Source organism: Dipodomys spectabilis, unplaced genomic scaffold (assembly GCF_019054845.1).
Source record: "Dipodomys spectabilis isolate Male_0828 unplaced genomic scaffold, ASM1905484v1 ptg000095l, whole genome shotgun sequence".
Classification (NCBI taxonomy): Eukaryota; Metazoa; Chordata; class Mammalia; order Rodentia; family Heteromyidae; genus Dipodomys; species Dipodomys spectabilis.
This window is the reverse complement of record NW_024870772.1, coordinates 49500690-49789047: the sequence shown is the minus strand read 5'-3', so window position 1 is coordinate 49789047 and position 288358 is coordinate 49500690. Positions and strand designations below refer to the sequence as shown.

At 46.9% G+C, this 288358-nt stretch overlaps 4 protein-coding genes and 1 pseudogene across 6 annotated transcripts; 1 reads left to right on the top strand and 4 right to left on the bottom strand.

Moving 5' to 3' along the window:
- Positions 1 to 47967: 47967 nt before the first annotated feature.
- On the bottom strand, positions 47968 to 54186 carry Il12a (interleukin 12A). The gene is made up of 7 exons (XM_042685648.1): positions 53969 to 54186; positions 53441 to 53589; positions 51610 to 51723; positions 50835 to 50876; positions 50712 to 50759; positions 50477 to 50620; positions 47968 to 48338 (listed from the first exon to the last, which is right to left on the bottom strand). Exons 1-7 carry the CDS (start codon positions 53982 to 53984, stop codon positions 48183 to 48185), a joined length of 669 nt encoding a protein of 222 aa, XP_042541582.1. The 5' UTR covers positions 53985 to 54186; the 3' UTR covers positions 47968 to 48182.
- Positions 54187 to 66211: 12025 nt separating this feature from the next.
- On the bottom strand, positions 66212 to 66453 carry LOC122112902 (60S ribosomal protein L39-like). Its single transcript, XM_042685851.1, has one exon. The coding sequence runs from the start codon at positions 66395 to 66397 to the stop codon at positions 66212 to 66214; it is 186 nt and encodes a 61-aa protein (XP_042541785.1). The 5' UTR covers positions 66398 to 66453.
- A 17932-nt stretch (positions 66454 to 84385) lies between these two features.
- LOC122112690 lies at positions 84386 to 97131 on the top strand (annotated as a pseudogene).
- A 9046-nt stretch (positions 97132 to 106177) lies between these two features.
- Positions 106178 to 208044, bottom strand: Schip1 (schwannomin interacting protein 1). 3 transcript variants are annotated; one of them, XM_042685675.1, is made up of 8 exons: positions 207887 to 208044; positions 207177 to 207776; positions 134215 to 134333; positions 115532 to 115649; positions 114504 to 114701; positions 113502 to 113625; positions 110950 to 111043; positions 106178 to 106855 (listed from the first exon to the last, which is right to left on the bottom strand). In XM_042685675.1, the coding sequence occupies exons 1-8, from the start codon at positions 207932 to 207934 to the stop codon at positions 106804 to 106806; spliced, it is 1353 nt and encodes a 450-aa protein (XP_042541609.1). In that variant the 5' UTR covers positions 207935 to 208044; the 3' UTR covers positions 106178 to 106803. The 3 variants fall into 3 exon arrangements, with proteins under 3 accessions (XP_042541609.1, XP_042541611.1, XP_042541610.1); XM_042685677.1 differs by lacking the exons at positions 207177 to 207776; positions 207887 to 208044 and adding an exon at positions 158992 to 159054; XM_042685676.1 differs by lacking the exons at positions 207177 to 207776; positions 207887 to 208044 and adding an exon at positions 147262 to 147339.
- Positions 208045 to 254893: 46849 nt separating this feature from the next.
- Positions 254894 to 255350, bottom strand: LOC122112759 (60S ribosomal protein L27-like). The gene has a single exon (XM_042685678.1). The coding sequence runs from the start codon at positions 255333 to 255335 to the stop codon at positions 254925 to 254927; it is 411 nt and encodes a 136-aa protein (XP_042541612.1). The 5' UTR covers positions 255336 to 255350; the 3' UTR covers positions 254894 to 254924.
- Between the last annotated feature and the right edge of the window lie 33008 nt (positions 255351 to 288358).

Here is a 288358-nt window from a genome sequence, read left to right as displayed (position 1 = left end):
CATACCTGTAATCCCAGAAACTCATGAGGCAGCAATAAATCAAGAAGATCTTGGTTTGAGGCCAGTTCAGAAAAAAAAAAAAAAAAAGCATCAAAATTCCATCTAAACAAATAAAAAGCTAGGCGTGGTCAAATAAGCTTTAATCCCAGCAGTGTGGAGGCAGAGATAAGAGGACTGTAGTCCAGGCTAATCCCAGGCAAAATGTGAAGCCCTATCCCCCCAAATAACAAGGAGGACAGGGGATATAGCTCAAGTGGTAAAGTTCTTGTCTAGTAGGCACAAAGCCCTGACTTCAAATGCCCATCCTGCCCCCACCCCCCAAAAAAAAGTTCTTTATTTCATTTTCTTTTGTTTTGTTCCCTTGTATTGCTGGCAACTGAGCCCCAAACGCTTCATAAGTTAAGCCAGTGCTCTGGCCCTGAGCTTGTAGCCCTAAACTTTCTCTTGATAACAGTTTACCAGTTCATTCCTCATGGCTGCCTTGCAGAGGAGATTCCTAACACTCACTGTATCGCTGCCATGAGAAAAATGCAACCATAGATATCATGAGAAATACTCAACCATTGACATCAAGAGAAATAGCCAGTGAGGCCCTGGAGACCTGAAATTCAGTTTCCAGCGATGTCTATGGTATGGATGTCTTTCCCACATAGGCTCTTTCTAAGCCAGCAGAGTGTTAACGTTTGAATGTATTTGCCAGTGGGATGACATGCTAGCCAAATGCTCACACTGGCAGAAAAGAAATCATATAGTATGAGATTGTTATCAGAAGAGATCATTTCACCAGGTAGAAATATTTTGTGTGCTCGACTATTTTAACTTGAAACAGAGCATGTATGCTTTGCCTTCTTTTCATCAGGAAGAAGAATGGCTGTTGAGATATGGCTTCTTCTGCACATCATCTGAAAAGCTGGAGAAGCAAGGAGCAGCCGTCCTGCTCAGTTCTATGCCCAGGCTCTGCAGCTTCAGGGCAGTAGGAAGGTGGCGATGGCTCCATTGCCGGACAATCTCCAAACAGCATGGCTGTTAGACTTTCCTTGCTGTGATAAAATACCTGACCTTCACAACTGACGGGAGGAATAATTAATTTTGGCACACGGAGACTTCAGTCTGTAGTCCTTGGCTCTGTTGATTCTAGGCCCATGGTGACATGCAGCACTTTACTGGGGAGCTGCTCATCTCATGGTGGACAGGAAACAGAGGGAAGCAGGGCTTAGTGCCAGTGCGGACAGGGAAGAGCGTGTGTGTGTGTGTGCAGAGGGGTCTGAAGTACATGAGTTGTAGAATCAGACAGTTACAAGTGTGGTCACTTACAAGAGCATTCAGTGAGACAGTGTTGGCAAAGTGACTGGTGGATGGCAGTGAATGTAGATAAGTCATATGGGGTGACCAGGATTTGGTTTGGTCCACCCCAAACAGCATGGAGACTCAGACTCACTGCATTTTATTTCTTCTCCTCAGATAATCAAAAGGAGATAGAAAGGCTTTCTCATCCCATTACTTTTTAACAACCTTGTTTATAAACTTTATCTGCATAATCCAAAATAAAATATTTAAGCTCCTTCTAGGCTCTTAGAAGGAACGTGCTGGCACACTCTTCTGAGCTTATTTGCTGCATCTTGGGCTTGTAGTTACAGTAAGTCAATATGAGCTTTTAGATATAGTTTGAAGTTTACACTTGCTTAAATATTAGATGCATAAAAGAACATCAGAAAGAGGCAGCCAAATAATACCACCAGTGTTTCACATTCACTGCCACTGATTGGGAGTAATATGAGCATGTAGGTGTAATAAAAATTGATAAGAATTGATTTCTGGCAGCTCACCTCTCCACCCCTGCCCCCCCCTCTCCACACATCCACCTCTTCTCTTCCCTCTACCTTCTTTCTTCCTCCCTCCAATTTCTATTTTTTTGGTGGTACTTCAGATTGAACTCAGGCTCTTTTGCATGCCAAAAAAGTTCTCTACCATTTTTGGCCATGCCCCAGCCTTTGTGTGTTTATATTATTTTTGAGACAGGATCTTGCTGACTTTGCATGCGTTGTCACTGAATTTTAATCTTGCACAACTGTACACAAAAAAACAAAGCAAGAAGCTATCTCAAAAATAACCAGAAGTGGCACTGTAGCTCAAGTGGTAGAGCGCTCGCCTTGAGTTGAAGAGCTGAGGGACAACGCCCAGGCCCAGAGTTCAAGCCCCACGACCGACAAAAAAAAAAAAAGATAACCAGAACAAAAAGAGCTGGAGGTGTGGTTCAAGCAGTAGAAGGCCTGCCTAGTAAGCCCAAAGCCCTGAATTCAATCAATTAAAAATGTTTGTGAAGCTTGATATGATGTGATAACATAATCCCAACAGTTGGGAGGCTGAAGTCAAAGGATCTCAACTTCCAGGTGTTAGATTTTACAAATATCAGCACCCAACTAAGTATTGAAGGAGAATCTCTGGGGCATTTTAGCTAGTGCTCCAGAGAACCCTAATATCTGAAGTTGGAGCGTTAGACCATATCAATGATGCTTTAGACTCTATCATTGGTTGCCTTTTTCTGTTTTTAAAGGCTCAGGACACAAGGACTCCTAGACAGCAAAGGTTTCCCCTGTTCTTCCCATGTTTATTACAATGTTGTCAAATGGTTTTATCATCCAATATAACATGGACTGAGTCCAGCCGTGTACAAATCATGGTTACTTAATGAACCAGATTAATTAGATTGAACTAGGTTTTCCTATGTTTTATGTGCCCGAAACAGCATTGAACAATGGCAATATTTCTGGAGACTTCTCCAGATTGAAGTGTCAGCCTTTTCCTGGCACTATATTTCATAGACGCATCAAGGCCAGGACTGGAATGGCTCACGGGGACCTTGAATTCAGGGCTGTGGGCTGGGAATACATGCCCACACATACATATTTCAACATGGAGGAGCTCTAGCTTTCAGAAAAATCCAAGAGGGCCACAGCTCCAAAGAAGTTAAAGAACAAACTCCATAGATCGGTCCCAGATCCCTTAGGTCCTGGCAAGAGAGACCAGCAGGGTCTCACAGAGTTGGTGGGGCAGAGCTGAGATTTCCCACCAGGCTGCCTGCATTGCCAGCACCTCCCTCATCTCCCATCACCATTAACACCGCGTTGGAAACCCCTCATGGCGGCACTGCCCTCAGACGTGCTGGGAAAGGTTCACAAGACTCCATCTCCATGGTGGCTTTCACAGTACATCATGCTGTCTCTCAAGTGGATGTTTCCCCAGTACTAGAGCTTGATCTCAGGACCTTGGACTCTTTTTTGTTTTATTATTTTTTTTATTTTTGCACTCACAGCTAGTGCTCTACCACTTGAGCTGGACCTCCACTTCTGGCTTTTTGCTGGTTAATTAAAGAGAAGAAGCTGTCACTGCCATGACTGGCTGTGGTCAGGGACCCTTGGATCTCAGCCTCCTGAGGATCCGGGATGACAGGCGTGAGCCACCGATGCTCACCAGCGTGAAAAGGTCAATAATTTTATCTCTAAAATATCAGGCTCATCACAAGTGACCAGGAGCAATGCATATATACATTTAAGCAATCATTAGGTTCAGGGTACTTTTGGGTAGAGAGTAGACAATGCGGTGCTAGTGTGGTGATAGGGAAAATGACCGACTTCACGCTTAATGAAAAAAATAGGCAGGAAAAGTTGTACATTTTCTTTATGTTTTCGGTTTCAACAATGTGGGAGAGAAAGCAGCCTATCATAATGAGCTATTTGATAGTAATTATTCTTCATCTGCTAATTTCTAGGAAGGAAAATATGATTAAAATGAGTTTCCGCACAGCTGTTGATTGAACATAACTGCAAAGCAATCATCATGAAGCTAATAATCAGAGCAGTGCAACATTTGGAAAGTGATTGTTTGAGAAACCAGGCCTAAAAGCCAAGGAAAATGTCCAGCTAATTACAAAATTACTCCCCCCTACTTTTGTCTGAACTTCAATTAAGCAGAGAAAAGCAAAACCAGTTAATTACGTATATCTTGAGGTCAACTTTTGCAACTCCAACAAACCACGATATTGAAAGCTTCTTTTTAAAAAAATGAAATTAATAAATAATCATACTAGAAAAGCTGTAACATATTTAACAACACATCAATAAATCCTGAGCAAGCTATGCACACTGATCATTTCAAGCCTCCCCTCCCCTCTCTCCTCTCCCTTCCCCTTCCCACAAAGATGTCTCTTGCTCATTGTAATGCTCCAATTAGAAAACCAAGATTAATGATCTCACAAATGGGCGGGCACAGATTTTGGTGCTGATAATAACAGGCTCTTAGGGGAAACTTGAGGACACAAATGCTTTCTTTTGTAATTTGTTATCCACAAATCTGAAGTCAGTGGCATTAATGGAAAGTTGGGCAAATGTAGAGTGCTTCAAACAGAGCAAGAGCAAATGGGGTCCTTGGCTTGTCTTTCATTGTGATCCTGATTGAAGACCAATGGATGACTCTAACCACAATCCATTGGAAATCACTGAAGGGTCAAAGGTGGACAAAGATGAATACTCAGGAGGGGTGGCTGCTCTCCAGTGGTGGAAGCAATCCTACTCAAAGGCAGTGTCACCAGACTAAGTTGTTTTCTCTCTATTTCAGCCTTCTCTTGTGATCTTTTTCCTTTTATTCATTTAGATTCTTCAGAATTGGTGATGTATGGTGGCTTATGCTTGCAATCCTAGCTATTCAGGAAGCTGAGATCTGAGGATTGAGGTTTAAAGTCAGCCTGGGCAGGAAAAGTCTCTGAGACTCTTATCTCTAATTAGTCACCAAAAAAGTCAGAAGTGGGGCTGTGGTTTAAGTAGTAGAACAACAGCAACAACAACAAATAAAGAGCTAAGAGACAGTTCAAAGCACTGAGTTCAAGCTCCAATACCAACACAAAAGTAAACGAAAAACAAAAGAATGAAGAATTCTACTTACATCTCACTGATTATAACTGGTCACAAGGCTCCTTAGATGCAAGGGAGTCCAATGAGGTAGGTATTTTGGGATTCTGGTCCTTAAGTAAGAAAAAGACAGGGAAAATTGAGCTGGGAGAGCCTTTCTTCCTTCCTTCCTTCTTTCCTTCCTTCCTTCCTTCCTTCCTTCCTTCCTTCCTTCCTTCCTCCCTCCCTCCCTTTCTTCCTTCCTTCCCTCCTTCCTTCCTTCTTGCCTGCCTGCCTGCCTTCATCTTTTCTTTCTTTCTTTCTTTCTTTCTTTCTTTCTTTCTTTCTTTCTTTCTTTCTTTCTTTCTTTCTTTCTTTCTTTCTCTCTCTCTCTCTCTTTCTTTCTCTCTGTCGTCTCCTCTCCCTCTCTTCCTTCCTTCCTTCCCTCCACTCTCTCTTTTCCTTTCTGTGCCCACAGGGGGGCATGAACTCAGGGGCTAGGTTCTGTCCTTTAGCTTTTACACTCAAGACTTATGTTCTACCCTTTGAACCACACCTCTATTTCCAGCTTTATGGTGGTTAATTGGAGGTAAGAGTTTCACAGACTCCCCTACTTGGGCTGGCTTTGATCCTCAGATGTAGGCATCCCCTGAATTGTTGTTAGCATTACACAGTTATTGCTGCCTTAGGCAGCACCCAGCCTGGCCCATGTGGGTCCGTACAATGCTGGCTGGTGTGAACTGATCCCTACAAGCCTTCTGCTTTGATGCCTGTTATTTAGAACACCTGTCCAGGACCACATTACTAGCAGCTATTACATTCCAAGCAAAGCAACAAGAAAATCAACTTTCTTTACGATTGATGTGAAAAAGCCTATGGTAGCTGGAAGTCACATAGGCAAGCGAGTGCTTTACGGAAATGTGTTCCCGAAGCTCAATTTCTTAAGGTTTCTAGGTGATGTGAAATGATTGATTCTGCAAATGAACGCTGAAGAAATAAATTGATTCCTTTGAAGTGAGCGGGCCATTAAATCTTGACCTTAAAATTTCTAAAATGTTTTCAAAGGAGTGGACTTAGCAGAGCCTGCATTTTATGGAATTAACTCTTTCCCCCAACCCTTTTCTTTTGTTAGACTAGTTTGCTGGGGGCTAGCCTCAACCTTTATAATTCTTAGAAACATAAAATAGGACATACTCAGCTATTTACCATAATATTCCAAGGTTTTATGGTTGGCTGCCAGATGCCTGTCCCTAACATTTGTCAGGCTCAGAGCCACGCTCACTGGAATACTCTATGTCCATATTTTAGGTTATAATTCAAATCCAGCACAAACTGTCCACTTTCAGAATAGGCTTGGGGGTGGGGGCAGGCTCAAACTTATGATTCTAGGGCTCCTTGGAATTCTGCATTAAAGTTTGGTGGCAGTTGAACCCTGGTGGTTCATGCCTGCAATCATAACTACTCGGGCAGTTGAGATGAGGATCGTGGTCCAAGGTTAGCTCTCTTCAAGAAGACCAGGTCGTGTCATACAGCTGGATTTTAATCTGGATTTGCTTAACTCCAAAGTGATACTCCTAGACAAAATTCCACAAATGCATCAGTATCCCCAAACTACTTTTTAAAAAATATTTCTTTGTGGGAGAGGACACTGGACGTCTACTGAGTTAAGAAAGACATGTTTACAGCACACTATTATGCTGTGGATCTCCAGGGCTGATCTCCAGCAGCTCAGCCTCCACCCTTTGCAATTGGACCCAGGTGGTTTTCTCTATGGCTCCCTTCTTTTCCTGATCATTTTCCTTCATGCATTTCAAGAAGCAATCTTTGCTCTTACCACAGTTAATAGCTTGCTGCACACATGAATTCTCTTGGCAACGATCTCCACCTTCACTTGTTTGTTTCTTGCGATGCCAGGGGCAGGCTGGGTAACACTGCCCACCCTTCTCATTTTGCCATGGTAACATCTGAGAGGCTTTTGTTTTTGGACAATACCCTCTCCTCCGATGTCTGCAGTGCCATCTTTCTTGCAGATTCACATGGACAGGTCAAGCAGGGAGTGACCCGACACTTTCTGAGAGGCATAGAGACAGACACAGGCCCCTTTCTCTTTGAGTTTGCAATTCTCCTCAGCCACTAGAAGACACGCTTGTAGCAGAATGGCCAGTGCCATAGAGTTTTCACAGTTGTGTATATGAGTTCAATGATTTAACAATTGTCTCCATTTTACAGATTGAAGTACAGAGATTATAGCATCACCTAAGCCTTGTTGCCCATAACAACCTCGCTGATTTTGTTTTTCTCAAATAAATATCCTTCACCTAGTGATGTCAGCTGAAGGTTGGTGAGATGAAGCATATTGCTCACAATCCACTGACCCATCCGTGGGAAAGTGCAGGCTGAACAAAAGTTTGTTCAACTCGACCCAAACTCCTCTGCACTGAGCTGAGGATCATCCCATAGGCAGGGCACGAGTCTTTTTTTTTTTTTTTTTTGCAGTCATGGGCTTGAACTCTGGGCCTGGGCACTGTCCCTCAGCTTTTCAGCTCAAGGCTAGTGCTCTACCACTTGAGCCATAGTGCCACTTTTGGCTTTTTCTGCTTATGTGGTGCTGAGGAATGGAACCCAGGGCCTCATGCATGCAAGGCAAGCACTCTACCACTGAGCCACCTTCCCAGAGTCTTTTCTAAAGGGCTCCTTCCCGCCGGCCAATGGAAGCTTCTATGATGGTCCTTTTGGTGGATGTTCTAATAGGTTCTGGGGCAGGACTGACTAGACAAAAGAAGAGAACAGGATGTCAGGGTCCACAACTTGGATTATTAGACTGGGATGGTAGCAAAGTTGATTTTTTTTTAACCATATGACAAGGATCTCCTGCTGACTTCAGTGTCAGAACTCAAGAGTTCAGTGTTTGATTTCAGCTTAGCTCTAGCACTTGGGGGAAAAAAAAGCTATTGTTTAAAAAAATTGGCAACTTTTATTGTTATTATAAAAGTGATGTACAGAGAGGCTACAGTTTCATAAGTCAGGTCAAGAGTATACTTCCCTTTGGATGATGTCACCCCTACCTTTGCTTAAAAATTTCTTTAGAAAAATGTTTTCCAAAGGTATTTTTCCCCTAGAAAATTTGAACAGTTCAGATGGGACAACTGCAGAATTCAGTCCATTAATACTAACAATAGTAATAACTGTAGTGGTGTTCGCTTTAAAAGTACCGGTGTGTGGAAGTGTCCACCTGTTCACTCACATAATACCATAGGCTTAGAGTAAGTGTAAGTGAAACTGGAAATATGGATCACTAAGGGAGAAGGGCTAACCTGAACAGGCCTCTTCTGTATAAATAACTACAAGATACACTGGAAACCTGGAGCAACAGAGGAAGTAGATGACAGGGATTGGAGGGCAGGGAGGGACGAGTAGGCAGAGCAGCGAGAATGCGCTGGGGCTTGAACTTAGGGCCTTGTGCTCTGGCTTAGCTTTTGTGCTCAAGGATGCCATTCTACCACTCGCACCACACCCCCACCTCTGGCATTTTTGCTGATTAGTTGGAGATAAGACTCTCTTGGATTTATCTGCCTGGCTGACTTCGAACTTTGATTCTCAGATCTCAACCTCCTGAGTAGCTAGGATGACAGATGGGAGCCACCAGCATCCAGCATCAGGGTGATACTTTGGGACAGTGAAACTACTCTGTAGGATACTAAGATGATGGACGCACATGGTTATATATGTTTATCTAAGGAAGGAATAAAAATAACTAGCAAGAGAAGGTCGCTGTTGGGCTCGAAGCAGGATGAGGCCATGTTTGCAAGAGCTCTGGGGTGAGGAATTCCCAGAGAGAAGGCTGATGTGGCCAGAATACAGCAAGAAAGGGGTACAGCCTGGAGGTGAGTAGGGGTTTTGAACCTGGGGCTAACAGTAAAGCCTGAACGCAAAGTTGTATTCTTATCAGAAGCAAACACATGGGAAGGCAAAGCAGGTGAGATCTGGGGTGACAGGGATGTTTCTGTGATGCTCTTAACTTCTACCACACTCCCATGAGATTGCAGAAGTGACTCCCCAGGCTCTCCCCAATAAGGAAACATGGCAGCTGTGAGCAGCTTATGCCCTGTGGGGTGGGCCCCACAGCGTGGAGGAAGATGGGCTCTGAGGATGGCTCTGGACAGGAAGTGGAACGAGATCCCAAGTCTAGTTTATTTCCTAAGGTGGCTCTAGACAGGCAGCTCCTGAATTACATTGCGGATACATTATCCATAGGGCTCCATGGAGAATGTTCTGGCAGATGTTTCATGACTGACAATGACCAGCCAGGAAGCTGATGGAGACCCATGGGAAGCAGACACCAGTGATCTCGTGGGCACGGGTCGGGGGCTGGGTCTGCCCAGGCCCCTGCTCAGCTGTATGGGGTTTTCTGTTTCTCCCTGGATCTGACCTGCCTCTTCCCAGAGATCTCTTGCTAGAACTTTCCTTTCTTCCTGTCCCTCAGAGCCATGTGCTCTGAATTGAACATTGGCAAACCTATCTGAACATTGGCAAACCTATCCATTCATAAGGGCTATTTATTTATTTAGTTATTTAGGTGGGTTGTGGGTTTAGGGTGCTGTCCTTGAGCTCTTTAGCTCAAGGCTAGCACTCTACCACTTGAGCCACAGCGCCACTTCCGGTTTTCATTGGAGATAAGAGTTTCACAGACTTTGCTGCCCAGGATGGCTTGAACCACAATCCTCATATCTCAGTCTCCTGAGTAGCTGGGATTACAAGCGTGAGCCACTGGTGCCTAGCACTTTTTATTTTTTTTTAACCTCAACTCTGCACATATCTGTGTTAGTACACCTAGGTGTATTTCTTTTTTGTTACTGCAACAGTATACCTGACTGAACAACTTAAAGCAGGAAAGATTTATTTTGGCTCTGGAGCTCAGAGGGCTCTGTCTATGGCCAATGGGCTCTGGGTTTGTTGGCAGAATATTAGTGGAGGCAAGAGCATGTTCACTTAATGGTGGACAGGAAGCGCAAAGGAGAGAGAGAGAGAGAGAGAGAGAGAGAGAGAGAGAGAGAGAGAGAGAGGGGAGTCTTTAAGTAGTCTACCTTGAATAAGCAATCCAAAAATGAACTCGAGGTATAGCTCATACACCAGGCAAACTTGGACCCTGAGTCCAATATCCAGTTATACAAAAACAAAACAAAGCCAAAAATCCCAGCAATGGAGAGGCCAGAGTGGTACAAGCCACGAGATCCAAACCCAGTCCTGAATCCAGTGTGTTTGGTTAACACATGTGACCTTGCAGTTACCTCTCAGGACCTCAACTGTAGTCCAAGAACCGTGGGTTGGACTGGAAAATTCCCAAGTTTTCCTTGAGTGCTACCTCTTATAAACCCTGATTTATTTTAGTTTCCCTCCCTCCTCCTTCCTTCTTTCCTTTCTACGCTCCTTCCTTCCTTCCTTCCTACCTTCCTTCCTTCCTTCCTTCCTTCCTTCCTTCCTTCCTTCCTTCCTTCCTTCCTTCCTTCCTTCCTTCCTTCCTTCCTTCCTCCCTCCCTTCTTTCCTGCCTCCCTCTCTCCCTCCTCTCTCTCTCTTCCTCTTCTTTCAATAGAACCTCACTATTTAGTATAGATTGGCCTTGAACTCACGATCTTCCTGTCTCAAGTGCTGGGATTCTCAGACATGCACTACTACACCCAGCTCTAGACTCTAATTGAAATGGATGCAAAGGTATTTGTTTTTCCTTTTGTTTCAAGCTTGCCATTGGGTAACTGGTAGGTTCTGACATCAGATAAACTCCCTTAGCTCTGTGCTGTCAGAATTGGCCTTGGTGGGTGGAATATCTAGCTCTTTTCTTTCTGTCAAGGTGGTAGTTCCTTGACAAGGGATGTCTAAGGAGAGTAGTCTTGGAATGGAGTAATCCTTGGATTAGACACAGGGATCCTTCTAGAATTGCTATCTTGACACATGTGTCTGCTTGTCTGCCTGGCATTGGATGTTTAAACTTCAAATGGATTCAGCCTGGACTGAAACATTTCCTCCGTATTCGATTTCTGTCTGTTGCACCTGCCCTACTTCCTCCAGCTGCAGCTCCCTCCTATTTCTGTCTCTGCTGATAACCCTGACCTTGGCTGGGGCCACAGCCTCTCTCAACCTGAAGTCTGCAAGCTGAGTCTTGCTCTATTTGGGTCCAGCGTTCTAGCCCTGCTCTAAGCAATGACAAATAAAAGCCATGGCATCACCCACGGAGACCCCACAGTCTCCATGGGTCAAACTTCCATGGCGTCTCCAAATATCCAATTGTGGGAGCTCCAGAGCCTCCTAGCCAATGAGCACTGGAGTGCCAGTCGCATGGTCTCCCTCCCTGCCCGGGCCCTCAGGGATAGCCAGCTACGTGCAATTGTGTGGCTCCAGTGGGTGCTGGGGGAAACGCACTGCATCCTGGGAAAGTCCTTTCTAATCATTCTTCCTGTGGGCTTTGACATTCAACTTCTTTTGGAACTCCAGCCCTCCTGGCCGGCATTTCTGTGGTAATCTCCTTAGGGTAGTGCACCACAGGCATGGGCAGCATGTGTATGTCCTGACTTTTCAACACCTGTCACCTGTCCCCAGCCATATTTTCCAAGAGCTAAGGGGTGGGAGGAGACAGAGCTTAAAGGAACAGCCACAAGGTGTAACTCAACTTATCCATGTCACTGTCAAACTAGGTGATCGAAATTCAACATGGCAGTTTAAGGACCACGGACTGTGGATATTTCCCATCTTGGTGGGAGGGGGTAAATACGAAATTTCCTTCAGAATCCTTTTTGCACTGTCGGCTCTAATCACATGCACCTTGGCTTCCATCTACCTGCAGTCTGCCTTCCAGATCTTCATAGGCTTGCATTTTCATCTCTGAAGCTGCGGATCAGTTGCCTGGTTGGCCATAAGAGCATACGTTTTTATACCCAGAGCCAAATATCTTTGACTCTTGCACATTGTGGCTCCAATCATTTACCTTCTTGTTAAGTGCTATTTTTTTAGTGTGATCATTTTCCTGGAGTCTCTATGCTCTTTATAACCCATTACTCTGATAAAAGCCATTCACACACACAATTTATGCATATATAAATATACATAATGTATTATGCCCAATAGGCATAAAAATATGTGTAAATGTTCAGTATGAGGCTGGTAAATGTGCATCTTCAAGGTGGGCTCACATTTGCAAGTACAACACTCTGTTAGCTCAGACACAAGGAAACTAGCCTTTCTTTAGATGAGGTTAGCCAAATCAACCTTGAAAGATTAGAAAAAGATCTACAAGTCCATTTGTTCTTTAATGGGTCCACTCTGTTCTTAAACCTCTTTGCTGCCACTACACGTATCTCCCAGGGACCTGTGACCTGTGAGCTTCTCAGAGAATCTGCGTGGAGACAGGGAGGCTATATTAACCCTGTATACCATTAAGTGACTAACTAACTCTGCTAGCAGTCTTCAGATGGATGCTATGAGAAACTCAAAAAATTAAAAACTCACTTATATAGTTGGTTCTTGAGGCTCCCATTCTGCAAAGACATATGTTGAAAGACAAATTCCAGCTGCCTTAGAATCTTCCCATCTCTCACTCTTAAATCATCACAGAAGCAAGATGGCTTTGCGAGTTAAAACCAAGCAAAAAAACAGGCAAAGCATTGCTGAGAGCAAGTTCAGACCCCGGATTGTTGGGCTTTTCCTTCCCAGATTAGCTTGTTCCTCCTGACAATGCCAGATCATGCTCAACAGCAAACTTAATTACAGAACACCATTAGCTTTTGGAAAATACTGCAACAACAACAAAAAAATCACATCCATGTCAAGGCTATTTTCAAAGATCCCAGATTCTGGTCTTGGGGTTCCATTAAATGTAATTGGGTGGCGCATAATCATGAATCGACATGGTGTGAACCTAAAAATATTGCCCTGGTCATAGAGGAGCTGGTCAGTGTGCAAAATAATCCATGTGTTTTCACATTTGCTATTAAAAAAAAGCCACACCAACTGATAGTTTGAGCTGTTCTCCTTGATACTGAGAAACATCTAGAATTGCTGACATGCATAAAATCAATGATTACATTTGTAAGCCTGGGAAAATTCAGGAACATGCCCTGATGTGAAGTAGCAACAATATAAAAGCATTTATTTTATGCTCAGTGGATCTTCCAAACCAGGACTTTATGTAGTGACATTTCTCAGGCAGCAGAGATGTTCTCGCTAGGATTTTCCAGAGAACATTGCATTTCACTGGTATTTATAACTTAGCTCAGCCTCTTTCTATTATTTATATTTAAAGATAGAAAGACATCTTTTCCTGTTTCTCTTTCTTTGGCAGTTTCTTCTCCAACACCCCCACACCCCCATGAATCATTAACGCGATGGTGACTGAGAATGGTCTTTATCACACCTAAACACTTTTTGGCTCCCTGGGTGAATTGAGATGTTATAATCCTCTAGATGTTTATGATTCTCTAGGTAGGCTCGAACAGCAAATGAAGCAAAGTCGAAGTGAATTTCATTCAGGCATGATGAAGTGAGTACATTGTCCTTAGGTTCTAATTTCACAAAATGGATTTATAGACAAACTCACCCTTTCCTGAGCTCTCAAACATGATAAAAAAAATGTGCTACTCACATATTTTCATCATGCCCACCTCACCTCTCCACACAAGTTTAAAGAGAGCCAAATGCAATAAAGTATGTAGAAGAGTTTTGTGAATTCAGAAGCGCCATTAGCATTTAAAGATATGTTCGTGGATCTTCAGTGGAAACCATTGTAGATGTGAGCAGAGGACTGAACTGGCAGATTATGAATGTGTCTGCAGCTGTAAGCACACTCAATGCTATGTGTCATCCCCAAGGATCTGATAATGAATTAAGTCCTGTAATACGAAAAGGTATAATTGATCACCATAAGTCAAGTCCAATTCTCCCCGGATGATTGAACGATGAGTAACATATGTCCGCTACAGAGAGATTTAATGCCTTTTGCATTTCAAGTCAGGCTACTTGTGTCCAAGAGAGAGTTGCCTCTCCAAGATGCCAGCCATTCATTCTGCACATGATTTATTTATAAAACCCTGCAAATGTTATTTCCCAGGTTGCATAATAGTCTCTCTGTGTTAGGGATGGCAAAAGTAAAGTCTTAAAAAAAAGTTTGCTTATTGAAGTCCATTAAAATTTGGTCAGAGTTGTTATTATATGAAATTACTATATAGGGACAAAAGTTGTTAGAACACTTGAATTGCATTTTTAAGCACTCTTATTAACAGAGCTCTGCTTCCCAATGAATTGAACTTATCCTCATCGTGCCAACAGATTCCAGGAGGATGTCCTAAGCACGCAGTGAGGGCCTGCGCCTGCCCTGCCCTTCCCCCAGCCCTCATCACAAAGTCCTGCTTCTCAGACTCTCAATGCCAATGACTCTGAAATGTGTGCATCCCTATAAAGATGTCGGCTCTCTGACGGATTATTTATCCCATTGCTGTGGCTTTTATGGCCTGATGGGAAGGGAGCGCACTAAAGATGAATTGCACTTAATGTTTTCCCATTTTCTCTGTAGCCAAAGCAGATTTCCCAAACCTTTCTAATTCCTTCCATTGCTTTAATGGCTACATTTCCTCTAAGGATAGAAGTGTGGGGGCTGGGCCTGGGCGTGGTCCCTGAACTTCTTTTGCTCAAGACTAGCGCTCTACCACTTGAGCCACAGCGCCACTTCTGGCTTTTTCTGTGTCTGTGGTACTGAGGAATCAAACCCAGGGCTTCATGCATGCTAGGTGAGCACTCTATCACTGAGCCACCTTCCCAACCCCCTTCCCCTCCCTCTTGTCTTCTGCACATATTTCCAACTGGCAAAGCCGCTTAGGGTTTTGTTAGAATTCTCTCAAGGAAGCTGTAATGTCCTCACTCACTGGTGTCCCCTGGGTAGGAAGGTGCATGTGGGCCACCTCTGATGAAGTCTGCACTGGAAGGGGCCTGGGGAGCAGTCTTGGGGGGCACTCACAGGCTTCAGGCACATCATTTCTGTTCCATCAGCTTAGACAATATATTCGCTTCTTCTGGTATCCAAAGTGCTTGTAAATAGTTCACACAATCCCACAATGTATAATTTAGGGAGTTAAAGTCATCTATGAGGCCTTCCTTCTACTGATTAGAGTTCTTTGATTGTTTTTTTCCAGATTCCTTTTGCTGGCTTTTATGAAGCCAATAGACCTTTCATTGTTAAAGGCACAGTTCTGCACCATCATTTTTCACTCAGTATTACCTTCTTCCCCCATCTTTCAACCTATTTCCCAATTAATAAAAGCTTTACATTAGCCAACTGCCAGTGGCTTACAGCTGCAATTCCAGTTACTTGCTAAGGAGGATCGAAGTTCTAGGCCAGCAGAGTCACACAGGTAAGATCTCTTCTTAATTCCAGTCTGTGCACTTGTCTTCCTAGCTGCAAAGGGAAGCCTAAAATAAGGGATGTGGTTCAGGAGCTTGCCTGTATGTTAAGAAATAACCAGCAAACAAGGACTGGATGAGCGGCTTAGTGGTAGAGTGCCTGCCCAGCACCAGTGGTCTGTGAGCCACTGTCTGTACCACCAAAATAAAGAAATAAGCAAACCAAAAGAGCTGCACAGTACCGTACGGCTGGATTACAATCGAGTCAGAAACTTACTAAAGGGTATTTGAGTTGTTTTCCATTTTTAATATTACAAAATAAATGTACTACTTCTGTTTATATTTTTGAAGGCAAGTGTTTTGATTGGGTAAGCTTCTGGGAATTCTTGCTTACTCATGAATCATATAAAAATTTTAGCAGCAAAAGAAAAGGTCAAAAGCTATGTACCTATGACCATATAAGATGATGCAAAGCGAAATGAACTCCAAGATAGGGACACAAGAGATTTTATTTGTCTTGCTGTTCTTTTTAATGTATTTATAATATACTATGTGATTTCTGTTTGTTTCTTTTATATGTTCTTCCCCCACGGTATAACCCCTGTTGTCACTATATTTGATTCTCGTGCCCTGCATCTTGTATATACATTTTTCTCATTTGGGGAAGAAATAACAAAATTCTGAAATAAGGATACAGGATGATCTATTGTAACAGCGAGATGTACAAAACACTATGTTGAAAACGAACTTTACAACTTTGCGGGTGGCGGGGGAGGAGTTGGGGAGGTGGGGAGGGAAAGGATGGTAGGGGAAAAACAAAGGGAGAGGTAACAATGCTCGATAGGAAGTGGACTCATTACCTTACTCATGTAACTGTAACCCCTCTGTACAGTATCTTTACAATAAAAAAACATAATAAAAGTTATCTGCAAAAGAAGACAAAGTAGGTTGCGTGTGATGATTAAAGCAATAACTGGTGCGTGAATGAATGTCAGATAGAGATGTGCGCTGGCTTACTTCCTCAGTTCTTGATCAGCAAGGAATGGATCTGAGCTCATGCATCCATGTGGTCCTAGACCTGGAGTGGGTCCACTCATGATCAGGGTACTGGCAGCCCACAATCCGTGAGAGGCCAGACCCTGCAGGCAGCCTGCCACATTTCACATCTGAGCTCAGCTGCCTGCCTGACTTAGCTTTCAACTTGTGAGTTAGAGACACGTGGTTGGGTGCAGTCAGCAGTCAGTGAATTCACGCCAGACAAGTACAGGGAGCTGACTGACTGATCCAGCATGTCATGAGCACTGTTCCTGTAACCAAGGCTCCAAATAGTGTGCCTTTTGTGGACCAGCCAGAAGGACAGCACTGCTCACACATCAGCGTTCATGTTCCCCAAACTTCACAAGGTAGATGATGTCCAGCCCCACTTCGCAGATGAAGAAACTAGGAATTTAAAGAGGTGAAAAAGGACCCGTAGGTTCTTCACACAAGCTCATAGAGGGGAGGTTCCTCATTGGTTGGTGAGGGCACTGCTTGTATGCAGGTAGGTAAAGAAACTCGGGGTTTTGTATGAGAGCTCTTTTCATAGATAAACACAGGGCTAACCCAAAACTATTAAAAATTGTTCCATTCAGGACACAGGACCAAATGGAGTGAAGGGAGAAGGAATGGAATGGAGATTGCTTGGAAGATACCTTTTTTCTATTGTTTTCACATCTAGATTTCCTGTTTTACGGATTCAGGAACAAAATAAAATTACAACAGGAATGAATGAACTTAACTTGGTACCAAATCAGTAACTTGAGAAGGAAAAAAAAAAACAAATGCAAATAAACTTTGAGTTCTGAATGTATATTCTTAGTGAAGAATCATAATGATATATTTGGACTTAAGAGTAGGCTGAGAGTTAATGGCATTGATAATGTGATTCTGAAACAGTTTTGTGTGCCTTGTGAGACAGATCAAACTAATGAAATATAGACTTTTTTGTGAGCTGGGGTTTTCAGGAGGGGAGAAGACAGAGATCATGAATGGAGGAGGCTGGGGAAAGCCTTGTGTTTGATTTCAATAAGAGATATCAGAATAAGCCTGTCTGTGGGAGAGGTATATGGGAGGAGTCTTTCCGGATCTGTAAGCTAATAGTGCCTAGAAACAAGGACAAATCTGTAGGAATGGGCATGCCTCAGGCCCAGGTCCAAGTTTCTGAATATATTCCCTATTGAAAAACACAAGGGCCCAGCGCTTGTGGCTCATGCCTGTAATCCTAGCTAGCTGAGATCTGAGGATCATGGTTCAAAGCCAGCCCTGGCAGGAAAGTCTGTGAGACTCTTATCTCCAATAAACCACTAGAAAACTGGAAGTGGTTCTGTGGCTGAAGTGGTAGAGTGCTAGCCTTGAGCTGAAGAGCACAGGGACAATGCCCAGGCCCAGAGTTCAAACCCCACAACCAACCAAAAAAAAAAAAAGCACAAGGGTTTCTGTGGCAGTGCTTCATATAGAGGCTGACACAATGTTCAAAAACTATTAGAGCAAGACAACAGACTGTCCAATTGCAAGTGCTTCTGGACATTGCTTCTCAAACGATCGGATTACAGATGGCCGCAGGGAATAGAGTGACTGTTTAACAACAGCAGCATGTTCTGCTGGATGAGCTCAGAAGACACAGGGAACTGCAAGTTATGCCTTGAATAGAGTACAGAGAAACTTCCGATTGGATCATTTTTATGCCCTTTAGTGAACAGGCACATAGATGAATGTTGTTTTTTTCCTAGTTCTTGGTTCATCCTAAAAGGTTACAAATTAGGTAAACAATAGTTCTTAATATTTTGTGATAGTTGTTATCATCAACCAATAAAGAGTTATCTCCATCTGGCGGTCACCCTCAAGAATGAAAAATAGAAGGCTGCTTGAATATGGTTGTTGAGGAAATACTTCCTTTTGTAGCTTCTGTGTCTTGTCTTACATGCAATGATGACTTGTCTCTGCTCTCTTTCTCTCTCTGTCTCTCTGTCTCTATGCACATACACACAACACACATGTGTCAAAGTTACCATGTGGACTCACAGTGAGGGTAGATGCTGACCCACTCACTTGCTTCATTTTACTTAGATGGAAGCTGTACTAATTTTGTTTCTTGTCTCTCTCCAGACAGCCCTGTGAGGGGATAAAGCAGTGTCCCCTCTAACATCTCTACAGGGAGTGCTACACCCCCAACCCCGATCTGCTTTTTCTTGCTACTTACAAACTTTCCACCTTCGTCCAGACCTTCTGCTGTTCTGTGTTGTTTTGTTCTTGCTGTCCTGTCCACTCACCAACCAGCTGTACATCTTCCTGCTCCGCACCATCCTCCAGACCTCCCTGCTGGTCTCCATCCATGCATTTATTCCCTCCACAAACATTGAGGAGTGTTTTTTTTACCCCTCAGCTGTTCCTAATTCCAAAAACAGCCCCTGGCACACAGGAGATGCTGTTTGTGGAGTGAAGATAGTCCAAATCTTTCTGTTTGCTCTGATGTTTCTTTTCTTCTGAGTTCACCCATGTTTGGCCATTTGTTTTTCATTTTTAGTTTGAAGTACTCTCAGACTTACAAAAGTGCTCCAAAAAGCTACTACAAAACCCAACTCTTATAAATGCACATCAAAACCATATTGAGATGCCATCATAGTCCAGCAAGATGGCCATCATGAGAATACAGACAACAAATTCTGGTGAAGATGCAGGAAGGTAGAGCCCTAATGTAAATTAGTGCAACTATGTTGGAAGGCTATATGGGGATCCTTCAGTATCTGAACAGAGAGCTACCTGTGATCAGTAACATCACTCCTGGGCATTTATCCACAAGATTACAAGTCAGGATGCAGTAAAGACACATGCACGCCCATGTTTTGATAACCAAGTTATGAAAACAGCCCAAATGTCCAGTGATGGATGAATGGATAAAAATATGCAAACCCACACAATGGAGTTTTATGTAGAAATCAGGAAAGTGCCAGGTGCTGGTGGCTCATGCCTGTAATCCTAGCTACTCAGGAGGCTGAGATCTGAGGATCACAGTTCAAAGCCAGCCTGGGCAGAAAAGTCCTTGAGACTCTGGTCTCCAATAAACCACTAGAAAACCGCAAGTGGTGCTGTGGCTCAAGTGGTAAAGTGCTCACCTTGAGCTGAAGAGTGCAGGGACAGCGCCCAGGCCCAGAGTTCAAGCCCTATGACTGACAAAAAAAAAAAAAAGGAAGAATGAAATTATGCTATTTCAAAGAAAAGGATGGGTGTGGAAAAATTATACTGAGGAAAGTAATCCAGTTCCAGAAAGACAGAGGTGCATATTTTCTCTCCAATGAACATCTTAGACCTAAGACACAGGGGTGTGCCTCTATACACAATCAAGGTGACCGGAGGTGTAAAACACCAGGGAACAAACCCTCCGAACAATTAACAGACATCTGAGCAAAATGAACACCAGGATGTTGAAATGAGTTGGAATGGAGGAGGTTACATTACAGGTATGGAAGTAGATAAATAAAAAATGGAAGCCGGGAGCCAGTGGCTCACGCCCGTAATCCTAGCTTCTCAGGAAGCTGAGATCTGAAGATCATGGTTTGAAGTCAGCACAGACAGGAAAGTGCATGAGACTTTTATCTCCAATTAATCACCAGAAAACTGGGGGGAGCTGAGTGGTAGAGTGCTAGTCTTGAGCTGAAGAGCTGAGGGACAGTGTTCAGGTTCTGAGTTCGAGCCCTACAACCAACCAAAAAAAAAAAAAAAAGGAAATGTTGGAATACTCAATGTGCATATGTGATAAAGGAAGTGAGGAATGGATAAGACTGTTGGGGAGCAGGAAGAATGATGGAACAGGTGACACTGGCAAAGAAGCATTGACACTTCAGTGGACACGTTGAACTATAAGCCCCTGGTACAATCATCAAGCATAGGCAATAAACACTGTGGTAATCAGAGCAAGGAAATGGACGTGGATGCTTTCTACAGATGTTGCAAATTGTTCCATTGACGTCCTGTTCCTGAACCAGGACCCAGTGACGGGACCACGTGTTAAGCTGGATGTCCCCTTGGTTTTCTTTCATATGGGATGGTTCTTTCCTCTTTCTTTGTCTTGTCTGACCTTGACATTGTGAGTGGTCCCGGCTAGTTATTTTGCAGGGCGTCCTATAAAGTAGGTTTGTGCAATGTTTCCCGGTGAGGGTTCCCAAGAAACCCTGATGTAGATTCGTACATTTCCTGATGGTGGGCATGTCGGCCACCTGGCTGAGGAGCATCTGACAGGCTTCTCCACCCTGACGTTATTTCCCTTTATGTAATGAGTAAGTATCTTGTAGGATTAAATAGCTGTGCCCATGCTTCTGTCTCTTTCCACTGACTTCAGTCTGCTTTGGTAATTCTGGACAGGGATGATTGTTATCATGGTGTTGTCCTAAATATTGTTATCATGGTGATGTCTAAAATATTAAATGAGGCTGGAGAAATGATTTTCCCCTAGTGTATCACCTAAGGCTGACCCAGAATGACTCTAAAGAATTTGTTAAACAAGTAGCATGCTGGGTCACAGATCGCTCTAATACAGACTGTACTCTTTCCCTTTTCCTCCCCCGCCTCCTCCCTCCCCACCCCAAATTTCCTATTTGTGGAGACAAAGAGGCTCTCCTGGTGGGATGATGGTGTTCCAGATGAGCCTCCTAGAAGGGATATCACAAGAAAATTGATCACAGCTTAATAAATAATTCATGCTCCTAAAGTACATAGTGAGGAGATGGATACTCAGAGCCAGAGGATCATTGGCTCACATTTTTAGACCTCCTGGCTTAAAGGACAATCGCATAGACTAGGATCAAAGCAGCATGCAATAAATCAGGACATGAGGTCTTTGGGAAAAGCATTTCCTAGCCCATCTGGAGCTGTGTCCTGACCCTGGGGGGAGGGGGGTCTTTTTCTGTGAAGCATTTCAGACAGGTTTGCTGAGTTTGTGGGAGATGTTGGAGGATGTAGGAGATCAAAAAGTGCTAAAAACTGGATAGAAGTGCTTCGTTCCATCCATCCCTGAAGTATAGGATGTATCTTAGCCAGGAAAATAAAAGGTTTGGCCTGGTAAGATAGTACGAGAGAGAAACAGTTGACCTGTGGGTGGTATGTGATGGTGGGTTCCTGTCCGGTTAGGAGGCCCAGGGTGATACAAGCTCGCCTTCCTGTTACCTACTCGGCACTCAGAAAGCGTTCTTTGAACAACTGCGTGGCTCACTGCATAGGTCGATAACCTTCAGTGTTAGGTATTACGTGGGAACGTGGGCCGTGGGATTTGCAGCCAGCACTGAGATGAAGAAGACCAATGGTCTGACTCCCATCCTGCGTGAGGGGCAGCGGGCTGCTGGGAGAGCAGAGACTCCACTGACGCAAGAAGGACCCAAGACCGCCTCAGTTCTGGGACCTCCGCTGAACATAGAGGAGTCCTCAATATCACCCATGCAGTGCGTGGGGATTCCAGAGGTGAAGCCACACAACCAAAGGTCCAGTTTGGCTGAAAGACACAGAGGGTCCTATGCAGTCTTGGCTGGGCCCTGCAGTGGAGTGCTCTATGTGTGTGTGTGTGTGTGTGTGTGTGTGAGTGTGTGTGTGTGTCCTGGGAACTGAGCAAGGGCCAGCCCCAGGGTAACAGTACAGAAACAATTCCTGCTGTCTCCAGACCCGAGGCCTGTGGAACCATCTGTCATCCATGCGGCTCACCTTCATGAAGCAAGCAACAGCTCGTCCTTTAAAAAAATTCCTTATGGGCTGGGAAGGTGGCTCAGTGGTAGAGCACTTGCCTTGCATGCATGAGGCCCTGGGTTTGATTCCTCAGCACCACATAAGCAAAAAGAAAAAAGCCAGAAGTGGCGCTGTGGCTCAAGTGGTAGAGTGCTAGCCTTGAGCTGAAGAGCTGAGGGACAGCGCCCAGACCCAGAGTTCAGGCCCCACGACCGGACCAAAATAAATAAATAAAATAAAATAAAAAAATAAAAAAATTCCTTAATTCCCACCCTACCTTTTGCTATCTGTAAGGAAATAGAGATTTAACACAAATTTAACAATTTTTTTTTGCCTTGGGTCTTTTGTTACACAGCACTAACTGACTGGAGACAAGGTTTGAATAAAGAGAGATAAGCAAAAAACTTAAAGAGCTGGTGTCTAGAGGGCGGAGGAGTGAGGAGGGCTGGGACAGGGTTTGGGGCTCCCTGTGGAGGGGGTGGGCCCTGGGGTAAGTTCCTGGTCCTGCTCTGTCCTAAGCCTCTCTGTTGCTTTGGAGTCATTCAGGACAATGTGGGTGAACTTCTTGGTGCACAAGAAGAGGTCAATAAATGTCCAGGGGTCCAGGGGTCATCCAGGCTCTTCTGGGGGAGGGGTTGCTCCTGACAAGGCAGAGTGGAGCTTGACTGAGGGGGAAACGACCTGCCACTGCTGGGGTCCATGGGACAATGCCACAGGACTGCACAGTGTGTGAAGAGTAGTGAGTCACACACTCAGTTACCTTTTGTTTGGTTCCTGTACTAGGCTTGAGCTCAGGGCCGGGGCACTGTCCCTGAGCTTTTGTGCTTAAAGCTAGCTCTTTAGCACTTGTGCACAGCTCTACTTTCAGATTTTTGGCATTCAATTGCAGATAATAGTCTTTGCCCAAATTGGCTTCAACCATGATCCTCAAATCTCAGCCTCCTGAGTAGCTAGGATTACAGGTGTGAGCCACCAGTGCCTGGCTCCACAATTACCTTTCCTGTCAGTTTATTGTATTAATGTGGGGTCTCATACTATTGAACTAATATCAAGAACATTTCCCCTTCTTAGACTAAAGTACTAATTATCATCTAACACTTGCTGATCCTTCCCTCCATTTGTGTGTGTGTGTGTGTGTGTGTGTGTGTGTTTGCTTTTAGATTTTTTCCCTGCCTAGCAGATGCAGCATTTGGCAGACAGCTGTATATAAATACATCACGCGCTCTGATAGCCTTCTTTGGTTTTCATTGTATTTATCAGACCAAAGTCTGATAGCATTCTTTGGTTTTCACCGTGTCGATCCGTTTGTCTGTGACTAGTTTCCTTTTGGACTTGCTATAAAGATTTCTCGAAAAGAAAGGAAGTGAGTGGCTTCCAGATAGTTGGAGGAGAAGCGGTCAGGGTGTCATGGGTGAGCCAGAGGCAAAGTTCCCTCTGTCAATGGTCCCCACGCTCTGTCTGCAGACTTCTGCTGCCTTGGAGGGCCGGGCGCACCGTGGGGCTGGCCCTAACTGAAGAGCAGGGAGCCCAGGGTGGCAGGTGGGGAAGGCAGCCAGCCTGGCCCATGAGTCCTGAGCTGTGAGCTGTGCCCGAGCCCAGGATTCTTGCCCAGAAAGCTGTGGTGGATGCTCAGAGTGTCTGTGGTGCCGGGATGTTCTCAGAGGGGAAACGTGCATGGAAAATCTGCACCTCTGCAGAAAAGCCCCACAGGACAGTTAGGAGGAGGCAAGAAGATCAGAGTGGCTTTGGAACAAAAGAGGGAAGAGGGAGCAAAGAAATCTGAATGAATATAGTGGGGAGAAAAGGGGAAGGTAGCTTTAGTGTAATACACTAAAGCTACCAGCACAACTATGTTTATTGCAGCATTATTTACTATAGCTAAGATATGGAACCAACCCAGATGCCCCTCAGTAGATGAATGGATCAAGAAAATGTGGTATATATACACAATGGACTTCTATGCCTCCATCAGAAAGAATGACATTGCCCCATTTGTTAGGAAATGGAAAGGCTTGGAAAAAAATTATATTAAGTGAAGTAAGCCAGGCCCAAAGAAACATAGGTCCCATGGTTTCCCTTATTTGCAATATCTAGTATATGTCTGAGTCAAGCAGAAAAGGTCAGATAAGGTGATGTTAGGGAAACGAACCATAAGATATGTATTCAAATGTCCCTTCCCCACAGTATAACCCCTGCTTTCACTGAATTTGATGTGGGTATAATTTGTGAAGGGGAAGGGGAAAAACAAATCGTTTAAATAGGGATACAGGTGGACCCATTGCAATAATGAGATGTACAAGTCGTTATGTTGAAAACGAACTTTACAACTTTGGTGTGGGGGGTGTGTGTGTTGGGGGTGGGGGGGCAGGGAGGATTGGGTGGGGGCGGGAGGGGGGAGGATGGGAAGGGATGGGAAGGGGAAACAAAGGAGGAGGCTACAATGCTTGATAAGAAATGTACTCATTATCTTGCCCATGTAACTGTAACCCCTCTGTATAGTATTTTCACAATTAAAAAAAAAAAGAAAGAAAAAGGGAAGGTAGTTGGCTTTGTTTGGCAGTTAGACATGCTAAAGCAAAGACAGGAACCCGGGGCTCCACAGGGAGCATACTGCTGGAATTCTGATCCACAATGCTGAGCAAAACGATGACATTTCTCACGATAACGCAGTGTTTCAATGCCCCTTATTCTTCCCCTGTATCTAATGGCTCTTATAACCTCTGTGAAGTCTTCCTGGATTGCAGCACCTACTAAAACCATCTCCTGTTCCTCTCGTCTTGTTGTCCATGGTTTGTTTGTTTGTTTTTTTAAGCCATTTACCGAGGATGGAGTTTCATTTGCTCCTTTATTTACTTTATTTGGTCATTGCCTTTCCACTAGACAGCAACCCCATAAATGCAAAGACTTACGTAGCCTGTTGCTTTGTGCCCTCTACCAGAAGAGGAGTCTAGGAAGTAAGTGTCAGGAGAATGAATTTAACCACTTCAGCCCTAACTGGAGTTCAGAAAGAATCAGGAAGTCTGTCTCTCAAGACTTGCAATCACCCCGGCCGGTTTTGGAGTACGTACTTCTCTACGTTATGCTGTCTATAATATGTAGTGGCTCAATGTATGTACATCAACGTTCGGGACTGTAGACATCACCAGTGCCAGCTCTGGTACTCACAGAGCTTTGCCTCAGTCTGAGATCCAGGTAAGCAGAGCCGAAATCAGAGTGAAGGTAGGGCCAATGCATGTCCTGCTGCGGGGGGACCGAGTTCCCCGTTATAAGTAAATGTGGAGCACCTGCTGTTGGCACAGAAATACAACCATCTCTCTGATTCCAGTACTGTCATTTCCTCTGGGTGTCTGAGGATCTGGGTCCAGGCAGGGCCAGGAAAGCCCAGCCTCGGCTCCAAGGCGAGGCCCAAAGTCCAGGCAAAGAGCAATCAGAGGGGTGGGAAGAGCTGGGCAAACTGGTGTCTGGAAGTTTCCAGAACACCAGGGGAGCAGGCAGGGGTAGCCTGGCTTATTGGAGAAGTTGGTGGGTGGATGGGTGTGGTGCAGTGGTCTCTCTGAGTGGCCTGTTCTGGGGGTACAGGGACAGGTGGAGATGGAGCCCAGGTTCTTCTGGGGTTCCATGCAAACAAACCATCAAAGATGAATGGCCCGGCCCTGGCCTTCTGCAGCCAACTGCTTGCCTGCCAGCATGCCATTTTCCAGACAGGATCCCCCTCTTCAGCCTGGCTGGGAGATAACACTTTCAGGTTCATAGTTACCAGGGAGAGCCGGATTCCTGGCTCTAGTCATGGTGATGGAGTGAAATCCCGATCTATTCCAGTCTGCCTGAGAGACTCTGTGGCTTCTAGATAGTGTCTGACAAGCCATTTCCTACTTGCACATCTAGGGAAGCGTTTTCTTCAGGGACACAGGAGATGGAGGCCCAGGGATGATAGCTAAGCATCTGGGTCCTGTGAAGATGGAGCCATGGAGCAGCGAGGCAGCTCAGATTCTGCAGCACAGCACTGGTGGACTGCGAGGCTGGCAAGTTTCCTCGAGAGGCCAGGGGTGATGGAGGTGGGCCGGGGTAGATCATTGAAAGAAAATATTAAGAAGGTCCACCGTGGTGTTGGTGCTCCCACCTGTAATCCTAGCTGAGGTCTGAGGACTGCAGTTTGAAGCCAGCCCAAGCAGGAAAGTCTGTGAGACTCTTATCTCCAATGAACCACCAAAAAGCCAGAAAAGTGTGTGTGTGGGGGGGGGGGGGGGCTCAAGTCATAGATCAAGCAAGAGTACAAGGCCCCAAGTCAGGCCCCTCTATGGGAACAAAGAACAGCAGCAATAAGAAAAGGCTGTTGTGATCTGTGACAGTGATTTTCAGATCACAAACAGGGGTGCAGCCTGAGGTTTAGAAACAAAACAAGGGCAAAGATATACTAGGCAGAAAAGGTAACAATGAAAACATGTGGCGTCCCAAGCAGCTGGATTTCATTTGTCTCCGACAGTGGAAAAATCCCCCGCATTTTCATTAAATGGGTAAAAGTTTGGCTGTACAGTGTAAGTGCCAAGGATTCACGGCAGCACTAAATTTCAGTGGCCACGCTCACGAACTGTGCCCCCACAATAGCAAGAAGTCACAAGCTCCCTCCTCCAGAGCAGGGTTCAGGTGAACTCCTGATGGGAGTAATCTCATTAAGTGAGATATTATATAGTACCTTCACCCACACTTCCCTTCACTCACAGAGACCATCAGATGCTTCCTTCAAGGTGTATGATAAGTTATCTGCAGAATAATTCCATCATTCTGCCTGACCAGTGCTTTGCTGGAGGAGGAGGAAGCCAGCAGGACACCCATAGCCCATAGCTGCTATGGTCGTGGCTTGAATTTCTTAAAGACATATACCTTCCTGGGCATTAACTCCAGCTCAGTGACACACAATCCTTCTAACCCAGTGTCCAGCAATCCACCAAGGCCTTTCCAAGCCACCTCTCTCTCTCCATACATGGCTGTAGCATTAGAAAGAACACACAGATGGTTGAGCAAAGCTTCTAGTACTTCCTGCTCTTCCACCATGCCAGCACAACAAAGTCCTAACTCCTGATTTGTCTATCTCAGGACTCTTCCTGATCATGTCGATGCCAACCAGTTTTTGGCCACCTGTCCCTACTCCTCGGCCATCAATCCGGGGATGGTAGAAAGTGTGTCTTCTGTTGCCAGAGCTGGCTGGCTGGCTGATGTGCTTTCAAGATAAAATAACAATCGTGTCCTAGGCAAATAATCTCCTGGCTAGGATCCTTTTTGGTTTTTAATTTTTTTTTCTTTCCTGCTTGTAATCAGAGATTAAGTCAATTGTACTGGAATTCCATCATTTTGTATTTTGGTACAATGGTGATTCTGAGGTCTCTGAGAAGTTTTGAAGAAGAAATAGAATTCAAGTTCTTCTCTAGGCACCCCAAGGTGCTCTGTGTGGGTATCAGTATTTTCTCTTTATTTCCTAAACCCCGGCCATGCACAGTTACGGGAGGGGAGATTTCCACAGCACTTCCCCTCAGCGGATTATGGACATATTATTTGAAGGGCTTTGTGCCTGATTACAGGTGTTTGTGTGTGAAGGGCTCCTTGAATGGAAGTTATAGCTAGGCAAATGTGACTTAATTGGGTAATTATTTTTCCATAATTAAGGCAAAAGCGCTTCAGTTATACAATTAGTGGGAAGTGGTTATCATAGTAGAATTAATGGGTTCACTTGGATGTCTTCTGCATCCCTGGTGTGACAATCCCTGGTGACACGGCTCTCTGTAGAACATTCTAGATTTACTGATATAGGCTTACGGCATACAAGTACTGCCCAACCTTTTTCCTAAAAGCACCTGAATTGCCAAGATCAATACTTTTCGCAATTTATCAGTAAGCTTGGATAAGTACTTAAAATGGAATGCTCTATGGAATGACAAAGGCAGTCAACAGACAATGTTCAATGCACACGATGCAAAAAATGAACTGTGCAACTTGTGGGCAGGGATGGGGACTGGAAAGCAGAAAAGAATGAAGCAGGGGGTGGCATTGTCAAGTAGCATTGTACTCATGACTTGGCTTATGGAATTGTAAATCCTCTACCCAACTATGTAATAGTACCAATAAACAATAGCATATCCTGCTGGGTGCTGATGACTCATGCCTGTCATCCCAACTACTCAGGAGGCTGAGATCTGAGGATCACGGTTCAAAGCCAGCCTGGGCAAGAAAGTCCATGAGACTCTTATCTCCAATTAATCACCAGAAAACTGGAAGTGGAGCTGTGGCTCAAGTGGTAGAGGGCTAGCCTGGAACACAAAAGCACAAGGATAGTGCCCAGGCCCTGGGTTCCAGCCCCAGGACTGATACATACAAAAGAAAAAGATCCAAATTCTAGCATGCTTTAAAGAGAAAGAGCAGCTTCCAGGTAGATCAAAGGGGCAGAGTCATGGCTGCCATATTGCTAGTGCTATTCAAACACCATCCAAAAAGGGAGTGCCCAGCTGGTCTGGGGGACAAGGTGATACTCGCAGAGATGGCCATGGCCCACCAAATCTGCTGAGACCAAGTCCTCTCTCAGAATCCCTGTCCCTTGTGCTGACACCTTGATGATCAGCTAACTCCCAGCAAAACTGGCTCTACAGCATTGAGGAAGATCAGACAGCCAGCTGACTTACCTGAGTTCTCACTGGGAGTCAGTACGGGGACTTGGCTGTGTACTACAGCCTCTTTGTGACCACGAGTACTAGAGTTGGAAGTTCATGTTCTTTTCCCCCCAAATTCTTGGTTGGGACATCCTCAATGGGCTTGTCTTTGGAGGTGGGCGTTTAGGAGGTGATTAGGTGGAGTGGTAGAGCCCTTGAGAACGGGGCTGGCACCCTTACAGACGGCATCCCAGAGAGCTGGCTCGCCCTTCCTGTCACATGAGGACACAGCGAGAAGTCATCCCGATCAAGTCAGAACTGTGTGACCACACGGGCCAACAGCAGGCCCCTGACTACTGCCAGTCACCCAGGTGCACTATGGGCCAGGGAGACCACACTTCACTCCTCCAACGCCCTGAACCTAACTACAGATGCTGGTGGGTGAGGTGTTCTCCTAGAGAAGAAAAATCAGCCTCATGATTGCTCCCCAAAGGAGGAACCTGAGCTCCTCAGTAGTCTATCTGATCGATTGATCCATTGATTGGTACTAGAGTTGGAATTCAGGGCCTCACTCTTCCTAGGAAGGAGCTGCACCAGCCAAGTTACACCCTGAGCCCAATACCTCTGTCCTTGTAGTGGTCACTGATCTTCAATAAGATCAAATGATCACAGCTAGCACAAGGATCAGGCCTCACCTAGGAAGAGTGAATGTTGGCACAGCGATGCCTTTTCCAACCTATTAGTCACAATCACATTTGATGGACAGTATCTTTTATCAGTATCTAATGTCATTTTCAAAAGCTGGAAATTCTTGGCATATGGCCAACTTTGCAAGGGTGATATAGAATTCACTGTTTATTTTTTTTTCTGGTGATTCACCTCTATTTTATTAGTTAGTCCCACGTGTTTTATATAGAAGTTTATTTATACCATGAAGCCTCATTTATTGGGCCATTTCATGGGTCACCTTGACCAATAAAACGGCCTTTGATGATAGCTCTGTGGGCTCTGGAGCAGGGGATGAAAGCAAGTTGCTTGCATTCAGATCTAATACAAATGTAAGAGAGAAAATCACATGTGGAACCACAAGGATCCGGGGGTCTACGCATGTTGGAAACAACTGTGAAGCGTAAAGGGAATGCTCGAATGCTCTGCATGCTGTGTTCTGCGAGGAAGCACGGGACGGGGTTGAAGAGGACCAGCTGAGTTCTGTCCTCTGGCTGGAGTCGCTCGCAACTCGCCCACATGTGGACAAATTGAACATGGAGCCCATGAAGGAGCACTGGCTTCCTTTTCCGTTTGAGTACTAGGAGCTCCTCTGCCCAGAGGAATGGGAGTAAGGACGGCGTGGATGAACCCCAGCGTGTGTGAGGCTAGTGAAGGCTGCTGCTCCAGTGTCTTCCAATGAACAGGAAGCAAAGATGTGTCTCTGTAGTCTGGGAAGGCCGGAACTACCCAGCTGGTAATGGGAATGGAGGGGGAGAGTGGGAACAAGGCTGAGTTATACTAGGTGACTTGTTCTATAGGACGGGGGGGGGGGGGGTGTGGAGGGCGCTAAGCCTGAGAGGAGAGGTTCGTGAGAGAGAGGAGCAAGGTGGTGGGACAATCTAGGATTGTGTTGGGGTAGGGAAGGGAGTAAAATGAAAAGGACTGAGTAGGCACACACACACACACACACACACACACACACACACAAATGGGATTGTATCAAATGAGAAAAGTTCTTGTATAGCAAAGGAAAGATCATCAAAGTGAAGAGATGACATACTGGTGGAAAACTCTCTGCCAGCTATTTATCTGACATTGGATTAATGACCAGGGTATGCAAAGTTCTAAAGAAAATTACATTCCAGCCTGAACATGAGCGCTCACACCTGTAATTCTGGCTACTCTAGAGGCAGGAACCAGGAGGCTTGTGACTGGAGGCTAGCTGGGCAAGAAGTTGGTGAGATTTTTTTTTTTGTCCCCCATCTTAACCAAAACCTTGAGCGTGGTAGTACACTTGAGTCCCATCTGCACAGGAGGTGGTCGGAGGCTAGCTCAAAAGCAAAGAGCACAAGACTTAAAAAATGACTTAAAGCCAAAGGGCTGGCTGTGTATATATCTCATATCCACATGCATGAAAATGTTACAATGGAGCCCATCATTATGCACTATCAGTATACACCAGTAAAAAAAAAAAACAATTTAAAAACAATATAAGCTGCACAAATATTGTCAAACTGTCAACAATCCCCCTCTCCCCCCCACAAACACACACACACACACACACACACACACACACACACACACACACACACACACACACACACAAAACCACTACTGGAAAGTCCATCTCCAAGTCTCCTTGGACAGGTCGTCTTTGGCCTCATAATGATGCATACACTGGCTTGCTTATTAATGAACTAATGTCCTGTTTTATTAAGTTCATGTGTAGGTCGCATACTTACCCTCTTTAAGAGGAAAATTTGAACAAAATGAAAGCTTCGCATACCTGCCTGTCACCAGATCCCTTGTTTAAAACAATGATTCTAGCAGCCCTGAAAGGATCTGGGAATCACACACGCACCATCATTTCCCAATGCAGACACAGTCGCAGATGCAGTTTGCAATGGCAGTGCTCTGGCCGGGAGGCAGGGCCACGAAGTCTTGGCACTGCTCTTGCTGGATCTGGTTGTAATTACCACCAGGCCCCAGAAGCAAGAGACGGAGCCAAGGAACAAGGCCCAGCCAAGACGTGGGACCCAGCACCCAGCCAGGCCGCTGCCCTTCGCTGCCAAGGAGGCTGACTCAGGCTCCCAGGAACCCGAGCCGAGGGCAGGAAGCGAGGTGTCATCAGGAAAGCAGAGTAAGCAGCTGGAAGACACTGGAGGACTCCAGGGAGGCTCAGGACAGGAGAGCCAGCACCGAACGCCGGGTCGCACGGCAGAGGTTCACCAAGCGTGGCCCAATCACTGCTAAATTCTTCTGATCATCGTGATGTGTCACCAGCTGTGCCCCAGACAGATGTGGACTCACCCTGCTGAGGGGAAGGAAGTGGGTCCTGGAAGGGGTGTGTGATGACTAGACACAGGGCTGGGAAAAGGAAGCATAAGGAATTAAAGCGAGGCTAACTGATGGGGGTGGAAGAGGTTGCAAGCCTGTTTGGCTCTGGGCTAGCCTTTGCCAAGGAGCTGAAGTGATTGACCCTGGAGTTCACCAATCCCAGCCTTGACTCAGGTCACTGAGGACCAGAGGGCTCAGGGCTTGGGGCACCCCTGGTTTGGGTCTGCCAAGCATCCTTCTACGATGCTCAGTCCATTGGATGTCAGTTGTGTCTGCTGGCCTTGGTGTGCAGGGGTACCCTCAACTCTTCGGTGCTTGCATTCCTGTTCACAATTCCAGTGCACTTTATAGGGCCAAGATCTATATTCTGAGGGTAATAACAATCAGATTGTTATTATTAATTATTATGAAGAATGACGCTTGATGCTGTGGGAGGAAGGGATGGGGAATAACACACCAAGATCGGAGGCCGAGGTTGGGAGGATCGTGTTTCCAGCCCAGCCTGAGGCAGTTACATTTGTGAGCTGCTCAAGGTCACGTGGCTGGCCAGAGATGAAATCGGATGAACTTGGCCTTGCCAGTTCCTGCTGGCTGCAGGTCCTTTCAGTTCTTCCAGCCTCTACAGCAGAAGTAGGCAAAAAGGAAAGTGAGTCACCCAGATGGCTGCCACATCTGTCTGTCCGGTCAGTTTTCTCTTCCTCAAGAGTTAACTGTTTCCTCCTCTTCACCCTGCACAAAGTGTCTGTCACTCACGCTCCAACGTCACATGCATTGGCAGGGAACTCCAGTTTTTATGAGAAGATGGAAAATCAGCCTTTAAGAAGAATCTCAAGTACAATGACGGCTAAAATGAATTATGCATCCAGGAAAAGTTACAGGAAGCCACTAGTGGACACTAAGCTCCTGGGTTCGACGAATGAAACCGAGTTCTACTCCACTGAGGCGTGGTGTTATCTGGTTCTACGACTGCAGATAAAAACCAATTAGAGAGGCTAACCTTGTTGTGATTTTGGCACTGACACAAATCAGGAAAAGGGAAGACCACTAATTTGCCACTAATTTCCACCTAGATGTTTTCCCAGCAATGAACTCAGTTGCTCTTCTTTTACAGGCAGAAGCAATATGGGGGTTACATTTTACAGGAGAAGCAGCTGTGGAGAGGCTGTGGGAATCACTGCGTTGCAGCTGGGGCTGGCAGCCGGCATGGATGGCTAGAGTACCAGCGCGGCTCCAGGCTTCAAGTCTAGTCCCAAGTCTCTTCTAGCCATAGAAAAATCGGGCAGTCACCATTTTCCTCACCAATCAATCTGCAACTCCAAGGAAGAAGTTAGCCGGCTGCAAGCTATACCTTTGCTTATTATTTCATTACAAAAAAACAAACCAGGCTTTTATATTTGCTTTCAGGAGAGCTGGCTGATTAAAAAAAAAAAATAAGCTACCATCTTCTGGTACAGAATCTGAAATGTCAACCAGGACCCTAAGAGAGATTAAAATAAAGGAATAATTGTTCTACTGGGTTGTTAGCCAAGGAGCAGAACAAAATCAATTAGAAATAACAGCTTTTAACTCAATGATTAGCTTTTCTGTTGGGATCAAGGTGAAAGTCAAATTGTACATGGCTAGAGAGAGAATAAAATCTAATTACAGGAGATAATCACAGATAATAGATCGCTCTGGCAGAGTTCAGAACATGATATCCCAAAGTAATTATCTTGGCATGATGAGTACACTTAAGCTAAAGGACATTGGAAGGCATTACAAGCAAGGGCTTGCTGGGGGTTCTGTCTTTCTGTCTCCTCTGCCACCACCACCACCTCCTCCTCCTCCTCTTCCTCCTCCTCCTCCTCCTCCACCCCCTCCTCCCCGTCTTCCTCCTCCCCCTCTTCCTCTTGCTCCTCCTTCTCCTCTTCCTACTCCTCCTCCATTTTATTGCGCTAGTACAGGGGGCTTGAACTCAGGGACTTGAGCTCTTGATTAGCCTTTTCTGCTCAAAGTGGATGCTCTACCACTTGAGCCACATTTTTACTTCCAGCTGTTTGCTGGTGAATTGGAGATAAGAGTCACAGCTTTGTCTGCCTGGGCTAGTTTGGAACCATGGTTTTCAGATCTCAGCCTCTCGAGTAGCTAGGATTCTAGGTGTGAACCACTGGTTCCCAGCTCTCTCTTTCTTCTCCCTCCCCCCACCCCAAGTGAGTCACAGAAACCAGAGTTCCTTTTCCCCAAGGTTGGGGGCATAGGAAGCAGAGCCCTCTCTCAAACACAAGCCCCGGACAAATTTCTTCTCCTTTCCCTTCCTCTCTGAACATATCCCAGGGGGTCTGCCCCATGCTTTAGGGGACAATGCCACAGAGGTCAACAAGAAATCTGCATAGCCACTCACTAGTGGCTCATGTCTGGCATCCCTGCTACTCAGGAAGCTGAGGTCCAAGGATCCTGGTTCAATGCCAGCCCAGGCAGGAAAGTCTATGAGGCTCTGATCTCCAAAGAACGACCAGAAAACCAGAAGTGGAGCTCTGGCTCAAAAGAGCAAAAGAACTCAGGGACAGCATCCAGACCCTGTGTTCAAGTCCCACTATAAGGAGGAGGAGGAGGAGGAAGAGGAGGAAGAGGAGGAGGAGGAAGAGAAGGAGGAGGAGGAAGAGGGGTGGAAGAGGGGAGGAGGAAGAGGAGGAAAAAGAGGAGAAGGAGGAGGAGAGGAGGAGGAATAGGAGGAGGAGGAGGAAAAAGAAGAAATGATGATGATGGTCATGATGATGATGATGATGATAAGGAGGAGGAGGAGAATAAGAAGGAGAAGAAGAAGAAATAATCTGTACAGACAAGCCCGCTGTCCCAGCCTCCTGCCTCCAGTCGACTCCTAGAACGCTCCCTTCTGTCTAAATGCATTCTTCACTGAGCCCAAGCACAAACATAGATAGTGCCTCTTAGTCTTCAGGTTTGCATTTCAGAGAGCTCTTGCGTCCTGTAAGAGTTTGATCAAGTGAATTTGTTTTGCTGTCCCCTTGTGAACTCATGTTCTGTTCTAGGTAGCTCATTTCCCAGATACTTTTCAGTTTTATCCAGTTTGTCTGGGGGCTCTTAATGATATCATTTGTTAAACCTGTTTTTTTTTTTTATTTTTAATGCAGTCTTTCTATTCCAGGCTGACCTGGAACTTGCTAGATAGCCCAGGCTGGCCTCAAACTTGCAGTCCTCCTGCTTCAGCCTCCCAAGTTTTGGGAAAACAATCTCTTGAGTGTGAAGAGTCACTGAGTCAAAGGGCCTCATGGCTTCCAGGAGGAAATAACCAGGTCCCCAGATGCATTCCCCTTGAGACCAGGACAAGGGCAGGTGGCAGGTGAAAATGTCAGTTGGACCAGAGATGAGATTAGTTTTTTCCCCTCACAAGTGTTGCTCTATCACTTGTGCTATGCCTCCAGTCCAGCTTTTTGATGGTTAATTTGAGATAGAATCTCTCAGACTTGTCTACCTGGGGTGACTTTGAGCTATGAACCTCATATCTCAGCCTTCTGAGAAACTAGAATTATATGTGTGAGCCACTAGCACCCAGCTAAGTGGAATCTTCTAAGAAAGTATAGCTACCTAATTTCATCTCTTAATTACAGACTTCAACCCACTGATTTCTATGCATCTGGAAACCCAAAAGGTATAGTTTTTAAAAAGCATGAACATCAAAAGAATGCAAAGTAGAATTATTAATATTTCTAAGACAGTGCATTTTAGATAATGTTGGCTGAGAACCAGCTGAACCAATCATTCAGAGGATGTTTTTCTTACGTTTTGGTGAGGGGAAGTTTGACTAATTCTTTCCACACACACCCACACTTCTTTTGAAGTATCTGTCTAAGGTCAACAAGTACTATTTAGCTTCTGAGCTCCGTCCTCTTTGTTCTTCGATTACCAGCTCCTCTCAGCCTATGCTCTTGTCTGAGTGCCAGGCTGATGACTTGTCTTGGGAGAGAGGCATTCTGCTCTTTGACCAAGAGTGGCAGGAAGGCTTCATGTCATATCCTTTTGTTGTGTGCAAACTCCACCCTTAGGGATGATGGCTACAATTACACTTCAGCCTAGTTTGTCCTGGTATCCTGTCAGCAAGCTCTTCTTTGTCCATTTAGTAGCATCTAGATTTTTTTTTTTGCTGAGAGAGAGGTCATAAAACATCATATGAGCCATTCTCCTCCCATTTATCAGCTGTTTAATGGAAGGCGCTTTTTGCTGAGCATGTTCGGCAGACATTGGTCAACACTTCTTGAGAGAAGCAACTTAAACAGGATGGATTGTTTTGCTCAGTGGCTGCAGAGGTTCTGGTCTAGCTTTGCTCTCTAGCTATGGGTTTGTGAGGAGGCAGAGCTTTGTGGTATCTGGAGCACAGGGTGGAGAGCTGCTTCTCATGGCAGCCAGGAAGCAGAGTGAGCAGTGTCGGAGCCCGAGAGCTCTCTCCTTCTTACCTTTCTTGTTCACATACCTAGTGCTACAGCCTAACAACAGATGAGACGCAGGCTTTCCTAACTTGAGAGTGCTTCTCAGCCCAATCCTGCTGACCAGCAAGATTAATCCCTACACTGGGCCTCAGTCAAATATATATATACATAGATATGCATATATTCACATATATTATGTTGCATATATTTGCATATATTTACATATATATGTAGTCTACAACAGAAAGAAGTTGACTACCTGATGTAGCATGGTTAGATGACCATGATTGCAGCAACTATAAAATAAATGTAAGAAGTCTACATAGCAAGACTCACAATGTAAGGTTTATACAGATTTGTTCCAGACTCTTGGCTGGAAGTAGCCAACTCTGAGTCACCAACTCATCTTTCTGGCCAATGAAACAGGTGATGAGGTGTTAGATCATTCACATGGATTCTTCTTCCTTTGTGTGCATGCATGTGTGTGTGTGTGTGTGTGTGTGTGTGTGTGTGTGTGTGTATGTGTGTGTGTGCCTATCCTGGAGCTAGAACTCAGGGCCCGAGTGCTGACACCGAGCTTTTGTGGTCAAGGTTAGTGCTCTATCACTTGAGCCATAGCTGCACTTCCAAATTTTTGTGGTTAATTGGCGATAAGAGTCTCATGGACTTTCTTGCCCAGGCTGGCTTTGAGCCTCGATCCTCAGATCTCAGCCTCCTGAGTGGCATGGATTACAGGCGTGAGTCATGGGCACCCAGCTTATTCTTCTTTTTTAAGGTGGGAAATGAGCATCCAGGAATCCATTTTGTCTCCTAAGTTTGTTTGCCCAGGGATTCACAAGAAGTAGCTAGGAAGGGTCTTTCTAGAAAGGCCTTTCCATGAAATTGCCAGACTTACTTGAGATGGACATTTTCCTTGTCAATGTAAGAAAGAGTATTCTACTAAAGAGCGATTTTTACTAACATCCTTAGTAAACTCTTGAGGACAAGTAATGACCTCTCATTGCTCGGGCTGGGAGGTAAGGGTGAATGGATTTCCACTGGGGGCTGTGCTTCCCCAGTGGGTGGTGAAGAGCATTCCCCCACAGTCAGGGCTGGGGAGGGGGGCCAGGGAGCTGTGGGAGATGCGGCCTCAGGGTGACAGTTTGGCGTGATTTCAAAAGAAGGGGCGAGGGACTGATTTCTTCATGACGGGTATGCTACCTCCACGTGGGAATGTAGAGCCCAGAGTTCAGGAAATTCACCCCTTAGGAGAAAAACGTGTTTTGAAGGACTGATCACAAAGCAGCAAGTCTCAGTCAGTGATGCGGAGAAAAGACTGTCAGTTTGGAAAGAAAGCCTAGTCCAAGGGAAATTTAGTCCCCATGACTTCAAATTGTAATTATACAAAATGGTCACAAGGTGTCGCTCTGCACCCAAAGTGTGGTAGACAAAAACACACAAACAAAAAACATCTCCCCCCCCCCCCCAACCCTCTGAAAACATTCAATATTACAGAATCCAAAGGATAGAAGATCACCCCAGAGGCCACCAGTTTGCCTGGTTGGCACTGATGCCTCAAACCCCCAAGGCAGGTGGAGAATGAGGCCTGGGAGAGGGAGCTCAAGAGGCAGAGTGCCAGCTTTGAGGATAAAAAGCTAAGGGATGTCACTAGCCCTGAGTCCAAGTCTCAGCCCTGGCACGCGCGCGCGCACACACACACACACACACTCACACACACACACACACTCACACACACACACACACTCACACATGGAGGGCTGCTGCTGCTCTTGGACGGGCTGGTTGGTATGCAGATGGCTTAGCCTAGAAAATGTGATCGGACTTGAGGCAAAGCTTCACCAGACGCTGCAGAAGGAGAGGATCGGATGATCTTTTCCATCCCTCTCCCTCTCCGTGCTTGACCCCTGTCATTAAGCTTAGGACATCTCTAACTTTCCGTTATCCCAGCACTGATTAGACATCCTAAGGAAGCTTCACAGAAAGCGGGGCCCCGAGGAAGTGGAATTCCCCACTGGGGAGCTTCTTGGGTTCCCTTGGGTCCCGTGAAGACCCTCAGGTAACTGGTGAGACAAGATAATGTCACTAACGCCTGGCTCTGTGAGGCCAGGCCATTTTTTCTGTCATTTCTGCGTAAAATCTTAGAAGGCTGACCGTCTGGGAATGCAGCCAGGAAATACCACTCTTTGGAAAACAGAAGGCAAAAGGTGGCGCACGCTGGTGAGGTAATTGGCAAGTGGGCAGCGCTTGAGAGCAGAGCAGCCTTTCTCCAAAGAACTTGGAAACAGAAACCTTCCAGAAAGAGAGCTTCATGGTCAAAACCATTTCTTCAAGTACTCGATTAAAAAATGGCAAAGCACGCCTCCTAGTCCCAGGATTTCTCAGCATCCTCGGTATAACAGAGTTCATTGTGAGACTCTCAGAAGGGTCTCTGTGTGGGGTGTTTTCCAAATATGCCTCACAGTTGAAACACTTTTTGTCATGGAGGAGCATACTCTGGCAAATGGTTTCTGAATTTCAAAGTGAGGTTCCGATTACCTGCCTGCTTACAATTCTATAAATACATTGCTATATGAAGACAACGTTTTGCTGGGTGCTGGGTGCTGACCCGTGTAATCTTAGCCAGTCAGAGAGTGGAGATCAGGAGGATCACAGTTCCAAGCTAGCTCTGGCATGAAATAGACACCTGCATATCAATCAATCGCTGGGCTAGTGATAGGCATGTGTCATCATAGCCATGTGAGAAGTGTAAATAGGTGGACTGTGGTCCGGGCTGGCCTAGAGAGCCCATTCAACATAGAATGAAGGCAAAAAGGGGTGAAGGCGTGTCTCAAGTGGTCAAATGCCTGCCTGGCACGTGCAAGGCAGTGGGTTCAACACGAGCACCTCCTAAATATATCCATTCAGCATATCATACCTAGCCTGAGTCTTCCTGTCTCTGCCATTTTCCTATGCCTTTCTTGCTCTTTTACATCTAATTGTAGAGTTGATTATTGATCCTCTGATGTCATTCGGGAAATCCAGGAGGAATCCTCCGAGGCTCAGAACCTGCTCTGGCCGCGTTCTGACTCTATTTATATAAGGATAAAGTGCAAAGTTGCAATTTGAGCTTTGTGAACTTGAGGAGTCCGCTCCCCCTCTTTTTGGCCTATCTGTGATCAACTATCACAAAGTAAAACTTTGCATTGTAAGAAACAAACCCTCAAAACCATCCCTGAGAAATGTCTGCACCTGGTGGTAACGTTAGCTTCTAACCTTTCTTTAATTAAATCCCCTGTGACCTCACGCCCCACACTACAAGCTTGCTGCAGGCTTGCAATATTTCCTTTTGTGACCAAGTCCCCTCTACCCTCTCTGTAACAATCAGACGTTAATGATGCCAACTGTTGTCTCCAGGTAGAAAGCCGGAACAACTGAAAATTAGGCTTGTTCTTCTTTCAGTATTTCCCCCAATTGTCTGGATCCCTGTGTCTACAACAAGCATTTTGTGATTTTTTTGTGTGTTGTAAGTGCTTCTGGGTTTCTGTGTGTCAGCCTTAGTTGGGCTCAGGTTTCAAACATGGTCAGAGGGGTAAATAATTGACTTGAAGCTGGTAGAGGAAGGTACTTAAAAGATTACACCAAGGGAATGGACTTGAGGAAAAGAGGTGTTCCTGAGAACAAAGATCCCTGGCTCAGAGAAGCCACTTCAAAAGCGAATGAGGTTAATTTTCAGATCCCTTCCATTTACATGCCTACAGGCCTGCACAGACGAAAGTGACAATAATAACTTAAAACTAAAGATTTAATTTTTTAAAATAAAGTCTCACTAGCTCTCATGATTGCAGTTTATGACGCTTACTATTTTTATTAGTTAAATGTGTGGTTGTGTGACTCCAGAAACCCGCAGGGCTTTGAGTCATGTGACCCTGTGATTGCCTCCGGTTTGGGCGTACCATTCGTGGCTCATTGCTTGGCACAGGCCATGTGTTTTGAACTCTTCCCAAAACATGGTGGGTGGAGCCTCAGCACAACTCATGGGGGTCGGGGGTGACCTGGCTGGAGTCTTGGACACAGGGGCAGAAAACGGCCCAAAGCTTAGTGGCTCAGTGGTAGAGTGGTAGAGCGCTTGCCTTGCATGCCTGAGGCTCTGGGTTCGATTCCTCAGCACCACATAAGCAGTAAAAGCTGGAAGTGGCACTGTGGCTCAAGGGGTAGAGTGCTAGGCTTGAGCTGAAGAGCTGAGGGACAGCGTCCAGGCCCAGAGTTCAGGCCCCACGACCGAACCCCCCCCCCCAAAAAAAAAGCTTAGTGGTAGACAAGCCTTTGCGATTCAGAAGGAATAGGGGGTGGGTGGCTGAAATTCAGGAGCTCATACATGTTATGAGCATCTTCCCTGACTGACATAGAACATCAACTTTCCTCACAGAAAACTATGGCCTTCAGAAAAACTCAAACTCTATAAATGTGACCAGGAGTTGATAGGATGCTTCTGGACAAATGTGTGGTTATTGGGTACTGATTTAGGAATGTATAGAGTTGCATTACCTTAGCTACTTTCCCAATAACAAGCAAGATTTTTATTTTGAAGTTGCTTTGGGGCTGTGCTACGGTTTATGACCAGTGCTTTGGTTCTGGTGTGCACCACCGCTTCCATGTGAGCAATGAGAAAACTTGGCAAATTGCAAAGAGGTGCGCAGAATTCTCCCAGCAACGTGTATGAGCCAGTGTGGAGGCGCTGGCAGCCGGGCGAGCATGCCAGACCTTGTCTCCAGTCTCTACTAGGAGTTACTAGGGGTGACATTCCCCTCGTCCCGGCTCCGCTGCAGGTCGGCGGGGACCAGGGCCTGTGCTGCCACCGCGTGGTCGCAGCCGGGAACTGCAGCCAGGAGGCGTCAGCGCAGCGGCTAACCCAGCGCGTCTTAGCATCCTGGAGCATGCGCGGACAGGCGGCCCGCGGGCCGGGCGCACGCGCATCCCATTTCGGCGGCCGTCGGGGCCGTGGCAGGAATCGAGGCCGTGTCCTGAGCTGTGGGTCCGGGCGGCCCCGGGCCTCCCGCTCTCGGTGCTCACGGCCGGTGCTCTCCCGCTCAAGCCACGCCCCCACCCCAGCTGTCATCTTCGCTGGGCTTTTCCACCCACGCTGGCTTTGACCTTTGGCTTTTGACCTTCAGATAGCAGCCTCCCGAGCAGCCAGGAGGCCGTGGTTGGCGCGTGTCGTCCCCAACAGGTCACGGGGTTCGAGACCAGGGTGGGAAGCCTGGGAAAACCCGCACAACTGAGGACGTGGACCCCGGCGTGGCCTCCTCCAACTCCGTCAGTCCTCCCGCCTCCCTCCTCCCCCTCCCACACACCCCTCCCTCCTCCCACACACCCCCATCCTCCCCCTCCCACACCCCCCTCCCTCCATCCTCCCACACACCCCCCATCCTCCCCCTCCCACACACCCCTCCCTCCATCCTCCCCCTCCCACACACCCCTCCCTCCTCCCACACACCCCCATCCTCCCCCTCCCACACACCCCTCCCTCCCTCCTCCCACACCCCCCCATCTTCCCCCTCCCACACACCCCTCCCTCCATCCTCCTCCCACACCCCCCATCCTCCCCCTCCCACACACCCCTCCCTCCTCCCACACACCCCCATCCTCCCACACACCCCCCATCCTCCCCCTCCCACACACCCCCCTCCATCTTCCACCTCCCACACACCCCCCTCCATCCTCCCACACACCCCTCCCTCCATCCTCCCACACACCCCTCCCTCCACCCCCTCCCACACCCCCCCTCCATCCTCTCACACACCCCCATCCTCCCCCTCCCACACCCCCCCTCCATCCTCTCACACACCCCCATCCTCCCACACACCCCCCATCCTCCCCCTCCCACACACCCCCCATCCTCCCCCTCCCACACCCCCCCTCCATCCTCTCACACACCCCCCCCCTCCATCCTCCCACACACCCGTCCCTCCTCCCCCTCCCACACACCCCCTCCATCCTCCCACACACCCCTCCCTCCTCCCCCTCCCACACCCCCCCTCCATCCTCCCACACACACCCCATCCTCCCTCCTCCCACACACACCCCTCCCTCCTCCCACACACCCCCCATCCTCCCCCTCCCACACCCCCCCTCCATCCTCTCACACACCCCTCCCTCCTCCCCCTCCCACACACCCCTCCCTCCTCCCACACGCCCCCCTCCATCCTCTCACACACCCCCCTCCATCCTCTCACACACCCCTCCCTCCTCCCACACACCCCCCATCCTCCCCCTCCCACACACCCCCCCTCCATCCTCTCACACACCCCTCCCTCCTCCCTCCTCCCACACACACCCCTATTCTCCCTCCTCCCAAACACCCCTCCCTCCTCCCACACCCCCCTCCCTCCTCCCTCCTCCCACGCCCACCCCTCCTCCCTCCTCCCACACACACCCCCATTCTCCCTCCTCCCAAACACCCCCTCCCTCCTCCCACACACCCCTCCCTCTTCCCCTCCCCCCCACAACCCCTCCATCCTCCCTCCTCCCACACCCCCTCCCTTCTCCACTTCCCACACCCCACCTCCCTCCTCCCACACACCCCTCCCTCCTCCCTCCTCCCACACACCCCTCCTCCCTCCCACACACCCCCTCCCTCCTCCCTCCTCCCACACACCCCCTCCCTCCTCCCTACTCCCACACACCCCCTCCCTCTACCTCCCCCCCACACACCCCTCCTCCCTTCTCCCACACACCCCTCCCTCCTCCCTCCTCCCACACGCCCCTCCCTCCTCCCTCCTCCCAAACCCCCTCCCTCCTCCCTCCTCCCACACCCCCTCCCTCCTCCCTCCTCCCACACACCCCCTCCCTCCTCCCTCCTCCCACACATCCCCTCCCATCCTCCCTCCTCCCACACGCTCCCTCCCTCCACCTCTCACACACCCCCTCCCTCCTCCCACACAGCCCCTCCCTCCTCCCTCCTCCCACACCCCCTCCCTCCTCCCTCCTCCCACACACCTCCTCCATCCTCCCTCCTCCCACACACCCCCTCCATCCTCTACCTCCCACACACCCCCTCCATCCTCCCCCTCCCACACACCCCTCCATCCTCCCAACTCCCACACACCCCCTCCCTCCTCCCACACCCCCCCTCCCTCCTCCCTCCTCCCACACACCCCCTCCCTCCTCCCTCCTCCCACACACCCCTCCATCCTCCCTCCTCTCACACACCCCCTCCATCCTCCCTCCCACACCCCACCTCCCTCCTCCCACCTCCCACACACCCCTCCATCCTCCCTTCCACACACCCCTTCCCTCCTCCCTCCTCCCACACACCCCCTCCCTTCTCCCTCCTCCCACACACACCCTCCCTCCTCCCCCCTCCCACACACCCTCTCCCTCCTCCCCCTCCCACACGCCCCTCCATCCTCCCCCCTCCCACACACCCCCTCCCTCCTCCCTCCTCCCACATCCCCTCTCTCCTCCCTCCTCCCACACACCCCTCCATCCTCCCTCCTCTCACACACCCCTCCATCCTCCCTCCTCCCACACACCCCTCCATCCTCCCTCCTCCCACACACCCCTCCATCGTCCCCCCTCCCACACACCCCTCCATCCTCCCTCCTCCCCCACACCCCTCCCTCCTCCCTCCTCCCACACACCCCTCCCTCCTCCCCCCTCCCACACACCCCTCCCTCCTCCCACACACCCCCTCCCTCCACCTCCCACACACCCCTCCCTCCTCCCTCCTCCTACACACACCCTCCCTCCTCCCCCTCCCACACGCCCCCTCCATCCTCCACCTCCCACACACCCCTCCCTCCTCCCCCTCCCACACACCCCTCCCTCCTCCCCCTCCCACACACCCCTCCCTCCTCCCCCTCCCACACGCCCCATCCATCCTCCCTCCTCCCACACGCCCCTCCATCGTCCATCATTCTATGTTCTCTCTCTCTCCCATCACCCTCTAGTGTCCTCCATCCTCCATCATCTATCGCCCTCCCTGCCCTCCATCACCCTGTGCCCCTCGTCCATCCTCCATCATCATCCTATGCGCCCTCCCCACCTCCACCACCCTCTATGTGCCCTCTGCCCTGGCCACCCCACACCCGTCCACCCTCCACCACCCTGTACTCCTTCTCCATCAGCTGTCTTCCTCTGCATGTTCTGCTTTTTGTGACTTCTAAAGCCATGTGCCGTTCAGGGTATCATGGATTTTGGAGTTGCCAGTGTTGTATCTAAATCAGTGAGTTGATATTTGCTTTTTATTACTTTATTTTCATGTTTTTACTGATAGACCAAAATTATACATGTTTATGATGTATAGTGAAATAATTTATTTATTTATTTTTTTTGGGTTCGGTCGTGGAGCCTGAACTCTGGGCCTGGGCGCTGTCCCTCAGCTCTTCAGCTCAAGGCTAGCGCTCTACCACTTGAGCCACAGCGCCACTTCCGGCTTTTTGCTTATGTGGTGCTGAGGAATGGAACCCAGGGCCTCAGGCATGCAAGGCAAGCGCTCTACCACTGAGCCACCTTCCCAGCCCCAATGATATATAGTGAAATAATTTAATATGAACAGTGTGTATGGACCAAATCAAGGTAACCCGAATCCTCCCTCCCTCCCTCCATGCCCCCTCTCTCTCTTCCTTCTCTGAAGTTGTCCCCCACCCCTACCCCGTCAAACCCAAGGTCTTGTGCATGGGAAGCGAGTGTCTTACATGGAGTTACCTCCCCAATCCCCATTGTTTCCTTATATCTGAGATCATTAAGCTTGTCCTGTTCTTTGCAGAAAACTTGTTGTGAAGCACAACACAGCACTACGTCGCTGTAGAGCACGGCAGCACATCCCTCCTTCCAAACTCTTAGAACCTGTTGTCTGGCCTCTCCCGACTCCCCCATCCTCCTAGCTTCTGCTAGCCACTGTTTACAGTATTTGTTGGATTTTTGAGATTTTTTTTTTGTCGGTCGTGGGGCCTGAACTCTGGGCCTGGGCACTGTCCCTCAGCTCTTCAGCTGTAGACTAGCGCTCTACCACTTGAGCCTCAGCCCCACTTCCTGCTTTTACTGCTTATGTGGTGCTGAGGAATCGAACCCAGGGCCTCATGCATGCGAGGCAAGCACTCTACCACTGAGCTATCTTCCCAGCCCCTACTTGTTGATTTTTAAAAAATTTTGTGTCACTGCTGTGCAGTGCAGGGGTGGTTACTCCATAGTAACAGAACAGGTGCGTGTGGGGATGTCCTGGAGCTGGTGTTCCATAGGCTTCTGGAACAGTTCATGGAGGCAGACAGAAAAGGTTGTCAGGAGGAATCAGCCATGCCTCCAGGGGCCTCCAGGGGGCGTGGCCACCCTTGCCACCCACCCTTCAATCTAGAAAGTTTGCAAAGGGGGCACTTATGTGTCAAGGGGGCACAAGTCCAGGAACAAATATTAGGTGGGCCAAGGCAGTGTTGGTTGTGGGTGAATGAAGGGCTGGGACTGGAGAGGAACTGAGCACCAGCTTGGCCATGTCTTGAGGTTGATGCAACCAGGGATCTTTTCCTGTGCTGCAAGGCAACCAGCTGGGAAAGGCAAATGTGACCAAGAGGCATTGTCACCTGTGATGCAATGGTGTGCCTGGGCAGACATGTTCCGTGACACCATGTCTAGGAAAACATTGCTATAATTAGATACAAAACGGGTATCACCCTGTCTCAAGCATCTGTGAAATGCTGTCCTTTCCCAGACAACAGGGGCGAAGGCATAATAGAGACTAGAACTCAGATCCTTGAACTGGAGATGTCTCCTGCACCTGGAGAGGGTGTGTGTGTTTTGTGTGTGTGTGTGTGTGTGTGTTTGTGTGTGTGTGTGTGTGTGTGTGTTGCTAGGAATAACAGGACCTTGGTACTTCTTGGTACATCCTCTGTCGCTGAACTACACACCCAGCCAAAGCAAGGTGCTTGATTTTACTCCTGGGCAACTGACTTTGGAGAAGGTAGTGGAATGTATATCAGAAATAGCTGTAAAAGAACCAAAGGAAAAGTCTATGCTCGTGTTGAAGTCTCACCTCAGAAAATTCTGGGCCCCATTGGCACCTTGTAAGATAGTTTTTGAGGAGAATATGTGTATATGGTCAGATGTCGGGTGTCCTCTTGTGGGGGAATTAACATTTCATATTGCTTTGTTTCGTTAATTAAAGAACCTATGAGTTATAGCTGCAGGGCAGAACACGAGACTGCTTCTGCGTGCTTGCTCACCTGTCTTCTTCGGACAGTTACTTATTACTTGATTCTTCTTCTTGGATTTTGCTGTAGTAGTGATCAAACTCAGGGTCTCTTGTGTGCTCAGCACAGGGCAGACCAACCCAGCCATGCAGCTGAAGCTCACCAGAGGCCCTGGGGGAGTGAGCTCTGGGTGCTGACATCAGAGGCTCCTGCAGATTCTCAGCCGGAGCTCCAGCGGCCCATAGAGCGGTCAGGTGGGCTCAGGGCCAGTCCGTTTCCATCCTCAGGGGCAGGCCAGTGCTCTTCCCAAAGTCAGCTGGCCATCTTCATCACAGGTGTCTGTCTGTGCCTCTGGCTCATGTGTGATTTCCACATAAGAGGAAGTGCCTGGCATTGCTTGGAAGTCTTAAAGAAGGTCCTGTTACTTGTTATATAAACAACTACAGAGGTGGCTTAGTTCAGTGAGTTTTTCACTTTTTTCTAGCTGGAGAAGCTGTGCGTGAAGTCAGCCCTCTGTGGACCCCACATTAGGAACACAGCTGTACAAAGGAGCTTCAGTTAGTACAGTGTATCTGGACCCGTGTCCTCCTTCCTCCTCTCCACCTCTCCCAACCCCACCCATCCCCTCAATCCTCCCAGCTCCAATTCCACATATGTATATTGAATGTTACCACTGCATTCTCCTACACTTCCTCTCTTCATTCTTCTACCCTCTCCACTTGCCCTCCCCCACCTCCTCCACCCAGAGTCAGCTTCCTGGTAGTAATTTTGTTAGATTCAATGCTGGTTGTCCAGAGATTGTCTCCCCTGCATATTCCTACTTGAGTCACATATGCATGTGACTCTGTGTCTACAAATATATTTACAAATCAGATAGATATAACTTCCATGTAGGAGAGAAAACCTGAGTCCTTTGATCTGACTCATCTCAATATAATTGATTCCAGGTCCATCTGCTTCTCTGCAAATTACATCTGTATCTATATAACTAACTGTCTTTATATATATCTAGATAGATATAACATTTTTTGATCCATTTATTCATTGAAAGACATCAGGCAAAGAGCATGATTGTGCAAGTAGTTTTACCATATCTTGATGTGTAGTCTTTTGGATAAATGCCCAAGGGTGGATTTGGTGGATGGTAGGGTGGTTCTGCTTAGCTTTTGGAGGAATTCCATACTGCCTTCCATCATGGTTGAATTAGTTTATATTCCCACCAACAATGTATCAGGGTTCATTTCCCCACATATATACCCCAGCGTGTTTTCTTTTTGATGATGGCCATTCTAACTGGGGTGAGATGGAATCTCAGGGTTGTTTTGACTGAGATGTTGGAAGGTAAGAGTCTTATGACTTTTCTTCCTGGGTGGCTTTGAACGGTGATCCTCCGATCTTAGCCTCCTGAGTAGCTGGGATTACAGATTTGAACCACTAGTGCTCAGCTACAATCAAGAGGCAATTCTTCAAAACCATGACTCTTTTGAGCAACCTGAGCACAAAGCCTGGTTTTCCTAGACTCCTGGTCAAAGGAGAAGAGATGAGGGCATGGGCAAGGGTGCTGTGGCTATCTCTGCCAGATCATTATGCTCGGGTTTCATCAGTGGTTTATGTTTCTCTGGAATGTCTACTGTATCACTGCCATGCTTCAATGACATCAGCAACATATTAGAATTGCTTCCAAAGCTTTTATTACTAGAACAACATTTACAAGGTATGTTTTCCAGCATTTTATAAATACATTATAATAAATAGAATATAAATAAATATAAATTAGTTAACATTTTCCTGAATAAAATAAATAAATACTGATAAATAAGAGGGAGTGTCTGTTTCCATGAATACTTTGGTACAGAATAGCTCATCAATTATAGCTCTACCAGACACTGCAGGGAGGGCCCGTCCTCTCAGGAAGAGCTCAGGTAGCTCATCACTCTGTCGATAGTAACTGCACGGACTCTAAAGGCATGGAGAAGGATGCAGAGCTGCATTCTTATCCTGTACAAATCTGGCTCTTCAGAGGAAGGTTGGTGTGGCACCGTCTCGCTCTTGGAATTCAGAGCCTGAAAGAAGAAATCATGATTGTCTGTATAGTATGTAGAGTTCTTCCTCATTAATAATGGGCGAAGCCAGTGCCCGCCTCAGAACCTACAGCATACCCTACCTGCAGGCTCCCAAACTCACTCCACATCTACCCCCAGCAGAGGTGAAATCCTCATTTCTCCATGTATCCTTGGTGAGCTCCAGAAGGCCATTTAGAATATTGCCAGGTGCCGGTGGCTCATACCTGTAATCCCAGCTACTCAAGAGGCTGAGATCTGAGGATCACAGAAGCCAGAACAGGCAGGAAAGTCCACGGGACTCTGATTTCCAATTAACTTACCAAAAAAGCTGAAAATGGAGCTGTGGCTCAAAGTGGTGCTAGCCTTGACCATAAGAGCTCAGAGGCAATGCCTAGCTCTGAGTTCAAGTCCCAGTATTGTCACACCACCCTCCACGGCCCTACCCACAAATGAAGACTATCACCAGCAGGAGTTATATTGTGGAGAGGCACAATTCTATAATTCTGTTGATACCAACTGCGGTATCTAGTTAATTTTTTATACATTGCATCCAGAAGCCCTGTAGGTTTCAAAGTAGGACGGTAGGGGACCGCTCTGGTCTGTGGAGGAGTAAACAGACCTGTTCACTATGGAAACACCAATTGTGGAAGATGACTCTCTGGCAATGGATCTCCCAATTTTAGCCCCTTGATTTGCTAATGCAGCATGAGATTTTTGTTACATGATAGATGGAGAGTCTCTACTCTCATTCACGCTTCAGAAAAAAACCTAAGAGACTTGGAGGGTGTGTGCAGCCACTTTTGCTTTACAGACAGCAAATGGAGGAAGGAGGTATTAACTGACTCCCCACAGCACTGACCCCACCGTTCAAATCACGGACAGCGGACATCACATAGTTCCCAGTATGATATGCATTCTTTGATGTTTGCATGAAGTTCACGGCCTTTCAGACAATGACTTTGGCACACACAAAATGATGTGAAAGGGAAGAAAAAGAATAAAATCCCAAAAAGGAAGCTGTTACATTTCAATGATTTCTGATAGTGTCTTTCTACCCTGTGCCTAGTGGGCAGAGCGCTCGGCTGTCTTTCTCTGTGCACACTTCCATGTCTCTACCTGCCATGGTGACCTGGAAAACAATACAGCTGTTCCCCCAGTGAGCAACGCCAGAGATGGCCTGGCTGGCAGGGCCTTTGGTTCATTCACACTGCATTCAACTGCATTCAACATGAGCAGCACCGGCCCCATGTGAGTATGCACACACCACCCCCTTGCATTCCCATCCGACTCCTGAAGCCTCACTGAGCACACAGTGCTGTGGAATCCTGCTGGGAGGGATCCTGGCTCTGCCTCTGGTTGGCCGTGTGATCATGGATGAGTGGTCTCATGCTCTTATGATTCCTCAATACATATCTCCTTGGCTTGTAGGCTGACATTTAACAAATGCACGGAAATCTGGGCTCCAGGGGCTCAGGTGTGCCAGCCTAGCTACAGTGAGGCTGAGATTGAGAGAATCGTGGTTTGAGGCTCTGACAGAGTTCCACCACAGCTGAGCACAGTGGCCCGCACCTAGAAGGAGGCTAGCATGGGGAGGATTGGGGTTCTCTGCTAGCCCTGGAAGAAAAATCCACACATGAGACTCGGTCTCAGTGGAAGCAGCTGGTGTGCTGGTGCATGGTTGTCATTCCAGCCGCAGTGGCAAGTCTAAAACAGGAGGATCAAGGTCCCAGGTATGCACCCAGGATGAAAGAGACACCCCATCTCAAAAATAACCAATGCAAATAAGGACTGGAGGTGTGACTCGGCAGTATACCACCTGGCTAGCAAGCACAGGACCCTGAGCGCAAACCCTAGTACTGCATGAAAAAGAAAAAGAAGGCATAAAAACATCTGCAGAAGCCTGGCGATGCCCATGGCCACCACCTGTGGCTGGTTCTCCTAAGGAGAAGCCTTCGTTTGCCACCTACAAACAGTGCTCCAGGACTGTCCCCGTGCAGATCTCTCTCCTCAAGGCCTTCCCAGGGATTTCAGGCCACTCTCAATCCAGTGAGAGCTGAATTTATCCCGCCTCTTCCCGGTCCCTGGCTAGCCATCCCCAACGTGAAGAAGATGCCCTCACAGGCCGCCTGAGGCCTTACCTGCATCAGGGCATCAATAGCTGTTAGCATGTCTTTATCTAGAGTGATCTCACTTGTGGGATCCATCAATAGTATTGCATTCATGGCCTTGAACTCCCCCTGGTACATTTTCAAGTCCTCGTAGATACTGCTGAGGCACAGGGTCTGGGTTACAAGACAGAAAGAGAAGGAAACCATTATGAGGGGCTCCAGGTTCTGGGCATTTCCTCCACTGCAACTAAAAGCAGCATCTTACCATCATCGGCTCTGGAGAAGGCTCTGTAGAGGCTAGGCAACTCCCCGTCTGGAAGAGAGAAAAACACAGCCATCAGTAGAATGCAGGTTCTTACGAGGGGGAGCTGTTAAGTTTTTCACTTACAGTCAGGACAGACGTTTCTCTAGAAACCAGGCAGCTCTTGTTCTGGAGGGGAAAAAATTACATGAATTATCTTGTGTGTTGTGTGCTGTTCCCAGGACTTGAACTCAGGGCCTGGGCACTGTCCCTTAGTTTTCCATTTGAGACTGGTACTCTACCACTTGAGCTATAGCTCTACTCTGGCTTTCTCTGGTGGTTAATTGTAGCTACTGTAGTCCCTTCCTGCCTGGGCGGGCGTTGACCCTCAATCTTCACATCTCAGCCTCTTGAGGAGCTGGGATTACAGGTATAAGCCACCAGTGTCCAGCTTCAAAGACATGAATTCTTAATACAAACTTTCCCAAAGTTACACCATGAACATTTTATTATGGCAAAAATTCATAACACATAATCTTCATATTTTGAAGTTTATACTCCCACATCTTCATATTTTGAAGTATATATTCAGGGGAGTCAACTCTACTTACATTGTTGTTATAGTGTTTACTTCCAAACCTTGGCTTTTTCTTCTTCTTTTTTTTAATATATACTCACTTGACAAAGGGTTTACATCATGGTCTTTCACTCATATGTGTGTGTATGTATATATATATAAATATATTTATACATTTATTACATATTTATAATTATACATGTATGTATATATATGGGCCCCTCTCTACCTTTTCCCTGTGGTTCTCCCCTTCCCTATTTTTTTTTGACAGCTTTTAGTAGCTCAGATCTGTGTTCTGAAGGGAACAGGGCAGGGCAGAGTCTGGTGTGCAGCGTGTGATTCTACCTTGGCCAGCTCCAGGGGCACGCAGGCCTCCACCGTGCTTGTTCTGTCTTTTGTGATATCTACATGGCCAATCTTTTCCGCAGTGCAAGAGTAATGTTCCAGGGTCTGTCTGGCCTGTGAAGACACAAAGAGAAGCTCAGCTGATGCTGACAAGGCATGGGTCCCCCGTGGGGCTGGTCCCCCGGCTGCCAGCACACGGGAGCCCACTGGCTTTCACCTCCATCTCTGACCTGCAGGGAATTCAGGCTTTTCTACAGAGCATCCATTTAAATGGGAGGGTCTACATATGGAAACACACAACTTATTTCTGCTGGGTTCCTATGGTGAGCTCCTTCTTAATTAAGATTGACTGAAGCTGGGTGCTGGTGCTCACGCCTGTAATCCTAGCTACTCAGGAGGCTGGGTTCTGAGTTTTAAAGGCTTAAAACCAGCCCAGGGAAGGAAAGTCCACAAGATCCTTCACTCCAATGAACTGCCAAAAAATCTGGACATGAAGCTGTGGCTTCAGTGGTTGAGCGCTAGCCTTGAACACAAAAACTCAGGGACAGTGCCTAGGCCCCAAGCTCAAGCCCCAGGACTCTTCCCCCTTCCCTCAAAAAGACTGATATGTGAGGAGCAGTTGGCAGTGATTCCTGAAAGATTGTAAAGGAAGAAAAGAATTCTCCTGAAGTCTTCCTAAACATTGAGCTTATTTTAAGCTATTTAAAAGGTGATGAAAATTAGGAAGGAAGACGTTCCTACAGCTGGCTGTAGGTGGCTCACGCCTGTAAACCTAACTCCTTAGGAGGCTGAGATCCGAGGATCATGGTTCAAAGCCAGCCCACACAGAAAAGACTTCAGGATTCTTTTCTTTTTGGTGGTGGTGGTGGGGGGATCTGGTCTTGAGGCCTGAACTCTGGCCTGGCGCTGTCCCTCAGCTCTTCAGCTCAAGGCTAGCGCTCTACCACTTGAGCCATAGCACCATTTTTGGCTTTTTTTCTTTTTGCTTATGTGGTGCTGGGGAATCGAACCCAGGGCCTCATGCATGCAAGGCAAGCGCTCTACCACTGAGCCACCTTCCCAGCCCCACTTCAGAATTCTTATCTCCAATGAATCAGCAAAATCACACCACAGCTGGTGTGGCTCAAGTGATTGTCAGCCGGGAATGGGAAAAGCCTAGCAAGGACACTGGGACCTTAATTCAAGCCCCAGTACTAGCATTATAAAGAAAAAAAAGAGGGAAGGAAGGCCAAAGAGTTTATCTGCCTCCCCTCCTCCCCTGCCCCCCCCCTCCCGTTCTTGGGATCAGGCACAGACCCTCACACACCTAGGATATCTTTCAGGACATTGATTTTTGCTATAGCTTTTCAGTAAAAGCAAGAGCTAATTGGAAAACTGGCCCCTCTACTTAAAACTATAGCTACCCTGGAGGCAGAGATGGGAGGGCAGCCTGGCTAAAAGTTAGCAGAAAACCCCATCTCCCCAAAGCCAGGGAGGGTGGGAGGTGGAGGTGGGAGGAACATGGAGGTCCAAGAGGGCACCAAGCCCAGGCTGGGGGAGCTGGGGACCTTACCCGAAAAGCAAACTAAACCAAAAATAAAAGGGGGGGGGGTGCTGGAGGCTGTCCCAGGTGGCAGAGCGCCAGCCTTGCCTCGCAGGTGCAGTTGCGGGGCTCCGACTTCCAAGCCAGGGTAGCAAACAAATCACTAACACCCCACCCAATCCCGCGAGGAAGCCGCAGGAGCTGCCAATAAACCAGACGGCTCCCTCCTCCTCCCCCTTTCCCCGTCGGCGGGGGAGCCTCAGTTTCCCCTGACACCGGTGCCGGCTCCCCGCGGCCCCGCTGGCTCACCTTCTGCAGCGCGCGACCGACGGCCCGCAGCAGGTTCTGGGAGCTGCCGAGGCACGCGTGGGCCCCCCCCGCGTGGGTTGCGGGCGCGGACAGGCTCCTGGCCTGGCTGGTGTGGTCCAGGAGCGCGAGGGCGGCCACGAGGAGCAGAGCTGCGGGGGGGGGGGGCGAGCCTCAGTTTCCCCGCCGTCCCCGACCGCCCCCCCTCCACGTGCGGTCGGCGCCGCCCCAGGCCGGAGCCCGGGAGGCCCAGGGCGAGCCGGGCAGCCGCCCTCCCTCCCTCCACGGACGGCGGGGGAAACTGAGGCTGGGAGGCGGAGGCCCGGTTCCCTCCGGACCCCTTCTGGAGGCAGTGGGGTGCGAGGCCTCCGTCCGCGATCCACGCAAGGGCCTCCTCCCTCCGCTGACCGGGCTGCCTCAGTTTCCCTCCGCGTCCGGTGGGAAGTCGTCGCGCCTGCGTCCGCCCCGAGCCCCGCCCGGGGTCGCCCGCTGGCCGGCCCGCCGGCGCAGCAGGTCGGCCCGCGTGCTCACCGGACGCGGGGCGCATGCTGGGCGGCGGGCGGCGGGCGAGGCTGGGAGGACGCCCGGGGGCCGCATCTTTATAATCGCCTCCCTCCGCGAGGACTTTCCCGCCCGGCTTCCCGCTTTCCCTCTCCGTCTCTCGGCGCCGCCGGGCCCGGGCACGCGCGGCGTCATTCTCGGGGGAAGGGGGGCGGGGGGGGGCACCCGAGGGGCAGCACCACCGCCGCCGCCGCCGCCGCCGCCCCCAGCCCGCGGAAAGCGAAACGGAAATCGGCTGCCAGGTCCGCAAGCCCCGCCCACAAGGCCCCGCCCACTCAAAAGCCCCGCCCCTGTCCCGAAACCCGGTCCCGAAGCCGGGCTTCTACCTGGCCCGGAAGCTCCGCCCCCTGCCTGGTGCAGAAGCCCCGGCCCGCCGCGCGGGGCGTCCCAGCCAGGAGCGGGCGGGCTCTGGAGGGCGTGGACGAGTCCGTGGCCCATCCCTGCCGTGTGCCACGCCCGCGCGTGCCGGGTGAGCTGCACCCCCGGGAACGCCCCCACCCCACGCCGACGCCATGTGTTCTAGGGGGACTGCGGTACCATGCTGACCCCGAGCTCAGGGCCCGATCCCACGGGACTGATGGGATGCGGGGCTGGGGGATTCAGGATGGGGTGCGGGTGCGTGCATTCCCTGCACCCTCCGGGGTCTCGGGGGGGAGTGCCGGGCCACGGGTCCCGCGGGGCGCGAGCGTGACTGTGTGGGGTGCGCGAGGGTAGCCCGGATGTGCGCTGCTGAGGCTGGGGCGTCGGGCCTGCTCCGGGAACCCACCACCACCTGCGTGTGCAATGCTGTGGTGAGTGCCTTTCGTGATAAGACACTGCAAAGCAATTGTAATCAAAGCAGACATTGCTAGGAGAACCCACGACCACTGGAACAAAACGGGAGAGCAGGGGACAGACGCCCGCACGCCGTGTTTAGCACGAGGCACAGCTGCTGCCCACAGCGGTCAGGAGAGGGTCAAGCGTGTGGCACAGCGCGCCCACTAGCTGTTACCTCTGTGGCCAACCCCAGCCGCGCTCACGCCAGCATGCAGGCCGGTCTCTTTAGGACTTGGCAAAGGTCATTCCAACACTTGCCCACCTTTGCAGGAAGTGTCTTTCATTGTCACCCAAGGTATGGCCAGACAAGAAGATTGGGAAGGGGTGGGTCTGAGGGTGTTCGTCTACTCAGTGTAGGGGTGGGCATCAGAGACAGTCCGCTTCCACCCCTGGGAAGGCAAAATCCACTCACGGAGGAGCGGTCCGTTCTATAGCAGTTAGAAATAATAGACTAAGCTGGGTACTGATGGCCCAGGAGGCTGAGTTGAGGGTCCACGACTTGGAACGTCTGTAAGACTCCTCTCTCCAAGTAACTACAAGCTGCAAGTGAAGAGTGCTCAAGTGGTAGAGTGCTATCTTGAGAGGCTGGTGGGAAGGTCAGGGATAGTGTCCAGGCCCTGAGTTCAAGTCCAGAACCAGCACTTAAAGTATTAGACTAGACAGTCATGTCTCAACAGGGATCTAAAAATTAAAACACTGGGTAAAAGTATAAAGATGGAAAAACAGAATACGATCTCTATACAGTTTATAGGATAGACAAAACTCTTGGCATTGCACTTATTTTGGAATTTTAAGATATTTGAATTTTAAACAGGAGAGAGGCAGTACCTCATGATCAAGCATGATATCTTCACAGTAAAATGTGGAACCAGTCATAGTAAGTGGATAAAGAACCTCATGTGATTTTCATCACATTTTGCTGTTAAATGAATTTAAGTAAAAACTCTTGGTTCCATACCTACACACAATGACGAATTATGGATAAGTGATGATAGAAAAGTACTCAAATGAAAAGAACAGTTTAAAGTAGCACACATCAAATACGAGGGTTTATGTTAAAATGGGGGTAAAATAATTTAAGTCCATGTACAGGAAAGAGAAGAGCGCATTGGTGTCATGGACTGGCGAATATGATTAACTCAATTTCTTCATCTTAAATCCTTTATCTTCCCTGAGGAAACAGCTTCATAAAGACACCCTTGCTACGAAGATAACTCAGGGTAGTTTGCAAACTTCAGTGAACATGTTCAAAATTCAGTTTGTTTAATGGGCCAATCTCGTATCATATGGAGTTGAGGGTTGAGTTTTGAAACAATGCTGGCAGAATATATTTAGGATCGACGTCAGTGGTTCTTGACTGGAGATGATCTACCCCACAGAGGACAGGAGACATTTTTGCATATTATTCCTGCAGGAAGGATGGATGAGCATGGTTAAACTCTCAAGAGGACCCAGGACAGTCTTCTGCCTCCCAATATAAACTCTCTGATCCATATTTCAACTGTGTATGGACACCTCAACATGCCTGCCTTTCTCATTCTTCTTCTTAAGCAGACAGGTTCATAATTAGAGGCCCTGAGCACAAGAGTTTGGAGGCCATAATTTAGGGTGAAGCATGTCATCAGTGAAGATGGAAATCTGCTCCACAGGCCAGCTCTAGAAGCGAGGGCCTGTCATGAAACAAGTAGGGACTCCATTCTCATTCTCCCTAAACATATCATTGAACTTGAGCATGAGTTAGCTATGCCTGAATAGCATTAGACAATGTAGGGTCTGACCCAGCTCCAGTCCTAAAAGGTGGTTTATGAGGACAAAAGAGGAGCTTTGTGTTCCTTGTTCAATGCCAACAGGGAGCACAATTGAGCTAAGGCGTCCAGCCCTGTGGAGCACATTTCTTCAAGAATCTCAGTAACAGAGGGTGACCTGGAATAAGTGGAGCCACCAAAGCTATTTGAATATATAAAATCGAACATTTCTGTATGGAAAAAATACAATGAACGATACTTAAGAGCAAATGATAATGCAGAAAAAAAACGTTCAAAATAATGACAGATGAAGGGCTAGTATCTTTGACTACTATAAATAAATATATCAATAAGTAAAACTCAATGATCCAATGAAAACTGACCTGACAATTCAAAGTGAGGGAAATACAAATTATGTTTAAACCTGATAGAAATGCAGCTGCACTTACAGAGAAATACAAACCGAAATTAATAGAATGCTCGCTAGCCTATAATTTACAAAACTGGAACGTCCAATGGCGCATTGAGTACCTGGGGCAAGGCGAACAGCTTGGCACATTCTCCTGCAAGACATGTAATCTAGTAAATCAATATGGTGGGCAGTCAGTAAGCTCATCAAGATGACAGGATGGCATTGTACTCTTGTTCAACAATTCCACTTCTAAGAACGGATTTGGTAAAACTGGTTGCACATACGTACAAATTGTACCAAAGAACCATTTTTTTTTTTTTTGTCAGTCATGGGCCTTGAACTCTGGGCCTGGGTGTTGTTCCTGCACTCTTCAGCTCAAGGTGAGCACTCTACCTCTTGAGCCACAGCGCCACTTCCAGTTTTCTAGTAGTTTATTGGAGATAAGAGTCTCATGGACTTTTCTGCCCGGGCTGGCTTGGAACCATGATTCTCAGATTTCAGCCTCCTGAGTAGCTAGGATTACAGGCGTGAGCCACTGACGCCTAGTTAAGAACCATTTTTTAAAATAACAAAAGTCTTGAAACTAGCTGGGTGCCAGTGGATCATGCCTGTAATCCTAGCTACACAGGAGGCTGAGAACTGAGGCTCGTTGTTTGAAGCCAGCCTAGGCAGAAAAGTCCCTATGAGATACTCATCTCCAATAAACTACTCAAAAAAGCCAGAAGTGGGACTGTGGCTCAAATGGTAGAACACTAGGTTTGAGCACAGAGAAGCTCAGGGACAGAGTCCAGGCCCTGAGTTCAAGCCCTAGGACTGGCAAAAACAACCCTCTCCCCCCAAAAAACAAACCAAAACAAAACAAAAAAAAAACTTGAAACTAAAAGCCCATTAATAGGAGATTGTTGAAATAAGACATCTTTTCAAGGAACCTTCTATGCAAGCATTTAAAAGACTGAAATGGATTTATATCTGTGGTAGGACAAATCATTATTATGTGAAAAGTTAGTGATCACCAACTTCTGTGCTCCAGGCTAGTGCTCTACCTTAAGCCACAGTCCACTTGTGACCTTTTGGTGGTTAATTGGAGATAAGAGTCTCATAGGCTTTCCTGCATTGGCTGGTTTCAGAGCTCAATGCTCAGATCTCAGCCTCTTGAGTAGCTATGATGACAGATGTGAGCCACAGGCGCCTGGCTTCTGGCAGAAGTTGTATAATGTGGAAAGAGCCGAGACATTGCAATGCTGAATTAACATGCACTCTCCTCATGTTGTGTCACCTTGGGCCATTTACTTAATTCATCTGAACATCTACAAAACAGGGAGAAGAAGATCAACAGTTGGAGGGGGTAGGGAGTAGGTATTGGGGTAACAGACACAGCAAGACACACCAAACACATTGTCTCTAACAGGTTGCCAGTTTACTTCTGTATCTGTGAGTTCTAAATGGTTTCTTTCTAGATCCATCGCTGTTAGCATATACATGTTTATTTGGTGATTCTCTCTGAATGAGAAAATTCCAGTCTGACGACACCAGTCTTAGAGAAAGGAGAAGAGAGATGGACAGGAACACACAGGGCATGTTTGTACTTCAGAAAGGGAAGAGTTGAGTTTGTTTTCTGTTTCTAATTGCTTCTTGTAGTATCAAAACAAAGCTTTTTATTGAGTAGATTCCCAGAGAAGGAAGTCCAGGTGATAGAAGCAGCTGAGACCTATCTTGTTACCTAATAATCTCATTTCCTTTGTTTGTATAGCCTAGAAGGCCCCAGTGTTTCTGTCTTAAGAACACAAAACACAAATATACCCAATGTCAAGGAGCTCCAAAAAATTCTAGGCAAATTCCACATATTTCTCCTCTGGCAGTAATATCCTTTTAGACCATAGCACAAAGGAGTTCTGAGTGGGTTTCTCTCTAGAAACTTAATTCCAATGCTTCCATGTCCAGTAAATATGCAGCTCTATAAAATGATTAAGCAATTGTATGCTTGAATGCAATAGAAAATGATCTAATTTTGTGTTTAAATAGAGCTAAGCTGATTGCGTGCGATTGTCAGTTGGCTTTCTACGAATGATTTGGTGTAGCTTCATATCATTTCTACCAAACAATTTTGGGGACAGCCACATAAAAATGTCACTGAATTCTGAACAAAATTTGAGGAAGACTCGTATATTCATTAGAATGGCTTTTCTTGGTTAGTTTTCTTCAGGGACATTTATTGGGTTTGGGTTGGTTTTTTTTTTTTTTTTTTTGAAGGCTAATTATGCAGATTGAGGAGGGCTAAGGATGAAAATGTAGCAGCAGCCTAATGGCTTTGTGGTCTGTGGATGAAGATGAACTGGGAAGCTGCTTCTGCTGATTTTGTGTTTCTGGGAACACATAGTTGTCAAATTGGAGCCATTTCTTTTATGAAAACTCTGTTGTTCTTGGAATAACAAAGGAAACTATGCTATTATTAAAATAGTAGATAGGAGCCGGCAAACACCATTCAAAGAACCTTCTTACTTCCAGTAGTATTGAACAGGCTGTAATTTTCAAATAACGAGGCCTTGTATGTACATACAATAGTTGAGAGCCACCAGCCATTAATCTGAGCAGGGAAGCCTGGGGCTTTTTGCTATTGTGTTCAGGGGATTTTGCACCCAAAACTTACTCTTGCTAAGAATGATTAAGGGAAGAGTGATATTACTCGGTACCAAAAGGTGGTTTAACATTTACTAAGTACACCTTATGTGCCAGGGACTATTGTAGACAATTATTTGCTCAATCCACACAAGCCTCACAGGATGTCTGTATTTTATTTCAGATATTTTTTTTTTGGGTCCGGTCCTGGGGCCTGAACTCTGGGCCTGGGCGCTGTCCCTCAGCTCTTCAGCTCAAGGCTAGCACTCTAGCACTTGAGCCACAATGCCACTTCCGGCTTTCTTTCTTTTTCTTTTTTTTTTTCTGCTTATGTGGTGCTGAGGAATCGAACCCAGGGCCTCAAGCATGCCAGGCAAGTGCTCTACCACTGAGCCACCTTCCCAGCCCCGTCTGTTTTTTAATTATTTTATAGTTAGTATTTTAAATATAACCAGAGAAGAAAGGGCTCAAAGTATGGCTCCAGAGAGTAAAGCAGCTGCCTAGCAAGCCTAAGCATCAGGTTCAAGCCTTAATTCTTCCTTCCTCAAAAATAATAAAAAATAGAATGTGAGTGAATAAATTAAATATCAAACTTATATAGACCCTCCAACCTAAAAATAGTTGTCTAGACTGAGGCTTACTTCTGTGGACCCAATTTTAGTATAAAAGCTTATATGCACAGAATGGCTATAAATATTTCTCACTGTCAATTTTTTTTTTTTTTTTTGCCAGTCCTGGGGCTTGAACTTAGGTCCTGGCCACTGTCTCTGAGTGTCTTTGTGTTCAAGGCTGGTGTTCTACCACTTGAGCCATAACACTACTTCAGGCTTTTTCTGAGTAGTTTATTGGCAGTAAGAGTCTCATGGGCTGGCTTGGACCAAGAGCTTCAGATCTCAGTCTCCCGAGTAGCTAGAATTACAGTGTCCACCTTCAACTTCTTTAAAAAAAATACATAATTAAAAAATTATCTTGAACCCTCCCCCACGGTATAACCTCTGCTTTCACTGTATTTGATGTTGGTATAATTTGTGGAGAGGAAGGGCAAAAACCAATTGTTCAACTAGGGATACAGGTGGACCCATTGCAACAATGAGATGTACAAGTCGTTATGTCGAAAAATGAACTTTACAATTGGTGGTAGGGGGGAGGATCAGGTAGGGGGAGTGGGGGGAGTATGGGAAGGGATGGGAAGGGGAAACAAAGAGGAGGCAACAATGCTTGATAAGAAATGTGCTTGTTATCTTGACCAGGTAATTGTAACCCCTCTGTACAGTAGTCTCCCAATAAAAAACAATTATCTTGAAGTAGTTCTACAAAGGGGTTCAATTCATGTCAGTTTATGAGCACAGAACACTTTAATCAATGTCACTCCTTCTCTTGATCAAAATCAACTCCTCCATCATTCTGTGTGTGTCGGGGGATGGGGGGCTTAAATTAAGGCCTGGGCACTGCCCCTGATTTTTTTTTTTCTCAAGGCTAGCATTCTACCACTTGAGCCAGAGCTCCACTTCTGGCTTTGGGTGATTAATTGGAGATAAGAGTCTCATAGAGTTCCCTGACAGGACTGGTTTCAAACTGTAGTCCTCAGATCTCAGCCTCCCAAGTAGCTAGGATGATAGGTGTGAGCCATCAGTGCCTGATTCCCTCCATCATTCTTTAATGATCATTTCTTGTTATTCAACATGAATGAGAAACTTCATATTAGTTGCTGATTTAAAATACCTCTTTAATCTCTAACAATTACAGGAATGGCCAAGGGACTCTACTTACCTTTGTCCTTTTATAGACTGAAACTTGTTGATAAGGTACATAAAATTTTTTTAAAAAACCAAAGCTTTTTCATACCATGTTCTTCAAGGCCATGATATTGGAGCAGTCACCATATAAGTCATCTGGAAGCCACTGGGAGACTCATCAGCCACAAAATATAAGGCAGTATGTGGTTTGTGTCAGGTCAAGGCAGTAGGTCGTTTGTGTCAGTACAGGGGTTTCAAGTGGACAGCTGGGTGTCTCGGGCTGTGGTGGGGTACCATGAGTTCCTCCACACTCTGTGGCCAAGTGCTGAGATGCATGGAACCAGCCTTTGTGCCCAATGTGAAGTCATGACACAGGAGTGGGCTGTGTGGCTAGCTGCTTCTTGCTAATGACAACCACCCTGCATAGGCCTCTCCAGGGCCTTGTGATGGAAGCGGATGGAGAGATCACATCTATCCTTTGCCGTGGTGGCGGTGGTGAGTATCACACTGAAGGCCTTTCACCCTGGTAGGCCAACATTAAATATATAAAGATATACACCATATATAGAGGCAAATGCTAAATTTCCTAAATATCAGTTATAACCAGTGAAAAAATAAACGAAACAAACAATTTTATCCTGAATAGCAGCGATAATGAAGCAACTAGGAACAACTTAGGCAGAAATATCAAATAGGACTAGGACTCAATGATAGAGCCCTTGCCTGGTATGCACAGGGTCTTGGGTTTGCTCCCCAGTCCATCTACCCCATGCACACACACACATCTGCACAGAAACATGAGAGATTTATGTTTACACATGACAAGAGTGGACTACAAAATATAAATGAAGATTTAATATAAGCTTTACCATGTTCTTGGATGGGAGAACTGAGCAGTATAAAGATTCCCAATCTCAGCCAGTTTTTATTAACCAGATCACTCAACTTCTTGGAGGTCAGTTTCTTTGTATATGCAATGTGTATCCATGAGAGCTCTGAAAGAGACCCACTAGCTGACATATTCCATGACATCTTCATGAGTTCCCTATCTGACCTATTCCACACCATTTTCTTCAGTCATATCAGCCTTTACGTGGCCAACTTAGCCAATGACCTGGATGTAAGTCTTTGGCCCTTCCTCTCCCACCAACGTCATCTCTCTTTGCTATGATCCAACAACCCATTCCCACCATCATATCTTGCCCGTGAAATCCTTGGTAAAATGTTTAGTTTACTTTAGAGCACAAAAACAAAACCAGATTCTTTACAGGGAAAAAATGAAAACACTAATACCCTTTAAAAAAGAAAGGGACAAAAAAGAATCAAAATCACTCATTATGATAGGAATAACAGAACCTACCTCTATGTGTGTGTGTGTGTGTATGTGTGTGTGTGTGTGTGTGTGAGAGAGAGAGAGAGAGAGAGAGAGAGAGAGAGAGAGAGAGAGGAAGCCCAGAAGTTGAAACCTGAGAGAAGGCTTAGCTCTGATTTTTCCAGAATTGGCCTCTCTACAGGACATTTACAATTCCAGCTGATGAGATCACAGCCCGGAGGGTATTTTTCTGGGAAAGGCCTATCCAACTGAAAAAGGAACTCTGGTGGAAGCTCAGAAAATATGAGTTCTATCCCAGGCCATGATGAAAACCATTATGTCCACCTCTGTTGAACAAAAGATCCAACGTCTTCAAGGTCTCTCGCTCTGGAATGACCATTTCCCTATAATTGTTATAAAAGTAGAATTTGGGGAACAAGCAGCCTCAAAAGAGTCCGCCTTGGGGGCTGAGAATGTGGCTTAGTGGTAGAGTGCTTGCCTAGCATGCATGAAGCCCTGGGTTCAATTCCTCAGTACCACATACACAGAAAAAGCTCAAAGTGGTGCTGTGGTTCAAGTGGTAGAGTGCTATCTTAGAGCAAAAGAAGCTCAGGGACAGTGCCCAGGCCTGAGTTCAAGCCCCAAGACTGGCAAAAAAACAAAAAAAAAAGAAGAAAGAAGAAAGAAAGAAAGAAAAAAGAGTCAACCTCTGCAGCTGGGTTGTTTCTGCCATCACAGCAAAAGTCTGGACCCCATCTATCCTCTGTCATCCAGAAGACTGGCTGTATGAAGATTCATGACCCTGGTGGCATTAGGGGTGCATTTTAAATCAGCTGCTATGAAGATAAACAGCATTTCTCCATTTCTATTTTCTGTGCTCCTATGTATGACACCTCGATTTCCATTTCTGAGTGATATGGAAATAGCTCGCGTCACTTCCAATGTCGGTGTTTGTTAGCACCCGGGCAGAGAGAGAATGCCCATCTGAACTGGCAGAGATTAAATAATTGAGATGGACATAAAAGCTTTTTATGCTAGTCTTCTCACATTTCATTTGCGTACGATCCAACCTTGTTTGATGCCTTCCATTTCCTCTTTGGAGCTGGTCAGGAGCATGCTGCGATATCATTCACAGCCGTTTGGTACTGGTTCTTTGGCAAGGGAATGAACTGTCTTTGGAAAGTGGCAGGTTCACATGGCCTTATCAGCAGAATTCAGATTCTGTGACTCTTTGTTTGGCTCCCTGAATACTGGGCTCCAACACCTGCCAGGCTCTATGCCTGAGCGAGTGTGGCCACAGCCTCTGTCTCAGTAAATCCCCCCTCACCCTCCATCCCCGCCTTGACTCATTCAGTTTGTTCCCTCATGGGCTGTTTGAGGGACTAGCTAGTCTCTGAGCTGTGATTGGCGTGTGTGGCAGGCGTGGGACACAGGTGCACTTGTGGTCTCTGGGCACGTGCACAGAAACTAGACATCCTGACACAGTGTAGGGAGAAACCTTCGAACAAAAAATGAAAATCCCAGCCAATGATGAGAGCAGTATTTACACAGGACCTTCATTCAAACCTCAACTACGTCTGTGCACACAGATGCAGACGAGCAAGCTGTGAGGAGTCCTAAGGGTCTGGGTGTCTCATGTGTGTGCCCCGCCCCCACGAACACACCAACACCCAAATGTTTAACAAGAGAAATCTGCTGGAGAAGTTGAGTCTCCATTCTCATCTCTGATGCCAAGTTTCTTCACTATGAATGAAGGAGCCTACAACACATCAGATGACAATCCAGTCTCTGGAACCTCGCCTATCTGGGTTTGATTCTTGCCTCTTCCTTTTTCTCATTCCCCTCCTAAGAGAAACTTAAGAAGAGGTAAGAGGACTGTGTTGGGCACATCCAAGGAACTTCATTATGAGCAGAGCCTGGGCTACTAGCCATTGGTTTCTGGGTAACAGCAGCTAATGGCTTCCGAGGCCTCTGGTACACCCAGCAGCTGGGAGGTAGCTGACGAATTCCAGACAGTGGTCCAGAAGAGAGACTATGGAGGCTGTGGAGGATTGCAGAAGAACTAAGAAGGCAAGAGGATGGAAGAGTCAAGACAGCACGCCTGAGCTACTGGACTGTTCCAGAGAGAATCTTGACTAAGTGTGAAGATCTCAGGGTACTGACACCCAACACTAAGGAGCTGGAATTTGAGCTTGCTTGATAGCAAACCCGACTCTTTGTTCCCTTTGTTACCGTGCTATTCTGCACTAAAACGAATCAAAACTAGCTTTGTTTTATTCATCCAAGTGTTCATAGGGTTAAGCCACGATCTAAGGTAGGTGTGTGACCACCATTACCTTTCAAAATTCTTTTCCACAAACGTGTTCATAAGTGAAGAGTAACATCAAGAGAAGTGTGTGTCCTTCCTTTCCATCTCATCTGGTTAATTAATCAGCCCACACCCTTGCTGTTGGCTCAGAGATAGGAAGATTTGCATAATGTCCTGGTTGCCATGACTGATAATGTCCTCCACTGGTTAGCTCTGAATGGAGAAGCCATGTAAAAGCTGTAAATGACCACATGAATTATGCATCAAGGACTCAACTCAAGCCATGCATATAAAATGGGCATTAAGAACACAACCTTGACTCCCTTATTCCTTTGTAAATAGCCCCATGCAGGGCTTGTTAGCCTAGTCTTGCAGCTTTCTCCTGCCACAAAATTAGAGTTTGAATGACTGCTTTGAACTAATTGACAAAATGGAAACTACTAAGACAATAAAGTTTTATAAATGCAGTTGGCTAATACTCATAATAACAACATGCCTTTTGAAATTTCTGTGTCTCTTGTAGAATATTCTGTGCGTACAGTGACTGGTGAAATCTGGTCCCTTCCTTTTCCCATTAGTTAAGAAGAACCAGTTTCAGAGTGGCGAGTAACTTGTGAGAAGCTCAGGAAGATCCATACTTGTATTTGTTAGTAGGTTCCTGAGAAATGGAACAAATTGGAGACAAAGGGAGGATGCTAAAAGTCCCTGTTTGAGAGTCAGGAGTGCTGGTATAGCTGTCCCTGGCCCTCACAGGATTGGGTAATACCAATACTACATTAATACCAATACTACGTTAATATCAATACTACATTAGGGGAGGTTGCATCTTCTTTGCTCAGTTTATTGGTTCACACTAACTTCTTCCAGAGACACCCTCACAGATACACCCAGAAACAATGTTTTACCAGCAATCTGGGCAACCCATAGCCCAGGTAAGTTGATGTATGAAATTAAGTCTTCTCTGACTAGGTCCTGGTTTATCTGGCTTGTTCCGTGTCCTCTCTTCCTTTCATCCTTCACTTTTTAGAACTTAGCTTCTTTTTGTTTCTTGGAAACATTATGCTTGCATCCACCTCAGACCTCTTTTGCCTGTCATAACCCTACTACCCCACCTTCACCTTTTAATTGCCTGGTCATTTCTAGTTCTTATTTTTTATGTTTTAAAATATATTTATTACTGTGCCCATTCTTAAAGTTACCAAGAAAAAATCAGTTAAAAAAATGTCCAGCTGTCAGTCAGGCAGTAGAGATATTTCAGCTTGACTGGTTCATGGTAGAGCATGGGCATCTGGTAAAATTCCATACAGACCCCGCTTGGTTCTCCTCCAGTGTCTTCTCTTGGAATTGTGTCTGATTTTGTTACCAGTTTTCATCCAAATCCACTGGGGAATGGGAGATTTTGCTTGTTTCTTGGCCAGAAACCGCTTGATTCTGAAAGTCTTGTGAGAAGACATGGTGAGAAGCCCAGACAGGCACAGTAACCACAATGGTGAACAAAAGCCAAAGAGTCCAGTTCTTGTTAAACATGATCTCCCTCAGACAATCCTTCTCTGGCCACTCAGGCTGAGTTAGCAGTTCTAGTTACATCACTTAGTTTTCGTATCACCTTTACACTTCCAGATATTTTCTTGTTTGTTTGATGTTTTATCATCTGTCTTTCCCTAACACTATAAGCTACACAAACAGCAACCTTCTCTGGTTCATTCTCCATTGCCCGATGCTAGCAGATACTTAGGGTCTGGTACGGGAGCAAATGCCTTTATAAACTTTCAATCAGTCAGATTAGAAGCACATGCTGGTTTATTTCTACTTGAATTGATTCAGGCATTTTATAAAAACAATTTTTTTTCTAGTTAACGTCAGTTCATAGTTTACAAAATAATTACTAGACGAGTTAGCTAAAACTTCAGCTTCAGTAAACCTTTTATGGGCACAAATCAAATTTCAGACTCAGATGTTCCCCAAAATATCATCTGAGGTGCAGTGGTTGAGCTTAGGACTGCCTTTCCTTTTTTCTCTGTAAGCTTTTTAATTTTTTTGTTCAGTTGTGGGGCTTGAACTCTGGGCTTGGGTGCTATCCCTGAGCTCTTCAGCTCAAGGTAGCACTCTACTATTTGAGCCACAGCGCCACTTCCGGTTTTCTAGTGGTATATTGGAGATAAGAGTCTCACGGACTTTCTTGCCTGGGCTGGCTTTGAACTGTGATCCTCAGATCTCAGCCTTCTGAGAGGCTAGGATTACAGGCGTGAGCCACCGGTGCCTGGCATTCTGTAAGCTTTTTTTTTTTGAGCATTCCATCACACAGCATGTCCTCCCCTCCCAGGTTCACCCCCATCCCATTCACAGCACTCAGTATCTTAGTGGCTCTCAAGGCCTTGGACAGGGTAGACAGCATCTGTGCTAAGGCTGAGCCCAAGGAAAGCCTGGGCCTAATTTTGTTCCCAGCAGCAGCAGTGGGCTGGCTGGTGGAATTCAAATCTCTTTCCAGGATGCCTAAAACACAGGAGGTGCTTCCCCTTTTCTCTGTGGTTGAGATCGCCCAGTGAAGTCACTCCTAGCTAGAAACTGGTCGCAAAAAGATAACAACCAGATCCCCTTATATCTCCTAAGAATTTTCCACAAAACAGAGAGATTCTGCCAGCTGAGATGATGACTAATTCTTTTTCCTTTTATGCCAGTCCTGGGGCTTAAACTCAGGGCCTAGGCACTGTCCCTATGCTTGTGTGCTCAAAGCTAGTGCTCTACCATTTTGAGTCACAGCTCCATTTCCAGCTTTTTAATAGTTAATTAGAGCTAAGGGTCTCATGGACTTTTCTTCCCTGGGCTGGTGCACGTTGAGACAGACCAGGAGGCCCCTCATGGCCTCCTAAACACAGGTGAGGCAGGGTGTGAGCTGGCTGGGTGTGGGGCCGGGGCATCAGGAGAAGCCCTCATGCAGCCTGCCTGATGATGCACTACCAAGCTGCCTAGTGTACCCTGGGCACTGTGTGGGGCTGCGGCTCTGGCTGCTGGCCTTCGGGGGCGAGGTTGGCTCAGGTCAGGTTCAGAGGCAACAAGAGCAGCAGGAGCGCATCTCTACTTTGAACTATGATCCTCAGCTTTCAGCCTCCTGAATAGCTAGGATTCCAGGCATGAGCCATCGATACCCAGCCCAGCTCATTGATGATGCCTACTTGTAACCATTATTGCTAGATTGACCTATAACAACCTCCTTTATCTAGCAACCCATCTTAGCATCTGTTCACCAGTTAAAATGATCATATACTGATTAAGAGAGTCTACATGTCTTCTTCCTCTGAACAAGGCTATAAACCTTAGAAGAATTATATCTTTAACATAAAAATATGGTTAAAAAAATCTCACTTTCCTCAACAGCAGCTATGCCTTTGCTTCTCCCTTGGAAAACCTGTTGGTGTTGAGAGATTGTCTGGAAAAACGTAGCCTGAGTTGGGGCACTGGAATTACAGTGAAGAATCATGGGGTTGCTTTCTAAGGGTGACTTGGAAGAGGGGTGTGGACACCCTTGTCCCCAAATCTATCCCGTCTGTAAAGAGCTTTGTCCTTAGAGGTTAACTCCCTTCCGTCTCAAAATCCTGTCTACCTTTTGGTAATTTTGGTAAAGGACAGTTCTCCCAAAGATTGGAGAATTCTAAGACATTCTTCAGGTGGTGGGTTATGGGCCATAGATCATAGACCCTTATATCCAATCCTCAGAACCCCAGAGGAGAACTCTTGGGGTCGTGAGACTTGTCTAGACTGGCCTGAAACTTGCTGTCCTCAAATTTGCAAATCCTCCTTTCTCAGCCCTTGGAGTGCTGGGATTACGTGAGTATACCACTGTGCTTGGCTTCACACTGCTCCTTTTCATTGTCAGTGACCTACTAGTAGTGCCAGTATCTCGCACATGCTAAGTCTTCAATACTTTTTTTTTTTTTTCTGAATGAATGATCCACACGGCTAGATGCTTCCAAGCCCAGAAGTGAGGTAAGTGTAAATACTGATGAAGATTCACTTGGAGAGACAGTGTCCCTAAGGAAGGAGGGCTCCAGGCCTTCTAAGTGCTTACTGCTGCCTGTGGATCAACATGGTAAAAAGGAGAGGAAGTGAGTGCTGAGTGGTTCAGGATCCATCGACTTTTTCAACTTTCTTTTCTCTGTTCTGCCAGTGAGTCCATGTTCCTGCTTGGGTGCCCGGATGAGTTGACTTTAAACAGCTTCTTCTCACTGCCAATCAGTCCAATTCTCCCTTTTGCCAGGGGACCATTTGAGATATGAGTTCTGAAGATGAATCTGGAAACGGCGTCTTTAATCAACCAAGGGAGTTGAGGCTGGCATCTGGGCTGTCTGTGTCCTAGATAATGACAACTTGATTTTCTCAGCTCCTTTCTCCCCTGGCATTTGATTGCTGCCCAGCGTGAGGAGGCTGGGCGATGCCTCTCAGGTGCACGCTGAGACAGACCCGGAGGTGCCTCATGGCTTCCTAAACACGGGTGAGGCAGGGTGTGAGCTGGCTGGATGTGGGGCCAGGGTGGGGGGGAGCGGGCATCAGGAGAAGCCCTCATGCAGCCTGCCTGGTGATGTGCTACCAAGTGGTCTAGTGCACTGTGTGGGGCTGCGTGCTCTGGCCGCTGGCCTTCAGGGGTGAGGTTGGCTCAGGTCAGGTTCAGAGGCGACAAGAGCAGCAGGAGCGCATCCTTATCCAGCACCGACTGTGTTCAAGGAAGAGTCCAAGGTGCCCAGGCACGTCTGGAGTGGTCGATTCTCAGAGCGGCCCCCTGAAGGCAGGCACAGGTGGGTGTTTGGTGGTTTGCTTAGGCAGTTCTGGGGTTTTGAACTCAGAGCCTTGTGCTACCATTTAGAGCACATCTCCAACCCTTTATGCCTTGGTTATTTTTCAGCGATGGTCTTGTATTTTTTGCCTGGGTCAATCTTGGCCCACAGTTCTCCTACCTATCCATTTTGCCTAGTTGGGATTACATATACTAACACACTTGGCTTGTCTTTAAGGGAGGGCCTCACTAACTTTGTTTAATCAGACTGGCTTTGAACCGTGATCCCCCTTTTTCCACCTCCCAAGTAGCTGGGTTTATAGGTGTGAGCTACTGTATCTGGGTTATAGGAAACACTGTTCCAGGGCTAGGCTTTACTAGTTCTCTCCGCATTAGAGAGTAATGCTTTAACAAGAGCTCTCTGCTTTTGCGTCCCTCATTTCAGAGGATCTCTATCTATCTGACTGCCCCAGGTTTGACCTCCATCCTTCCTTCATTTCCTGATAGGAAATGACTCCTGATCAGTGCTATAGGATCTGAACTCACAGCCTTCCCCCAGAACCTTAGTGTTGGCTTGGGGGGTCACATGGGTGTCCACAGGCTTACAGGATCTGGAGTTAGAGAATGTGGTTGGCTGGCAACACCAGGCCTTTGGTAAAGCAGGGGTTTAGCACCAGGAAGTGGCCAAATGTGAATGTGCGAGGCCCATTCGCGTTCTGCTGCTGTCGTGCAAATGCTCTCTCAAGTCCTCATGCAATATGGCTACTTTTTTGAAAATCTATGTGCAGTAGCCCCGGTGAAATACCCCTGCAAGCACAGCCTCTCACAGAGGAGGTACCGGTTTCTCTGCCCAGAGAGCCACTCTTCCCACAAGTTCTTCACTTCTGTATCACATATTAGTTCTATACTGCATCTACTTGGCTTCTCAACCCCCCTGCTTTACCAGAAAACCCGTGTCTACCCCTCCCCACCCCACCTCCTGTGTCAGCACTTCATACCATCCCGCCTACTACTGCTAGTTCTCACTCATTCTCATTTCCTTGTGTTTCCCTGCTGCTTCCTTATTCAGACCCCAGGGGGGCATGGCAACTCCTCAACCCCCAGTGCTTATTAGCCCAAAGAGGGCAGAAAACAAGCAGCTCAGGAACAGATTCATGGTGGATTCTATTCCAGAGTGCACAGACACCAGTCGAGGCCTTCTTTAAATGGCTTTTCATGATACAGTTTATGAGTCTTATGGCTAAGAGTAAGTTTTGTGTTAAGTGTGGTTTAGGGTTCATCTGGATGCTTCTCACAGTCCCTGGACTCCTCAGCTACCTTCCTGGGCACACACGGTCTCCTCCACCATCAGCATCCCACACACCAGTGCGGTTCATTCCTGACCGTTGTTCTCATGTTGACCCTTTACTTTCCTCCCAGGGTCATAGTTTCCATGAGGTATTGTGAGTTCTATGAGTATAATGTACAGTGACCTGGACCCACCGTTACAGCATCATTCGAGATAGATTTGTCACAAATGGCTGGTGGGGGTTCGCTTGCACTATTTAGGCAGAAATTACAAATAAGTGCAGCTTCCCTGTGCTGGCGGCCCTGAGCTCCCATGTGTCAGAGGCTTTATGTGCTAGATTCTCAAATGTCAAATGCTAACTCGGCCCTGAGAAACAGAGAACTCTAACTCCAAGCTTTCAAACCTAGAGACATTGCTGCAGGCTCTCAGGTCAGATCAAACTCTGTCAGTACCACGGGATCGTCACTGATTGTTAAGATGTTCTCTGGAACATTCCAGGAACTAGGGCCTGCTGTCTTGGCTCTTTCATCTTCGTGACTTCTTAGTTCTTCTGCAGTCCTCCACCATCTCCGTAGTCTCTCTTCCTAACCACTATCTGGAATCCTTCAGCCACACCTCAGCTGCTGAGTGAGTGGATGGTGCACAGCTGCCAGAGGCCAGGGCCTGAGGAATCATTCTCCAGCTGCTGTCAGCTGCTGGCGCCCATACGCTTGTGTGTGGAAGCCCAAGGTTTCATCCTGTCTTAGTGTTACCATGTCAGGCCTTTGTATCCTACCTGTGATAGAGATCGCAAGGGACAATGTATGTAGGAGAAGACTTCATTGAGCCTAATGTTGCAATCCTTGGGGAGGGGAGGGGAGGGAAGAAGAGGTAGGAAAAGCCTCTGGAACAAAATGGATAACACAGATATAGACTGCTTCCATAGCTAGAAGAGGGCGGTGATAGGCTGATTCTTGCATTGTAATTCCACCAATCACAGACTTGTACACACGAGGCTTCTGGTGCCATTCACAAGCTTTGTATGGTACCAGTCACAGGTGGCTCTGAGGAGGAGCTCCCCCCTCTTCTCCCGTGTGAGCACAGATGCAGAATGAGCAGAGCCATCTGGAGTTCTCTGTTTTAATGGGAGTCTTCCCAAGCAGGTTAAGTTTTCTGGAGCAGTCATGACCGGAACAAGGTCTCCTGGAGCAGGATGTCTTGGTTTCAGCAGCAGCCGTGGCCTGCAGCCGTCCTTAAAGTTGGAGTAGCATTTCCTGAGAGTGATGCATGGGGTGTTCAAAGCACTTTAGCTGATTGCCAAAGGTGGAGATGCGTGGTGGGCAGCATCTTGCTCAAGGAAACAGGGTACAAGGTATCGCCAGTTGCCAATCAAATGGCCAGGTGGCCTGCTCTAGTAGCTTAGTTGAGTTAAAGACACAAGACACTGAAGAGTGCTTTTAATAAATGCCTGTCATGAAATGAACGTTCTCAGCAGGACTTGGTGGTGTTGAACCTCTGGCCGAATACCCTCAGGGGTGGGGTGTCCCTCTGTCCTGTTTCACTGCTCTAAGGATTCATCTCTCACCTAATCTTCCACAACTATTGATCATTTTTTACCAGCTCTATCTTTTTTTCTTTTCCAGAATGCCATAAAGTTGGAACCAGAAAGTATGAAGCCATTTTAAATCTGACCTTCTACTTTTCATGGTTCAATTATCTCCTTTGCCAGAACTTTCCAAATTCAGTGCTTGGGTTCCTGGGTATCTTAGATACCTACATGGTGAGCATAGCCTGTAGGATGTCCATAGAGGATATTGCATAGAAATCCCTGGTCACATGGTAAATATAGAACAAATCATGTTTATTCTTGCTATGGCACGGTTTGGTCATTTTCCACTCTGATATAAAGTACATAAATCTTAATCTTAAATACGAGCCCTTAACTTTTTTTGTGTGTGTGTTGGTCTTGGGGCTTGAACTCAGCACCTGGGCACTGTCCTGAGCCTTCTTTCTTTCTTTTCTTCAAAACTAGTATGTTACCACTTGAGCCACAGCTGTTTCTTTTGGCTTTTCAGTGGCCAATTGGAGACAAGAGTCTCATACACTCTTCTGCCCAGGCTGACTTCAAACTGTGATCCTCAGCTCTCAGCCTCCTGAGTAGAAAGGATTACAAAGGTGAGCTAATGGCAGTCAACGTTGGCCTTCATCTTTTAACCTGGAGAGGACAGACTGTCTCCACCTCCCAGGGGGCATATTATACACCACAGGACATCCAAGGCCTCCACATAACAGATGGGTGACATTTCTGTGGATGGCTTATTCTTAGGAAGTAAAGAGTGGAAGAAGCACCGAGCTTCTCACTGGAAACGCTGGGTCACGGATGGTATTGCTTTGTGTAATTGCTAAATATAGCTTAAAAAATTCCTAGACATTTTGGTTGAAGTTGTCTGTGAGTTAATGTGATAACAGAATAGAAACAAAGCAGTATTTCCTGGCTGTAATTTCAAAAGGGGTTTCTGTGGCTCCATGCACTTGCACCTTGACACTGAGATCCTAAAACTAGAAGAAGCCAAGAGGCCGAGGACAGTTCCTCCTCAGATAGGAACATCATTTAATAATGAAATTGTGCTTGTGGGGTCTGACTCACTAGCACATCTCCTGGACATGCATGAACTCCCCATGGTAAGCTGGCAGATAATCTGAATTCTCCAGAAAAAGGCTGATTGATGCTGCAGGATTTCCCACAATACTGGACAGCTCTGTTTTCTACCACAGTCAGCTGGGAAACTTCACACAGGGTTGGCTATTACTCTCATGGTGACAGAAACTAAATCTAATTTTAGTCGAGGGCTTCCCAACAAGTATTCTCCTGTCTTCAAAGACCTGTCTGCCTCTCAGTTCTTGTGTGGCGCGGGTGGGACTTGTCTTAGACCCCACTGGTGCACAGCAACCGTGACTGCCCCGCCCCCCTCCTGGGCTGTATCTGTGTCACAGACACAAGTGTCTGTGACAACACAAAGGCAGAGGATACTCTCACTATGGGGACAGAGAACAGGAGCCCCTTTCCTCCAGGGACAGCTCCTCAGTTCATAGGGAGGGGTCTGAAGGGTCTCAGTTTGAAATAGCTCTCAGCGACCCTCACATATGGGCACTAAATTCCCCTGCCACAGAATGGAAGAAGGTTGACACTCAGAACCCCCCAGAACTTTTACCAACCTTTACCTGGCTTTCATAAGCACCCTGGCACCTTCTCAACTCTTGGGGTGTTTTCTGAACCCCTTCCTGTGGGATTGTTCTAGGCTGGCCTTGGCTTTTCCTTACTAACTTCACTGTTCTAGAGTTTCTTTCTGGGGAGACGTGGTACTAGACTTTGACCTTAGCGCCAGTTGCTTGTTAGGCAAGTGCTGCCATGCCCCTTGTTCTACATTTTCTACCCCAAACACAATTCCTGCCCTTCCTATCTTCCTTCTCCTCTCCTTCCTCTTTCTTTTGTTCTCTCTTTTTTGACATGTTCATTGCTACTCACTAAACCGATGTAATAGATCTCATTTTTTGAGCTCTCGCTGGGCATTGGTGGCTCAGGCCTGGAAACCTAGCTACTCAAGAGGTTGAGATCTGGTGATCGTGGTTCCAAGGCAGCCTAAGAAGGAAAGTCTATGAAGCTCTTCTTATCTGCAGTTAACCAACAAAAAGCTGAGAAGGGAGTGGTGGCCCAAGTGGTAGAGTGCTAGTCTTGAGCACAAAAGCTAGCTCAGGGACAGTGCCCAGAACCTGAGTTCAAATGGACAGAAAAGACTTCTTGTTTTCATTTCCTGTAGTTCATGTCAACAAGTATTATTTAATATGATCAGGGACACATAGGCATCGAGTCTTTATGCTCCTCCCCTAAGAGTCTCCCCTTTGGTCTCACTGTGTAAATGCCTGGAGTCCTGTGTAATTTACCATGTCCTGGTGTATTTTAGATCTAGGTTTTGCATATGAAAGAAAACATGCACCATTTGTCTCTGAGCTTGGCTTACCTCACTTCACATGATTTCTTCTATGTCTCTCCATTTCCCTGCAAATGGCATATTATTATGCTTTCTAATGGCTGTGTAAAATTCCATTGTGTATAGGAACCACATTTTTTTTTTATAATTTATTTTATTTGGAACCACCTTTTTTTTTTTGAGCCATTCATCTATTGTGGGGCGTCTGGGTTGTTTCCAGATTGTTGGTTATTGTGGACAATGTAGTAATGAGCATGGATGTGCATGTGTCTTTGCAATATCCTGACTTGTGATATTCTGGGTAGATGCCCAAGAGTAAAATTTTTCTTTTTGAAACATTTTTTAAAGTAGTAGTAGGATTTGAACTCAGCGCCTCATGCTTCCCAGGCAAATACTCTGCTATTTGAGCCATACTATCAGCCTACAACCTTCTTGAATTACCCATCATTCCTTCCAACAGCTGAAAATCTGGTGATTGAGTAATAGATTTGTGCTTCTAGGCCTACCCAGCCTGTGTAAGGTAAACGCCTTCAGAGCCCAGAAGTGAAGGCTGGCTCTTGGCTGGCTCCGCCTAGCTAACCTGAATTCCAATTTGCTTGGCCCAACTGGATGGCTTCATTAATTTTTCTGTCTGTGGTTGATGAGGTTCACAGGATGGGCTAAATCAAGCACCTGCTCTTGCTGAATCATATAATGACTTCACTCTATAATTTTCGGAACTTCCTTGAACATATTCACCAAACACTTGAGTTTCCTTTCAAATGTAGTTGGAGGCATTTTAGGAAAACCAACATCAGAATTCATTCATGGTCATCAGGGAGGCTCAGGTCAGGCTCAAGACATTTTTTGCTTCTTTAAAAAAAATCATTATTGGCTGGGAATGTGGCTCACTGGTAGAGTGCTTGCCTAGCATGCATGAAGCCCTGAGTTCGATTTCTCAGTACCACATACATAGAAAAGGCTGGAAGTAGTGCTGTGGCTCAAGTGGTAGAGTGCTAGCCTTGAGCACAGAGAGGCTCTGGGACAGTGCCCAGGCCCTGAGTTCAAACCTCAGGACTGGCAAAAAAAAAAAAAAAATATATATATATAGTGTCTTCAAATAGTTGTACAAAGGAGTTGCCATTCAACAAAGCATGTTCTGAATTCAGTGCCTCCCCTTTCAACATTCCCACCACCCCTCCCAGCCACTCTTCCCCTTGATTTTCTAAGTTTTTAGGCTATGTATTGAATTTTTGTTGCCATTTAACAAAGCAGTTTATGTATGCTGCGCCTCTCCATCTGTGCCATGCTCCATCATCTTCACCCCCATTGACCCCTCCTTCCCTTATTTTTCTCAATTCTTCAATTTATGTCATGGATTTTTGCCTGCATTCTAATCCATTCCCCTCTTTGTTCTTCTACCCCTCTCCTCTGTCCTCCTTCTTGCAAGTACTCATTTCCTGGTGCTTAGTTTGCTGGGCTTTTACTTAGTCTTTCTAGAGAATTATATTATTTGAGCTCTCCATTGAGTCTTTTATATATACTTCAGTCAATTAACTTATAACCACTTGCATACCACCAGTGCATTTACTTATAGATTGGTAGGCACATTCTAGCTCCCATAGATGAGGATACTGTGCAACCTGTGTTTCTCTGGGTCCAGCTTAGTTCACTTCATGTAATTTTTCATCTTGGCTTCTTGGTTGAGGTCTAGTACTGGCCAGGAAAGTGCCGGTTGGTGTGGTGTCATGGCAGGGTACCGAGCTCTGAAGTCAGGCTTTGATGCCCTCAGACAGCCTGAGCCTCGGTTTTCCCACCTGTTAAGCGGGGAGAAAACATTCCCGCTGGCACAGCAGTGCTGTGGTGATGTAGGAGCGCCCAGCAGGTGGCCCAGGGTGACAGTCATTGCTGTGGTTGCCTCATGCATCCCAAATGTGTTCCCTCGCCTGCCTGTCCCGCTGGCTGGGCTCAGCAGCCCTTGGAGATCCAGTTCTGCTGACTGTGGCTCTTTCCATATGGAGACTTCTTCGTGCCTCCTCCAGGCTCCCTCCCATCAGTGGCTGAGTGACAGCACAGAGCCGTGACTTAAGGAAGAGAAACTCTCCTGACTTGGGGAGGACTTGCACACAAAGGGGCCGGGTTCAAACTCCCAGTGAGTATCTTCATTTGAGTTGTTGGTGTGTGTGTGTGGGGGGGAGGGGGTCCTTCATCCAGTAGACTTGTCCCGGAATAAGAGATTCAGAGATAAAACCCTCAAATCTGCCTGGCTTTGGAGTGAGGAGAGCAAGCTCTGCTCTGTGATTTGGGAAGGGGTAAGAATGAGGGAAGATGGGTGGTCTGAGAAATATGCCGGCACATAATTATGCAGAGTGATATTTAGGAGCATTCCTCCAGAGCCCACATGCCACAGGGTCATGCCATTTCATGTCCCTTACTTCATGCAGTGCGTTTTGAATTCTTGACAATTTCAAAACAAGCCCTGTGCACAAAGGCAGGGGAAGGGGTATCCTTGGGAGAGAGTGAGTGTCATCCAGGATGGAGCCCCAGATCCTTGTAAGAAAAGAGACTGACCAGGGGCTGGGAAGGTGGCTCAGTGGGAGAGTGCTTGAAGCCCTGGGTTCAATTCCTCAGCACCATATAAGTAGAAAAGGTTGGAAATGGCTCTGTGGCTCAAGTGGTAGAGTTGCTAGCTTTGAGCAAAAGAAACTCAGGGACAATGCCCAGGCCCTGAGTTAAGTCCCAGGACTGGCAAAAACAAACAAACAAACAAAACAAAACTGACCAATGAGAGCAGATCTCACAGGATCTATTACTCATCTTTTACTCAGTTTGGTGATCTATGTTCTGCAAAGACCTTTCAGCTGAAAGGAAGAGGGCTGGCTGGAGAATCAGCACGGGCTGGAGGAATCCGCGCAGCTGCGCTGGCCCTGGGCCCCCAGCGGCTGCGGCTCCAGGGTTTGTGCACAGCTGAGCGGTGAGCTCAGTTACAGTCAGAGCCAGGAGTGTGTGTGTGTGTGTGTGTGTGTGTGTGTGTGTGTGTGCACCCTGGGTGGAAGTGAAACCCTCACACCACTGAAAGGGAAATGAGCGAGGTGTCTGCTGACACCTTTGCACCATACTTCAGACTGTCACTCATTACCAAAGTCTTTAACTATGCAGATTAAACCCTAACAAGGTAGATTAGAGATAATGAAGCACTCTTTTCTTACAAGCAATAGGAGAAGCAGGGAAAAGAGCTCAGGGTGGCCCTTTCTCTTGGTGGCCAAAGCAGAGTTAGCAGAAAGAGGAAGAAAGTTCGAGAGGCTTCGGTCATGAGCCCCAGGTAATGGGCAGTGGCTGATGATGATCTCCTGGAAGCAAGGCTGTTTCCTGTTTTGTTCTTTTTTTATCCTCTGAGTCAGAACCAGCCCCGTCCTGTAGAAATAAGTGTCAATGATGTGCTCCTAATCAGCGCTCAGAATCAGAGGCTCTACCTCTGAGACAAGCCTGGTCTGGGAGGAGATGCAGGCAGAAGCTAACATGCTAAGTGTAAAGAGTATTTATGTATTGAGACTGGTTCTGGAGGGCATAAAACCCAGAGGATTTTGTACAAACAAGTACACAAACAATCAGGTGCTATAGGTGCGGCTAAAGTGGTAGACTGCTTGTCTAGCTAGCCTGAGGCCCTGAGTTTGAAACCCAGTGATACCAAAACTTACACAAAAAGTTTAGGCGAATCTGATTCACAAAGACCACCTATCAGTATTTGTTCAACAAGAAGGTGTAATTAAACAAAAATAAAAGAACTAGGGCTTTGAAGAGTGTATGAGGTTGAGGAGAAAGTGCTAGAGCTAAACAGCTGGCTGTGTGGATGGTGTGGGTGTGTGTTGTGGGTGTGAGATTTGCTGTCATTTGCTGAGGGATTATACCAATAGACACTCCAGTGACTAGCACTGGCTACGTCCATTGTCTTCATAGAGAGCTTGTTAGAGACATCAGAGGAACTGTAGAAGTGCAAGGTGTTTGCCATTCCAGACAAAGAATTGACTTTAATAGAAACACAAACTCCTATGTTATGTGTGAATTTGTGTATGTTGAGAACTACATGCATTTATTTATAGGCACAATACAGAAGCTCTTTACTTATGGGTCCATTCTTCCCAAGGTGAAGTGAAGTGTTTGCAGAGTTGAGAGACCAAGTAGATGTAATGGTCAGTGACTGTCTAGGGCAAGGATTGGTGTTGAGGTAGCTGGGCTTGGTCACATGCATACAGTGCTGTTTTCTGTTATCATCTGCTCTGACTTTCCTTTCTTTTTCTTTTTCTTTCTCTTTTTGTCGTTCGTGTGGCTTGAACTCTGGGCCTGGGCGTTATCCCTCAGCTCTTCAGCTCAAGGTATAGCACTCTATAACTTGAGCTAGAGTGCCACTTCCGGTTTTCTAGTGGTATATTGGAGATAAGCGTCTCATGGACTTTCCTGCCTGGGCTGGCTTTGAACCACGATCCTCGGATCTCAGCCTCCGGAGTAGGATTACAGGTGTGAGCCACTGACGCTCAGCCTGACTTTCCTTTTCTACTCAGGGGAATGGTCAGCAAGCAGAGTTCTAGAACCTGAAACAGAGAAGGACAGGTGAAGTTCATCTTGCATTCTGGTGGTTGCCTTTTTGTTTGTTTTGTCAATCATGGGGCTTGAACTCAGGGCCTGGGCACTGTCCCTGAGCTGTTTTGTGCTCAAGGCTAGTGTTCTACCGTTTTGAACCACAGCTCCACTTCTGTTTTTTTGGTGGTTAATTGGCAATAAGAGTCTTACAGACTTTCCTGCCCAGGCTGGTTTTGAACAGTGATCCTCAGCTCTCAACTTCCTAATTAGCTAGGATTACAGGTGTGAGCCATTGGCGCCTGGCTAGGTTGTCTTTTTATTACTTGAAAGACCAGGTGCCCTAGGATTCAGGGGTCTTTACCTCTGTTGACCTCTTCCTTTCTTTCTTCCTTCCTTCCTTCCTTCCTTCCTTCCTTCCTTCCTTTCTTCCTTCCTTCCTTCCTTTCTTTCTTTTTCCTTCCTTCCTTCTTTCCTTCCTTCCTTCCTTCCTTCCTTTCTTTCTCTTTTTTTTTTTGTGTTATTGGAGGGGTTGGTTGAATTCAGAGCCTTGCACCTGCCAGGCAGTTGCTCTACCACTTAATCCACCCCTCCAGCCCTTTTTGCCCTAGTTATTTTTCTGAACAGGGTCTTGCATGAATGTCCATGGTGTCCGGGATTCCAACTAATTGTCCCAGCTACTAGGAGGCTGAGACATGAAAAACACCTGAGCTCCACAAGTTTGAGACTAACTTGGGTCACGTAGCAAGACTCAGTCTCAAGAACAACAAAATGAGGACTCCCTTGTCAGAGAGACAGTTGAGATTCTGGACTTGTGTCTGTCATTCAGTACTAGAACAGCGTAGACACAAAGTAAGTGCATAGTACGTACTGTTGCCCTAACGCATAAATTCCGTACAGACCCACAGCACTTCAGGGGAACTTTAGCGTGCATTATGTACCTGAAGAAGGGCGATCATTTGCTCAGAACCCCCCCCCCCCCCAGGACCCCTGCTCTTATTTTCACTGAACACCAGTGAACATCTCATGAAGCACTCTTATGCCTAGGAAGTGAGCTTGCAAAATTCTTACATAGATTTTTTTTTAACCTCCCACTATCAATTTTCAAAAGTAGAAATTAGACCACAAAATTTAATGACAAGTAGTGTTTTATGGAGGCAAAATCTCTGTAAAGAAAAAAATATATAATACAATATATAACATGAGTAGATACGTAACATATATATAAATAATATACATATATAACATATACACATATAGGATGTGATAGATATAATCAGCTATGGAATTTGTAAGATTGTAGGTTTGAATTTTTCTTTAAAGCATTGTATTCTTTGACCATTTCCATGTTCAATTACATATATTTATCTGTGATATATCTGCTTAATGAATTAGCCTTGCTTTTCTAGGCAAGGAGGATATTTTAGCCTATCTACACTTGCTCAAGCATTTCTGTTTCTATGACACTAGAAAAAAGTGAAGCTGATTCTTCATGAAGAACAAAAAAACCCCACCCAACCCAACAGACCCAGCAGCCATTTGTATGAACACAGCGCATGCGTGCTCTCCTGCGCAGGGGCACCATGACCCCGGGGCCTTCAGGCAGGCACCATCAGCTCAGGCCTTTCGTAGTCTAGAAATCTAAGCTGCACTGGTCTCATCTGAGAAAATAAAACACTACACCAGGGCTGCTGCCCAGTCAAATGCAACAATTTACAGGCAAATGCTTTGACTGGATGATAAGACAAAAAGCTTTTTATTACCAGCAAGGTGGGTAGTCCAGCTAGACCCCATAGTATATGTGGGCACTGGTGGCTCCTGCTGTAATCCTGGCTACTCAGGAGAGGAAAATTGGGAGGATCGAGGTTCGAGGTTAGCCCCAGCAGAACTCAAGATCCCGTCTCTGTCAAAGGGTGGATCCAACGGCATGCATCTAACATTCAAGCGATGTAGGAAGTAGAAACAGGTGGTTTGTCATCCAGGCTATCCCAGGGCCTGTGCATTAGTGATCCTCCTGTCCCATGTTCCTGAGTAGCTGGGACTACAGGTGTATACTCTCACAACTGGCTTGAATCCTGAAACATAGATATATGTACTAACACGACTTGTGGGAGAGGCTGACCAGGTTGTCCTGATCTGATGTTAGTTTTCCAGCTGCCGGTGCTTGTGGGTTTCTCCAGAGAAGACATTTCTTCAAGGCGCTGAGCTGTGGTATTGGAGCAGAGCAGTAATGTGGGGTGGGGTTTACCCATGGGCTGTAAGTGATGAACTTGAAGATGAAAGAGCAAAAGACTGAAACAAAAAACAAAACCAGCCTCTCAGGACAGCTGAGTGATCTCGCAGAAGCTGTGTGGAGACTCCTAGTTTGTAGGAACTGAATGGTATCATACCAGGGTGAGAGGTTTGTGTCCAAGGATGATGTGTAAGAAGCCTAGAATGTTCTCTAACTATTCAAAACCTATTTATGAGCATTTATTTTTGGGGTACTGTGACCTTAGCCAGGGTTCTGGGGGAACTTTTGAGGATAGAGTGACAGCTAGGACAATGAATTGACACAGCGTATCTGCTCAGTGTATATGAGATCCTACATCTTACTAATGATCACATCCTCTGTTAAATACAGTTCAACAGTTGCATGGCAGCCATTTTGAAAAATGACAGTTGCAGAGATAAAGCCACAGAATAACTTAGATAAAGTCACAGAATAACTTCAGGATTTTCTGGATAGCTTTTGGAGCAGCAGACAGTAGTGGGGAAAAGGAAGGTACAAAAAATGGGCTAGAGGTCTGAGGGGCTAATTTAATGTATTTCTCGATTTTCTCCCTGTGGATGTGAAATGGCCTTTTATACCATCTTTCACATAACATTTTTCATATTTCGATGGCTCTTATCAATCAAGTGTTGCCCTGTCAGCTCCCACAATGCATTTCTCCAGACTGGAAAATGAACTCGATATATGTGTGTGTGTGTATGTGTGTGTGTGTGTGTATCGTGTGTGTGTGTGTGTGTGTGTGTGTGTGTGTGTGTGTGTGTGTGTGTATATATATCCAAGTGAAAGTCAGTTTTCCTGCCCATTTATCATTTTCTTTGATCAAGCATTCCCTGGTTTATGAAGTTATTTTCAGAAGCCAGATTTCGTCAAGGCTGGTTGATGTTGGTGGGGCCTGTGTTGATAAAAACTGTATTCTCAATGGGTGCCAGTGGCTCACGCCTGTAATCCTAGCTACTCTGGAGGCTGAGATCTGAGGATCGAGGTTCAAAACCAGCCCAGGCAAGAAAGTCTGTGAGACTCTTATCTCCAATGAACAACCAGAAAACAGGAAGTGGAGCTGTGGCTCAAAGTGGTAGAGCACTAGCCATGAGCAAAAATGCTCAGGGGCAGCTCCCAGGCCCTGAATTCAAGGCCCATCCATGTCTGACAAAAAAATGAAAAACTGCATTCTCAGAGATTGGTGTCAGGGAGAGCCTGAGACTGGGCACCTCACTTGTGGTGTTCAGAGACAAAAGTACATGCTTTCACGGGTTAAGTTTTATACATGTGAAAGAGTTGTTTTGTGTGTGTGCTTATACTGAGATTTGAACTTAGGGACTCAAGCTTTCTCTGATGGTATTCTCCTAACTTGAGCCACACCTCCAGCCTAGTTTTTTGCTGTTTACTTTGGACTTTTCTGTCTGAATTGACTTTCAACTGTGAGCCTCCAGCTCTCAGCCTCCAGAGTAGCTAGGATTACAGGTGTGAGCCATCAAGGCCTACCTCAATGAGCGGCGTTTTGCAGTATGCTAACTTTAACCACAAGGCATCTGAAAGGGAGGAGAGATGAGCGAAGTTAATCAATAGCAAGCTGCAGACCTCCAAGGAGGAGACCATCTCACAGCCTTCAGTGTGTGTTAAAACCTTACAGCTCAGTATTCAGTGCAGGCTGAAGTCCCCCTCAGAATGGATCCGAGAGCAGATGTGGGAGAAGAGCTCTGTTGTGGAGAGGAATCATTTCTGTGTTTCTGTCTTGTCCAGAGTCCTGCCTCACGAAACCCCTTCCTGAACAGTGACAGGAGATTCTATTCCCCTGCTGGCTCCTCTCCTGGGCTCACAATTTGTGTGTGTGTGTGTGTTTGTGTGTGTGTGTGAGTGTGTGTGTTGTGTAGTCTTCTTCTTGGTGAGGTCACCAGCTTAGCTTTCTTCCAACCAACTTGTGCTGGTGCCTCTTCCTTACTGGGCTTGCAGGATGAGTCCCATCTTTACTCGAGTATCTGTGCACCGCAGGCCCAACTTCCACTCTCTACCCTTCACTCTGAGACTTGGGTTTTTTTTTTAATGGTTCCCTTTGAGGAATGAGACTGCATCAGGTTTGTTCACAGAAATCATGAAGTCATGTTGTTTCTGCTGAATGGGTCAGTGTTTTTGGAGTTTGCGATCCCTTATCTGACCCCAAAAGAAAGCAAAAGTTCCCAGTGACCCCTTTCTGTGAAACACACTCTGTTTTCTTCAGACTTCTTCCTTCAACACCCAGCTTTGGTTCCCCCTGCTGTTGGTTCTAGAGAGTTCCCCAAGGAATTGGCTGGGGCCAAGGGCACCAACCATGGCTGGAAGATGGCCAGTAGCGATGGACTGAGTGTCACCTGGTTGCTTTAAACAGCGCAGTTGGCTGGCCTAACTCATCAATCACAACACTGGCCAAACAGCTAAGTGACATTTACACTGAAGCTCCGCCCCTCCTCAAAAAAGCACTAAAAAAAGGCTCAGAGGGTTTGAATTCCTGAATCAGGGCACAGTCCCCTGAGGAGACCATCAGATACACTCTCTTTACCCAAGCCCTGAGACTAACTTCTGTTGTCCAACCTCTAGCTTCGTTTGCAAACTCTTCCTGGCCTTGTCCATCCTGGTCTCTCCAGCCTCCTTTCTTCAAATACTGTGGCTGCCTTGACCTTCAGGTCAGGTACAAATGTCCTGCTCTGAAAGCTAAATGGTTTCCTTGAACATACACCTGTGTATACGCTTCTCTCTCTTTTTTTTTTGGGTCCGGTCGTGGGGCCTGAACTCTGGGCCTGGGCGCTGTCCCTCAGCTCTTCAGCTCAAGGCTAGCGCTCTACCACTTGAGCCACAGCACCACTTCCGGCTTTTTTCTTTTTGCTTATGTGGTGCTAAGGAATTGAACCCAGGGCCTCAGGCATGCAAGACAAGCGCTCTACCACTGAGCCAACTTCCCAGCCCACACTTCTCTCTTACCAAACCCTCTCCCACCCAGTTCTCTTTCCTCCAACCTATGCCTGGTTAAACCCCTTCATCCTTCACATCTCAGATCTTGAATAGAAGCCTCTTTCTTCCTGGACCCTTCAGATCAGGCGAGCTTCCCCGGCCCTGCGCTTGTTCAGCCTTCTTGTGATTTCTGTGTGTGTGTGGTGTCCTCACTGGGGCCCAAATTCCTCAAGTCTGGGAACTATTTGCTTTATTTGCCCCTTGATCCCTGAGTTGAGCACAATGCTCAGTGCATAGTAGGTACTCAATAAATTAGATGAACATCAACTTGGAAGCAGTGAAGCATCCCTGAAGATTTTCAGACCAGGTTTCTTATATTGCAGAGGTGCAAAAGGGGCTGGTTTTCACAGAGCTCCAACATCAGCACTGAGGGAGTCTGTGCTGGAGTCTGCCTTTGTTGTTCCCACCATGAGCTGATGGGGAGAAGGGAGCGTGTCTGCAGCAAGGACTCGGGGCTGGCGGGCTTGAGGCCTCTGCCGAGATTCAAGGGCCTGGTCCTGTGAGGCCCCCTTCAGGGCTGGGCCTGGGAGGCCCTGGCCAGGGGGCTTCTGACACTGTATTTCCCGACCCCCCCAGAGCCAACCAGCAGATCCGTCTCAACTCATCTGTTGAAGTTTCTTTACTCAAATGCCAGCCCCTTTTGGGTGGAGGATTGTCCCCCGAAAGTCAGGGAAAGGACAAAGGAGACCAGGAGACTTGATGGAGAGAGTGGAGAAGGCTCAGCCCCAAGGACCAGCCCAGGCACGAAAGTCCATGGGAGTCTTATCTCTAATTAACTAGCAAAAAGCTGGAAGTAAAGCTGTGGCTCAAGTGGGATAGCGCCCGGACCCTGAGTTCAAGACACAGGACTGGTACATGCAAGAAGAGTTGATCTTGTCTGGCCAGCAGGTCATAGAGTAGGCATGCCAACAGGTGTGTGTGAAAGCCTGGCAGCCTGCTGAGGGCCTGAACCCTGTTCTGCTCCTCATCTTCAAGGGAAATGGAGCAGGGGTCCCCTGTGTCCTCTGGATCTGGGCATCTCTGTGTCTGACTGTGGCTCAGTCACCTTGGGCTGTGTGATCTTCGGCAAGTTCCCCCAAAGCTCTTTATCCTGATTTCCCCCTTTGAATCCACCTCAGACTGAGAAGTCCCTAGCAGACTCCAGCTATGGAGGACGCAAGCCCAAGCTTCTCCTGGGAGAACAGAAGACCAGACTCAGTGAGCTCCAGAAAACTTCATATTGGAGCTCCTATGCTGTTCCCAAGTAGATCCTTTACAGTGTGAGTTGGTTGTTCTCAAGGTCAAGAATGGTACCTGGGCCAACTCTGGCTCTTCCAAAGTGCCTTGGGCAGTGCCAGCAGAAATATGGAGAACACGGGGATGTGCGGGTGCCATTTCCTGCACTGTGAGCGAGGGCTGGAGATGAAATGGATTCAGAGATGAAAACATGTTTCTGTCGGTAGGTAGCACCATTCGAGACAACGCTGTCTCATCCCGACCCACATCCTGACCGTGATCACGTCAGCGTGCTCTCCGAGGTGGCTTCTGGCTCCATTCTCCTCTCTGCCCATCCATTCTCTGCTCAGGGAGATTTTATTTCCCTTGCTTTTTTCAATCCCATGTCTACTATCAAGCCAGAGGCATCATTGAAGAACTCAGATCGTGCCAATCCTGAGGCACGAAAATCCAAACTCCTCGGGTGGGAAAGACATGCGGGCTTCCTTCCCAGCTGTCCCAAGCTCAGTCCATCGCGCCCTTTTCAGTTCTCACAGCTTCTAGAACTTGCCAAGCTCTTTTTGACTTGATCCTTTGGACCCGCCATTTCCCATGGTGAACACCTGCTTCTCTGGGCAGTGCCTGCCTTTTGCCTCTTCGGCACGTTCCGTTTCCAGCGCCATTCCTGGGGAGGCTGTGTGTATTGTATTCTTCCTCAGGTAACCAGAGGAAGTCCAGCCTCGAACCCTGCACATTCTGGACCAGCACCCACTCCATCACCAAGCAATACCCCCAGCCGGCAAGTTATTATTATGTTTCTGTCCCAGCCATCTGCAATTTCCCTTTACAATGCAATGAAAAAAAAGTGTCTGTAACCTTAATTTGGTTTGTTTTGCTTACTTCTGTGATGCGTGTCTTGTCCAGGGAGAATGTGAGCAGACATGTCTGCTTCTGGCTGTGGTCCTGAGCCTCCCTGTGGTCTATCGCACACTGGAGAATGAGGCGTCAGGAAGTGTTTGTGGAGTGAATGATCGAAAGAGTGTCATGGAACCCTCCAGATCAAGGGTGTTTTCTTTCATCATTTCATTTTAATCAGAGAAGGGATGCAGATTTGGAGGAAAAGTCAGCTTATTTCTTTTTTGTCTTTTTTTCTTTTATTTATTTTTTATTGTGAACATACTGTACAGAGGGGTTACAATTACATGGGCAAGATAATGAGTACATTTCTTATCAGGCATTGCAGCCTCCTCCTTTGTTTACCCTTCACATCCCTTCCCAGGCCCCCCCTCCCCCACCCAACCCTCTCCCCCGCAAGGTTGTAAAGTTCATTTTCCACATGACAACTTGTACTTCTCATTGTTGCAACAGGTCCACCTGTATCCTTAAACGACTTGTTTTTCCCCTTCTCCTCCACAAATTATACCGACTTCAAATATAGTGAAAGCAGGGTTATACTGTGGGGGAGGGACATACAAAGCAACAAAGATAATCTTTTAAATGTGTTAGAAACAAATGCATGAAAAAAAACATTTAAATACATATATAAGGGTTCATTTTCATAACATCACCTTATCTGACCTTTTCTGCTTGACTCATACATATACTAGATATTGCAAATAAGGGAAACCATGGGACCTATGTTTCTTTGGGCTTGGCTTACTCACTTAATATAATTTTTTCCAAGCCTTTCCATGTCCTAACAAATGGGGCAATGTCATTCTTTTTGATGGAGGCATAGAATTCCATTGTGTATATATACCACATTTTCTTAATCCATTCATCTACTGAGAGGCATCTGGGTTGGTTCCATATCTTTGCTATGGTAAATAATACTGCAATAAACATAGTTGTGCTGGTAGCTTTAGTGTGGTCTTGTTTGTAAACATTTGGGTAAATGCCCAAAAGTGGGATTGCTGGATGCTAGGGGAGTTCTATATGAAGTCTTTTGAGGAACCTCCATACTGCTTTCCAAAGTGGTTGAACAAGTTTACACTCCCACCAACAATGAAGGAAGGTTCCCTTCTGTCCACATCCCTCCCAGCATCTGTTGTTATTAGAGTTCTTGATTTTTGCCATTCTAACTGGGGTGAGGTGGTATCTCAATGTTGTTTTGATTTGCATTTCTTTTATGGCTAGGGAGGCTGAGCATTTCTTCATGTGTCTATTGGCCATCCTTCTTTTTTCTTCAGAGAAATTTCTCTTTAAGTCTTTAGCCCACTTATTTATTGGGCAGTTGTTTCTTTGAGGATTTGTTGTTGGGGGATTTAATTTTTTGAGTTCCAAGTATATTTTAGATATGAGACCCTTGTCTGTTGTATAGCTAGTGAAGATCTTCTCCCAATCTGTGGGCTTTCTATTGATCTTGCTAGCTATGTCCTTTGCCATGCAGAAGCTCTGCAACTTCATGCAATCCCATTTGTCCAACCTTTCTTTGATTTGTTGTGTTTCCGGGTCTCTATTGAGAAAATTTCGGCCTGCGCCAAGGAGACCTAGGGTTTCTCCTATTCCATCCTGTAATGTTTTCAGAGTGTCTGCTTTGACTCTGATGGTCTTTGATCCATTTGGAGTTGATTCTGGTGCAGGGTGATATATAAGGATCTAGCTTTAGTTTTCTACAAGTAGTTAACCAATTTTGCCAGCACCATTTACTGAAGAGGCTGGCTGTATTCTATTCTATTTTTTTAGCTCCCTTATCGAAGATTAGATGGCTATAGGTCTGTAGGTTCATTTCTGGGTTTTCAATTCTATTCCATTGGTCCTGAGGTCTGTTCTTGTGCCAGTAACAAGCTGTTTTGATTACTATGGCTTTATAGTAGAGTTTGAAATTTGGTATTGATATTCCTCCAGCAGTGGTCTTTCCATTGAGGAGCGTTTTTGCTATTCGGGGTCTTTTATTGTTCCATATGAATTTTTGGATTGCCTCTTCTATTTCCTTGAAGAATGAGGTTGGAATTTTGATAGGTATCTCATCTTATTTCTTTGGTCGAATCTTCTCCCTTTGCCAAACTTCCCTTATCCCTTACAAGGATGGATTTCTGACATTGTGTGGCTTGTTCAGAGCGCTGACTGGTGGAGTCCCGTGGCAGGTCTGGGAGGAGCTGCTTGCTCTTGCAGATCAGACAAAGGCAGTGTCATCCAGGAGAGCAGACACAAAGCCCGCCAGCGGTCAGCACACACTGACCCTGAGGAGGACGGAGGGGGCAGAGCCTCTTCTGCTTTTCCTGCCCACCCACTCTTGCTCATACCCACTCCCCCGTCTCCCCGCGAGAGCCTGGAATGAGTGGTCCTTTCCGCCCTGCAATCTTCCAGTTCCCATTTCTAGAACAAAAACACCCAAGTACATTTTTTTAAAGGAGAGATTTATTAGAGGTTAGGCAACCCCACTGATGGGGTCTCTGGCGAGAACCCATGGGGGTCACCATTACAGCAGGAGCCTGGGCTGAACAATCCCATCGTGAGCCAGAAATGAGGGACTCAGGAATCAAGCTCCTTCTTTTATGACAGTTGATGCCTGCAAGAGCCAACTCACCCCAGGAGGCCAGCACACCCTCGAGGGCCATGACCATCTCCCTGGGCCCGGTGACCCTGTGCATGGCAACTGCATTCTGTGGAGCTCCTATTACCCATTTGAGTTAGTTGTCAGGGTTTCTAATTGGTCCGCTTTGTATGGGATTATGAAGTGATGGGCAGGGACAGCTGCAGATGATCTCCCTGACCTCCGAGGGCTTTGCGTTCTATCACTCCAGGTTCCAAGATCAGCTCCGTGGATGGAATGTTGGCATCCTGTCCAACTCCTGCGTTGCTGTTCTAACCTTCAGCGTGGGGGGCAGGTCACAGCGGGGGCTTTTGGCTGTGACAATGACATCTTCCTGAGTGAGGCTAGTGTCCTGACAGGAGGGGGCAACCTTGTCCAATGTCAGCCACGTGAGGTTGCAGGCTGCTGTCCTCTGAGAAGCCAGTTCCCATCAAGTCTCACCACATGGGCCTTTGGTCTCACACTTTGGGGGTCCAGTGTACAGTGCTCTGATTCAACAGGCTGTGTGCTAAGAGAGGGAATATTTCCTCATCTATTCCTGCTCTGTCTCCCCTTCCCTCTGTGTGTGTGTGTGTGTGTGTGTGTGTGTAACTTCCCTTTCTCTCCCTTTTATACTAATTCATGCCATTGAATATAAAGCTTACCTAGATGATTCGGGATAGTCTCATCTCCATATCTGTAACTCAGTCACGCCTTCTGAGATCCTTTTCAGAAATCTGGTAACTCTCACTTGGTTCTAAGAATGAGGATTTGCCATCCTTGGGAGTACCTAATGCAGCTACCACAGAGGCGATCAAACTTGGTGTGATATTGAAGTATAGCAGCGTTAGAAAAGTTTGACAAGTCTACTCTTGTATATAAAGAGTCAAATGATAGACAAGTAACCACTCTGTGTTTGCTTCTCATTCAAAGACCTTTTCCCTCTTTGCCTCCTTTACGTTCTGCTCCTCCTCCTCTTTCTTTTTTTGCTCTCATTTTCTTATTTCATAAACAGTTTGTGTCCCATCCTTTCCAGTTGTGATGTCCAATGCTTCTACTATATTTACATAGGAAGTCACCATCACCACGTTGATTTTAGACCATTTCACAATGTTATAATGAAACCGTCTGCCTCATAGCTGTTGGCCTTTGGTCTCCTGACCCTAACTAAGCAACTAGTAGCTTGCCTACCCTGGAAATTCAGGCATGTGAAGTTGTGCACAATGTCACCTTTCAGATCTGGACTCTTCACTTAGCATATTTTGATGGCTTATACATCATAGCACATGTATCAGCATTTTTATTTTATTTTGAGCAGCATACATTCACATAGTATTTATCATGTTAACCACTTGAAAGTGTACAATTCAGAGCCAATAAACACACCACAGCCTTGTGCAATCACTGCTATGTTTATATTTAAAGCTTCCACTGTCACTCCTCAAATGACACTCATGAAGTAAGGATGGCAGAATATCCGTGCAAAACTTATCAACAAAATTTTGGCCAATCGACTCTAACAACACATCAAAAAAATCATCCACTATGATCAAACAGGATTCATTTCAGGGATGCAAAACTGGTTCAATATATGCAAATCAATTGATGTAATACATCACATCAACAAGAACAGGGATAATAACCACATGGTTATCTCAATAGATGCAGAAAAAACATTTGACAAGATCCAACACCTCTTTATAATGAAAGGTCTGGAGAAACTAGGATCCATGGAACATTCCTTACTATCATAAAGGCTGTGTCTGACAAACCTACAGCCAGCATTTTACTTAATGGCAAAAAGCCATTTCCTCTTAGTTCAGAAATGAGACAAGGATGTCTGCTCTCTCCACTCCTCTTCAAGTTAGTATTAGAATGCCTAACTTGAACAATAAGACAAGATGCAAACATAAAGGGAATCCAACTAGGGAAAGATGAAGTAAAACTCTCCCTCTTTGCAGATGACATGATCTTGTATTTTAAGAACCCCATACACTCCACTCCCAAGTTAGTGGAGCTGATCTGAAACTTTGGCAAAGTAGGAGGGTATAAAATTAACCCTCAAAAATCAATGGCTTTTCTGTATGCCATTAACAAGAAGAGCACGGCTGAAATCAGGAAAGCAACTACCTAAGAGTTAACTAAAGAAGTAAAGAACATCTATAATGAAAGCTTAAAAACCTGAAAAAGGAAATTAAAGCAGAACTAAGGACGTGGAAAACCTCCTCTGCTCCTGAATTGGAAGGATCAAGATTGTGAAAATGGCAATACTTCACAAGGCTAGCAACAAATTCAGTGTGATACCTATCAATATTCCAACCTCATTCTTCAAGGAAATAGAAGAGGCAATCCAAAAATTCATATGGAACAATAAAAGACCCTGAATAACAAAAATGATCCTTAACAGAAAGAACAGTGCTGGAGGAATAACAATACCACATTTCAAACTCTACTACAAAACCATAGTAATCAAAACAGCTTGGTACTGGCACAAGAACAGACCTGAGGACCAATGGAATAGAACTGAAAAATGCAGAAATGAACCCACTGACCTATAGCCGCCTAATCTTTGACAAGAGAGCTAAAAAAATAGAATGGAAGAAAGACAATCTCTTCAGTAAATGGTACTGGCAAAATTAGTTAATCACCTGTAGAAAACTAAAGCTAGATCCTTATATATCACTCTGCACCAGAATCAATTTCAAATGGATTAAAGACCTTGGAGTCAAAGCAGACACTCTGAAAACATTACAAGATGGAATAGGAGAAACCCTAGGTCTCCTTGGCACAGGCTGAAATTTTCTTAATAGAGACCCAGGAACACAACCAATTAAAGAAAAGTTGGACAAATGGGATTGCATGAAATTGCAGAGCTTCTGCATGGCAAAGGACATAGTTAGCAAAATCAATAGAAAGTCCATGAATTGGGAGTAGATCTTTACTAGCCATAAAACAGACAAGGGCCTTATATCTAAAATATTCTTAGAATTCAAAAAATTAAATCCCCCAACAACAAATCCTCAAAGAAACAACCACTTGATTAATAAGCGGGCTAAAGACTTGAAGAGAGACTTTTCTGAAGAGGAAATAAGAATGGCCATTAGAGGGCTGGGAAGGTGGCTTAGTGGTAGAGCGCTTGCCTCGCTCGCATGCATGAAGCCCATGGGTTCAATTCCTCAGCACCACATAAGCAGAAAAAACCTGGAAGTGGCACTGTGGTTTAAGTGGTAGGGTGCTAGCCTTGAGCTAAAGAGCTGAGGGACAGCACCCAGTCCCAGAGTTCAGCTCCCATGACTGACAAAAAAAAAAAAAAAAAAAGAGAAGAAGAAGAATGACCATTAGACACATGAAGAAATGTTCGACTTCTCTAGCCATAAAAGAAATGCAAATCAAAACAACATTGAGATTCCACCTCACCCCGGTTAGAATGGCTATAATCAAGAACTCTAATAACAACAGGTGCTGGAGGGGATGTGGCTAGAAGGGAACCTTACTTCATTGTTGGTGAGAGTGTAAATTTGTTCAACCACTTAAAGACTCCACATAGAGCTCCACATGACCCAGCAATCCCACTTTTGGGACATCTCATCATTTATCCAAACGATCAGAAACAAAGCCATACTAAAGCTATCAGCACAACTGTGTTTATTGCAGCATTATTCATTATAGCTAAGTTATGGAACCAACCCTGATGGCCCTCAGTAGATGAATGGATTGAGAAAATGTGATATATGTGTGTGTGTGTGTGTGTGTGTGTGTGTAGGAATTCTATGCCTCCATCAGAAAGAATGACATTGCCCCATTTGTTAAGAAATGGAATGAATTGGAAAAAATTATATTAAGTGAAGTAAGCCAGGCCCAAAGAAACATAGGTCCCATAGTTTCCCTTATCTGCAATAACTAGTATATGTCCAGGATAAGCAGAAAAGGTCAAAAGCTATGTACATATGATCATATAAGATGATGCTAAGTGAAATGAACCCTAAGATAGGGACCTAAGAGGTTTTATCTTTGTTACTGTTCAATTTTTTTTGTTTCTTTTGTATGTTCTTCCCCCACAGTATAACCCCTGTTTTCACTGTATTTGATTCTGGTGCCTGTTTCTTGTATATACATTTTTCTAATTTGGGGAGAGGAAGGGAAATAACAAAATGCTGAAACAAGGATATGGAATGACCCATTGTAACAATGAGATGTACAAGACACTATGTTGAAAACGAACTTTACAACTTCGGGGTGGGGGCTGGGAGGAGTTGTGGAGGTGGGGAGGGAAGGGATGGTAGGGGAAACAAAGGAGGGGGTAACAATGCTCGATAGGAAGTGTACTCATTACCTTACTCACGTAACTGTAACCTCTGTACAGTATCTTCAAAATAAAAAAATATATTAAAAATTTTTTGAAAAAAGAAGGGGAAGGTTCAGGCTGTCAGCGGCGTGTCCTGTAAAGGACTGGGAGACTCTGCTGCTTCCTCTCAGCTTCGCTTCCCCTCAGGGTGAGTGGTTTACTTCATCATCCTCACCCACCATGATGCTCTGCCTCGCCACAACCCCCAAAGCACGGAAGACAGCAAGACAAACCTTTCCTTCCCATACGTGGATTGCTATTTGTTTTTGCAGGAGTAGAAAGCTAACGAGCACAATGTGTAGGTATGGATATGTGCGCCTATCTCCATGCGTGGCTATCTGCATGCTTTATGTATATGTGGCTAACTGTGTGCCTTACACAAATCTCATTGTAACAACAGCACAGAGTGGCAAAACCCAGAGGCCAAGGCATGAGAGCCAATGATAGAAAGATCAGTAGAAATAAAACCTAAGAGGAGCAAAGTTCTAACTCTCATGCAATGGTGGTATTGACCACTCAAAGAGGTGAGGATGGAGTGGGTAGGCTTGAAGCCAGGTGTGTGGAAGGTACAGCTCACCCCGTCTCCCTCCTGGAGTCAGGTCAAGAGTTATTCTCGCTGGGTGCCAGTGGCCAATGCCTGTAATCCTAGCTACTCAGGAGGCTGAGATCTGAGGGTTCAGGTTTGAAGCCAGTCCAGGCAGAAAAAGTTTGTGAGACTCTTATCTCCAATTAACTGCCCAAAAGCTGGAAATGGAGCTTTGGCTCACGTGGTAGAGCATCTCCCTTGAGTGAAAAGCTATAGAACAGCATTCAGGACCTGAGATCAAGCCCTAGGACTGGCACAAATTAAAAAAAAAAAAAAAAGGAAAGAAGGTGTGTGTGTGTACGCACCCGTGTGCGCGTGTGGCGGGGAATACTCCTCCAGGGAAATGAACCAGGGATCCTCAGGATGGAATGTGAGACTTTGAAATGCCTCCCAGAGCTACAGATATGTAGAACAAAACACATGGGCTACCATGTAATACATAAGCAAAACATTCCGATTTAAGTAGACATCCAAAAGCATACATAGAAGCTGCAGCAACCTGAGTTCAAGCTTCAATTTTACAAGAGAAAGGAAGGAAGGAAGGAAGGGAAAAAGAAGGCAAAAATCTGCTTTATTTTGGAATGCTTCCACAGAAAAGAACTTGATAGCATCTATTGAATGACAAATGAAGATCATCTCTAGGTTGTTTGTAATTCAGCAGAGGTAGATATGAACGGAGAATGAGCTACACAAAGCCCTACCTTGTAATGGAATGCAATGAACCACAATCTTCAAGGTATGTTCCATTTTTTTCAAAAGCCATTGCATATATATATATGTATGTATGTATAGTGTGTGTGTGTGTGTGTGTGTGTGTGTGTGTGTGTTGTTTGACAACACAGGTAGGCTTGCATAGGTCTCCACGGCGACTTGCCCAAGAAGAGTCACAGAGCTGGGCCAAGTCCTAGCCCAGTGTCCAGATTCCCAGCTTCCTTCTCGTTCCATCCCATTTCACGGATGGTGTCGCCAGAGCCCCTCAGGGCCTGAAGGAGTGAAAGGCAGGCAGTTAGATTTTGCCTTTGAGAGACCCTGAGGATCAGTGCGAAGGTAGATTGGTGGTGACCCCCCTGAGTGGAGCATGGTTCCACTTGTGTACAGTCAGCCTGCCAGCCCCTGGGGACGGCTGAATGGACCACGTGTCAAGCATCAGCCACGAGTTTCCAGCTCGGATACTTGGATAAGTGATAGGGCTGTTTGTTGAGGTGTAGACAATTCTGTGGCATGTGTCAGGAGAATAGGCTAGGCGTATCTTTGGAACTTTCCAAGAAACTTCTAGAAGCAAGTGGGAAGGCCAGGCTTAGAGCATGAAGGAGCTCAGCAGTGGTGGAGTGAGGACTATGGAGTCCTCCAGGAAGGTGGAGGCCCCACTGTGACATGACCTCTCCCTGGGGTGCTCAGATCCCCCCCCCCGCCCCCGAGTGATTTCTAGGGTTTCTTATTCGAAGGCCACAAGTAGGAACTTCTCCTCACAGTGTGTCACCTCAAACAAATGCCACAGAAAGGAAAAGTGAAATCGCTTGGGAGGCTCAGAGGCTTTCTGTGTTACTTCCCTGGTTTCCATTTGTGCGGGTGTAATTAAACACCCCTTTCTTTTACGGGGAACTGCTTTATGCAACCACAGGGACTTCCCTCGGAGGACAGGCGGCCGCTTGGGAACCTACCCGAGACCTCACAGCAGAAGCAACCGCGCCTCCCCTTCAACGGTTGTCTGTCTGCTTGAAAGACTCTTCCTGACCACCATCCCTCCAACCTCTCCTGGGAAATTTGGTCTCCAAGAACACCCGATTCACAGTGAATCTGGGGAGGATTCCCACCCATGAAACATCCCATCAACAGATGACCAGGCTGAGAATCAGAAAGCACCCGCACAGCTACCCCAGACAACCCAACTGGCCAATTGTGTGTGGTACCAGGTGTATTTCCTATGCTTCCTAGAAACACAGGAACTAGGAGGAGAAAGAAACAATCTGTGTGTGTGTGTGTGTGTGTGTGGTGTGTGTGTTTGTGTGTGTGTGTGTGTGTGTGTGTGTGTACACACGCATGCCCTCACACTAACACTGGGTCTTGAACTCAGGGCCTCTTGCTTTGACTTGGCTTTTTTTACTCAAGGCTGGTGCTTTACTGTCTGAACCATACTACCAGTTCTGGCTTTTTGGTGGTTAACTGAAGATAAGAATCTCAAAGACGCTTTTCACCAAGATGGCGCCGAAAGCAAAGAAGGGAGCTCCTGCCCCTCCTAAAGCCGAAGCCAAGGAAAAGGCTTTGAAGGCCAAGAAGGCAGTGCTGAAAGGTGTCCACAGCCACAAAAAGAAGAAGATCTGCACTTCGCCCACCTTCCGGCGGCCCAAGATGCTACGGCTCCAAAGACAGCCCAAATACCCTGGGAAGAGTGCTCCGAGGAGAAACAAGCTTGACCACTATGCTATCATCAAGTTCCCCCTGACCACTGAGTCAGCCATGAAGAAAATAGAAGACAACAACACACTTGTGTTCATTGTGGATGTTAAGGCCAACAAGCATCAGCTCAAACAGGCTGTGAAGAAGCTCTAGGACATTGATGTGGCTAAGGTCAATTCCCTGATCAGACCTGATGGAGAGAAGAAGGCATATGTTCGACTGGCTCCTGATTACGATGCTTTAGATGTTGCCAACAAAATTGGAATCATCTAAACTGAATCAAGCTGGCAAATTATAAATATACATTTTTTCCCACCAAAGAATCTCAAAGACTTTTCTGTCTGGGCTAGCTTTGAACCTCTAACTGAAAAAGTGAGAGAGAGAGAGAAAGAGTGAGAGAGAGAGAGAGAGAGAGAGAGAGAGAGAGAGAGAGAGAGAGAGAGAGAGAGGGTCAAATTGCTCTAGCATTTTATTCTGTTGTTTACATTGGAGGACACACTTCATTGACTGTCTTCATTAGATATAAACTTAAATCGTTCACAAATTCTGGAAAGGCTATTACTTGCAATTCTTACCCAGAGGTTCCTGAGGATGGAGAAGCACGTGGTATGAACTGTTTTGGGGCAGCCCTGCAAGTCGCAAAGCTCAGGGACGCCTGGTGTGGGCAGCGTATGACTCCTGCCTCCTAGGACAGCGGCACGCTGTGGGAATGCCCTTCCCAGCCCCTCTGAGTCCATTTCCTGATCTTCTTCAAAGCATGTATTAGATATACGAGGGGGGGATTTCGTTGTAACATTTCCACGCGTAGCGCATATAACGGATTCCAATCAACCACTCCCACTCTATCCTTCCATTTCCCTTTCTGCGAAATAAAATTCACACTGGCCTGCTTTTCCTGATTCTTAGGGAAAATTCTGAGATCATATGAGATAATGAGATAGTGCAGAAAGGCCTAAATGATTTCCTGGGGCAGGCAAGTTTCAATAACTTCTTCAAGCTAAAAGGATACTAGTTAGTTCCCTAAAGAGTATAAATGGAAAGTGTTCTTATTACTATCTGTGCCATGTCCTCCAGCCTTGGTGCCACCACCCGCCTGCCTAGTGACTGCTACACAGCGTGCAGGGTTGGCGTCAGCAGGGCTGGACCACGCAGTTAGCAAGAAGGGCATCTAACTCCTGCTCAAGGTGGAGACCAAGGTTCAGCTCTGATGTTAAAACACATCAACAGCACCAACAGAAATACCAAAAGAAAAAATAAAAACCATGAATGTATACACAGGTATTTCAAGAAGCTTAAACTCTCTTCCCAACTTCCTGTGCCAGCACCTGACTTAGTCCAGATAAAACCAAGGAATGGTTTTGGGCCTTCCTGCGGTGACACACTTGGGTCAATGGCGTGCAGTGTGTGCCACGTGGGCACACACTCCCCCCCCAAGCCCTGTGAACTGCCACCATCTTCCTTTCTTGTTAAAAATGCTTGTCATTGTGTAAGCAATCTGTCATGCACGTTGGGCTGTGGTCCCCAGCAGGTACACAATGCTTCTGAACCAGCTGACACCCATCGCCTGAAAAGATAAGGAATTGTACATTGGTGTTATGCATAAGAAGTTACCAGGGAAATGGGTGATACAGAAAAAAAAAAACCAAAACACCTGAGTGGTGAGAAAGTAGGGTTAGGACATCTGTATAAGAGGACATGGAGCCCTTAATCTCAATGATAGCTTCCAATTGTATTTATTTAGCTACTACTATGAAGTACCATTTGTTGGTCTGAAAATGGAGGAACACAGACAAAGAAACTTCCACTCTCGGTGAATAAGCAACATTGGACAGGAGGGCACAGTAGAACCAGAAGGTAGACAGCAAGATTTACTGAAGGCAGACTGAGCTGGCACCTCAAAGGCTTCTTTGCCCTACTGATGCTCTACCACTTGAGCATTGCCTCTAGCACAGCTTTTTGCTGGTTATTTTGGAGATGAGGTCTTGAGGGCTTTTCTGCCTAGGCTGGCTTTATACCGCAGTCCTTCTGGTTTAGCCTCCTGAGCTATCAGGATTACAGGCACGCACCCCTGGCACACAGTGGTGGACATGTTTTGTGGAGCTCTTTCTTAAAATGGCTTCCCATTGGGAGCAATGTAATTTAGCTTAAACATTGGCTAATAGAAGAGATGTATTCTTTTGACAAATCCAGACTATTTCAACTTCTTAGAGTAGTCTCGCACAGCCAGTGAATCTGGGTGTGATAAGTGATTTCCTTAAACCACACTCAACTTCCAATCTTCCTTCCCTTCATGGCTTTACCCACCCTGCTTCATCATGGGCACTGCCAGGAGGGCCCGGGAGACCATGAGCTGGGGCTGACCGTGCGTCCTGCTCTCAGAAACGTGAAGCAACCCAGAGATTCGGCCTTCATCTCCGGATGTGATGCAAACACTGCGTTGCTATGTGATACATTTCAGTGGAACAGAATCCTTGCAAGGACTGGGAATACTTTATGAACTTCTTACACAACGTTTTTGGTGGTGGTTTGGGGGCCATAGGCAGGGCCTTGGCTTAATAAGTTACCACGTGAGTTACGTCCCCATATTTCTTTCTGTTTTGGCTACTTTTGAGAAAAAGTCTCACTTTTTACCCAGTCCAGCCTAGACCATAATCCTCCTATTTATGAGTCCTACACATCTAAGATTACAGGCACACATGCACCTGCATACACACACACACACACACACACACACACAAACACACACACTCATAACTTCTTAAGAAGTGGTTTTTCTAACTTTTTAACTAGGCTGGCCTTGAATCATGATCCTCCTGTTCCCTATCTCCCTTATAGCTGAGATTATGGGTATGAACCACTGCACCCAGCCTGAGCTTCTTATTTTCTTTGAAACTCAAATTTCTAAAAAAGTTAGGTGCATCATTTGGATCCTGCTTGGCCTCATGAATATGAAAATTAAGCAATTGTGATGTTTCATAGTGGTAGGTGAATAGCCTAGACACTGTCTAACTCTTAGATGATTCTCAGAAATCTCTTGTGTAGCCAGGTGCCAGGAGCTCATACACTTGTAATCTTAGCTATGCAGAAGGCTGAGATCTGAGGATGGAGGTTTGAAGCTAGTAAAGACAGGAATGTCTCTGAGTTCCTTATCTCCAATTAATTACCAATATATATATAATACTTATTTCATAAACTTCTTTGTTAAATGGCAACTTTTTTGTACAACTACTTAAAGACTCTCTCCTCTCTCTCTCTCTCTCTCTGTGTCTCTCTCTCTCTCTCATTTCTCTCTCTACCATGTGCCAGAAGTGGAGCTGTGGCTCAAGTGGTAGAGGTAGAAGCTAACCTTGAGAAAAAAAGCACAGGAACAGCTCTCAGATGCTGAGTTTAAGCCCTACAAGCCCCAGGACTGGTACACACACACACACACACACACACACACACACACACACACTACACTTTTTGTTTTACTGATGGTAGAATCTAGAACCTTGAGCTAACTAGGCAAGTGCTCTATCACTTGAACTATGCCTCCAGCCCTTTAGTTGTTTTATTATTATTATTAATTTATTAGAGATAAAGTCTTACAACTATGATTGCTTACATGCTGACTTCAAACTCAATCCTCCTGCTTCTTGAGTAGCAGAGATTATAGGTGAGCACCAATACTCTTTTTTTTTTTTTTTTGGGTCCAGTCATGGGGCCTGAACTCTGGGCTGGGTGCTGTCCCTCAGCTCTTCAGCTCAAGGCTAGCGCTCTACCACTTGAGCCACAGCGCCACTTCTGGCTTTTTTCTTTTTGCTTATGTGGTGCTGAGGAATCGAACCCAGGGCCTCTGGCATGCAAGGCAAGCACTCTACCACTGAGCCACCTTCCCAGCCCCAGCACCAATACTCTTATCTCTGTAGCCCTGCATTCTTGATAATGAACATAATTTAGAAAGTGATACACATATGTGCACTTAAAGGAAGTGTTTTACTTTTTATTTTGGTGGATTTGAGAGGGCATTCCTAGTATAATCTTGACAGAGCAGGTATGCAAATCAGGGGATTGAGAGGGGGGGGGAGAGAATGAAAGAGACAAAGAGAGAGAGAATTTTCAATTTAGATCCCAAGGAAAGGTGATATATCTAGGGCTCTTTCCTTCTTTTTTATGGGGGAATTATTCTTTTTTTGGGGGGGGGTCTGGTTGTGGGGCCTGAACTCTGGGCCTGGGTGCTGTCCCTCAGCTCTTCAGCTCAAGGCTAGCACTCTACCACTTGAGCCACAGCGCCACTTCCGGCTTTTTTTCTTTTTGCTTATGTGGTGCTGAGGAATCGAACCCAGGGCCTCATGCATGCAAGGCAAGCGCTCTACCACTGAGCCACCTTCCCAGCCCTAGGAAGTACTCTTTCTTTGTAAATTATATTTTGACCGTCTTGAAGTAGTTGTACAAAGAGGTTATCATTCAACACGACTCTTTCTTGTAAGGGACAAATGAACAAGAAACTTCAAGCGGGTACTTGAAGGGAGCCATTCAAAACTTTTAGTAATTGCTGACTCTGCCTCTTCCCTCCAAGCCATATGAATTTCTATCTTTCACATCATTTTTGCCTCAATGTTTTGGGGGGAGGGAGCCCTTATGGTCAGCTTGGGAAGTGGGGAGTAACATCAGATTACTTCTTCGGGGGTCCTGGGGATTGGATTCAGGACCTTCTGCTTGCTAAGCAGGTGCTCTACCACTTGAGCCATGACCCTGATTCTTTTTATCCCAAGGATCTTTCTCTTATGTCTAGTCTAGCCTCTGATCTTGATCCTCTGCCCTCTGTGTCTTGAGTAGGTGGGATTTTAGGAATACAACATGTACACACACACTTGCACGGATGCAAGATAGGGCCTTGTAGCCGGGCGCTGGTGGCTCATGCCTGTAATCCTAGCTACTCAGGAGGCTGAGATCTGAGGATCGCGTTTCAAAGCCAGCCCGGGCAGGAGAGACTGTGAGACTCCTATCTCCAATAAACCACCAGAAAACTGGAAGTGGCGCTGTAGCTCAAGTGGTAGAGCGCTCGCCTTGAGCTAAAGAGCTGAGGCACAGCGCCCAGACCCAGAGTTCAAGCCCCACGACGGACCAAAAAAAAAAAAAAAAGATAGGGCCTTGTTTACTTTTTCCTGGACTGTCCTTGGATTGTGACCCTCCTATCACCATCACTCAAGTAGCTGGGATTATAGGCATGAGCCACCACAACCAGAGAGATATCCCCACTTCCTGCTCCCCACGAGGTGCTAGGCAGGTATTCTGTGCTGAGCCACACTGTCAGTTCCACTGGAAGAGCTTTCAGCCTTGCTTACACGTGATCTGCAGTCATGCCACCCTCTCTGGTCATGCAAACGTCTCTAGTCCTCAGCATGGCTGCGGCTGGGCACGGCTCTGAGCTTTGCCGAGTCCCCTGTGGACAGTGCAGACCTTCTCCTGGCTGCTGCAGATGGGTGAAAGGCAGGCAGGCTGCTGCTCAGAGACAAAGCCCAGCAAGCTACGGCCTAGCCCGTGGGTTCAAGGTAACCAACAGGCACCGATCGGGTAGAAGCCAGGCCTGGGTGAGGCTGCCAAGGGGTACAGTTGTCCTCTGAGTCCTCAATCTGGTCTCCCCACTTCTCACAGTCAGCTCTGTTTCCTGGCAGAAGTCTTCCCCACACACCCAGCCCAGGGAGTGACACTGGCTGGGAACTCCAGCAAGGCCCCAGTTCCAGTTCACTCCCACTCTTGGTATAGCCAGAACTTCATGCATGCCGTTGGACTCATTACCCATACAGGCATGCCACCCCCATTGTCCTTGCACAGACAAGACTTCCTGAAAAAGAGAATGACTTGGCCACACAGAGCGGATGCGCGCTCTGTTCAGTGTGATTTGCATGTGGGGTGGGGCGCGCGTTTTAACAGCAGGGCAGAGTCTTTTACTACAAAGAGGAAACAGGCTTCGCCATGAACAGGAAGGCTCCGCGAATGTCTGCACTGCCCTCTGTACCTTGAATTCTCTCATCCATACCACAGGGGAGATGAAGGAGGATGCTGGACTCGTTCAAATGCCATCTGGCATACAAGGGGATGCCCTGCGACCCCCCCCCCCAAACCCCCTCTCAAGGTGAGAGGACACATTTGGAGGGACCGTGACTCCTCCCGAGTAAGACCACATCTGGAGGGAACTTCAGGAGGCAGAAAACCAATGACTCCATTCCCAGACCTGCCTAGGCCTTGCCCAAGTCACTATACATATGCCTCAATATTTCCTGAAGAGCCCCACAAGGAAGCCGCGTTCTATCAGAGAGAACCCTGTCATAAATAAGCAACACAAAAATTGCAGTGCCTGGAAGATGGAAATAAAATCATGCCTCTCCCTTGCTCTTTCACATTGTGGAGTAGCAGGGTGGAGCCAGACGTTTTTCAAAGAAGAGCTTGTTATAGCAATAGGAGCTGCATTATTCTGAGACTTCCCTCCCCCTCCCTTTTACTAAAGCCATTAAATGAAAAGCCTTTCTGATTCTCACTCCCAAATTAGCCTAACACTTCCCTTCTATACAGCTGAGCCATTGGTTCATAAATTATTTAATATAGCCTTAATTTATACAGATAACCGACTACAAGCCTCAGTGAAAATATCCTGGAAAACTCATTACCCATCAACCTATCTCATAATGAATTCGTCCTATCTTATTTAGATAAAATAAATGAGCAGCAGTGGGAAAGGTAATTGTATTAGGAGATCATCAGAATTCAGCGAGGAATGCAGTCATCGAAGCGTGTTCACGAGGGCTGCAGGAACTTGAGGTCTGAGCCAACACAAAGGTCTCCTGTGTCACTTGATAAATATTTGGGCTGCTCACATTATTATAAAAATCCATAGTCATGTTTATATAAAAATTTTTTTATATAAAGAGGGCTTTCATTGGTGAAATTAAAGGTGTCCACGGTATGTAGAATAACTCGTGACTGCTGTAGAAACACTCCCTAATCCCATATGCACAGGGTATAAAACCCCAGGAAAGCGGGCCTTACCTTAGACAACAGTGGCTTTTGGTGTTGGATTTCCCCTGGCTTGCTGGAATCTGAGTTGGAATGCCCACAATACCATGCCTTTTCTGAAGGGCATTACATAGGAAACAGATGTTCTAATTGAGCTCATCTGGTGTTCTTTGTGGTGGCTAATTTCTTGGCTCTCCTCTCTGTCTAAGGCGTGGCTATCAGTTCATGCATGGTAGGGATGGAGGCTTGAGCAGCCTCGGCGGGGCAGGCCAGTGTGAGGAAACAAGCCATGGCAAAAGCACAGAGGCCTCCAAAGTCTGAGCGAGGAGAGACGGGAGGACTGTAGCAAAGCAGGAGAGGTGTCATTGGAGTGTTTTGCCTTTTGAAGTTGGATTTCCACCAATGAACGGAAGCACACTACTAAGAGCCTTTTGACCTATGTCTTGCTGATTAATTGGAAGTAAGTTTCTCAGATTTGTCTACTTGGGCTGGCTTTAAACCAGGGCCCTTAGATAGCAGCCTCCTGAATAACTGGGATTATAAACACAAACAACTGGCACCCAGCCCAGTATTATTCTTAAAATCCTTCAATCTGTGATGTCTGGGCCCATTTCTATTGACTAGTTTTCTTCTGGGGATGGATCATGTTTTCTTACAATGTTTGCTTTGGAATCTATACATTATGAATGCTGTCTCATTGTGTGTCTTGATGTTGTTATTTTCCTTTAAAAAGTGTCATGTTTTATTTTTTTTGGGGGGGGGGGTCTGGTTGTGGGGCCTGAACTCTGGGCCTGGGCGCTGTCCCTCAGCTCTTCAGCTCAAGGCTAGCACTCTACCACTTGAGCCACAGCACCACTTCTGGCTTTTTTCTTTTTGCTTATGTGGTGCCGAGGAAAAGAGTCCAGTGCCTCAGGCATGCAAGGCAAGCGCTCTACCGCTGAGCCACCTTCCCAGCCCCAGTTTTATTCTATCATGCTCTGATTATGACCTGTCCCCTTTCTGTCTCCAGGGAACTGGAGTGCTCACTGAATTCACCTTCCTTCTTGCAGTAACTCAGTTCTGTATGCTTGTTTTCCAGACAGTCGTCTCAATAGCCTATCCAGTTTTCTAGATACTTTGTAGTGGAGACTCTTCAAGTATTTTATGCTATCATGACCACAGCAGAAATCAGACTTAGACCTTATTAAAATAATGTTTACTGTCTTTAGATGCCATGTTAAAAGCTTTACATACATTACTTAAAAAAAAAAAACTCTTCATATAAACTTCACAAAGCAAGGGAAAAAATTTTGAAGCTGGGTGCTGGTGGGTCATGCCTATCATCCTATCTATTCAGAAGGCTAAGATCTGAGGACTGAGGTTTAAAGCCAGCATGGGCAGAAAAGTCTATTAAACTCTTACCTCAAATTAAGCCAACAAAAAGCTGGAATCAAAGATAATGGCTCAAGTGGTAGAGCACCAGTGTTGAGAGAGAAAGCCAAGCTAGAGTGTGAGGCCTTGAGGTCAAGCCCCAGTACTGGCACCAAAAATCCATAATACAGAAATAGGTAAATAATATGTTGGTTATAACAAATCTCCTGATTTCTGCCCCAGTGGCAAGAGGGAAAGGTTGGAGTAGAAGACAGGATTTGAAATGAACTGAAGAGGTCTCAAAACTGAAAAAAAGGGGGAGTCACTGAAACAGAGATGATTTTCTAGAGGCAAAAAGCCAAAACAAAACAAAACAAAAAAAACCCCACTGTAGAATTTTGGTTAAACAGGGTTTGGCTGCTGATGGAACTCAGGGCTTGCCAGATATGCACAAGGCTCTTGGTTTAATATCTGTGTCGATTTCATGTCACCTGCCCGGCCAGTAGCTAATTAGATCTATTGTCTGAACTCTCTACTTATTGAGAAACAATCTATAAGTCAAACGCTTTTTGAGACCAATGATAGAAATAGCAACAACTGGCCTTAGTAACAGTGAAGGCCAGCTTTGTTCATGTGGTGAATCTGACAAAATGTAGCTTTGGTAGACTATTAGGGTCTAATAAGACCAGCAGTTGTTTAAGAACATTCTAAAACATTCAAGCTTCTGGCAGTAACAGAAATGCTGGCTATGATGTTTACTGATCTTTGACCTCCTCTCTTCTCTCCCTTCTTTTCCTTTCTCTCTCTCTCTCCCTGCCTACTTGTCTCCTCCTGTTCTCTCTCTCTCTCTCTCACACACACACACACACATGCACACTTTCCCAGCAATCACCTAGAGACACTATTTTCCTCACTAGTAAAAGCTCCTAGGGGGGTAGGGGGGGGGGTTTGGTTGTATAGGGGTGAAGGGCCAGGAAACACAGCCAGTCAGTCTGTGAGTGAGCAAGAAGACATGGGATATGAAACAAAGTTTTAATCTTTATTTTACATATTTATACATAAAACTTTTAAGGAAGCCTCTGAATTCAAACATTGTTAATAGCACGTCGAGAAATGAACTTCAGATAGTCAACATTCACAAAATGTTGAAAACTGATTAAGATGGCGTCGTCAGGAGAGCTACAACGTCACGAGGCAGACGTCGGGAGAGCTACAACGTCACGAGGAGGCAGGCATGATGTCTCACGTAGCACCATCGGTTACAGATCCTTAAAACTACAGTGGAGGATGGAAGCTGTCAGCGGGAAAAGTACTGCTCCAACTTAAAATCTCCAAACCCATAAAAATAAAGCTAAGACTACCCTCTCGGATTTACCACGATTCGCGATGGTGTTTAAGTACTGTACAGTTACTTGGTTTGTTTTTGTAACAATATTTTATTAAAATGCCCGATATTAAGTGGCACAAGTAAAAAAATTAAAATAAATTAAGAAGCAAAGGCCGATCACTGAACAGGAAGCTTCAGACATGACCATGACAAACACTGATATTTGTTTGTTTCTGCATCACCTTTAGCAATGGCAATTTTTTTTTAACCACAGAAGCAAAATAAATTCTAGCTCCTCCTCCTGGTGGCTGGCTTCTCTTCACTTTGCGGGCATTTTCTCTGCCATGTGCTTCTGTTGACTCTCGGCGTGCCTGTAACATACACAGACCAGTCACTGAGTGCTCAGGAAGTGGCTGAGGGGACTGAAAGAGGTAGAGTGCTAGTCTTGAACAAAAAAAGCTCAGAGACAGTGCCCAGGCCCTGAGTTCAAGCCCCACGACTGACCCCTCCTTTCCCCAGTAAAAAAAAAAAAAAGGATAGAAGTTGAGTGTAGGGCACATTTTTTTTTTTTTTTTTTTGTCAGTTGTGGGGCTTGAACTCTGGGCCTGGACAGGGCCACTTCCAGTTTTCTAGTGGATTATTGGAGATAAGACTTTCCTGCCCCGGCTGGCTTTGAACTGTGATCCTCAGATCTCAGCCTCCTGAGTAGCTAGGATGACAGGCGTGAGCCACTGGCGCCTGGCTCCAGGGCACATTTTCTATCAACAAATACTTTATATTCTAGACACTTGCCCTTGTGGAGGGGGCTTGATGGGAAGCGAAGACAGCAAGGTCTTTGTTCCCTTGAGTAACACATTCCAATGAAGAGACAAGAAAGGAACCATGGATAACAAATGGCAGAGGACAAACCGACGTGAGGGCTGGGGCAGACCTCACTGGTGCAGCCTTTACCTAGGACGTGGGGTTCTTGGGTTATATCCCAGAACTGTAAAACAAAACCGTTTAAAAAAAATACCAACCAGGATTTGTGACGGAAGGAACTTGTCTAAGAGACAATCTTTGTCTTAGCGATGGCTCCTGACAGCTCAGTAATCTAACATGTCCTCACAGAAGCTAATGGCCCATAAGGCCTGGCCTTGGTGGGTGACTTCCATATTGCATGTGTTTTTCCTGCTCTGTTAAGGGCATATCCTCACAATCAAGGGCAGGGCTGGGGGGGGGGGTGACCTCAAAGCTGGCCAGTCCGGCAGCTGGACAGCGTGGACCAAGACAATGCTGACATCTGTTGAATGCACTCTTCCTAGAGAATGATAGCAGGCGAAGGCCGCAGAAACACAAGGGTCTTGAAGGACAATTTTAGGAAATGGCAAATTTGGCAAGAGAGAAATATCCAAGGCTGTGGTTTCTTGCTGTACTGAAGGGTTGAGGGCTTGTCTGTGTGTGCACCCTGGGTCTGGGGAGTCAGAGACATCAAGTTCCACTCATTGGATTTATGCAGTGACTCGATTCGGTTGTGCAAGGAAGACAAATACCACAAATACTTTCAGAAAGAGGGAAGTCACTGCAGCAGCCTTGCCACAGAGAGCAGCCGATAAATAAATGGCTGCATTCAGCTCTCAATAAAGACTGGTCGGGGGGAGTAGTGGGGAGTGTACAAGACTTAGCTCTCCATTCCGTAACAAGTCATCGTGTGTACAGGGTAGACAGCAGAGACCATTTTCATAAGGCAACTATGTGTCCACAGATTCAAATTTGCCTCAAGAAACATTCTGATTCCACTGTGGCTAATTAAGTTGCTTTACTATGCATGTACATGTACACAGGGACACATATATGAGCAACCATGTATCAAGGCATCTGCTGAGAAGGAGAGAAGAAAACACTTTGGAAAATTAAGTATTCTTCGGAGATAGACATACAAAGTTGAATTTCATTAACACTTTTAAACAAAGGAGGGAAAGGATTTCACTCCACAGGTTTCTCAACATCATATATGAAAAGCCTTTGTAAGATTTGCCTCAGACCATTGTTTTTATCAACAATCATACTGAGGACCTACCAGGTGCCTGGCAGGCTCGTCTGATAACCTGGACTGCAAACCTATGATGTTGGGAATAACAGCAATGAACAAAGATGGTGTCATCGGTGCTCTCAGGGAGAGTTCATGTCAAGTGAAGAGAGACTGCAGACAGACCCAACATGGCGATGGGGCTCCACATGGGATGGGTGGGCTGTCGGGAGGATCATGAAGAAGAGGGTCCTCACTGAGCCCTGGCAGTCAAAACCTGGCTGCGTAACAGCTGTCACTATGGATGCTCCATGGCACCCACTGTGGGAAACTCAATGTGGAGTGGCTTGGGACCATTCCCCAGGGGTCAGCCCTTCAGGATAAAGCCTCCTAGGCCAGGAGTGTTGCTCTGATTTCGGTGGATGGGGAGGAAGTCCCAGAGCACGATGTTCCACTCCAGGAGTAGAAGGATGTGCAGGGATGATGGCTTGAAAGTAAGCTGTTTGGTGGTCTGGGAGGCTTTTTGCAGAGGAGCTTGTAAACTGCTGTTTTGGAAATTTGGGTTTGCATTAAAATCACCTGGAAGGTAAAGTCCTGAGGCCTCAGAATAATGAAATCTGCAACTCCCGAGGGTGGGGCTCAGGCATCACCATTTCAGAAAGCTTCCTGGATGGTTCCAATGAGCAGCCACCTGAAGACCCACTGATCTGAGTCTACAGTGGCAGGAGAAGGTAAGCAAAATTTCCCAGCAGCCCTTGCAGGCTCCATCAGCCTCCTGAGATCTCTGCTACTGAGAGGAATGTCCCTGTGTCCTCTGGTCCTCCTTAGACCTGTCACCTCTCTGCAGTAGGAGATGTCTGAGGGGGTGGGGGGGACATCATATCCCAGCACCTACAGGACTGCTTCCACTTAAAGGCCCCCTCCAACATGTGACTCCTCTTCTTCCAACCTCATGATCTTGTCTACCCTGTTTCTCATGACCACACTATCTGACAGGTGTGAAAACACATAGTGCAAACTGAAGATCAGCGGAATACTGTGAAATCGGAGAAGCCCCTCCTCGCACCCTTTAGTAAGCAATGTCCTTCGGTTCGGAGGTGCAGAAGAGTTTGTGGGAGAGTTTGGAATGTATGTGTGTGTGTGTGTGTGTGAAAATCAAAGTCACATTTTTACTAATGATTTTCTGTCATCTCAATACTTCCATGCAAATACTTAGAGAAAGCCTTGTTTCCCAGTTGCTGTAGTGCCTGAAGACACCTGTAGGTGGCACTAATATTATTTTATGTTCTATTCCAGATGCAGGTTATTCTATATATGTTCAACATAGGAGAAGGCCTATTAGTTTTTTTTTGTTATTATTATTTGATAAGGGATAAGCCAAAATATTTAAAATACACAAAAAAGCATAATCTATAGGCCTTTAAAAAAGAGCCACACAGTATTTAATTTGCTACAAAAGCCATGGCATCATTATAACTTTACTGAGGTGAGCGTCACTACATACTTAAGCTTCTGTGGGGTGGCTCTGGATTATGTTGCCGATTTTTTTTTGTTGTTGTTGCTGTTGGTCATGGGGCTTGAACCTCAGGGCCTGGGCATGGTCCCTGAGCTTTTTTGCTCAAAGCTAGAGCTCTATTACTTTGAGCCACAGCGCCACTTCTGGTTTTTTGGTGGTTAATCTCCAGCTTGGGCTGGCTCTGAACCATGATCCTCAGATCTCATCCTCCTGAGTAGTGATTATAGGTGTGAGCCACAGGCGCCTGGCTTGTGGTTGAATTCTTATGTGACCATGACCAGCTTTCTTGGGGGTGCCTTCTACTCTCTGAATAACCCTACTGGGATTAATAATTGTCTCTTGGTTTAGAGATGTCATATGGATGGTCTCAGAAAAGGAAATCTGAAATCACAGGAACAGTAGCAGTTGCATATACAGTGTGTGATGTCCATGCATGTCAAGCTTTTCCACAAGGAAAGCTAAGAAGTGGAGATGCCTAACCAGCATTAGTATGGTTTATTTGTTCTCTGAAGAGAGGTGACTGGAGCAAGACGCACTCAGAAGCTCAGGTCCTAGAGTTTCCCTGTGGAAGGAGCTATCTGGTGGCAACAGAGCTGCTGTGAGACCCCAGGTTCCCGACCTTCCAGGCATGGTCGAGACCACCAAGAGCTGGGGCCTCTAGCACCCAACATCACTCTGGGAACACTCCAGTATAGGATGGCTTAGGACCAGCTCCCTGGAGGACAGCCCAAGTGGACGCAGACCTAAGTGACGATGTAAGAAGGTGTGAGAAGGGCTGAGATACTGAGAATTCCTCACTAGGAAAGCATGGCCGCTGATAACAAGTGCATTGGGTCAGGACTCCAGCAGGGTAAAGTCAGGCCTATCAGTGACAGGCCAACGTCCCTAGCCTCTCGCTTCAATTTCGGCCCACCCCAGGCTTCCTTCCTTCTTTGACTCACCTGGTCAGGTCCTCAATGTCGACCAGCATGGCATCTTGCTCAGTGTGCAGCTCGTCTCGGATGAGGAGAAGCTGGACCAACTCTTCATTGAAGCCTGGGGTGAAGAAAGGAGCATTGAAAAAATAAATGAAGCCGCATCCAATCCTATGAGCATCATCGACACATCAATATGGAAAATGAACTAAGCACCACAGTAAAGACACATGAACAAATGGAGACTTCTCACACTGGCCTTTCGTAAGCCCAGGTGAAGTGATCTGTGGGAAAAACAAGGCCCGTTTGTGTGTTGGAAGAAAAGGAGTAAAAATGAAAGTACAGACTGAGCATTCTTTATCTGAAAATGCATGGATTTGGAAGTCTTTCAAGTGTTTTCATAGACTGTTAACTTAAAATAGGCATCCATCATCCTAAAAATCTGGAACCAAAAATCTGGAGTTCAGAGCAGGTTAGAGTTTTGGATTTCAGACAGTCCGCCCATGTTTTCAATTTCATCCATGTTACAGCAGGAAAAGCAGAAAAGTAGCAGGCTAGGTAAAGCAGGATTTTGTTTGAAGAGTGGGGAGTTATGCGCAGTTAGGGGCGCCCCTCAGGTGCCCACTGAGGCCCCCAGCCCCATGCCCAGGAGGGAAGGTGGGCGAGTCATGGAGAATCGGAGAGGTCACTGTTCTGAGAAGAAGTAGTGTCTGAATACATTGGAAAGTCAGCTCTCTGGAAGAGTCGGATGTGTTAAGATTTTCAAATTTCTGGATAATCTTCTTTAGATACAGGAGATTAAACACAGGTAGTTGCAAACAATACACTGGGTTAATGTGACTCCTGTGTCTGACACATTTGAACAGGCAGGAGACTGTTTCTTGCTCCCCCTACGACCCTCAAAGAAGCTAAGAATCATAGCTGGGAGGGCTCGATAAGGGGGAGAGCTCTGGGTAGGGAAAGAAAAGAAAGTGGGGGAGGAGTAGAGAACGTTCTAGCAGTTACCTTGGAAGTGTTTCAAATGATGCATCTGTCTGTGTTTAGTTCTGATTGGTTTCCAATTTACCAAAAAGAGAACTATCACATAAATCTAACATTCCACCTGCTTTTAAAAAGACGTAATTTTGTTATATTAAGTCTAACTCTTCCTTAAGAATCTCTCTCTGGAAGTTGCAAGGCTTGAACTCAGGGCCTCACAAGTGTTTAGGTTTCTTGCTCACAGCTGACACTCTATCAAGTGAGCCAGGTTTCCAGTATAAAATTTTGCTGCAGATGGAATCTCTTGAACTTTTCTTCCAGGACTGGCTTCAATCTTGATCTTTAGAAATAGGTCTCCTGGGGCTGGGAAGGTGGCTCAGTGGTAGAGTGCTTGCCTTGCATGCATGAGGCCCTGGGTTTGATTCTTTAGCACCACATAAGCAGAAAAAGCCAGAAGTGGCTCTGTGGCTAAATGGTTAAATGCTAGTCTTGAGCTGAAGAGCTGAGGGACAGTACCCAGGCCTAGAGTTCAGGCCCAACGACCAGCCGGGGGGAGGGGGGTGGAAGAAAAGAAATCAGTCTCCTGAGTAGCTAGGATTACAAATCTAAACAAACCCATGGGTGGTCTGTAGACCTAGACTTTAAATAGTGGTAAAGTATCAGAGAGCCTTTCCTAATTCTTGACTGAATAACAATCATAGCAATTAAATCCCAATGAAAATAGTTGAGATTGTTTTTAAAAAGACCTGTAAAGCGATAATGATTTCTTAGTGAAAGGCCTCTCTTCCTTTGGACTCCATCGGCATCAACTCACTGTAAGACCAGACACTCTAGTGAGTGTTACTCACACTCACTCTGGACACTTCTGTTAGAGGTCCTTCTTTATTCTGGGGGAAAAGCCCATACTCTGACACCCTGTAATTTTCACATATTAGTAATGCGCAATTTCACCACATAGAAGTCCACAAAATAAGTCTAGTTTGACTGACGATGATAACTAACACAAATGTGTACACAACACAAGTAAAATAGAAGGCATAAATTACACAAGTGACTGGTACCTACTGACCTATATTCTAGAAGCAGATGTTGTGAGTTAAATACCTATACTGTGTTAGGAGTAAGAGAATTAAGACAAATGAGAAGGATCCCTAACCAGGGTGAATCTAGCAAAGTTCTTAAAACTTCTGACATTTGTACAGTCAAGAAAACAAACCAAGATCACAGAGATAATCTTAGCTATTCAGGAGGGTGAGACACAGACTCTTTATCTGCAAACAACCAGCTAAAAAACCTGGAACTGAAGGTGTGGCTCAAGTGGTAGAGAACCCAGCTTGATTGAAAAACACAAGCAAGAGCTCAAGGCCCTGAGCTCAAGCCCTAGTACTGGCAAAACCAGACAGGCAGACAAATGAAACAAGACAAGCTGGTGATTCTTTTCCTGTCCTTGCAAACAGACAGGCATAATGTGGTCAAAGTGTCTTAGGAAGGAACAGAATGAAGGAAGAGTACAGCCCTGCCACCCCTACCCCCCCCCCAGCTTGTCCTTCCAGCCCCCCCCCCCCCCCGCTTCCCCCCGCCCTGCCCAGCTCCTCACTCACTTTCTATCTGGGAGTGGAGGTCATTGACGATCACTTGTAGCTGCCCAATCGTCATGCCTCTCAGGTCTGTGGGCTTTAAACTTCTTTTCATCAAGCATTCACTTATATGAGGCATGTGCGGCAGCTGAGGGCACAGGGGAGAAGCGGAGGTGTGCATGGAATCACAAACACCCGGAACACAAGAGGGGGATTTCCCTCATTCACCCATTCCAATTCAGGTTCTCTCTCTAAAATCTCTTCCAGCCTTAGGCCTTCAACCTTCTCAACAGGGATCTTCCCAGCATGGAGCCCATCTATACATCATGTTGGCCAATAATACCCTTCTCACAAATGCTATACTACCTGCATCCAAGGCTTTTTGATGTTTGGTTGTTGTTTTTTTAAACACAAATGTATTACCCAGGAGCATAGGTAACACCAATAGTGACATGGATAGAAGTGATCGCATCTGATACAACCTAATGTATACCAGGCTATGGCACTGTGCAATGTGCTTTAAACACTGTGTCATCAACTCCTCACAATCACCCTCTGGCATTTGGTAGATGAAAAAAGTGAGACTTAAGTCATTCTCCCAGAATCACACAACATGATCGAAGGCCCAGTGAGACTTAACTCCAAAGTCTAGGACTCTCACTCTGCTCGGCTGTCCCATGAAAGGCTAGAGGGAGAATTTCAGGGACAGCCGGTTTGCCTCAATTGATAGGTTCATAAACCCAGATTGGCTTAGGTGGTTTTATTCCTAAAACAGCCAAAATTGTCTCCCAGAAACAGAATGGACCCGAATTCAGAGCAGAGAGTGCTTTTGTGGTATCTATTGCTAACTTATCTTTCAGGGCTACAGCAAGAAGGAAAAGGAAACAAAATTATTTCTCAACAACAGTGTTTTTGACAAACTGCCTTGGAGAAACCCAAGTTTGCACAACTGCGGGAGAGGATTGGGACAGCCTGTGCCATCTGCAGGCAGAGACACTGGCCGGTGCCGCAGCCTTGGGTGCTTACGAGATCAGCGACAGGAGACTTTTTCCTGTTCTGTTTTTCTACTTCGACTTGCATTTTGGCCATGGGTTTGGCCATGGCCAGCGCCATCTTGGCTTCGGCTTGCAACTTCTTTTGCCTTGTGAGGAAGTCCATGTCATCCAGAGATTCCGATTCCTCTTCAGTGGTGTCTCTATCGGAATAGGAAGAGCTCTGTTTGCTCTGTGAAGGAAGAGAGAAAAAGCCTGAGTTTTCCCATCCATTTGGTGATGGACTATGGCATCCCGTGGCCGCTCTCCATCACACAAGTAATGGATAAAAGGTTTTAGCTTACATAGAAAGAACACTGTAATTAAAAATGGAGACGATATTAACTAACACTGGACCCAGAGCAAGGTGCTGTGTTGGAACTGAGAGCAGCTAGGATGTCAGGTGTCTAATGACATTCTGATGCTGCTCTGCCTCAGTCACCAACACAGTTTCTGACTGGTGATCCTTGGTAAGAAAAGAGACCTTAGAGAGAGGAAAAAAAACAGCCAGGCGACAAGCACCCCTCATTATTCAGATACCTTCTGTAAGACGTGAAAAAGAGGCTGGAGGCATGGCTCAATGACAGAGTGACAGCCATAAGCAAGAAAGCAAAACTCTTTATTTATTGTACTTTACATTTATAATTTTCCCACCTTAGACTCGTAAGTGTTGGGATTACAGGTGTGTGCCATCACGCCTGGTTTTCCTTCACACACACACACACACACACACACACACACACACACACACACACACACACACACACACAATCTGATTTCTCTTTTAGTTTAATGTGAAAGTATATCCCTATTGCATCAGGACATTGATGATTTTTCAATCATGCTCAGTTTCTACAAGCATGGAGGTGTGTGTGTGTGTGTGTGTGTGTGTCCAGTACTAGGACTTGAACTCAGGTCTTACTTTCTCACTCAGTGCTGATGCTCTATCATTTGAGCCACACCTCCCCTTTCCAAGCATGCAAGAAAGCACACAGACCCTTGACTGCGAGCTGGAGGACTTACCATGGGGGACAAGGGGGTGTCCAGGCTGGTCTCAGTTTTGCTGTCATCGGCGTCACTGTCCTTGTCACTGCCACTGTCATTCACAAAGCAGATCTGCAAGTTCATCCCGCTCTGGAGGCTGCATGGAAACATAGGACGCTCATTGGCTATTTGCTAGCAGTCATAGCCAATGACGATCTGTTAACAGAAAGCTGTTCCCGTGTTCTTCACACCCATCAGCTGGTGAATGACCATTTCTAAATTATAACTTTTGTTAGAGGATGCTTTGCTATCCTATTAGTTTTTATTTTCCTCACATCGATTTCATATTTAGTAAAAAAAACAAAGGCCAGACATTGCAGCACACAGCTCAATACAAAACACATAGTTGGTGTGCAATAAAAATGCTAGGAAACATTTGTCAGTGACAGTAACCCGTGTCTTTGGCTAAGGAATGTTTCCTGGGTTCATCCAGGGCCCCCATTCTTGGAGGGACAATGCTGAGAGGGTTGCTAGATCCGGAATGTCAAGGTCACGGCTTTCTGAAGAAAGGCTTCTTTTTTCCCCCGGTAGAACAGCCTCACCTGAAAGAGGCCTTTGTGCAAGGTAGTTACCCAAAAAAGCCAGTGGATGAGACTCACTTTTTTTCTCCCTGAGAAACACATCACAGGCTCACCTTGAATAAAGGCAAGGAAAGTCAACAGCAGTCAGAAAGGTTCTGTGAGGCAGGAAGGCAGCAAGGGTCTGCAGCCCGCAGCTTCCCACACAGAGCTACAAAATGGCGGCCTTCCTTCCCAGTTGTTGGGGGCTCGTGAGAAAGTCACTGTGTGGTGAACCCAGGACGGAGGCTCTGGGGATGTGGTCACCTAGAGGAGACCAGGCAGCCTCCATCCTGCACCGCCAGGCTGCAGGTCTGGCCCAGGCCTGGACTTCTCTTGAAGGGGAACACATTTCAGCACTATTTGATGATAAAGAAGCCCTTTCCTAGCTGATGATGGAAAAGTGGAAGGGTGGGTGAACACAACTGTACTATTCAAGGTACCCACGTGAAAATGAAGCCAGGGTGGGATGGGGGATGGGTGGGGTTGAGAGAGATGGGGGGTGGGACCATGGAAGGGTGTGGTGACGCTGATCAAGATGCCATGCGCTCATAAACCCATGTGGTGAACTGAAGCCTCTCTGGACAACGACTTGAAGGTCATTAAAACTTTTTTTTTGGAAAAAAGTACTTTTATAGCATCAGTAGTAGTCCCGGTCTCAGTGTAAGCTCTGTGGAGAGAAAGAAGGCAGAAGGAGGGCCCTAAGCAAAAAAGCCACCAAAGGAAGTTGATCTCAGATAGACTGAGGACAGAGGCCATGGAATTTACTGTGGTGACATTGCTACCACAGGGAGAAAGGCAAAGAGAAACTTATCTGCTGGGGCTCCGGTGCCTCACACGCCTGGAATCCTACCTACTCAGGAGGCTGAGATCTGAGGATCACAGTTGGAAGCCAGCCCAGGCAAAAAGAGCTCATGAGTCTCCAATGAACCACCAAAAAGCTGGAGGTGGAGCTGTGGCTCAGGTGGTAGAGTGCTAGCCTTGAGCTGAGGAGCTCAGGGACAGAGCTTCTTGACCTTGGGCTCAAGCCCTGGGACTGGCACAAAAACAAAGACAACCCCTCCGTACCCCGCTCCGCCCCCCCCAAAAACATATTTAACCTCTGTGTTTGGTTTTTAAAAATTTCACTTTGCTGACATTTCCAGAGGTTTAAAATGCTTCTTTCATGGAAATCAATACAGAACCCTAAGAAAAATCTAAAACAAGCTCCACAATTATTATGGATACCTGCTGCCACCTATAGTTAAGTTCTGTAATTACAGCGTCACCTAATCCTTTAGAAAATGTAGCTTCCTCTGGAAGTCCGCCACTAATCCCTCCATACTCTCACAACAACCGCAAGGAGGGCCCTGCACAGGCCAGTGGGGTGACTGGCAGCAGATTCCCAGTGATCAGCTTGAGTAGCTGATGTTAGTGGACTTCTGTCACAAATCCTCTCTTCATTCTCCAAGTACAAGTTCTACAGAGCTCAGTTTCCCCATCTGTACAATGGGATGAATAGCAAACACCTTTGTTTAGTAGAGATTATTATAGGGGCTCCTTCAGAGGCTGGCAGAGGGCAGGTGCTCTGTATATGTTAGCAATCTTCTTTTCTCTACTACCTGGAAGTCTGGGCAAGGGAAGAGGGACCCTAAAAGTCACTTCCCCTAACCATCTATGGCCTTGTCACAGCAATCCCAGACATAAGGTCAGCCTGGCAGGGCCCTCCATTGGTCCTTAGCACACATGCTTGTTCTGTGTTGGGATTGGCTTTCTTTTGAACATCCTTTTCTGGAATTTGTTTTTTCCTGTAGCACTCTAATTAATATTTAGGTTTACTTTTGACTTATAAGGTCTAAGAAATTCTAATACCTGAAATCAGTCCACAAAAGCAAGACAAACTTAATAATACAACTCAAGCACTCTGGTTTGAACGATGATAAAAAACAAAACTTTGTAAGTTAAAAAGATACACAAATGAAGGGTAACTTAGCCTAACTCTGAAATTATGGAGTCTTTGTTCTTTATTTGGAAAAAGTCTTGTAAAGATGCATCTGGTCCCTGGGCATACAGTTGATAAAAATAGGGGAAAAAAACCCTATTCTGCCTCAACCTCCTCTTCAGGAAAGAGTGATGCAGACTCCAGTCCCGCAACTTGTACCACTGAGTTTCTAACTCAGGAAAGGCAAAGGGAAAGGCTTAGTAGTTGGGATGAAATGGAAGATAAATAAATAACTAAGCCTCAGGTAGAGATCCAGAAAATCTCCTTAGAGCCACATTATCACCTCTGGAGGGGTCTTGTAATTCCTCCCTGCAGTAATCGCTGAGGTTATGGTGGGAAAAGGGACAGGTCTGACATCCCAGCTAGGGGTTCAGAGGCGATTTCAGCAAAGACGTCTTAAACAGGCTTGGGTTTTAAGAAGGATTTGTTTGCCCTCAGCCGTTAAGCAGGTTTTCCAGGGGAGACAGCTCTGGGCAGAGCTCAGCTCCACGGTTCTCAGGCAGCAGTCTGACCGGGGTCCACTGGGACAGAAAATGCCTGTCCCAGGCTCTTCTCACTCGGCCCTGCTCCCTCCTGAAGATTGAGATCATACTGCAGTAGAATTTTACCACTCACATGTAACCAGTCTTGTGAAATTCAGGCTAGGGGGTGGGGGTAGGGGTGTTAATTTGCCCAGATCTCACAAGCACCATCTGAGTAAAGGCAAAACAAGAATCCTATCTTACTAATTCCAGATATCACTTTGAGGTATCTAATGTGGGGATTGTATTTTGCACAGCACCGCATACACAAGTCTGTGAGTCTGCCCAGCTGCTTGAATTCCTCCCCCCGCCCCCCAAAGGTCTAGGTTATGTTGGAAGCCTTCTTTCCCTTCTGCACTGTTTTATAAACTAAAACCAACAGTGCCGCCCCAAGCAATGCACAGGGATGTAGGTCTGCAAAGAGATGAACGTCTTCTTGTCATCTGGAGATAAACAGAGGTAGGAGACAGCGGCTGACGGGTCCACTGGCCTGGTGTGGAGCTGCGCGCACTGGTGGACCGGCTGTTTAGCAGACCTGTCTGCTTAGCAATTACTGTTACTAGAAAACAGCTGGGCTGACTTCCAGCCGCCATTAGCCAGAATGATTACCAAATCATGCAGGGGGCTAAGGATGGCTGGGGATGAAAAGCTTTTTACCTACTAAGCGGAGCGCTCAATAAACACAGCCAACAGTCTACGATTTGGTATAAAGACAGCACCTCTCCTGGTGTGGTGGTGCAGCTCTGTAATCCCAGCCCTCAGGAGGTGGAGGGAGGAGGATTGTGAATCTGAAGCCAGCCTGGCTGATACAGCCAGAGTCTGTCTCAAAAATCCAAGAGCTGGGGATGTAGTTCAGTGGTCAGAACACTTGCCTAGCATGTGCAAGGCCTTTTGGGGGCTGATCCAAGAAATCATCAACTATTTATTTAACACTCCTTTCAAGATACAGGGACAAAAATGGGGTTATTCCTGACCAAAAACAATGTCATGGTCCTCCAGTTTGCTGGTGGCAGAGGACAGCGGCCTTGTCAGTCCGGCCTCTGGCAAGAGTCTTTGTTGATGAGACAAAGGACCAGTGTGAGGCCGGCCCTGAACCCTCCACTGGGTCCTGCTTTCTGGCTTTAGAAAGGAGAACCTCCTAGCACCAGCTTGGACCACCAGCATCAATGAATCACTAATTCTCTGGTAAGATTTTACGCACATGTAGGCACACGTGCGCATGACCATTAGCTCAGCTGAACTGCTAAATTAAATTTCAATTGTACAGGATGTCTGCGAAGGTCTCTCCCTGTGTCATCTGGTCACCTGTGGACCGTGGATGGGATGAGCTTACCCAGGGAGGTTCGGAGACACCCCGGGCAGGCCACCCCGGTGGCCTTTCTAATGGATCCCAGGGCTCCACGCCCTGGTGTGCACCCTTGTGGCAGTTAAGTACACAGTAAAGGGTTACCAAGGCTGACCTCCTGATTGTTTAATCCAATGGCGTCTCCCCAGACTATTCTTCTTGTATTTTTTTTTTTAATCTGTGGAATAGGTTATTTTAAATAACCTATTTTGCTAACCTTTTTTTTTTTTGGGGGGGGGGTCCGGTCGTGGGGCCTAAACTCTGGGCCTGGGCACTGTCCCTCAGCTCTTCAGCTCAAGGCTAGTGTTCTATCACTTGAGCCACAGCGCCACTTCTGGCTTTTTTCATTTTGCTTATGGTGGTGCTGAGGAATCGAACCCAGGGCCTCAGGCATGCAAGGCAAGCGCTCTACAACTGAGCTACCTTCCCAGCCCCCCAGACTATTCTTAATTTTAGCTTTTGTTGTATTAGATCCTCGGTGTCCATCAGTGTACTTTGGAAATTACTTGTAACACCAGGGCAAGTATATAGCTTTCCTTAGAAAACAGAGCAAGAGAGAGCTTCCCATAGATGCCCAGAGATGTCATACGTGCGGCGTGAATGATCTGCCTGCAACCCGCATGGCTGGTTAGCCATTGGCCACGCTACCCCATTTATTGCCCTATTTTCTCAACTAGTTGGTGGCCAAGCTATTAAAATATATGACTTCCACTTATTTTAATGGGTCATTGGTGCATTATTCAAAGGCTTATACATAATAAATAGTTCCATATTTTTTATGCTACATCTTGTTCTGTTTTGTGAGACTTTCAAGGGCGACAGAGTGTGAATGAATTACCCCAGGTCAAGTGCAGACATGGTTTGTTTTTCTGGAATTCCTTCATGGAGAAAGAAAGGAGGAACACTGAGGTTTGGGTAAGGTTTAGCTGCAGAGTGCACAGAATGGTCTCTACAGAATGTATCCAGGGAGGCCAAATGATGAGTTAATGGTAGGAGACTTTACATCCCACCAATTCTGCCTCTTCCCTTTCTGTTCTCCCTGGTTGTTCCGTGCGATGTTTGGCCTGAGTTTCAGAAATGCCTGTGCCTCTTTAAAGTAAATGAATGGAAGGAAAGCCAGGTTTTGGTGTCCCAGTGTTGGTTTTATGATGAAGAATGATGCTCTATGGTCTTTTATTTTAGTGGGGTTGTGTGAATGTGCTTTTGCTGAGGGACATGTAGGGCAGTCAAGTAACTGATCAGACTTTGAGGAAGCATGCTCCTTGCAGCTCAGCTACAAGACCTACAGGCTCAACACATACCATTACCTAGGAGAACTGGAAGTGACTTTTTATAACTCTGTGAGGTAGAGGAAAGGCTGTTCAACTGTTTGTGCGTTTCCTCAGTGATCATGCGACACCGGCCCTGTGTGATCCTGGAGCAGCATGGAGGGCTGTGTTGTAGTAACTGCCGCCCCTTCTGCCCATGGCTCACAGTTTGCTACAGACCCCATGACCCTCTAATGGGCCTTATCCGGGCTCTTCACTCAGTTATGTCCTTCTTGACTCCTAAAGGCCATCAGGTTATGGTTTATGACCTTCCACCCCCAGTTTGTAGATGTATGGAGTAGTGAATCAGGAACAAGTCTCAAGTCCTCTAACAGGTACCAAGTACTTGAAACATAAATCTAGTCACAATAAATAAATTGACAATCAAAGTGATTTACAATACACCATGGGAGGGAAACTTGAAAAGCACTCAGAGGTGACTCCCTGTCTTATACTCGAGAACACCAACACTGGGTTGCAGAGATTCATAGAGAAAGGTGCTAAGGAAGACGAGCGGAGGAGCAGAGAGCTGCAGCACAGAGGTGGTGTGGGTGAAATGGGGTTCAGGGACACGAATGCAGGAGGGGCAGGAACGCCACTCCCTAGCAGGTATAAAGTCCAGAGACGTGACGGGGCGTTTGTGTGTTTGCTGAGATACTGAGGATACCCAAGAAGTCAGAGAAGGCATCGCTCAAGACAGTTGGGCTGACTGCCCCTCTCTCAGCCCCACACCTCTTCTAAGGCTGCTCTGGATCATTCCAACTGTGCATGCTCAGACGATGGCTCCCAGGCACCTCACACCTCATGGGCACAGAACTTCCCCATCCCACCGGCTCACACAGCTCACAGAAAGGGGGACTAGCACTTGCTGGCTTTCTTTGGAGAAGGATGGGCCGTGTCCTAACCGGGTCTCTGTAGAGCTATAAATACTGCATTCCTCAGACAGCTGCTGGTTCTCATTCTGCATCAGTGTCCATTTCCCTCACTAATGACCACTTTCATGTAATTGAATTTGGAATTACAGGATCTTAATGTTGGGAAAATGCATTTTCAACAGAAATATTCTCCAGCGTGAATGAAAGAGCAGAGCAGGCTTCCTCTGCTGGGGGAGGCGGGGGAGGGGAGGGAAGCAGCCATTTCTCTTTAGAGGCCAGCTGTGGTCCGTTTTCACCCTAATTAAGGCCAGATGATTTTCACGCGGTCTATACTCTGGAGAGTTACCATAGTTTTGGGAATCTACTGTGTGCCAGGCCCTTTATGTAGCCTACCTCTGCCCCTCAGATACACAGGAAGGAAGGAAGGGCAACTCTGTCCACAATCTCTGAACAGGCTCAGCAGGTAAACTGTCCTGGACCACAAAACTGGTTTAGGGCACTTTAAGAAGGTACTTAAGATTAAGAGGAAGGGGTGTGGCTCAAGGAACACCTGTTCCTTAAGTTCAAACCCCAGGACTGCTAGGAGAAAAACTACCAACAAAGAAGAACGGATGAATTCAGAATGGAAGGGGGAAAAAAAGACAGTTAAAAAAAAAAGAAAAACAAAATAAAACCAAGATGAAACAAAAAAGATGAAGTATATCTTATGGTAAAATACACGACATGCTATTTTGCAGCTAGTAAAAACACAAAGAAAGACCGGGGAAATGGACGGATGTTCCTGATAGGGCAGGGACAGTAGCTACTGTCTGATTTCAATTTTTTGAATACAAATGTGAAGGTAAATGAGTGGGAAAACGGTAGGGGCCTACCTAAACCCTGTGGAGGGAGAGATCCAGTTGACTTTAGATTGTTTGTCTCCCAGTTCTGTGGTCACGGGTGGGTGGGTGGGTGTGGGCATTTGGCAAACCTTAAGAAGGGAAAAGGAGGAGATAAGGGAGAGGTGTCGGGGAAGAGGCAAGTGGGTTAGGTACTGACAGCTGGAGAGGGCGGCTGCCAGTCTGACTCAGACCTCCTCCGTGCAGAGCGTGACTCACAGATGAGCCCGGCTGAGCTCTTGTGTGGCAGGCTGCTGCCGGCAGTGGGAGCCCCGTGGGCAGTGAGCGTTTCTTCTAAGCGAACAGTTCTGGGGATGGACTTGCATTTATCTGATGCCCTTTCCCGACTCCGTCCCCCGCCCCCCCCCCAATCCTATCCCTCCCAGGACCTGCAGTAAAGGGCAGACACTGACGTAATGCAGAGAGATTTAACTGTTTGTGGTTTCAAAGCCAGCCTGCCTGTTCATTCTTCTCAGCTTAAGAGTGTTATGTCGGGGATTGAACTCAGGGTTTCCCCAGGCCAAACATTCTTCCTACCACGGAGGTATTTACATCCCCAGCCCCTAAATGAAACGTTTAATTCAAACTATTTTAAAAGCACTGCTTTTTTTTTTTTTAAACTACTTTCACACTTTATGTTTAAAAATATCCTGAGAGCTGGGCCACTAGTAGCTCATGCCTGTACTCCTAGCTACTTGGGAGTCTGAAATTGAGGAGATTGTAGATCCAGGCCAACCTGATCAGAAAAGTCCATGTGACCTTCTTAACCCCTACCTGGGTATGGTGTCATCTCAGCTACATGGGATACAAGAATGGGTAGATCATGATTCCTGGCCTGACAGAGAGACTTTAAGTCCACTCAGGAAGTTGGATGCAGTGTGCCTGTGATCACAGTGATGTTGGCGAGGCTAGAGTAGGAGGCATGGCTAAACACAAGAGAAATGGAAAACAGTTCTGGGGGCATGGCTCAATGGTACAAGGCCGAGTTCAAACCCCAGGAACCAGAGAAGAAAACAAAAATTTATTTTGGGGCTGATACGTAGGCTTGCCTCCATAATAAGCTTTCTCTAAAGAAAAAATATCCTCTTTCATGATTTACTTTCTACCCACTGAATCCTAAGTAGTAATGAATGAGCTGGATCTCCTGAGTTGCATGGCCACTCAGTTTTTGTCATCTTTAAGATGGGGTGTACCGGGGTCTGTGGCTCACACCTGTAATCCTAGCTACTCAAGAGGCTGAGATCTGAGGAACATGGTTCAGAAGCCAGCCCGGGCAGACAAATTCTTGCGACTCTTATCTCCAATTAACCAACAAAAAACTAGGACTGGGCCTTGTGCCTCGAGGGGCAGAGCGCTAGCCATGTGCGGAAGACCGGGTTGGGAGTTTGAGGCTCTGAGTTCAAGCTCTAGTACCAGCATGCATACACGCACACACGGGTGGGGAGGTACCCCATGGCTGCCCTTCCCCAGGCTGCTGGTGGCCCGAGTGCACACGGGCCTGCGCCCTGTCACCTGCTGAGCTCTCCCCAAGGGGCTGCAGCTGGTTGCTGTCCGTGGGGTCACCACACCTGCAGGGGGGGACCTGAGTCATGGAGCCCGGGGGGCCGGTGCGTTTCACCTCGTCTTCCTTTGCCCAGGCAGTTTCCCGTGTTCTCCACCTGACCTCTCCACGGTCCTCCCCGGATGTTGGCACAATTATCACCCCACTGGACAAATGCGGAAACTGAGGCACGGGTGAATGGAACCGTCCTCAGTGATACTAAGTGGCAGCGGGAGCGTTTCAAGCAAGACCCGGGATCCTAAGACCCTCAGGCTCCTGGGACCCTGCCCCAGCCCAGACCCCACCGCCTCCCCGCGAACTCTTCCGTGAGACCTGGGCCATGCTGCTGCGGAGATGCGCGGAAGGAACGGAGCATGCGCACCAGGCCGCACTGCCTCCCTCCTGAGCTCTTCCGTGAGACCTGGGCCATGCTGCTGCGGAGATGCGCGGAAGGAACGGAGCATGCGCACCAGGCCGCACTGCCTCCCTCCTGAGCTCTTCCGTGAGACCTGGGCCATGCTGCTGCGGAGATGCGCGGAAGGAACGGAGCATGCGCACCAGGCCGCACCGCCTCCCAGACCTGGGCCATGCTGCTGCAGAGATACGCGGGAGGAATGGAGCATGCGCACCAGGCCGCATCGCCTCCCCGCGAGCTCTTCCGTGAGATCTGGGCCATGCTGCTACAGAGATGCGTGGAAGGAACGGAGCATGCGCACCAGGCCCGCACCGCCTCCCAGACCCGGGCCATGCTGCTGCAGAGATACGCAGGAGGAACAGAGCATGCGCACCAGGCCGCACCGCCTCCCCGCGAGCTCTTCCGTGAGACCTGGGCCATGCTGCTGCGGAGATGCAGTGATGCGCAGGAAGAACGGAGCATGCGCACCAGGCTGCACCGCCTCCTGAGCTCTTCCGTGAGACCCGGGCCATGCAGCTGCAGAGATGCACGGGAGGAACAGAGCATGCGCACCAGACCGCACCGCCTCCTGCGCTCTTCTGTGAGACCTGGGGCATGCTGGGGCGGAGATGCCGAGGGAGGAACAGGGCATGCGCACGTGTCATCTCTCCAGCCGCCTAGCCAAAGGTAAACCCAGGAGCAGTGATGATCTGTGATGGGAAAAACGGGCAGCTTGCAAGAATGGGGCGCTGGGAGCAGAAGACATGGTATTTTCAATGACAGTCTCTGATGTCTTTTAAGACCTTGGATCCATAATGAACCTAAAACAACACTACAAATTAAGGCCGTCGAATCGCTCCTCCCCTCCCCTCGCGGTTGTTAGCTGCCACCATGGAAGATTGCTATTCCCGCCGGAGAAATGTCCGATGGGTGCCGCAAGTGCATGTGATGGGCTGGGGTGAGAGCCATCGGAGGAGCAGGGCAAGGTCCACCAGCCCGGGCTGGCCTCGCATGCCCGGGCCCCGGGGCTGCCTCACCCAGCTCCCATGGGCGGCGCGGGCCAGGCGCCCAAGCTGCAGGGATGGATGAAGTCGTGATGGCTTGTCAAGGACGAGGCGCCAGCGAAGAACGATTCCTCGAAGCTCTTTTAATTAAACATTGAGCCGTTCACGAGGCCGTTTTTTAAATATGAAATGTAGCCCTGTGGCCTCCATCCTTTCTGCAATGGCTCAGGCAATTGAATTCTCATTGATGATAAAAAAAAATTCATAAGACAGGGTACAGCTGGTTATGCCTCCAGCAAGATGTCAAATTCAGCTTACACAAAATTAATTGCCCCTAATTAAAGCGGGGTCACTGGCGATACTGTAAAACAAAGCTATTTATTAGACAAAGAAAACTTCACAAATACCGATTTGCTTTTCTTTCAGGTCGGTGAAGGGGAAGAATTGCTCACATAGTTGAATTTGTTTTGCCATTTTAATCTTGGTCTTTCTCCAAAGATCCCTTTTAAAAACTCTCCTCACCTTTGAAATTGCATAATAAAGATAGGTTTCTCCGTATACTACCCAATGACTTCCAAAAGCATAAAAAAACCATGAATTACAATTTTGCAATGACATATACTTGGAAACACTGATACTGAAAGTTTTCTGAATGCATTTTTAGTTCACATACAGGAGATTAACATGGGTGTCTTAAAGATACATTGAATGTGACAAATAGGTTGCTTTCGTGGGCCTCTATTATTCCAGGAAAGATGCGACAAACATTGAATCTCATTGCACTGTAACAGGTCAACCGCTTTCCCTGCCATTGCATTTATTTCTTCCAGGAAATTATGCAAAAACGATTCCTGTTAAAGGCAGAAGGGTGATTCACATTCTTGGCAAAATGATGCTGGTTTGACCTGTGTACAGATGCTCAGTCTCAATCACAAAGCCACCATGAATCTGTTTAGATTCTGTGTTCTCCAACTGGTAAAACAACTTCCTGGTCTGTGGCGGGCCCCCACTCGGGACTTCCTGTCCCATCCCAAGAGGAAACTGGAGCCTACTCTTCGTCTTCTTTCTCTTCCCCATCAATCCAGTATATGGGCTTTGGTGGGGGGTAGGGGAGCTAGGGAGGCTAAGAGAAGCAAACAGCTCACTGATGGTTATTCAAGCCAGCTGCTCCAACCTTGTGTGGGGCCTTCTGCTTTTTCATAAAGCTTACAATGCTGGAGGGCAGGTGGGAACTCATCCTCCATCATGCCATTCAGTGCAAGCTTTATGAACAACACTGAGTTTGACTGCGTTTATACTTATGTATGTAAATAAAATTTATGTATGTAAATAAAATTTAGGAAGAGAGGGAGAAGCATGGGAAATTTTCTCCATAATGTGAGACTAGGTTGTAGTGTCTGAATTGAAAGAATTCCTAGATGTCGGATACTAAGAACCATTCTGTTTCATGTTCTTGTAGCAGCAAAAACAGCTCCTATTCCCTAAATAACGCTAAGCTATAAAACCAAGATGTGAAATAGAGGGCTAACTGATAATCTGGCCAATGAAAAAAATGTATGGAAAGGTATTATCCTAGTGATAAAGGAAACTCTGGGTGTGGTGATATATACCTCTATTTCTAGCACTTGGGAGACTGAGGAAAGAGGATTGTTTGTTCAAGACCAGCCTGGGCTACATAACAAGATTTGTTCAAGTAAGAAAGAGAAAGAGAAAGGGAGAGGCAGAAGGAGAGGGAGAGAGGGAAAGGGAGAGGGAGGGGAGGGGTAGAAGGGAAAAGAAGAAGGTAAAGGAGGGAGAAATGTTTTTCTTTTCAACAACATAGTTAAACCTAGTATTTCTTAGCCCTATTATTCTAAAACCAAGTAACTAAAAAAAAAAAAAAAAGTAACTAGCCGGGTGCTGGTGGCTCACGCCTGTAATCCTAGCTACTCAGGAGGCTGAGATCTGAGGATCTTGGTTCAAAGCCAGCCCGGGCAGGAGAGACTGTGAGACTCCTATCTCCAACAAACCACCAGAAAACCAGAAGTGGTGCTGTAGCTCAAGTGGTAGAGCGCTAGCCTTGAGCTGAAGAGCTGAGGGAAGCACCCAGGCCCAGAGTTCAAGCCCCACGACCGACCAAGAAAAAAAAAAGTAACTCATTTTTCTTTTTTCCTCTTAAGGATTTGAATTCTTTATAGTCTAACATTTTCAAAGAGAAAAGTAAGGAAGATTATTCAGCCTCAGTTTGGGAAGGTGGATTATAGATGGCTTAGCAAACATCAAAAAAAAATGACATTGCAGTATAAATTTAATTAGTTGAGTTATGAAGCAATATCAACTTTTTTGCTGTAGTATTAAACATAAAATATCTTTATGGGATTACGGTAATCCCAGCTTACACTTAACAGCTTGGCACTTGTTAAAAAGTGCTTTAGGAGAGCACTTTCTAGAAGAATCCAGCGGAACCATGCGGACAAATGGGCAGAATGTAAACCTTTGGGCACAGCCCAACCACCAGCCTCCTCGGACCCACACATGGTGTTGTAATTCCTCTTACACTGAATTTGACAGTCTATTTTACAGATAGACGCACATCCTTTAAAAAGTGTAAACAGCATCCTATAGTTTCAGATGGAAATTCCCTCAGTTCAGTAAGGCTCTGCTTTAAAACAACAACAACAAATTCATCCTTTAGTCTGTCATTTGGCCAATTGATTTTTAAGAGCCCTAGCTTCATTCTAAATTGAGTATTGAGCTCTTCAGAGTCATATAAAGCTTACTTGGCTCTAATTATTTATTTAACTCAACATATATACTCTGGAGAATTCTGGAGTGTCATCTTGGCGAGCCCTGAGATCCCCTGAAGTACTTCCCTAAATAAGAGTCAAGGTATTTCTGTCTTGGTGAAGAGTTTCAGGGATTGTAACTTGTTAGAAAATGAAAAATAATTGTATCGGGCAGAAGGTTTCTATCATCACTGATGTGGGGGATGGCAATTTACACAGTTAGCAGTCAAAGCAGATGAAGTAGCATTTCTTAGTCTCACTGTGAACCACCATCCAGATGGGGGTGGGTGGGGTGTACAAAGCCATCACGTTCTCATGAGGAGGCGCTCATCCCAGAAGGAGGAGATGGAAACACAGCAAAGAACAGGATATAAATAATCTTCCTTATGGCAGGTCAGCCACATAGCTTGTTCTGCATGAACCACTGCAAGTGACACACGTGTTCAGGTATCTGTGTCTCCAAAGAAGGGAGATGACTCTGAGATGTGCAACTTCTGCTCTGCTGGCACTGAGGGTGAGATTTAGGGGCTTTGGGGAGAGGGAGAGAGAGGCACCGAGGGGGAGGTGTGGGAAGGACAGTGAGGGAGGGGGACAGCAGAGGGGCATATGGGTAGGGGCCTTTTGGAATCTCACTCAGAGGAGGACTGCTTTGCTTTCCAGATGGGGTCTCTGCATGTCTATTTATTGAGTGACTATACATTTGGAGTATGAGGGGGTTTCATGGTGACATTTCCATATATGCACTCAAGTGTGCTTTGAAAAAATTCACCCCTTCCACCTCATTCTCATTTCTCCTTCCTCCTCTCTTTTTCAAATAGTATTTGGTAGGCTTCACTATGCTACATTCATAAGTATGAATGTATGTGTGTGTACGTATGGATACATACGTATATACACATAGTATACAGTGTAGTATACCATATATGTACAAATACGCGCGCGTGCATACACACACACACACACACACCATTATCATCATTACCATCTTAGGTCTATACTCTATAAGTGAGCCAGAACATATATTTGGCTTTTTAAGCTTGGCTGTATCTCACTTAACATGATGAGGTTCAATTCTATCCATTTTCTTGCAAATAACCTAATTTCATTTTTCTTTATAGCTAATTTTCCATGGTCTGTATGTATCTGTATATAGATATAGATATAGATAGATAGATAGTGACATAGATTGATAGGAGAACTAATTCAAGAAGAAATAAAAAGCGGACATATTCCCATAACCACTGAAGAAATGGAAGCATTTGTCAAGGAAAATACACGAAGTGAATGACATGGAAAGTACAGGTGAGTCCTATCAAGCTCTATAGTAATGGATCATTCCAATATTATGAGACTTACTTTGGATAATAGGAAAGATGGTATAATTCCAGACACATTATTAAGCAAGAGAACTTGAATGCTAAGATGAAAAGGTCACAAGAATATGACAGAGATCTGTCAATCATGAATTCAAGTGTAGCGCTTCTCAGCAAGACATTATAAAAAAATTGAAGAGTCTAAAAGAAAAAGGGAATCCCCTCACAACCATATGTGTACATATGAAGTATGCAAGGATGGTTCAATATCTTTAAAGTCCATAAATGTAACTCATTACTTCACTAACAAGGCAGAATAATAATAGTAGAATAAAATGATAAAAACCATCCTGACATGAAGGTATGTGATAAGATTTTTGAAAATTATGAATGGAAAGAAACATCATTAATCTCATAAGAAGAATAATGAAATAAAACATAAAACCAACATCATCCTAAGTAAGGGTATAGAAAAACATTCCATTTAATATAAAAGCTGAGCCCAAGAAGCCAGGGGTATCATGAGCATTGGGAAGTAATAAGTAAGCTGTTTATATTATGGATAATATTATGGCTTAAAAATCCTAAAGATTTTTTGGGAGTGAACAGAGAACCTGATTATAAATTATAGAATTGTGAAATGAGAGCAGAAAAAACGAACTGGCTGGAATCATAAAGTTAAGTGAATTTCTGTGCTAGTAGCAGTGAGAAAACTTTATCAAGGAGAATTTTTAAGATATAATAATATCAATCATGTAAAAATAAAAATGACAAAAGACATACAACATTTCTAAGTGGCAATGTAAACCTTATTAAAGATACTCAGCTAGAGCTGAATAAATGGGAAGACAGCCAACCCAGATGCCCCTCAGTAGATGAATGGATCAAGAAAATGTGGTATATATACACAATGGAATTCTATGCCTCCATCAGAAAGAATGACATTGCCCCATTTGTTAAAAAATGGAAAGACTTGGAAAAAATTATATTAAGTGAAGTAAGCCAGGCCCAAAGAAACATAGGTCCCATGGTTTCCCTTATTTGTAATAAATAGTATATGTCTGAGTCAAGCAGAAAAGGTCAGATAAGTTGATGTTAGGGAAAGGAACCCTAAGATATGTATTCAAATGTTTTTTTCTTTCATGCGATTGTTTCTAACACATTTATAAGATGATTTCTTTGTTGCTTTGTATGTCCCTCCCCCACAGTATAACCCCTGCTTTCACTGTATTTGATGTTGTTATAATTTGTGCAGGGGAAGGGAAAAAACAAATCGTTTAAATAGGGATACATGTGGAGCCATTGCAACAATGAGATGTACAAGTCATTATGTCAAAAAACAAACTTTACAACTTTGGTTCGGGGGAGGAGGGTTGGGTCGGGGGACGGGGGGGGGGGGGGGGGGGAGGATGGGATGGGAAGGGGAAACAAAGGAGGAGGCTACAATGCTTGATAAGAAATGCACTCATTATCCTGCCCATGTAATTGTAACCCCTCTGTACAGTATTTTCACAATAAAAAAAAATGGGAAGACAGACTATGATCAGGAGTACGAGGACTTACATTGGAAATGTAATTCTCCCTCAGTTGATCAAAAATCTATGAGATTCTAGAAGAAAGCATTTTGCTCAACTTTATATGGAGGAATAAAAAGACAAGGTAGCATTTTGTCTTTGCACTGGAAGTATTAATTTTCTTAGTGAAGCAAAGAGTAAGGAGAGAGATTTGCATGTTCATAATACATCATGACTTATTTAATAAAGTACCTGATTTATTTCTCTCTGTTAAGAGAAGAGGCTATAGTTAAGACAATAGTTTGGGAATAGAAATAATTATGAATGCAATAGAACGTATTGCCATCAATAGGCAGCATTTGCAATAGTAGTGTGTCAGACGGGATAAAAGATTGCTCAGTAAACTCAATAAAATGGCTGTCTACAAGGAAAAAAATTAGATTTCTAGACTATATCAGCAGCAATGAGAAAACTTTAAAGAGAATTTAAGATATAATAATAATACCAACTATTAAAACTTCAAATCCTGATTGATGACAGTCTTTTTTTCCATTAGTAGGAAACACAGTGAATATCTACATAGAAGATTTCTAACACCCAATTACAGACAGTGCTGAGTTAAGGAAAGTTCAATAGAATCACCTACATTAAGATCAAGACCTATGGCTTCTTATAAAGCCCATAGGAAGGAAGCAAATACCGAGCAATAGCCTGGTAAGATTGTAATATGTGCATATTAAAGATCAAAAACTGTGACAGAACACCAGAAAAACAGAACAGAACATAAGACTTAAACAGACATTTCACAGAAGATCACACATCAAAGAGAAGAGTAGCACAGTACAGCAAGGCCACATGTACAAAGTGTTTGTGAGCAACATCGTGTGCAAGCTCAAAGACGTCCAAACAACCCCATCCCCCCACAAGAAAAGTAAACAAACTGGCAATTATATTTAGTGAAATAGATCAGAGCAGTCAAAAACAAGCACTGGCCAAAGGAAAAAGGAGGCTACTCTACCTTTTATGACCAACAACAAACTTTCCCAAGGAACCATAGTGTGTTGTATGATTCAGTAAAAACAATATATTACTTTTAAACTAGGCTAGCACTGGTAGCTCACTCCTGTAACCCCAGCTACTCAGGAGGTTGAGATTGGAGACTCCTGGTTCTCACAGCCTGGGCAGAAAAGTCCACGAGATGCTTATCTTCAATTAACCCGCAAAAAGTCAGACGTTGAGTTGTGGCTCAAGTGGTAGGATGCTAGCTTTGAGCCAGAAAGCAAAGCAATTCAAGACCCTGAGTTCAAGCCCCAGTACCGGCACAAAATGACACCATTATTTTAGTCACATAAACACTGACTAGTAAGTTGAGTTTAAATATTGCGATACTACAAAGGGAGAATGGGAGAGAAGAATATTGTGAGAGCGCTGTAAATAAAAAATAAATCCTAATTTTCTATAGTGGATAGTCAATAGATGGTTATTTAAAATAAGAACGGATAAGCTTTTTATTTTATTTTTTTAGGGATATGTAGGTAAATATGAGAAGCACAGCCAAGGAGAGCGGAATGAACACACACACACACACACACACACACACACACACACACACACACACACACACACACACTCATTCTTGATTTTTAAACAATACTCTCTCATTTGTATTAGGTGGAGATGACTTGCTGAATGACAGATGGAGTTTCTAGATGGAGCTGAACGAATGCACCAGTACTGTCATCTGTCTCCAGCACCTGGTTTAACTTGGTGACATACGCAGTATTTACAAGGGCATATTTGCTTTTAGCTTAAAAGAAGTTGGAACCAAGCAGAAGGGCAGGGAGAGATGAGGGGATCAGTGTGTTTTCATCACTTGGAAAACCTATACTCAAACTTTTGCGCTTTATCTCTCTTCATTCATCAGCGTAGTCTGTGGCATTGGCAGCACAGACATTAGCTGGAAGTTTCTTAGAAATGCAGAACTTTGAGCTCCTGGAGACAGACTGAAAGAAATTTTGGCAAAATCCGCAGTGACTCGTGAGCACAGGGAAGGTGGAGAAGGTCTGGTCCACAGCCCCATTTTCTACAGAATATTATCTATTATCATCTTCTTGTATTTTAGTTAAAATAGGAAGCTATGCAAATGACCAATAACTTCCTAAAATAAACTGTGATGAATGAGTAATGATATTTTGAACTCAACAAGGGTGACACAAAGCTATCTGCAGAGCAGGCGGAGAGGAGTAACAAGCACTAAATAACCAACTCAGAAACTATTCTTCACAGTATTGGTTTGCACTGCGAACAGGTGAACCAGAGGATGAGCTTGATCTTGACTGCTTTGACACTAACTGCTCAATGGGAAATCTGGTGTTCTGTCACCTATACCAAACACCAGCTTGCTTAGGAGTGCACTGTGTTCCCCTCTCAGTCTGACAAATCAGTATTTTATCTAAAGAAAAATGAGACAGAAAATCCTGAGCTCAAGTAGCTCAGTTGTTCATGGCGATGAGCTACCAATAAACTAACAAGGGAGTTTTGAAATCTAAAAATGGTGGCACTGTGGAAATACAGCCACCCAAGGTCTCAAAAGATAGGTTTGGTCAGATCATCCGGTGACAAATTCACTACGTACGTTATCAGAGGATCAACTCAAAGGAGCACTCACCGAGAGGAGAGGCTTGGCTTCCCACTTTTGCTACAGCTGGTATAAATTCCTGGGCCATCGTCAAAGAAGCTTCCGAGGGCCAACTTCTGTCTGATAGACTCTCTCTCATTTTTCTGTGCCTAAAATTTCAAGAAAATAAAAAAAAAAAGAAGCTGTAAGCGAGGTGGGCACAACGCAACTACAGACAGCTCAGCCTGCTGGTTCCTAGGATGTAACATTAGATGAAAAAAATAAATAAATGGGGGTAGAGCCCACAGCATGTGAATTATTAAACACAGAAATTAAACCAGTCTTCTGTCTCCCATTTGAATTTTTCAGAGCCCTTGATAATCGCCAGTCTAGGTGATCATGGCCGCAGTGCTGAATGATCTTTGGGAGGAGAGAATTCGATTCCTGGGTACACTACTCTTTCTTCTCATCCGGAGAAGGGGGAGAGGAGGATAAATTATGGGGGGCACATGCTGCCTCCTTGAACTTATCTCTCAGAACCCAAATGTGGCTTTCCTCCAGATCCTGCCTTCTATCCCTTTCCCTATGCACTCAGCCCACATCTCCTCTGGTGGAAAAATGAACACCTCTGGCCACATGTGCAGGTCTCTGTGAGCGGCAGATGCCATAGCAAAGAACTGGAACAGAGCCCGGCCCAGGACACACACCATGCCGGCCTGCATTCCGCTTCCAGCAGAATGGCCAGGATCTACTGCATCCACTCAGGACTTAGCCCCTCTCCCCAAGCTTGGGATGTGAGGAACCCTGAAATGAATGTCTTTGGTCCCATCTGGTATGTCTGCCTTTTGCGCCATCTGCCTCCTATTCTGAAGAGAAATCAGATCGGCATGACAAGCAAAAGGGCTTGGGAAATGAACGATGCTACAGTGATCATTTGGGTAAGTTTATAATACTCTGCATCCCATTAAAAGCTCTATAAAAACTCACCATGCTGAACTTTTAAACCCTTCAAACAACAGGGGAGAAGATCAGAAATGAGTTCCTTAGTTAAAAATAAAACAAGTTCCCTCTCCCCTTAACAAATGAGTTAAGAGCTCTTGGGCTGAGTAAGACCGGGGGTTTGTGCTCTGTATTATCACAGAGGCCCTGAGAAGGACCAGTTTGTGCTCTGAGCAGGAAGGTAGAGAAACAGAGTAAATGATATTATGAACGCCGACCTGTGGCCTGAGGTGGCTCCTCTTACCCCTGGTCCCAGTGAGAGGTACTTCTGTGGACTGTCAGAAAGCGGACCTGTGCCAGAGCTAGAAGGGCAGCAGGGGAAGGCTGCTCTGCCTCATGTGACAGTTATGCATCACAGGTGGCTGTTTGCATTTAAATCCAATAGTTAATTAACGAATTAATTAATTCAGTTCTCCAATCAATCTGGCCTCATTTCAACAACTCCACAGTCACCGGGACTGGCGAATATCATATTAGACCATCCATCAGTTCTCAAATTCTAGTTTTGACAGGCTGCATTAGAACATCCTGCAGGATTTAAAAATCACGTGTGCCAGGGGTGGGCACTACTGGCTCACATCTGTAATCTGAGCTACTCTGGAAGGAGTGATCAGGAGAGGTATGGTTCAATGCCAGCCCAGGCAAAAAGTTCACATGACCCAATTTCAACCACTCAACTAGGTGTGGTGATGCACGCTTGTCATCCCAGCTCTTTGGGGAATGTGAATAGGAGGATTGCAGCTCAGGTCTGGTCAGGCAAAACACAAGACCCTATCTCCAAAATAATCAGAACAAAAAGGCATAGCTCAAATGGTAGACTGCCTGCCTAAACAAGTGCTAAGCCTCGAGTTCAAAACCCCAGTGCCATCAAAATAAACACAGGCTGTGTGGATAGATATTTAGGGTTAGTAGCTTCAAGAAGCACCACTATTCTCCTTTTCTCTAACACTTTTTAATCAACACGAGCATTGAAACACCAGGAACACAGGCTGAACTTTTGCAGTGTTGATCTACACAGAGAATGTCTCGGTCTACATATTTATTTAACACAGATTCGCCCCGACAGCCCATTGACTTCTTAATCCCCATAATAGTGTTAAGATTCTTATGATGTGTCCTCGCCAAATCAGAAAACTGACAAGCAGAATCCAATACTCAAGTAAAACAGGCTGAGATCTGAGGATCACAGTTTGAAGCCAGAACAGGCAGACAAATCCAAGAGACTCATATTTAATCAATCAGTGGAGGTAGTAGGTGTGGCTCAAGTGGGAGAACTCTGGCCATGTGTGAGAAAGAACATAAATGTCACTTGTAATCCTACCAATTACAGAGATTGCTGCACAACATTTTGGTACATTTTCTCTTAATATGTAAGAGTGTATGTATATGTGTGTATGTATATATGTATTTAGTGATATTAGGTCTTGAACTCAGGGCTTTACTCTTTCAGTTTGAGTCCTCTACCAATTGAGCCACACCTCCAGCCCAGTTTTTTGCTGGTTAGAGATGGAGTCTCAGGGACTCCTCCACCCAGGCTGGCTTTGAACCTTGATCCTTCAGATTTCACCCTCTTGAGTAACCAGGAGCACGGGGGTGAATCTCCTGCTTCAGCCTAGTTTTCTTGTTTCCTTCCTTCCTTCCTTCCTTCCCTCCCTCCCTCCATCCCCCCTCCCTTCCTTCCTTCCTCTCTCTCCTTCTATCTCATGTGTGCATTTTCTCCATGTTGGGAAGTCGAGGCTGTGCTATGATATCTTGAGAATTTTCCTTATGTCACTTCATATTCTTCAAGGCACACAATTTTATCTCAGCCTATCACCCCATCTTATAGTTCCCCTGAACAGTAAGCCATTTGGGTAGTGTTAAATTAAAAATACCATCTTTCCATAAATCCCTGCCCACATGTCTGGTGGCTCCCTGGAGGAGAGCTTCCTGGGAGGGGAAATGCTTGCTCAGCGGGGTGTGAATGGTTTGTGGGAGCTCTTGCCACATTTGGTCACATGGCTCTAGAGGAAAACTGTTCCAGTTCAAAAGCCCACCAGCCATGTGATGATGGCCTGTGCACACTACATCCATCCAGCCAGCAGGGGAAGCTTCCAGGGATGTTTTTAATTTTGTAGGCACAAAGTAGTAATCTTGACTCTCATGCCTTTGATTTTGCAGTGAGAGTAAATATTTATATGCTTCTGCTTACTGTTTTGGTTATTTCCTTTTCTCTGAATTACTTATTCCTAGTGTTGCTTCTTTTTCTTTTTCTTCTTTTTTCTGTCAGTTGTGGAGGTTGAACTCAGGGCCTGGGAACTTCTATGTGCTCAAGGTTAGCACTCTACCACTTTGAGCCACAGCACCACTTCTGTTTGTTTTTTTTTTTCTTTTTTAAACCAAAATTTGAGTTAAAAATATTTTATAGTAAAAGTATTTGTTCTTTTGACTTTTAATTCAGGTGTAGGAGGTAGGTTCACCCACTGTTAGATATATTTCTCCCTTTCTGTATATAAGAGCAGGGTATTCTGGCTAATGGAATTAGTGGATGCCACACAGGAGACTGAGTGTGAGCAGAGTTACAGATCTATTTCTCTTAGATGGCCTTTCCCCCTTGGTTGGTGAGTGTCCCCACCACAGGTAATCAGAGCCAGAGTGGTTCCACCATCTTCCCATCACAGCCAGTCTCTCTACATCCAGGGCTCACACGAACCTTCTGAACAAATGTGACTCCTGATGTTTCAAGTAATTATGATTCAAGTTGTGAGTAAAATAGAGGTTCTTCTCTGAAAATTCTAACAATTGGCCAGGTGCTGATGGCTCACATCATAATCCTAGCTACTCAGGAGGCTGAGGATCGCAGTTTGAAGCCAGCCCGGGCAGGAAAAGTCCATAAGACTCTTATCTCCAATGAACCACCAAAAAGCTGGAAGTGGAGCTGTGGCTCAAGGGATAGAGTGCTATCCCACAGGGCAATTATATCCTTGAAGCCCTCCTGCCCCTGAAATTCAAAGATGTTCCAGGGTAAGAAAAAGCAATGAAACCAGGGAAAAGGGAGAAGCTGACTCAAAACAATACTGTTTCGATGCACTTATGGCCAGTGGAGCCCTGTCCACGGCTAAACTGCCTGGGGAAAGACCTTCATAAAAGAAAATTAAAACATCTAAATGGATGTCATGGGCAGAGAGCTAAAGAGCAGCTGAGGAATACCAGCTCATCAGTAAGAGACAGAAAAGCTATTTACCAAGGGGAGAGTAAAAAATGCATGTGAAAATGAATCCTTACTCAGTGCCAGGCAATTCTGTCCACATTTATCCCGAGTTTCCTGCCGACAACCCTGTGTTGGAGATGAGGCTCACAATGACTTTGATAACCCAGAACACTTCCTGAAGGACACAAAATGGTCTTCCTCCCCCCCCCCCCCCCCGGGCCTGCCAGCCTACTGCAGCCCACAGTACTTGAGAAGAAGAGAGAGGGGCATTCAGGGCAGGAAATGCGGAGCAAAGTGCTCTGGGAGGGTGGGGATTGCCTATCCAATGTGTTTCTATGGGCCTTCAGAACAGGGCATGTGCGCATCCTTATACTGCACCTTCCTTTGTCTTCCTGCCTCCCCTCCCTGGCTCTGTCTTCCTACAACTTCCTTCACCTAGCTGGCGGCATCCAAGACATCCCTGAAACTCAGGCCACCTGGTTTTGAACATGCTTATCTGCATGGAAATTTCTAACTGGAAGATTGGGTATTTTTTGCATGTCCAAACGTTACTGAGCGGACTCTGCCCTTCTCAGGAACACACTGTGGGTGGGAAATGACATCCTCAACGCAGAGCTAAAGTTGCTGGAGCTCTACCCACAGCCTCCTCCTCCCCCTCACTACCACACTATGACGTCACCACAGAGGAAGCCCGGAGTGACCCGATGGCCCCCACAACCCACGGATTTATAGAAGCTTGGCCTGCAGAGTCAGGGTCCCAGTGGATGGACATGGCACAGTGCCTGGGGAAATAAAAGCAGATGTGATATCCTCAGCAGGGCTGGATGAGATCTGGGATGGATGAGAGGAAGATGTCTCCCCAGTGCCTGCTGCTGTCCACTCCTTTCCCGGATGGAGCTTCCCTCCTTCCCAGCTCTGTTTGCTTCTCCAAGTCCCTGATCACCATGGGAACGGAAATGGACTTGAAACAAACACATGGGAGGCACTCTCTTCTGCACCGGTGCCAGGCAACTCAGGCCAGGGCTGTTGGTGATCACCATGAATCTGGTGTGATGGTACCCAAGAAGTGCCAGGGTCAGGGGCTGCAGAAAGGGCTGGCCGAGGCGGAGGGCTTCACTGGCCCTGGGTATCTTCTATACGGGTGCTTCAGACCCGAACAGCAGCAGAGGCATCACTGCGGGCTCCCTGTGTGTGCAGGGCCCCAGAACCTTGGGTTTAACCAAGGGTGGACTGAAACCTTTCAGAGAACAGATCGTGTCTACGCTGCCATTTACAAACACACCCCGCAGTACACTAACTACACACAGCTTCACATCCAAGCAACGCAGAGACGGCGGAGGCGTGGAGTTCCATCCAAACCCTGAGCCACCCGCCGAAGACACTGGGCCCTCCAGAGAGCTCGGTAGCCATGGTAGGTCCTGGAACTAGAGTCCCAAGGGATGGCTTTGCTTTTCACAATGGTGAGAAGGAAAATAAGGAGCTGATGAGTAAGAACTTCCTAAGGATGATGGATGCATCATCCCAGAAGCCAGTAATGCAGTGGTCCTCTGGCCCAGGAGAGAATCCACGTGCCTCTCTCTGTGTTTGTCTCTATCTCTCTCCTCCTCTGTCTGTCTTCTGTCTGTCTGTCTCTCTCTCACACACACACACTGTCACATATTTCTTTTTTACCCTTCAAGGGTAATAAAATTGAATTGTTATGTATGTATGTAAGGAACTCCAATAATTGAAGTTACATTGCATAAAAACATCTAAGAAGCTGAGCACTGGTGGCTCACGCTTGCAATCCCTACCTATCAGGAGGCTGAGATCTGAAGACTGCAGTTCAAAGCCAGCCAGGGCAGGAAAAGTTATCTCCAATAAACCACTCAGAAAAAGCTGTTAGTGGCATTGTGGCTCAAGAGGTAGAGTGCTAGCCTTGAGCAAGAGCATAGGGGCAATGCTCAGACACTGAGTTCAAGCCCCAGGACTGGCAAAAACAAACAAAATGGAACAAAACCTCACCCATCTGACAGTCCTTTCCAACACTACTGGCTGGCAGTTTGATCTTTCCATAATTAGCATAAATTCTTCCCACACATGCGTACAACGCACTTGGCTCAGATTCAACCCTGGACCATTCGCACATAGAACGAAGAGTCAAGTCAGGAGCTGAATTGGACCATGCACAGCGACCTCTTGGAGAGGGCTGGGGCAGAGGGACAGGCATGCATGTCAAGTCCCCGGATGCTGCCCGTCCCTGCCGCTGGTTGAAGCACAGACTCTTCTCTGGAGCCCAGTAGATGGCATGAGCAGCAGGCTGGCCTCTCTGCCCAGGCCTTGCCAGGGCTCTGTACTAAGCAATTAATGATCCGCGTGTCTCAGCCAGTCCACTGCCTAGCAACATCTGGCAGCATCTCCATTAGTGTCATCCTCTGGGGACACGGCTGGGGACCTGAGGTCCTCATGGAAAGTGCTCTTCTGTTGAAGCTCTCTCTCTCTCTCTCTCTCTCTCTCTCTGCCTACCACCTTTCCCTCTCTTCCTCCATGCCCCCCCCACCCCCCGCCCAAAATGGCGGCTGGACTCTTACAAGCAGTTTTCCAATGTGGGAACTCCAGGGCTTTTAAACATCAGGAGCAATACTTATGTGTTCCCTAGGCAAATTTTCATCCAAATAAAAAAGAAGAGAGCTTAACTACACAGATGAGGCTTTCTAATGACTTTCTTATTGAGATCAAGCATGGATGTGTCACAGGAGCCAACTACAAAGCCACATTCCGTGAGCAAACACATTCTTCTGAACACTCACACCCCTGCAGGTCTCAAGTTCCGCATCTCCTTCCTTATTCCTGGGAAGTACGACTTTAATTACCGGTGGAAACAGAGGTGAATGGCAGAGTACCTCTGCATCACTAAAGGGACATTAAGTGATGGACACTTTCTTTTTATTTCTGGCGCCGCATCCTCCTCCTCCTGCTCCTCCTCTTCCTGCTCTTCCTCCTCCTCCTCCTCCAGCTCCTCCTCCCCCTCCTTCTCCTGTAGTACTAGATTTGAACTTAGGACTGTGTATTTGCTAGACCATACCGGAGGCCTTTTTGTTTAAGATGTTTTGAAATAACGCCCCCCCCCCCCTCCTGCCCTCCCTCTCCTTCCCCCTCCCTCCAGCCAGTCTGGACTGTGAACCTTCTGATCTCGGCTTTGGAGGAGACAGGCATGAAGCTCTATGTCCAGGCTTTGCTGTTGAGATGGTTCTCTTGAACTCTGTGTCAGGATTGGTTTCCAGTCTTGATCTCAGCCTCCTGAGTAGCTATGACTAGAGGTGTGAGCCATCACAACCGGCTTCTTTTTATTCTGCGTGACTGACATTTCCTACTTCAGATACTTACACCAAACACCCCACCCTGGCTTCCTGCCTCATCCTGAAATTCCAAGACCAGTACTCACAAGAGAGCTGAATTCAGAGATCCACATCCTCAGGAGACAGCCAGGGGAAGGATTGGGGTGGTGGATGGCTAGGGGAAGGGCTCTGGGGTGGTAGATGGCCAGGGGAAGGGCTCTGGGGTGGTGGACGGCCTGGGGAAGTACTGGGGTGGTGGACGGCCAGGGGAAGGGCTCTGGGGCGCTGCGTGGCTCCACCTGGAATGCTGGGGAGGACGGGGATGTTCGTTCCCAGCTGTGTCACGGGGAGCTGGTCCTCGTGGTACTGACCGCACTCCCCTGTGCAGAAGCCAACAATCAGGGGACTGTTGCGATGTCTCCAACATGGGACATTGTGTTAAGGAGTGAGCCAAACAGGTAGGGTCAAAGTTCAGTAGCCCTGGGCAGGGCTACTGTGTGGAAGCAGAGCAGCCCAAGCGCCCGGCAGGCAGACGTTTTGGCCTTCAACCACAAAGGCACACAGGGTAGGAAACAAAACGGTTTTCCGGTTTGCCCAGTGGCACCCCCAAACAAACTGCTGGGGCCCCCCAGCTCTCTTCGAGCTCTCAGATGACTGCCCTGCAACCTACATGGTGAGATGGGCAGTGTGATCTGGCCGCTATTTTTAACAGGTGACATCTTAGAAGCCTGTGAGCTCCTGACTAACGGCGGCATCACTGTCAGGACACAACGGTCCCAAACTCGCCCTGCCTGGTTAGGAGAGCGCCAGCCAGCTGGCAGGACGCCGGGGTCTTGGCCCACGCCACGGTGGACTCAGCCAGACACAGGCCCATGCAGGAGCATGGTGGGGGGGGGGGCGGGGGCAGGAGATCGGAGCCAAGGCCCCAGAGGGCATCTGCAATGTAGCACCAATGCCAGTTACCAAAACTCTGACTACCACACTTTCCCTTTTTCTTGGAACAAATGAGTCATGTCTATCTTATCAGTTGTTTTCACAATTTAATGGAATATTGTATAGAAAGCGCTGGGCAGAGTCGCTGGCACAGAGATCCTTTATTGAATGGTGGCTGGTGGTAAGAGCAAGAGGAAAGGTGTGGGTATGGTGATATGAAGAGTAGGACAAAGGAAAAGAAGAAAAGAGTCAGCAAGTGAATTCATGGTTTTCAGAGGCTAACAAGGAGGAAGATTTGGGGGTGACTGCTAAAGAGCACAGGGTTTCTTTTGGGACGATACAATATCCTGGGCGTATGTGGCAGCTTCTACAAGTGCATGAATATGCGACAAACCATCATGGAATCAGACTGGTCTCCAACCTGTGAGCCTCCTTTTTCTGCCTCCTGAGTGCAGGGGTCAAAAGGCATGCAACATTATGGGCGGCTAAGGGGTAAAATTTTATGTAGGTGAATATGTCTCCATTTTCTAAAACCAGTCACAAATAGATGCAAAAATGAGAGAGCAGGAGGCCCGGGGGATCTGCTAATAGAGGGAAGGAAGAAGCAGAGGAGGAGAAGCCGGGAAGGGTGTATAACATGGGAGGGGGTGCTGACTTCCTGCATGTGCAGGTGTGTGTCAAGAGCAAGAATAAAACTAACCGTGTACTTGGTGTTTAAATCAGGACACCTTGTTGCCTGAAATCCCCACTCCCTGACCATGCTGGCTGATGGAGGCAGGGTAGCACAACAGAGCCCTGAACCCGGAGCTGGGCGGCGTCAGACGTTTACACGGGACATATGTCAGGAGGTCCTTCCCTTTGCGCATAGCATCCTGGTCCAGAGAGTGGGAGAGGTTTTTCCCTAGGTGGCTGAGGTGGGCTGGGCCTGGGCCCCCATCACTGAATGTGGCTCTGCAGGCGCATTTATCCCTCTGGGGCAGAAGACGGGAGGGTTAATAGAGGTCGGCGGCTGCTTTTCCTGGGTAATTGTGTGGGGAGGGCCCAGCGCGCGTCTGCGATGGCAGCTGGCATTCTGAGTCCTGTTTATTGCAGTTTATCTCCGGCAGTCATTTCCACTCACCTTTTAAAAAAACATGAGGCGCAGCTGTGGCTGCGCTTTAAATATTGTTCCTCCCAGCCTTTTAATTTTTTCACGGGGTTCCTCCCTCCATCTTTCATGGTAATTGGAGGCACTCGTGGCAGGAGAGCCAGCACCCTGTGGCATGCGGCCAGGCGGGCAAGGCCGGCTGGGTTCCGGGGCCACCCCACAGCCGCTGTGCATGCTGGTCCCTCACGTGGGAACGGGAGGTCCAACTGGCCTCTCTCATTGGCTCTGGGACAAAGCTGGATCCAGTCTTAGTATGTGTACCATATTAAATAGTAAACATTTCAGCCAGGCACCAGTGGCTCACGCCTGTCATCCTAGCTACTCAGGAGGCTGAGATGAGGATCATGGTTCAAAGCCAGCATGAGCAGGAAAGTCTGGGAGACTCTCGTCTCCAATGAACCACCAGGAAACTGGAAGTAGTGCTGTGGCTCAAAGTGGTAGAGCACTTGCCTTGAGCTGAAGAGCTGAGGGACAGCGTCCAGGCCCTGAGTTCAAACCCCATGACTGACAAGATAAATAAATAAAACATTGTCTTTTCTCTTTCCATTATTGTCATTTGCATATTTCCCAACACAATGTAGTGTGCAAACGCTGGATGTCCGAACTGGCTTCCCTGGATGGACACTCCTATAGTCTCCTTGGGGGATGATCGTGGGGTGCTGATGGCCACCTGCGTCTTGAACTTGCGGATCTGGGTGGCTCTTTGCTGAGGAATCAGAGGCTTCTCTTAGGAAGGCAGGGATGTAAGGGACCTCTCCTCCAACTCCCAATCCTGCGATGATCTCCGGCGCTCTTCCTAAATACTGCTGTCCCTGTGCTGCTGAGGCCAGCTTACACTCCAGACCCAACAAACCAGAGGTCTTTAATGAAACATCTTCCTTACAAGCCGGATCTTCCCCAAGGCAAAGGACGCTGCGTCATTCTTTCCTTCCTCTGCCCCGGTGGAATCTAATTTTAGTCCTTGCACAGCGACCTTTTCCCCAAAGGCTGTTTGTCGGACTTTTAAACAGTCCTGCTAAACAATCCCTACACATGTGTGGTTTTTATTAGAACCGGCTCAGGGCATTCTATGGCACCTGGGGGTAACAATTTGTCAACTGCTCTTGACTACCCACACCTCATGTGAGAGGAGAGTAACATGGGAGGTAGAGTTTTTAATCTGGATTTATGGGTGTTTTATTCTGTATAATATCATATATATGCATATATGTATGGAAAGTGAGTGCAACTTCTGAATCAAATATATGTACATTAGAAGCACAGGCTCCCATACATTTTACTGATGGATCCAAGACTAGAAAACCCAAGGGACTTTTTTATTTTTGTGCTCATCCTAGGGCTCAAACTCAGGACCTGAGCACTGTCTCTGAGTTTGTTTTTTTTTTTAACCTTAAGGCTAGCACTCTGCCACTTGTGCTACAGCTCCACTTCTGACTTTTTGGTGGATAGTTAAGAGGTTAAGAGTCTCATAGACTTTGATGCCTGGGCTGACTTTGAACTGCAATCCTCAGATCTCAGCCTCCTGAGTAGCTAGGATTACAGGCGTGAGCCACCAGAGCGCAGCAGGGCTCTTTTTATAGATGACATCTCATTTTTCTATTTAGCCCACCGAAGAGCCAAAGTATTAAGAGAAAAAGGCTTAGTCAAGGAAGATTCTAATTAGATTAAGTGATTCCTCTACCAGGCAACTGTTTTCCTCATGCTTTTATGAGGAGACGCGAAGGCCGCCTTGTTACTGGAAATCCTTACAACCCCAAGCACCACGAACACCTCCTGGCAGCTACCATTGTGGACGGAAGGTTGAAAAGCACTTGTCTGAGATAGGTGGTTGAAAAACAGAAGACACGACGGAAGGAGTCTGACAGTTGGGACCAGAACACCGCCAACCATCCTGGAACTTTCCAGACACCTAGGAGTTTCACCCAGTGGCGTTTTGTTCTAACCTGCTGGGGATTACTGCTGCTCCCTTTGTTAGAAAACAGGTGACAAAACCCAAGTCTGTTCTGTGGTTGGAGCTTCCCAGTTCCCCGAGGCCTACATTCAGGCGGCTTTGGTAGCACAGTGTCTCAGGTTGCAGTGTCTCTGCGTGACTCACTTATCCCTGATTTCCTCTCACATCTGGGTTTGCTCCCCCACACGCCTCTATCGTGAATGGGTTAGCAGTTGTGATAGAACGCAGCATGTCTCCCATCATTCCTCAGGGGGAACAGGTTGACACTTCACTATCTGAAAAATGGATTAGTGAAGAAAATCGTGGTCACGTGTCTGGCACCGAGAGCCGAGGAAATATGAACCCGGCACAGCCGCTATGCCAGAGCGGGCCAGCAATCTGACTGATGGCAGAGTGTCTCTTTCCCACCCCGTCTCCCGGTGGGGAGGGGACAGCAGGGTGGTGTTACCATTTCAGAACTCCGCACCTCTCACCCTGACCCTCGGTCAGTCTCTTCCTGGGGAAGCACGGCCCAGTGTGGCAGGCCACTGGGGCCGCTTGCACACTTCAGTGTGACTTTCTGGAGAGCGAACCTGAGTGAAATGAAGTGTATACACAAAAGAACTCCCAGAATCATGTGCAATCGCATTCCTACACGAGCCTTTGTAGCACACAATGCCGCATCTGATGCTATTTAAGGTACATAGAGAACTTCCTACAGTTCACACTTGGGGGAAAAAGCAAGCCAATAGCAGCTGAGGGAAGGAAAACTTCTGCAGCAAAGGTTACTGTTGTGAACACTGGTGGAGAATTGGCAGAGGGGTCCTCGGCTGCAGGGCCGGGGCTCTGGTGTGGACAAGACCTTTGTCTCAGGATCACCCTGCTGTGAACTCCACTGCACTTTGGGCAAATAACAGGAGGGGAAGAAAGCGAACCAGTGTTTAGCCTTCTGGGGAGAGACAGGCATATACTTGTAGTTCCATCTCCTGACCTCACCCATGTAACTAAAGCTATTCTTAGTTAGACCCATGATTACTAGACAGTTACCACATAAAACAAGCCCAAAAGAAATTGACCAACTTGGTCAAAAGAAAAGACAAGCAGGAGAATTAGCAGATTATTTGAAGCAGCTTAAATAAAAATCCCTAAACTTCTTTGTAAAACTTTGCATTTCTTTCCCAATCATTAAACGAGGTCAAACTTACTAAATGAGTCATTCCAGTAATTATTTATTTTAGGTGAACTCTCAATATAGGAATAATTTAACAAATTATTTCCACGTATGTGTATATATATGGCCTACTAAGCAATGACACGCGTAGCAGATGTTTTTAAATTCAGAGTAACAATACATATTACTGCCATAATACGTTCATGACCATAAGTTGAGCGAAAAACAAAACAAAACAGAAAGAGCCCATCTAGCTACACACCTTTGATTATGTATATTCGGTTTCCTGACTCCATTAGGCCAGATGATCAGAGTGTGGAATTTGGCCACTCCACAAGGCGCTCTTTCTCCCAGTTAGAAAAAAAAAAAATCCAACTGTTGATAGACAAAAGAGTCCCCCCTCCCCCTTACCTTCTTATAATTCCCCTCCACATCCCAGGGGGATTCTTGGCCAATGACGTCATCCATTCCATCACTGTCCCAGTTCATTCTTCAACTCTGCAGAATTCCCCTGAAGAATCGCCTCTCCTGAAGCCTGACAGACCACAGAACCACCTGCCTGGGAGCCTGGCGACTGCTCATGCTGACCCGGAGCCCGGCCAAGTGTCTGTCCGGCCGTGGTGTCCTTACCCGCTCTGGCCTGCAAACACTGCCCCCAGAGGCCTCCCTGGGTGCTCTCAGGATCTGGCAGCAAGCTGCTGCCTGCTCTGAGCTGATTGTAGAGAAGCCAGCCTTCCTACCATCTGCAGTCACCTGCCCCGGATTCCTCTCCACAGCACCTTTCCAGTTCCCAAGAAAGGAAAAAAGGCCCGAGTTTCAGTCAGCTGACTCAGCTCCCCAGCCCAGGGCCGGCACACTGGGGCTCTGCGAAGGAAACCATCTTATTCTAAACAGGGTGGACTGCGTGGGATAAAAATAGATGCGAAACCTTCCAGCTTAGACCTCCCTGGGCCAGGAGCTGATGAAACCGCAACCGGATTTAAAGGCCAATCTGCAGGACAGATGCTTGCTGTCCCCACCCCGATCCCCTAACCCCTATCTGATCATCTCTTGAAATCACATGCAAAAGTGTCACCTTGTGGGAGGAGGCCCACGACTGAAACTGATTTCTCACCTTCTGCCCCCCAGCCGGTACTTTGTCCTATTAATATAGGCAAGAGAAAAAGATCCGTCAACTTTTCTTTAAAATTCAGCCAGTGGCGGGCTTTGTCACAAAAGCCCGCGTTCTTTTCTGTGGCTCCCTTCACTGTTTTCCCACGGTTTCTGGGCTTGCTTACGGCTTTATGTACAGTGAAGAGAGGAGCACTGGCGGAGAAAGTTTGCATGCAAGAAGCGGACAGAAGTGTACGCACAGGGGAGTGCATGCACACATGTGTGCGTGCGTGTGCGCGTGCGCACACACACACACACTCTGTGGCCACAAGCTTCAAAAAAGAAACCCCATTATTATTTCCAAAAGTGTTTGCAGGAAAATCGAGCCGCAGAAGCATTCTACGTCTACTCTGCACCACCAGCTTCCTCTCCAGCATGTTCCCATCTACCTCTGCAAAAGCACCGCCCCTTAAAACCGGCCAATATAGTCTCTTGAGAAACACTAACTAGAAAAGAGTTCTAAAAGCAAAAATTCCACTCAACATAAGCTCCTGGCATCTAAATACCTGCTCCAAAGCTCACCATCAGGGATGTACTCATCTGTCTCCATATCTTATTTAAAAAAATTATAAATCTATATGCCATTTGTGGCATAAGCATGTCCTTCATTGCTCCTGGTAGCCCTGCCCCCTCCACTTCTAGAAAATGAACGCTTTCCTCAGCAGACCCCGCTCCAAACGCAAATCCTCTCATCCCCTCCTCACCCCACCTGCCTCTGCTCCCAGGGGTGAACCCCACATTTGTAGAGACTGACAGTGACAAGCGATCTCTCATGAGCTGTTTATTATTATTATTGTTGTTGTTATGTGGCTTGTCCTTGGCTGGGAGATCACCCTACTTATTGTCCTCCAGACTTCACTGTAGATGGTGTGTGTGTGTTCACTATTTGGAGGAAGTGCCGAGACTCAATGCTCCTGGGGTAGAACGATCTCTCCAAGGCTGGGGCTTTGGGTTTAATGTAAATGCTCTACTTTGAGGGACCTCATGTAGCTTAAACCTTGCTAAAGAAGATTAGTTGAAATGAAAGAAATATGCGCTGTCTTCCGTGACGTGTAAGCACCTAGCATGAATCACTACCCTGTTGAGAGACTGCGAATGGATCAGGTGCTTTCTCCACATCCTTGGAAACAGATTATTCTCAGTTGCATTTTATTTTACTTTTTTTGCTGGTTGTGTGGCCCAGACACTGCCCCTGAGCCTCTTTATGCTCAAGGCTAGTGCTCTATCACTTGAGCCACAGCACCACTTCTGGCTTTCTGGTTTTTGAGTAGTTAATTGGAGATGAGTCTCTTAGGGACTTTCCTGCTTGGGCTGGCTAATTTTTAAAACTTTTTTTTGTTGGTGGTGGGGCTTAAACTTTGGGCCTGGGCGCTGTCCCTCAGCTCTTCAGCTCAAGGAGAATGCTCTACCACTTGAACCACAGCACCACTTCACGCCTTTTCTTAGTAGTTTGTTGGAAAGTCTCACAGACTTTTCTGCCTGATCTGGCTTTGAACCATGATCCTCAGATCTCAGCCTTCTGAGTGCATTTTCTTTTTCTTTTTGGTTCTGGTCGTGGGGCCTGAACTCTGGGCCTAGGTGCTGTCCCTCAGCTCTTCAGCTCAAGGCTGGAGCTCTACCACTTGAGCCACAGCACCACTTCCGGCTTTTCCCCCCTGCTTATGTGGTGCTGAGGAATCGAACCCAGGGCCTCATGCACACAAGGCAAGCGTTCTACCACTGAGCCACTTTCCCAGCCCCTGCATTTTCTTTTTATAGAATGGAAAAGTAGTCTGGCAACAAGCATTCATCATTATTCAGCCATTTTCTATATGAACTGTGAAGGGGCTGGAGGTGTGGTTCCAACGGTAGAGTGCCAGTCATAAGAAAGCCGAACTTGAGCGTGAGGTCTGATGGGGGAAAAGATCCTAATTTACTGTATTTTCTCCTTATAATTTTCCTGCCTTGGATTCATGAGTGCTGGGATTACAGGTGTCTGCTTACACCATGTCTGCTTACAGCTTTGAGGGCTTTTGGAGGGAGGGGGCTTGAACTCGGGCCTCCTACTTGTTAGTCTGGCACCCTACTTCTGAGCTCTGTGCAGTGCTGGGGTTCACTTTTCGTTGCTCTTGTTTGTTTGCTGAGCTGGGGTCTTGCTTCCTGCTCCAGTAGCACCTAGACTTCGATGTGCCTGCTCCTAGACTTCCCACCTTGCTGGGATGGCAGGTGGCACCACATCCATCCTCCTGCTGTTGTAGGCTCTCTCAGACTTTTCCGCCATGGCTGGCCTGGCACTGTGGGCTTCCCTTCTCAGCCTCTCATGCAGCCTGGATAAAGGCGTGCACCATGTGCACAGCTCTGGATTGAGAAAGAGTCTTGTGAACCTTTCTATCTGCTTCAAGCCACCATCTTCCCCTACTCGTCCTCAGGCGAGGGTTACAGGCATGAGCCACTGGTCCCAGGCCTAAGCTGATAGCTTTAGGTATCTTACCAGGGCTGGAGATTTCCAAGATTTTGTTATTTACTTCATGGTAGTTGCTGGCTATAGGTTGTTAAGTGGATTTGGATTAAACCAGGTAGAAGATCACAATTCAAGTAGTGGCTTAAGAAGCAAGAAGTGGTGTAAGGATCAGTCCAGCCTTGGCAGCGGTGCCATTTTCAAGTCCCTACAGCTTTTGAAGCTCTGGGCTCTACAGGGCCCTGGGGCTTTGCCTCAGAGCTCTCTTGAGAGGCTGCTGGGGGGCGGGGCGGGGGAGAGGCAGGGGAGCAGTCACATCAGAGTACCCCACTTCAGCCAGAGCAGACCTGTTACCACTGAAGCATGTGCACAGCTGACTACAGCGGTCAAGCACTAGCATGAACTACTAGCATGCAGAACAAACTCTGTGTGTGTATGTGTGTGTGTGTGTGTGTGTATATATATATGTGTTGGTCTTGAAATGTTTGTGAGACTTTTATCTCCAATTAACAATCAAAATAAGCTCCACTTCAGTGAAGCTGTGGCTCAAGTGGTAGAGAGAAATAGTCTTGAGCAAAAAAGATCAGTTCTCAAGCCCAGAATTCAAACCCTAGGTCTGGCACCCAAAGCAAAACCCCAAAGCCCCAGTGTTTTCCCCCATCCATTCCCTGCAAGCTTAACATTTAGAAGCACTGCCTTAAAACTTGGGGGGGGAACATCAATCACTTTGAGCCATCATCTTTCTATTTCAGACCACGTCCAGGCAGGGTGGCAGGACTCCGACAGATGAGACAGAATTCAACATCACCATGGCGCAATGAGTGGAATGGGCCACTGGGAGGTTCTCTAGTTGCCTTGCATGCAGGGAGAAATTGGTCGTGGGCATTCATCCTGCAGGAAGCTGCCCCAAGTTCCTCCTTGCAGGCTACCCTCTCTTCAAATGACAATGAGCCGTGGCCAAGCCGAAGACAGGCCCGGCTGCTAATGCTGTTCTTTAGCACTAGAGCTTATAGCCACTCAGATCCCAAGGCTGCAAGTGCCTCTTCCCAATTCCCTTGTCTGAAATTCAAGGGCTGGAGTGAAGGGCTTTGGTTTCCTGTCTGTCAAGCCATGTTCTGAATGGCAACTCGAATTGCCCACATGAGCTAAGGCTTTTAAATGATCTTTATCAGCCACTGGTGGAAGTGATTGACTGAGAACAGGGTCCACATTGCTGGGAAATCACTTGTCAGAAACCTCAACTTCAGCCCACTTAACCCTTCCAGCTCTCCTTTCCCCACACTCCTTCATCCCTGAGTTAGATTTCTAATTGCTTTTCCAATCCTTTTTCTTCTATGTAAATCTCATCTTTTCAATGAAGATATTCCGATACCTAGAAAACACATCAAAATTTGCAAGTCACTTCTGTGTGTGAGTGTGCGTGTGCGTGTGCGTGTGTGTGTGTGTGTGTGTTGGTTCTGGGGCTTGGACTCAGGGCCTGGACACTATCCCTGAGCTTTTTTGCATAAGACTAGTGCTGTACCACTTGAGCCACAGTACCACTTCTGGCTTTTTGGTGATTAACTGGAAATAAGAGTTGCACATATGTTCCTGCCCGGGGCTGGCTTCAAACTATGATCCTCAGATCTCAGCCCCCTGAATAGCTAGGTGTGAGCTATGGATACCTGGCCCAGATTTCTTTTTTTCAATGGGCTTCTCAGTATACATTAAAACATTAAAATAATGGGATGGACAGGTACAAGACAGTGGGGTTGGGACCAGGCAGGGTCAATACTTTGCCATGGCACATGAGAAGGCTGTACATCTCTCTGCCCAACTAAAAATCTGAACACATACACAAAAATTAAGTCACCGGCAGCCATGCAGCTGTGACAGGGCCACGCTGTGCCTTCCTTCCCGGAACTGCCCTACCCTTTCTGCTCTGCCATCCTCTGATGCTGGCTTTCTTTCGAAACCAAGCAATTTTGTCCAATTACTTTCCATTTCAAGGAGCTGAGTAGCTGCTGATGTCCGTGTGCGGCACGCAGGGGAACACTGCATTCACCAGGATTTCAACGTTGCCGGTAGTAGAGAGAATATAAATAAGCAGTGGGTTCTGGTGACACTGGATGTGGTTGTATTAAGGTTGAACTTCCAGTTGTTTGTGAAATGGTGATTAGTTAACAGAGATTTTTAGATACATGGACATAAATATATATGCAGATACATATATGTACATATGTGGATACATATATGTAGATGCACACACGTGCATGTGGGGTTTCTACTCTCCAAAGGGTGTTGGCGCACTGATAATGTACCATACAGACAGCTCCGTTTCCTTTTCATCTTCCATCCACACCGCCTTTCTACAAGAATATGCTACCAGACCTCTGGCTTCAAATGTCTTACCTGTTTGTTTCTTAATAGCACTTTTAGTTCGTAAGGTATTAACATGTGGTTTGAGCCCCCATGTGGTGGTACTTTAAATAGGAATGATGTACGTCTACAATTCAAATTTCAATCAGGCCCATAATGAAGCCCTGTTGATTGTTTCTTTTTGGTCTATTAGGCACTTACAGTCTGTTCCCTTTGTGGGAAAACATATAAATTAAAATCTAGATATCTAGGCTAAAAGCAAACATAGAATTAACATCCCAAATTATTTTCTTAATTTTGAAAGTTACCATCTCCTCAGAGAAACATAATTACATCGCAACAGGCAGAGAACAATTATACTTTAACTAGGCAATGCAATGAAAACAGCCATGCATGGTGGCTCATGCCTATAATCCCAACACTCAGGAGGCTGGGGCAAGAAGACCCAGAGGAGCCCAGCCTGGTCTAGGTAGTGAGACCCTGTCTCAAAAGAACTAAAAAAGAAGAAACACCCTTCATACCGTTAACTAGGAAGACAAATTCTTCATCAAAAAGAAAACTCTGAAGGATAATAAAGAAAACAACTTCTTTGATTGTATATTTAACTCTGAAGGATAATAAAGAAAATAACTTTTTTGATTGTATATTTAAAACCTGTATCCAAACAGTGCACTATGATGTTTTGAACTTCCCTTTTCATTTCAATGAATTTTTCCCCCGCTGTGGATGAAACCACGCTTTTACTTGGCAGAATTTAAGAATAAATTTGATACCTGTTTTCTCACAAAAATAAGAAATTCAGGGATATGCACTCATTTGGCCTATAGTTGACAGAAACAGAATAGATTTCCTCCCTTTGTTCACCATTATATGACCTGCTAGCATCTAGGCACGAAGGGTTATATATGGCTTTCTTCAGCAAGAATTCCAGGATATCTTTATGAATGACTTAAACTGATACATGCCTAGGTTTTATCATTTGAGACCAATACAGGCCATCTTTGGCTTTTTGGGCTGGGTGTGACCAGTTCCATTAGGCAGAAACATTTTGCCCCAGAAAATTTGATATTCTATTAGGAAATAAAAAACCTCTCTCTATGGTAAAAGGATAGAGTAACATGTTGTCAGATTCAATACAGTAACCAAAGGCAGCTTGGAGATGATGACCTGCCTTAACTAATCACAAATTATCATTATTATCATTATTATTATTATTATTTTGTGCCAGTCCTAGGGCTTGAACTCAGGGCATGGGCATTGTCCCTGGGCTGTTTTGCTCAAGGCTGCTGCTCTATCAGTTGAGCCACAGCTCCTCTTAGAGCTTTTTGCTCGTTCATTGGAGCTAAGTGTCTCATGGACTTTCCTGCCCCAGCTAGCTTCAAACTGTGATCTTCAGATCTCAGCCTCCTGAGTAGCTAGGATTACTGGGTGCGAGGTGCCTGGCTAACTGGAGATATCTTGCAAAGGAGCGTGGAGACAGACAAGGAGTTTCATCTTGACCAAGTTCTTGGGGTGGACATGCAGGTATGAGGGCAATTCTCTTAATGCATGGTTTCTGGGAAGGCTGAGCCGTCTGTGTCTCTTTCTTGCATTTGCTTTCCCCCTCTGCTGCCCACCATGCCACAGCACACGTGGGAAGGGCTGGCAACTGTTGTGCAGCTCGGCTCCCTGCCTTGCTGGGGTCAGCTCTCCTGCTTCCCTGCATTGACTGGACCTTCTCTCCCAGGTTCTGATGAGAAACCTGGATCTTGCCACTCAGAGACGCTCTAATGGTGGAACATGCAATCTCACCCAACAGATGTCTGTGGGGCACACACTCCATGTTTGAGAAAGAGGTAATTCAAGGAAAGAAAGCAAGAGGGAATTAAAATAAGGCTCCTGTCTTGCATAACCCTTGTCTAGTGGGACAGGCAGGCTTACATGTAAGTGGTCAGAAGGAGGAATTTTGCAGGAGGTGGCATCTGAGCCTGCGTAGGCTGGAAGCAGGTGGCGAGGGGGTGGAGGCATTCCAGCCTGATGCATCAGAGCCAAGAACAAGAACAGAGGGCAGTGGGAACGGGAGCCGGGGCTGCAGGGCTCAGATCTCAGTGAGGCCTCGAATGCCAGACAAAAGGGCTAGAGTGGAAAACAGTGGAAGATTTCTGGCCTTCTCCTGACCAGGCGTGTTGGAAGAGGGGACAGTGGGAGTGTCCACACGGGCCATTTTGCCCTTTCTCCTTCTGTGTGTCCATTCCCACCACTGGCTAGGAATGCCAGCACTGTGCTCTGTATCTGAGTTGGTCATTTAAACCACAGCAGGACGAGCATGAAGGCTGCCATTGTTTTCCATGCTCACTTAGCCCTAAACAAAACTGCAGGGGAAGGGAGAAAATACTTGCGAGATTTTTTTTCTTAAAGCAAAATGGACATTTGACCTAAACTGGTGCTAACAAGTTAACAATATTTCTAAGCTATCAGAGACCATGTAGAGGAATTTGGCCTTTTGAAGGCTGCTAGGCCTGAAGCTAGGAGCAAGGATCCTCCCTGAAGAGGCTGGCTCCCTTCCCAACGCTGGGAAATACAGCTTGATGGCTCTCTCTTCTAATGGGGCTAGGACCCAAAATGACAGCCCATCTCAGTAACACCTGGTTACTGTGAATCCTTTGAGGGAGGAAAGTACTGGAATATGACAACAACAAAGCATTCTTAAAGACAAATCCCACAGGTTGAAAGAAATCTGGAAGAATGATAGAATGGGTGTCTCTGATGAAGATGCACTATATTCATAAATTGATAAGTTGAATTAAAACCCTTTTGTAAAACAATTTTAAGCTAATAAAAAAACCTCTCTGTTTCATCGCAACCACCTATTATATAAACAGTAGTATGTAAGAACCAACTGCATTTCTAAGTAGTGGTAAGGAAGTGTTGTGAGTGAAATGGTGTACCATAAGGGACTCTTACCAAACACTTCTTATGGAGAATTGGTGGCAGGGAACTCTTCCTGTGTGCTAACCAATCTGTGTTTGTGCAGAATGGTTACAGTGGGAAGTAAAGGGGTAGGACATATGCAAGGCCTTTATACCTTGGCCAATTTATATATAAAAACTGTAGGCCTGGCCATCTGTGTGACGACTTGGTGACCTATTCTAAGCAGAGGGAACAGAGATAAAAATTCTTGTCCTCTCAGCGGGGCATGGTGGCTCACCATGTAATCCTGGCTACTCAAGAGGCTGAAATCTGAAGATTGTGGTTTGAAGCCAGCCCAGGCAGGAAAGTCTGTGAGATTCTTATCTTCAATTAACCATACACAAGAAAAGCTGGTTCAAGTGGTAGAGTGCTAGCCTTGGGCATAAAGGCTCAGGGGACAGTGCCTTGAGCCTTGGTCACAAACTGACGCGTGCGTGCACACACACACTCAAATTCCTGCCTTCAAGACGCTTATGTGGAGCCAGGAAGGCAGAAGAGAGACCAAAAGTTCAGTAAAATATGCACTGTGAAAGATGGTTGATAAATGTTAAGTATAGAACTAAATCAGGGAAATGTAATAGGAATATTAGGGTTGATCTAGGAAGCTGGAAGCTCAGGGTGAGTCCCAGGCCTCCCTAAGAAGTGACACTGAGCAGAGTCCTGAAGAAGGTAAGACAGTGAGGTATGGGGTAGAGCTGCCCATGAAACACAGGATGCTCAGATACACAGCAAATCATTGTAGGGCTAAGTATGTCTCCAACTCTGCAGGTTATGTGCTAAATCTGGCAATCCTGCAAGGAGGGTGAATGTTTGTCAGAAGGAAACCCCAGGAAAGGTCCCCCCAAGAACGGCATTGGGGAAGGGAAGACATGAGGACTCGGAGGGTTCTGGGGGGGGGGGGGAAGGTCCTGTGGCCTTGGGAAGACCTGTTTTTTTCCTCTGAGCTGGATGACAAACTTAAAAAAGTTGATCTGTGAGACATGATCTGATAGAGGTTTCACGAGCTTGTTCGGTGCTGCTAAAGGCCATGGAGCAGGAAAGGGCAGGAGCAGGTACCACTTTGAGGAAATGTGACTTCCAGATTGCTGATCACATATAGAAATCATCTGTCTCCAAACACAGATGCATCAAAACAGGTGCGGCATTTTGGATGGCATGGTCCCTCCTGGATTCATGAGTGAAGATTTCTCCGTACCTCTTGGAAAGCCTCGTTATCAGATAGGAAAGTAATCGACCTTCCAAGAAAAGCCTGTCATCTCATTAACTGAAAATGTCTCAACCACTGCTCTACCATTCTTTAAACATAAATAAACAAGCTAGGCATAGAATATTGTGTGCCTGTAACCTTAGCTACTCAAGAGGCTGAGGTCTGAAGATTGCGGTTTAAAGCCAGCCCTGGCCGGAAAGTCCAAGGGACTCTTATCTCAAATTAATTACCAAAAAAAAAAAAAAGTTGAATGTGGAGCCTGTGGCTCAAGTAGTAGAGAGCTATCCATGAGCAAAAAAGCTCAGGGACAGCGCCCAGAGCCCGAGTTCAATCCCCAGGACCGGCACCAAAACCAAATAAACAAAAATGAAAAATGGATAAAAAAATAAAAAATAAAGGGGGAAGTTTCTTGAGGAAAAAAAAATCTAACTCTTTATCATTGACTAAGCTAGGAGTTAGAGAAGTCCTGCTTTCTGAGTGCAGTCCCTTGCCATCCAGCAGGGCTGTAAAGGGAAGATTTCTAAGCAGGATTAAGACCATGTCCCTGCTTTGGAGGCTATGTTTAAAGGAAGCATTTCAAAAGCACAAGCCAGGCAGGTAGCTGTATTATAAAGCCCTGTGCGGATGCCATCTGTGAATGATTACTCCCCCCAATGCACTTAATTTTATTGTGGAGATAAGCAATAAAGACTTCACAATTGCTACACACCATGTCACTGTAATAGTGGGGTTCATTTAAACCCAAATCCATTTTTCGTCTTTGGCTCGGGCAACCTCTCCCCTCTAGATGAAATGGCTGGGTTTGGCTACTTTTTCACCTTCCCCAGACGACACATTCGCCATGATGAAAAGGCCGAGGAAATGATTTTCCAGTTACCTGCTCTTCAAATCAGAAATTACATAACTGCTCTGAGAAGGGCGGAGGCAGCCTCCTTCAATTCCGATGGTTGCTGGATGGATCACCTGCAGCGGGGCAGGGCCAGGCCTGGTGCAGGCCCATCGGCCCCCTCCACCCAGTGTGAGGCAGGGCGGGGCGGGCGGGGGGGGGGGGTTCACTCCGCCACCCCGTCCTCCTCCTCCTAGGGGCAGAATGGTCACCAAACCCGGGCTTTCACGCAGGAACCTGCCTGGCCTGCAGTGACACCACTCCCCCTGGGAAGCCCGGTGGGGGTGGGGGGCGGGGAACCTTACAGGCTGGGTGTTTGCTTAGCCAGTGTGCTGGGCCTGGGGCTGGGGAAGCGAGGATTCCCCGGCATCCACGCGGGACCGGGGACCGGGAGCCGCCCAGGGGTGAGGGACACCTGCCAGTGGCTGGCCTCCCCTCGCCCAGGGCCCGCGAAGTTCCAGAACTGGTGTCCCCAAACTCCTCGCGCTAAAAGCCACCTCAGAGCATCCGCCCTGCAGGCCTCCCAGCGCGGCCCCCCGCGCGTGGGGGTGTCCCCACGAACATTCTGGAAGCCCGTTGACGGGGGGTGGGGGGAGGCGATCGGGCGGCAGTGGAGGGCAGAAGTTCCCCCCACAGCTCGGAGCGACCCCCCCCCCCACGACCTCATGTTTAATTCATAACTGCAACCCGCGGATGGGCACCGCGGGAGCGCGCGCCTTCGGCGCACGCGGGGCCCCGCTCCCGGCTCCCGGGCGGCCGCCCGCGCGCGCGCGCAGACACGCGAGTATGCACTCTCGACCTCGGGAACCCCACTTCCGAAAAACAATTCAGATCCCGGGCGCCGACCTGACGGTCTCCAACCCCGCGGCTCCGCCGAGCGGCCGCCCCGCTGATGGGAGAACCCGCAGCCGAGCGCCCCCGATCGTTCCCGCGCCCCGCGAACCGGGTCCCCAGCCCCCGCCGCCATCGGCACCTGCAGGCCGGGCTCGGGAAGACGCCGCAGGGCGCCCGGGCCGCGGGGTTTTCCCTCCCCGTCCCCCCTGGTCGCGCGGCTCGGCTGCCGCGCAGGGGCGGCGGGCCCGGCGCGGGGGGGCACGAGTCCCCGCACCCCGGGGCGATCCCGCGGGTCCCCGCACCTTGGGGCAGCCCTACCTGGTAGGCGCAGCTCTCCTGGTGGACCATCTCAGAGCATCCTAGGCGCGGGCGCGCGGGGCAGGACGCGGGGCGAGGCTGCGGGCGCGCACCCCGGCCGCGCGGAGAGCCCCTGCGCACGCGGGATCCCGCCGAGGAAAATGGACGCCGCTTCCCCGAGCGACCTGCGCGGCGCCGCGGAGCGGCCGGGGCTGGGGCCGGGGCGGGACGCGCGCGGACCCCGCGCGGCTCGGCCCGGGCGGCCCTCCCCTACCCCCCCGCACGCGGCCGATTAGAGAGGATGGGCACAAAGGGAAGGAGCGGGCGGCTCGGCGACCTTCCCGTGCTCCGCGAGGACGGCAGCCGGGGAGCGCGCAGGGGAGGCGGGCGGCGAGGGCGAGGCGCACGCGGGCTCGATGCGGCCCCGCCCGGCTGCGGGGCCCCGCGGGGGAGCCCCCTCCCCCCACGCATTTCTCAACTTTGATCAGGCCGCTCTGAACGCTGGCCCTGGGAAGGGCCTTTCGTGTTTGTCCACTGTCTACCTTTCAAGAAAAATATTGTTATTTTTTAAAATTTAAGGTTCTTTCCTTATTTTTGGTCCTGAAATCGTTTGGAAGTCAAGCAGTAATAAGGTGGATTAGTTATTCTCACTCCTCTTTAAGGGGAGAAAGCTTATTAAAATATTTAAATCACTATAATTTATTCCCTGCATGAAAGCTAAGCTCTTAATTTGCAAGTTCTTTTTCCCCCCTTTTTTCTTTTTCTTTGAGTAAAGCTCTTTACTCAATGCTGTGACTTGAATGATAGACACCCACAACACAGCACAGATCATCCTGGGAAAAGACGTCCTGCTGGACCTGGCTGTGGAAGTTAGACTTAAATTATAAATATGCATGTGAGCTCGTGTGTTAACTGATGTATGTACATTCACAGGAGGATTCTAGCGTGTAACACCTTTGAACTGACAGTTTAACAACATGAGGTATGTGTGTGGGGGAGGGGTGCGTTGGGGGAGTCATGGGGATGGGGCGCAAGAAAGAAGAGAAGAAAGGAGAATGTAGTCCTAATAGTGTACACAGGTGACAATGGCAGCAGGTGACATGAGGGGCCGGGTGGGGCTGGGAGAGATGGCCAGAAGGATGAGGGTGACACTGATAGAGATGCATTGCATTCACAGACGGCCATGTTTATGGAAACCCCTGTGTGCAACTACTTAAAACATAACAACCACCAAACAAACAAACAAAAAGACCGTCCTGTCCCTCTCAGAAAGATGGATGGATTGGGAGAGAATCAATGGAAATTATGGTCCTGGGAACCAGGAGCCACTTTCTGAGTGGTTTTAATAGCGCTCTGGGGCTCGAGGACGTGTAGGAAGGAACAAGTAGGCCTGTAAATTCCTCAAGCTAATTAAGGGCAGAAAATTAAGAACAAAACCCCAATGAAATACTTTTTCCTTATCTCCACTCCTCTGTTGCCACAGGCGCTCCATTTTGTTCTTTCTTAATAATACCGCCCTGGTGTGGGGGTGGGAATCGGGGCAAGCTGTAAGAAAATCACTAAGGATATGATTATAAACCACTTTCATGTCTGCCTGTTTTCTTAAGAAGGCATCTCTTTAGCCTCTCCTCCCACCAATAACACAGCCTTCAATATGGTACTAAGAGAAAAAACAAGGACCTTTGGCCTGAGAAATGACTCACATGAATGAAAAGCTTTCATATCAAGTACTTTTTCTGAAGGTAAGGTAATTTATGTTAGGAATATTTGGTAATGTATTTTATTAAAAACATACTTTTAGTTAAATGTGTTTTAGTATCCTTAAGCAGTTGTACAAAGGGGTTCAATTCAACATGTTAGTTTATGAATACAATATGGTAATGTATTTTAAACATTAAAACAACTGTTTGTAGAAAAGAGAAAAACTAGATTTAGAATTCTTGTTCAATTTTAATTCACCTCTATTGGTACAACTCTATTGATACATGCTCAGTCATTCCAGCCTTTTTTTTGGAGAGGGAGGTGGATTTCTCTTGCCTGGCTGGCACTCTACCATGTGAGCCATACCTGCAATTCCACCTTTAATTGTTTAGTTGAGATAAGAATCTCACAGAAGAGGTGGCACTGTGGTTCAAGTGGTAGAGCACTAGCCTTGAGCACAAAGAGGCTCAGGGACAGTACCCAGGCCCAGAGTTCAAGCCCTGAGACTGACCAAAAAAAAATAAAATAGTAAGAAGAATCTCACAGATTTGCCCAGGCTGGTTTCAGACCTCTATCCTCAGATCTCAACCTTCTGAGTAGCTAGAATGCAAGATGCCTGCTACCTGCTTCTGGCTGTATGTCAGCCATCTTGTTTGATGATGGTGGTGGTTGGAGGGCGGTCAGTCACTGGAGATCTCACAGGTTCCCGGGCCTCACAGGGCCCAAGGAAGCAGCACTTTGGGGAGCCTCTTGGAGCCCACGGTCCTTCTCCCCAGTGGGGAGGGGAAAGAGGGGCCAGGAATCCTGCACGGGATGTGCTCATGCGCTCATGATGTCATTGTGCTCATGATGGCAGCAGAAAACAGGGGTAGGTGAGGAATGTTCTTAGATAAGGAGTGTTCTTAAATACAAGATCCAGAGAAGAAGAAACAACAATCCCCGTGTCCCTATCCCTGCCTTTCTGGGTCTTGTCTTGGCATCTATCCAACCCCAGATGACAGCTCTCATGTCCACAGCAACCAGCAAGGCACAGCAGACCTAAGATGGAAAGTTCCTTTTGCAAAGTGGCAGATAAGATGAAGTAGAAACCCCATCATCCTAGCTCCTCAGGAGGCTGAGATCTGAGAAGCTAGCCGGGGCAGGAAAGTCCGTGAGACTCCTATCTCCAATTAACCACAAAAAGTTGGAAGTGAAGCTGCGGTTCAAATGGTAGAGCACTAGCCTTGAGCACCAAAGCTCAGAGACAGTGCCCAGGCCCTGAGTTCAAGCCTCAAGATCCACCAAAAATCAATCCATCTATCTATCTATCTATCTATCTATCTATCTATCTATCTATCTATCTATCTATCTATCTATCTATCTATCTATCTATCTATCTCATGCTTACTAGAGAGCCAGATTTTCCAAGACAGGGCAGCTCTCACTTCAAAGGCTGTTGGGCTGTTGTTCAAGTGTCTGGCTGGATATACTGAGCCTGAGGACTTTATGATGTACAAATCGAATAAAGCCACTTTCTGGACTCTGATCTCTTCTGAAGACTCTGAGATACATTACATAAGCTCCTACAGACATTTGCTAAGTGTTGTTTTTTTTTTTTTTTAAAGTCCAAACATGATCCCACCCTTCACAGGTGCTGTTCCCTAAATAGTGGGAGTGACTCAGAGGCGAGAACAGATTTCTGACACTTGTAGCCCAAATCCTGTCAAAAACTCTCCCAAGAAGACAGAAACAAGACGAAAACAGGAATAGATCAAACAGGTTTCTCTTCATACTCATTCCCTGGAAAGGACTTGGTGTTATAATTTAAATTATTATTTACCAGCGGGGGAGAGAACGACACAAAAACCAGCTGTTCCAAGAACACTTAAGCAAGACCAATTTGCAAAGTGACATTAATGTTGGTTATTTTTGACTAAAAAAAAAATGATGAACTTTTTCTTTTAAGCACAGTATTACAGTACAGCTCTTCCTTTGGTCTTCCTATCTATCTTCCTGACCTGTTTAAAAATATTGAAGTTTGCAGCTGGGTGTGTTAATGCACAGCTGTAATCCTAGCAGTCAGGAGGCTGAGGTGGGAGGATTGCTTCATTGAGGTTCTACTTGAAAACAAACCAAACAAAAGGAATGTTGACTTACATATTCAGAATTAATCTAACACCGTGGTTTCCAGAAACCACGGCCTGAGAAAGTCATAGCATGTCCACTAACAACAAAAGACCATCAAAATAAGCAAAAGAAGGAAAGAAACATGGCTTTCTGGGTACAAAACCAAGTGACTGTGGTCCAGGCCAAACAATACTGCTGTGGTCTGATTGGGCTGTCCAGAACCAAGGCGTAGAAGGAAATGGTGCTGTGGAGAGGACATGAAGCCACGAGGGTGGAGGCCTTGTATGTGGCATTTGTGTCCTTATGAAAGGCCCAGAGAGCTGTCCTGTCCTTTCTGCCATGTGGAGACACAGGACCAAGGACCCAGAATGAGGACGAGATCCTTCCCAGACTCAAAATCCACCTGTGCTCCACTTGGGACGTCCTAGCCTCCAGAACCGTGAGAAGCGATTTCCACTGTTTATCATACAAACTTCTATGTTCCATTTCTGTTGCTCATCATCACCCAGGTAATGACATTTCGAAGCAGAAAAGTCCCTGAGACACGTATCTCCAGTTTACCAGCAAAAAGCTGGAAGTGATGGTGTGGCTTAAATGGAAGAGGGCCAAGGAGCACGGGCTGCCTTTTAAGAAAGTAGAAGAGGCAAACAAACAAAAAAGGATGAAAGGAAAGCCGCCCTGTCCTCTAGACCTTTCTCACCCTACGGTTGCCTCCCTCCTGCAGGCCTCTCCATGGAATGTGGCCTAGTGGATTTGAATCCTGCAAGACTCACTTCCAACCTCTGGCTTCCAGTTCAGTAAATTTGTGCTGGAATTAATGTCACTGAGTTTGGGATGATTTGTCGTCACAGAAATGGAAAACTGATGCTTGGGTGAAAGCTCATGGACGCAGGGGTGGTGGGGTGGGGAGGAACAAGAAAGATGAAAGCAGACATTGCTGGAAGTCAAGGTGAGAGGGCTCGTGTGGTGCGCAGGTCAAGGCAAATGCTGTGGAGAATCAGAGGGAAGCAGCCGGATTTTGACTTACTAGGACAACACGCATTCCCCTTATGGAACAACTCAGTATGGTAGGTCAGCGGTGTAAGCCACAGGGCTGTGGCCAGGAAGTGGAGGATGGAGCAGGGAGCGGTTTGCAAAGAAACTTGTGGATGGGTCGGATGTTCTAGTGGTGGCTTGAGCGTATATGAACAGAATCAGGAGCTGCTGGTGAGTGGAAAACAACTACAAGTCCTGAAGGGGTGGATCTGCACCATTCAGTCTTAGAATTGAAGATAGGAGTTGTTCAGTCACAAATAAATGCTGGGTAAGGAGGCCCTGCTGGATGGGGTGAGTTGTGTCATGTGGAGAAATCTATTGGCGCTTGGAGAGTGGCTGGCCCCGATGGAGCCCTTAAAATGAGCAGCTGGAAGGAAGTTAGGTCTCAGGGCAGAAAGGCTGGCTGGGGTGGGACCTGAGGCTAACCCGTAGAGGGGAAACTATTCTAACTGATTGTGTGGCTCTGAGAATGCTGTATTGAAGTCTACCATAAAGGTACAAGAGACAAATAGGCTGGGGGAATGGACCTTTTAGTTCTAGATAATAAATATGCAATACTTTGTAAGATGTTAAGTTGGGAACATTAGAACTATTCGATTTAGATAACGAGCGAGCACGTACATGTGGTCAGAATTCATGAGATCCCTTCAGCATCCATGGGCGAGTTTTAAACTCACTCATCGAGTGTGTGTCTGCTGAGCACAGGACAGGATGCAAAGCCCGCAGAGGCATCTGCCATTCCAACACACTGAATGATGGGGCCTGGGAGGCGGTCAGAGGTCATTAGGTTGTCCATCAACCACCCAGTGGTGACATCCAATCTGCTCCTATGGAACTCCACCCAGGACACACAAATACAACCCCAGCTCCTTCTCAGTCTATGGGGTGAGTGATGGGGGAATCCAGGAAGACTTGCAAACTGTGTACGCCTAGCCAGTCCACAGTCGCACGGGCTGGACGTGTAACTACAGCACCACCAGAGATGCCCCTGGAGCACACCCCAAGTGCTAGCTCACCCCAACCTTCTCCCTTGCTTCCCGCTTTATGTCTCGATTGGATTTAATGAGCAGTGGGATCTGGTCATCAAGGCCTGGCTGCTGTTAAATTGAGGCCATCCCCACATTGGGGTAGAGGGCAGACATTCTTGAGGAAGAGGGGCAGTGCTCATCAGAATTGTATCTATAGTCTTGGCAAGGCTCAGAGGCCTTGCAATAGGAACTGAGAGGAAGACAGAAGTGAGACAGGCCACACGTTTTTATCCATATAATGAGAAATGAGAAACTTAACCTGGGGATCTTATAAACTATGTAAATTGATTTGCCCACTAGTTTGACTATTACGTTTCTGTTTATTGTTTCAGGTTATATTGAAAGATAATTTTCTAAGAAAATTATTAGCATGGATTACTTGGCCACTTGTTTTAAACTACTGGAATCTGCTTTTAAAAATAAATATCTATTCGGGACTGGGAAGGTGGCTCAGTGGTAGAGCGCTTGCCTTCTATGCATGAGGCCCTGGGTTCGATTCCTCAGCACCACATAAGCAAAAAGAAAAAAGCTGGAAGTGGCGCTGTGGCTCAAGTGGTAGAGCGCTAGCCTTGAGCTGAAGAGCTGAGGGACAGCACCCAGGACCAGAGTTCAGGCCCCATGACCGCCCCCCCCCAAAAAAATAAATAAAAATAAAAATCTATTCAACATGGTCAGAAACATTTCTTTCAGGGATAAAAGTATTCCGAGTTTGCATTAACTTTTACCTATTCTACGTCTCAATGGGAACAACAGGTTCTTGTGTTATTCACAAATATTTGAAATAGAATTTCATAGATGCCAGTGACAATCATATTCCACCTATATGTAGTTTTATTTTTGCATTTTGTTTGGCTGTGCCCACATCAAAAGAATCCTGTTTCACACAGAAAAGTAGTTGTACACCTTTAAAAGTTTTTGTTAGTAGCTTTTGCTATTCAACCTAAAACCTGTCCAAAAGCTTGAAAGCAAAGTAGCAAGCAATGTGTTCACAATTGATTTTCTAACTAGAGAGAGCCATCACTCACATTTCTTATTATACACAGGACAAGAAGAGACAGGATGCACACTTAGTGTGGATCATCAATCTGCAACAGGACCTCCTCATTTGATGTATTGGGCACTAGCTTCTTCTTACACCACCCACTGAGACTGGACGAGAGGCTGTGCTGAACAGATGTGTGTGACCTGACCTGGCCCTTAACCAGATGTGTATGACCCTACCGGGTCCTTAGCCAGGCTGAGCCTCCTGGGACACCAGATAGTTTTTTTCTGCCTGGATGGGCACAGACATAGATTTCCCAGCAAGGTCAGAATAGGTTTCACAGGCAATGGCACGCAGAATTTACCTTTACCTGGCAGAGTTAATTAAATATGCTGATATCAGAAAGCGTGTGCGTATGTATGTGTGTGTGTGTGTGTAGGAAGACTATGCACACATAAGAGACATGAGATCCCTTAGGCTGAAAGATTATGTTCATTTAATCACAGCATGCTAGGACAACTTGTCAAGTCTAGGAGACAGCCAGCCTCATCGGCGGATGTATTATTCGGCATTGCTTTTATATCTCAGAACTCGGCATTTCCAATTGTGTCTTTTGGGAGATGGGGTTGAGGAGGAGGCGTGTTTTCCCTCTGGCTACCCTGGGCTGCTGTGGACACCATCTGCGATCCACTGCGTTAGTTACTGCTACAGCTGCGTCCGTGCTCACCCTGCAGAGGAACGAGACGGATCGTACTTGTTTACCGAACACAGTTCTAGGCCTCTCCCCATGGGATTTTTCTGCCCAGTGCAGACTGAAATTTTGCCTGCTGTAAAAATGAGCCACTGATGCATTCATAAATTTGAGTGGAGACTAATGGTTCCATTCCAAGAAATGCCTGTCCTTGTTTAAAGACTATTTCTCTTCATCTCCCATTTTCCAGTGTTTGGAACTGGATAAAGCAGTGACAAAGAAGCAAAACCAAGAACAACAACAAGAACAAAAACCCCACCAAAAAACCCCCAAAAAACCAAACAAACAAAAACCAGAGTAAGAAGTGTTATAAGCCTTCCAAAGCTACTTTTCAAATGGAATTCAGCTGGTTTTGAAGCAAGCCAAGCCCAAAGGAGCAGACTACGCAAGCCAGTGTGGCTGGGCCTCTGGGTCTTTCAGTAGCTGATAATCTTGAGTATAAATAAATATAAGTGCATTTAGCAAAAGCAATACATGGATCCCTGACAAGACAGAAAGGCTGTTACCCAGCCCTACCAGATGGTGTTGGCTGATTAAAACCAGGTTATAAAAGTATTAGAAATAGACTCTCATTCCGAAGAAAGGTGACCTCTAGTGGACAATTGTGTTTTCTCAAGCAGCTCAAAGTAGGACCAGGATAGCAAACACAATGTTAAGACTTAATAACAACCTCCTTTGTATAGAACACATAGGCTTGTGTACATGACTACGCCAAACAAAGTATAGTACATGCTCCAGGGAGTAAACCCTTGGAACCATTAGCAGTTTATCAAAATGCATGTTCAGGAAGCTGAATACTGGGGGTGAGGGATGGGGATCCGGTTTTGATTTCACTGGGCACACGGTTGTCTTTCGCAGACCACAGCACAGTTTGTAAAGGTTAACCTAGGGAATCTGTAATGTTGGTTTTCTCCAAGATTGTGTGCCCCACGAGAACCTGGGGTCCTAGTGATCATGCCCACCACCATCTACCAGCAACAAATAATGGAATGAATGAATGAATACAATTCTCAAGAATGAATGAATGAATACAATTCTCAGGAAATTTTCTTACTTTGGGGCCTGTGACCAGTTGTTATTCATTCAATATGGCCAGCCTGGTCAGGTGATCATATGCCCATCTGAAGATGGTAAAGGTCACCTGGGGAGGAGGCAAGTGGCCAACTGCCAGCCACGTGCTGAGCTCAGCCTGATGAGGCCTTTGATGGCCTTCCTTCTCCCCATGGGCGGTGGTTCTGGCAGGCTTTGAGGGCTCTCCTTGCAGAACTGTCTGTCACAGGGCCAGTACTGACTAAGCCAGCTGGAACGAAGGGCAAAATAATTGTTTACAGCACCCAGGTACTGTGAGCTCACTCACTGAGCCTCAGAAAGCAGACAACGACCACAATTTAATTTCAAGTTGATATGAGTGTTTATCAACCTCTTCTCAATATGTCCCCTTATGTGACAAATTTTCAGTTTCCAGGGGAGAGCCAGGCCATGCAAGTAAATGATCTGATGTTGCCAACCTGTACGTCCCCCCAAAGCCTACTGATGAATGCAGTCAGAATTCTGATAATGAAGAAGCGATACAATGCCCTTATCATTTTTCTCATGGGAAGGAAGACAGACCAAGCCTTATTGAAGATATGCTCTTACAACTGCCTGCTGACCGGGGAGGATTAAGGCTAGAGAAGAGAGGAGGAAAGGAAAGAAAAAGGGCAGGAAATAGAAGAGAAAATGGAAGAAGAGGACGAGGTGAGATCCAGGACAGGAAAGGAAAAGAAAAAAAGGAAGGAAAAGAGCATGTCTGCTTCCTCAAACAGGAGAAAGCAAATAGAGGAAACCAAGCCAAGGCCTACAGCACAGGCCGTGGCTGTCCAGAGAGCCCTAACAGGAAGACACAGTGGGCGTGGCCGCGGCGGGCGTGGCCCCGGGGTCGCGACGGGCGTGACCTGGGTGGGCGTGGTTTAGTGGGCATGACCTTGGGGTTGCGGTGGGCGTGGCCTAGAGGGCGGGCGTGGCCTCGGTGGGCGTGGCCTCGGTGGGCGTGGCCCGCGATTCTAAGCCCCATCCCTCTCTAAGAGACAGTTTAGGGGACCACTAGCTCCAGCCCCGCAGCTCGCCCGGCCATCTCCGCACAGGGGGGGCTCAAGTGTCTGTGCTCATTCTTGACACATCTGCTGACAGTCCTCGTGGATCGAGGTTCAAGACTGCGGGGAGTACAGGGCTGCCAAGGCCAGCCCTGGAAGGCTGTTTGGCCAGGGTGCTCCTAAGTGGGACCTAGTTTTTCCCAGAGGTGAGGGGTGGGTGCGGGACCTGGGCTGGTTCTGCCCGGTTCAGCACACACTAAGCACGCACAAGTCCTGGTTTCATACCCAGCGTGGACGGAGGGAGAGACGCCCACTGGATTTTCTACCCAGACATCTTGATTCTGCCCTTCCACACTCCCCAGCTTACAATAGTCACAGCAGTTCTTTTTAATGATTACCCGAGGCCAGGTGTGTGGTACACCCATGTAATACCAACTCCTAAGGAAGTAGAGGTAGAAAAACTGGTCTGGAAGGTCCATCTGATAAACATGCTAAACAGCAAAGGAACAGGGACAGATCTCAAAAGATCCTGAGTTCAAACCCCAGGGTTGTAATAAACTATAATAACAAGAGAACTGGGTTCCATCCTACCTCCAAACCCTCTAGTTCATCTCAAATCTAAAAGCCAACTCAAGACTCCCATCACCTATTTCCTAGCTCCAGTGTGGCCCTGCATGACCTGTGCTCAAGTCCGAGCCACAGTCCTCTTTATTTATTTATTTTTTAATTTTGTTTATGGGTCCAGTCGTGGGGCTTGAACTCTGGGCCTGGGCGCTGTCCCTCAGCTCTTCAGCTCAAGGCTAGCACTCTACCACTTGAGCCACAGTGCCACTTCTGGCTTTTGTCCTTTACTTATATGTGGTGCTGAGGAATTGAACCCAAGGCCTCATGCATGCAAGGCAAGCACTCTACCACTGAGCCACCTTCCCAGCCCAACAGTCTTCTTTATTAATCCTCCATCAAGTCGAGCACTTCCGACCTCAGGGCCTTTCACTCACTGCTGCTTCTGCTTGGAACTCTTTGGCCCCAGACATCCTGGTGACTCATGCTCAGTTTCTTCTCCTGTCACCTCAGCCATGAGGTCTCCTTGGCCGTTCTGTGCAAAGGAGCAATCTCTCCTAGATGCCACTCCCTGACCCCAGACCCCACTTCTACTTTTCTGTAGCAGTTAGCACATTTTAATGCCACAGAGGTGTTTGCTGCTTAACTCCTAGCATCACGTAAGCTCCAGATGTCAAGGCCTGGGTTATCTTCACAGCTTCTAGGCTGCATCCCACAACCTGGCACTGGAAGCATGGACCAAGGCCTGCCTCTCCTCCTTTCTTCATCTGTCCTCAGCCTTGAGTTACTTCAATCGTCCAGCTACCAGCCCTACTCCTGGGGCACAAAACTCATTTAATTCCAGACAGAATGGAAGTGGAAGATTTAAAATTGTCTGTACTCTACTGCTACACTCACGTGAATCTGTGCATGTGTGTGTGTGCGCGTGTACTTTAAGAATGACCTGTCTGCAATCATAATTTAGAAATGCCGAGTTCCTCTCACAGGAAGGAACTGTTATCCCAGGTGTTGAGCCTTCCTGCCCCATCTACCTTCAAGAGGAAGAGGTCCTGATAAAAGTGGGTGGGGTAAGGGGGGGCAGTAAAAACACCCTGATGCAGGAACTGGTTCTACTGAGCCTTTAACACCCACCCTCCACCCTCCTGCAGCCTGTAGTCTGGTGATAGCCAGGAATGGCCCCGGGCAGAGTTCCCTAGGTTTGCATGGCGTGTGACCCTGCACCACACAGCCCCACTGGTGTCCTGACCAGCTCCACCTGCTCCAAGAGCCAAGAGCCCAGGTTGGGGGTTTACTGAACCGCCTGCCCTGGGAGTGGGAATGTGGGTGAGGGGACTTGCTCCCTCTTCTTCCCCCTTCCCCCTTCCTCTGAGGCCAGGCCTCCCCTGAAACAGGGGGGAGCAATCTGTGGGTGGTCCCAGGCACCACCCTGGCCACTAGGTGGAGCCCCTGGGCAAGTGAGCCACCAGGCAGAGACCAAAATCACATTGGTGACCAGTCTGGCCGGCTCCCGGCTTGGTGTAAAGGGCAAGCTCTCTAGGCCACTCCTAAGTTGCCTGATTTCTTTTCCTTGGGAAGCAGGTAGGGGTGGGGAAATGCTCTTCCAACCAGAATCACTGGTGGCAAGTGACAGCCAGAGCAAGAGCAAAAGCAGTTCCTCTTTTTGCGTGTGGAGGGCAGGCATTTGTCAACTTCTCCCCTCTGTTTTGCTTTGTTTTCCTCAAGACAGATAGGTATGGGCTAGGGAAGGGTTGGTGGCATTAAAACACGACCATTAATGCTTTGCTTGAAGAGGTGAAGCCTAATTCCCTTCCTCCTAAGGCTGGGTTGGATTTAGTGTCTTTATTCTGTAGAACAGAAATCCAAAGAGGTACAACAGATCTCTCTTCTTCCCTCACTGCCCTTCCCATCTCTTGCTCTTTGTCTCTCCGTCTCTGTCTCTTGGTGTCTCTCTCTGTCCCTCCCTTTCCTTCTTCTCCCTCCTTCTTTCTGATGGTGTCACTAAAGCCGCTATGTCATAAGAAAACCCTATGTACAACTATTTAAAGATAATAAACTATCTACAAATTAAAAATTTAAACTAATAGACAAACAGCCTGTGGAGACGGCCCCATGGAGAGGAAGTGAGCTCTCAGGTCTGGGCCATGTATGGGCGCCATCTTGGAAGAAAACCGTCCAGCCACCATCGAGCTTTCGGAGGACAGCAGCCCCCTGGGAGACCCGAAGCCGGAACTAGCCAGCCAGCAGCCCTGAGATTCCTGACTCGCCAGAAGCTGGGAGATAAAGTTTGTCACACTGAATGGAGGTAACATTTAAAGCAAGAGATGATGCGAGAAATCAGAAGGCCCACCTACAGTTAAGCTTTTTATCCTGCTAAAACACAACCCGGAACTTGCAATCTTGTTGATGTTGGAAGATGTTTAGCTGTCGGAGGGAAAAGGACTTGTGATACATGGAGCACAGCAGGGCCGAGGGGCTGTCCTGACCCTGCTCTGCAGCCTTCCACCATCTCTGAGCCTCTTTGCACACTCCCAGAGTGGCACAGCAGCCACATGAGCCCAGGCGTGCACACCACCGCCCCCGTCACTGGTGACAGATGGCCGTGAGGCCCACCCCAGGCCCTCCCCCCCAGTCACATGGAGGCCCTGCCACTTGCCGTGGCCTGCTGGCCCTGAGGACTCCTGGGCAGTGCTTCGCCAGGCTGAGCACTGAGCATGGTGGCGGGGGGGGGGGGGGCAGGCTGAAGATAAAATGTCAGGAGGGGCATAAGCGAGCACAGGCTTCCCCATCCTTTTCCACTTAGTTTTATGCTTCCGAGTGTTACTGTCACCATTTTAGAGTAGAGATAGCTCCCCATCCCCCTAGAACTTTAGAATTAGACACAGCAACTGTGACTGGGGCTAGGAGATAAAACACCAGCGATGAGCTGGCCAAGTGACTCGTGCCTGTAATCTGAGTTACCCGAGAGGCAGAGGACTGAGGTTCACAACCAGCATGGAGAACTTTGAGAGACTCTATCTCAGGTGATAAGGCTGGACATAGTGGTGTGTGCCTGTCACACCAGCCGCACTGGGGAGGGTAAATGGACAGATGCAGGTCCCATCAGGCCTGAGCTAAAAGCAAGAACTTATCACAAAAATAGCCAGAGCAATAAGAGCTGGAGGCACAGCTTAGCAAAAAAGCACTGGCCTGGCATTCTTTTTTTTTTGGGGGGGGGGTCTGGTCCTGGGGCCTGAACTCTGGGCCTGGGCGCTGTCCCTCAGCTCTTCAGCTCAAGGCTAGCACTCTACCACTTGAGCCACAGCGCCACTTCAGCTTTTTCCTTTTTTTGCTTATGTGGTGCTGAGGAATTGAACCCAGGGCCTCATGCACGCAAGGCAAGCGTTCTACCACTGAGCCGCCTTCCCAGCCCTGGCCTGGCATTCTTGAAGTTCTAAGTTCAAACCCCATTACTGGCCAAATTGAAAACAAGAGCAAACACACACACACACACACACATACACATACACACACTTAGAGCCTGAGCAGATCATATAGTGAGAATTTGTGACAAAGGCACAGAGACACAAAGAAGAACTTGCCAGAAAATAGGTTACAGTCAATTTCTCTAGGGTGTTAGGTGAATGCAAGAGCAAATCCAGTCAGTAATTCCCTGGGGGTCACCTGGGTTAAGGTAAATCTGATCTAATCTCTGCACAAAAGTGTTCTTTGTATGCACTTTAAAAAAGCCACAGCCGCAGAGATAGGGGCAAATGGCCAAATAAAAGTGAGAAAATTGCTTTGAACTGGACTAAGCGCTTCGCAGGGCGACCTCTCTTTCACCAGGAGCTGGACATGATTGCACACGTGAGCTGCTGTGTCGCATCTGTGTTTCTCGGGATTTGCTCAGCAAGGCTGTTCTTGCTGGTGGGGCCTTGATTTCCTCCAGGCCCCACCAGCCCTGCACGGTTCCCTATTCTTAAACGACAAAATCCCCACCTCTCCCCACCCAGGCCTCCATGGATATCACTGAGTTCTTAAGATAATGTATGCATGCACAGGGGTGCCAGGAATACAGAGATGACATAAGACCCATTCCTGTTCTAAATGCAGACCGACAACAATTCTATTAATCAAACATTTATCTCATGTATCCCAAATGAGGTAACACGTGTAATTGGTTAGGGTGTCTGAATTAAGTGTGGGGGGGGGAGGTTTTTTGGAGTGAGTGACAGCTAAGCTGGCGAATCAGTGCTAGGAGGAGCTAGCTGGGCAGGTAAAGGATTGTAGGTGGGAGGAGCTAGCTGGGCGGGTAAAGGATGGTGAGGAGTGCATGCCCAGCACAGGGTGCTCCACAGGTGGGGGAAAGGCCCTGAGCAGGCCAGGCAAAGCAGACGGTGCTCGGTGCTCATTATCACACCAGGAACTTACCCGAGGGGGAAAAACTGTGGAGAATCTGCCTGGCAAGGAGATCACCAACGCTGGCTGCACTGTGTACAGCATTTGTTCTCTGCCTGCAAAAGCTAAACAGGTGGTGGCGCTGTAGTTCAAGTGGGAGAGCGCTAGCCTTGAGCTGAAGAGCTGAGGGACAATACTCAGGCCCAGAGTTCAAGCCCCATGACCGACCAAAAAAAGCTAAACAGGTGTAGAAGCTAAACTTGCCCAGGCCTAGAATAAAGATGATGGAGAATAAAGATCACTCGTGGACACCTCACAGCCCTGAGGCCCTCGGTAGCCCTTTCAACCTCCTGCTCCGTCCACCATGGTTCCGATTGACATCATGGTTGCTACTGGCCCAATGCAGCGTGCATGAGTGTTTGTCCTAGGTCTAAAAGCTTGAGGGCTTTGCCTTACCAGGACAAGTCTGGAACATGGGCCTTAAAGGTATGTGTGAAGTGTATTATACCTCACTGACGTCGTGTGGGCTGTACATCATTGGGGAGCCTTCACCCCAGGTTTGTCTGTGATGCAGACCCCATCAACGGTGATTCACGGAGTCTACTCCACATGTACTAACTGCATGTGTGATGGAGCAGGCTCTTAGTGTGGCTCCAGCAGGAGAGTGGACCTACTAGGTGCTCCCCAGAGGGCATCAGGAGCGAGGGCATCGCCCTGACCTGCTCAGTGAGGTGATTTGGAATACGTCCAGACAGATGGAACCCATTTGCCATAGGTTAGCTCAGTGTTATTTGGTTACGGATGCTTCCTGTCACATGACCAATAAGGAGCCCCAGAGTTAGGAGTATTATAAAGACTGAAAGAATCCTCATAGACCACTGGGTGCAGGAAGCAGATTCATGGGTACAAAGGCAGGGCATGTATTAGGGGGCACTGGGGATGAGCACCTCTGGAGAATCAGGGCAGTTAAGACAGAGCAGAGGAAGAAGAGAAATTCTTATACAACTTCAAACAAGGGAGGTACCCTGAACTGAGCTGGATCTTCTGAATTGGCCTGAGACACACACACACACACACACACACACACACACACACAGAAACACACACAGACACGCGCGCGCGCACACACACACACACACACACACACACACACACACACACACACACACACACACACACACACACACACACACACACACCCTGAGGAAGGGGAGCAAAAAACAACAACAAAAAAACTCACCAAAGGTAAAAGTCAACTTATGAAGAACAAGAATAGCATTCTGAAAGTACTCGTTTTTGTGTAGTACTGGGATTTGAACTCAGGGCTTGCCCAACTGGCACTCGACCACTCAAACCACACCTGGCCTGATTTCTGCTGGCTCTTTTTTTTGGGGGGGGGGTCGGTTATGGGCCTTGAACTCTGGGTCTGGGCACTGTCCCTCAGCTCTTCAGCTCAAGGCCAGTACTCTACCATTTGAACCACAGTGCCACTTGCGTTTTTCTGGTGGTTTATTGGAGATAAGAGTCTCACAGACTTTCCTGCCTGGGCTGGCTTTGAACTGTGATCCTCAGATCTCAGCCTCCTGAGTGGCTAGGATTAGAGGCGTGAACCACCGGAGCCCGGCTCTGCTGGTTATTTTTTAGGATAGGGTCTCCATTCCCACTCAGGCATGTGTGCCTGGGCCCCGGTCCACCCACGTTAGGCTTCCCCTAAGAGCTGAGATGACAGGCTCAGGCCTTCACGTTCAGCCCGCCTCCACAGGGGTGGAGTCTGTGGGCTGGAGTGGCCTCACCGTCCTCCCATGGTGGCCTCCCAACTAGCTCAATTGTAGGCCCGAGTCACAGGTACCTGGCTCTGGAATTCCTCTTCTTTTTGTACCCAAAGTGTTTTAATCTTCCTCATAGCTGATTGTTGCCCCCACACACCAGAGAGAACACTTAGAACAAAATCATGCCAAAGACGTGAGGGAAGGTGAGTTGTGCGAAGGTCTCCCGCCAGTGCCCCTGAGGTCTGAGCCCCAGCGCGTGCATCCCTGGCTCATGTTTCGGCCGGCCCTTGGATGCGATCACTTTTGATCACACCACAGTATTCAAATTGCCAATTACGATCAATGTGCAACTTTTACATGGTCTGCCACTGGAGTGGCCTCTTAAAAGTCTCCGTTAACACTGACTGAATGAAATCCATATTCCTGCAGGAAAGCTATGCATCTCAAAGGTGAGGAGCTCCAAGGCAAATCTATTAAATTGGTTAATGGCAAGGCAGAACACATGTTTATTATCTGTGTTTATGTTCTACACACATCAAAATTGTACTGATGGTAATCTTGATAACGCGCAGCCTTTCGTTTGCCTAATTAGGAGATAAGCCCAGGCTTTCCACACTGAACCAATGCTTTAGGACCTCCTGTGACAACTTGGCATTTCCAGTCAGTCGCTCGGTGTCTGTGATTTCATTTTATTTTTACCATCCCCTGACCTAGTTGATCACCGTGTAACTCGGCTCCCTGCAGAAAGGGGGAGGGAAAAAGATGATGGGGGGAGGGGGGCGTCTCACAAGATTGCTGCCTGCCATGTGTGGAGAGGACCCTGGGCAGGAAACAGCAGAATGTGCTTCGCTAGCAGCAGCTCTGCCTGCCAACAACTGAACAGCTGTTGGACTTCTACAGCTGTGGCTGCTGCTGTTTTCCAGAACCACCCCCTTTCCCCCGCCCCAGACTCTAGAATGAGAAATCTTCTCTGTCTTTCTGTGCCCTCCCCAGTGAGCGGCGGTCGCTTTCTAATCCTGGCTTTGTGCACAATTTTCCTAGCCTGAGACGTGTCAGATCCTTAAGTCAATTAGAAGCAGAACCAAGACAAAACACACTCTTATCCTTTCTCCAGAGTTCTCCATTAGAATCACCACACTTCCTATCTTTTCATAGCGCAAATCAAAGCACAGGGTAAATGCCACAGCCCACATGCCCAGAGCAAAAGAAAAGTCCTCTCGTAACACAACTTCAATTACAGCTCAGGGAGTTGATCTGGGGACAATGACAAGTTTTGCACAATGAGTGTTTTCTCGCCTATCTGATTATATTGTGGACATTGCCCAACGCAAACCGGTGTATTTGGGGATTACTGGAATATGTTCTTATTTGTATACAGTGCAGTTTCAAAACACAATTCATTGCTGACTATTTTCACGGTGAGGCCATCTGGGTCGGGTCAGGGTAGGAGAGCTGGAGAGTCTGCTTCCTCCTGACCCAGGCTGGCTTTGGCTAGCCAGGGCCTGGGTGGACGGAGGTGTTTCACCTCCAGGCTCCACACTATGACCCACACGGTGCATCTGGGGAGGAGACAGCACGCTCGGATGACAAATGATAAGGTCTGTGAGGCCTACAGCCCACAAGGCTGAAGAAGGCATCTGTGCGGGTCCTGAAGGACCTCTCTCTGGAAGGCTTCTTACTGCACTCGCTGTTCATTAAAGTGCTCTTCCGAGCTCTGCCTCGCTCACAACCTTCTCATGTCGCATCTGTGAGTGCAGCCTGGCGACGGGACTCTCACATCAACGGGAGGTGACGGCTCCTGTCATGGATGACAGGTGATGACAGGAAGGGAGAGAGGCAGGAGCCCAGCCAAGCCAGTGTCTTGGAAATAAGATCCAATGCTTTATTCAAGACACTAGGGGTCAGTAGCCTTCCAAAAGTTGTGAGTCAAGCCAAGAACCCCAGTTTCTGGGGGTGCTGCAGGGGTGGAACCCCACCACAGGGAGTCTGATTGGTACTGAGTTGCTTTCTGAACCCCAGCTCCTGAACTTTTAGGTCGGATGTCTTCAAATCCTGGGAGGTCAGGAGCTTGAGTAAAGCTGACTGGGGGTGGGGCTTGTAGGCAAGTCCGCAGTAATTTGCATATCCCAGCCCTTGGCTCCCGGTTTTGGTCTAAGATTAGACATGGGACCATGTTTGGGCAGATGAGATTGTGGAGAAATCAGCCTGGATGGCTGGCTCTTGTGAGCATTGGGAACTGTGCACCCCTGCCTCTCCCTGCACAAGGATGAAGCTCACAGCCCTAGAGATAGAGTTGGTTCTCTGGCAACGAACAGGCTGGAAAATGAAGCCGGCTCCAGAGAAGACTTAAGCATACAAAACAAAATGCAATCATAAGGATGCAGGCAAAACTGTATTGGTTGGAAAGCAAACGTTTGGAAGTCTTTTCAGTACTGAGGTTTGAACTCAGTATCTCACTCTTGCTAGGCAGGCACTTAAGCCACAACCCCAGCTCTTTTCTTCATCATTATTCAGATAGGGTCTCAAGTTTTTTGTCTGGGGCTAGCCTGGACCTTGACCCTTCAACTTATGTATGCCTCCAGAGTGGCCAGAGTCACAGGTGCAGACGCCAAGGGTGGCTGTTGGTTGAGATGGAGTCTTGCTAACATTTTGCTTGAGCTAGCTCCCAACCATGACCCTCGAACTATGATCCTCCCATTTTCTGCCTTTCAAGTATTAGGATTACAGGTGTGTGCCAACCCAACATACCTGCATTTATTTCCTTCCTTCCTTCCTTCATTCCTCATCCTTCCTTCCCTCCCTCCCTCCCCCCACCTCCATCTCTCTTTCTTTCATGCTGGGAAGCAAGTGGTCTGCCTTCAGTCCTTCTTGCATTGGTTATTTTGATATAGGAATGAACTCATTATTGTGTCCAGCTATGAACCCATGTTGAGCTTGTTTTTCTTCTACTTGCATTTAGTGGCATCCTGATTGACACCGAGGGTCCAGGATAGCAACTGTGAGCCTGCTGATCACGAGGTAGCCTGTGAACTATTCATTCCTACATTGCTGCCTAAGCCGGTCTTGCCTGCCAGCCTCACACTGCGGACAGCAAAGCTCCTTCAGAGCTTTCAGACCGGACTCCTGACTAAAGAAGAAAAACCAAGAGAGAAGGACTTTGAGTACTCATGGCTGCTCTCTTTCCCAGTATGCCATGAGGCCAGCTCTCCACACACATCTGTCAAATTAATTGGTTCTATTTCATATCCTTCGTAGTGAGTACACAGGATCATATCCATGTTCCCTTCTCTCATGGGGTCCCCAAAGCTGTCTGACACCGGCCCTTGAAAAGAAATGACCTGATAGAGACGATGCCCTAGCGCTAGCTCTCTGTGCACACGGCCCTCTCTGCTGGGCACCGTGTGGTCACTAAGGCCTCACATCCCAAAGCTCCAGGCTGGGGAGATTCTTCCTGCGCCCTGGGGTGCAGGCTTAGCTGGAATTTGGAGACAAAGCAGTGTGGGGGCTGAGGGAAACATAACACAGTCGATCACCCGTCAGTGAGTCCTATGTCCACAGACTCAATAGACAGCACAACAAAAACATTGTAAACACCTGTGTGTGTACCGGCCGTGTGCACACAACCGGCCGTTCCCTACACAACGATGATATAGCAGCTATTCTCAGTGCCCTCGAGCTGCGTTAGGCTTTCTGGGTCATCACAGGCTGGTTTTGAATACAGGGAGAAAGTGCCTAGGTTATCTGTGAGTTTCTCCAGGGACTCGGGCATCTCTGAACCCTGGTAACCATGGGAGCCAGTTCCCCAGGGACACAAGGATGACATCAGCTCCAGGGACCAGGAAAGTTGACTCTGCCTCATAAGTCTCTCAGGTTATTACACAAAAGAAAACAGTGCTGGTGCTGTGTGTGTTTATATGTGCCTGTGTGTGCACACATGCGTGTGGGGAAGGTTATTGGGATTTTCAGCTCCGGGCTTGCTACCAATGAACCATACCTCCAGGCCTTTCTTTGCCCTGGTTACAGCTGAGATTAGGTTCTTACTTCCTGTCAGACATGCACCTGGACTGCAGTCCTCCTATTTTATACTTCCCAATGGTGGTGAAATGACAAGAGGTGGCCACCACACCCACCTTCTTCAGGTGAGGTGGGAGCCTCATGGACTTTTCTGCCAGAGCTGGCCTCGATCCATGGTCCTTCCCTGATCTCAGCCTCCTATGTAGCCAAGATGGAAATCCTCAGCACCTGGCTACTTTCTTGTATGTTTTGAAGGGGTGGGGCTGAATGGAGAGGGGCTCTGGACCAGCTCTGAGGTACAGTCTTGCCAGCTCCCCCTGTAGCTGTTCCACTCCATCTTTGAGCATCCATATCTGTGACGTGGGACAGGAGGAGGCCCAGCCCCTCCCTCCACCACCTTCCACCCCATGTGTGCCCCAGTTCAAGTGTAATAACACATGCACTGGCTCTGCTATTCAAAACCAGTTGCTAGGATTATTATTTCCATATTCCTTGGGAGGGAGGCACTTTGTGATGGGCGGCAGCCAGCTCTGTGAGCACTGCCAGCATCTCTATTTGCTCGCCATCCATGACAAGATTCCCTGGGTGGATGCTGAGGAAGCAGGCGGAGGAGCTCGGAAATCCATTTCCCTCGTGCAGCCTGAGTCCTGCTGGGGGAACTGCCACTTCCAGACAGAATCCTGGAGCTTCCGGAAGCCATGGCGGCTTGGACTGGAGATTCATTAATGATCAAATGCCTTAGATAGGTAGGTCTTGTTTGTAGGAAGCATGTGCAAAGGATTACTAAAAATTTAAGGTTATAGCCAGACTTGCTTTTCTCTTACAGATGCATTGTCTAAAGTTTTTTTTTTTTTAAATCACTCATCCAAAATTAGGTGCCTAGAGGAAAATAATTAGGAGGAATTTTTTTTCCTGTCCAATAAAGGACACAGAATACTCTGGAACAAAGGCAGGAATAGAAGCCATCTGTTTTGTTGAGACAAGCTCTTACTATGTAGCCCAGGCTGACCTCGAACTCAACATTCTCCTGCCTCAGACTTCCACATGCTGGGTTGAGATATGTATCACCATGCCCACCTTAGGGGGACTTTTGATTTGTTGTATGGTTAACTCCCTAGGCCTTCCCGGGGAGTAAACTTGCTTCCTTGCTTGTTTCCTCCTTCCTTCCTCCCCGCCCCCATTCCTCTTTCTTCCTCCCCTCTCTCTTCCTCTTTCTTTCTCTCAGTAGAGCATGTGGAGACTTACAACAGGAATATATCTTCTACATTGGGCACGGGTGGCTTACGCCTGTAATCCTAGCCACTGAGGAGGCTGAGATCTGAGGATTACAATTCAAGGCTAGCTGGGACAGGAAAGTCCATGAGACTCTCATCTCCAATTACCCACCAGAAAACCAGAAGTGGATCTGTAACTCAAGTGGTAGAGTGCTAACCTTGAACAAAAGAAGCTCAGGGACATCATCCAGGCTCTGAGCTGAGGCCTCATGATCAACAACAACAAAATTAAAATTAAAATTAAAAAAATAAATAAAATACATCTTCCAGCCTCTTTCTACAACCAGAAAAATAAAGTTCGAGCTATGTGAAAATTCTGCCCAAGAATCGACACTTGTGACTTCTAGAAAATCACCTCCCTTTTCAGAAAGGTGATATTCTTTTTCCCTTCTCCATCTAAGGCTAATTCATAACAACAGGGGTTTGAGCAGCCAGCCACCATGGAGCTATCCACTGGGGCTGGGGAAAAAAACGTAAAACTAAAATTAAGGTGCAGACACTGGGTCTTGCTGACAGGGCCTAAGACCCTGAGTGCCAGACTTCTTTCACACACAAGAGAAACACAACGCTATCTTTCGCAAGCCTGGGAATGTGGCTCCCATCATTTCCAGCTAAGCCCAATCTCCACTCATACTTTGCTACCAAAGTCATCCTTTATAGCACTAAACTCCCACCGCACACAAGTGAATTCCACCCACAGCCCACCACCACAACGGTCCACCCTCACAAATGGAAAGGAATACCAATTAAAAGAAAAAAGATAGCCACAAAGCCCCTTTGTTACTTTACAAACAACAACAACAAACCCCCCAAACCTAGCTATTCAGAATGACTGCTTCCTTTTACATTAGCTGGTAATTCCATAAAAGAAAAGATATTTTCACCAGTTGCAAATGACATAAAACCTCTCAAAGGTCTCCTATCAATTAGGAATCAAATATTTATTACTTTGAAACACTGATGAGATAGGAAGGACTTTGAGAGGAAGATTGGGGCCTCAGCATCAGACCCAGGGGGGGCCTTTGCTCTGCCTTGTGACCTTCCTGAGTGACTTCACCTCTAACTATTCCCTGTGTCCTCATGGATAAAATGAAGCTTCACACAGGACTTGCAAACAATACAGAAATGAGCTAATTCTTGTCTATTCCAGCACCTGATAACTGTCCTAGTAACAAAAGGTCTTTCTGGATTGTTTCTTCTTTCCTTTTTCTTTTTTGTTGGAACTAGTGACAGGCTGTGGATTTTCAGGCCAGTAGAGCTAAGTTAAAATCAGCTTTAGTTTCTACGACTTAGTCATTTTATAACCACAGTAGCCTTAATTACTGAAGACTCCTTTCTTCAACTGCCAATCGGGCTTATAACAATGGTGATATTATTAACTGTAACAATAACAATTGTTGACATGCCACATGATTAGCAAACATTTGGCACTACACCAAGCCCTTCATTTTCATCATCTCATTAAAATGTGTTTTTCTGCCTTCTAGACATGTTTTTAGGGATGCAAATAAAAATGAGAAAGTGATAAAGATGCTGTGTGCAAAAGGAAATTATAAGATTGTAAGCTCTATGCAAGTATGGAGTCATTACTGTTGGAAAAGCTAACTTCTTTTAGAAGAAAATACATCACTCCTGAAAGACTGAAACTATGAGGTTAAAAAAAATGCACACACACACACACACACACACACACAAAACTGTCTTTTAAAGGCTGGGATTTAATTTCAAAAGTAACCCCTTGGGCCCACATATGAATCCCAACACAATGAGCAGACAGAGGCGGTACAGGGGGCTGCAGGAAGGCTGCTTTACTCAGGTTCAGTCATAGCCTATTTCAAGGACTAGAAGAGAGGAGAAGCTGATGCCTTTGAGGCTCAGAAACCCCCTTCAGCCTCTGAGAAGAAGAAATGGTAAAGCCCGGTTCTCATCAAAGAGGCTTTGAGGTAACTTTGCCATGTGGCTTTGGTGGGTGCATTCACCTCTTTGGGCCCAGCTTCTTCATCTAGAAAACAGAAGTGGTAATGGTTCCCTTGGTGGGGAAGAAGAGCAAGAGCAGAATTATGAAGTCCTGAAGGATCCAGATCCAACATGTCAGCAGGACCCTGGCGTGATCCCAGGACCCTGGGATTCCGGAAGGAAGCATCATGCCTACCGCCAAGTGTGGGCAGACCAACAGCACCACTGTGTCCACTCAACAGAATCTGAAAGCGGGAAGAGGAGGGGGCAGACTATAGTTTCCACAGGCAGAGTTGAGAGAGTGTGTTAGTAAGTGCTCCATGTGGGTTACCAGCTGATCCCTGGCAAGTACTAGAAGAGATTATTGAACTGAAGAAGTACTGGAAGGTGAAACAACCTCCTTACAGGATGGGCCCAAGGAAAGTGCTTCTCTGAACTCAATTTCCTATCCATCTTCCCACAGGCAGTATTCAGTTAGAAGGACTAAATTACATACGTGTAAAAAAGATCTTTTTAAATTTACTTATCAAGTTTTTAATTGTGATGCTAAATGAGATCATTAAGGCATGCTCTTGATGAGGTTCTTGTCTAATTTTTCCTTTCTTGGAGAACTTTCCTGGCATTGTCTGCCATCTTGGTGTTGTCTGCCATCTTGGAATGGTGGACCAAAGTGGAGGAAGACATTTCAAAAGACAACCAACTCTTTATAGAGAATCAGGAAAGGGCACAGATAGGAATAGAAGATTGAACTTTAAAAATATTGGAGATTCAATTCCTTTATGAGAGGCAGAAAAGAGGGGAGAGGGGAAGAATTTAAAAAAACAAAAAAGAACAAGGAGAAAAAGCAACCTAAAACTATACTATGGCAAAATACTTATAAAATTGCTTACCACCAAATTAGCAACAAAAAGTCTGTGGAGAATATGTTGGTTTTCCTTCTTTTTTACTTTAAATAGTCTTCATCATTTGATCTAGAACAACTATCTGATAATTCCCATGACAAATACCTAAAATTCTGATGTGTGCTTAATCTTTGAGATAACTCTATATGGGCTTCCTCTTTTACCAATAATAAATGTTTGTGTATTAAAAGGAGGGCTTGTTAAGTTGACTGGAATTCTGAAATTTCTCCCTTTAGAGAAACATGCAACAGTAATCTTTCTTACAGCACCTGCCATGAATGCTAACTGAAAATTCTTCCTTATGTAAAATCCTTATACACATAAGCTCACTTTGGGAATTAACTTTTCCATACATGCAAGAAAAATGGGGTAAATTAGGATTGAGTCTTTTGGGTTATTATAATGTATCACTAAAGAAAAGACCTGGGATTAGGAAATGAGAAAGACAAAGAGACACTGGGACTTTTTTGTTTTTTTTGTTTTTTTCATTTTTGTTTTGTTTTTCAGGCAGTGTTCCAAAAGATAAAAGTAGAATTCAGTCCATAGATTATTTTTAAAAATCCATTTTTTTGTTTTTATTTTTTCCCTTCCCATCCCTTCCCATTCTTCCCCCGTCCCCCACCCAATCCTCCCCGCTCCCCCTACCAAAATTGTAAAGTTCATTTTCAACATAATGACTTGTACATCTCATTGTTGCAGTGGGTCCACCTGTATCCCTATTTAAATGATTTGTTTTTCCCCTTCCCCTCCACAAATTATAACAACACCAAATACAGTGAAAGCAGGGGTTATACTGTGGGGGAGGGACATACAAAGCAACAAAGAAATCATCTTATAAATGTGTTAGAAACAATCGCATGAAAGAAAAAAAAAAACATATCTTAGGGTTCATTTCCCTAACATCACCTTATCTGACCTTTTCTGCTTGACTCAGACATATACTAGATATTGCAAATAAGGGAAACCATGGGTAAAAATCCAGTTTTTAAATGGACTTACTGGGCACTAATGGTTTATCCTATAGTCCTAGCTACTCAGGAATCTGAAGAGCCCAGGCCAAAAAAAAAAAGTAGGAAGACCTCATCTCAACACAAGAAGCTGGGTGAGATAGTGGATGCCTGTTATCTCAGTGGTGGTGGGAAGTACAAATAGCCAGCTCAAAGTCCAGCCTGGCCAGGGCAAAGATCAAGACCCTGTTCAAAAGTAACCAGAGAGAAAAGGTTGGAGGTGTGGCTCAAGGTGTGCTCAGAGCACAGGGCTCAGAGTTCTAATTCCCTACCAAGGAAAGAGGAACTTAGGTGCTCAGATTTAAAGTTAGGGATTTTCACATAACAACCATACAATCTTCGGTCGGCACAGCCAGGAAAAGATGGCTGAGGACTGGGAGGTCCAGGTCCCTCACCAGTCAGCCCATGCTTGCAATCCATCTGCAGAGACTCCTTTGATTCAAAAATCTGCCTATTTATAGGCAAAAATAGGGTCTATTTATAGCTACGGGATGTGAATGTGCACGTTGGAATGTAAGGTATCTGAGCTGGCCTGGAACTCTTCCACCAAAGCCAGTGCAACCACAGGTCCACGGCAGCAGAAGGAAGCGTGGCTAAGGCTCAGGTCCCCTTCTCCCCTGGGACCCTCACAGCCCACCAGTGGGCTGGGTATGGGGAGCGTCACTGCCTACAACCACAGGACAGAGACTGCATGCGCTCCGCAGATACAGTGGTATCTGAACTGCAGCCACTGTGAGTCATAAAGAACCGATCACGACGCGAGCTTTCCTGCATCTGTTAGTGGGGGAGAAAAGGGCCTCTAAGAAGAGCTCCTGGGACTCAGATAAGACATGATCAGGTCACAGATATGCCTGGGGAGCCCTACTGCCAAGTGGGAGGCTGGACTGAGAGATGCCTGCCCTCCTACACCAGGCCTCCCCCACCCCCCCCCTCCCCCTGGTCAGAAAATCAGTCTATTCTGTGCTTTATTTATATTCCAAATGATCCGTCACGTCTTCATTTATGCGGCGGGCTGGCTCTAGCATCACCAAGGTAGGCGCTTTGTTTTACACACTTTGGTTTCCTCGGCAGGTGCCGTAGTGAGTGACACATAATACAAGTTCAGTTAACATCTGTGGAGCCAAGAAAGAAAGCACCACGTCCTACTTCGGGAAGCCTCTTCTTTCTGGGTCCTGGCCTCCCTTGTCTTGGGTCACCTGGACAGGACCCCAGGCCCTGGGGGAGCTCCTCCTATCTTCAGCTATCGCTTGGGCTTCTAACCCTGCATCCTGTCCCTCACAGGGATGCCAGACAGGGGACTTGAATTCAGGGCCTTGTGCTCTACCACTTGAGTCATACCTCCTCTTCCGGCTTTTTGGTGATTAATTGGAAACAAGAGTCTCAAGGACTTTTCTGTCTGAGTTGGCCTCACACTGAGATCCTCAGATCTTCCCTCCCAAGGAGCTAAAATTGTAGGCGAGAGCCACCAGTGCCAGCAAAAGTTCTTTTTTTCTTTAACACAGCTGAGAAGGAAGGCCCTTTCCACCCCGCCCCACCCCACTGTGCTAATGATTCTGCACCCCAGTTTGCCTTTGGGGTGAACCCCTAACCCATCCATCTGTCTCAGCCTCCATCTCCCACAATCCCTCAGAGTGCTTCCTGCGCTGCGCTTGGTGAACTCCTGACCGTGATCGTGTCAAAGAGTCAGGACACTTCATCTTGTCCTAAGCTCGGGGTTGTGTTTCCTGCAGCCCTCCCCTGAGGGATTTCAGAGGTATGAGAGGGACACCCTCACCCCCTCCCCCAGCATCATCGGTCCACGGTTGGGATTCAGGGGCCCAGAGCCTGCTTTTGTCCACAGTGCAACTTGGCAAAGGTTCGCCTTGGTCTTCTGGGATAGCGGCCAAGCCGGCATACCTAGGTCTTAGGGCTCCGCAGGCCTGGCAGGCATTACCTCAGGAGGCAGGAATGCCTGAGAAGGAATCTGCTTGTGGTGGCGGCAAACTGCATGCACAAAATAGGAATAAAGCCACAAGAACAGCACGGGAAGGAATGTAGGTCAGATGACTGGCTGTCCTTCCATGCCCAACTCCTCTCATTTGCATCGGTGAGCCCGCATGCTGGAGAGCTCTGGACGGAAAATTCCAGGAGCTCATTAAAAATCAAGAGCCCAAGGAAGCAAGGAAAGGATCTGAAAAGGCAGCACGCTCTGTGTCAAGTCTTGGTTTGTGGCAAGCAGGTGTGGAAATGGTAGCAGCAGGCTGAAGCTTCTGGGAAGACAGGCCTTGTATGGAGGTTATGAGAATGGAGTGAGGGTCAGGGGCACAGCCGTGCTTAGCAGGTAGAGGCTGTGAGTTTAAACCTTGGTACTGCCCAAGGAAGGCGGGGGAACGGGGAAGATGATGATGATGACAATGATGATGAAGAAACTCCAATTACCTATGACTCAGTAGACACATCTCCTTTTAATCTCACATTAAAGCTATTGTTAATGTCCCCACTTCACAGACTTTGTAGAAACCAGGGTGGACAGAGGCCAAGTAATTTTCTGGAGGTGACAGCCAGACAGGACAGAAAGGTTTGTCCCAGCTGAGCTGGTCCCCAAACCTGTTTTCCCCACTATGTAACGCTTACTTCCTATTGGGTGCAATCTGAATATAAAGATCAGAGTGCTCTAGACAGCAACTCTGAATTTACCTCAGAACCTACCAGAAGCCTGCCCACTATCTAGTGGTGATTTAGAGCTTATAAATGTGTGGGACACAGAAGGAAATGTCAAATCCTTTCAAACCGAGAAAAATGATGAGACTTAGGAACTTCTGGTGGCGGGGGAAGTTCTGCAGAAGTGATCACCTAGGAGAGACCAAAGACAGCCAATAACATCAGGCCGCAGCCTGCCAGATACTGTGACCATCCTGGAGGGAAATGAAGTGGTCAGTGGCTCTCACTGGCTTCTCAGTGACAGGCTGCACAGATACATGCACAAATACCACTGCTGTCCACTGAACGAGGAACTAAAAACCAAACCCAAATAACAACAACAAAAACCTCCGGGTGAAGAATAATTTTGAAGGGTTGCAAGTGAAACTCTGGGGCAACAGAGAGCCCAAGACCCAACAGGGCAGGGTGAGTCAGGCATGGAAAGTCGGGGTACATCAGTAGCTGGAGAAGCAAGTCCTTGGGCTGAGCAAATGGCGTCATCGGGGCAAGGACACTGTGTGGAGTTTCTGTCACTTTCCTCGCTGTCATACCGAGTGCACATGGTGTCTGCGTCTTTGGATCTTACTGCTTGGCAAGCATGCAGATGACTTCACCACCCAGTCAGTGTAAGGAGTCTTTGTCATCGAAGTATTTCATGGACCAGTACTTTGCTCTAGCACAATGCTTTTCAACTCTTGGCATTGCCACTTAAGTGCTGAATTCTGATCTTTAGGGGGGGAAGAGCTCTTTGTTTTGTTGTTTCACACAAGAGGGACACACACAGATAAGTCAGACACAGATTCACATGACAAATCTCTAGAAGTGAAATTAGAAGTTTGCTCTCCGAGACACTGAACTAGGGAGATACTAACAGGGTTCTGTGGCTCAGGGCTATAATCCCAGCTACTAGGAGGCTGAGATCTGAGAATCAACCTGTACAGAGAAGTCCCTTATTTCCAGTAACCACTGAAAAGGCAAAAGTGGAGTCAGAGCTCTTGTGGCAGAGCACCAGCCTTGGAGAAAAAAGCCAAGCAAGGAAAAAAAAAGGCTTTATAACACACACACACACACACACACACACACACACACACACACACACACCCTTAAGAAACAAAAACAACAACAAAAACAAAACAAAAACAGTAAGAGGTGCAAAAACGTTTTTCCAATGTCCTCTGAACAGAAGCAAAGATGGAACTGGTCTTTTAGGAGGAGATGTTAGTTAGCTCCCCTCGACTTACCATCAAGGAAGGAACCCCCTCACACTGCCCAGGTCCCTCTCACAAAACAGCATATGCTACATCTAAGAAAAAGTTGGTATAAAAACGAACGTGTGAACGACTCACAAGCACAGGGGCGATCTGAGGACTTGGAGCCCAGCGGAGTTTGCTAAAAGGGACGAGGATCAGCCTGTGGGGTCCGCTGGGATCCGCCCAGCCTGAGCAGCTGGAGCTTGTCAGCAGAGGTCTGGAGCCTTTCACCCAGCAGCTCCTGTCTTAACATCCATCTCAATCCAAGCACCGAGCCCAGGATGGGGGGCTGGTTTGGTGGGCCTTCCTCGTGCTGTGGAAGACTAGCAGTGCATGGCTGTTACTTGGTTCTAATCTCCCACCTCCTGCGGTGACTGACTGCTCAACTCCATTGTCCACAGAACCTCCGGGGCCAAGGTCACCACTCACGCTAAGGTCATCACTCAGCTTGCCATGGCGGCCTAAGTTCTTGTTAGGATCCAGCAAGTTGGCACCAACAGGTTACACACCAGCCCTGTCATTTCGTGATTTCTTTTATTTCTGAAAATAAAACTATCTGTCGTGTCATCATGAAAACGGCAGATTACAGTGGCAGGTGGTTCTCAAAGTGTGGCCCCTGGGGAAGCAGCAGTGTCCCCCCCCAGCCCCCCCCCCCCCCGATTGCTCCAAGCATCACTTCTTGGGCTCTGTTTCAGGTTCCTGAAGGGCAAGAGATCCCAGCTGGGTGAGAGGAATTCACAGACTTAATGTCTTTCCTACATTCATCTTTCCTACATTCGGTCTGGGATGTTACCTTTGGTTTATATTTGTGTACTGCTTGCACAGCAGCAGATTAGCTCCCTCTACTGTCAGGGGAAATTGAGAAGCAGATAATTTGGGCTGGAGAGGAGAGGAGGGCTCTTGGAAAACAGTCTATCCTCAGGATACCTCCACTAAATTCCTGTGGGCGATCAACCTCTCCTTAGGAATCTTCCAGAATGTACAGAACAACCATCAGGAAATACCATGGAGGAAGGCTGTGGAAGGTTCCTGCGTTTCATTGTACTCAGGTGTGAGAGGGCTGGGCTGGAGCAGGCCACTCCTGAGCCCGCTCCCATTCACCATCTTAAGTACGCTGATGGCAGGACTGTACCTTGTCTGCCGTGCTTTCTATCTCGAAAGAGCACTCTGGGTAGATTCTGACCAGTATGTTGTTCTGGAAAGCCTGAAATGGAAAACTGAGCCTCAAATACTGTGTGTCTGCCCAAATACGTGTAATCTGCAGAACGTGGTTTCCTGAGCTGGAATAGAATAGAGCTTCCACAAGCTGGGTGGGGGTTGGGTCACACCGGTTCATACCAGTTCACATCGGTTCACATCAGTTCAAGCTGTCTGTGTCCAGGCTCCAGGAATATTGGAACACTACTGACAAATTGGCCAAGTCACCTTGATGAGATGGGTTTGAATCTTGCAGGAGGGCAATTTTATCTTCAAACGCCATTAATATAAAACATGAGAACGTCCCTGGTTTAACCTTCCCCTTCATTCCCCCAGCGCAAGCCTAGGTCAGGTTTCTCTGCGAGCCTGCCAGCACCTTCAGGCTGGCTCACGGGAGTCTGGTGAGGAAGAGGAGTGCTGGGCCCTGTCTGGTAGAAGGAAGAGGCTGACCAGCGAGGAGTTCCAGCTCTTCCAGAGGTAGTTAGAGCTTAGGGCAGGATCTAAAAACCTGCTTCAGGGCTGGGAAGGTGGCTTAGTGGTAGAGCGCTTACCTTGCATGCCTGAGGCCCTGGGTTCCATTCCTCAGCACCACATAAGCAAAAAAAAAAAAAAGCCGGAAGTAGTGCTGTGGCTCAAGTGGTAGAGTGCTAGCCTTGAGCTGAAGAGCTGAAGGACAGCGCCCAGGCCCAGAGTTCAGGCCCCACGACTGGACCCCCCCCCAAAAAAAAACCTGCTTCAGCTGAAAATGTGCTCCTGGGCGGGGGAATGCGCGTGCATCCATTGGATCTGCTCTCCAATCACGTTTTAAAATCCACAAGGAAGAGGCTGATCTGGGAGCCAGGCTGAGGCCTACATGTCCAAAGAAGAAACACAAAGGCCTGAACCCAGTAGGAATGGCTATGGGGTGGGGGCCTGCAAAAGGCAGGAAGGCAGCTGAGTGTTAAAAAGCCAACCAAAAGCAAAGCCAAGACCCTAAGTCAAGCCGTAGGGAACAACCTGGAAGGCAGCTGTAACTCCTACAACGTGGGGTGTGGAATTCGAGCTTTGATTCCTGACTTTGGGGGACTTCCTAAGTCCCCCCACCCCCCGAGTCTTTTTGTTCCCACATTTTTACTGAAAATGGAAATGGATTGCTGAGAAGACCAGATGGGGAAATGGGGGATGGGTGGGGGGAGCAGGGTGGGGGGACCCCTGGCCCAGATCAGGCACCGTCCTCAATGGGCAGGGCCAGAGCTCAGCCCGGTCCTGCTGTACTACCCTCTAGACCCTGCTTTTCTGTGAGCTTTTTGGTTTTTTGTCTCTGTGTTTTTTGTCATCTGTATTCATGCTGATCCCTAATCTAATTTCACCAATGTTGTGAGCTATGTTTGGAAGGGGTCGTGCTAGATTTTAGAGGAAGGACTGAGCTCTGTGGCTGGGGCCTGGATTAACCCACCAGAGCCACTCCCTGACACCCCGGGCACACGCCATACACAGCCTGTACACATGCTGATTCACTGGTGCCTGTCAGACAGGAGTGCACACCACCGTCCGTATGACATTCTTACATTTCAGCACACCAAAGCCATTTCTGAGTACCCACCAGGGGAGAACAAAACACTCATATTAAAGAACATTTCATTTTGGGGGCTGGTGGAGTGGCTCAACTAGTAGAGCACTTGCCTAGGAAGCACAATGTCCTGAGTTCAACCTTCAGGACTGTCCCCCAACCCCCCAAAAAATGGAAAAAAAAGAGAGAAAGAGAGAGAAAAGTTAAGTTTTCTGAGCAGATACATGGCAATACCTGTAATAGGGAACCTTAAAAAGCTCACACACCTATGAATGCATTTTGGCTACACTGGATCATGATAAGTTGAATAATTTTGCCATTTTTCAGTGTGCGGGATCAAGCCCTTGCTAGGCAAGCAAGGGTTGTTCCAGCCATTGACATCCAGCCATTGACATCCAGAGCCTTTGTTGTCTTTTTGAGTTGGGAGTCTTACTATGTAGCACCAGAGTTTGCCCTTTTCCTGATTCTGCTTCTCAAGTGATGGGGGGGATTACAGGCATGCACCTCTATACCCAGCTGAAGAGTATAGAAAGTATCTTGTGAGTTCACTAGGTCTTGTAGATAGTGCAAGTAAGGTGAAGACAATTAATGCAATTGTCCTCTAGACGATTCAGAGGTTTAGAGAAGGTCTATAGAATTTACCGAGCTAAGACGCAGGCTGAAAAGGAGAATCATCATTCTCCACTCAAAGAAATAATCAGGCCTTGCTTCATTGTAATTATGATCAGGCAGAAACAATGCTTGATGTTCTTCCAGGGATTTGCATCAGGGCATAAGTCTTCAAAATAAAAATAATCAGACCTTATTAACAGAAAAAAAATTCAGAAATGAAGCCAAACATCCAATTTCCGCGATTGAGGGAGACAACAAATAGCTTCCTTTCCACAGTAACACACAGACACACACAGAACCAAAATAAAAGTTGAAAGAGGTGCTAGAACTCCTCACCCACTATGAATATCCCAGAAATGAGTCTTAAAGCATAACCATTGCCTGTGAAAATATCATCTGTTCTTATGATAGACAGCTCTCTTGTTTCTGCAGACTGGCAGTATTTGGGAGGTACCCTGGGTCTTTTGTGAAGACTTCTGACTAACATTCTCTTTATTATTCAGATTGATTAGGAAAATGTATTTTCCTTTTGACACGGTTAAGTTGCTTTTTAAGGAAGTCCTTGTTCCAAATTATAGCCTTGTGTTGCTGCATTGGAGTCTGGGGCATGACTCTCTACTAGCCCCGCAGGGATGGTTGTGTATTGACATACAGCTTCACACTTGGGCTTTGTACCAGGGGAGAGGCTTGCCCTGCTGGCTCTCAGTCAATATTTAATCACTGTGCAGTTGTGTAGAGGGAAGGAAGCATTCCATCTCCAAGAGTATGCCTTTCATAAGAAAGTCGCCTTCATTTCATGTATGGAAGCAGAGCTTGGCCTTGTTTAAGCTATAACATAGTACAGCGCTCTGACGTGCTACTGTGAGCACACTGCCGCTCATTAGGAAGGACAGAAAATGAGGAATAATCTGGGCTTGCTCTACAACCATCTTATTGTTACTTATTTATTAATAGAGAGAGGTATATTTGTGGCAAACTCTTAAAATCCTTGAGTAGGTTCTGACCTCCAGCCCAGGCTCAACTTCTAGATTGCAGAGCAAAGAGGGCTGCCATTCTTGTCAGGGCAGTCAAGTTGCTTTTCAACTTGCACTTGATAATAAAGCCCTCATTCCCTTCCCCCTCCTCTCTCCCTTCCTCCCTTTCTTTTTTTCCTCTCTCTCTTTCTTCCTTGGTACTGGACTTGTACTCAGGGCATGGGTGCTACCCTAAGGTTTTTTCACTCAAGGCTACTCTACCACTTGAACCACAGTTCCACTTCCACTGTTCTGCTGGTTGGCTGCACATAAGAATCTCATAGACTTTCCTGCTTGTACTGACTTCAAACCACAATCCTCAGATCTCAGCCCCCTGAATAGCAAGGATGACAGGCGTGAGCCACCAGCACCTGGCTTGGCTTACATAAAAGCTTTTGCAATTTTGCTAGCACCATGCTATAAAGCTATCTACATTGCTATTTATTTAATAGGCTAACTATAAAAGAACCTAAGCCATATGTTAAACCAAAATAGCAAAGGGAGCTTGAGAGATGCCTGCCTTACAGGGAGTCCTTAGGTTCCTCTGAGATGTGCCGGAGTGGAGAGGGAGGTCCAGGCTTTGTGGATGCAGCCAGGATGCAAGGGAAACCAGCAAGAGCCGGAACGGGCATCAAGTAGTAACTGGTGTCTTGAAGGCCCAGGCTGCGTTGTTCCTTCTAGAAACCAGCCAGGAGAGAAACAAGCGCAGACCGGCTCTGCCCCATGGCCTGTGGCAGGAAACATGTTCATTTCAAAGCTGCAGACCGTATTTGACGTTCAAGGGATTTGTCTTGTGCAGGTGGGAGGGGGAAGTAGGCTCCACCATGGCTTGTTACAAGTGCGCACAGCCACACTTCTCCTAACCAAAACTGCAACACCCAGTCATAGCAAATTGCCTGGGCCTGCCAGGATGGGGTCCTCTCCTGGCTGGCATTAGCATGCCTGACTCCTGCCCCCATTCTGTGGGCACTGGGCCTGCCAAAATCCCTGTGGTAGGCAGAAATCACGGGTCACTTCCTGAGGGAGAAGGCTGGAGTCTCAAGTTCATCTATTTCCAACTCATGGCATACAGAAGCCCCTATGTAAAAAGTCACCAACACGCCAACTTCTTGAGCCCAAAGCACTGCAGAGGTCCCGGGAGCCTGAGAGAGGCTGAACATGAATCCTCTACTGGATTTGAATCCCTTCTTTTCGCTTCCTTCCCTCCCCCAGTTCTCTAGGTAGACAGAGATAGCATTTCAGAACTGTGCTTGTGACTACAAGCACAAATAATTTTAAATCAACTTCAGAAGAGCTGCAAGGTTATGCTGCAGTGTCTGGATGGCTTTTGGAAGTGGTGGAAAGTTCCACAGTAAAGTTTCTACAATAAAGGAGAAGTAGCTAGCTAGGGTCTGGCCATGCAACAGCGAGTGTCACCTTAGTGAAACACCACAGGCATAGCATACGTGCACTTTTACCGTCTCTGCCTGGAGCTCGTGCTGTCAAGGATAGAGGGTAAATGAGGGCCTGGGATGACAAGGGACTCGTCCAGCTGATGGCCCTTGCTGGCTGGGTGTTCCTATCACTCCTGGCTGTCTCCCTTGTGGGACACTAGGCTCTAAGAGGGCGAGAGGTCATGACAGGGTGACTTCCTGTCACCTCTGTGCCACTTCCTCCGCTCCTGACAACAGACATTTGAGATGTGGTTATGGATTGAATGTCATGATGGAAGGGGGAAAGAAGGTATATATTAAAGAAATTCTCAGCAGACATCAACCTGTGAACTGTGGTTTAAGGGAAATCTTTACACCAACAATTACAAAATATAATTCTTGCTCCAAAATGGATTCAGAATGTTTATCCCTTCAGAACTCAAGTAAGGAATGGTTAGAAAACAATCTTTAATTCAGATTAAAACTATGCCATTTGTACCATAATACTAAGTCTTCTTACCCCACATTTATAAGCTAGTTTCTGTCTGGCTCCATGACCTGCTAACAAGTCATCCATCCCTCCCTCCCTCCCTCTTCCCTTTTCCCTTTTCTCCTTCCCTTCCAGGACCTGTCTAGACTGCAGTCTGAAAGAAAGCACAGGGAATCTAAGACCCTGGCAGACCAGGACACTTTGGCTCTGTGTTCTAGTACTGGTATGAACACTATCAAAGCTGCAGGTGGAATCCTGTGTGGTCTAGTTACTTTTGATCCTTCCCAAGGTGAGTTCTGCTACCCTAGTCCCACTCAGTCCCCCACAAATGGGCACCATGGGGGACAGGGCAAGGGGTCAAGCAAGGGGGTGCATGAAGAACAGCTATCCTGGGATGGATGAGCCACAAGGTGTGTGGTGTTGCTTCAGCACCGCGCGCACACTCTTCACTGCCCTTCCTCACCTACCAATGGAGGGGCTGGGGCCTGCTAAGTTCTCAGAGCCCCTCCAACTGCACTGTTCCATGGTTATGTGGGAAACTTGTACTTCTGAGATCCAAATACACGTCCTAGGTTGAAAGATCACCCAGTTATGGGTCAGGATTCCCAATCTACAAACAATAAAGCTGGCAGTGCTGATTTAACTCCAGAATGGACAGGCAGGCCCTGGAACAACACCTTGGAAGTAAGTGGAAAGGAGGGAGGAAGGCGGGGGAGCAGAAGCCATGACTCAGGCCTCCCCCCACTCCCCCAGCCCCAGGGCTCGGGCCCAGCATCATCACCACCTTGAGGGCCTCTGGCTACTGAAGGACCTTGCAGAGAGCTCTCCAGACTTCCACCCTCCCCCACCAGCCCAGGGAGAACAGAGGGCGCAGAAGCTCCCAGAAGGCAAGTCAGCCAGCCTCCAGCAGGAGCTCAGAGGTCACTCCTCAGAGGAGACTGGAAGCTATTTGGCAGGGTTATTTATGCTGGTGCTCAGAGCCCCAAACATCCACGGTGGGAGGAGGAAACAGATGAACAGAGATTCACAATGAACACAGATTCACAATGGAGTATCATTCAGCCACAAGGAGGAATGAAACAAGTCATCCTCAGGAAAAGTGGATGGAACTGGAGATTGCCATGTTAAGTGAAAAAAAGCCAGATACTAAAAGACAGCCTCACATTTTTTCCTCTCATACAAACAAAAGATGAGCTGGAAGATGGAATGCTGAAATGCTGGAGCAGAAGATGGAATGCACCTTTAGGGAAGGAAGGGGTCGGGGAGGAGGAAGAGAAGAGAGCTGGTGATAAGGCCTGATAGATGCATGTATGGAAATTAATATGAGTTAATTTTTATAATTAAAAATAAAGACTTCATGACCCCGAGAGAGAGAGAATACAGAGTTTAGAGAGGCCAGTATGTCCTACCCTGGAGTAGAATATTTAATGAGCTTAGAGAAATGTACAGATTAAAGCTGCCACTCAGAACACTTTGGTTTAGAAAGCACAATTCTGTTGAAAGAAATGGTGAGACACTATCATAATCTACCCTAAGCTGAGCATGTAATTAGGGGGAGAACTTTCACAGGCTTCCAGAGACATTCCTCGGCTTGTCAGCCAATCAAAGACAACAACGAATGGCCAGGAAACAATCTATGAGGCCGCACTGAGTCACAGGGACAAACGAAGCCTAATGCCTGATGATTCAATCAACAAATGCTGAACCATCCGGGGTGCCATCGGCTCCTCCCTCTTCCACTCCAGCAGGTCTCGGGGCTCTTGACTGGCCGCTTCCTGCCTGTGACGTCTCCCAAGCACACTCCTCAAGACTCAGCTGCCCTTTTACATCACCCAGGGCATTCGATCCACCCATCAGTCATCCATCAGTCATCTGTCAGTCACCTTTCATTCAACCCCTGCCAGGACTTCCCTACACATTCCCGGAGCTGGCACAGTCTCTGCACTTGGAAGAGTCAACTCCCAAGTCTGAAGGTGTTCCCAGAGGAAAGTGCAAACAATAGATTTGGATCTTAGACAGCCAACCCTTTGGCCCCTGGGAAAGCTGACTGGGACAATATGCAGATGATGGACACTATGTCTTGGAACTCACCAGGCCAGCAGCTCGGGCCCTCATCCTCACTGGAGAAATCTCCCTGTGTGTCCAGGCCTCCGGTTTGGCTCTATCTCCCTATCTACTTCTTTTTATTTGGTTGGTTTTTGTTTTTTGAGGCCAGCTTTCCTATGTTGTCCAGTCTCAAATTCCTAGGCTCCCAGAATGTGAGTCTCCTAGCTCATCCTCCGAGCAGCTGGGACTATAGGGGACTCATCTTCGAAATGTGTTTACAAAGCCAACATGACAGCATGACTTTTATGAAGAGTCCATCTGCAGAATGACCGTGTGGACAGGTGACTCTCCTCCTAGTTCAAGCCACAGTCTACAAGGGCGTATTATTTACTACTTTTGTTGGTTTTAATACCACCTTTAAAAATATCACTTAATCTAAATAAGTCTGTTTGTGAGAGTATAGACTTGTGCCAGTGTTCATTTCTTGTTTTCTTTTTTCCCTTCTTTTTAATAAGTACACCACAATGATAGATGAGGCTAATATTAGGGAAAGCTGCTGATGGGAATTCAAGAACTTTCTGAACTATTTCTATAAATTTTCTGTCAATCTGAAATTATACCAAAGTGAGTTTTTAAAGAAAGCTGAGGTGAATAATGCTTCCTATTCTTTTTTATTTTATTTATTTATGTATTTTTTTGGGGGGTCCGGTCGTGGGGCCTGAACTCTGGGCCTGGGCGCTGTCCCTCAGCTCTTCAGCTCAAGGCTAGCGCTCTACCACTTGAGCCACAACGCCACTTCCGGCTTTTTTCTTTTTGCTTATGTGGTGCTGAGGAATCGAACCCAGGGCCTCAAGCATGCAAGGCAAGCGCTCTACCACTGAGCCACCTTCCCAGCCCCCTATTCCTTTTTAAAGTGAGCATCCCAACCTTGTCTTTTGTAGCTGGAGTTACAGCATGCGTTACCATGCATGATTTGTTTCTTGGAGATTGGGTCTCAACTTCCTTTTCACAGGCTGGCTTGAGCTGGGATTCTCCTCTCTTTACCTCCCAAATAGCTGGGATTGCAGACATGAGCCACCGTATTTGGTCTGATTTTGTATGTAAGTCCAGTAGATAGAAATAAGGGGTGAAATTGCTTTCTGCAAGTCTTCCTGTGTACTATAAAGTAATAGTTACATTAAATAAAGTCACAATGCAGTTCAGCAAGTTTGAACTTTTACTAGATTTTTTGTAACAAGAAATTTTTATCAGCATTGACCACCGGCAATGGCCGTTGGAAGTAAATGGTCTCATATGAATTTCCAGCAGACAGACAATCCTGGGCCACAAATAGGCCCTGTAATGTATGTATTTACATTTCAGTCAGTCTGTGTTTAAAGATTTCTTCCCTCATCATTATTCACAGATAATGAAAAATAAATTGATATATTTCCTGGAATCCAATTAAGAAATCGATGTATGAGCTGTTTGGAAGATGCAAAGAAGTATGTGCTAAGTAATGGAGTATCTGTGACCATCATATGAAAGAAAGTGACTTATATTATCTCTTGGGTTTTTTTTCCCCCTTCTTGGTATTTTGTTTCTAACTATCTCAATCATTTAAAAGAGAAAACAAAACCCCTACTGTGGCGACAATAAACAAGAGCAGTGCTTATGAATGGGTTTTCCTCTTGACGATCTCGTATTTTTCACCAGACCTTCCCAGCAAACCCTCTCCACTTTGCCCCACAGCACCGGCACCTCTGTTTCTCACGGGTGATCTCAGTTTTCTGTGACACGAGGAGGCATGAGTAGATTGACATCATCGTTTGAACCCTAAACCGGAGTTTTGGGTGTACAATGTATTTGTGTCTTTGAAGTTATTTGCCAGTATTTAAAGGCTAAGCTACTTCTCATAACAAAACTCAGTCTCAGCATCCTAACATAGGAGAATTGTACGGCAGGACAGTGATCAAGGAAGAGCAGCTCCTTGCTTTATTCCTGGAGCACACCCCGCAGCTCCCTGCAATCCTTGTTCCCACCTGGCCTACAGCTCCCAGGCCTCACCTTCTAGAAGCTTCCACAGTTGCCACCCTTGCCCAATACGTTTGGTCTCAACGGAACTGGGCTTCCCCCTGTGGGAGGGGCTGATTCTGTTTGCAGGAGCGGCTGTTGAATGCCACCTCCAGCACACCAGAATTTCCACAGGGCTTTTCCTCCTGCCTTAGAACTGATAGAACCGCACCTCTGCTTTGTGAGATTCTGTACAAGACACAACCAAACCAAATCTATTATTGAAATCAGTGTCCCATGGTAGAAAACAAACAAACAAACCACACAACCCGATTCTGTTTTAAAAATACTGCTGCCTAAAATTGTAGAATGAGATCTCAGTAAGGGCAGTACAAGTCAGACCATGAGGCTGCTTGCAGGCTGGGCCACTGGTTATGCAATTTAAGCATTCAGGAATGAAATCCCAGCACTCTCCTCTTTATTCTCCTTATGGAACCAATTTTAGAGTAGAAACAACAGAAAAAAAGTCCAGACACTTATGATGAGGTTACTCATAATACAATGTCAGACCAGGTCAAAATGGACCAAAAATTATGTAAGATTACCCAAAGAGGAAGGGAAAAAAATGTCTGCAACTTTCATAAGCAAGCCAATTATTAGCTACCGGTGTGCCCTGAAAAGAAACAAATGGGACATGATCAGTTTTGAAACTATTTGAAAACAAGTTATTTTTAGAAGTGTGTAGATTAGGCTTCATTCTTCCTGAGCCACTGTACCACTCTCCCAAGGGTTTGGGCCCTTCTTATTTTGGAAATAAGTTGAACACGACTCTATATTTGGGCAAGCAGGAGCTGTTATACTGTTGAACTTCACATTAAAAATGACCAGCATTTTATCACACTGCAGCTTTTCTAGCATTGTTTTTGTTGTTGTTGTTTTGAATATTCTGACTTCAAAGCTCAGTGCATGCGTAACACTGCTGAAGAGATCAGGATTCTTGAGGAAATGGCTTTATTGCCTTTCATCTTTTTTTTTTTTGGAAAGTAAATCAAGAAACAGAATCAAGTTACACTAATTTGCTAATTGCACAAGTTACCAATTGCCTAGGACCCCTGGTGAGCCTGGCCCTGAGAACAGCCAGCTCCTGGGGTCTGCCCACCCCGTGTCCTGCTGTCTCCTCCCACAGTGCATGGGGCCTGCAAGGGGTCCTGGCAAGAGACGCACCACAGTAGCTAAGGGACTGTATATATTTACATTTGTGCTGGTCCTGGGGCTTGAACTTCGGGCCTAGATGCTGTCCCTGAGCTTATGTGCTCAAGGCCAGAGCTCTACCACTTGAGGCACGGCTCCATTTCTGGCTTTTGGGTGGTTAATTGGACATGAGAGTCTCACCAACTTTCCTGCCTGGGCTGGATTTGAACTGCAATTCTCAGATCTCAGCCTCCTGAGTAGCTCGGATTACATGTGTGAGCCACCGATGCTCAGCTTCCTAAGGACTTTAAATGGATTCTCTGCAAAGATGGGTGACCTTCCCACCTTCCCAGTTTGGAAGGGGGGCACAGGCAAGCTGAAGGTCCCAGTGGGACAATTTCAGAGGAGGAAGCAGTGACCCGTGGCCCCATGGGTCAGCAGACGTTATAGGAGGGGCCCATGCACAGCCCCACCCAGAGGCTGGACTCGGAGGCTGCAGAGGTGAGGCCAGGCAGGTGACTCAGTGTAGTGTCACGTGCCTTTGTGCCTGGGAGGGCCTGACCCATGGGCTTCCTCCAGAGAAGCTTTCTAGAATCGTTATTAAACCAAACCCAAAAATCTTCATGAATGGCAAAGGTACTTCTACAAGGGAGAGTCTTGAGGGGATCAATTTTCCCTAATAGCACGTGGGTAATAAAACCCCGTCACACTGATGAGTTTGCAGAAATCGGCTACTGATGGATAGATAGCAGTGCTTCTTGTAATCCATCAAAATTGAAGCCTTTTTTTTTTTTGGTGTATTATGCTAATATCATGAGGAGGGAAAATTTTCCTAGTTGCTTTAGTGAGAGACACTGAGAAATGGAAGAAAGAAGATGATCAGGCGGATGATGGATATCCTGGAAAGCTCATTCAGCTATGAATAAGAATACACCATAGGGGTCAAGAGCAGGGGTGGCTAGTAGAAAATTAGCTGCACCAAGCCACACACAGAAAGATCAGTCAGCTCCCAGGAAAGCTGCATTGTGACACAGCTTCCTGCAGCCAGAGGGAACAAAACAGCAAGTTGACTAGTTCTTGTGCTGATACTAGAGAGTATTAGTACTAGAGTACTAGTACTCTACTACTAGCCACCTTCATTCCTATCACCGAGGAGCTTCCTAAACCAGCATCTTTGGGATTACCTATACTTTTACAAACAAAATACTTTTTTGGGGGGGGGGTCTGGTCATGGGGCCTGAACTCTAGGCCTGGGCGTTGTCCCTCAGCTCTTCAGCTCAAGGCTGGCGCTCTACCACTTGAGCCACAGCGCCACTTCCGGCTTCTTTCTTTTTGCTTATGTGGTGCTGAGGAATCGAACCCAGGGCCTCAGGCATGCAAGGCAAGCGCTCTACCACTGAGCCACCTTCCTAGCCCACAAACAAAATACTCTTAAGTGTAGAGGGGGAAAGAAAATCTAAAATATTGGGGAACAGGAGAGAAAAACAACTAAGCTGGAGAGAACAAAATGAGATTAAGTATACTCTCAATGAGAACATATCAAATGAAGGGGGAAATGTGCTTGGTAAATTATTTAACAAGATAGAAGAAAAAAAAATCATCATTCATCTTTTTTTATTCTTTTTTATTTTGGTGTCAGTCCTGGGACTTGAACTCAGATCCTGAAACTCGCTTGCTTTTTCCATCCATGGCTGGTGACCTACCACTTGAGTTACACCTCTGCTTCTGGTTCTTTTGCTTGTTAGAGGTGAGAGAGAGTCTCTTAGCTTTGTCTGCCCCTGTTGGCCTTGAACTCTGCTCAGATTTCAGCCCCTTGAGCTGCTGGGACTGCAGCCTGATACATCTTAAAAGGAAAGCAGTAGCCAAAACCTAAACAAGAGAAACCAACTAACCAAGAACATGGGAACAGAGACCTGGGCTGCTTTGAAGACAGGCAAGTGGCCAGTGACCAGCAGGACAGTGGTTAGCAGTGAGGAACAGTTTGCTGGCTCCCAGTAAGAAGAATTAGTTCTGGCTCAGGCCAGCAAGTGTCTGGGAAACTTGGACACATGTTCAGGATAGGAACGCAGGCTGTCAAGTGTGCCTCCTCTTCCTTGTGTCCCTTACTCCTGTCCCCCGCTCCCCCCCATAGTCTAACTATGCCAAGTGACCCATGGATGGCTCCTAAGCCCCCAGGCACTTTTCTCTCCTAGCCTTTCCTTATCCACCACCCCCAATTTTTGGGGGGGCTTATGAAAACAATCCAGTTGCACCTCATCGTAGAAGGGACAAATGCCTCCATTTGTAGAGATCTGTCCCCTAGCTCTGGGAACCCAGGCTCCCCTCAGGGCTCCAACCATCCTGCAAGGGGGGGGGGGGGGGAAGGCTTGGCAAACACAAGTGGAATGCAGAAAACAACCTACATGCTGCTCTCTTCATAGAACTTTCTAGAACTTGGGCAGTCCTTGGGAAGTTCCTATGACCCAGTCATCCCCGGACCAAGAGTGAAGAGCACTGGGTATCACCCAGTGCTGGAGAGGAAGGAGCTCATCAGGAAAGGTGATCACCACTGGCAAATGAACAATGGAGGCGGCCAGTGCGGGGCCTGGGCGGGCACTGGCCTGGCCGGCTTCAATACAGTGGTGACTGAGTGTTTTTAAAGTCGACACTGAAGATGGCAATTCTGTCACTGTCTGACAATAGGGATGTGAAAAGAGAAACAAACAGGGAAATGAAGACTTTCTATCAAACGAAGAATTAGAACCTACCTCCAACTTTGTAAGATCCTAACTATTGCCCTTAATTTTGTGAAAAGTTGTTGTTTTTTTTTTCTTTTTCCTTCTAGTACTGGGCAGGTTCTTTATCATTGGAGCCACACTTCCAGCTGTGTTTTGTTTCTGTTATTTTACAAATAGGGTCTTACCTTTTGTCCAGATGAGCCTGGACTTTGATCCTCCTATCGATACTTCCTGTGTAACTGGTATGACAGGAATGCATCACTATACCCATTCTATGACTCTTAGGGAGTCTCATGAATTTATTTATTTATTTAGTTTTACCTGAATCTGCTTAGAATCCCAAACTTCCAAAGCTCAGCCTCCTGAGTAGCTAGGAGTGCAGGTATTTAGCTAGGAGTACAGGTATTAGCTATTGTGCCCAAAAGAAACATTCCTTTTTTTTTTTTTAAGTGACATCAGCAGATTCTGATGGCTCATACTCTAACCAGGAGCTGAGATTTAGGAGATTGAAGTTTAAAGTCAGTCCAGTCAGGAAAGTCCAACAAGACTAAGACTCCATCTCCAAAATAATCAGTAAAAAAACAAACAAACAGGGGTGGAGGCATGATGCAAGTGGCAGGGCACCAGCCAAGCAAGCAAGCCAGTAACCACGAAGCCTCCTGTGCCTCACTGAGCTACAACCCCCAGCTATGGCAACCAACTTTGTTTGGCATCCACCCGGTTTTGTTAGACGTCCTGAACATCCACTAACTTATGTTCACAGCCTCTGCAGCCGTTAAACTGCGATCAATATAGCCAGCAAGGGGGGCAAATAACTTTTTATTGGGGTGCAAGACATTTCAAGGTTAAGTGTCAAAGCCGGGAACACATTTAGTCCTGGCATTCTGTTTGGTTTTTTATTTTTCACTGTCAGGAGAGCTGTGCCCTGGAGTACCTGCCATCCATTACATTTTCGATGCTGTCACCAGGCTGCAGAATCAGACAATGCATTACTTATAAATCTTACCAGATTTTATAGAAGTAATAAAGACATTTTCATTCAGTTTAGATAACACAAGTTCTTGCCTGCTGCTAGTGGCTCACGCCTGTCATCCTAGCTACTCAGGAGGCTGAGATCTGAGGATCATGATTTAAGGCCAACGTGGGCAGGAAAGTCTGTGAGACTCTTATCTCCAATTAACCACCAGAAAACTGGAAGTGGTGCTGTGGCTCAAAGTGTCTCAAGAGCACTAGCCTTGACCTGAAGAGCTGAGGGACAGTGTCCAGGCTCAGAGTTCGAGCCCCATGACCCACCAAAAAAAAAAAAGGAAGAAAGGAAGAAAGGAAAGAAGGAAGTTAGAAAGGAAGGAAGGAAGGAAGGAAGGAAGGAAAGAAGGGAAAAACACAAGTTCTTGCACTTTAAGCATAGCCAGATTAACAGGTAGCAAATCACTCAGCCATTTAGTTATTATTTACTAGTATCCTCAATGAAAAAAGTAACTAGATTGTAATTCTTCCAGAATAAAACACTGAACTCCACCTGTGGTCAGTACTGTTCTAGAGAGAAATGTAGCTAATTTAAAGAATGCTACTGGTTAACAGTAGACACCAATGCAAAGACAAAAATATCTCAAGTACTTTGGAAATAACTCATTAGGAGAGTGTGCTTTCAATGAACACACCAATTAAAATTATTCTTATCTACTCATTAGATGAGGAATGTGCACCTGTCATGGACACACACACACACAAAATACTCTGAAAATGTTTGGGATCTACAACTAGCAGTCTTCCCATGTTTTCAGCAATGAGTGTTGGAGCCTTTTAAGTAATTAGAAGAGAGCTGTTCTGGAAAGCCTCAAGGAAGAGGATAGAGGAGAGCAATGTTCTAGGCAGTGCTGGAAGAGCTATACCGTGACCATGTAAGTTGGTCCTTCTCTGGGAGGCGGTACTTGCAATGGTTTATCTAAGGGAACATAAGGGCTTGTCCACACAGGCCTCTGCTCAGACACTCACAGCACTTTTATTTGTATTAGCTCTAAGCTAAAAAAACTCCAAGAGACCATCAGCAAGTAACTATGGTAGAGTCATAAAATGGAGCTAAAGTCAGCAACAGAAAGATTGGTTCACCCACATGACGGTATGGACACATCTCAAAATTGGAGAAAAAGATGTTGACAGAAATGACTTTACTTATGTTAATTTGGGAAAATGTCAGCTAGTTTATAGTATAGAGATCAGATTGGTGGATGCCCAGGGAAAGAGGGAGTAGTTTGAAGAGGAAAAGGATACTTTGAGGCTGGCGATATTCCACTAGTTTGATTTTGGTGATTGTTCTATGGATGTGTCAAAAACCATACATACATTATACTCGTGACTCACATACATGTCAAAAGTTATCGCCAAATGTACATGAACTATGCACAGTGGGCACACTGAGATATCAATAAAATTGATTTCAGAAAAAAGTCTAAAATAGAGGGTGAAAAATAAAGAGCCGAGTTTCCAGAGACAAGCTAAACATAGAGGACCGTACTCTGTAAGAGAGGAACTTATGGAAGGACTGGGAGAAAAGAGGGGAAATTACATTCAACTTAGGAAGAGTAGGCCTTCAAGACCCCCCACCCCACCCCTTGCCAGGAGGGGAATGGACCACAGATGAGGAATCAGTTACCAGGAATTCAGAGACAAACACTGTACTAATAAAGAGCTCCATTGAAAGCATATAAGTCCTAATTGCTTTGCTTTAGGTCTTACCTTCCCTTTGAAGCTACAACATTTAATAAAAAGAAAAGAAAAAAAACAGCCTCTCTCTCTGTCCCTCTCTCTGTGTCCACTTGCCTGTAAAAGGGGTGTGCTCTGGGAACTTGAAGACACTCATCCTGGGGTAAAACACGTGGGAAAATCCCCCCTCTGGGACCCCAAAATGTCTGCAAAGCCCAACACCTGTCTCGGAGCGCATGCCTGTCCCGAAGGGAGGACCTGGCAGAAGCCATCTTTGGAGTAAATGGTTGCTCCAACATCTACCAGTGGGAAGATCTTGACGTTTTTGGGCCCAGGAAGGATGGGCTGTACCGGGTGTGAGATCAAAGGGGGGCATTCAACTTCAGGGGAATCTGCGCCAAACTCCAACCTGCCCCGGGCAGCATAACTCAAGGGGGGATGCCCACGGGGGACATCTCGGATGTGTCCGGGCTCGGAGGGTCAGGAGGAAGAAAGGCCCACATCAAGAGGAGACAGCTTTGCTTCAGTATAGAAGGAGGGAGTGGCGCGCTCTAGGGCTGGAGGCTGGTGAGTGAAGCTGGTCAACGTCGGGTTGCTGACGGCGGGTGCTGTCTCTGTCTCCTCACCAGTTCGAGCCCCTGGTGGTCGGCTGCGTGATTGCGGTTGGACCTTCACCTGGGCCCCACACCTCCCCAGGGGGTGCTCAGATACCTGCCTCGGGACTTCGGGTAACAGAGCTCCCCGTCCCCTCCAGAACCGGGCTTTTTAAACCCCAGTTCTTGCATTTACCCTGGAAGAGAGCGCTATGGCGGGGCAGGAGACCAACCGTAAGTACCGTCTGCGGAAGGAACTATTCCCTAGCCTAACCGGGAAGACAGCGAGCCGCGATGAGCCGGAAAGGACACCGACCCTTGGGCCCCACCGGGCCCTCTCCGTGGCACACTGTGAATCTCCACCCAGGCCGGAGAAGCGCATCAACCCCCACGCTCACCCCCAGTCTCCAGCAGCCCGGGGCCTGGGGTCAACCAGTGACGCCCGGAAACCAGCGCTCCCCTCCCCCAGCGCCCCCGGGCCGCCACCCACGGGGCACCCCCAGCCCGGTTTAGGGACACGATGTCCACCGCGGCTTCATGGACACTGGCCGTCCGGGGGGACGCTGCCCTCACCGCGCTTCTCCTTGCCAGTCATGTGTCAGCTCTCCAAGAAAAAGATGGGGAGACCAGTGCAAACCTGCCCGCGCTTATTATAGATGCGGCCCTCCCCCCGCAGCCCTCCCCGGCTGGCGTCCCTGAACCGAGGCACTGGCCCCGGGTAAGGAACTCCGAGCGGCTCCGGCCGCACAGCCGGGAGTGAGTCAGAGCCCCTCCCTCCTCCGGGGGTTCCGCTCGCCCGGCTCCCCCGGCCGGGATTTCGGAGAGGAAGCCGGTCCACGCGCGGGCCAGGGCCGTGCGCGCGCGGGGACAGCGCGGCCAAGGGCGACGCGCGGGGTGTGGGGGGAGAGGACCGCGGGAAACCCACCGGGGCGGACAAAGCCGTGACGCCGCGCACCCCACGGGCTCAGGTCCGGGCGGGGGACTCGCAGCGCAGCCTCCCCGAGCAAGGCCCGGGGATGAGTCGCCGCTTCCCGCGGCCCCGCCAGCCCCGGCACCGCCGCCCGCCCTCCTCCTCCTCCTCCCCCCTCGTCCCCTCCCCCGCCGCCCCGCCGCCGCCGCCGCAGCCCCGCGGGCGCCCCCCGGCCCGGCCCCCCCCCCGCCCCGGGGAGGGGCGCGCGGGGCGTGGACCCGGGCGGGGGCGCGCGTGTGCACGCGGCCCGGCCAACTTACGGAGGTGGAGTTGGTCCTCGCCTGGCCCTGGTTGCGCACCTCCTGCTCCCGGAACTGCAGCCCGGCCAGATGCTTCTCCAGCGCCTCCCAGTCCATGGGGGGTGCCGGGGGCTCCTCGGGCACGCACGGCCCGCGGCCCCCGCGCCGCGCCCCCGCCGCCGCCGGCTTGGGGATCGCTCGGCGGGGCGCCCGGGGGCCGCCCGGCCGGCCGGCCGCCACCACGTTGCCGTTGTGCCCCGGGTCCTGGGGGTCGAGCGGGTGGGGGTTGCCGTTGGGCACCGGCGGCGGCATGGCGGAGGCGGCGGCGCGCCCGGCGCTCAGGGCGCCCGGCTCCCGCGCCGGACAGCGGCCATCCCGGCCCCCGCGCCCGTCCTCCTCGTCGTCGTCTCCGTCCTCCGGCGCCCACTCATCGATCGCCGTCTTGGGGAAGGCCGGGAAGGGCTCCTCGTAGTCCTCCAGCGCCGACACCAGGTCCAGGCTGCCCCCCGGCGACGACGAGCAGGGGGTCACTTTGGTGGAGTTGGGCTGGGAGCCCGAGCGGCTGCTGCTGCTGCTGCCGCCGGCGTCGCTGCCGAGGTCCATCCCATCCTCCCGGTAGTCCTGGGGGGACAGACAGGGTGAGGGGCCGGCCCCGCGCCCCCGGGGCCGCCCGCGGCCAGCCGGCCCCCGGCTTCCCTCCCCGGCGCCCCGCGTCCTCCCGGGGAACTAACCCTCAAGTCGGCCAGGGGATGCCGGCCGCCCGCGCTCACACTTTTCATACGGGGAGCCCGGGGCCGCGCGCGGACTTTGTGTTAACCATGTTGCGCCGGGCGCGCCCGGTGCCCCGCCCGCCCCGAGGATTCTCCGGTGCAGACACTTTGCTACGGAATTACAATTCCCGGGGCGGGAACCGAGCGGAGAGGGGCGGACACTCGGCTCCCACCTCGCTCCGGGCTCCCAGGCCCCGCCCGGCGGGCCCCGCCCCAGCCGCCCGGCCCCACCCTTCTCAGGCGCCCGGCCCCGCCTTCGGCCCGTACGGCCCCGCCCTCCCCAGCCTCTCGGCCCCGCCTTCGGCCCATATGGCCCGCCTTCCCAGGCTTCCGGCTCCGCCCTCGGCCCTTATAGCCGCGCCCACCCAGCCTCCTGGCTCCGCCCTCGGCCCGCAAGGCCCCGCCCTCCCCCAGCCTCCTGGCTCCGCCCTCGGCCCGCAAGGCCCCGCCCCCAGCGCCCATGTCCCGCCCCTTTTCCTCTGCTCCGGGGTCCCCGGAGCAGAGCTCTACTTTCTAAGGAACCGCAGCCCGCGACAGCCCCGCCCCGCTGGCGGCAGGCTCGGGGTGCGGATCTCCCGGCCGCGCCCCGCCCCGCCCCGCCCGCCTCCGCCGAGGTGTGCCAGGCCGTCACCCCGGGGCCGGAGACGCGCCCTCTGGCCGCCACCGAGCATGCCCAGAGGCTGCGGGGCGCGGCGCGGCCGCTCTGGGCCACGCCGGACCGCGCGGGGCGGCGCGGGGACCCGGCCTGGCTGGGCAGAGGCCGAGGCCCGAGCACGGCTGGAGGGAAGGGCCGCGGACGTCACCCGCAGCCCCGCGTGCTCCTTGGGTGCGGCCCGGGGCCCTTGGCACCCCGCAGCGCGGGCCTGGTACCCGCTCGCCCCCGCTGAGGCCGCCGGAGCGGCCGGGGAAGGACCGACCTCCCCCATCCTGCGGAAGCGCCAGCCCGCGGGGGCGCCATTTCCCGGCTGCCCGGGCCCGCGCCGCCCGGCCACTCACCTGGCCGCCCCTCCCGGGCCCGGCCTGGGCACCTGTCGCCTTCTGAGGGCGCCGGGGGCGGGACGGGAGGGGGCCGGGGCCTGGGCCTGGGCGGGTGAGTGGGGTACCGGGCCGGTGCGGGAGGGTGCGGAGACCCACACGCAGCGGGGAAGAGGCGGGTCTCCCCCCACCTCCCCGTGCAGCGGACACACGCACTGGCTTCACTTCCTTGAATTCTTCAGGAAATTGAGTCAAGAACAGCTAAACTGAGTTTTTCAACACACAGACACAAAGACACAGACAGACACATAGATACACACACACATAGATACACAGACACATAGACAGACACATAGACACACAGAACACACATAGACAAAGACACACAGAACACACACACACACATATATAGACGCACACAGACACACACACGCTGCACTTTTCCTAAGAAGACAAGAGTCTGATGAAGCCATAGATGCCCAGTCCCTGGGCGATGCCGTTGGAGTCCCCGAGTCCGGGTGCCGGGCTCTGCCCTGTGCCTCGCTTAGGCAGAGCCGTCTTCCTGCCCGGATCGCTTGCTGCCTACCGCAGTGGCTGGGGTCCTGGCTCCCCAGCGCCCCTTTTTGGGCCTGGCACTAATTATTCCCCATACTTCAGGCCTGCATCAGGCCCCCTGCCTGGATGGAGGAGAGGAGGATGCTTGGCATTCCTGCGTTGGGAGTGGCTGCCACCCCAAGGATTCTTCTAGGCCCGGGAGGGGGACTTGGTGTGGAGAGCTTTTCTGTGTAGACATTTCTGTGGGGCTCGCCCTGCCCTCGCTCTCTTGGGAGACTCTCCAGGAAATGTGGGCTCACCCTTGTCGGGAGCTGGCCAGCAGGAGTAACTGGAAAAAGAGCCTTCTGGTCTGGCTCTCTTCTTTCAAAGGACTGGGCTGCTGATGCCTTAAAATACAATGCACATGCATGCCTCAGCAGACACCTTCCTGCTGCTCCAAATTGGGTTAGAGGTTGCTGCAGAGTCCTGGCTGCCACCCTAGGGTGTGCTGATGTCCCCCGGGACTACAAAGGCATCTGCTAGGAACAAGGTCGTTGTTTCCAGATCACCATGTGACCTTGCAAGACTTAGGTCTGAAAAAAAGCTGGTAGACACGGGCAGGCAGATAAATACCGGTCAACTGGGGTGAGGAGAGGGTAGTAGGGTCAGTCTGCTTTTTAAACAACGGGGCCTCCCCCCTGCTGCCAGATGGTCTACGCTCAAGAAATGCCAAGTAAGGCATTTGGCGAGGTACATTCCCTGCCAAGAATGCATGGCGTTTCAGAGCCAACTAGAAACCTCTTTGAATTATCGGTACTTTTCATATTATTTTCTGACCAGATATTCTAGATCAGATGGGCAAGGCTCCGGTTTTCGCGTTCTCTCTCGTCTTCATGCAAGGTGTTTGGCTAGTCCCAGCTCCCATTCTGTCTCCAGCCTCCCTTCTGCCTGCCAACAAGCCTCCCACTTGGGAACACGGAGCCCTGCCAGCTCCGAGGCATGTAGCCGTCGGCAGATAGGTCCAGCAGGATGGAGAGATGATTTGCAGAGATTGAAGTCCTGTCTTCCTGTTTTCAGAACCTTTCCTCAAAGTGGGGCTGGCGCAGAGAGACTTCCTTGTGTCTCCTGAAACCTTGTAGAGCGCACATGAAGTGTTCCACCGTGGATCACCAGTGCGGTCAGCCCTGCCTCGTATAGGGTCTCTCTGGGATATCCACTGCTCCAGTCTGGACTGCTGTCCCCTAACATGGCTGCAGAGCCCCCCCCCAGTGGATCACAGCATGTGCTCCTGAAACAAGAAATGCTTGCTTCCTTGGTCATCTCCTCCTTTAGGCCAATGTTTCCTCATGCTTTAAGCCTCAGCATAAATGGTGCTTCTTCCGGGAGGGCTAAGCTGAGTCTCTGAGTCTTCCTGCCCAAGTCAGGTTACCTTCCAGTGTGGCGTGGCAGGCTTGCAGTTACCACACACACGGTATCAACCTTAGGGGTATTTATGTTCTCCTGTACTTATAGCTCCCAGTCCATTTGTGTGTGTGTGTGTGCACATGGGTGTGTGCTGGTGCTCAGGGTTGAACTCAGGGCCTCTTGCTCATGTTTAGCTTTTTCATTCAAGGCTGGTGCTCATCTTGAGCCACGTCTCCTCCTTTTGGTTTTTTGCTGGTTAACTGGAGGTAAGAGTCAGGTTTGTCTGCCTTGGCTGGCTTTGGACCTGGATCCTCAGCTCTCAGCCTCGAGTAGCTAGGATGGCAGGTGTGAGCCACCAGCACCCAGATGAAGAACTACCTCCGGTTGCCAATAGGATATTATATCACGCTCAAAGGGTCATGTAAGACCAGGAGTTCAGTAGTGAGTGCTGTTTACAGGATTTATCCTGTAAAGGCAACATGTGAAAAAAGAGTGTGAATAGGTGGAAGATTTATTTGCAAAATCATAACATTGCCAGACCAATTCTTAAATTATTAGCCCTGATGCTGAAGCATCTGACACGGTGGCATTTGGAGCAATTACGAAATGGCGGGCAGAGGACTTGTATTTTATCTTGATTACATGGATTGCATGCAGGTCACAGGCAGTACACAGATGCTCTGATCTTCTATCACCTGCCTGTGACTGTGGGGGACCCTTCACAGCTCTATGGAGTATCGTGTGCTGGACCCAGGATGTCGGCACCTGTCCAGCCCTGTCTCTAGCCCACTTTATGACCACAGTTTCCTCACCAGAGGGGTTGGCGGCATGACCAGAGCGCTTGACTAGACTTCCAGCAGGAAGCCAGGGATTTCATCCTAGAAGCAATGGGAAATAGAATGCAAACATGTCTCTGAATCTTTTACTTACTAAGAAATGCATAGTTGATACTTAGCTAATAAAGTGTATCTATTAGGTAGGTGGTTCTTTTTTGATATATGCCCTCCCTTCCTTCATTTTGTCCCTCCCTACCTACCTTCTTTCTTTATCTATCTGTCTGTCTGTCTGTCTGTCTGTCTATCTATCTATCTATCTATCTATGTGTTTATTTATTTATATGTCAGTGGTGGGTCTTGAACTGTAGGCCTGGGTACTGTCCCTGAGCTTTTCAGCTCAAGGTGAATGCTCTACCACTTAAGCAACAGCACCACTTCCGGTTTTCTGGTGGTTAATTGGAGATAAGAGCCTCATGGACTTTCCTGCTTGGGCTGGCTTTGAACTTCAATCCTCAGATCTCAGCCTCTTGAGTAGCTAGGATTACAGGCGTGAGTCACCAGTGCCCGGCTACATGTGTATTTTTTGCAGTACTCAAGATTGATCCCAGGACCTCAGGTTTGTGCTCTGCCACTTGTGCTATGCCCCCATCCCTTTTATATTTCAATAACATTGTCAGGGCTGGCCTCAAACTCATTCAGGTCACAAATCTTCCTGTCTCCACTTCTTCAGTAGCTACAATTATAGATGTGCACTATCATACCAGGCTTCTCTTTTGTTTTTGTAGAGATGATGGGTTGACCTTATGTGTATGTGTATGCGTAGATATTTTGGAGATGTGTCTTAAGATGAAAATTTAAAATAATTTTCCTTTTTTTTGCATTGACAGAGCTAAACTTTAATGAAAACTATTTTTAAGCACATACACAGGCTGGGAAGGTGGCTCAGTGGTAGAGTGCTTGCCTCACATGCATGAGGCCCTGGGTTCGATTCCTCAGCACCATATAAACACAAAAAGCCGGAAGTGGCGCTGTGGCTCAAGTGTTAGAGCGCTAACCTTGAGGTGAAATGTGCAGGGAGAGCACCCAGGCCCAGAGTTCAAGCCCCATGACCTACAAAAAAAAAACTTCACACAAAAAAAGCACATACACATCTTAAAGATTTTGATTTTCTAGCAAACTATATTTATGTCCATTTCTTGACAAAAATCAAATGGCAAAATCTAGGCAAAATAGGTACCTGATGTAGTGATACAAGAGTGTACTCTTCTAATCTCAGCTACTCAGAAAGTAGAGATAGGAGGATTGAAGCCCTGTCAGGCCCACTGGGGCAAGTGTCTGAGACCTTATCTGAAAGAGAAACTTGAAATGCAGAAATGCTGTGGATCAAGTGGTAGAGCATTTTGCCTGGCAAGCAGGAGATGCTGAGCTTCAACCAAGTCATGCCCCGCCAGGCCCCCCTAAAAAAAGGTAACTTAAAAGCCAGTTTTAGTGACTTACTTTCAAAACCTGGACCCAGGAACCCTAGATTGAGAAATTCTATGGAACTATGGAATTGGGTGCATGTTTGTTTAGGTTACGATGTAGATGTGTGGGTAGTGGATGAGAGAACGCTGTATATAGCAGGGATAGAAGGCTTCCAGGAAGGAGCTTCTGCCTCTGTTCACAGAGATAACACAAGTGGCGCCCTCTGGAATTGTGCAGTGTACAATGTGCCCACCACTACATGTGGCTTTGCTGGGATTCCACTGGTAGGAAATGTGCTCTCTACTGACAAGATTGGAGGGACTCTTCCATCAGATTGGATAGCCCAAAGTCAACTATCCACCCTCTCCCAAATCTTTCCAGAAAATTTCTGTCCTCATTTTCTACTTTCTTTAAGACAATGCAACTCTGTCCAAAGCACTGAAGTTTTCTGAGCTTCAGATGGGTATAAATTGCTTAGAAGAGCATTTAGGGACAAGCCCCCATCTCCACAGGGGCCTCGAGAAGCACCCTAACCCTAAGTGATGGGCATGGAGCCCACAGGTGCCTGGCCCCATGCAAGATGAAGTACTTAAGAAATGTCGTGCGAGGCCTCCCTGTGGCGTGGGGTCACAGAGGAACGTCTTACAATGCTCAGAGCATGTCTTGGCACAGCAGGAGGCACTACAAAATCAGAAAGCACTGGCCGGCATCACCGGCGACACACAGGGCAGGAGATTGGCAGAACAGCAGTGACTCCTTCCAAGAGACTTGGCTATGTCTCTGGCCAATTCTGGGCAGGACAATCCTTGTAGCTCTGGACAACTGGCCTCATCCTGGATGGAGAGGTGTGTGAAATCATCTGAGTTTGGAAACCAGTGATGTCTCCCTGGCTGGACCTCAGACAAGGGTCAGATAAGAGTCAAGTAGGCAAGGGTGTGGGCCAGGAACAGCAGGGCTGATCCCATCACTGAACAACACAACAGCATAACCTCAAGACAACAAGCAGGCCCCACACCTGGGCCATCTTTGCATTACTATCTGAGCCTCTGCTTTTAGCTGCCAAGCGCTAGAGATCTAAGCATGTGGAAAGGAGTTAGAGACCGCCGTCGCTATTCTCATGGGAAAAATGCTTTCCATCCAATGTCCTGGCCCAACACTTCCTTCAAAAGTGTCTCAGTTGACACAATAAGGCGTGGTCAGACTAGGGAAGGTGCAGTCAGCAGTGAGGAAGCAGTCACATCATGTAGCCGTGTCTTTCCACATATTCAGCTGACATTAACTAGGTTTCCTGACAGTGCTCTCTAAGAAGAAAGGTATCTAAATAAGCCCCCCCAAACCTCCCAACAAAAATGTTTCAATTAAGGCTGAGTTTAAAAGTCACAGAAAATACCTTAAAGTCTGTCCGTGTATGAAAAAAAGCATTTTAACTTCCCTAGTAATGAAGAGCAATGCAATTTCAGAAATAAGGCGGTAACATTTCCCCCCCGTTGAGATATTTCTAAAATCACTTAAGACTATAGCAGTCCATGTTGGGCTGGGTGGTACTAAGGGAGCACCCTCATACACTGCTGGTGTCTTTCTAAGTGGGTTGATACAAACGTATTAGGCTGCTCTTTGATAACAGGCTTCTAGAATCTTTAAAATGGAACTTCAGTCTAATGTCGAGGCAGAGGTGAGACAGCAATGTCGATGAAATGTGTGTAATACGTGCTCACACAGGCTGTGAGGGACAGGCAGGTCCTGTGTGCACTGAAAGTAAATGAGTTGACCAGAGGAAGGGGGTGGGGAGTGTCACAGGCCAAGGCCGAAGCTTGAACAAAGGCTTGAGGCTGAGGAAGCTAAGAACATTCCAGTGTCTGGAAGCAAACCAGTGGCTTGAAGCCAGTGGATACAACGTGGGGAGGGGCTGCCAGTTAGATCTTCATCCTGACTTCCAGCCACTCATGGGCTGTGAAAAACGGTTGATAGTTTCAGAAGTGCATGGCAGAGAATGGAGTAAGGGACAGGTGGGGTGGGGGGCACAGTCAGGAAGCGGACAGACCCACATGAACCATTAAAGATGTGCGTGTGGGAAGCAGAATTAACAGGACCTAGTAACTGAATAGGCTGAGAGAGGCATCAGCGTTGGCTTCCTCAGCAATTTAGGAGGTGTCATTTCCTGAAAGGAACAATAGCAAGGAGGTTGTAGCCCAGTAGCAGTTAAGGAAGGTAGAGGGCAGGAGGGGAAGGGACAGGGGACCCTGACTAAACATTGAGCCTAAGGACACAGAAGGAAGAATCAAGATCTACAGAGCAAGTCCCCAGAGTGGCCTTTACAATAGTGAAACATAACCCTCAACTTAAAATGTCAAGGCAAAAAAAAAAGGAAGAAACCAACTATGACATATTCATTCTGTGGGAGAAATACAGTGAGAAAGATGCTTTGGAAGTTGTAAGACTGAGTTAAAGAGGATGTAGCACTATATTTACAACACAAGCCACATTCTCAAGATTTAAGTAGTCATATAGGCCTAGAAAAAACATAAGGCAAAAGGGCTGGAGGTGTGGTTCAAGTGGTGCAGCACCTGCCTAGAAGCACAGGCTCTGAGTACACTGGGAAATCATAACTGGTGGTCCATTTTCAGAACTAAGATATCTGACCCAAAGTGGAAATTTTCTGGTGGCTTGCCTATGGAAGGAGTTGATATGGCAGCCACAAAGTTCACGCACCTGGTCAGCCAGAGGCAAACAGGATATTGATGGGGGCCAACAGAGAAAGAGGAAACAAGTGCATTGAAAAAAAAAGTGTAAACTTAAACAAGGAAGGAAACAGAAAGAATACTCTAAAATGATTTGTGTTTTGAGGCCTCTCCAGTCTTCCTTCCATAGTGGTCACAGCAGTCTACATTCCCACCAATGGGGTATTGAGGTTCCTTCCTCCTACTTCCTGATGGTATCTGCTGTTGTTAATATTCTTGATAACGGTAACGGCCCATCTTGCTGGAGTAGGATGGAATCTCCATGCTGTTTTGATTTGCATTTCCTTTATGGCCAGAGATGTTGAGTATTTCTTCATATGTCTACTGGACATTTTTACTTCTTCTGAGAAGTTACTATTTAACTCTATTGTGTGTAGAACTACCTTATGATCAGCAATACCACTCTAGGACATTTATCCTAAAGAAAGTCAGGATACAGTAAAGACACATGCACACCCATGTTCATTGATGCACAGTTTGCTATAGCCAAGTTGTGGAACAGCCCAGATATAATTCAATGGGGCAAGAAAATTATACACACACATATATATATATGTGAATATATATGTACATATGTGTACACACATATATGTGTATGTATATATATATATATATATGAATTTTACTCATCCACCAGGAAGAATAATAGTATGTCATGTGCAGGGAAATGAATGCATCTGGAAAAATGTATGTTGAATGATGTAAGTCAGGCCCAGAGAGGCAAAAATGTATGTTTTCTCTCAAATGTCAAATCTAATTTGTAAAGTAATTTGTAAAAACATATGTAAACATATACAAGGTCATACATGACACATATACACAAATTGAATAATTAAAGTGTGGTATTAACAGGAGGATTCTAATGGTGTTAACTCCTTTGAACAACAAATTTAAAGTCTAAAAAAATGCACATGAGAAGCTGGTACTTGAGGTGTTGAAGAGGAGAGAAGACAAATGCATATAGGTGAAAATGGAACCAGGTCAACTGAAGGATGGGGGGTTAGGAGAGATGGGAAAGAATGATCGAGAGGGTGACACTGATTAAGGCATCTTTTTTTTTGGTCATGGGGCTTGAACTCTGGGCCTGGGCGCTGTCCCTCAGCAATTCAGCTCAAGGCTAGCTCTCTACCACTTGAGCCACAGCATCACTTCCAGTTTTCTGAGTGGTTTATTGGAGATAAGAGTCTCACGAACTTTCCTGCCCGAGCTGGCTTTAAACCGTGGTCCTCAGATCTCAGCCTTCTGAGTAGCTAGGATTACAGGCATGAGCCACCGGTGCCCAGCTTGATTAAGGCATCTTAAGGCGTAGTATACTCACAAACTGACAAGCTGACTTGAACCCCTCTCTACCACTACTTAAGGATAAAAAAAAAAAAACAACTTTAAAAAATACAGGAAGATTGTACTCCCCACGGTGCTTGCCAGGGAGCTGAGCACTGGGAATTCAGCTGCTTTGAGCTTGGGGTGGGTGGGTGAGTTTCTCACAAGTACAAACACAAGCCCTGACAGGAAGGGAGGGAGGAGCAAGAATGATGGAACAAAGGAAGGAAGGAAAGTAGGGTGGGAGGGAGGGAGGAAGGGATCAAAGAAGGGAGGAAGGAAGGATGATACAGAATAGCACGACTTAATTTTTGTAAATTCTGTAAAGATTTGTTTTAGAAAAATCATCTGCTACTCTGAAGTTTTTTTTTTATATAGATTGAGCTAGCAACATCTTTGGAAAAACAAGTTTGGAAGAAGAGGTGGATAAACTTGTTAAAGGAAAGTGCTAGATAGCAAAGATTTTCAGCCTTTTGGGCCATACAGTCTTTGGTGTGTGTGTGTGTGTGTGTGTGTGTGTGTGTGTGTGTGTGTGTGTGTGTGTGTGTGTGTGTGTGTGTGTGTGTGTGTGTGTGTGTGTGTGTGTGTGTGTGTGTGTGTGTGTGTGTGTGTGTGTGTGTGTGTGTGTGTGTGTGTGTGTGTGTGTCCTTTTTTTTTTTTTTTTAAGAGACTCTCTGAAAATGTAAAACATCTCCCTCGTAGGCCAGGCAAAAATAGGTTCCTAGAGAGCCTCTGGCTGACTAACCCCAGTGGGAAGATCCTTGGGCTACTAAAGGCTGAGGCTTAAGAATAAGGCTTAACTATCTTGTCTTTGAAAGCTGAAATACAACTGGGATTGTAGGCAGAGGAATCTTCAACTTTTTGAGTAATGGAACCGGCTTGTGTCTATTGTCAGCTGGAAGCAGACTCCTTAAGTAAAGGTCAGAAAGTAGAACACTTAAAAAACTGTTCATGTATTTTTAATGGAAAACTGAAAAAGAGTTGACAAACAGTTGGTGTTTCTAACCTAGAATAAACACTAAATAAATACACTTTCTTTGTAAGGTAAAGAATCTTTTGCTATATTTTTCCATACCTGTAAGACGTTTTGGTATTACAAGGGGACTGGTTTTTGATTACATAGAAAACACCTATTTCAAGGCTCATGCCCCAAACCCTAGAGCCACTGTGCCGCACCTCCTTCTCAGCTCTTCAGCAAGAATAGCTGCCGTTATTAAAGCACCAGGCAGATGCGAGAGGCTGTGCTGGGGACTCACAGCTGCTCTGTGGGGAGATGGAGTTCTAGGCGGCACCAGGCCAAGGGCAGGCATTTCTGATTCTACACCCAATGTGGTATTTCCTCTCTGGCTCTCCCACTTTCCCTGCTCCACACCACCGCGTTTCCTTCTGGACGAACCGCCTGCGCACAATCCCTGCCTCGGCTTTGCTTCTAGGGAACTCAAGACACCAAGTGTCATAATTCCATTTGCTGAGTATATTTGGCTTTGGGGGCTGGTAGAGCTACTTGAGAAAGTAATGGGTCGAAGTACCTTTATATTTTTCTTTTATTCTATGTAGGAACTTAAAGTGTATACTATCAATAATTCTTAGTATATTATTATTATTATTATTAGGCAGTACTGGGGTTTGAATTCAGGGCCCCACACTTACTAGGCAGGTACTCTACACCTCTACACATCCTCTGCCCTATGAAATACTTCTTATAAAGTTAGTGTACAATTACCTGATAAACGAGGACATCCAGAAGGATAAGCAAAGAACTTGGAAGAGGTTTAATATTCAATTGAATTGACATTACTAGTTAGAATAATTGCTAGCATTATTCAGGAAATGGCTGCATATCCAATATGATCAATTTTGGTAATTGTTACTGATTACATATTCAAATGATGCTAATAACTAATAGCCTATAAATAATCTTCTGCAGTAGGACCTTTCTGTTTTATTATACCATAATAGGTTCACTGATGCTTAATATGATGTGAACATTTGCTGACTGCAAAGAATACCTTTATTAGGACATGCATATGTGTTCAATTTATCTTCTCAATTATGCCTACATTACAACCTTCACAATCAAGCTTGCAGAAACAGGCAACATGCAAGTAGCCAGGCCCATATGACTGTGACTTCATGCTCTATTGCGTCCTGGGCAATGTTTCACAACAACCTTCAGGAACAAGCAAGGAGTCTGCGGGTTGTGGAAAAGTCTGCACACAGCAGACACTGTACCAGGCACAGAGGGGAGCCGAGTCCCAGGAATCTAAGTCCACTGAGCACCCCCATGCCACATAGCTACACGACTCGCTCCACTTTTCTTATTCTAGCAGTAGGAAATTACTTCGACGAATTGCATGTTGCTACAAGTTACTCATCATCTCTTTTCAATTGGTAAATCCACTATAAAAAATAAAGTAGATCATGGGGCTTGATTTGATAATCACAGAAAATGAATGCTTAGTGTTTTTGTGAGTCATAATTTGTAAATAGATCAGCCAGCATCAGAGACTGAAATACTTCCCCGCCCCCCTTCCTCCTTATATAGGAGGAAACAAAACAGGAAACTGGGTGCTGTTGAGGAAAGGGGCGTCTAGAACATTCTAGTTCCTCTGATGAGTCTGTTTCTCAGGAATTTCCTCCACTGTCATGGGAATGACTTGGGGAGTTACAGGCCCTTGCCCAGGCCTTGGCATGATTGTGCAGACCTTTCTCCTTGCTCTGTGGAAGGCCCGGGGCTCTGGCCACGCTGGAGCCCAGCACAGTGCTGGGGTTGGCGAGGTTGGCTGGAGGTGGCACACTGTGGCCTGGGGAGTGATTCCTGGGCCTAGATGGTCAGGCCGCATCCCAACCACCAGATGCCACCTCCAGAACCTTCCCCCTCTCTCTTGTTTCGACTGGATTGTTGTGCTTTAAATCAACTCTTTTTTAAGTTAACATTTAGAAGGAAACCTTGTATCTCGACTATCAGATACACAGGTATCATGTACTTAACTAGAAGTGGTATACAGGTGCTGTGTGTTTCAGCTGAAATCACAATTTCCACTTTTACTGTGAAAACTGTGATTTTCACACTCTGAAAATGGAGTCTAGCAACCGATAATATCACTATTATTATTAGTAGTAGTAGTAGTAGTAGTATTACCAGGTATATGTAGCACTGGAGATAGAGCCCAGGGCCTCACACATGCTGGACAACTTCTCTATCACAAAGCCATATTTCCCAGATCACATCTTACAATTTTTACCAACATTTTTGATACTTATTTGATTGCTCGTTTATTCATTTAGCAGTGCCGGGGATCAAACCAGGGCCATGTACATACCACACAAGTACTTTGCCATTGGGCTATATCCCTAGCCCAGCTCATTTCTGTTTTATCTTGTGTTTCTTGTTTTTTTCGGTGCTAGGGATTCAGCTCAGGGCCTTGCACTTGCTCAGCTTGCGTGTTCGCAGTTGGTGTTCTACCACTTGAGTCATACCTCCAGCCTGGCTTTTGCTGGTTGTTTTAAAGATGGAGTCTATAGGACTTTTTCTAACCAACTGCCTTGAATCATAATCCTTCAGGTCCCAGGCTTCATTGTACCTAGAATTACAGGTATGAGCCACTAGAGCCTACCTTACATTTCTATTTTTTTTGGAGGGGGTCTGGTAGTGGGGCCTGAACTCTGGGCCTGGGCACTGTCCCTCAGCTCTTTAGCTCAAGGCTAGCGCTCTACCACTTGAGCCACAGCGCCACTTCCGGCTTTTTTCTTTTTGCTTATGTGGTGCTGAGGAATCAAACCCAGGGCTTCATGCATGCAAGGCAAGCGCTCTACCACTGAGCCACCTTCCCAGCCCCTCTATTGTTCTTAATGGCAAACAGAGTAATGCTATGTTTTTCATATTGATGGTGTATTAATCTGATGAATTCTGTTACTAAACTTTTAAAAAAGTAAACACAGAAAATGGAAAATAGAATAATTCAAATTGACGTTCAGTGTGTATCTGAAGTAAGTTCCTTTTAGAGGGCTGGGCATTTTTATGACAATAGCTGGATATTGACAAGTGCATGATTTGTGGAAGTGGGTTCCAGTGGTGAGAGTCCTTTGAACAATTAACTGACACTTTAGCAAAATGAATACCTGGAAGCTGAAACGTGTTTTGTCCGAGGCGATGGAGTTTAAGAGAATGAAGGAGGGCAGACGAATAGAAAAAGCAAGGGTAGGTGAAAAGGGTCCTAATATTCAGTGTACACAGGTGGCAATGGCAGCAGGTGACATGAGGGGCCGGGTGGGGCTTGGAGGAAATGGGGGAAAGGATAAGATAGAGATGCATTGCGCTCACAAACGGCCATGTTGAACGGAAACCCCTGCGTGCAACTACTTAAAGGCAATAATAAAAACAAATAGGATATCTGGTTATTAGAGCTGAGGTGTTGCTTACCTGGCAGAATGCCTGCCTAGCAAGCACAGGGCCATAAGTTCAAACCCAAATATGGCCAAAAACCAAAGCAACAACAACAATTTGACAAACCTGGATATTCTATTGGCTAGCACCCGCATGAGGATATAGCTGGACAATCCAAAAATTATGCCATTGGCTGAACATGACTTTCCTTTGCAAGTCTGTGGGTTGGTACCTTTGGGACTCAGCATTAACATGTCTTTGGCTGTCTGTTGTCCTGACTGGCTGCTCCTCCAATAGGCCTGGCCCCGGGTTCCTGTGTGGAAGGCTTCGACAGCTGTGATTACCTGTGAACACGCTGCCCCTGATCCAGGAGCCTGAAGTTGATCGCCAAGGTCCCCCCTGTACTTGGCTTATTCTAAACAAGAGTCTCTGTGAAATTACAGGTTTGCTCTTATATTTCCTCTTCCCCCTGAATATATCTGAATGTAACTACAAGACTGTCAAGGCACATTGACCTGAGCGCCATCTGAAAATAATTGTGTAGCGCATGGCGGGAAATGCTCCTCTGGTTAAAGCACTAAATAAAAGGACTTGGCAGAGACAGGGACAAGGGGGTAGCTGGAGCCATGTGGCCAGGTTAAAACAGAGCAGATGAGAGGCCAAGCAAGGCTAGAAGGTTTTCTAGAGCTAGGAGCACGGAGCCAGATCTCTGGAGGAGCCCCTGGGTAAGGAGTCGCTACTTCAGGAGACTGTTAACAGTTTTCATTCATCTATTGCCCTGTTGAGTCCGTTACTCATTCATCCAAACACCCACTGTGTTCTGGGCACTGGGCTGGATTCTGAAGCGAGAGAGAGGTGACAGAGGCTACCGAGCTCATGGTGTAGAAAAGAAGCAAGCTGCGATTGCAGCAGGGTTTCAGCCTTGTCGAAGGGTGCTGCGGAGAAAGCACCAGGGTGGAAATTAACACACGCAGCCCCGGGCAGCCTTCAGGGAGAAGAAATCGAGTCTTGCAAATATAGACAAGGGTTTCTTAAAGTTGCCCCGGAGACGGAAGCAATCTGAGCAAAGAGGATGGTCAGAGCTTGGAGATGGAAGAAAGCGGGGTTTGTCACCCACAAATGGATGATATTTTATAGCTGGAAGCAAAGGGAACCCTAGAAGATGTCAGGAATAGGCCAGAATGGCAGGGCAGGAAAGCAAGGGTGGATGGCAACTGGAAGTTGATGGGCAGACCTGAAAGATTTTAAGCCAAGAGCCATATATATATATATATATATATATATATATATATATATATATATATACACACACACACACACACACACACATACACACATATATTTTTTCTATATATAGAAGATATTGGGATATGTATCTTCTATATGTAGAAGATACTGGGATTATATACATATATATATATATATATATATATATATATATATATATATACACACACACATATCTTCTCTTTATATCTTCTGGTGGCTCACACCTGTAATCCTAGCTTCTCAGGAGGCTGAGATCTAGGGAACATGGTTCAAGGCCAATCCTGAGAAGAAGGCATGGCTCCATGAGCCTCCAACTCCAAAATAACCAGCAAAAAGCTGTGCTGGAGGCATGGCTCGGGTGATACAGCATCAGCCAGGCAAAAGCTGAGTAAAAGAAGAAAAATTAACCTTTTATCAGACTGTAACTGGAAGGCCTTAGCCTTCAAGGAGAGTCAAGGGCAATGGGTTGCTAGAAGACTGGGAGATAGGAGTGGGGATAATCAGCGTGTGGACAGAGTCAGAGCTTGGAATAATGAAGAGGGCAACAAGGCCCCCCATGAACACAGAGGACTGGCTAGACCACTATAAAGGATAACAACAGAGGCGGTGATTAGAAGAGCAGGTTAGTGGTAATTTGTACCTGCCAGGCAAGTGCTCTGCCACTGAACTACAGCTCAAGCTCTTTCTTTCTGTGTGTGCTAATCTCAGGGCTTGAACTCGGGGCCTGGGCTCTGTCCCTGAGCTTATTTGCTCAAGCCTAGCACTCTGCCACTTTGAGCCACAGTGCCAAAGCTTTTTGGTGGTTAACTGGAGGTAACAGTCTCATGGACTTTCCTGCCCAGGCTGACTTTGAAACTTGACCCTCAGATCTCAGGCTTCTGAGTAGCTAGGATGACAGGAGTGATCCTGGATCTTGCTATTGTAGCCCAGGCCGGTCTCTTCACTCGTAATCCTCCTGTCTCAGCCTGTCTGGTGCCAGGATTGTAGTTATGTACCACTATGCCCAGTTTTCAGTCTTTTTCTTTTATTTAAAAAATACTTTTCTCTGGAAATGTATCTTGGTTGTAGAGCATTTGTCTAGCATGCACAAGACCCTAAGTTCGACCCTTAGGATCACACATGCATGCACACACACACACACACATACACACACTTATGGAAACCCTTCTTTTGTTCTGGAAACACTTCAGGCATTTGCATAATCAAATAGTATAAGAACTCCCTGACATCAGCATCCAGCTGCAGAATTAGCAAGCATGGTGATCTCATTTCACCTGTGACTCTATTCCCTTGCCCCAGTGCATTATTCTGAACAATTCTCCAGTTATTGCATCATTTTAAGGTGATGGTCTTTATCTTTAGCTCAAATCTGGGTCAGAATCAGAGATAGTCTAGCATTCCTATGAACATTTTACTGCAGCTAGTTAGGAAAAAAATTTGAAAACTAAAGCCTATTCTCTTATAAAGAGAAGTAAAACAATACATTAAATACGACTATGAGTCATTTGCAGAAAGGGATAAAATAGAATCATTTCTAAATCATGCTAACCTGGTAAGCCAGGTTACTGTTGAAGTCCTACAACATGAATTAAACTAATGAAGTTACATCTATATGAACAGGAATGAAAAAGAAATCCAACCTTTAAAGGGCATAAAGCATCAAAGAAAGAAACTGAAATAACTGTAAGACCAGAAAAAAAATCCCAGAAAGTAGGAGGAGACTTGGCTGAGGTTGGATGGGAAACATTAAGAAGAATGTGGACTAGCTCACAGAGATCTCCATTAGCTCATCCATTTGATAATCCCTTGGTGAGGACCTGCTGTGTGCCAGGTACCGGCATGTTGGGGGCTCTGGAATGTGGGGTGTCTTGGTAAACCACCCAAGCCCTTTAAAGACAAGGCAGCCCGAGGCCTGGGGCAGGCAGTTGCCTGTCTCTAATTTTACCTGAATCTCATCCAGAGTTTTTATTTAAGCACCTGGGCTCCTTGAAGAAATTGGAAGGGATTCAAAGAAGTGGAACAGAAAATAAGTAGGGGAAGAGATTGATTTTAGTAGAAGGATCAAAGGAACCAAGTGCAAGGAACTTGGCTACGCTGTTCGAGGGATGCAAAGCAAATAAGAAATATTGTGCTAGGGCAGAGGTGTTCTTTTTGGTTTGTTTGGTTTGGTCTTGCTATGTGACCCAAGCTGGCCTTGAACTCCTTCAGTCTCAATCTCCTTAATGCTGGGATTATAGGCATGTAGTACCATGCCTGAATACCTAGAGGTATTCTTAATGTGCATCTACATTTTTTTTCCTGTTTCTAATTGAGATTTAAAATACCAGTTAAAAAGACTGAGGCTAGAGCACAAGTCTAAGACAAAATCGGATCGACATAGGAAAGATGAGGATTCAAAAGGGGTCCACGGAAACCAAAAAGAAGAGCAATAGTAGCTGGCTTTCCATCTCTCATGGTTACAGCAGCTGGGAAGAGCCAGCTTCAGGAAGGTCACATGTAAGGCCTCTGGTGTGTCTGAAATGAGCCAGAATAAGCATTATTATTGTGCTCACCTACACCTGTGTCGTGGTGTCATGGTACACTTCCCCCTCTGCCTCCCCAGATAGTGCTAAGAACCATCTGGGTGAGTTGCTTCTTTGCAGACTAGACAGGAAAACCGAACATCATTGAGTTCCTGATACTTGCTCCTCACTTTGCAAGCAGGGCTTAAGCCCATGGGTGGATGAGCTGCGGGCTCCAGGCTCTGTGGTGAGAATGGAGATATTCCCTGTGCTGCCCCCCCCCCCCCCCCCCGGGCCTGGCTGGCAGGGATCCTCGGGGCGGTGGGGGGGGGGGCGGGGGAGCCAGGTCCCCACGCCAGGCTCCTGAGATGAGGTACCACACAGGGCAGGGGTGTGCCTCCCTTCTCTCCCAGTCCTGAACCTCCACATTGGGGAAAGATTCTTCTCCCTGCTGGAGAGCCTTGCTGCCCTGTGGGGTCTCAGTGTGTGGGGCATGGGGGGGCTGTCCAGGGTCACCTCCCATGGGGTGTTGAATGAAGCGACCGGCTGTGAGGAAGGGCAGGGCACCGGCTGCCAGAAAGCAGAATTGCACCTGGAAACTCTTCGCTAGGCTTTCACATCAGAGAAGCCCGCAGCCTTGTCAGCACCTCTCCTGTTCACTACTGTTACTTTCTTATTTTTTTTAAGTTTATTTTGGTGTGTGTGTGGGGGGGGTGGTTAGTCCTAGGGCTTGAACTCAAGGCCTGGGCACGGTCCCTGAGCTTTTTGGCTCAATGCTAGTGCTCTACCACTTGAGCTACAGCTCCGTTTCTAGCTTTTCTCTGTGATTAATTAGAGGTAAGAGTCTCGTGGATTTTCCTGCCCAGGCTGGTTTTGAACCAGGATCCCCAGATCTCAGCCTCCTGAGAAGCTAGAATTACAGGCATGAGCCACCAGCGCCCAGCTCACATTACTCTCTGGGCAGAATAAATGCAAACTCGGTGCCTGATATTCATGGGGTTAGAGGTGCCAGTAGAGAAAATGATATATGCAGGCATATTGATGTTAAGTTGTCAGGGAAAGAAATCACATCATGTTATGCAAGCAGCACAGGTCATTATTTCTCTCTCTCTCGTGTTTTTCGTGTCCAAATCAAATAGATCACCTTCCCCAGCAGTGGACGATTGAAAGGTGGACGAATGAGCGGTTTAACAGAAGGTTAAACTTTGGGGTGGCCAGGGCCTGAGTGTGGAAGCAAGTGCAATCGAGAGCCTGGGGATTCTGCTGAGTGAATAGAGGGAGCAAAGCAGTGGATGATGAGTGGAGAAAGTTGCACGGCACATTGCAGAGACGTGGTTTCATGCTCAGCTTGCAGTCATCTTTGCAGAAGGTGAAAACCATTTCCCAGTCCTTCCTCAACCTATGTCCTGTGCAGGCCTTATCACCTCTGCTCCGGACCCTCATGGCCCTCCTGCTCCTCCTCCACTCACACCTCTCCCTCCACTTCAGCCCCAAGCCCATCTATTTGCAAGAACTCCCATCAGGCTGAGCGCCTTTCTCTGCCCTCCGGGAACTTCACGGGTTCTCAGAAGAGGCCATTTTTGCAGCCCCTTTGAGCCATGCAAGCCTTGTGTGAGTCCACCCAACACACTGCAAGAGGCTTAACGCCTCTGGCCTGTTAAAAACTTGGTGCTGTGTGGCCCAGGCAGGCCTCAAACCCACAGTCCTCCTGCCTGAGCCTCCCGAGTTGCTGGGATGATAGGTGAGCTCAGCCTGGGCTTCCTAGATAGCGCTTGTTTCACTAATTGAAGAAAAGGCAAAAAGGAAACAACAGAATATAAATAACCTCTCTGGTGATTTGGTACAAATGGAAACAAACACTCATGCAAAAGAAAAGCCAACAGCCACCCCCTTTCAACTCTTGCATTCCACAATCAAATTGCAACTGCGCATCTTCCTATCTTCCTACACTCAGAGGCCGGGCCAGAGGGCTCACCCACCTTCCCAAGAAAACTTCCTAGCCTACTTAATCTGGCCACTGCTACTTCAACCTGAGGACATTGGCATAGGTGGCTACCCTTTGTGGAGGGCTCTATCTTTTTAAAATTAATGTTGGCTTGCTTAGATAAGATTTCTTGGAGCACCCTAAATGTCAAATAGCAAGACTCTCACATGCACTAATACTCAGCCTGCACCCCACACGCCACACTTAGCACTAGGGGTTTACTGCTTGTTGTCGGTGTCTCCTCTCTAAAATATAAGTTCCATGAGAACAGTCTGTTGTGTTCCCAGCTCTACCTTCAGTGGCTAGGGATACACGTTTTAGAAATATTTGTTGAATAAAGGAGATGCCATTAAGTTATGTGCCATTATAATGACATTGAAACATTCCCGATAACGTTCCTGATAAATGGTGAAGTAAAGCAGAAAGGCATTATTAGCAAAATGCACTTTTCTAGAAAGCACTGCATCACTAAGAACCCCTAGTCCCATACTGAAGATTACCGCGGAGGGAGACACTGAGCTAGGCACTTCCCTATAAGGCAGGTTACTTCCCTATAAGGCAGCTGACAGCTGGACCCACAGCACATGCAGATGGTAAAGGAAGCTCAGGACACACACAGTATCCCAGGGGGGTTAGTGAGCTCTAGAAACATGTGCGTCTCATTGGACTTCACAAAAGTCAAGGCTCAAAAGTTCCCAGAAAGCTGTAGCATTCCCCTGGCACAGATCTGAAGGTACTTCCCCCAGCTCACCCCACACAGGGCCCACCCACCAAGCCTCGCCAGGACAGGGCTCACTGGCCACTGCTGTTCCTTCTGCGTCTTCACAGCTACGGCTCACCCATTCCAGAACTCCCTCCTGCTGACCCCCGTCCCACCAGGGATTCCTCAAGCAGTGCTCCAGGCGACTTGATGGTGACATCCAAGTTAAAATTTCTTCTCCAGCTTGAGAAACGTGGACAGAGCAACAACCTTCCAGAAAGATCTGTTTGAGGAGGGTGCCTCCTTCCGTCACCTGGGAAGAGCTGGGTTGCTTAACTTCTCCCTGTCATCCCACACCTGTGAGTCTGTGTGGACTGTGGAGAGCCTTTGAGGGATTATAATGAGTGGATGTAAGCTATGGATGAAGTGCCCAGACCACTGGCATTGGGTGATGGTAGCAGGTGGAGGGAGCTCAGGGCCCACAGCTCTGGACCATGGGAGCTGGTCTTCATGACTAGCTCCCAGATGACTTGCTCAGAGATTTCTAACACATAGGACCCAGCCCGGACCTAAACGAATGTGCTGGAGATAGGGCCGCAGTCTGTGTGGGAACATCCTGTTCTATGCTCTCTCTAGCTTGGAGATCTCGGCCCTGGACAGGAGGAGGCTGGAGCAGAGGACAGATGAGGGGTGGGAGCTGTGCTCACCTGATGTCAGCCAGGTGAGACCGGGAAGTGCGGCTCTGACTGGAGACCCGTGGCTGAGCTGGTCCATGCCTGTTGCTACCTGGTTCATCTGAGCAGCTCCAGGCGGACACTCTGTCTACCCCCCTCCCCTCCCTGCAGCCCTCTTGCTTGCTTCTCTTCCTCGGCCAGCTTACCCATACCACAAGTACTTTGTGTAGACCAGGCCTCACAGCTCTGAGATCACATTCACAGCTGCCATTTGCTTCCAGAGTTACCCCCTGCCCTGATGTTCCGGCACCTTGCTACCTCTCTCCCTTTGGTTCTACTTGACTGGAAATCTAGATTTTTATTATCAATTGAGCTTACAAATCCTGAGACACATCCTCGTCCTTGCAGACAGTTATGTGTACAGAGATCCAGGATAGCATTTTATTGTTTTGTTTATTTATTTAGGCCATTAGTAGGGCTTGAACTCAGGGCCTCAAGCTCTTGATTTGTTTTTTTTTTTTTCACCCATGATTGGTGCCGTAGCACTTCAGCCATGCCTCCAGTCGAGATTTTCTGGCTGGTTAATTGGAGCTAAGAGTCTCTCAGACTTTTCTGACCCGGCTGGCTTCGAACCCTAATCCTCACATCTCAGCCTCCTGAGTAGCTAGCATGACAGGCGTGAGCCTCCAGTGTCTGGTTCAGCATCCTGTCCATAGGGTTCGTGGAAGTTATCAGAGATCAGTTGGCATCTTCCGGGCATCCTGATTATCCAGCCTTGGCTGGCTATGTGAAGTGGTATCATCACTCTCAGTTTGTCCAGAGTCTCCTAGAGATGTCTCTGCCTGGCCATGTGTGGTCTCAGACAAGCCAAGGTGGGATGGAGGAGCACCAGCCTGGGCTGGAAGGTCAGCTTGGGGAGGGAGCTGCCTTCTCCACAGGGGGCGAGCTCCATGCTGGATTCAGGCTGCAGCCTCTGAACGGCTGGTTATCACCTCCTTCCCCAGCCTCTGGTCATTCAATGCACACCGTGCACAGTGCTGCTCAAACACGGACCGGAAAGACAAAAACCACCACAGTAACGCAACCGGGAGATTTTAGAGAACAGAACCACTGGTGATTATTGAAGCGCTTGTAAGAGGGGCCTTACAATCACCAAAAATGCTTTGCAAACATACTTCCGAGTGAACTACCTTTCTCTAAGCGCCAAGAGACTGTCCTAGTATGCTTCAAACACTGCACTTCAAATGTGATAGCACAGGAAATGGACCCATCTTCCCTTAGGTCTCTGAACACACAAAGTAGAAGCATGCTTGCTCGGGGCGCCTAGGGTGCTGCTGGTTAACTATAAGGAGTGGTTTTCTGCATCAGCAAGAGGAGTGGGGAGAGAGAATGCACCAAGTGTGGCTCAGCTCCCATGACTGATGAAGCACTGAGCTTAAACAGCCCACGTAACATGTCTGCAGCTGCAGCATGTCAGGGAATGGGTTGGAAATTGAACCCAGGTCCGCTAGATTCTGATGGGTCTTTCCAGTGTATTGGGATGTTTCTCCCAAAAAGCTACAATTTTGAGGCTAAGGAAACAGGTACTGGTAAATAACCTGTGTAGAGTCGGTCTAGGACTGCAACCTTGTGAAATGCTCATGGAGGTGAGGCTTTTTATCATTTTTTTTTCTCCTTTTAAATGCTTTAACTTTTTTTTTTTCTTCCAGTTTTAGGGATTGAACTCAGGGCCTGGGTGCTGTCCTTGAGCTTTTGTGCTCAAGGCTAGCCCTCTACCACTTGAGCCACATCTCCACTTCTGGCATTTTTGGTGGTAAATTAGAGATAAGAGTCTCACAGACTTCTCTGCCTGGGCTGGTTTAGAATGGAGATCCTCAGATCACCGCCTCCTGAAGCGCCTGGCTTCATTTTGAAAGTTCATAGTCTGTTACTCTTAGAGATTTCCTTTGATGATGGGATTTTTGATGTTCTGTTTGATCTTGGTTTCTGTATTTAGCTTGATTTTTTTTTTTTTTTTAAAAGAAGCAAGCCTATGCCCATCTACTCAGCCCTCTCCAATGCAGTAAAGGTAAAAATTAACCATTTTTCTGAGAGAGGGTTGCAAATGGGTCAAACTTGAGAGTCCTTTCTGATGTTAGAGTTCACAGTCTCACAACATGTCTTCCCACTTTGCAAGTATTAATTATCGCTTGGTCTGCCCAACACAGAAGCGAGAAAAGAGAAGTTCTTGTATGAACAAATCCCCATTGATAAAACAAAATCTTTCCTTTCCTTTTCATCCCTGTTTAATGTTTTTAATTTTTCAAGCTCAGTCGGTCTTTGGGAAGCACTAGGAAGTGGACAGAGCACTTTCTAGTTAATAATAAAAAGAATTCTTCAGTGACAGACTGAGTTCCCCACCTCCCCAGGCCTGGGGAATGAAAAGAATTTTAATCCAGCCACAGAGTTCCAAGCTCACCTCCCCTCCCCCATCCCGGCTCCCTCCCTCCCTCCCAGCAGCTGCTGGGGGCTCCGGTGAGCCCCCAGATTCAAGGGGCAGGAAGCTGGGGGGGGGGGGAAAGACACTCACACCAGCAATGCAACATGGCTCCTAATTCCTGGATTTCCTAGCGGGAACTTGGGTTTATTTATTTACTTTATTTTTTTTTATTGTGAAAATACTGTACAGAGGGGTTACAATTACATGGGCAAAATAATGAGTACATTTCTTATCAAGCATTGTTGCCTCCTCCTTTGTTTACCCTTCCCATCCCTTCCCACCCTCCCTCCACCTCCCCCCACTGATTCCTCCTCTCCCCACCCACCAAAGTTATAAAGTTGTTTTTTGACATAAGGACTTGTACATCTCATTGTTGCAATGGGTCCACCTGTATCCCTGTTTTAACTATTTGTTTTTTTCCCTTCCCCTCCACAAATTATACCAACATCATATACAGTGAAAGCAGGGGTTATATTGTGGGGGAGGGACATACAAAGCAACAAAGAAATAATCTTATAAATGTGCTAGAAACAACCACATGAAAGAAAAAAACATTTGAATACATATCTTAGGGTTCATTTCCCTAACATCAACTTATCTGACCTTTTCTGCTTGACTCAGATGTATACTAGTTATTGCAAATAAGGGAAACCATGGGACCTATGTTTCTTTGGGCCTGGCTTACTTCACTTAATATAATTTTTTCCAGGTCTTTCCATTTCCTAACAAATGGAGCAATGTCATTCTTTCTGATGGCGGCATAGAATTCCATTGTGTATATATACCACATTTTCTTGATCCATTCATCTACTGAGGGGCATCTGGGTTGGTTCCATATCTTAGCTATGGTAAATAATGCTGCAATAAACATAGTTGTGCTGGTAGCTTTAGTATGGTCTTGTTTGGGAACATTTGGGTAAATGCCCAAGGGTTTATTTATTTATTTGGGGCTTTGGCCTTTCACGTGGGGTCAAATGACCATGCTACATCCTCCTCTTTATTGCAATCAATAAAATCTCAGCCCTAACTGCATACATCTTAACCTTACACACACACACACACACACACACACACACACACACACACACACACTTTCCAAGTCTTTAGCTGTGAAAAGAAAATGCTAGTAGTTAATTTCAGATTAAGATGTTCAGAGGCTCTAAATGAGCAGCTACACCACCAGGAAGCTGGATGAGTACATGACAAAGCCACAGTCACCTTACATGCTCACAATGTAAGAACATCTCTGCATGTAGCCTGGGGAGACCAGAGCCTAAGCCCAGTCCCCACACACTGGTCCTGACCACCCACTTCATGTGGGGGGGGGGGTAAGGGGTGGAGGGGGGGGAGGGGGGGAGATAGGCATCCCATCCAACCTGCTGGGCAGCCAGCTGGCAGGAAGGGTTAAGGTTGCAGCATGCATGCATGCATGTCTGCCTGACTTTCCCCACCGCAGTCAGTGCTGGGGCTCCAGCTCCCACAAAACGCTCAGCAGCTGGGCATGCAACGGTGGCTTTGAACTTGGGGTTCACAGGATTACCACCCGGAGTCTAAGCAAGGTCCTCATGGTCCTGCTTAGCCCGTCCCCCTTTTCCTGCAGATTTGCCCTGTTCTGGAAGGCCTGAGGCCCTTGGTAACCCTGCAGCTCCCTTCCTCCAGGGATGGGATGCATCCTGGCTGACTGCATTCCTGCTCATTTCTCCAGGAAGCCGGCTTCCCCTTCCATTCCAACTTCTCCAAACACCACCAGCTCTGTGGAGCCTGCAGCTCCCTCGCCCTTTTGGAACAGCATTTTCCACCCATCACGAGAGCTATGATGGGGGAGGGGGAGGGGGAGGAGGTGTTGGGGGGGGTGGGGACTCACCTGCACAGCTGCATGGACCAGACACAGGAGGAAGCTGGCTCTGAACTTCCCAGGGGCTGCAGCAGACAAATCTCCTGGCCTTAAAGGGACGGGGCGCTTTTCACCAAGTCTCTCAGCAGGCTGCTTTGGGACCTGTTTAGACAACTAGGCTTGGGGTGCTGAGCCTGCTGAGCGGGCGTAAGCCTTCTGGGGTTTTCTGGAGCCATTAGTACCCCAGGATCCCAGCAGAGTAGGCAGGATCATTTCTCTTGTAATTAAGCCTCATGGTGTTCGTTTGTGAGGCTTATCCAAAGGGTTTGGGGGCACTGTGGGCCTCGGTTACCTGAAAAGACCTTGGCTTCTATTTTCAGGTTTGGCTTCCAAGAAACCAAAGATTCTGCACACTTCAAAGAGGTGGGCAAGGTAGACTACCCATCCCTGGATGGAGGCAAAAGAAGACCAAAGCAGTGCAGCCTGTGCTGCGGTGTGGGAGTTTAAGATACTTGCAACATGAAAATGAAACAGAGTGTAGACCATTTGCTCTTTTGGTCTTGTCTTATTTTCTGCAGTACTGGGGATTGAACTAGAGAGCCTTCCCTCTACCATCTGCCCTCAGCTCTTTTTTAAAAAATTTTTTTATTTTACTTTTGAGACTCCCTAACTTTGCCTGAGTTGTCTTCAAACTTGAGATCTTCCAGCCTCTGCCTCCTGAATTGTTGGGATTACAGGTGTGCACGGCCATGCCCAGCCTGATTTTGCTCTGTGAATGGCAGCAATGGATTCTTAAACAGATACACACATGCTGCCTTGCCCCTTTGTCAGGGCCTTCAGCTGGGCACTCAACCTCCTCCACTCTGGGGCGGCCCTCCTGAGCTCCCTGGGCTCCAGAGACTGCCTAGGCCTTAGTTACAACAGCAGGATGCAAGAGCAAACATTTCAGACTGATGACATTTAAATGCAAAGCGCGGGTGGATTGAAAGCTATTATGAAATGCTAAATTCCAGGATGAAAATGGAGCTTAATTGACTCTTCACTTGGGTGGTAACACACATCTTCCTTGCTACTGAATGGATGTGGGCTTTCAAAAATGCTTTTATCTCTGCCCAGTGGCTCTAGGGGCTTAGCACCTGTCTCTGTTGTTCACGATGAATCAGATAGGGGATCTCTCGGCAATGTAACTGAATGTGGCAGCCTGCACCTCTCACCCCAGGTGCGCAGGAAGGGTGAACAAGAGATGCTGGCCCTGAGCCGGTCTTTCTCCTGCTGTCCCCTACAGTTCCCCCAAGGCTCCTGGGGCTCTAGGATGGAGGCTATCTGAGTTGCTGTCCTGTCACACAACTACCTGAGGCTTTTTCAAGATGCTTCTAGACCCAATCTTCTTCTCCTGGTGACCCATGCTGCAGGTCCACACCGGCCTCCCTGGGAACCAGAGAGGAACAGGAATTCCTTCCTTGGTATCACTGCAACCACCCGAGACCACGTCTCCCCTTTAGCTCACAAGACCGCAGATATCAGGATGAAGCTTACAAGACCTGGCTGGAAGTGGAAGTCCATGGAAGACAGGTTGCACGGTGTAGCTCAGCCTCACTGCAGGTTCTCATGGGGCTGGTACTTGCCTTCTCCATCTGCCTCCCCATGTCAATGGAGCTCCCACCTCTTAGAGTTTGGGAGTACTGGCTGCATCCAGAGAGGAAGCAGGGGGAGGAAGTGGAGGGGAAGGAAGAGGAGGAGGAGCTCTGACACTGGGGTTAAGGCCAGTTTCCTGACTCTTTATGGAATGATTCATTTCCTTCTGGAAAGTGTTCATCTGCATGCTCCCTCATTGATAAGCACACAGTTTTGCCTAAAATACTGGCAGGACAATTCTGGCATTATGGACATTATGTTGCTCGTTTGTTTACTGGAGCTGGAGATCAACTTTAGGGCCTTGCAGACACTAGGCAAGTGAGCTATCATTGAGCTACGCCACCACCCTGCCTGCCCTTTAGACGCTGGATGTGACCTAAGGGAGGGGAAGGACTTGGAATCATCTGCGCACTCATGTTCCTGAAGGACTGACCAGCGCAGAAGGATGTAGGCTGGATGGACTACAGAGGAGGACTTTGCTAGTGACATTGCCTGGAAGTTATGGATAGGAAGCCTGGACTTTCTGTACTGCAGGTGTCTTCCTCATGTGGTTGCTCTTCCCTGACTAGACTGGGAATTGAAGTCCAACTTGACTCCTTTCTCTACGAACCTTGCTTCTGTCTGCAATCCTACAGTTCCCCAAGACCCTTATTTCTTTGAGCTTCTTTCCATCTTCTTCATACTTGGACAGAGATGGTCAATATTTGACACCTGACATTCCTTTGTGAGTTTGTGCTCCTCTTTAGGGTTGGAATGCATTCAAGGTTTGTTGAAAGTCTACAATATGATGGTTGGTTCAGAATTCTGGGGATATAGTAGTGGACAATACAGGTGACATCCCCAGATACACACATTTCTGTAGTCCTAGCACTTGAGAGGCTGAGCCAGAGGACTTTGAGTTTGAGACTAGCCTGGGTTACATAGAGAGAGACTCCTCCTGAGAGGGAAATCACATTGTATTAATCCATAAGCATCAACTGGCCAGTTCATCTTGTAAATGGCTGATAGTAGAATACATTATGGAATCATTACATTTTCTTTTCAGAAGCTTGAAAAGGTCTCTCTAAGTGTCAGATGGTGGCGCTGTCTCTGCCTGCCTTTGTGCTGAGGGCTTCCTCATATCATGTTGAGCATAATGTCAGTTGCATATACACGTTACCAAAGAGCAAAGGCAACAGTCACGTGACCTCAAATTCCAGTCAACAAACACCTGCTCACTAATGGGCCTGACCCTTCAACAGTCTTCTCTCCCAATGATTTCAGAAACTACCTAGGAGTTGTGCTTCTGTAAAGATTTGCACCTGGAAAAGCGGCGCATGCACAAGGAAGGTTGCTCAGCAGGGCCCTCGACAGAGCTGACTAAGGGGAGCAACGGGGAGCTGTTTTAGGCCACAGGAAGATTCACCCTTTACTGTGCCCACAAAACATGGCCTTTGCGATAAAGGCCAATGGGCCTTTTTAGAGAGGAGAGCCAGACCCCTGTCCAAAATGGCCATCTTTGGCAAGCAGAAAGTCAGGAAGCACATGGTGTTTTTTTTTCTGGAAAGAGGTGGGTCCGGCAGCCAGGAGAGTACCACCGTCTGACCAGTTTATGAGTGAGGTAAGAAGAAATTGCCACCTTCAGGGAGAAAGCCTTAAATCCTAAGGTAGCTTGCTTGACCTGGTCCAAACAGCTGTATAAGCAGATGGAGCTGCTTGTCACCTTGACATAAGAAAGGTTGCTCTCCTGTCTAGACTTCCCCTGGGAGCTGCCTTCCCCAAGGACTGGTTTGCAGCATAGGGAGATTCCAAACCAGCACAGACAAACAAGCCCTGTCAACAGATTAACTGATTTTTTTTTCTCCTTTTCTTGTTAGTCTTTAGTGTTTTGAGACAGGGTCTATATAGTCCAGTCTGGTCTCAGACTCAGGCTTCTCCTGCTTTAGCCTTCTGAGTGAGGGGATTAAAGACCTACACCATCTGGCTTCTTGTTATTTTTATTTTATTTTTTTGTTGCCAGGACTAGGGCTTGAAGGGTCTCACACTCTCCCTCGTTTGTACATTTATGGCTGGCTCTCTGCCACTTGAACCATGCTTGTAGTCCAGCATTCTGCTGGTGAATTGGATATGGAGTCTCTTGGACTTTTCTACTAGGGTTGGGTTTAAATTGAAGTTCAAAGTGGCCAGGGTTACAGGCATGAGACACCAGTACACGGCTTTCTTGCTAGTTTTAAGCAATGAAATCAAACTGGTCAGGTGTTTCCCTAAAGAGAGGGGTGTCCAACATTTTTGTTCAATATCATCTAAAAACAATTTTGAAGAACTAAGAATGCTTCTCAAGTTTTATGTTGTAATCTTAAAAACAGAAATTTATCAAAAGCTTACATACTTGCAAAGGATATTAAACATGGTCTGCTGAAAATTCTAGCTTTCTAAAGGAATTCTCTTATCTAAATATATATAAATGTGCATAATATATAATATTATATGCCATATTATTATAGAGTATTATAATATGTAATATTATACAGTATTATAATATGTAATACATAACATAAAAATATATTTGGGCAACATATATATATATATATAAATATACATATATTGTATCCTAATAAAATATATTTATGTGTTCAAGAGTATTTACCTTAATAGAAATGACATGAAATTGTATGTTTTTTCTGTGACCACAGGCTCTTACATGACAATTCATTGGATGGAGACATCATTTCACTGTTTTCTGATCACTGCATGACTCGCAGGTCCTGCCTGCAGCAGAGACAATGCCTGGCACACACCCTTCCATACCTTCTTCCCTTTCTACAAGTCCAGGAAGTTTCCTTCATTTCTCTGTTCTCCATTGAGAGTGTGAGCAGAAATGAAGTGCTGTTTGCTGTCCTGAGAGGTTAAGAGTAAACGGAATTCCCCTCTCCCTCTCCTCTCTTCTCTCTTCTTCCTTCCTTCTTCTCCCAGCTTTCAGACTCTACTCTTCTTCCCTCTTCTCCATTCCCCTCTCCCTCTCCCAGTTTCCCTCTTATTCTCCCTCTCCCTCTTCTTATTCTCCCTCCCTCTCTCTTCACCCTTCTCTCCCTTTCTCTCCCTCTCTTTCTCTTCCTTGCTCCCTCCTTCCCCTTCCCAGTTGGACTCTGAAATTGCAGAGATGCGAGTAGGAAGCAGAACTACTAGATAACACTTGGAAAAAAAGTTCCTCAGGAGCAACTCACTGACACCGGATTGACCGTGCAATGAGCATGCTGGGTTAAGCCACTAAGCTTTTAGGGGTATGGGTTACTGTAAGGGAGCTTTCGCCATCCTGATGAATCTAGGAAATAAGTGATTAAAACACTATGAGTGTATTATAACTTTTTGTTTGTTTGTGAGGCTTGAACTCTGGGCCTGGGTGCTGTCCCTGAGCTTTTATGTTCAAAGCTAGTGCTCTATCACTTTGAGCCACAGATCCACTTCCAGTTTTTTGGTGGTTAATTGGAGATAGGAGTCACATAGCTTTTCCTGCTCCTGCTGGCTTCAGATCTGCCTCATGAGTAGCTAGGATTACAGGTGTGAGCCACTGGTACCCAACTGTATTGCAACTTTTGAGAGGCAATTCTCAAGAATAAATAAACTAAAATTCTTGAAAATCATTTTTTTTGGAGTCTCATGTACTTTCCAACCTGGGCTAGCTTTGAATTGTGATCCTCAGATCTCAGCCTCCTGAGTAGCTAGGATTACAGGTGTGAGCCACCAGCACCTGCCTAAAAACAAAATTGTAATAAAAACATAGAGAAGTCTTGTATGTAATGGGAATGAAGGCAGTCTAGTAATGTTGCTCCACTCTGATTGACTTATATGCATACAAAGATTTATGAAACAATATTTAACACTCTAATCAACTAGTAACAAAAATTAGTTCCATTTCAATTTTATGGGAGGCTAAGACTTAGCAACCACACCTGCAAAGAAATTTGTTACCCAAGCATCAGAAATGATAATTTCTCAACATCTTCACCAATATTTCAGATAACTTTCTTTCTTTGACCTTTGGAGTAAGCACTTTCATGTATATTATTATATATTATATATAAAAATATATATCATATATATAATGTATATTATATATATTATACTTTCATGTATATTATTATTAGTAAAATTTTGTAAGACACAAGTCTCTGCATGGTGGACCTGTAATCCCAGCTAAATTGGGAGGCAGAAGTAAGAGAACTGATAATCACAGCTAGCTCTGGCAAAAGTTAGCAAGACACTATCACAGAATCAAGCTAATAATGGTGGTTTACACCTGTAATCTCACCTGCTTTGGAGAAGGATCAAGGGCAGAAGATGGCCCAGGCAAAAGTAGGCCACTCTATTTCAAAAACAAAAGACAAAGTATTTTGGTAAAACAAAACACTAGAATCTAGCCAGGTCTCTAATCCATCTTGGTTCTACTTTGTCCTCTTTAAGAGGACTGAGAAGAAGCAAAGTGAAACCAAATTGGGGATAAATTAAGATTCTCACTAGGGATTTAGACAAGAGATTGCAAAACACCTGCGGGCACACACACAGCCACAGTGCCAGCTAGAGAGGAGCAGATGCCCCTCCTCTGCCCTTTCTGCTTCTTGGAACCCTAAGGGCTCCAGGCATATTTTATCATTGCTACATGGGGACCAACATGGAGAGCACGGAAATGAGAACTGAACGCAGAGAAGGAGCACCCAGATCTAGCTTTGAGGTTCCACAGACGAAACCACCAGCCACTCTGAGCTCAGAAAATAGACATAAGAACAGGTCATGCGCTTCTCCGTAAGGCTGAGACAATCAGAGGAGGTAATACAGAAAGTGCTTAGTAAAAAGATGTCTGAGCTGGCTGCTGGTGGCTCATACCTGTGATCCCGTTCAGGAGGCTGAGATCTGAGGATCATGGTTTGAAGCCAGCCCAGGCAGGAAAGTCTGTGAGACTCTTATCTCCAATTAACCAAAAAAAAAAAAAATGCTGGAAGTAGAGGTATGGCTCCAGTGATAGAGAGCTAGCTTTGAGCATAAAACCTCAGGGACAGCACCCAGGCCCTGAGTTCAAGCCCCAGGACTGGTATACACACATCACAAAAAGATATCCACCTAAGCAACAATCACATACACACATACATATGTACATATGTACATGTACACACACATATTTGACACTAGTGAGTGAACTCAGAGCCTCAAGCCTGACCTTTCATGACGGTCGGCTCTCCCTTCCAGCTTCATGACCACTCTTGTAGTCTCTACTAACTTAAAGTGGGGTGCTTCACATGTTCTAGCATGGGGCACATGCTAATTCTATCTTTAGTGCTTTTTTTTTGAGAAACCTCCATATTGTTTTCCAAAATGCCAGTACTAATTTTCATCCCTATTGAGAGTGTCTACTGCTTTTCTTCGTATACTGGTTATTGTTCGTATTTTGATAACAGCCATCCTAGCAGGTATGAGGCAATTATTGTACCTTACACCTGTTTATACCCTGTTCAATTTTGAACAGGACAGATGAGTGGGTATTTCAGTCAGCTGCCCCCTCTCCTCCTGCTCTTGTCTTTTTATGATGTCTGGCATTCTTCAGTTTTCTCTGCCTTCTGTCCTCAGGCATGAAGTTCCCTCATGTCTCAAGAGACCATGATTACTCATGACTGTTCTTGGAATTTTTTTCAATCTAACCAATATTCTAAAGATGTAGTCAAGTTGAAGAGTGAGGGAGGGGCTGTCAGCAAGAACTAATTTGCCTGCTGATTGTTACTGTGTAAAAAAAAAAATCCCTAAAAGCTTCAGATTTTGGTGTAAATAAATGGAAGACTCCATCTTTTTGGGAAACAAATAATCGTACTTTATGATAAGACCAGGAAATAGCATCTGATCTTACGTTAACCTGTACTTTCCTTGTCTAATTAAACATTTAATTTTGAGGTCCTTAGAATTCACGTGTTATTTAATAGGTTTAATGTGAAATAATATTATTAAGACTAAATTAAATTAGAAGTCTTTTTTTTTTTTTTTTTGGGTCCGGTCTTGGGGCCTGAACTCTGGGCCTGGGCACTATCCCTCAGCTCTTCTGCTCAATGCTAGCGCTCTACCATCTGAGCCACAGCGTCACTTCTGGCTTTTTTTCTTTTTGCTAATGTGGTGCTGAGGAATTGAACCCAGGGCCTCAGGCATGCAAGGCAAGCGCTCTACCACTGAATCCCAGCCCCTAAATTAGAGGTCTTAACGTAGCTTTTACTCAAAGGTACTCTCTTGTAGAACTATGCCACACTATCTGAGCTAGGATCTCTACCTTGACACAGTCAGAATAGTGAATATTTCAATCTTCATTCCCTACTACTCCATTCTCTCTTTGACCCCTGGACACTTCTGTGAGAAGACCTTGATCTCTATAAGAAGGGGCTAATTCCTTTGAATAGCAAAAATGTTCACCCCAGGTGACTGTACCACCTTTACCACCACATCCTTCCTACTTTGGTCCATTATTTGCTCTTTTCTAACCTGCTAGATGCCCAAGAGGCTTGACCTTACCCAGGATCCTTTGTTCTCTGGTTTCTACCTGTGTCCAGCCATTGAGGATACAGGCAGAAGATGGAGCAAGAAGGGGCTGCTTGGGTCTCCTTCCCTCCAGGTCCTCACTGGGGTCTGACAATGGCTATGTTAGACATGTTAAAAAGTTGAGCTCCCTGGCTCTGAATGCTCCATCATCTAGACCTGCTGGTCCCCGAGATGGGCAGAGGCTGGTGGCTTGGCCCTTATCTAACATCTTCCAGTTTTTATCTCCCTCCTCAAGACGTCTGTGATTTCAAGAGTCTGTTTCTGCAACACAAAGCTAACGATGTTCTAGTTATTCTCTGCTTTTCCCCCCAATGGAGCCATCACACTTTCCTTGAAACAAGGTAGTCCCATCAAGGAAGTTGGGGAAGGAGGACAAAACTAATGTTTGAAGACATCATCTTGTTCGTGTTGTGCTTCTGCTCACTTTTGTGAGTGCTTCTGCTGTTTAACCTCAAGGATAAGATCCAATTTTTTTTTTAATGGAGCTCTTTTAAGTGTTGAAAAGCTGATTTCCTTTGAAGGAAACCCCCATTTTACTTTCCAACAGGATTGCTGAATGCAAGAAACAGCCATTCATTAAAGAGCTCATTCATTCATGAAATATTTATGAAGTCACTGCTAAGTGCCAGAACACTTGCTTTTCTATTTTTTTAAATTTAAAAATGGTGTGCTGTGGAGTCATGGGAATCAGTATATCTTTTGATAACGAACAATAGAGTCTCTAACCAGCAAAAATGGTTTTAGTTTAGACACACTCATTTGTTTGTTCATTCATGCATCATGTTTCTCAGCCCTGGTACAACCTTTGGTGATCGGCAGGGGAGGTGATCGGCAGGGGAAAGACATGCCACACACGTTCTACAGTTGACAGTTGACAGAGAGGAAGAGAAGATGGCGGCTACTTTTCAGTGTATTTAGCTCGTGTGATGGCGGCCAAGAAGGCATGGAGAAAGGGAGTCAAGATAGACTTCCAGAGTCATTAAGACCTGGGCTTTGCTTGTGGGGACTGAGGCAGAATGTATCAAGTGAGAAAAGGTGGGTGGACACTTCAGAACTTGCAAGAAATGAAGGTTGTGTTTGCAGAATGGCAGATTGCATGGATTGAGTGAGAGGGCTGGGTGCAAGCACAGTTTCCCACTAAGGAAACCACTAGGTTCTCTGGATGCCTGAGGGAGTTCCTTCTTTCTTAGCAGGAATGAGCGCTAGACAGCTGGGGATGTGCCCCCTCCCTCTCCCTCCTTCCCCCAGCATGGCTGCTGTGGATCAACTGGATTATGCAGAGACAGGGGTGTCATGGAAATGGGATGCCAGCTGAAGGGTGGGCTCCAGGAAGAAGATGGCTTGGGAAGCCTGGTTTTTCTAAGGTATTATGGGATATCTTGCTGTGGGAACTCTGATTAATTGTATAGCTTTTGCTTTTTGTGGAGTTGTTTATGCATATTGCTATGGGAGGCCAGCTACTGCTCTGAGGGGAAAGCCATCCCAGCCTGAATTCGTAAGTATTACTTGCTGTCAAACTTGAATTCAACTTCCCTCAGCCGTGCATTCTTAGGTTAACAAGAGGTGGGGGGGGAGAGTTTTGGAAACTGAACGTTTATGCTTCTGTAACTTTGGATAAAACAATTCCCTGCAATAGAAATGGTTGGTTCAAGAATTCTGTTAGGCATTTAGCCAAGTGTCCCTGGATCTCTCCGGGCTACTGCAGCTTCCGTTGTTGAATCATTGGATTACAGTGGACCCTTTTTCCTCATTTCAAACCAAACAGGGAGGCGCCACGCAGGATTCGCTTTGCAGAATTAGAGTTAAAACCTTGAATCCACTCCCAAACAGAAGATGGAAACCAGATAAGAGAATCAATATAGATACCCTACCAATTATCCTGGTAATTAATTAGGAAAGGCTTAATCAAGTGAACGTTCAAGCACGTGGAAATCATTGCCCAGTTTTAAGGAAGTCTACTTGTTTCCCAAGGTGCTCACTCACTCACGCAGTGCTTTGGCTTTGAAAATAATCCTTATCTCTGTGGAACTGGAAAAAATAGTTTTTAAAAGTTTTGGGTTTTTTGTTTTTAAAGTTCTGAAGCGTAAAAACCCTGGATCTTCAAGTTGGTAGGGCTGATCGTTGGAAAATGAAGTACATGAAAACCACCCCTTCCTCAGTTGCAAATGCTCGCCTTGTTTTCTGGAAATTTCAATCCGAACTAACATTGGGTTTTCAATTTACCTGATAGGAGGAATTTGGGCAATGTGTTTGCAGAGTGCATTTTTTTTCCTTTCCTGGGTTCAGTGCAGCTTTTAATCTTTAGTAGCTCAAATCTTCAGATACAAGGCGCTTTGTGCTGTCCATTTGCAATCTAACGAATGAAGGTGAGGTCAATGATTTTATAGGTGCTCTCTGGTTAACATGCACAATGTGCTAACATGCACATCATTTATGGGCTTTTTGCTGAAAGGACCTTCAAGACATCACAAATGTGTAGGTTTACCTTGTGAACAAGCCTCAGCTCAGGAGCTGATTTTTAAAAGAGTGCTCTGGTCCAGTTGAAGGTCCTAGGGACAGCTTCATATTTTTCATATACAATTTTCAAAATGAAAGAGACCTCAAGGCCATCCTGGGCTGCCCACACTGCCCGAGGTTTTGTGCATAACTCAAATAATTCTATTGAGCATCTTGTCTTCAGATACAAAGGGGAACAGGGCCCAGCTGGTCGATTTGATGAAGGTGATCACTGGCTTGACAGGAAGCCATGTTGTTGGTGATGATTTGGTACTGGACCGAGGTAGTGGGACTCCAGCATGCCAGCACCCAAGGGTGTGAGGCAGAGAGGATGGGTGGGGACCACAGCCAGCAGAGGTGGGGGCCGGGGTGGAGGTGGGGGGCAGCGCCTGATTCATTCTCATCAAGTGACAGCGCACAGGGACACTTGCCCAGGGTGGAAGTTCCTGCATGCACGAAGGCTTTCTGCGAGCTCATGCTTCATTCTGCAATCTCTGCATTAAAAATGAACGTGCCAGGCAGTTGCCACGGGGGCCGACCGCCTGGTGCTGCTCTGCTCGGCTGTTTCCTGGACAGGGGTTTCCCTCTGCAGCTCGGGCCCTGCCAGGGTTGTGTACTGTAATTCCCAGACCACTGTCTGGAATCCAGTAGCACCACATGTAATTGTTACTAAGCAGAACTGAACTCTGGATTCATGGGGACCAGGGGAGGTTCCTTTTGTGTGCTTTCTTTTTAAGTTCTTTTTATGTGTGTGTGTTGGAGGGGGAGCAGGGGCAGAACTGGGGGTTGAACTCAAATCTTCCTTACCCTTGCTGGTGCGCTGTTTTTTTTAGTACATTTTGCATTTAGGATCTCATACTAACTTTGCCCAAGCTGGCCTTCAATCATGATCCTCTCACTTACGCCACCCGAGTCATTAACTGGTAATTCTGATCTGTTCAGATTCCATTTCAAGTTAGAATAAAAGAGCTAGTGGTATCTGCTGATGCCACTTACTTTTGGGGTTTTGGCATCAACTTTTTGCCCTTAGAGGTTGGCTGTAGTAGCCACTGTTCTGTCTTCCAGTTGCCAGTACTCATGGCTGTCCTTGGGGCCACTTCCTCCTCGTGTCCTTTCCTGTCTGTCCAGTCCTGAGCCACTGGGAGATCTCCCAGCACAGACCCCTTTCCAGCAGCACCACCCCACCGGGGCTTTGGTTCATGATTCCTTCCACTACCACCAGGTCCTGTCCAAGGAGAATTTCTTTCAGGTAATGATGGAGTGGTGCTGGCTCTTTCTTGCCCTCCCTCCCAGGCCTTCACCATAGCCATGCACAGCCTGCCAGCCCGCTATATAATCTGTCTTCCTCGATCACCTCTTACTATGGCTCCATCCCCCACTTCTTCTCCCCTTCCCTCTCATTCTCCGAGTGGGACCAAGCCAGAAATCAAGATATAATTTTGTGATTAAGGGTACAGACTCTTGAATCAGGCAGCTTTAGTATTTTTGTATTTTTCAGCCATCAGGTTCCCAGGAACACAAAATACAAGTCTCAGCTTCATCTTGTGTGTGTGTGTGTGTGTGTGTGTGTGTGTGTGTATGCATGCACGCGTGTGCATGCACGTGCGTGTGTGTGCCAGCACTGGGCTTAAACTCAGAGACTTGTATTCTTACTTGGCTTTTTCTGTTCCAGGTTGGTGCCTTTACCACATTGGTGCTTTACCACTTCAGCCATAACTCCACTTTTCTCTGACAAGCATGTTAATATTTACCATGTTGGGTTCTTGTGGAGATTAAATATAAGATAAATATAAGCAGATAAATAGAGCAGATGCCTCAAGCCGTGGTAAATGCCCCAAGAATGGAAGCAGCGTCTTCCCGTGTTACTACCGTGACTCTAGTCTTTGTTTCCATCGCACAGAGATTTTACTAGTATATCAAGAGTTGGCATTTAATGGAGAACGGCTATAATGAAATAATAAAGTCAAATTTAATAAAGCTCAGAGAGTTAAAGCAATAAAATTTCCTGAGGGTAGACTTGTAAAACTATAGAGCTAGAGGAGAGTTTCCACATAGCCAACTCAACTTCTCAGCTTAGAGGCGAGGTGGGGAGGACTTTTCTCGAAAACCCTCCACCCTCCAAGCAGTTCAGGTGCAGTGTGAGCGTATGTCTGCCTGGCCAGGGTCTACTCTACTATCACTGGTGATAATGTCCTGTGGTTATCTTTCTGCCTCACACTGATCACTGGGGTCATATATAAAAAATGAGAACAAAGTCTTCAAGTTGTACCTTCCCATATTCCAAGGAACAGAGTAAAAAAGTGTCTCTAATCAAAAAGGGAAAAGGGGGATCTGTTAAAAGTTATTGGAGACATCCCCTGTGTCTTTGAACAGAGGAGAGAATGTCCAGTACTCTAGTGGCCGACACCAAGAGAATGTGGTCCTACATTTAAATGTTGTGCTCAATAATAGAAAAGAATAAATGAAGAGTTCCTCTTGAAAACAGCTCCACATTGCCATGATAACACACAGGCGTTTTGCTGCACCCCTTGTTTAAGCTCTGCGCAGATAGCGATGGAAACTAAGAAGCAAAGCTGCCTCAGGCCTGAGCGGAAAGGTCCTGGTCATGCTGACAATGGGGCTCAGGGCTTGCTTGTTTTGATTTCTCTGTAATTCTCCTTTCAATCTCTTTGTCTCTTGCTAATTATTATGCACAGACAAATTTGATGATCAAATTTTAATTGCGCCATCACAGACTTTGCACAAATGACGATAATAAAATTGCATTTGCAATCTGCTTGGTTAATGTCGTGGACTGTAACACTGTCTTCATTTGTCCAAGTGAAAGGCATTTTATTGGCCTTCAAAATAGTCATTATGCTAGCCAACTATTTTTTTCTTTATGTTATGCGTCCCAGTACTGCATTATTGTTTATTGATGCCTATCAATACAATGAAAGTTAAAAAATCAGTACTTTATATTCAGAAAGTTTTGAAAATTAGAGGCAATCGTATTTCACATTTATTTATTCAATAAAATTACCAAACCTCCAACTTTTCCAGACAAAGCACAAGACTCTGGAGACACAGAGGGAAGGAGTATGTCCACTTGCAGTCAGACTTGCACAGCCTAATACAATTACAATGTAATTAATTACAATGTATACAACAGTGACTTTCACATTACCTTTGAACTCTATAGCCACAAGTATTCAGATTCCCACTGGCCAACTCTACTTGTCTAATTAATTAATTAGTTTGCCGGTCCTGGGGCTTGAACTTGGGACCTGGTGCTGTCCCTTAGCTGTTCTGCTTAAGGCTAGTGCTCTACTTACCACTTGAATCACAACTCTAGTTCAAGCTTTTTGGTGGCTAATTGGAGATAAGAGTCTTATAGACACTGCTGGCTGGGCTGTGTTTGAACCATGATCCTCCTATCTCAGTCTCCTAAACAGCTGGGATTACAGTGTGAGCCACGTAGGCCCAGCCTGCTTGTCTATTTTTTTTTTTTTTGTCAGTCGTGGGGCTTGAACTCCGGACCTGAGTGCTGTCGCTCAGCTCTTCAGCTCAAGGTGAGCGCTCTACCACTTGAGCTACAGCGCCACTTCCCTGCTTGTTTATTTTTAAAAGCCCTTTTGCATCATCTTTCTCACCATGCTGCTTCTTTAAATATTCTCAATACAAGACCAGCACTCTCAACTGCCTGCATTCAGAAATTTGGAATTTATTTTAGAATATCCTTCTCTCCCATGTTTTTTTATTTTCTAGTAAGTCAATAAAGCCTATGGATTTTTGAGAAATAATATTAGAAGGGGGCCAACTAGAATCAGGAAGGGTCAACTATGATAAAATTAAAAAGTAAATAAAAATTCTGTGTGCCAGCATGCGCACATCCCTGAAGCATTCCTGCGGCAAGAGAACGAAGGCAGGTGGAGACAAGCACAGAGCACTTGTAAGATTCTTCCAGTCCCTGAGGAGGAGCGCGTGCTAACACTGCCCAATAGGACTGAGGGGAGGGACTTCCGCACCAGGGGAGGATCGCTTCCTGCCACCCTGGTGGTGCACCTACCTACCAGACACCAGACTTGCCAGACCAACAAGCACCATTCAGGTCTGGGTTTCATGCTACTTTGTGTCTCTGAGTCTCTTCTTTCAGCCTGGCAGGTGAGTGTGCTTCTCCTGGCACTATTAAACTCTCTGTTTGGTCTCTGGATACCTAGGGGCCTGCTTTGCCTCCTGTGACACTCCAGTGGTGGGCACTGGAGAATACCTGTTTAGGTTCTTCCTGATCACATGACAGACAGCAATCAATACTGACTGCGTAAGTGATCCGATGGGCAGAAGCTGTTCTCTTGATAGGTACTGGAGGTGTTCCCTGAGTACTGCGGGGCTTAGTGAACTCCATCTCGGTGGGAATTAGGATTCAAGGAATGCATGCACTGTTTGTAGTGCAGTGCGTGACAGAGGGTAAACAGAGCTGCAAACACTTGTAAGACCAATCGCCGTGGATGTCACATTACCCATGGACAGAGGAGCATTTCAGGGAACGGAACCAGGGAGCACACATGAAGAAGAAGAGTCTGTCCCAGCTGCAGGAGTTACAGGCATTTCCTACACTGCTACATCTGGGCAGGCGAGAATTGAGGTGGATGATAGGACGACAGAAAAGGGAACTACGCATGTAGACCACATCTGATTATTGTACAATAATATATAATTATTATGCAATTATTAGATAATAATGCATGAGCATTACTCTGAAATCTATGGGGATAGAGGACTTGAAGGGGCACATGTCACGGTCCGTGCCATGGTGGTACTGGACAAGTTGGAAGCCTAGGAGTGGGCAGCTGTGGGGTGGGTGGTGTGCCGGTAGGTGGTAGTAGGTTTGATTACTCAATGAGGAGCCCAGCGCAAAAGCTTAGACCGGAAGTGATAAACAAAAGTGGCACTTGCAAGGGAAAATATACTCACAGGGTTTGGTGACAGAGAGGGTGAGGAAGGACTGGTTAGTGAACAGGAGGGTCTTAGACTTTTTTCAAGAATTCTGGTTAAAGGGATGCGTGTAGGGTGTATTTTCAGTGAGAGTCGGGGGATGTCGGAGGAAGGTGAAGAAAGTAGCAGGTGGTGTGAAACACACAGACACTGAACAACAGAAACAACGGGTTTATTTTAGCCAGTGGATAGCCGAGGAGGCTCAGATCCAAGTCTTCAGCTGGTTCCTGTTACCTCATGAAGCCCCAAGACAAAAGCTTTGAGCCCCCTCTGGCTTGAGCATCTCAAAATCCTCAGTGAGGAGAAGGTGGGGAAAAGAAAGAAAGTAGGGTGGGATGAAGTAAGGGGGCAGTTCTAGGAAACCATTACTTTCCTGGGAGCTAGGAAGTCAGATTGGGGTACAAATGCAATACATTTCGTAGGAGGATGGCAGGAGGCAGGTAAGAGGGCACTACAGGGTCTCAGAGTGAAAGAAGGGCATCTGTAATGCAAGAAGATGACAAGGCAGTAACCATTTTAAAACCTTTTTCAAGGGCATGGTATTGAGAATCTTCTGTAATGCTATTCTTGGTGATTCCATTCAAGGTGTTTAGTGACAGGGTCAGCCCTTGTCCTCTACTGGCCAATCAAGTTTCGCCTGCATTCTCTACTGGCCAATCAAATTCAGCCTGTGTCCTCTACTGGCCAATCAAGTTCAGCCTGTGTCCTCTACTGGCCAATCAAATTCAGCCTGAGTCCTCTACTAGCCAATCAAGTTCCTCGTATGCCATGTTGCATGTATTAATAATTAATTTCCAAACATACCCAAGAGTGTTTGCATTTCTAAGGCAATCACAGAAAACAGTGGAGCAAGAAGTTCTTGAGTTGGGACAGGGCCTTCTTGAGGGGGCGGGAGAAGAAGGAGGAGATAAGCTCATTAAATAGCTCAGCCTGCTAATTGCACTACACAGCAATCAGCTAAGCACTGAGCCCTGGGTGTGATGGATACATTGAGCCCAATCAACCAATTTATCCAGAATCACAGAGCAATTGAGAGGCTCAGTTGGAAATGATTGAAGAGCTGTTCTGAGTCCTCCAGGGAGCAGGTTTCAAGGCCAATGGGGTTGAAATATCTTTTGTTCTGTCTGCTGAGGTTCTGGAATTAGCAGTGGGGCCCAGAGAAGACCGGTCCCTTGATTCAAGTACAGAGTTTCTGCTCAGCTGGGATCTGGGTTATTTCTAATATGAGATCATTTTTTAAAAAAAATACACAGTTGGCCATGATTTAATTTTTATTACAAAAATATTTTCATACAGTGCGTAGGACTTGAAAGCCCTGAACCAAGTTAAGCTAAGCCTCAAAGGTTAAGTAGATGATGATGTGATAGAAAGGAAATCCCAGCTCTTATTGAAAACATCCCTTGTCTGGATGTAGGTGTGTATTCAGCTCCATTCACCTGCGTGAACTCGCCACAGGTCTAAACACGCTGGCCCAGGCTGAACCAAGTGTGGAGTCAAGCCGATGGAAGTGAAGTTGCTATGGAAACCATGCGTGCCCTTAGCAATAACCGTACTTGACTTAATAATGGGTGGGTTTGCTTCCTGAAAGCATTTCTAAAACCTGTTAACCAAATCTTCAAAACAAACAAACAAACAAACAAATGGGAAGATTCTATGGTTTTGTTCTTAGAAGCTCTAGCTGGAGGTGAATCCTTATTTTTCTGTACCTCCTCCCCGTGTCAAAGGATTTTCCTTATCATTTGTGTTCACTGCAGATGTGGAAATGAAAGACTGGCTCCACAGGATTGCCCAGAGCTCTGTCCTCAGTCACGATTAAGAACCTGGAAGCAACACTGTGCTGTCTCTCTATAGTCCTGGTGCCTTTTCCACTCTGTCTTCACAGACATTTCAGTTCTAGCTGAAAGAGATCCTGTGTCATCTGATGGAAAACACAGAGCTGGCATAACCAAAGCGGCAACTCATTTACATATGGGTTGGGATCCAATTCAATCTTTTCCGATCTCTTCATCTACTTGATCTATACCCAAGACTGTGGGCTGGAAAAATAGGCTCCGAATTTCTTTCCAAATATAAAGTTGGAAGATTTCATCTGTTTTCTTTTTTATGTATATTTCTTATCCATGAAGGGAAGAGAGATCTTAGAATATGCCTTGTTCTGTGTGAAAACTTTCTGCTTCAAATAAATGCCTCGTAATAATGCCAGATATGGTAATACTTTCAGGTAGAGACATTTTTGCAGTGTTAATTTATGGCATTAGTGCTCATTAAACACCACATCCCTCCTTGGATGTTCAGGGATCATATAACCACTATAGATAGCACTTTTAATTTGGAGATGGAAAAAATTTCATTCCACCTTCAGAACTATTCACTAAAGTATTAATGTAAACCTCTGCTCAAATTGATTCAAAATTCCGATTTTCTCACTTGCATATGTATGTATATTTTCTCTCTATGTGGTGAGAAGATGACAAATGAATTCAATTTGCCAGGGGTCTGTTCTATGGGCTGAGTGCATCATTCACTCGTTTGATCGCATCCTGGCCTCTGTGGTTCATGGAGGTCTTGTGCGTCTCACATGTCACCAGGAATGATTCTGACAGGTGCCCAGCTTTGCCAAATGGCCCCATTCAACTTCTGTGTCCCTTTCTCAGAACCATGGTTTTCCCTGAAGGCCGTGGACTCCGGACTGGCCTCTCCAGCAGTTGTGATGGGACCCTAGCCATCATCTTCTTTAGACACTGGGTGTTTACTTCAGATGGAAAGGAATGGGGAAGGGAAAAATCTACATACCAAGTCTCTACCTGTACTAAACTTAAATAAATAAATATATATATATATATATATACACACACACACACACACACATATATATATATCTATATATATATATAGATATATATATGTCATTTGGAAAAAAGATGAGGAAACTGAATTCCAGAATAAGAAAGCTTCCGTATTTTCATTAGCGAGTTTCCTGCATGTGTCTGAGGACGGGGCTCCCTCTGTCCCCCCAACCCCCCCCCCCACCTCTGTGCATCACCTGCTGTATCTCATGGAAGGCCTGGGGTTGTGGCCGGGATAACATGAATGATGACAGGTAAATAGTAAGATTAGCTTTGACAAAGTCCAACGGCTGGCAGGTCCAGGGAAAGAGGAGAAAGAAGCAGTCCGGAAGAGGAGCAACTTTTCCTGAATGGGTAAACTGTGGCAGACCAGTACTATTGCAGACCAACATTATGATGAGTTTGAAGGAGCTAAGATAACATGGGCAAAGCTTCTAGCCTGTTATCACACAGGCAAACCCCAAACTCATGTCTGAAGTGCCAAGCGTTCATTCATGCTATGGTTACAGCTATATCAGAGGTGAAGAGTGAGAGGCGGGGCGCGTGGACGCTCACGTTGGTAGCCCTCATCACACAGGAGGTTGTGACCTGGAGGATGACGGTTCAGAGTCAGCCTGTGCAGAAAAACCTGTGAGGCTCTGAATCAGCACAAGGCTTGATGGGAGGTGTGAGTGACGTGGTAGAGCACCAGTCATGAGCAAGGAAGTCAAGCAAGAGAGATGCGCTGCGTGTAAGCCCCAGTTCAAGCATATAAGTATGATCTATATGCATCCAGATCTATGTCATTATATATATGGAAGCGTATAGTGACAGGAGATATAAAAATGAAAACTGAAAATGAATCTTTATTAAGGTCATGGGCTCACCAAAGGCTTCAAAAATTCTTTTCCTCATGATGTTATCAATTTTACAGTAAAAGGAAAAAGAAGTATGTCTGAGCTAGATGTGGTGGTGCATGCCCGTAATTCACCTCTGATGAGTCGGGGGCTGAAGGACTGAATAGGGCTACAAAGTAAGACCTTCTCTAAACAAGCAAGCAAACAAACAAAACCACCTCAGAAATTAATTCCTCCTCCTTTTTCATTAACTACATGTTTTGCTTCCTCCCTCTTAGATAATCCAGACCTTCTCAGGAGAACAATGCTCTCAAGAAAACTCTGCTGTGCACATCTCCCCATAACATACATACCTCCTAGAAGGAGTCTGTGAGACCCTTGTGTGCCTCTCACTCATGGCAGGAAGGAGATCAACAACCCCCCTGACCTGTGCGCGCCCCCCCCCCCCCCCCCGCGCCCTGCCTGGGGCATGCTTCCACACCTGCAGATCAAGAGGTGCCACGGCCATTCCTCTTTTTAGTTTTATTTTTGATGGGATAGTATTGGGAATTGAACTTAGGACCTTCTGCTTGCTAGAAAGATGCTCTGCACTTGAGCCACACCCCCAGCCCTGTTTCACATTGGTTAAGCTGGGTCTGTTCGGGCTGTGACTCTCCTATGTGTACTGCCTGTGCCATGGAGATGGCCAGGTGTGGCAACGGTTGAGATGGAGTCTTGAAAACCTTAGTTATTCTTATCCATCATAGGCCTTCAACTCAGGGCCTGTCCCTGAGCTCTTTAACTCAAGCCTAGTGCTCTATCACTTTGAGCCACAGTGCCACGTCCACTTTTTGAGTGGTTAATTGGAGATAAGAGTCTCACAGGAAACTTTCTTCTCTGGTTGGCTTTGAACCTCAATCCTCAGATCTCAACCTCCTGAGTAGCTAGGATGACAGGTGTGAGCCATGGTACTTGGCCAGTCCTTTCAGTGTGAACCACCCCCCTCAGCCACCCTCATAGGACTCTGTGGCTTTCTTTCGCCTACATTAGAGATAAGTGAATTGCAAAGGCAGAATTCCAACAGTTAATACTTGAAGCATATGGAGCAATAGGCTTGGCTTCGGAACTTACAGTCATATTGACATAAAATAAAAATAAAATGTTCTATCACATATATTTAGATGGAGCCTTCAGAAGAGAACCAGGAGTAAGATTTCTCAGATGTCTTGCTAGCCATCCATCCCTTCTGAGTAAAATCCCAAGGAATATTAAGCATCGAGGTGAGCATGCACGGTCCATTGTGTCAATAATTTTTTTTTTTTTACTGGTCCTGGGCCTTGAACTCAGGGCCTGGGCTCTATCCCTGAGCTATGCTCAAGGCTAACACTCTACCACTTGAGCCACAGCACTACTTCTGGCTTTGTCTGCTAATGTGGTACTGAGGAATTGAACCCAGGGCTTTGTGCATGCTAGGCAAGCACTCTACCACTAAACTACATTCCCAGCCCTTCTGTGTCAACATTTTTGTTCAACACATTTACTGAGTGCCTACTATGTGCCCAGTGGAATTTCTGTTCTAAAAGGGAAGAGGTGCAACCCAGCGAATCAGAAGCTGGGTACATATTCCCATGTGGTAAGCACTAAGGGGGAAAACAGAGCCAAGACAGAAGGCTGTCCATGCAGTGGACCGGATCTCAGGGCGAAGTAGGTGACTGGGTGTGTGTGGGGGGGGGGCCCTGTGCTGTGGGTGGACAGGGAAATGCTGTGGAATGACAGGGGAAAAGAGTCAGCATGGGGGAGGGGAGGAGCAAAAGACTCTGAAGGGATAGCAGGAGGGTGAGCTGGAGACATGAAGACACCCCCACTGGGAGATGGGTGGGGCAAGAGAACCAGGCTCTGCTTTGAAATCCTCAGTACGGAGAGCCAAGTTCATCACCAAGACCAGGACTGGTGTTGCTGCAGATAGACAAGATGCCTGGGGGTAAAAGAAACAGGTTGGAGCCGGGCGCCTGTGGTTCACGCCTGTAATCTTAGCTACTCAGGAGGCTGAGATCTGAGGATCGCAGTTCAAAGCCAGCCTGGGCAGAAATATCTGTGAGACTCTTATCTCCAATAAACTACTCAAAAATAGGAAGTGGTGCTGTGGCTCAAGCAGTAGAGCGCTAGCCTTGAGCTGAAGAGCTGAGGGACAGCGCCCAAGCCCAGAGTTTAAGCCTCATGACTGACCAAAAAAAAAAAAAAAAGAAAGAAACAGGTTGGGATGTTTCTGGAAGATGGCCAGAGAGGGGCCTCCACGGCGTAGCTTTTCCTGCTGGCTCCGAGGGCGGCGGCCTCCTGCCTCTTGTGTGTGTGCTCTTCACTGGAATGACTTACCAAACAGATTTCGGCCCCGTGATTTTATCTGCAAGGAGTCAATACTGTCTCTGTAAAGTCTTCAGTCTGAGGCTTCAGCGGTAGGAAAGCCAGCCACCTGACACGCAGGTGCCGAGCTCTGGGACAGGGCTGCCCCAGGGCCTGGTCTGGGCCGACTGGCCAGTGGCATCCTCCTGTGGGCATCTCCTTTCTCCCCTCCTTCTCTCTTGGAGATCCTGGCCAGCTTTCTTTTTCTTTTCCCCCCTATTTTTAATGATGGAAACAAAAAACATCTAAAACCGAAGCTTCTGGAAGAACCACTTGTTCTTGCCGGTCTTGTATCTCTCCTCAAACTTGACCTTGGCCTCCTGTTGGGCCTTGTGTTTAAGAGCTGGGTCTCTGAAGACATCCTTGTTAAACACAGTTTTGTCCAAGGGGATATCCATAGAGTATCTTGTGGGCATAAGGTGATTGTAGTTATAAACCTTCACAAAGGATTTGATCTTTGACCTCTTGGCAATCTTCTTCTTGCCCATGTTAGCTGTCACTTTTCGGGGATAGCGATCAATTCCTGCCATCAAAGCATGGCTGTAGGGGCGATCTGAAGTGCCATCATCAATGTTCTTCACGATGATGACTTTACGTCTGGAGTAGCGTCTGGCCAGGACCAGCACCACTTTCCCGGGTTTCATGAACTTGCCCATTTCTTAAACCCAGGCCGAGGATGGCGGTGGATTCCTGGCCAGCTTTCTATCCATGCTGGGGGTTCCACACACCAAGGGGCTTCTAGCTGATGATCTGCTTCTGAGGGGCTCTGTGTGTGTGTGTGTGTTGTTGTTGTTTGAAGTGAAGAAAGAAAATTCCAACTCAGACCAACTAGATAATATTCCATGGAACAGAGAAAGGCAACTCCTCCTGATGGTGAATGCTTCCGACCGTGAAGCAGACATTTCTGAAGTGCTCAATGAATTTAAATTTGCTAAACAGCAATTAGCTGTGATTTAAATAAAAGATTATTTCAAGAACGGAACCGACTAGCACTGTCTGTGGCATAATCACAGTGGTTGAGGACTCCATCTGTTTTCCCAGGAACTCTGAGGGGTGAGCCCTCTTCTATCCTGTACCCCTCCAGACCCCAATACCCACCCACAGTCCGCCAGTGAATGCGGCACACACCCTCCCATGCTTCCTGCCGCAGACAGAGGTGGCTGTTCACCCGGCTCTTGGCTGAACAGGAAGGCTTTCTGCTTCCTCTCTGGGGGTGGGGGACACTTCCCGGACACCCAGGTTGGTATTCGCTAATCAGTGAGGTTGCTTAGGGGTGTTGGTGTTCTTGAATAATCCTCAGGAGAGCTGCTCAAATGTCCAAACTCCCAGCATGGAGGGCCCTTCCCGCAGGCGGAGTGGGGAGGTTTCCTGGCTTTGGAGGAGCAGACCCTAAGGTTTCCTTGGTCCTTTAGGACGAAGGTGACTATTACCAGTGTCGGGACCCAGACCAACAGCTTGATGAACACCAAAGCTCTACTTCCTGCACCCATCTGCCCAGATGTTCCCAGGAGGCACTGGGCCATGTTTATAGCTGAGCCTCTCCTCTCCTTTCCATTTTCTCTCTTCCTCCCTCCCTCCCTTCCTCCCTTCCTCCCTCCCTCCCTTCCTTCCTTCCTTCCTTCCTTTTCCTTCCTCCTTTTGTGCGGTATTGGGGTTTGAATTCAGGTCTAAGAGTTGATAAATAGGCAATGCACCATTTGAGTGACTCAATTAGTCCCTTTTCAAGATAGGGCCTCACTTTGCACCCTGACTGGCCTGGATTTTCCTATTTGTGCCTCCCTTTGTTGTTGGGGTGACAGGCATGTACCACTGTACCCCAACACTGATTGAGATGAAGTGTCATAAGCATTTATACCCAGGCTGACCTTGAATCTTGATGTGTAGTTCTCTACCTCCCAACTAGCTGGAATTATAGGTAAGAGTTACTGCCCCTGGCTTTTTTTATTTACAGAGAATGTGTCACTTATATATGCTATTTATCTCTTAATGGTCATAGCAAACATGATGTTTACAGCCTGTGGGCTCTAAGGGCAGGGCTTTTGTTAGGTACAGCCCCACTGTAGTCCTGACTCTACTGTGTGCATGTTATACCTTGCAATTGTTTAACAAATAGATTTCACTCCATAGTGGGTTTAGTTCTCAAGGAATTGTTATTGTCTCTGCCAGAAGATTTCCTTTGGGTTGTAGGGAAACAAGGTGGCTGAATTGTCATGGAGTGTTGGTGTCTGGTGGAGTTTGCATAAGTCAGAGGGCGTCTGTGTGCAGATGTCAAAGGCCTTGAAGGCCCAGATGGTGGAGCTTTGACTGGGAGGTAAAGTGGCTCCACTGAAGCTCATGCTCACTTACACAAGGCAAGGTCCATGCCAGCAGGTCCAGCTCACCCGCTCAGAGCCTTGGGAACCACACGGGAGCGGGAGATTTACCCCAGCACACTTAGGAAGAATAACCAAACTCAGCTGAAAGCAATCCCGTTATGTAGACCAAAGGGAACCTATTTCACTTGCAGGTCCCTCTGAATTGGACAATGTTCCATTTCATTCTAGGCTAACAACACTTACGTGTCTTATGTTGTAGGCTATTAGCGACCAAAATACACACGTATAATATGCATTGTGATGTCAGGATGCTGAGAAAATAACTTCCTACCACACAGTGTGGCACAACAGAGGTGTTTAAATAAAGACCCTGCAAATCTTTAGATTAAGGCCTTGGTCTATTTTTGAACAACATGTAGGATGTTTAACCAAATGCACTCATATGATTTATATATAGTTTTGACTGAGCTAGCAAAAACAGTCCTCTGTGACTTTTTTTTTAATATGGATTCATGGAAAATGCCTGTAAAACATGTAGAAGTGATCAGATAAGTTATGTGGTACAAATAAGGGAGAAACTAGGAAGTTGAGATTCATGTAGCCAATTCTTACAGGAAGGCGATATATTCTGACTCTGGAATGCCTGAGATATCAGGCTGCCTTAGATTGTAGCCATTGCCCTGTCTCTGTGAGACTTTATCCTCTCCTCCTGCCAGTTTAGCCCATGCTAACCAGACTATAGGGTTCCCTGGAGGTCTCACCCTAGGTGAGAGTTTATGTAAAGCATAGTGACTTTTATCTCAGATCCACAGCACATTACAAGTATTGGACATTGATATATATTCTGCATATGAGTGGATGAGCAGGTGGATGATGAATGGCGGATGGGTGGATGGGAGACAAGTGGATGAATAGCTGGAAAATGGGAGGACACGTGAATAGGTGAATTGTGGATGGGTGAATGGGTGGATAAATAGTTGACTGGGTGAGTGGATGGCTAGATATGGAGGGTAAGTGGATGGAGGGATAGATGAATTGGATGACTGGATGGATAAATGAATAGATGGATTGAATGATGGCTAAGTGAGTAGATGGATAAGAGGATGGGTGTGTAGGTGGGTGAAGGGGTAGATAGATAGTGGGTGGGGGATGGACAGATGGAGAAATAGTTGAATGGATGAGTGGATGGCTGAAGATGAGTGGGTGGATGGATGGGAGGGTGGGTAGATGGAAGGATGGAGGATAGGTAGGTGGATGGATAGATGAATAGGTAAATGGATAGGTGGGTGGATAGATGGATGGGTCGGATGAATGGATATATGGGAGAATGAATGGATGCATGGACAGGTTGGTAAATGGGTGGATGCATGGGTGGTGGATGGATGAGTGGGTGAATGGATGGACAGATTACCCTTTCTCCTGGTTTTGACTGCTGCTCCCACCTGTGGGCTGATCTCCACTTTTCCATTTGTTTTAATCCCTTTGGACAAACTTCTAGAAAACAACCTGCAGCAAATAATTTATGGTTTGGTTCAAATACTTACTGATTTATGGTTTCTACTGAGCCTCTGAAAGAGAGCTTTGAATTCATGGTCTTTCTGAGGTCAGTTGTGCCCTAATCATTCAACTCTAAATTCCTATTAATTTGAGCCTTGAGCAGACACACAGGATTTTCCTAAAACATTTTCCTGCACTGTTAAAATATATTTGCTGTATTCACTTTATATCTATAATGCATTACATAGTATTTTATGTGCATACTAGATCTATGTAATTTACTCTGCATTAGGTAGATCCCACTGCTATGTTAACTCATGACAAACTACACATAGCTAGAATAGACTTCACTACTTGTTTTCTTGTTTTTCAAGGTAGAGTCTTGCTATGTAGCCCTGGTTGGCTTGGAACTCACAATCCTCTTGCCTTAGCCTACTGTGTGTTAAGATTAGAGGTATGTATCACTGCCCAGCATAGATTTGTTTTTCTTGGGCACAGTATGGCTATGCTTTCAAAGGTAGTTGAAGGGGAAAAGACAGAAAGTATGGAGGCCAAGAGGCAGCCCTATGTTGTGTACAGCTGGATGTTGCCAGTCAGACCCTTCTCACACTCTTCCATGTCCAGCTCCTACGGGTGTTCCAGTGTGTGATGGAGATCAGCAGGGAGTGGACGAAGCCAGGCCCCCCACTGCCGCTTCCTGCCCTTTCTTCTCAGAGACCGTTCCTTTAGAATTTGGAGATCTGAGTTCAAAAAACAGACTGTAGTTCAGTGGACATCAAACATGTAGTCCTAACTCTCCCAGCACTCCTGGGGTTGGAAGAAGCTATCTGTGGCATCAACGGATTGACCATTATCCCCTCAGACCCATTACCCAGAGTCCTGTTCTACTCAAACTTGCATTAACCGTCAAATGCACGGATCCTGTTGGACAACACAATAAGCAGCCCATCTTTCCAGGGCCTCCCCTCCCCTGTGGTTCATGCTTCAACCCTTTTCAAGATGGAAAAAAAAAATGGGTGTCTCACTTGAATTATTCATGCTGCTTTCTGTTCTGTCATTCAGGCACACATTTGAAATCATTAATATGTCATGACTCCTTCGCTTAGCTTTTTCAGAGGTTTTTTTTAAATCATGAAGCACCACAGAAAAGGCATTATGATTCATTAACAAGGATGTTATTTTTATATTTTTAGTACATTATTAGCACAATGATAGCAGGACAGAATGTTTGGTGAAGCCTGCATGGCCTTCAGGGGGCTGCTGTGGGTGAAGCTTCGAGAGTGACATTGTCGTGATCAATCTCTCAGCCAGTGGCTGAGAGCGCAAGCTCACTCATCTCGGTGACCTCTGAGCTCTCTGACCTAGGCCAGGCTGTGGGCCAGGCACTGCAGATGCAGGGTGTGTGTGGTTGGTCTGTCTGCATGGAGCTTTTATGATTGGCTGGATTCCTAGTCACTCCTACATGAGGGGGTCCTGAACCCAAGTTCAAAGACATGACATCTAGGAACAACAGGACACAGGGCTGCTCTACTGCTTCTTCAAAGTACCTTGGAGAGGGCTGATTAAACAAAATTCAGATTCAAACCTAGCTGGCATTTATGAGTCCTGACTGTGCAGCTCCAATGCATCTTTCACAAACATTAACTCACTTAATCTACAAGGCAACAATGCATTTACTGGTATCTATTAAGTACTTTCCAATCATGCTAGTTTAGAAAAGGAACATTTTTATCACAAGACATCTTTAAAGGAGCTGGGAATGTGGCTCAGTGGTAGAGTGCTTGCCTTGCATACATGAAGTCCTGGGTTTGATTCTTCAGTACCAGATAAACAGAAAAAGCTGGAAGTAGCTTTGTGGCTCAAGTGGTAGAGTGCTAGCCTTGAGCAAAAGAAGCTCAGGGACAGTGCCCAGGCCCTGAGTTCAAGCCACAGGACTGGCAAAACCAAACAAAAACAAAGCAACAATAAAAAAAGAATCAGTTCTCTATGTGGGAGCATGAAGGGTTGGGCCATTAATGATTTTGTGTCCATTAATTTGGAAAACAAAAGTCAACAGCACCCATTGTTGGGGTAGACAACAATAAATTCGCTGTTGGGTTTCCTGACATGTCAGGCTGATAGCAGGGTAAGATGTCACAGAGACATTGTAGACGCTTAGATGGAAGGAGTCAGCGTGTGGACTGGGCTTGAAGCTGTGACCTTGCATTAGATTCCCCCAAGGAATGGAGTCCTAGGCAAATGGCTCAAAGATGCAGCTGGGGACAAGCCAATCTACCAAGCAAGAGATGAGAAAGAACCACAAGGCCTTAGCATTAGGATATCCTGGAATGCTTGAAGACAGGACATCACTTTCTCCTTAATCTTTCTCAGGCTTTCCCAGACTTTAATACGCACAGTGCATCTGAACAAGAGACACGAGGCTGCGCGCTGCTGTTGATGTGCAATTTGAGGGTTATCCATTAGTTTTAGTACCTCCCATTGCTCCTGCACCTCACTGTCCTGAGATTCACAGTCCTCTTCTCCAGCCTCAGATTTGCAAACGAGCCCTTGATCTTGTCATCCGCACAGCACGGCCACAACACTGGGACAAGCCAGGCTGCTGTATTTATGTGATTTCCGTGCATTGGAAAGAATGTCCGTATTAGGAGCTGCAGTGTTTGATGAACCAAATCCACTATTGAAGATGTAAGAGCCTGGCGATCTCCTCCTCACATTGCCAGGCAATCTGCTGTCCTTTCTGGTATGGCTGTGGGAGGCTGTGGGCCAGACACCACAGTTAGAACATTTGCCAGATACCGTGGCATTAGCCTACGAGCCACTGCTTCTGTCAAGACAATGCTAGAACCCAAATGGCCTTTGGTGGCCATGACCCAGAAGCGCCATGGCTGTAAGTCAAGATGAAGAGCTTCATGCTGACAATGCCCACCCTGGCTTCTAAGCATCCTGCCTTCCAGCTTCTGTCTCCGGGTGAACCAACCCATTGCCATAGCAACTGCATCCACATACCACATACCGAGTGCCCGCCAACCCTTCCACTCACTTCTTCCCCATTAACCCAACCTCAGCTCTAACCATTAGTAGGTCCTGGGGGGGAGTGAGCATCCCTCTTAATTCCCACTGGTGACCCCCACATCAGGAAGGTTCTCATGCGTATCGTCATTTCCTGAAGAGTTAAATATGACAGCTGGGCAGCAGGAATCTTGGGCCAATAAAATAAAAAAAACTCAATCGGTTACCTTTTATTATCACTCAAATTATTCTCTCCTCTCAATATGGATTTATTGGTCAGTTTAGACTCTGTGACAGATTTGGTTGGCATCACATGAAGCGTGGCGGCTTGCACTACAGGCCTGTGGCTGGAGTGTGACGTTTGTGTGCTCTAGCACTGTCTGATCGTATCTCTGGGCTAATGATGCAAGGGATAAAGTACATGGGCCGAGCTGGCCACTGCCAGGCTTGAGCTCACGGTGCCCAATGTGCTTTGGTGGCTGAGCTGGGCTTTCAGGGGGCACGGGATAATTGCGAGGCCACTGATCTTATGTCTGAAGTCTCGCATCTCTCTTGGCAAGTCCGTCTTGCCTTGGGCTAGTCTTAACCAGAATGATGGATGCAATGTTTCTAGTGCTTCTGATGTGTGTGTGTGGATGTGTAATTACAGATATGCTCATAAAGGCAGGACACCCATTGCACTTCTACTCATCTACTTGATGTGTACTTTTGAGATTGCTACTGTGTTTGAGAAAACACACCCTCTTCCAGCAGGAATGTGAGAGGGTCCAAGGGAAGGAGCTGGACTTGTGGGAACACACTGTCACCATGGAGGCTGTGAAGAAGAGGGGGCAGGGTGGGGCACTGGTGGCTCACGCCTGTAATCCTCGAGACCTAGGAGGCTGAGATCTGAGGATCGTGGTTCGAGGCCAGCCCAGTCTGTGAGACTCTTATCTCCAGTGAACCACCAGAAAACCAGAAGTGGTGCTGTGGCTCAAAGTGGTAGAGTGCCAGCCTTGAGTGGAAAAAGCTCAGGGACAGTGCCCAGGCTGAGTTCAAGCTCCACGACTGGAGGGGGAGGGGGAGGTTGATAAAAAGGAGGGCAGCAGGTATCTCTGAAGGCAGAAGACCACCTGAGAGTCCTATCAGAATAGGACTCTGAAGTGATGTAGCCGGGCAACTTATAAATTCCTGAGCCTCTGTTTCTTCATCTGTACAATGAGAACATTAATAAAAATGTTAGTGAGCTACTTAAATTAGTGACTACAATTTATAACGGACCTATACGATGTCAGTGCTTTCTAGGGACTTTCTGGCAGGGGGATCACGTGGAGTGGGCCCGTGACTGCCGATGAGGCAGAGCGGCTGAGTCCCAGGGGCCCTGTGGCCTCAGAGCACCATGTCACGGCTACCATCGGGGACACGGATTCATGGATTACTTGCTGTCTCCTTGGCCACAAAGAAGCCTGGGAGGGCGGGGTGAAGTAGGTATCTTCCCGTCCCAGCTGCGGTCATGCTCAGATCCGCCACTTCTCTTTTTGATCTGCAGAAAAAAATCTTGACGGGGGTTGTGACTCAAGCAATAAAGCACCCTGAATTCTATTCTCATGGCTGCTAGTAACCATGATGATGATGATGATAATAATGATGATGCAGTGAATCCTTATCCCAAACAGACAACTTCAAGGTCACAGTCCCGGGTGCCATCTGTCACTTTCCTGATGCCTCATTCCAATTCTTGCCCTCTGGATCTCAGCAGAAACGTGGTCCCCTTTGAAATGGCTCCCTGGATATCCTCTAGTGAAAGTCCTCCCCGCCCCTCCCAGTGTCTGGCCCCTTCCCCTCCCCTGACCTTTAGGTCTGTCCTGACTGCTACCACTGACAAGAAGATGATTGTCTAGTTTGTGCGTGTGCATCCCGGCTTCTCCATAAGGTTGCCGTCTGCCGGCCGGGCCCGGGAACCGCTGGGCTGGGCTTCTCAGAGTGGGTGCAGCAGCCTCTCGCCCAGGGGCTGTGGGAAAGCGCTTCCTGCCCATTGTGAGAATGAATAGTGATTTGGTTGGTTTCGTTCCTTTCTAATTTTATGTACTTCTCAGGAGAGCCTCCCATTACACCAAATACATCATAACTCACCAGTCACCATATCCGCTAAACCTAATAAATGCAACAAACATGCACTGCAAAAATAACAACATTTCCCAGCCAATAATGCTCGATAAATATCTCGAGGATATTATAACCCTCATGAAGATGCTACCCTGCATAATGAATACATAGACTGCTTTGAGGAAGTCGATACGGCCACATAGACAAACAGATAGCAAAAGCTTATTTTGCTTTGCTTAAGCAAGTTAGATACAAGATGAATAATTCTGCTACACTTATAAAAATATTTTGCCGAATTTAATAACAACATGCTTCAGGCTTTCAAACTTCTTGTATGCTGGAGTACTTTTAAGTACCTTTTTTTTAAAGCCAAATAAAAGTTGATCTAAAAGTAGTCGAAAATCATTGTTCTAATGCATTCATCACAATGCAATTTGCCTTTTATTTGGTACCTGTTATCTGCAGAGGTGCTAATGGAAATTGTCACATCGTTGATGACTTTGTAGACATAAAAATGCATTTTCAGGGAGTTGAGGCAATGCCCGGGCACCTGTGTTGTTAGAGGTGATGCTGGTGACACCACTTGGCGTGGCGTTCTTCCAAATGGGAGCAGAAAGAGAGGGCAGGCGCAGTGTCTGTTGTCTAAAGGCCCCGCTCTCCCAGTGTCCGCACTATGGGTCATCGAGTCTGAAGCTGTGGAGTTTTACACAGTCTCAGCCATTCTTGTTCCCTGGAGCCTGACGCCATTAGAGCTTGAAGTTGTCCTCTTCTGTGGCCACCATGGTCTTCTGATGACCCATGGAGGCCCCTCCCCCCAGCCCTGCTACAGCTCCATGGGGGCTGCTGTGCTTTCTGGTGTTCGGGGATGGGGGTCAGTCATGGCTCCTGACAGCCCTGAGTGTGTTGGCTTTGAACATCAGGGCCCAGCTGACGCTAGGCTGCGCTGGAGGCCGCAGGCAGGTGCTGGGCCTACAGAGACCAGTGTCAGGGTCAGCCACGCCCAGCCATGGCCTCCGACCACGCCAGTGTGTGGGGAGTGGGGAGCAGCCAGCATTCTCCACGGACAGCCTCCCTCAGCCTCCCAGGAAGCAGAGCAGCGAGGACCGGTGAGGCTGCCTTGGATGATGCTTTGGTAGATTGCAACTGCCTGAAGGTGCCGATTTCATTCACTTTTGTGACCTGATCACCCTGTGCACAGAGGCTCTGTCAGCCACAAGACATCTGTGGCCACCTCTCCACGGCCAGTGCCTGTCTCCATGCTCAGAGCCTCCTCACCCACAGGGCCTCTGTGTTGCATAGCTCTCTGTCTCCTGAGGGGCCCTCCCTCTCCCTCCCACTCCTGTCCGGCTGTACTAATGGCTTTTTCCTGCTGCCCTGCAGCCTTTCTGACCACTGGAAGATGGGGCAAGGTGGTGCACTCTCATTGGTTGCACAGTCTGCTACTCAAAGGCAGGAGCCCTCGGTCTCCCTGTCCGCCCAGTACCCTGGACCCTGGATGGTGTGCCTGGCTTTCCTTGCTGGCCTGTGTCTCAGAGCTCTAGAACGTCTGCTCATCTGGGAGGGATGCCGGGGAGCGGTCTCCACTGCCCCAGCACATGACAGCTTCCATCCAGTGCTTGTTTGAACCAGCCACTCTATCTGAGTAAACTATGAACACTTGAACCAAGTTACAGAGAGAGGAGAAGCTGCTGGAAAGTGTAAGCCAAGACTTCACATGTGGTGGTCTTGCAATTATTGAGGTAAGCAATACAAACGATGCATATGCATATATATGCGTAGGGATTATCTTCTGCCATTCATCTGTCATCTATCACTCATCACTTGTCTATCAATCATGAATCTATCTATCTATCTATCTATCTATCTATCATCCATCTATTTAGATATAAGGCAATGGATCAACATTACTATTTCTACTGCTCACAGTAATGATTCCACTAAAGTTTGGCACCTGACTAAAGATTATTCATATGTTCTATTTTATTTCAACCCTCCTCCTAAACCTGGAGGTAATTTTTGTTGAGTTTTACTATTATGCACATGGGAAACAGAAGCTCTAAAATGTCAAAACCACCGATTGTAGAGTCAGCAAACGGCTACAAAATCGAGCTGTGTTCAGAGATCCAGCTCACATTAAGAATATGCGTGAGCTGGACCTGGGCACTGGTGGCTCATGCCTATAATCCCAGCTAATTAGGAGGCTGAGATCTGAGGATATCTATTGGAAGACAGCCAAAGCCGACAAACCCAGGAGACTCATCTCTAATTAACCCACAAAAAAGCCAGCAGTGGAGCTGTGGCTCGAGTGATGTAGCACCAGCAAGCCAAGAGGGAGCAAAAGACCTCAAGTCCCACTAGCACCAGAAAGAACACAGAACCCAACCAGTTCTCCTTCCAGCTTTAAAGCAGACCCCCTTCTTCAATATAATTCCCACAAAGAAGTTAGCACCAGTATTTTATTTTCCTAGAAGAAACTGTCATTTGCTTCTCTTTCCTGGCAGATTGTGGAGAGTTGGTCTGAGAGTGTGTCCCAGGGGGATACATACACACACACACACACACACACACACACACACACACACACACACACACACACAGAGGCATACATGTGTGCACGGGTACCCACACCCACGCCGCCCACTTGCTGACTTCTCCTCACAGAGGAATTAACTGCAAACGTCAGGCCCGCATTCTGAAATTCACACTTGCAATTTTCTCAAATTTCTAGTCAGACACGAGTGTCATTTCTCAGTAAGTTATGTGGTATGGTTTCCATTTTCAAATGAAGATTTGAAAATAAAAAGCTCTATTCATATCTAACCACGAAAGCGATTTAAACTCATCTCCATGAAATGGAGCTAAAATTTAAGAGCAGAACAGAATGAACTCTCGAGCAAATGAGGAACTAGGCCGGGAAGGCTTCTGAAGTGCATGCTCCACTATGTGTGTGGGAACGGTTTGACTCTTAGAGTCTGCACAGAGTGAAGCTTCCCAGACCTCCCATGGGGGCACTGAGAATCATTAATGCTGAATAATTAATCATGCAAATCCAAATCAATGATTAATGGTTCTGAAAGCAGAACTTGAATTACTTGGTCAAATTACTAGGCTACCATGTGCCTGTTACAGTCACAGGCATTTACTATTCTTGTTATTGTTGCTATTATTTAGTGTTATGGGGAGTCTGAACTTAAGAGCCTCATCCTTGCTAGACATTCCACTCCTGAGCGATGCCTCCAGCAATTCTGCACTGGTTATTGAAGGTAGGATCTTGGCTTTTTCCTGGGCTTGTATCTGGCCCACAGTCTTCCTACTTTTCTCTTTTCACTAGCTGGATGCATAAGCCAATGTCACCACTCCCAGCTTCTTTTGTAGAGGTGTGGTCTTAGGAACTTTTTGTCCAAGTTGGCAAGGAACTGTGATTCCCCCTGATCTTGGCTTTAACTTTAAGTGCTTGTTTTTGAACATTTGTTCTTTAAATAACACCCCTCCCCCAAAGGAGGTAAACATCCTTCCCCATTTTTACATATAAGAATACTGAAGCTTGTATTGTGAGAATCTTCTCCCAGCTTACATAAAGAGTATATGAGAAACACCAGAATTTGAACTCAGAGGGGAGCTCTATTTGTAGTCTTTTGAGGAACCTCTAAACTGTTTCCAGAGTGGTTGAACAAGTTTACACTCCCACCAACAATGCAGCAGGGTTCCCTTTTGGCTACATCCCTTCCAGCATCTGTTGTTATTAGATTTCTTGATTATAGCCACAGAATCGATTAACTTTATAGCATTTCTGATCAGAGGGAAACATCAGCTTAAGAAAAAAATCAGAACTTTTCACTCCCCTTACTGGTCCCAGGAGACAGAGTGTGGTTATTCATGGGGATGAAAGCAAGAGGTCAGGTCTGAAGTCCTCCTGCATTTCTGATTGTGAGGCTGTGTTTTCCCCTGGCCTGACAGGTTTTGAATAAACTCCTTTCTCATGATTAACATTCTGGCTCAGCTTTCTTACAAATGGTGGCAGAATTGTAGGAGTCTCGGCTGTTTTATGTACACATGACACTAACACAGAATCTAATCCAGACACAGAACAATAGAAAAGCCAACATTCTCTCGTAGGCCTGAGGTAAGGTTTATCCCCCAAAATGGAGGCCAGAGGATTACTGGAATCACTATGGGGATGGGATTAGATTTGACCCCAGATGCAGCGGATTTGCCAATCTGTCATACAAGCTGCTGGGAGAATGGGGATCAGCACCCCTCAATTTCTTACTTGTAGTTCAGTGTGCAGGTAACTTTCCACTCTAGGAATTGATGCATCATCAACAATGGGAGGAGCTGACAGGAATGCACAAGCAGAATATTCATGATTATTGTGAGATGATTTCCCAACTATTTTATCTTCAGTCTCCAAAATATAAAACACATCACTATATCATTTAATGTTATCAAAGGGTAGCATTAGTCAATGGAAAATTACTGAACATGAACGCTATCTGACTTAGATGCAAATCTTAAAGTTTAAGGACTTCAAAGAAGGAAGTTGTCATTGAATAGGTATTTTCTAGGTTTGGGATCCAGGACACACAGCCTAGGAAAATTCCATCTTCACAATGTGGTTAAAAGACAGATGATGTTCTGTTTTGCAAAATATGATGCTGGACGTTGTTTGAAGTCATGTGATCATCAGTTAATGGTGAAGAAAAGGCTGGAGCGCAGAGTTAACACTTCCCAGAGTGCCTGGGCTGCCCTCCTGCTTCCAGTTGAGGTAGAAAGGCCGACCGGAGCTAAGGGAAGCTCTGTGATGAAATCGATTTCCCAAACTGTAGCTCTTATATTTCTTCAGTGCGTCAATTGTTCTCACATGGATTAGGAAGATACTGACGATCTGTTTTGGGTCTACTGGTGGAATTGAACTCTGGGACGCTTGGTTTGACTCTTTTTTATTTTTTTTGGGTCCGGTCGTGGGGCCTGAACTCTGGGCCTGGGCGCTGTCCCTCAGCTCTTCAGCTCAAGACTAGCTCTCTACCACTTGAACCACAGCGCTACTTCCGGCTTTTCTTCTTTTTGCTTATGTGGTGCTGGGGAATCGAGCCCAGGGCCTCAGGCATGCAAGGCAAGCACTCTACCACTGAGCCAACTTCCCAGCCCTCCATATTTTTTTTTAAATTGAAAGCAACTGACAATGCAACGATAACTCTCAACAGAAAGACATTACTTATTTTACTGTATGACTTCTCTAGAATGAATTTCTTTTAGCCTTTGTGTGTCTCATTAAACACTGGATTTTTTTCCCCTCTGGGGATTTCCAGTCTGAGTTTTCACTGCTACAAGTCCACACGCAGTCCCCACATTTCTATGCCCACAGCTGGGATGCATTTCCTACCGCTAATGTCTCATTTTCTTACCAGCCTAGTTCACAGATTGTTATCAGGCCTTCCCTTGGCTATTCCTGTCTCTTGCCCTTGGCAGAGAAGCAGAGTTTGGTTTTCTTTTTCTCTTTTTATTATTATCTTTAAGGAGTTGTGTAAAGGGTTATCAATTTAGCATGTCTATTTGTGGGCATCTTTAGGTGCATTTGTAATATATCTTGATCAAAGCCAACCCACCCCCATCTTGCCGGGCCCGATGGTTTTCTTTTTGGTGTGTGTGAGGTGTTCCTTGATGACAGTTCTCATGTTTTGCTGAGCTTATTTGTGGAATTGTCTAATCCCCTAGGCTAAATTTTGAGTTCCAGGCTGACAGGGATTACTACCTTTTCAATGACTAGCAGTAGTCTAATCTATGGTAGCTCCCAAAACATGGTGTTAAAGAAATGCAATTTACAAAAGTTTTATTCAAGAACATTAAAACACATACCCAAGTCTAATGTAGACAGGTTATAGTAATTTACTATTTATTTCAAAGGATAGAGTGCTCTTGCACCAAATAAACCAGATAGTTAGCTTTGAAGAGCATGAATAGCTAAAACTACAACAAATAAAGCATTAGAAAAGAAAGATGGTATTTTGGCTGTAGTCTCTTTGAAAATTGTTTATCTGGGACTGTTTCTATCATCTTACATTAATAGCTATAGTTCAAAGGAAATTATTACTTTAATATACAGAATTCAGTTTTTGTCCTAGGCGGCCCTACAATACATGCTTTAAAAGTGTAGTCCCTTGATAGATTGATTTCATGCCAATTTCACTCTGGGTAAATGAGAAATGTTTTAACCTATGTGGCTAGGTTTCAGATCCTTCTGGATGGGGTCTAGAGATATTTATTACGCTGATGTTTAATTTAGTGAAGGAAAACGGTTGTAAATGGTATGAACTCAAAAAAGATCATATTCCTTTACAATCCCTTATCCTTAGTGCTTGATAACTTCTTAGACCCTGAGAATTGATTAAAAACCAACCACCTAATTTGCTCTTTGCTATTGATGGATTTCTCTCCTTTTCCAATTCTTCAATTAACTTCAGTGGGGAAAACACCTAGCTGTCAGCGTGCTGCTTCTGATTTGATTCTCTTGAACGAATTCAAATCTAAAATCTTGCAAGCTTAAAACATCGCCAGTGAAATCATCACTTTTCCATTCCAAGAAATATTTATAGCATAAAATCTTTTCCCTGGTACTTCACATCTATCTACAAAACAAAAACAAAAACAAAAAACTCTGTGAAAATATGGCCTGATCTTTCTTGCAAACACGGTTGTGTCCAGAGTAACAATGTATAGAGGACAGTCGATCTGTGCATTTCTAGTTGGCTGTCCTGCAGGACCAGATTTTACAAGTACAAAAAAGTCGGTTTGTCCCTATGCCTTGACATAACTTCAGAGGACACCATGGGAATGAGAACCAGCTGAGCAGATTGAAAAGTGGTCACCTGAATGTCTAGGAGTTGAAGCCTTGGTCATTCATTTATTTACCCAAAAGAAGCACTATGTTGCGTACACACACACACACACAAACACACACACACACACACACACACACACACACACACACACACACACACACACACACACACACACACACACACAACGTGGCTCTCTGGCCACGAACTAGTTATGAAATACTTGGCTCAGTGCTCTCAGATAAATGACGCAAAGATGCTGGATTCTGTGGCAAGCATGTGGTCTCCCACTGAATCGTAACTGTGGGAGAGGTGATCATCCAAAGACTATGAATAAAGCTGGGCCCTGGTGGCTCATGCCTGTAATCCCAGCTATTCAGGAAGCTGAGATCTGAGGATCGGGGATTCAAAGCCAGCCAAGGAAAGTCTATGACTTTTATTTCCAATTAATAACCAGAAAACTGAAAGTGCAGATGTGCCTTAAGTGGTAGGGCACCAAGCCTTGAGCCAAAAAGGGAAGGGACAGCACCCTGAGTTCAAGCACAAGAAAAAGAAAGACAAAAGATAGACTCAGGATGAGAGAAAACAATTGAAACTCCAAATTGGAAGTCAGGTTTGCAAAAAGATCTTTACAATATTTGGATTCTTCTCATATATGTGTGTGTGTGTGTGTGTTTGTGTGTGTATGAAAGCCAAAGTTATCGTAAATTTTGCTCATAGAACCCGTGCGCTTCTATACATGGCAAGGGAGTCACAAACTCAGGTCTGGGGACTTTCCTTCCTTTCTTGGCCTGCTCTCATTTCCAGCTAGTGTTGGCAAATTTGCATTTGAAGGAGCTATTCAACCACAGCGTGAAAATAATGATGATAGTTGCTGCTCCATCTAAGAAAGCCTAGGCAGAGGGAGAAACTCCTCTGGAAACAAAGGCTTCAAATGCGGTAATTGTTCTGGGCTATGAAGAGCCCCATTCACATATAATACAAACTGTAGGCATCTCAGAAAATGCTGGACCAACAGATCTGAGAAGCAACAACAATTCCCATCAGCTGACCCCTTGTGGGGTCGCCCCTGCCTGCATCCTGATGGGAGGGGCTCAGAAAGAGAAGGAATTAGGCCTGTAATGCAGGAGGGGAGGGAAATCTGGCAGAATCAAGGGATGTCATCATGAAAGATAAACCTGCTGGCGCATCTCACTTGAGGTGTGTGTCTCTATTGCTTCTGTATTTCCTGTTTGGCTGGAAAAATGGTGGTTCTTATGGTTGGAAGGGAATATGAAGTCTGAATAAGCCTTCTTCCTTTCATCCTATTATTTGTACTGTACCAAACTCTACAGCAGTATTTACACCTTCCAGGAGTAACTCATTTCAACCTATTCCAACTCTTTTTTTTTTTTTTTGAGATATATACTCTCTGTATTTCCAACCGCTATGCCAACAGTATTACTGCTTGTTTAGCAATTTTAAACAATATTTCTTTACTCCCCTTAATAAGTTCCTAACCCGCTCCTCGAGTCCTGGAGAAAACAAGTCAAGTGTCACGGTGTAAGCTGTTATTTTTAGTTACTCAGGAAGCAGAGAGCAGGAGGATCTTGGCTTAAGGCTGGGCTCATTAGAAAGTTCAGGGGACCTCCATTTCAATCGATCAAAGCTGAGCAAGATAGTGTCCTGTTATCCCAGCTATGCAGGAAGCATAAATAGGAGGATCACAGTCCAGGCTAAACCAATCATATAGATGGGATTTAAAAAAGACACAAAAGACCCATAGTTCTCTTGCAAAGTTATTTTTTTCACTCTGGTGATGCCTGCTTGCTGCCTTCTAGGAACCAGAAAAGGGGTAGGGCTTGCTTGAGGGCCCACCATTGACATGCTGATTGTACTTCTGAGCCTGAAGAGTCCTGGCCTGTAGTGTTGGTTGATTTTTGTGGTGTGAACGCTCTCCCACGGCTTATTTCAAGCTACCAGTGTGCCACGAGATGTGGAATGTGTGGACCGAGTTGGGAGAGGTGGGCACACAACTCCTTTGGCACCATCTCTAGCCCACCATGGAATTTCAAGCCTCAAGAGCCACCATTTTGCATTTCTTTAGAGAGTGACTTGCTACACTGTGTGTGCACCAGTAATTGCAATAGAAAGAAGAATATTTTCTTTCTTTCTTTCTTTTTTTTGTCAGTCGTGGGGCTTGAACTCTGGGCTTGGGCACTGTCCCTGTGCTCTTCAGCTCAAGGCGAGTGCTCTACCGCTTGAGGCACAGCACCACTTCCGGTTTTCTAGCAGTTTATTGGAGATAAGAGTCTCACGAACTTTCCTGCCCGAGCTGGCTTTGAACCTTGATCCTCAGATCTCAGCCTCCTGAGTAGCTAGGATTACAGGTGTGAGCCACTAGCGCCTGGCCAAGAGAAGAATATTTTCAAGAGAAAAAAATGCATAAAGCATTAGGATGTCCTGTTAAAAACTCCTCTGTCCACGCTCCTTGTCAAACTTGTCCTGCGTTTTCTGCTCACTGTTTGAACTCAGGGGGGGATCGTTCCCCACAATCTTGCTTTCTCCATGGGCCTCTCTCTCCAGCAGCGCCCCCTCCCATCCCAAAGCCAAAAGTACAAGCCTGGGTCAAGTGTATGGCAAACTTTCATCCCTCCCCCACCCTGGAAGAATCTGGAGGGGTCAAACTTTGTGCATGAGGAAACCAGTGGGGTCAGATGCAGGCTGCTCAGGAAGTTTTGAACAAGGCCTAGTTCCAAAACCAGTTCTTCTGGTCTCTGGCCTATGTCTTTGCTTGATGGCTTTCACGGGTCTATCCAGGGCTCTGCAGCTCTGGATGCCCAAGGGTGCTCCCCTGGCCCACACTGTGCTATTATTTGTCCATCTTCAAGCAAGCTGTTGCCTAGCCGCCCTCCAGCTGTGAGTGTGGGCACATCTTTTAAAGTATGTAAGTCTGCGATGGCTGAGTTTGGAGGGAAGCACGCACTTCCACATCCAGCTACCTTCTTGCTCCCTGTGGGCCTCCTCCATCTCCCCTCCGGCCTCCTCCATCTCTCCATTTCCAGGGTTGCTGGTCTTGGACATAGCACATCTGTATATTGGGAAAGTGTGAGATCTGATTGACAGCATCTACAGCCTATGAATCATATCGTGCCTCTGCTGTGAGCTTTGGTCTTTTTTTTTTTTGTCTGTCGTGGGGCCTGAACTCTGGGCCTGGGCATCGTCCCTCAGCTCTCTACTGCTTGAGCCACAGTACCACTTCTGGCCTTTTCTGCTTATGTGGTGCTGAGGAATTGAACCCAGGGCCTCATGCGTGCGAGGCAAGCATTCTACCACTAAGCTACCTTCCCAGCCCAATGAGCTGTGGTCTTAGACTCTGGATGACACTTGAAAGATGGAGAAGGTCCATGAGAAAGTGGCTTTGGAGTTGCAAGCAACTTTGATCGTACTGTGTGGCTGGTTAATCTTGAGCTCTCACTTTCTTGCTCTCAGTGGGGTCTGTGTTAAAGGGCTGTTGTAAGGCCAGGATGCGTCACACCTGTCACCTGATGCATTAAGCTATCACAATTGTTTTGAAGCATGCAGCACTACACATCATTATTTGACGGGACATCTCTGATGTCTGAGACACCTGGACCACTTGTGCTAGGATTGGCTGCTTATTCACAAACTTGGAAATACCAGCTTTCAGCCTCACAGGACCAGCCCACTCCTGCAATCGAGAGGATCACATGTAGAGGGGAGGACAGGAGGCTTCCAGAGGGTTTTTATTATAGACCAGAGCACGCCAGAGTTGCCTGGTCCCTGAGTAAAGAGGGTGAGGTATGGCAGATGCAAAGCGTCGCCTTTTTCAAGGTGTGCCTGTAGGGTTTCTGGGACACCCTGAATTCTCTGCAGGATTCTTTTACCCAACACCTTCCAAATTTATACAGGAATCTTACATAGCCAGGTACCAGTGGCTCACATCTGTCCTAGCTACTCAGGAGGCTGAGATCTGAGGATCGTGGTTCAAAGCCAGTCCAGGCAAGAAAGTCCGTAGGACTCTTCATCTCCAATAAACTACTCAAGAAAAGCTGGAAGTGGCGCTGTGGCTCAAGCGGTAGAGCACTCGCCATGAGCTGAAGAGCTGAGGGACAGCGCCCAGATCCAGAGTTCAAGCCCCAGGACCAATAACAACAACACAAAAAGAAGCCAACAGGGGCATTGTCTGACTGGGGGGTGAGAAGACCAGGGTGGCCTGGGTTTATTCCGAGTTGGCTTGGGAGTAACATGAGAGAAGAGCTGGAGCTAAGTTGAGTCATGTGGGAATAACTTTCCTTCTCCTCCCAGGTCCACAGGAGACCTCTCAGGAACAAGCTAAGGTTGAACATTAGCTTGAGACTGTCCACTTCCCTACCATTGCAGTATTTCTGGTCCATGCAGAAGGGCCATGGCAGGGGGCCCTGGAGTATGGTGAGTTCTAACTGATTCCTGTCCTCTCCGCGCCTCCCCACCCTGCACAATGTTCTCTATCCCCAGGGACCTGTGGGTTATAGGTGATTACCTGGGGCCGGTGCCAGGGGAGGGCCGATGCCACATTCACACCAAACCACAGCTTTGCATAGCATGGCTGAGCTTTGCTTCTGCCTGTAATGAACAGTGGACGGGCCCATCGGGATGTCAGAAAGTCATCAGACATGTCATGGTAAGAATTATGTGTGTGTGTGTGTGTGTGTGTGTGTGTGTGTGTGTGTGTATTTCTTATACAGTCAGCTCAAACATATAATCCTAGGCACTTGGGAGGCAGAGAGTGAGAGGATCACAGATCACAGTTCAAGGCCAGCATAAGCAGAAAAGCTTGTGAGACTTGTGAGACCCTCTCAATCTATAGCTGGCTATGGTAGCATAGGCCTGTCATCCCAGAGACACAGGAAGCTAAGATGGCAAGGATCACACTTCTAGGCTGGCCTTGTCAGAAAAGTGGTAGAATTCCATCTCAGTGGGTAAAACTGGGCATGGTGGCGTGGGCTTGTCTGCCAGCTGTGACCACAGGCCTCAAATAGGTGGATCAAGGTCTAGGCATACAACTAAGCGGGAAGTGAGACTCCATCTCAAAAAATAACCAGTGCATAAAAGGATTGGAGGCATGGCTCAACAGGAAAGCTCCTGCCCAGCAAGCAAGTGGTCCTGAGTTCAAACCCTGGTCATACTTCCAAAAGATAAAGAAATGTGAGAGTAGGCTTGAAGCTGAAATCAAGGAAAGGAAGAGGCCTTTCTCCTGTTCCCATCTGGTTGAGTCATTTTTTGGACACTGCTGGCAGATCTGAGCATTCCACACCCATGGGCACATGGAATTGTGCCTGGCATGGTGTGGAGGAGAGGACAGAGCTAAGTAAGGCGCAGCCCCCAGGGCCTGCTCTCCCTCTCCTGATTCCTCCATACCTCGTCCTGCTGGGTGTATTATTTCCCAGAATTCCAGGGTCAGCTGACTTGAAGGGTCTGAACAGGAGATGGGAGAGGACATAGTACTATATTATTGTACAGTACATCTTTTCAGCCAGCACAAACTCTAAGATGCCATTGTCTTTTTCCCACCCCAGTTGGAATGAGGCTACACATACTCCTGTTTCCAGATGAATGAAGTCTTCAAAAGACTTCTAAATAACATTTTTCTTATTATCTTTGCCACCCACTACCTATTGTGAACTAAAACAAAAGCGGGAAAAAAAATCTAGTAGTATGCAGAAAAAATTTTAATAGTGGTATAATGATCAAGTTACTGTCACACATTTATAGTGGCTTTTGTGTAAAGCCTTATTCTTCACAATTCAATTAGTCTCCAATCCCCTGTGGCCAGGGAACGGGTTCAGAGGGTGTAAATTTTGGATTTGGGCCAGGAACAAGGGATTGCCCGCTTCCAGCTCATTTTGTGACCCCATAGTGAGCAAGCTCAGGACAGGACCTGTCCTGTGCAGCCTTGCGTAAGATGAGCTCAATGCATCCCTCTTCACCTAGGCTCTGTGTGGTGATGAAGATAAATTTGATTTCACCGAGGCTTTTTACTATTTGACAAAGGGCTGCCTGGCATAGCAGAGGCTTCACATTTCAATTCTTGTCTTTGTAATGATTTTATTTTAGAGATTATAAAGCAAACTCTACACCCTAAAAACCTCTACGATGTAATGTTGCATGAAACAGTGCCATCAGTCTGCTTTTTCTTTACCGGCTCCTGGGCCAAATAATACCGGAAAGCAGAGAGCAAGAGTTTACTCATGCTACAAACTTTTGGAGTGCAGCCTAGATTAAAGAACAATAACAACAAACAGAAAGAGTACAGTGTCTCAGCTGGAGAAATTCTTGGCAAATAAACAATGGGAAGCATTCTGCAGCCTTTGTTTTGGCTGAGGCCAAAGGGTACACTTTTACCCTGGAAGCTGGAAGACGGCTTTCCTCGAAAGGCAGGTGGGGTGCTGAGATTTGCAAGGGCTGTTGCAAGGGTTGGCAGGAAGAGAGACTGCTAGTCTAGGTTCCTGGAGGCTCACTGGGGTTTCTGTCTCAGGTGCTGCTAATGCCTCAGTTTTCATAAGCCAGCTAGGGTGGGGGGGGGGGGGGGAGGTGGAGGCGGCGGGGGGGGGGGCAAGGGGGGAGTGGTGGGGGAACAAAGGCAAAAAGGCAAAGCTTCAAACTGCTCTAGAGGTGAAAGCTGTGGGGCACACAGGCCTGCAGCCAAAGCTCAGGTCCTAAGAAGTGATTCTTTCTCTTTATTTCCAGGAATTTGGAGAGAGCTTTCAGAAATCAAGCTCTTGAAACGGCTCAGTTTCTCTTCATGCATGCATGCCTCTGTGTGTGTGTGGGGGGGGGGGTGTTGTTCTCTTTCCATTAAAACAGAGAACATTTGTGTTCTCCCTCCCTCCTTCCTTCCTTCCTTCCTTCCTTCCTTCCTTCCTTCCTTCCTTCCTTCCTTCCTTCCTTCCTTCCTTTCTTCTCCTCTCTTCCTCCTCCTCCTCCCTCCTCCTGCTCCTCCTCCTCCTTTTCCTTCCTTCTCCCCTTCTTTGTCCTCCTCCTGCTCCTGCTCCTCCTTCTCCTCTTCCTTCTCCCCTTCTCCTCCTCCTGCTCCTCCTCCTCTTCTTCCTCTTTCTATTGAAAGGCTTCCCATAGTTGACCTGGTATAAATTTACAGTCCAGCCTGCCAGCTTCATTGTAAATCAACACATTTAATTGGAAGTCACCTTTCAAATGGCTTCCAAGGCATGTCTACCCTTGGAAGGGAAGCCTTGCAGGGGGCGGAGCAGGCCCAGGTGGGAAGAGGACTAGGATCTGGCCACCCAGAGGGGTAGATGGTCTGGCCACAGGCTTGTGGGATGCAGCCAGGGGATCTCCAGCTCCGGGGCCCCCAACACCAGCAGGACCCCGGAAAGGAGATTTGTGGGCTGGGAGGCTTCTGGCGGCGTTTGGGCAGCTGGATGGGTTACAGCTTCCCAAATCTGTGTGGAGAGCCAAGATCTTCTCCAGTGCTCAGTGAACACCAGGAACTGCCAATTTGGCACCTGACAGCAGGAGGCGCTGGTACAGGACAACTTGGACTGGATGAAGAAAAACACAGCATGGCTCAGATCTCCCCACAGAGCTGAGCACCGAGAAGATGCATCTCCCCGGATTTCCAGAGTATTACTTGTAAGATTAGTGTCATGATGTGTGTGTGTGTGTGTGTGTGTGTGTGTGTGTGTGTGTGTGTGTGTGTGTGTGTGTGTGTATGTGTACCTGTGGATGTGCAGATTCATGTCATGATGTGTATGGATATTATAAAAAATATTATTGAGCTTTAATTGGCTTCACTGGGGAGGGGAATGGCTGGGCCGTACGGCACTGGACAGCAGGGCTGGTACAGCAGGGAGGACCTGATGTAGGATAGGCTCCTTGGTCCCTTTTTCCTGGGGACCCCAGCTCTTACCCTCTTCCTGGGCTCTCTGGAGACTTTTCCTGGACTCAGCCAAAGTATCAGAACCCCTGGAGACGCAGTTCCTTACTGCTGGACATGCTGTTCCTGACCCCAAACCACGGTCACAGCCTCACGCCTGCCTCCTGTCACCATGCACCTGTCGCCTTGCCTGTGCACTTAGAGTCTCCCATCTACTTTGTGACTGAGTGTCCCTGGAACCCCTGGTGGGCTGTTGGTCCCCAAACTGTGCGGTGTTCCCCCCGCCCCCAGCTAGAGGCATGGCTGCAGGCAACAGGTTCGGCTCAGATGCCCACACTACAAAGCAAGCCCATCCCATTTTATATGTAGGTGTCCAAATGCACAGTGTTCTAGTGCACTGTAACTGGAATGGAGACCATTTCCAATCGGCGCTTCCTCCTCACCTCTTCACCTGATCATGGTTTAAGCCGTGCCATTACCTTTCTGAACTTGGTTGTTTAAAGACTTGATGGCACTCTGAGGGTCTGGGGTGGGAAGGGTCGGGTGGAGAGGCTGGAGCTATTCTGTCACCTCTCCTCATTGCCCCCAAAACACAGGCGGAAAAATGAACCTGGCTGTGGTTAGGTTGAAAGAGATGAGACAGCTGGGACTCAAAAATGCAATGAAGAGAAAGAGATCGGGGCACTCGCTGGAGTTCTGCTGGGATATTGAACTCTCAACAGCGATGTAATCGCAGCCGACGACAGAGGGGAGAGCTTAATATGAGGCAATAAAATCCCCCGAAGGAAAGGAAATAAAAGAACTCACAGCCCTCAGGGGCACTGTGGCCAGTCTGCCGTCCACATCACACACATCAGAGGAAGGATGGATGCCTTAGCAAATCAGCCACTTGCTGAAGAAAAGCAACGGAAATTTCTATGCACAGCCAGGTGCCTGTGGCACACGCCTGTAATCTTAGCTGCTCCGGAGGCTGAGATCTCAGGATCTCAGGATCTCAGGGCAGGGTCCTGAGATCAGCCCCAGGACCGGTACAAATGCCTAAGTAAATCATAAAATAAATGAGTAAATGGAATTTCTGAGTGCTCCTTTCCTCCTCCAGCTCCCCATGCCGATCTGGGAGTGATAAGTTGCATCAACTTGGGAGCCACATCACTTGTGTTCAAACCTGGCACTCCATACTCCCCAGCGATGTAAACTCAAACGTGCACACATCTCCTGAGTGCCTGCTCAACCAGGGGGAAATGAGTGGCAATGCCATCTGCGTCCCGGGAGCCGGGCAGAGCCTGTGTCAGCTCAGCACTGCGTTTCCATATTAGCTGACACTTTTACCTGGGAAGATCACAAGGTTAAAATCTGGAATGGAACACAGTCTCCCAATGGGCCTACGACAAGCCCTGGACCATGATCTTCCTTTCTATGACTTGTTTAATGAGGATTACAACTGTGAATCACCATGCCTGGTTTGTTAGTTGAGAGGAGGTATTGCCAACTTTCTGCCCAGGCTGGACTTGAACTAACATCTTTGTGATCTCTGCCTCTTGAGTAGCTGCAATCCTCAGTTTCTGGGAGACATTCGACAACTTTTTTTTTTTATCACCCAAGGAGCACTTCTGGTTTCCTTAAGCATGTTTTGCTAAATTATAGGTGCTTTCCTTTCTTTGTGAATCACAACTTTAAAAAATTCTTTTGCAAAATGATGATATTTGGAAAAAGAAAAATATATGAAGTCAGAGACAATAAAAATTTAAATTCAGGGCTGGGAAGGTGGCTCAGTGGTAGAGTGCTTGCCTTGCATGCATGAGGCCCTGGGTTCGATTCCTCAGCACCACATAAGCAAAAAAGAAAAAGCCGGAAGTGGCGCTGTGGCTCAAGTGGTAGAGCACTAGCCTTGAGCTGAAGAGCTGAGGGACAGCACCCAGGCCCAGAGTTCAGGCCCCACGACCGGACCCAAAAACAAAAAAAAAACCAAAAACAAAAAAATTAAATTCAGTCTTTTATCCTTCTGACATTACCATGTTATCATAGCTGGTTGTTATAGATGGACGACTCAACTGAGGAGAGAGATGCATTTTCTGACTTCCACGAATAATACACTAACTTGACCAGGTCACATGACCCCTCATGGCTGCTATTTCTTCTCTGTCCTCTTCTTCCTCTTCCTCCCCCCTCCTCTTCCTCCTCCTCCTTCTCCTTCTCTTCCTTTCTTCTTCTTCTTCCTCCTCCTCCTCCTCCTTCTCTTCCTTTCTTCTTCTTCTTCCTCCTCCTCCTCCTCCTTCTCTTCCTCTCTCCTCCTCCTCCTCTTCCTCTTCTTCCTTTCCCATACTGGAGCTCAGGGCTTTGTGTTTGCGGATGCTCTACCAATGAGCCACAGCTTTTTTTGCTCTGGTTATTTTTGATTTATTAGAGTCTCGCTTTCTGTCTGGCTGGCATGGACAGCAATTCTCCTTTTTTATGCTTCCCACTATAGCTGGAATGACAAGTGCACACCACCATACTTAGCTTTTTCCACTAAGCTGGGGTCTCATAAACTTTTTGATCAGGCTGGTCTTGAACACGATTCTTTTGATTTCCGCCTCCTATTAGCTAGAGTTACAGGCATGAGTCACCATTGCTTGGCTTAAGAACTCTTAGGAGGGTAAACTATCATAGCAAATATGAAATTTTATGAAATCAGTGAAATTCTAAATGAAAGTAAGATGTCATTATGTATGGAGTTCCACGTTCAACACACAAGTATCTGCCATAAAGAGGGACCTCGATTCCCAAACTTTCCCTCTAGCTGTTTCCTCATGGGCTTTCCCTAACAATGAGGTGTTCAGAGCCTCCGTGTGAATCCATCAGTCACTGACCCAGAATGCACCCACTTTTCTCCATGAACAAAGATCCCTGTGGAGCTCTCTGTTCCTGAGAATTTGGGGGCTGGCTCTTTCACTGTGAACCTTGTCCTTCTTGGGCCCCAGATCCTTCTTCTGAGAAACAGGGGGAAGCTTGTACCTCTGGGACTGGGAGGTGGAATCCACAGGCTTCCCAGGCCTCTGACTGCGTGTGGGGTAGGACCCATCAGAGGCACCAGCATGGGTGGTGACAGGACAGGCCATGAGCAGTGGGGACGTTCCTTGTGGGCCCAAGACCTCTGGGTAGGCAGCTCATCTGCACAGCTCCCCTCTTTGGGTTCTGCTGACCACTCTGAACTCTCTCCCTTGCAGCTCTAAGTCTGGGGAGGCTCCTTACACTGGCTAGACCCCAGGACACTGCACGTTTTGGTTCCCCCAAACCCTAAAAAGTAATGTGTCTGCCAGAGTCTCTCCTCCTCATGAGCTGAAGTCCACCATCTGTTTCCTATCAGGAAGTACAATGGCCGAAGCAATAAATCCTGTGACAACAAAATGTACTTAAAAGACAGATCCCAGAATGCCTTGTGCATGGTCCACCTCCCTTGTGAACTTGTACTTCTTTCCCTCCTGTCACTCGTGGCTCATCCTAAGTTCAGGTACTGGCGTAAGGTGATGGATTGCTTTGAAGTTGCAGAACCTCACTAGTGTGGCATGCCCTCTGCTTAGTCTGGGCTTGGCTCTGTTACCAGGGCAGACATAGCATCTCTGAGTGATCAGAGAACACGCCTGGGCGGTGTGTAGTGACTCTCCCTCCAGTTTCTTCCATTGACAGCCCTGGCATCTGTCCCTCCATTTTAAGACAACTGGAGTAGAGTGACGCTTGTCATGTGTCTGCCACACGAAGACCACGGAGGCCAGCAGTGTAGCCCTGCCCTCTCTGGGCAGGCATTTAGAAAAGGCCCGCATGCTTGCACTTCCCTCCCCTCACACACCCTGCCCCAGCTGGGAACTGCTTCTCTCTCTGCCTGCCTGCCTCTCAATTTGCCTCCACACCGGCTGGGCGATTATGGTACTGGCTCTTGAATTAATGAGAGACACTGAGCAAAAAGCCCTTCAGAAATGGAGTGATTTGGGAGGTATTTTAAGCAAGTGAGGCTCTGATCAACACAGAGGCCGAGCCCTGCCGTCCTCCCTATTTCCCATCCCTGTGGATCTCACCACACAGCAACTAATGAAGCCAACAGCCGGGCTGTGCGCTCCAGTGGGAGCAGTTCCATCGCTGAAGGATGTGGCGGCTGTGCGGCTTGTGTATTTGGGGTAAACATATTTCAGAAATGAATGCTCTCTGCCATCTGAGTTTATATTCAGAAATAAAATTGTAGTTAAATATAGAAACAATCGGCTTCCCTCTCTGCCAACGAGGCTGGCAGTGGGGTTTCTTGTGGCGAGCGCCACAGCTCCCGACTGGGAGTGACGTCCAGGATTCGTGGCGCATGGATTCTGGGTCGTCTGTGACAAACACGGAGCCCTGGGTGGCTGACGGCCTGGTTTAGGGAAAGCCAAGCTCTTAGAAGCATTAGAGGCGGGTGTCGGGAGTCCTTTTGGCTATAACTTCACGTGTCATATGCTACCTGGAAGGGATGGAGTTCAATATTTGCATCACTAGCTTCCTTCAGTTAACTTGCTCTTAGCAGGTGGACGTCTTTCATTGCCATTCAATGTCCAAAGCAATTAACCCGTTGACATAACAAGAGAGAGAAAATGTTCACAGACAAAGCAAAACCCACTCAGCAAAAATTACTGGATGATTTTTCTCTTCTTAATGACTGGCCCAGCCAGCAAAGCCCGCCTCCAGCTTTTGTCTGGACATTTGCCTTCTGTACTGAGTCAGCGTTTCTTTAACCTCATGGATCCAGGAAGCAGGTGCACGTGGCTGGCTGTGTATCCTGAGTCTATGATGGTTTCTAGTGCTGGGCTGGTGCCTCTTCCACACCGGGGAGGCCAGGGGTGATCAGGGAAATCCTGGAGTGATTCCAGCCACAGCGGTCCTGCTGGGCGGGGCCAGCTGGGATCAGTGCAGCCTCTGGGGGCCAGGGGCTCTGGAGACAGGCCTGACCCCTTTGCTCTTCACCACTTCACACATCAGGAAGAAAATCTAGGTGCATGGAAAAACAATCCAAACTCTCCCACAGCACAGCCGCCCATGTTCCTCTTCTGACTCAGTGGCCCTGAGAACCGCACAGCATTTGCAAATGTGGTCCCTTAGGGAAAATGAGGCATGGGCACCAGCAGCCAGGCATTCAGAGACCCTGAATAATCATGATGATGATGATGATGAGTACTGAACAGTTTGATTAAAGCCTTATTTTCTTCACTTTAGGCCTTATACTCTCTCAGAAGCAGCAGCATTTATTTAGTAAAAGAAAGAAAAGGAGAGGAAGAGCCAGGCGCCAGTGGCTCATACCTGTAATCCTACCGACTCAGGAGGCTGAAACCTGAGGATCCCAGTTGGAGGCCAACCCCGGGAAGGAAAGACCGTGAGACTCTTATCTCCAATAAACCACCAGAAAACCAGAAGTGGCACTGTGGCTCAAGCAGGAGAGTGCTTGCCTTGAGCTGAAGAGCTGAGGGACAGCACTCAGGCCCAGAGTTCAAGCCCAATGACAGACAAAAAAAAAAAAAAAAGAAAAGAAAAGAAAGAAAAAAGAAAAGCAGAGGAAGAACAGCTCTCTCTAATTCTTTCCATTCCTGTCCACTCACCCAGCGAATGAACCGCTCTGGAACTGGGCAAGGGTATCTTGTACAAAGAAGCCACAAACAGAAACAAGCTTTGGGGGAAGTGAGTCCCCGGGCAGAAAACGTGTTTGAAAATACTCATCTTAAAGGTTGGACCCTGGTCTTGGAGGGAGGGAGGGGCAGAGACTGTGCTTTGTGCCCCGAGTTTAATGAGCAGGCCCACGGGGAGTCTCTGGCCTCACTGCAGGAAGGAAGGAATGCGGCATGTATGAGCAGAAGAGAGGGCACTTGTGCTAAGGTGAACTTGGGCCTCAAAACCCCAGCCCATGTCTTCCTCATAAATGCCACAGTGGTCAAACCCTCGCTGCCCTGTTCTGAGGTATGCCCGTGCACGTGTGTGGATGCTTACATATGCACTATCTTCTATCTTCACCTTGCTTTATTAACCAACTTCCCTACTCTATCTCAATGTGCCCTTGAATTCTTGTGACGACATTGCAAACTAAGTCCCCCCCCCCCCCCCCCAGGCCAGGCAGATGCCTCCTCCCCTTAAGACCTGCTCCCCTGGGGGGCCACAGTTACTTTGTAACACCACTGGGACAAACATTGCACATCCCAACAAGGGAGAGATGGAGGGTACAGCCATCATCCCAGATTCTTTGGTTTGGTACAGAGCATTACATAAACTAAGCACAGGGCCCGAGGAGCAAGGGAAGGTTTGGCAGAGGAAGAGACACTGGACTTGGAATGTGTAGGACAGACACCCTCCACACACACAAGGGCAAAAAACAAAACAAAACAAAACAACAAAACCAAAACCCAAAAAACAAAGTACAGTACAAGTTGAGGATATCCCCTAGAGACTGGGATATCTCGCATGGACAACTGCTTTCTATACTGTGAGGTTCCGGCATCTTTTCCCCCGTATACTCTGAGGCTTTGTGTCACATCACATTACAGTATTGCTAGCTTAGAGACACAGGATACAGCAGGAACTTGGCCTCAATCGGCCCCTCTGATTTGTATCTATCTACCAAGGACAGCAGTACCCTTGATGTTCTTGGCCAGGCCAGGTAATTTCTGCTCCAGTTCAGGGAAATTTCTTTATGTAAAAATTGGTTGAACATGCTTCTTCTAGCCTCACCAGATGTGTTCAAATGACCACAAAAATGAGAAGTGCATTAAGAGATGGAAAGTGACCCATCGCCCAAAGCTGGTTTATATAGATAGTGAGAATTGAACCACAGGACCCAGTCAACTGCTCTGAAGAACTCAGCTGGAGTCTCACTCACAACTTCCTTAGGGAGAAGGAAACTTGTAGGCAGCCCTTCCACTCTGCTGAGCTTAGTTCTCTCCCACACTGGGCTTCTGTACCCTGTGGGTGTGGGATTCTTCTTCCATGGTTCGATTTCTCACTGTGCCAGTCTAGGCCGAGTTCTGCCATGTCGGTAGGCTTTGGCCTTCGAGTCCGGACACATGACTGCCCACCAGCTCCACGATGGCTAGCTCTGCCATGGCAAAGGGCAGGCCCCTTTTCCTGAGCTCTCCAGAATTAGCATCCCAAACTACAGAGCATTTCCACACACTTGAGTTTCGGATCCATCAATTGGGACACACTGATGCTAAAGAAACTAACTTGGTCATCTGAAATTCAAGTTGGAAATCTTGTATTTTACCTGAAGATTCTATTTTCTCACCTGCGGTCACTTTCTCTCTGACAGCTTCCTTTGTCCTTCCTTTCTCTTAGCCTGAACACTGCTCTGTTTGGAACTGAGGATTTCTGGTTCCCTTGCTGGCCTTTTGACTAGCAGTAAACTGGACAATTCTAGTGTGAAATGAGCTTGAAAATCACTCAGTAAACATTAACACTTTTTTTGGCGGGGGGGGGGGGGGGGGGGGGGTCCGGTCATGGGGCCTGAACTCTCTGGGCCTGGGCGCTGTCTCTCAGCTCTTCAGCTCAAGGCTAGCGCTCTACCACTTGAGCCACAGCGCCACTTCCGGCTTTTTGCTTTTTGCTTATGTGGTGCTGAGGAATCGAACCCAGGGCCTCATGCCTGCAAGGCAAGCACTCTACCACTGAGCCACCTTCCCTGCCCCAACATTTTTGTTTTTAAATAGTTGTTTAAAATAGTGTTTAAATAGTTTGTTTTTAAATAGTTCCTTCTGTCAGAAATCCTATGTAGGCCCTTCTATTATTCCTAATTTTGCTGTAAATTTTTTTTCCAAAGCCCGTTGTTAAAATACCTTGGCTTAACAGGCTCCTTATTACAGATGTGTTTGGTTCATCGAGGGAAGCCACTTCTACTTTAATTATATATATTGCATGTCAAGTGGATTGGAGAAAAAAAATGTTCTCTAAAATGTAAATATTGATTGCCTTTGGGTGAAAAGGTTTTTGGGGGATAGATTCTTACTTAGATTTTTGAAGTGTTAACAAGGGGATGAATCCCTAATTATGAATTCTTAATTCTTCCTAGAAGTTCTTCAAGGCTGCCATAGCACGGACTCATTCGAGGAGCGTCTAAAGATTACAGATTGCTCTTGGGATTTTCATCTCGGATCTAAAGAATCAGAATCTTTAGCTGTGGATGCAGAGATTTGTATTTTTCTGAAAGTCTCTCCTGTGGTTTGCACGGCATGCCTGCGTCGCGTGTGTGCCCTTGGACTGCCCTTCAGGACAGAGGCGCAAACAGTTGGACTTGCCCGCCTGGGCGTGGAGGGAGGCGGTCCGGCTGGCTGACATGGGCGCCAGCGCCCTAATGAGGATAAATCACCAGCCATCTGAAGAGCTCTGCCTCTGAGGCCATTTCCCCCACGGAGCCTTCAGTCAGGCTGCTCTGCTGATCTGACCAGAGCGAGGGGAGTGTTTAAGGGGAGCTGTTTGGGTCCCTGAGGCTGGGGTTCCCAGTCTCCTCCTGAGACGGCAGTGGCCATGCAGAGTGGTCTCGCCTCCTCCTTAGACTAGCGTGAGCATGGCAGCCATGCCAGGAGCGGAGGCAGGACGGCAATCCTCAAGGGTTCATAATTCAAGCACTGACCTTGTCTTCTTAATAGAAGAGTAGACTGAGGCAGAAAGGGGAGGAAGAGCCAGGATGGTTCGCAGGTGCGAATGCCATTTTCATTCTTTTCAGTCTAGGCAGTTTTTCTTTTACAAATTTGCTCCAATCCCCAGGTCTTGATGGCTTAAGGAAAGGAGAGTCTGGCCACCCTGGCTTGCGCAGTCTGCCCTCTCAGCCATCTGCACAGGGAAGGGCAGCCTGAAGCCACCAGCCTACCCCACCGCTCTTTATCTTTCTGGCCAAGGAAGAAGAATGCTGGACTTTCTATTGATCTTGCTAGCTATGTCCTTTGCCATGCAGAAGCTCTGCAATTTCACGCAATCCCATTTGTCCAACCTTTCTTTGATTTGTTGTGTTTTGGGGTCTCTATTAAGAAAATTTCGGCCTGTGCCAACAAGACCACGGATTGGGAGAAGATTTTCACTAGCCATACAATGGACAAGGGTCTCATATCTAAAATATACCTGGAACTCAAAAAATTAAATCCCCCAACAACAAATCCTCAAAGAAACAACTGCCCAATAAATAAGTGGGCTAAAGACTTAAAGAGAAACTTCTCTGAATAGGAAAGAAGAAATGCTCAACCTCCCTAGCCATAAAAGAAATGCAAATAAAAACAACATTGAGATACCACCTCACTCCAGTTACAACAGATGCTGGAGGGGATGTGGACAGAAGGGAACCTTACTGCATTGTTGGTGGGAGTGTAAACTTGTTCAACCACTTTGGAAAGCAGTATGGAGGTTCCTCAAAAGACTCCACATAGAGCTCCTCTATGACCCAGCAATCCCACTTTTGGGCATTTACCCAAATGCTCACAAACAAGACCACACTAAAGCTACCAGTACAACTATGTTTATTGCAGCGTTATTTACCATAGCTAAGATATGGAACCAACCCAGATGCCCCTCAGTAGATGAATTGATCAAGAAAATGTGGTATATATACACAATGGAATTCTATGCCTCCATCAGAAAGAATGACATTGCCCCATTTGTTAGGAAATGGAAGGTGTGGAAAAAATGATCTTAAGTGAAGTAAGTCAGGCCCAAAGAAACATAGGTCCCATGGTTTCCCTTATTTGCAATATCTAGTATATGTCTGAGTCAAGCAGAAAAGGTCAGATAAGTTGATGTTAGGGAAATGAACCCTAAGATATGTATTCAAATGTTTTTTTCTCTCATGCGATTATTTCTAACACATTTATAAGATTATTTCTTTGTTGCTTTGTATGTCCCTCCCACAGTATAACCCCTGCTTTCACTGTATTTGATGTTGGTATAATTTGTGGAGGGGAAGGGGAAAAACAAATCATTTAAATAGGGATACAGGTGGACCCATTGCAACAATGAGATGTACAAGTCATTATGTCAAAAATGAACTTTACAATTTTGGTGCGGGTGTGTGTGTATGGGGGGGGGTGAGGATTGGG

Bases quoted from the DNA above. Each gene is read 5' to 3' on its own strand.
- Schip1 (XM_042685675.1), bottom strand. From the start codon at position 207,934: ATGAAAAGTGTGAGCGCGGGCGGCCGGCATCCCCTGGCCGACTTGAGG. The intron at 207,777-207,886 runs GTTAGTTCCCCG...CTGTCCCCCCAG, and splicing joins ATCCCCTGGCCGACTTGAGG to GACTACCGGGAGGATGGGAT. The intron at 115,650-134,214 runs GTGAGTGCTCCT...GTTTCCATGCAG, and splicing joins AAGCCAAGCCTCTCCTCTCG to CCTCCAGAGCGGGATGAACT.
- Il12a (XM_042685648.1), bottom strand. The intron at 51,724-53,440 runs GTGAGCCAGCGG...GTGTCTTCACAG, and splicing joins TCGGTCGCGCGCTGCAGAAG to GCCAGACAGACCCTGGAACA. The intron at 50,621-50,711 runs GTAAGATGCTGC...CTTGTAACCCAG, and splicing joins CTTCTCCAGAGCCGATGATG to ACCCTGTGCCTCAGCAGTAT.
- LOC122112759 (XM_042685678.1), bottom strand. From the start codon at position 255,335: ATGGGCAAGTTCATGAAACCCGGGAAAGTGGTGCTGGTCCTGGCCAGA.
- LOC122112902 (XM_042685851.1), bottom strand. From the start codon at position 66,397: ATGTCTTCTCACAAGACTTTCAGAATCAAGCGGTTTCTGGCCAAGAAA.